Raw genomic sequence first — 217,940 nt, 5'->3', positions numbered from 1 at the left:
TAAAATAAAATAAAATAAAATAAAATAAAATAAAATAAAATAAAATAAAATAAAATAAAATAAAATAAAATAAAATAAAATAAAATATTAAATTAAGTTTTTATCGTTTTTTATATAAAAAAGCTTTTAAACGGAAAAGGAGGGTTTAAAAAAAATACGGGTGGGATTTAAACTTACGTTTTTATATAAAAAAATACGTATTTTAACTTTTTTTTCGAAAGTAAAGAATTTGGTAAAACCTGTTGTTTTAAAAAAATGCATTTAATAAAACCGTTTTAAAGTTACGCACGAACGAACTTTTTATTTCGCAAAATGGTTAAGTAAAAAAATCGTTTAACAATACATAAAAATTATTTTAAGTGACTTTAAACCCGAAATTTTCGAGGCGGGCTGCGCCCGCTTGCGCCAAGCAATGCGTGGTTTATATGTTTATACTTATGGGTTATGGACAAAATATTTAAAAATTTTTGGTTTAAGGTTATATGGCATTATAAAGGTTTTTAACGTTTTTATTAATGATAAAAAAATTAAATATTATATTTATAATAATTTAATATATTATAATAACGTATAAAATAATTTTAATTTTAATGATTTAAAGTTTATAATATATTTTTTTTAATTTTTTATTTTTTTTATATATTTATATAATATTACATTTTTATATATTAAACTTTAATATTTAAAAATTTTTAACGTTTTAATTATTTTATTTATTTAATATTAAGTTTTATGTAAAATATTTAAATATAATAATTTAATATTTTATAATTACGTATAAAATTTTTTTTTTTAATAATTTTAAATTAATAATATTATTGTTTAAGTTTTTTAACTTTTTTTATATATTTATACGGTTTTATATATTAAGTTTTAATATTTATTACGGTTATTATTATATGTTATAATTAACGTATTATAACCGTTATTATAACTATTTTTAATATTTTAAAAAATTTAAAACGCGTAAATTTAATTAATAAACTTAATAATAAAATTAATACAATTATATATTTAATTATTATTTATTATAAAAATATATTAATATTATTATTTTTAATAATATTGTTAATATTGTTTTTTTAAAAAATTAAACGTATGTTTTTAATGTGTAAAATTTTAAAATTATTTTAAACCATAAATTCGATATTATTTTAAAAAGTTATTTTAAGTTTTAATTAATTAAAAAGTAATGTGGTTAAAAAAGGTATAACTTTATAAACAATATCGAATTTATGGTTTAAGTTTATTAAAATAACATAAAAACACTTTTACAAAACATTACAATAACCCGAGTTTACGAATTACGTGCCGTTGTTTTATTTTTATTTCAGTGAATTTAAACCAATGACGCAAACTTCGTTATACTTTTTTTAACCACATTTTTTTTTAATTAATCACATTTTTAATTTACTCCTTTTACGAATTTCGCATTTTTAATTTAAAGTAACTCGGGCGATTTTTGTTATAATAATTATTTAACATTAAAAACAATAATAACATTAACGCGTTTAAAATAAGTTTTAATTAATTTAAAACATTTATTAATTTTATTATTAATAAATATATACGTTTGTTTAATTTTTTAAACGTTTAAATACACGCGTTTTAAACGTTTTAAACGTTTTAAAATAATAATTAACCGTAATACCGGTCGTAACACCGGTTATAACACCGGTTATAACGTTTTTAAAAATATATTACATTAAAACTTATAACATTATAACGTAATATTATACAGGTATGTAAAATAATTAAAAAACTTAAATAATTAAATTAAAAGCTTTAAATTATAAAAATAAAAAATATTTTAAACATGGTTATAAATGTAAACGCGTAAATGTAAATATTAATATAATATATTACGTATTTTTAAACGTTAAAGTTTATAATATTATAACGTAATGCCGTATAAATATGTAAAAAAAATAAAAAAATAAAAAAAACATAATATTAATTTTAAATTATAAAAATAAAAAGTATTTTATACGTTATTATTAAATATTAAATTATTATAAATATAAAGTTTAATTTTTAAAAAAACTTATTTTAACGTGTTAAAAAACGTTTAAATTGTTTTAAATTAAAATTCGTTAAAACTTATATTTTTTATTATTTTTTTAAACTTTAAACTTATAAATACAATGACACGGGCCAAGCGTTTATGTGGCGTTTATGGCGTTAAATGTTAACGGGCGTAACCCGTTAATTTAACGAATTTTAATTTAAGTTTATTAAAATAACTTTATTTTAAATGACTTTAAATTAAAATTTCGATTTTTTTTAATTTATAAAATTATATTTTTTTAACCATACCACTTTTTTAACCAATTATAACTTGTATAACTTTTTTTAAAAAAAATCGAAATTTTAATTTAAAATTACTTTAAATATGTTTTTTTTAAAAAATTGTTTTATAAAAAATAATATTAACATTATTTAATTAATAAAATTATTAAAAAAATAATAACGTTAATATATTTTTATAATAAATAATAATTATATATAATTATATTAATTTTATTATTAAATTTATTAATTAAATTTATATATTTTAAGTTTTTTAAAATATTAAATGTAAATTATAACAATTATAACGGTTATAATACCGGTTATAATATTAATTATAATATTAATTATAATAATTAATTTATTAATTAATAAAATTATTAAAAATAATAACATTAACGCATTTTTATAATAAATAATTATTAATTATATAATTATATTAATTTTATTATTAAATTTATCGATTAAATCCACGTATTTTAAGTTTTTTAAAATGTTAAAAATGGTTATAACGGTTGTTAATAATAACCGTAATACCAATTGTAACGGTAACCGTAATACGTAATATGTAACGTATAACGTATAATAAAATTATATAAATATAAAAAAAATAAAAAAGTTTAAATAATATTATTATTATTTTTAAATATAAAATAAATTATTTTATATGTAATTATAACTGTGGTTATAAATATTATTATAAATAATTATATTTTAATATATTTTTAAACGTTAAAATTTATAATATTATAATATAATACCGTATAAATATAAAAAAAAGTAAAAAGTTTTAAATTATTATGTTAAAGTTAAAATATAACGTGTTTTATTTTATTTATATATATTATTAATTATAATAATAATAATGATATTATTATTATAAAATAATTTTAACGTTTAAAATTACGATATAAAAATATAACGTTATATAAATATGTAAAAAGTTTAAATAAATAAATATAATATATTATTAATTTTAAATCATTTAAATTAAAGTTATTTTATACGTTATTATATTATATTAAATCATTATAAATATAATATTTAATTATTTATTACTAAAATCTCCCCGCAATAAGCGCTTAAGCCCAGGCCAGCCTTAAACTACATTTCGTAAAATAACATGCCCGTGACCCATAGATACAAACACATAGGCCATGCATTAGGTGGCGCAAGCAGGCGCAACCCGCGCCCTTACGAAATGTGGTCTGAGTTTACTGAGATAACCGCTGCTGCCGGATAACCTCGAATATTAAGCTTTGCTAAAATTCTTTTAAAAAGATAAAAAAAAAAAAAAAAAAAAAAAAAAAAAGCATGTGGGATTTAAACCTAAGCTTTTGTAAAACTAACTTATCTGAAAAAGCACGTGAGAAAGTCGGGGATGCACCCAATAAAAACGCCCTAAAGCTGCGCACGGACGAACTTCCTATCTCGTAAAATGGCCAGGCAAAAAGATCGTCTGACAATATCCCTCGTAAACTCGGGCATATCCCTCGTAAACTCGGGCAAAGCACAGAATTACCAAGCAGCGGTTACAGAAGAGCAGATCACAGACTGTACGAGAGGGTGAACGTATACTGCATGATCCCCGGTACTACGTAAATAAATGTACCTTAGGGAACAGGCATGTAAGCCCACTGACCATACTATTTTGCTCGTTCTTCCAGTCGTGGTCGGTTCACTCGGATTTACTATATGCTTTTTTGTAACACGACTTAAACTTCGCCATATCGTGTAGACATTATGGCGTCCGAAAGTTTCGACTTTGTTATCGTCGGCGGAGGACTAGCGGGCCTCGTCTTAGCATCTCGGCTGTCAGAGGATCCCGCCGTCCAGGTCCTTGTTATCGAGGCAGGCGAAGATCAGACGGCTGACCCCCGAGTCAACGTCCCTGCTATGTGGCCTACTTTACTCAATACCCCTTCCGCATATAGTTTCAGGACCGTGCCTCAGGTATGTGCTCTATCATCATCCGTGCTATGCTTTCTAATGCGTCGGTAGAAAGGACTTGAAAATCGAGAGATCTGGTTCCCCCTAGGCCGCTTGCTTGGAGGATCTAGCGCACTAAACGGCTTAGCCTTCAGTATAACCTCGAAAGCTAACGTCGATGCTTGGGAAGCTCTAGGAAACCCGGGATGGGGCTGGTCGAGCTTCTCCGAGTCCTTCAAAAAGGCGTATAGCTTGCCTTCGGAGGGGGCAGACGCTAAAGGCCCGGTCCAACTTGCTATCCCCGACGAAGACACTGAGTGGCCACGAGTTTGGAAGGAAACGCTTACTGCGCTCGGCTTCCCAGTAACCGATGATCCGTTTTCGGGGCAACTTTCCGGTGGCCTGATCGTCACAGATTCTTTACATCCTACTACAAAACAGAGGAGCTACGTCGGAAATGCGTACCTCGAGGCCGCACGACCTCGGAGCAATCTCACCATCTGGACCAAGGCTCTGACGGAGAAGATCATATTCGACAAGTCAGATATTCCCGTAGCTACCGGTGTCCAAGTTAATAAAGATGGGGAAACGAAAATCGTAGGAGCTCGCAAAGAGGTTATCATCTCAGCGGGCGCGATCAACTCGCCCAAGGTATTGGAGCTTTCGGGTATCGGCGATGCGAAACTCCTACAATCACTTGGCATCGACGTTGTAGTTGATAACCCAAACGTTGGAGAGAACCTTCAAAACCACCCCTTGATCACTTTGAGCTTCGAGACTCGAGGACAAGCCGGCTTTGAGACCATAGACAAGCTTGCCAGGCAAGACCAGGCAGCCCTCGGTGCTGCTATGGAAGCTTACTCAAAACAGAAGGGTCCCTTTGCCAAGAGCAATTCGAATATAGCTGCACAGCTCCCATTTCCAGGGGTAAAGAGTGAGCAAGGGAAACAAGAACTAGAGAAAGTATTGCAAAGTGCGAGCTCTACAGTTCCCGACAAACCTACATCGCTTGCAGAGGCCCACGAATCGTTTGTTCGATCCATCCTCGCGTCACCTACCGAGGCGTCCGGATGCTACCTCGCGATCCCCGGTTACGCAGGATCCAACAGCGACGGGACGATGGCCGGCCCGCCTCCTGGAGACGAGAGTTGGCTGAGTTTTGTACTGCTCCTAGCACACCCGCTCTCGCGCGGTTCCGTACACATCACCAAAACCTCCGCCGACTTGCCAGCCCTAGCCATCGACCCCCAATACTTCAGCCACCCCCTCGATCTCGAGGTGTTCGCGCGTCATCTACAATTTGTGGAGAAGTTTGCCCAGACCGAACCGCTAGCCAGCGCGCTGAAGCTAGATGGCAGACGCACGCCGACGGCGCCACCGCTGGGCAGCTTCGCGGACTTGGACAAGGTTAAGGAGTATATACGCAAGACGGCGGTTGGGGCGCACCATTTTACAGGCACGTGTGCTATGGCCCCGCGAGAGTTGGGGGGTGTTGTTGATGCGCAGTTGCGCGTGTATGGGACTCGGAATCTACGTGTCTGCGATGCGAGCATTATCCCTATTACGCCTCGCACGAACCCGCAGGCTACGGTTTACGGCGTCGCGGAACATGGGGCTCAGATTATAAAGGCGACCTCGTGAGAGCTGTGGGTTAAGTGGCTTACAAGAGGGCGGTGTTTTAGTGTGACGACGGTTGGAGTCTCATCATGGAAACCTTGTCTGGACGAAGGCACCAGACGCAATATGTATGGTGTAAAGCTATAGTTGAACGATGCTACGATAATAAATTAACATCGAGATTCCATCTCACAAAGATGAGCAATTGACTCTTGTTGAAGATACCTAATGTATTTGTCTTGGCTTTAGATAGACTAATAGTACAATAGGCCTGCCCCTGAATAGAACTCTTTGTTTCTTTTTCAGCGGAGCGAATTAGCGGTGCTTCCGAACGCTTGGGTCCCCTAGTAGTCTACCCCTTAGCAGGTTAGAGACTCCAGACTTTCGTCGTTTAACCAATGGAAGCCATGGAATAGTAATAGCCCCATGGGGCCATCCCCATTAAGTCCACCAAGTCCACTATTTGGAGTCGCGGGGTCGCTAACTTATACCTACTTGGGGGATGCCGATTGAGCTCCGGGTTGCCGCGGGTTAAATACAACCGAGAGCTGTCAAAGCTGGAGCAGTGGACTTTCTCAATTCCAATATTTTCAACTAAACAAAGAAAAAACGAATTGGGGTGAGTATTTTGGATATTATCGTTTGCTATGTTATGAAGATGTCGGAAAAGCTCATTAGCGCCGAGGAAGGTAAGATAGAACTCCTAATAGCTCTTATACCCTTCTTTTGTTCCCTCGGCTATCGTAGTTGGCTGACCATTGTATGTTCGGCTTCTCAGTCGTGAAGCATACCACGCCCGAGAGTTGTTGGGTAGTGTTGTACGGGAATGTCTATGATGTAACTGAGTTCCTACCGTCGCACCCCGGCGGTTCCAAGATCATCTTACAGCTCGCCGGCCGAGATGCGACGGACGAGTACGATCCCATACACCCTCCGGGCATACTAGAGGAAAATCTCAAACCCGAGGCCAAATTGGGTCGAATTGACCCTCAGACGATAGTCCAGGCCAGCAAGCCAGCTGCTAAGGAGGAAAAGAAGGATGTAGAAGGTCCGCCACCTATGGAAAGTCTACTGAATCTCAATGAGATCGAGGAGGTCGCTACGAAACGTATGCCTGAAAAGGCATGGGCCTACTACTACTCCTCCAGCGACGACACCATTTCCAAGTCTTTCAACAATGCCGTTTACAAGGACATCCTGCTGCGACCACGAGTCTTCATCGACTGCACCAAATGCGATTCTTCCACGACTTTGCTAGGACACAAGGTCGACATACCGATATTCGTCGCACCAGCCGCGATGGCCCGATTAGGCCATCCCGACGGCGAGGCCGGCATTGCTCGGGCCTGTAGCCGGTTCAACGCGCTACAAGTGATCTCGAACAACGCCTCCATGACGCCGGAGCAAATTGTCGCAGACGCAATACCAGGGCAAATTTTCGGCTGGCAACTGTACGTGCAGAACGACCGGGCCAAGAGCGAGGCCATGCTGGCCCGCATCAACCGCATGTCCGACAAGTTCAAGTTCATCTGCCTGACGCTAGATGCGCCGGTCCCCGGCAAGCGCGAGCTCGACGAGAAGCAGAGCTTCAAGAACGCCGTCAAGGTCGCCTCCGGGGTCAAGACCTCGGACGAGCCCAACCGGCCTGGCGGCGGCGGCGTGGGACAGCAGCTCTTCTTCGGCACGGCGTCGGATCTCACGTGGAAGATTACGCTGCCGTGGTTGGCGAAGCACACGGATTTGCCGATTGTGCTGAAGGGCATACAGACACACGAGGACGCGTTCCTCGCGGCGAAGTATGCGCCGCAGGTCAAGGCTGTTATATTGTCGAATCATGGTGGGCGCGCGCTGGATACCGCGCCGCCTGCTGTGCACACGCTGCTGGAGATCCGCAAGCACTGTCCGCAGGTGTTTGATCAGATTGAGGTCTGGGTTGATGGCGGTATTAAGCGCGGGACCGATGTGGTTAAGGCGCTATGTCTGGGTGCCCGGGCTGTAGGAATTGGCCGAGCTGCCCTATTCGGGCTCGGGGCCGGTGGACAGAAGGGTGTTGAGAGGACGTTTGAGAGTAAGTGTTTCCTTTTTTATGAGCTTTTTGACTTACTGTCCAATTTGAACTAGACTAACAACGTGATGCAAATAGTCCTCAAGGCGGAGACGGAGACGTGTATGAGGTTGCTCGGAGTAGAGAAAGTGAGCGACCTGAGTCCGAGACATGTGAGTACTTCCCATCCCCCTAGAGGAAAACTAGCTGACGCATTCCGTGTAGATCAACTCTAGGAAAGTCGAGAGGGATATCTTTGACGGGGAGGCGGGATTGGAGACGTTCGGCCTGTGGGATAAGGTCAAGTCTAGGCTATGAGCTACTGCCGATCTTGGTATATATGGCGTAGATTAGAGAAGGATATATACCGTGTAAGCTTGACAATAGTTCTACTCTTGGATAAACTTAGCATAGCGATAGCGATAGGGTTTTATGGAATACAATACTATACACTAGATGGGTATTGTCGAGATTGGTGTTAAACGCTTTCTAGCTTTATTCGGCTCCCTATAATATACTGCGTACAGTATAAAGTTTATATATACTTTGTCATTATACTAAGAGGTGGATGATCTAGCCACGCAAAACACGCAAGGGAGCTAATTCACTGCAGGTATAGACTAATAACTAAACACCAAGCATAGTCGATGAGAAGGTAAATTACCTATTCATGAGCAATGGGTCTTAAGGCGAGAAAGCGCAACTATTAGAAGAAATAGCTTAGGGAGAAGCAACCTTTAGATATATTGGATATAGTGTGTGAATAAAAGTATTATACCTAAGTAAGAGTGGCGAGCAAACGTACCTAGGTATTTAATACAGTCAAACAATATAAAGAGTCCAGTGTAACTTGTTTATACCTCCACTTCAGTCACGATCCGTGATCGTGCTTGATTTATACAGAGTGCCGGTAATTGAAAACTGACCACGATCCTCCAGGCCTCAGGCGTAGTCCTCTGGCAGCGGTGTATCAGCAAACAAAGCAAGACTATGCTCCGGCGGATAGCGGGCGCCGGGACACGAGGCATTTTCGACGAGGGTCCGGATCCGCGCAACCTCGTCTGTCCAGAGCGAGATCGATGCAGCCGCGCAGTTCTCCTCCAACGACGCAACTTTCGTAGTCCTAGAAAGCCACAGAGTTCCATTAAACAAAGCTCTCATTATAATAAACCTTGGGTAACAGGATATTCCAGACGAGCACGTCTCACTTACCCCGGAATCGGGAAGACGTCGTCTCCCTGGCTAAGCAGCCACGCGAGCGCCAGTTGGGCGGCGGTCCACCCCCTTTCAGCCGCCATCGTCTTCAGCTTCTCGACCACAGCCATGTTCTTGGGGAAATTCTCCGCCGAGAAGCGCGGGTAGTAGCGTCTGACGTCGTCGGCTTCGAAGTCGGCTGGGCTCGTGATTCGGCCGCTGAGGAGGCCGCGCGAGAGGGGCGAGTAGGCTACGACGGCGACGCCGAGCTCCCGACATGTGGCGAGGAGGTTGGTTTGGGGGTCTTCGATGTCGGTTGTGAATGGACTGTATTCGACCTGGGTAGGTACTTGAGTTAGACGGTTTTCTTGGCTTGGGTGTTGTTATACGGGGAAATAGGGGTATGGCTCGTACTTGCACAGCACTGATCGGGTGTATTGCATGAGCACGCCGTAATGTCGCTGCGGATACCTCAGATAGACCAAGATAGCGGATTTTGCCTTGCCTTTTCGATTAAGTTAGCTTTACTAGAATTTCTACTTCATTCGGGTTTCCTACAAGAAAGTAAGAGTGGAATGGAGTGAGGATATGATAATAGGTATGGTCAATTACACATACTCCTTCACCTTGACCATCTCAGCTACGATATGCTCAACCGGCGTACTACCATCCAGTCGGTGCGGGTACCATAAGTCAATATAGTCAACGCCTAGACGCTTCAAGCTCTTGTCGCACGCCTCGTGGGCATACGCCGCGTCGCCGCGGAAAGCGAAGCCCGCTTCTCCTAGTAGTATACCGCCGAATTTGGTAGCGAGGAAGATATCAGAGCGCTTGCCAGTCTTGGCGAACCATTTCCCTATCAGATCTTCTGAATCTCCCTGGTATAGTTCTACGTTAGCCCTGTAGACAAGCATGCGCGGGCATCTTCACCCGATGTTGGTTAATATAAGGACAAGAACTTACGTAGAAGTCGCTAGTATCCCAGAATGTTTCCCCGATGGAGTGGGCGTGGTCGAGTAGTTCAAGCCTCTGCTCGTCGGGCATGGGCTTGCCATAGCTCATAGAGAGGCCCATGGCGCCGAAGCCTATGCGGGGAACTAGAGGACCGTCTTTTCCGAGTTGACGAGAGGGGATAGGTGACATGTTCATTTATTTGGAAATTAATACTTGATTGTATCTTGAGTTGAGCTGTTGATAAGCTCGTGGGCAAGATAGTTCGATGATATGAAAGAGTAGATGTGATATTTACAGCTGGATACAGTTCATACCTAGGTACTTATAGGAAGACGATGCCAACCTTAGATATAGGATAGTTCATAGGAACCCTTTACTATACCTCCGTCTTCCGCATGTGTCGTGCATAATCCGCTCCGCGTATACGGACGGGGGGCGGAATTGGCGGACTGCGGAGTTGGCAAACCCATACCTTCAATTATTCTAAGAGCCGCCCGCTTGTCTCATAGCAAACCATTTTCATCTCGTTGACACCGAAAGATCTAGGGATATAGAAGTTAGTCGCTAATAATAGAGGTGGAATAGCTCGATATGCTCACAATGTGAGGAAAGCAAGCGCAAAGTCATCGACATCATCTCCTTTCCCAGTCCGCAAAAACTCGTCGAAGTAAAAGGCTGATATGATCCACATAGGCTTCTCTTTCCATGCCCTTTGAAATTCCAAGGGGTTCGTGGCAGCCCATAGATGTCTCGATAGGGTCCACCGGTGGACATATTGCCAATCCCCAAGATCAGCTACATTTATATATCAGAACCCAGTAGTTAGGTAGATTTAGCATGCTGATGTCCTTACTAGGTATCCTCTGTCCTTTCAATAAACTCCAAAAGTGAGCAAGAGCAGCACATATCACATAAGTTCTCCTAACACTTTCTGCGAATAACCAGCGCTGGACAATATGTCAGTGATCACGAGGCTTTCTAAGGGGTAACTTGTTCACACCTACTTCCCAAGACTCGGGTGGCTTATTACGAATCTCAGCAACATCGAGCTCAGCGAAGTCCTCGAGGTTATCTCTTATCTTGCGCAGTTCCCCGTTCCAGGCTTCTAATAACGGTACATCTTCATCGGCTTGTTGCCCTAGAGTGGCGTTTCCATCAAGCATACGAATGGTTTGATAAACAAGTAGAGCGTGGACTCTCGCAAGCTTTTCCCGCGGCGTTAATGATGTACCACTAACCGTTATTTTAAGATTATGGACATTCTCGTAAAGAGCTCTAAGGACAAAGCCACGGTTTGCCTCCGTCTGGTTCGCGTAGAGAACGCACACTGAGAACGCCTGCAGGATACAGGGTGGCGTATCAGTTAGATATAAGTGACGATGCATATATATAGTGGAGTTATCTTGGGCAATCGTTTTATGAAAGCATTTGAATGTTTTTATCGCGTAAGCGATTCTAGTTGAAGGGTCCTCAAGTTGCCACGGAGCATAATCGTCCTACTAATGTAAGTTTTAAGAGAGTGAAAAATGCTTCTTACTAAAACTTACGCATACAGCTGCCATCCTAGAATAGTCTTGAGGAGATGGTATTTTACTCTTTGGAATTGATGCTATCTGTGTATCTTGCCTCAAGAAATCGGGCAGCCCGGGTAGATCGCCAAATCCGGGCCCATTCATCGAGCCCAATAAAGACTCAAACGTACTATCGAGGTGAATAGTTTCATCAGGGGAAATATCTACGCCAATACCCATAGTAGTAGTAGGGACGTTGCCGTCATCTAGTACAAAACTGTCACCGTAGGACGTAGACGGAGGACCGTCGAAAGAGTCTAGACTTGTCGGAACACCCGCAGAGTTACCGTACGACTGCGTGTCCGACTGTTGCCCGTAGATACAGAGACGCTTCTTCTTGGTGCAATTAGCACAAGCTGGGACCCGCTGGTCACAGCGTCGCTTGCTCCTCACACAGGCGTTGCAGCTCTTCTGCCTAGATGAGCCTCCGCGCGGAGACATGAATTCCGCTCTGAGAGGAAGACGCGCTAGCTGGGGAAATATTTGCAATATGTCGTAAAGACGACTTTCTCAGTCACAAGTACCTGAAGGGTATTCACAGCAGGTAAGATTAGTAGGTACCTAAGGTATGAACGTAATTAGATAGAAACTAAAGCTAAAATCGGTCTGTGGATGATGAAGAGTGAAGTCCGCAAGTCCGCCGCCGAGTCCTTTCAACTCCGCAATTTCACATCATCGGGGATCCACCATTTTATTGTCCCCGGGTCCAACAACGGAGCAAGGTTGAATTATAAATGCTTTACATAGGACTTCACTATCATGTCTGATGTAGGCACGTCCCCTAAATCTCAAATCCATTTAAACGCCACTCTCGGCCTAATCTTGTTAGGCAAACTCATAATTGAATTATTGCCAAGAAATACGAAGCCTATATCATTGTGGACAGTGTCGTTTTACTATCGGGATCACTAATCATGTATCAGTAAGGGCGTAGGTGTTTTCATCTTCTAGATAATATCATAGATTGGTATTATTTCTCACGTGTACTAATACGAAGATGACTTTAAGAGGTACCTATGAGTGTCCAAGCCGTAGTTCTGAGTGACCTGACCGCTGTGGCGGACACGAGGCTAGCTGCAGATGTGCATATGTCCCCAATCACACAGTAAGTAACACTTTGTCGGTTTCTCGGACGTGTTGCAAAAGCGCCATCGACCCCTGAAACCGTTACACTAGATTCGTCCCGAGAGCCACGGCACTGGTATCACGAAAGGTATCGTGATGCCAGTAAGGCACATGTGTTTCAGTAACTAGAGAGGAACTCTTCTAGGAGATTGGCTCTCTAAAGAAGCGCGCTAATACGAGACATAAGCCATGCTACGCGAGGGATGACAGAAGGTGATATTTCACTGACTGGCAAGTATGATACCTATACCAAGTAAAAAAAGAAAACCTTTCTCGTGCTAGACTTGGCCCCAAGCATTCAGCGCCGAGCAAGCTCGGAGATGTCTATGTCTACCTCTCGGTCGCGAAATCCTGCCTATTCAAGATCCAGATTCGGCCGTCAAGCGGTAACGGGAGGCTGCTGTAGACGGGAAGCGGCAGTGCTTAAGCAAACCGACAAGCTTTTATTTCCAGAGCGTGACATCCGCGCCCGAGACAGACGGGTCTCAACGTGTGATACCTCGGGTTATCGCATCAGATCGCGCTACCTCTCTCGGAATCTAGAAACGTGGTATACTGCGTACAGAATATGCCGTGTCTCCAAGTCGACGTCTTACATATGTTACCCCGATCGTTGGAAAGATATGTCCTATTAGAGAAACGGATTGGGGAGAGCGCATGCGATGGATGGTCTCGCCAGCATCTTCCCCATGAGGCGGGCTCGTGTCACACACCGCCTCTCAGTACTACGGGAGGACTGAGACACCAGGATTGGGGTCGACAACGATAGTTATTGCTCAATAAACTCATACGTGCCCAATCTAACCTAGAATTCTCATCCACATAGGTAGGTAGTATAAACAACAAAAGTATCTTAACGTGTCCTGAAGGTCCTTGCCCTTCTAGGGTCATAAGTTTAGCGACACGGGTCGGTGCTACTGCGCGCTGACATCGAGACTATTGGCCTAGCCGTGTAATGAAAGCCTGCGATTCACACTAATCGGTAGCCCCTGGCGCTGACTATTGGCGGGTAGAACTTAGGTACTATATAATCAATCTTAGAATGAATATGCCGTGTAGCCGAATGATTATTTCCTAGGAGAAACTTTAGAGGCCTCTCCAGCCATGTTTCAATGACAATGGGTTTGAGCCTCCAAGACCTCAGAGAAAGTTGGATAGACCCCAGCAACACGTGCAAACGGACTTTTGGGGAGCCTTACTATTAGGTAGTCATGGCTAAACCTATTTGGCTTCCGGTGAGCTCATGTACTGGGTAGGTGAACAGGGACGAAGCTGACGCCAGGACGGGTTCGGCCGAGTTGAGATTTAAACCATTAAGCTCGCAGAATGCCCATAAGCCCCCATGTACGTGTATAGGTAGTTTATTCGAAGGATCAAGCTCACCCGCAGGCGTGGTATTACTAACCATGGTCCTGGGCGCATAGACTGACCACTCAGAGGCCGACTTTCTTCCCATACGCACGTACGTCGAACCTCCAGGCTGGCGTCACAGACGGGATACCTAGCCCCCGACGGGAGTGGCGCGCCGATCTGTGGGCATTCCTTCGGCGATATCTCACAGACCGAGATCATGCTATTTGAAGGATATCGCCGAAGAGCTGAACACCTACTATTTGGATCCCTTGATGTTTGATATTCGCATGAAACACAAAGACCAGAAACCGAGAGCTACCTAGATTGAGGTAAGAAAAGGTAGCTTGTTAGTTACGATGCGCCGTAATGCAATGGTGACACCGAAAGGAATCGGCTCGGATTAGGCGAGGGTGGAGGCTCCTTCAGGGGGACCTTCCGCGGGCGGCGTCTAACTGCAAATGGGCAGAGAAGCGTGGCTATTTTTGAATCCTGTTCGTAGAGGACGAATCGAGTTTAGGATTCCGTTAACCTAGTGTATTAACCTATATGATACCGTTGGTATGGGAGGTAGGGTATGCGGTGAACCCCATGTGATAGCGAGGGATAGCGAGGCTATTGAGTAATAATCAAAGATGTGGCTGACTTCATGGACGCCCGACTATCTTATACTAGGTATCCTCCTAACCTAGTATATTATTTCCTGTAGCACGGTTTAGGTAATTCCGTGGAGATGTTTCCGAGCACTGTGTGTATCTTCATCTGTAAGGCTAGATCTCTCCAAACCCCACAAGGTCGGCGCATGCATAATGACCAGCTATTATATACTAGTCTCGTGCGAAGAATGAATCACGTACATAGTAAAGAGGGAATTGGGTAGAGGTTACATCTGTCCATCTAGATCTACCCCGTTTGCTGATCAAAGTACAACCTCTGTCAAAAGTAAAATCCGCAATTAAAGAGGCGGGGGAATTTAACAGATAACGAATATTTTCTTTTCCCGTATTCCATAGTTTGTTGGTTCGGCGAACAGTTCGTAGCTTTTGCGCGAACGGCTAGATGTGCCGAAGCTAAAATAAGATATTACTGAAATAGTATGGATGTTAGGTAGTTGGGTTTAGCACAGCCGTCTCGTTCTAACGCTACAGAAACCCGTCACATCAATAACGAAATGTTGTTGGTTAGATGTGGTATTTATCCTTCATCTACTAGCCCTGGCTGATATGGAGCCGCTGGATGTCACCATCTTAAAAGGGTGAATTTGCTTGAAGATATATTATGTAAGTAGTTGATACTAAGTAATACGAACAGAATCCTCCTCATTTATGTGCGTTGCATACTTACTCAACATACGTGCATTGCAGATAGTCGGTTTAAAGTCTCGGTAGTTATGGCATATCACGTTCGTGAATGCTGCTGACTCTTGAGTAATTGATAATATCCTGTAGAATATTCTTGGCAGGCTTATACATACTACAAGTATAGTAAGCAGAAAGGAATTAATAGCCTCCCTATAGGCGCAGCGCGTGGAGTGCATATGGCTTTGTACGTGCGTGGGTGCCGTACGTAGTAGCAAGTACACGTGTAGCACGAGGCAGATTCTGTAAGCAGTAGATGCTGGTGCACTACATACGCTCTTAGGTATGTAATCGACCGAGGGGAATCGCTCGGGTACCTACTTACCTACATAGGTCCAGTATAAGAGTAAGGAGTAAGGAGGCACAGCAGTAATTCAGCCCAGCCCAGCCCAGCCCAGCTGCTTCTTACTATGTATGTTAGATACGTATGAATTCAGCGGGATTGAGGGACTCAAAAGGACTTGGTAAGGGACTCGGACCACGGGCCAGCATGAATCTTGTCTTTTAATATCAGATCTGGGTGCTAATCGAATAATAGCTCGGTCAAAAAAGGACGGGGAACGGCCGAGCTAAGACTTGGATCTCACTCCCGAAATGATGAGAACCACCGAAGAACCCTGCTTCTTTCTAGCCTTACTACTAGCGGACGATACCTGGCCTGGCAACCTTGGCACTAGGCAGGGAATCGAGGATGGCGGAGACGCTAGCTAAAGGAAAATTCCTTTTAAGTGTATGAGGAACGTGGCATGCCGCATGCCGCGTCCACACTCGCACGAAGTTTGGGGGGCAAGGGATGGGGAAGCCTGCCAGTTTCCTGCGAATCTGCGAGCTTGAAGGGGTCATCATGAGAGAAAATTTAGGAGGGGTGGTAAGGTGGTAACCACGATCACCGTTATCCGCCTTGCAGATACACAAGAACCTTGACCTACTTATAATTGGTACCGAATCTTCATACCTACATGAAAAATTCTGACTGGTCTAACGTTGACGGCATGTCCTGTAGGCTATCACATAGGCCAGTTTATGTTTGAAGTGCCGTCCGCCCCCAGATTATGTTCCCCGTCTCTATTTTAGACATTGAAACGCAACTTTATATCGCGATTGAAGGCCATCTTTGCCGTATTTTTTATCGTAGAGGGTTCAACCTTACGGACCTTGCGGCTAGAGGGTTCGAAGAGCGAGGAGATGCTGTATATGACTTAGACGATGTGGAACGCCGTCAACCACGTGGGTATTTGCCTATGTACATTAGACATTAGGTACATAAGGACTTTACCTAGTTCGAATCTACATCTAACTATGTGTAGACGATACTTAATCTGTACACTGCATTAAACATGCATTATACTGTATAAAGCGGAGAAAAATGTCTTAGTAAAGGCCTCCGCCCCCCCCCCCCATGTATACCCATGTATACATCACACGTACGAAGCTGTCTCAAGTCGCACGAGCTTCCAAAGATCCAATTCGTCAACTGTAAAAAGCTCTGGGTAAGGTTGGTAACATCTCACCCAAACTTTTATATGCGGCGCGGATATTCTGCGAGACAGGCATACCTACCTCATGCTCTCTTCCTAGTGGTGACCCGGATACTGTGTCTGTTTACTAAAACTCTATGTACATACTTCCCCCCCAAAATAATAACAATAAAGCCCTCGCAGCACACCAGAAAGTGAATTATGATAAATATCATCACACCGGCTTGATGACAAGCGGCAAGCCAAATTGCGTGTGTCCTCTCCGTATGTTTGTGTGCGACGCGTGTTGCGCATCCTTGGCAAAGCTCGGCGATAGCAAGACGTCCACCAAAGGTAAAAAATGGCCATTACCGTTATCTCCTCAACTTCGGTAGACGATGATAACTATAGTACTATATTTCGGATATGAGGAGACGGGGTGTAACACATACCATGTATACGACCCCTATGATTTACCAAAGATGTGCGAGAATTACATTTATCGACGAAGACCTCTCATCATGTTGATCTGACTAAGATTGACTTGAGCTTTTCCGTCTATACGCAAGATGGATGACGCGGTTCAACTAAAAGGCCCTCGAGGCTATAGATCATACACTAGGTACCTATAGCCGAAGATAATAACTAAACGCCTAACTAGGTAGGTACCTATCTAAGTTAAATGTCGGCCCGGCTCCTTAGATTGGATGAGAAGGAAGCGCTGGCATACCCGAGACATTGGATTTAAGATTTAAGCCTTTTGCAAATATGAGTTGAAGCGTCTAGCATTTTTGCGCTTTGACATCTCCTTTTGAGACGAAGCGTACCTAACTAGCAAGCAAGCTACACATCGTTAGAGTTATGTAGGGTGCCGCCGCCAATTTTTTTGGAATTATGCTGCGTTAGGCGTTTCTGTCATCGTATATTGGCAACAACAAGCCTGTTTATTATACGCGATGGTAATCTCCCCACAGCCTACGAAGTAGGGATAGGTAGTCAATAGTCAAAAGTCAAGGCCGCGGAAAAGCTGGTATTGTACATAGCCAGGTACTTAGGTAGTGTAAGTCAGATCTTACCTAAGTATAGTACGGCGCAAGGACAGCTGGAATGCCATGTATGTATGTACATAGAGATCAACCATAAGTCTTGACAGGTCCGTCGGAAAGCTATCCGCTGGGAACGCACCCCGCATAATCGATAGGATCCATTGCATAACACTCGCAGTATTGGGCTTAGCCTCTAGCCAAGCCAAGCTGCTGATTTGGGCATTTGTCGATACACTACACCCTCACGTGGCGGCGGGAGGATCGTAGCCAGCCAGACAGGCAAGGTATCGTATCGTGAGAAAGATCCAGTTATGGACCATACATGTCATGTAAACTTACTGCGGCAGATCCTACCGAGTTCAACAGCGCATACACTACATAGTTAGCAGCTACATGTATATATAAATCTTTAAGTGTACCTAGGTGTTAGCTGCATTTCGGGACTTACTCCTTTTCAGGGACACCGACGGTAACGTACCCTCCCATGGTGCTTCGCATCCTAGGCTAATCTATGATCTTAATTCTACGTACCCACCTAATACCACTATACATACTTCGTATAGTTCCTAGTTTCTATAGTCGTGGTAGCAGCAAATAGTATAGAGTCTTACTGGTCTTTAAGATACTCGCTACGTACAAAACAGACCGCTCTGCTTTATTTAGGGTATCATCGGCTTGGGATATAAACTGTTGACAAATAGTCGAATAAAGGTTATTGTATGCTTTGACTCATAGATGCCTACTTTAGTATGATATGGCGAGTAATGAAGTATAAAAATTCTTATACCTAGTCCTTACTACTTGACGTTTTTGGATTGTGATACCCATGCCTTTCTTTGAAAGCCATTTATATGCTTTGTATGCTTTGTATGTGAACCCTAACAAAATGTCTCCCGTGTACGACATCGCAATCCATGTTATGTTATTTACTAACAACGCCGTTATCCGGTATTTGACTACACTTGGCTCTGGCACGAGCCATTTAACTATCCGTGCTTTAAACAGGGAGTTGACCTGGAGCTCCTCTCTTAATGCCTTTCAGGGTCACTCCGATTGCCCGAGCTCGACTGCACAGGCCAGAAACAGACCACCAGTTCCCTGGACTCGGGCGACAGACCTAAGCTTTGTTAAAACCCCTCGATTTGTTTAAACCATGTCGCTTCGTATCTTATGACGGGGGCGGCATATAATATATAGGTACATACCTAGAACCGAGTCTTCAAACTCCCTTGCGTGTCAAAAAAAGAATTAAACTTTCTGACTCTACAATTCGGCTCTTCCGGCTCCAAAAAAAAAGAAAAAAGAAAAAGGAGATAGCGTCATAGAATAAGATCCTCTCTATGTATTTGAGGTTCGCGCACAGAACTGGACTTTTGCACTTCTGCTGCCGCTCGATCCTATCCAAAGTTGATCGTAGCATTAGCATTATAAGGCCTACCTAATCCGGAACCTTTCTTCGTCGATTTTAGTTGGAGTTGGGAGGTGGTGTACGCTACACCTACACGTTTGAGTACCTACATGTAATGTAAGAGGTAGGTACCTACATTACTCTGCTCCTCTGTGTGTTGATTGAAATACATATGCTGCATAGTACATCTTATATATGGAAGCCGCAAGCGTACATACTTGTTGGTACCTCTATAAACGTGCTGCATTATGTACCTAACCTGTACATGTAGGTATTCCGCTACGTCTGCATTAGGCTTGGATGCCATATGGGATGGCGTACATAGTACATGTAATAGTTAACTTCAGTCACTTTCAACTGCGGCCACGGGGCGCTCCCATGTCGTACTCCACCATCCATGCACATGTGCATACCTAAAGCAATCCCTGCTCAACTTCCCTCACGTGTGCCCGGTACATGGCTAGCCACGAGGAAAAAGAAAACGACGGGCGGCGCATTAGTGACACGCTAGCGTAGAATCTATAGCACAGCATGTACCCTATACTCTCGGTTGGGGTATCCTTCGCTAGCAATATTCCTGGAAATAGCCATGCGACAAATCCTTAGCCAGAGGGCCCAGCTGCATCGTCTCATCGTCTAAACGCCATGGACAAACCTTCTTGCATACTAAACATACATCCGTCTGGTACATGCAGTCCATACATCTGTCAGATTATGTATTCGGATACATCTATAACGTACATGTGTGTGGCTCTGCTCGTGCTGCCCTACATCTCGAGATGTACATATCTAATCCGTACGTAGGGTAGGTACATCTATAAACATACTTACATTATGTACCTCCTACATTTATAGGACACGCTTACATACATAAACACTTACATGGAGGTAGCGTGCTAAGTATGCATTAGGAAATACATAGGAATGGCCATCCTCTCGGCTCTTTTTTTCGACCTGCTATTTCTCTTGCAGTTCCTCCGCAGCAACACGCGCAGGGCCTCCCTCCTTCGATCCTAGCAAGGGGGGGATCCTCTTTTTTTTCTTTCCCATCCTCCACATGTTTTCATTTGGGCTTTCAATTCTCTGAGAAAGCGCTTCCCCCGTCCCCGTCCCTCCTCCTTCAAGAGGGAACTACCCCCCGTTACACGGCACTACTTACATAGGTACATACACTTAGAAGGTACGTACACTACCTACCTATCGTCCTTTGTATGTACACTTTGTATGTACAAGAGCCCTTGTGCTGACGGGAACTACTCGAGCTGGGGGGGTTCTTTATCCTCTCTTTACTCTTGGGACATTCATCCTAACTTGTCAAAATCTCCTCTTTACATTTTTTCAACTATACTCCTCCCAACGTTTAAGTTCAAACGCCCAATAGTCGTTTCTGATGCGCATCGTCATTTTGTGGTAGTGCTGTATTATTCGCGTGCCGGGACCAACAGACACGTTCCTGACGCTTCCTGACCTGTCGTTCTACATAGTTCCCTGTCGGCTTTACTACCTCCTACCTCTATCACTACTTGTTACTACTACTCGCTACTATATTTTACTTCTTCTACCATTAACTACTATTACTGCTACTACTTCTACTAGCTAGTTTCTTTCCCGCTCTCTGCTTTTTCTTTTCTTCTCTTTCTCATCAAAGAGCCAAGCATCAAGTACCAAGCTCGAGCTCGAGCTTTTATCGGACCAGTTGCGCTTAATTACGATTGGTTATTTAGCGTCAATGCTGATCAGACCCTGTTCACCAATGTAAACCGATGTCGAGCGCTGCCGCGTCCCAAGTCTATCCGTCCGCCTGTTAACTTAGTTCGGGTGACTTTAGTCTAAAGTACCAACTTATACCGCGACGTCGCACCCGCACGTCTTTGCGTCCTCGTTAGGTGGCTCTAATGATCACCACTTACTAGGCATCTCATTAAAGCTGCCCACTTAGCCCCTCGACAGTTGTTTTACCTTCTTCTCTCTCTCCATAGATATCCAATTCAAATCTCGCGAGCATGGCGGCAGACCAGTCTCGACCTGTGTCGCAGAAAATCCCAGCCGGGCTGGCTACGGTATTGAATGCCCCCGAGGATAATCGCGACTCAGCTTATTATTCAAGCACAGATGCGTCTAGCAAGCGTATGTAATTACTATGCTATACCTCGAGCTGAAAGTTGAGTATCAGCATTGCTAACTACTGGAGCCCCTATAGATACTTCTGCAGCCTCGGGCATAGGTATCAATGTATACCACTCCGTCCATGACAAGACTCCTTCTCCGACCACCACGAACCTAGTCCCCCAGCCAATAATAACTCCCGCGAGTAACATGAGCGTGGCGTCGATGGTGTCGCCGACGACACCAGGTAGTGGACGTTTCGATCGGCCGCAGTCTTTCGATTCTATACCCGGCGGCATGTCTTTAGGTGCAGCAAGTGTCGGGCCGGATTCACGACGGGAGAGTGTGGATAGCAGAATTAACCAGGGGTTCGGTGATTTGAGGTTGAGTGGTTCCCCTTACGCGAGTCAGAATCACTCTACGACTTCGTTTCATGGAAGTTTGGTGCAACAACGCAACTCCCGCGCGGGAATGGAGCACCTCGCGGTGCACAGGATATCTAATGGATACCAGCCGAATGTTGAACGCACGCCTAACGACCAACATCCGAAAGCAACTAAAACCGCACCGGCTATCACTGGTCCTGCCACAAGCACGATTGCTAGGGCAGCGGAACCAACTAAAGGTCAAGCTTGGGCGTTTCCGGAAGAGGAGATTCAGCGCATGCCATCCACGGTTGGTAACCATACCTTTTTTGATTCTAGGAGAAGTAGTATCTCGGAGTCGATTGCGAGTAGCCAATTTACGACCGAGTCTCGGTTACCACCTGGGCAGCGCCGTCTCGACGATGGTATGGCCCCGGATTTCCAAACTATTCACCACCACACGCTTCAGCACAAGCAACTCTCGGATCTTCATAGTGAAGAGTCTAGCCCGCATAGTGGCAATCAGCCGTATAGTCGGACACCTGAGCTTCGGAAAAGTCACAAGCTAGCGGAACGGAAGCGGAGAACAGAGATGAAGGAATTGTTTGACCAGCTTCGCGATTTGATGCCACAGGAACGAGGGTCAAAAGCATCCAAGTGGGAGATTCTAACGAAAGGTATGCCGCCGTACAATTAAACATTGGCGCACATACTGACTGCTATTTAGCTATTGCCGAGCATCAGAAACAGGGCGAGGCTCTCAAGAGTATTACAAATCATTGCCAAACCGCCATGCAAGAAGCGGAAATGTTGCGTCGTGAAATCGATAGGTTGCGCATGGAGAACGCGCAGCTTCGAGGAAGTATTCCGATACCACCAGGCCAGGGCCCGCCGAATACTGCAATGCCGTCACAACCGTCTGCAGATCCCTACGGTCAGGACCTGTACGGCAGAGCCCCCCGCCCGGAGCTCCCGCCCTTACGAGCCTTGAGTAACAACATTCCTAGCAATCCAGATTCCATGACAGGTGTCCAATACGATTCTCAAAGGCCACCTAATGGATATCGCCCAGATCCTCACCAAGATCCTCGCCAAAGTCGGTTCCAATAGCCGTAACTACTATCATTCATATTTCCTTTTGTTGTTGTAAACATATCATATTGGGGAGCGGCAGCTATCGAAACTAGACTTGCAGCGCTTTTTCATCGATACCCCGTACAAGCAAGCGGCTATTCCTCGTCGATGAACACCTCGGAACTCAAGGCGCGGATGAACTTGATACAGAGGATATTATGTCGGAATAAGGATACTGCCTAGTCTTGCTATTTTGGCGTTGGTGGAACTGAGGCGGGTGGCTATTGGATCCCTTCGGACTCGCCGACGATGTCAAGGTGCGGATTGATGCTAGTCATTCCTTATCTAATCACCTTGACCCCTAAATTGCTAGCCTAGAGGGATGGCTCTGCTTTCCACCTATAGAAAAAGGGGAAAAGTGCGAAATTTTATTTTCAAGCAGCGGATAGACGACCCGGCTGCAGATATCGATGCCTAGCTAGTGCTTGCTCGAGTGCCGGCCTTCGAGATATCGTTCACGGTTTCACCGCTGCTCACGTTGAGCCTATTGGAGTGTATATACACATATACCCGCCGTTCTGTTGCTCGGCTAATTTTATGTCACGGATTTGGGGTGTTTAAATTCACGATTGGTGAATAGCTACGAGGATATATTTGGGATGGGAATGGAGGGAAATAGTAGGAGAGGCTAAAAAAAAGGCTTTGGGGTTGTGGTGGGAGTTAGAATGGCGTGTAACGATCCTTTGAAACTGGGATCACCTACCTAAGCAACACGGGTCAAATAGACCGTAGTTCGGACGGCGAAGATATGATACAGCCTCATGTCCAAGATTTTATACCGGTCTTGAAACGAGTTTGATGGTACACTGGCAGCTTATAACCCGTGTTTCTATAACAACAGGCTTGCCTTTGTTATGATAGCCTAAGGCGATCCACGCTTAAGAAGGTCAATTTGTAATAACTAGAGCAAATACTACAAGTAGGTTCGACCTTTGAAACATTTGGATATATCAACGTAACTATAAATACCTTACATACCTTAAATACCTTAAGTACCCAGAGAGGTACTCGATTGAAAAAAAATATTTGGATAAATCAGCACATGCAACTACATGTGTGTAATTCAGTACCGGGGTACCTGACTAAGGCAGGTAGCTAGATGCAATCGTAGTGGCGTGCTCTAAAAGTTGTGTGGATTTGGATAAGCAGATAAGGTACACACACTATGTGGGCTTTGCCTTAGTGGAGCGAAATTTTTTTTTCTTCAACAATTCAAAAGTTCTTTTTAAGAGGGCAACTTACAAGTCAAAATCTTCCCTTACATCTTGTAACTTCACATCCGAATTGTTCAGAGGGGCATTTCTTTATTTCAAAGGATTCTATAACTAAAATGTATGAACCTGGACCTTTTTTAATTGAAAATAGGAGATCAATTAGGGCTAACTGTTTGATTTAATAGGCATTCCCTTCGACGCGCAGCTGCCAGAGCAGCATGCTCTTCAACTCTTGCCGTCGCTGCCCCGCGCCAGCAGATTGCTTCTTTTGCCATGCAGATCTGCAAGGCGAATGCGCGACCGGCTACTATCATGCCTCTAGCTCGTCATTTCTCTCAGACATCGCGGGTTGCCCAAGATGAGAGTGAGCGGGCTGCTGTAGAAGGGGCCATCGGATCTGCTGAACAGACCGGTTCTACGGCCAACCAGACTCCAGATGACCTTTCCGATAAGATCTTCGTCAGGAACCTTCCCTACGAGGCCACAGATGATCTTGTTAGGGAGGCGTTTGCCAAGTATGGAGATATCGTAGAAATCCGCATAGGCCGTGACCCCTCAGGCGCCAGCAAAGGGTACGTGGATATATTGATTTAAACAGTTCTTACTCTCCGGTTATCAATTGCGTGTGTTAATAGGGTTTTAGCTACGGTTTCATTACCTACTCAAACGCAGAGGCAGCAAGCCGCGCCATTGAGGAAGCAGACAACTCGTTCTGGCAGGGTCGTCGCATCTTTGTTCAGCCCAGGACATCGCCTTCTAATGGTCCGCGTAGAGAAAAGGCCCCGGAACAGCCGACGTCCTCGCTATACATTGGTAACATTCCATACGAGACGTCTGATGCCGATCTAAACAACATCTTCCGGGATCTAGACGACGTTATCAATGTGCGCGTAGCTGTGGACCGCAACACTGGCTGGCCTCGCGGCTTCGCCCATGCTGATTTCAAGGACATGGAGAGCGCGCAGAGGGCATTCGACAAGCTCCAGAACTATCAGCTAGGAGACCGCACTCTACGCGTTGACTTCGCGAGCGCTCCGAGAACCGACCGACCTCGATCTATCCGAAACCGAGACCCGCGCAACTAGGCGGGTTTCGACAGGTGCAATGCTTTTGCCTTAGGATTGATGGCTATAATCTCATATTCCGGGAGGCACTATCCGCTGGACGATAGGTTATGTGGCATGTGACCAGGAAGGCGTCATGACAGATGAGAGGTTCGAGGCGACATGGATCAGGCCTTACCAGCAGCTATTCATCTATTGAATGGAAAGCTATTGTATGTAACAACACAAGTTCAAGTTCTTTTAAGAAGAGCTGCCTCTATCAAATATCGATAGTTAGCACAAAACTGGTTTTCATAGGAAACTGAATGTAAAACTTCTCTCTAATACTTATTCGCTTCATGTGACATGGTAAATATAACTTGTAACCTTAGGCATTTCGCAACTGGAGGCTTTTTCATGAAGCCAATGGTAAATGGTTCACTGTTTTGCACGGGCCACTTATTGCGCTAGGTACCTAGGTACCTATTGTATGTACAGTCAAATGGAAGGTTACCACGAAGCTTTTGGTGGGGCAAATCATTGACCTCGGCGGAAGCGAGTACTCTGACAATCCCAAAGTTGCCCCGGTCCTACAGCCCAAACGCTAACCCAAGATAGTAAAGCCTACTGTCCGGATTCGCTCTAGCGCCCTTTAGGCTCAACTTTCAAAATAAAATAAAATAATTGATCTTTAATTGATTACTAATCAATTAAAAATCAATTATAGATTAATTCGAAATTAATTAAATTAATTTTATTTTTTATTATTTTTTATTATTTTTTTAAAAAAATTTTAAGTACGACGGATTACACAGACCAGGTCACGTGCTGATAGGTAGATAGCAGATTAGATAACCAAATACGTGAAGCTATTCGCACTTCGCACTTCGCACCACACATATTTATACTTATACACATGCAATCATTCGGCCCTTGCTAATTACCCCTTATTTCGTGATTATTTCGTTGATAAATTTCTTATATCTTAACAACTGAATGAATTGAATTGAATCGTTAGATTAGTCGAGTGTGGGACTTTTAAATTTAACCAATCAAATCTAATCAATTAGTTGTGGCCCGTATCTTACTATATTAAGTTAGCGTTTGGGCTGTAGGACCAGGGTAACTTTGGGATTGTCTGTAGACTCGGCGGAAGCCGTATGTATTGTATGTAAGTGGCAGGTGGCTGGCCTCTGGCTTTCCTCGGCATCTTAGGCCATTTAGGTACCATAATAAGGTAGGTACGCTACCATTAGTGAGGTCACCTCGTTGTCAAAACGGCTTTGTAATAAAGTTTTACGGTACCGCTAAACCATTTCGCCCAAATTCACCCATCATTCATCTTTCATCTAGTTACATGTGAATATTCTTTCCTTTTCAAACTTTGTTTTTAACCTTTAAAACGTCTAGGCTAGGTGATCATCTGTGCACTAAGTTCCGCCGCCACCGACCTTGTTTACATACATTTTCTAAACCTTCCATTACTATCACCCATTACTAAGGAGCTATAGCATAGTTCGGCGCATAGTTCAATCCACAATTTTAATCCGTTAGATTGTACATAAAATCCCCTTCCAACTTCCGACATGTCTTTCCTCGGTGGCGGGCCTGAGTGCTCCACGGCGGGCAACCCTCTCAGCCAGTTCGCAAAACATACCCAGGAAGACAACAGTCTACAAAGAGATCGTATTAGAAATGGAACTCCTCAGGGTGGCATGGGCGGCTTTCGTAGTGCCGCACAGCATGGTCCGCAAGATGAGGTACGAGTGCTAATCAATAGCTACCTACCACGAATGCACAAGCTAATAGTACATATCCATAGATGATGAACGGCTTTCTGCAGCAAAATGGCCAACTACCCGACATGCCGCTTGAGGGCATAAATCAGATACGATTAGATCATCCCTCGCACGGTGTTCACCTACGAGCGAACTCGACTTCACCAGCATGGGCGAACGAATTCCAGCAGAACCCACAGGCAGCGATGGAATCCGCGTTCAAGGTTCCCCAGGGTACACAATTCAGCCCCGAAGATTATGCCAAGTTTCAGCAGATGACAAGTCAAGCGAACTCATCCCGAGCGAGTCCCATGCCTTCAGCCATGCAGTATCAAAACCCGATGATGGGAATGGGAACGATGAACGGCATGGGTATGGGTATGGGCTACGGTATGAGTAGCATGCCCATGTACCGTCCTATGCCGCAGCAGCAGTTCTCGCCAGAAGCAGTTCAAGATAAAGGGAAAGGAAAGGAAAAGGTAGTGGAACTAGACGATCAACAATGGGAGGAGCAATTCAAGCAACTCGAGCTACAGGAGAATGATGTGAAGGAAAAAGATGAGGCCGCCGCCCTTGAGCCCGAGCTCAATAAGCTAGACGAGCAGATTCTAGAGTCGGAAACGAACGAGTTTGGAGACTTCGAGTCTATCTGGAGAGGCATCCGAGCAGAGGAGGCGGCCGCTAAGGAAGCTATCAATGAGGAAGAGTGGGTTGAGCAGTTAGGGGATCCTGACTGGGCCGATCGCTTTGGAGACTGGGGTATGCCTGGCGCCAATAGCAGGTTAATGGGCGACCCTGAAGTAGAGAACTATCTCTTCGAAGAGGAGAATCTGTTTAAGGACACCGCAAACCCGTTTGAGGAGGGTATGCGGATCGTTGACGAGGGTGGCAATCTTTCGTTAGCCTCTCTAGCTTTCGAAGCCGCTGTTCAAAAGGATCCGAAACACGTGGACGCGTGGGTCCAACTCGGTATGGCTCAGGCGCAAAACGAGAAGGAGACGGCAGCTATCCGGGCATTAGAGCAAGCTAAGAACCTCGACCCGAATAACGCACCCGCACTCATGACCCTAGCGGTTTCCTATACGAACGAAGGCTATGATAGCATAGCTTACCGAACCCTAGAGCGATGGCTATCCATCAGATACCCTTCCGTCATCTCACCTAGCGACCTCTCCTCCGCGGCCGATATAGGCTTCACAGAGCGCCAGCAGCTCCACGACCGGGTTACACAACTCTTCATCAAGGCCGCACGCCTCAGCCCAGATGGCGAGCACATGGATCCGGACGTGCAAGTAGGTCTAGGCGTGCTATTCTACGGTGCTGAAGAGTACGACAAAGCCGTGGACTGCTTTTCGGCGGCGTTGGCGTCATCCGAGCTTGGGGCGTCTAACCGGCAAAACCAGGTGCACCTGTTGTGGAACCGTCTAGGAGCAACGCTGGCCAATAGCGGCAAGAGCGAGGACGCGATCGCGGCGTACGAGAAGGCCTTAACGCTGAAACCTAACTTCGTGCGCGCGCGGTACAACCTCGGGGTCAGCTGCATTAACATGGGGTGTCACGCGGAGGCGGCCGGCCACTTGCTGGCGGCGCTCAGCATGCACAAGACGGTGGAGAAGGAGGGCCGAGAAAAGGCCCGCGAACTCTTAGGCGGCGGCGTTAGTGATGCACAGCTCGACGCAATGACCACCCAAAACCGAAGTACGAACTTGTACGACACTCTGCGCCGCGTTTTCACGCAGATGGGCCGCAGGGATCTTGCCGAGAAGGTTTTACCTGGTGTCGACCCCGAGTCGTTCCGTGGCGAGATCGACTTTTAAGGAGGTTACTTATGGTAGAAGGGGTTGTAGGCTGATAAATTTCGAGAATGAGGGGACGAAATATGATGTAATGAAAAAAAAAAAAATTTTGGAGGAAAAGGCGGTTAGCGGTAGGGATAACGAAGTTGCATGACCTCGCGCGTTCTGGATGCTAGGAAACGCCGGAGTATTTTATATCGACACCAAGGCCAGAATAGTTGACTGAGAAGGCTGCTAAGGTTTACATGACCAGCCACCTACCAAACTAGGCTCTAATATTCGCCAAGTGTGGATTTACATCAGAAGACATTCGCTCTCTACGGGATGTCTATTACAAACATGTTGAAAACAGGATAGGATAGGATGGGTAGTTAGTATATATGTTAAGCTCGTAAATTTTATGACATGACTACGTTATGGTTACTATCTAACTATTGAGGCTTCTCAAAGACTCCTGGGTTCGCTTTGGTGACGGTCTTACATACATGTCGAGTAACGGCGAGTTGATTTTCATGTAGTTACATGCCTTTTTCTTCTTAGTCGTCCGGAATATTGACTACTTATAAGTACGTTAAAACCCCCCATTCTAGATATTAACAATGCATTCATTCGTATTAGACTAATGTGACTTGGGTGACCACGAACAGGCAATAGGATATTTATTATCGAAGACGGCGAATTCTAGAAGACGAAGCTAATTTGTAATTATTTTCACGTGGAGATTCAAAGACAATTTCATAGGAATGCCCCACCCATTAGCTCCCCACCCATTCTAGAAGTCTATTTATACATGCGAACTAGACATTATGATGATCGCTTCACAGCATACGTACCTAAGTTTGTTATTTTGTTGGAATGTACATTTGTCGTTCTCTTGAGCTAGCTTATATTGGTACGGTCTACGTTACTCAGCAGACACTAGGAAAAGAAGAGCATAGAATACTAGTTGATATCTCCATCTAACTACTCGCAAAGGATATACGTTTCAGTCCAAATAAGATGAGAAGACATCCCTGTGGCCCTAAGACCTAAGAACTTAAGTATAGTTCCGTTGTTGGAAGTATGCCCAAGTTTGAAACACGAGCTTTAAGACATCATAATTATCTCGCATGCTTATTCTCCTACTAGACCATGCGAGTTCCCGCACCGAAGTCTTAGATCAGGTATGTAAGTGGAGAAGGATGGCCTTGGCAGACGTGCCCTTGACCTTAGTTTAACTGAACGATATGAATCTCATTAAGTACTAGCAGATGGATCTTATCACGACTATGCGACGGAGACTACCTGTCGCTGAGAAGATTATACATTGATCTGGGATACTATACGTATACAACGAAGTAGTCCCAAAACGCTTCATACGTCGAAATCCCCTTAATAGCAACAGCTCTTAAATCATATGTTCCCTTCCATTAAGCCTCAGCTACCAGTGCATGGCATTGCACGGGAGGCGAAAAGCGTATTTGTACAACGAAAACGTCCGGACCGGGAGAATCATGCTACTCTTGTTGAATAGCGCGAGTCATATCATGCGCTTACACGAAAAGCGCACCAACTGCGAGAAGCATCGGGGCCACAAACGGAGCCACCGTCTGAGCGGCATTCGTGTTGGGCACGACTGTCTCGGAGGTAGCAGACGAGGTCTTGGCTGCGGAAGAAGCTACAACTTGTCAGCTCACCAAATCTAATAGGCGCATATATATGTTTGACTTACTGGAACTAGCATGGGTGCTAGACGAGGTGATAGAACCACTGCTGGTGCTGGTGCTGGTAGTGAAGCTGGAAGACCCAGACGACGTGCTAGAACTAGTAGGAGTCGAAGAAGTCTCACTGCTAGTGACGGTGGAGCTGCTAGAGGTAATAGTCGACGAGATGGCCGAAGACGTGCTAGTCTGCGAGGCCGTGGTACTGACTGAACTGCTGCTAGCAGAGCCGCTTGTAATCTCGAACTGCTGGCTGTAGTTCACCTCGGTGCCGTCGTTGATCTCGAGGGCGTAGGTGCCAGAAGACAGCGAGGAAGAAGGGACCCAAGTGTAACTCGTGCCAGTCTGGCCGGCTGTGTATCGTTAGCAATGGGTCTAGTGAGTGGGCTATCAAGTTTTTGTAAGACTTACAGGTAATCTCGGAGACGGTCTTGAGGTTGTCAGAGGGGCCATCCTTCAAGGTGAGAGAAACGGGGCCAGCAGCATCGGACCAGGTGATCTCGAAAGGCTTGCCAGTCTCGATGCCGTTGAAGTTGGTGTTGGTGATGGCGACCGCACTAACCCAGGCCGGGAGGGCGGCAAGGACGGCAGTGACGAAAGAGGCCTTCATTTTGGCTCGTGGTAGAAAGTATTAGAGTATCTAAAGAGTGACGAGATGATCTGTGGAGGGACGAGAACAAGATTAGTAGAGCTCACACGTAACTGACGTTATCCGCAGAGACGTTAGATGATGTTCAGTAGTTCAGTCCCATAAACCGTAACTTTCCACTTGCCGATTGAGATCTTAAAGACCGTTGCGACGTAGCGAGCCAGCAGGTAGAAGTAGGTTGTCTGAGGTTTCTCTCGCGGGCTATATAGCATAAAACAAATCGCAAACTTACCGATGTTGTTGGAATTAAAAGATTGTACGCGAAAAGGCGACAAGAGAACCGGATTTGGATAATGAGCGTGTGAAGGTTGAAAAAGGAATGGAAGCTCAGGTGAGCAGCTGGCACGAAAGAAAAAAGAGAAGGTTCTTGTCCAACAGGTTGTGTGCGCCAGCAGGCCAGGAAAGTGCAAGGCCGCGTCCCGGGGGAAATTGGCAAGCGCAAATGCAAGATTGACTTGCGATAGCACCACCAACTTTGGAAGCCAGGAACGGCTAAAATTCCATTTGACTAATCCCAATTTAGCTTAATTAGGACGGACTTGCCTAGAAATATGCAATTAGGCAACCTTTCCAATCTTCACCAAGCCATGTGCCTTTCCTTTTCGAGGAAAGAGCTAATCTTGGTCCGGTTATTATAGATCAATTCCAGCCAATTATCTCCGCCCATTAAGCCTAGGACCTTACGTAGACCTAGTCTGAACCATTATGTACTGCAGTTGCACCCAATGTTTGCCCTATTGAATCCTACCTAGTAACCTAATCAGGTCTAGAAGACTTTCTTTCCAAGCTTCTCTCCTCCAGCTTGAGGCATGACGAATATAATTACTTGTGCCGATTACATACCTAAGTCGACTCGAATTATATAAACACATGCAGTAAAAATGCTGCGTACGCCAAGATCAGAGCATGACGTGCAGCCTCGGACACACAACCAGGGGCTTGTACGCTAGCACTGCGTATTATCCGCCTATGAAAAATGTCATATGATTTCATTCGGCAGTGCCTGCCAACTTAGTACCTATGTACTACCAGTAAGGTCCTCTAGGATATTTAGAGCCTCATTGGAATAGCTAGGTATCTCTGCATACCTAAGGTATGTACGAAGGGCATTAAACATTTACAATATCGTTTACATTTAGGTTCAAGCAAGAGTTTACAAACATTGTCTATCCGACGAGGTCTACGGATAAGGGGCGTAGACAATGAAAGTACAAAGTCCGGTTCGCGGCAGGATCTCGACTCGTGCAGCCGTGTAACCTAAAGCAGATGTGTGGGGCCGCGCAATCTCGCCAAATCCACGCTACATATGTCTAGTTTGTCAGTCTTAGGTGATTAGTTCCTGCATTAAAGACCCAATTGGATATAAGTTACAGGGGTGCTCCCAGTCAGAACCCTCCTTGCAGCTTCCCCAGGCACCACATATGCAATTTAGGGGGTTCTCCATAACCATAACCCATCATTCCCGAATCTGTAAATGACCTCAGAAGATGCCCCTTATTAACCGTCTACACTCCTCAACGTGCTTAGCATGATCTTCTATGAGTTTGATGATTGAGATAAGGCTCAACTAAAACCTAATCAATAATACCCTGGGAGATTGTCTACACAATATGTTTCATTTTTGTTGTATTGCCTTTCGGGAGACAACATGTTGCTGGCTAGTTTGCCCTCCTTGGCCATACAAATATAACAAGAACAAGATAGTGCCTTACTAGTACCGGCATTTGCACCGAAGATCAGCTCAGTTCTAGGTTCGCTGCCCACACACTGTCGTTCCAGCAGGCAAAATCAGAAAGTCAGGGAGTTGAAACATGATGCCAGCCCTTATCCATTGACTCAACTAACTATAAGGTTGCGACTATGGAAGTCGATTCATGCATTAAACTCGATGGTTGATTTCCAATGAGGAAACAGCAGTTTCGTGGCCCCAAGATATACTCTGGGTAGTCGGGCTGGGCGGCTCGAATTAGGACTCAGATCTGATGCTTCCTAAAGCTACAGTCCGTTGCTGTCACAGATTTACCCAGGGGCCTTGGATAACTATGATCAATGTTTTAAGGAAGGCTACAACGAACAACACCGCGACGGACGCCTTCCGTCTCTTCTCGGAGCTCTTCGACGTTGGCACCCATCTCTCGAGTCTTGGTGACGAAGTCGTCTAACGAGCCGCCCACACCGAAGTAGAGCTTTTTGGCACCAACTAATGCTTCAGCCGCATTACCCTGCGCCTTCTCCTCTTTGAGCAAAGAGAATATGGTCTGCGTAAATGCGCTGAGAGCAAAAGGGGAATAAATGGTCTCTGCACCAAGTATAATTGTTCGCTGACCGGATTTATTCCCTATTTTGGAAGTTTTATCGGAGTTCAAGAGATTGATAAACTCGGTAGACCAGGCGCCGGAAAAGAAAGAAAGAGAGATTTTGCGAGCCGTAAGGAATTCATCGAAGGCTTTAAGAACTTCTGGTGTCAGATCCAGCTCCTCCTCTGATGAGAAGGCACTTTCTAGCAGAGGCGAATCTGCTCGTTGATGAAGAGCCCAACTTAGGATAAAGTTGGGCAATGTCACGAGCTGTAGGACAGTTGGATTATAGTCGGCTAAGACTATGGAGAGAGCAAAGTTCTTCTCGGGCGCCTGAAGACTGAGGCTCCACTGGAAGAGCGCCAATGAGGGGAGGGCCGTGCCGCAACCGAGCTGGAGATGTCTAGTTGGTTATTTCTGCAGTCCTTGTCGATTACGACCGAGAAGACTTACCTCGATCAGCCTCGGGACCGTGTCCGTGTCAGAAAGGAAGGATTTTGACAGCGAGAGGACCTTGACGAGATCCACACTGCTCTCCCAGGATTTAAATCCGCCTTCGTAGACTCCGGTCTTCACATCATGATTGCCCAGTCCGGGTTCGGTATCACCTCCGTCGTCTTCGGCCATGAGCTGAACTCGGACATCCCATAACTCTCGACGGGGGAGCTGAATCTTCCCAGCACCGTCTAGATCAATATCCAAGATGCCATAAGCGATTTTTGAGGGTAGCTGAGAAAGCATCTGGTGTAAGTCATGACTAGTGGCAGGGAGTAAAGGTTTTCCTGGCACAGGAAATGCACTAGCCGACGCCTGCGGCTGCGCAGATGCGCTGACCTGTGGGCCTGCAGAGTTTGACTCCCCGTCATCCTCTATATCATCACCGGAAAATCCAAAAGAAAATTGCCCGGACATATCGAGAAGGTATACGAGTTGGTTGGATCTCAGCCTCCTTATCATATATCTGACACTGTAAGGCAAGGCGAGTGGACACTATCTAAAGTTTGAATATGTACAATTAAAAGTGCGTTTTTAGACCCTTGAAAACGAGATACAGGCAGGTGGGTATGTACATGTACAATGCGTGCGATTAGTTAGGGTACGGTACTTGGGGCTGCTTAGCTACCCGTTTACCTGTAAGTAGGTACCTAAAGTTGGACAATGCGGGGATCTAGTGTACCTAAATTGACAGGTAATTGACCATCGCTAAGAGCACTAACCAGATCAAACTCAATTGAATCTTTTATGGTAATTCCGAGCTTACACTACCATCGTTTCTTACGTCAACATTTTTACACATGAGGCATTGAGCTCATCGTGATCATTGGTCAAACAACACAAACGGCCGACATCTTACACTAGATCACATCTTCTGCATTGCACATGTACCTCAGATGCAGGTATGCATTCGAAAATTGGGTTCTTCCAGGGACCTTACTCCTTCAACCTTCCCATTATGCTCGGCTACTTCGGGGTGTAGTTTGGTAGATGCACGCCTCAGTGGGACAAATGTCTATCATTCCAAGTACGGTGCAGCACAGTTATGGGTCACAGTTATAGGAACGTGGAAGCCCCTCCACGACAATGGGCGATTGGCTGAAATACGATACCAACGTCCAGCCCCATTCATGATAGCCATGATAGCCATGATAACCAAGCAAGACGACCTATCAGGCAACTCTTCATTGGCTTCCTGGTTAAAGAACTTGGCATGTCAATGCTAGGGTTGCTCTCAATTCGTCTTATTTCGTCTCGACTATCGTGGCGAACCAGTTCCGTTGCAATGGACTGCTTTATCATTCGTATCCCGGCAGGGGGGATGGCTGTAAATGAATATATGACAGCCCGAGGTAGAGACGCAAACATGAGCCATATACGCAATGTGATGAGTCGAGGGGGGCAACAAATAGATTGCATTTTGAACGGATAGCGGGCAGGTTGCTTCCCTGACATAGCAAACCACTAAAAGAGAGCTTCCTTCTCTGATGGTAGGCTGGGATACGCGGCTCCCTGTTACTCAACTTAGGTATTTGCCCTTTCTAGAACTACAAGGTCTAGGTATAAGCTTTGGTTGGTCCTCCTACTTGTATCCGCTTTCAGCTAAGCCTTCCATCACGCCAAGGGTACTAGATAATACGATTTTGCGTCTACTACATAGTTGGCTTTAATCAAGATTCAAGACCAAGTATAAAGCTTGTGTGTCCTTAGACACGAGAATATGAGAGATATTACGAAATTACAGCGTCGGATTTCTCATCTTCTCACCATCCCAAGCAGCATGACACGCCATAAAACCAACCGCAAAGATCCTCATGTGCCAGACTATGGTGAAAAGAGTATGAGCGACACCAATGCTCCTGGGACCGTATCAAAGCCACCTTACACAATCCGAGAGGCACCCCTCGGAACTACTAAACATGTCAGGATCGTAGGTATCGGTGCGGGGGTTAGTGGTATAAATATGATACGGACCCTTAGGAGAAACATAGCCAACTACGAATTCGTCATCTACGAAAAGAACAAGAAAGTCGGAGGGACTTGGTTCGAGAATCGTTACCCGGGATGCAGATGTGACGTACCAAGTCACAACTATCAGTTCTCATGGCGCCCAAATCCCGAATGGTCTAATTTCTTCGCGCCTGCTGAAGAGATCGAGCAATATCTAGACCGGATATGCGAAGAAGAGAGTATGTCAGACGTGATCAAGACTCAACACAAGGTCGTGGGTGCTTGGTGGAACGAGGACCGCGGGCTTTGGGACCTAAGTGTCGTAGACCTTGAGACCGGCCAAGAGTTCAGAGACAATGCCAACTTCCTCATTAACGCATCAGGCATACTAAAGTAAGATAGACCATCGACTATCGACCATAGGGCACACCGCCTGCGCAGAACGCACTACTAATCAAGATACACCAGTAACTGGAGATGGCCAGACATCCCGGGAATAAATAACTTCAAGGGAAACTTGATACATACTGCCAGCTGGCCTAAAGATTTCGACTATACCAACAAGACTGTTGCTTTGATTGGAAACGGCTCGTCAGGTATTCAGTTGCTACCTACAATCCAGCCAGGTCAGTCGCCCCCTATTCTGCTCACTACAATATAAACTGACCCCTAGTAGGTGTCAAAAAGCTATACCATTTCGTCCGTACTCCGACATGGATCATCCCCCCACGGATACTGTCGATGAAGGTGATGGGAGGGCCTGCTAAGGATATCCTTGGTGAGATAGAGCTCGACGAGAAGGAGAACTTTACGCAACGACAAATCGAGAGGTTCAAGTCGGATCCTGCCTTTTACCATAAATTCATCAAAACAATCGAGAAAGATAGCAACGGCGCATTCGCACTCGTAAGGACATATCTACTTCCGGCTCCCTGATAACATCATCATTGACATTTTCATATGCAGGTCGTGAACGGCAGCCCGGCACAGAAGTTTGCGACAAGTAAGGTTGTCGAGTATATGAAGGCCACACTAGGGGGTGACGAGAGGCTCTGTAAGGCCCTTATCCCCCAATTTCCTCTGGGGTGCCGCAGAATCACGCCAGCACCGGGATATTTAGAAGCCCTCAGAGCCCCGAATATAGAAGTCATCACAGAAGGGATCGCCGCAGTTGTGCCGGAAGGCATTCAACTCGAGTCGGGCGAAGTGATCAAGTTAGACGCCATAATTTGCGCTACGGGCTTTGACACCTCCTTCGTTCCGCGGTTCCCTATCGTTGGCAGACATGGTAATGTTCAGGACGCGATGAAGACAGAGACACCGAAAGGCTACATGTCGTGCGCACTTGCTGGCGTGCCCAACTACTTCAGTAAGTACTTAATCTATAATGGCCCTAACTTTGAGATTGCGTACTGTATCCTAACAAGTTCTTGAAGCCTTCCTTGGTCCCAATGGGCCTATAGGCCACGGTAGCGTCTTCACCTTAAGCGAGCACATCGCGAGATACATCACTCGCATAATAGCCAAGTGCCAAAAAGAAGGCATCAAGGCGGTCGTGCCGTCCGACGCAGCGGTAGACGACTACAGCCAACACGTAACGACTTTTATGCCGCGTACAGCATGGGCGTCGCCAGGTAAATCTTGGTTTAAGGGCGGTACCGAAGACGGGCCCGTCACGGCTCTACACCCGGGAAGCCGTGTGCATTTCTTCCAAATGCTCGAACACTTCCGCGGCGAGGACTTCGACTACGTCTACGATAACCCCGCGCGCAATAGGTTTCACTACTTGGGTAACGGCTTCTCGGCTAGGGAGCTCGATCCTAACGTCGACTCGACGTGGTATTTGGAGGAGGATGTTGATGGACCTGTATATACCTAACGTAGGTAAACACTTGAGGCACGAGATGAAGTGGCAAGGATAGGTACCTAAGTATTGTGAGTATATAGATGCATGCGCCTTTGGGCCTGGCAAATAATGCGGATGCATGTTACGAATTTTTGTTGTCTGTCGAAATGAAATCAATATATGATTTACGAATATTTTCACCAGTGATACTTGTGTGAATATATGGGTTCTTAACTCGATTCGTTGCCATCCTGAGTACTTTAACTAGTCCTTCTCCTCAATACGAACTCCATACCGGCTCGTAGTCATGTATTAGTCTTGTTCTAATCTTCTACCTCGTGCTATTTTAAGCACACAACTTTACCAAATCTTAGTCCATTCCCGGGATTTTATCAATAATGTTTCATATTTTCCCGGGTCTTTGGGCTGCTGTTGAGCGTCGAGGCCGATTCGTTGTTCTTTGGTCTCGGACCGACAGGTTGTTTAGCGTCGGATGATGGCTCTGTTGACGCTGGCACTAAATTAGGGGCGCTTAATCTTCTCTTCTAACTAACAACACGAGATGTTAAGACAGGAATTTGTTTTATAATTCGCAAACAAACATACGGTCAAGTAAGGAATATGATTATTTGGTTGTAAGTTAATGCCTCATGTTTTAAGGGAGATCCGACCTAGGTAGCTGGCTGGCTGGATTGCACTGCCTTCGTAGGCGTATAAGTCCGCTGTTTACCGTAGGTGGGGGGTTGCGGTCCGTTCCGAGCCGTGGATAACCTACCTAAAGTTCACGATGTTTATAAATATAGTGCTTTCAAACATCATAATATATGAACTAACTAGATGACGATTCATCTAGATCTAATTATTTTTTCTAGTTATTTGTTATTATATGGCGAAGTTGTAATAACTTATATAGAAATAAATTTGACGAATATGTTTTACTGGGCATCTTACCCCCGCTCTATTCTGTATAACACCGAGGGGTACAAACAGAAGTAAGGCGCTTCGGAAAAAGTAGTGAGGCTCTTCTCAACATCAACGGTCGCTCAAAGTCCAATATGGACTAATACAGTCTTGCCTACGGCCCCCTATTCTCCTATACGTACATATAAGTGTAATATACATGCATGCATGCATTTACCAAAGACAGAAGCTGAAAGAAGCCGGAATACCTCGTCCTCGTCCTCGTCCTCGTCCTCGGGAACCCAAGGAGGGGGGGGGTCGCATTGCGGGCCGAGGAGGCTTCGAGCCCCCCCCTACCCACAATCCCTCTCTACCCGTCCATTCATACGACTCTACGTACCGCTGCTGCTCAACAGCCTCCACGCAGGGCGTTTTTTCCAGGCGACCGTCAAACTGGGCCGCTCAATGGCCCAATCGACCCTCACATGTCGCGTAGATTTACTCGTTGTGCACCAACGCTCGTGGGATCCCTGTGGGCGCTTAGCTGCCTATTGGACCGTCTGGGTTGCCCGCAGCTCGTCGGGCTGCTGTGTCTCTAGCACTGCCCTCTGTCCACATGATCTTGCTGTATGTATGTAGGTATGTATGTGTGTTATGTTCATGCAGCAGCCAGTCGGGCTGTGATGTGATGTGTCGTTTTATCTCGGCCGTAGTGCATGTTATACATATATCAACCGCATGCTCGTAGGCCTCACTTGCTATCGTTTTTGTGACTGTTCTTTTTTGGCATCAATTATACCCTTGTCTTTTTCATTCTTTTGCTCCGGCCACTACGGCGGCGATAATTAATTAGATTTACTTCCCTTCTACGTTAATATTATAGATCCCTCTTCTCCCATCTTGGATAATAGACACTTGCTCGTAGTATCGCGAGGCCCTAGCGAAATTAGATCCGTGTAGAGCAATCCGGGGAAAAAGGAATAGGAAAAGAAGGGGAATACGCCATGTCTAAGAATGATGGCACACCGGTAAATCTACTTGCATTAGGTATATCCACTCACCTATACTCATGTGACTGGTCATCCGAGTGTTGTTTAAGTGTAGGTAGCTAACATTTGTTTCAATGATAGACGGGGGAGGAATCCGCGGAATATGCGAACTCAGAGTCTTAGACGAGATCATGAAGCGAGTCCAAAAGGCGCAAAATCTAGCCTCCATACCGAGACCATGCGACTACTTTGACCTCATGGCGGGCACAAGCACTGGCGGGTAAGGAACCTAACTGGTTGCTATTCCTAGGGGAAGAGAGGCGTTGGGGAGAATACAAGATGTTGAACTAGTGGTATATATGATCGATCATTCCACTAACAAAAGTGATGTGGGGATACAGGCTTGTCGCTATCCTGCTCTCGCGATTCAAGATGACCACGACGGATGCCATCGCGGCCTACTACGACTTCTCGGGGAGGATATTCTCGAAGAAGAATAGGAAGGGGATTATGGGTGTATTGGTCGGCCATCCATTCCGTGAGAAGCCTCTTGTAGACATTATTAAGGGCATGGTTGCTACCCATCAAATTGGAGAGCTCATGATCGACCCGAAACCCGAAGCTCGGTCCAAAGCTTTTGTCTGCTCGCAGCCCGCACATAGACAAGGGAAAGCCACTCGCTTTCGAACCTACGAACCACCACCCCCGCTGAAGATAAATACTTCTCCGGAAGTTTCTTCCCCGTCAGGCTCTTCGTCATCCACTTCCTTACATTCGTCATCATCAAAATCCGCTTCTCAGTCTTCAGCTTCTTCGGCAGATGATTCGCTCGCGCTTGGATTACCCGAGCTTAAAAGAATTACATCTACGATGAAAGACCCGTGGAATGACTACAGGGACGTCCAGATTTGGGAAGCTGCTCGTGCTACGACAGCCGCGCCGTCATACTTCGACCCGATGGTTCTCACCCGCGGGAACAACAGTAGAACCTTCATCGACGGGGCAATGGGTTGTAACAACCCGGCGAAAGAGGTAGTCGATGAGGCGGCAGCCCTGTTCGGAACAGACTGCGTCCTAGGCTGTCTTGTCAGCTTGGGAACCGGGTTCTCTGGAGAGGTAACGATTGGGGAGGCCGAGAGTGGAATAAAGAAAACCGTTGGTTTGATTAACAACCTCAAAAAGATAGCCACAAATACGGAAGAAGTACATGAGGATCTTCGACGCCTAATACGAGCCGATCTAGATACTTACTTTCGGTTTCAACTTCCTAAAGGAGCCGAGGAGATCCGCTTACACGAGTATAAGAAACTCGATGAGCTATCCCAGCTCATGCAAGTGTATATTGAAAAAGAGTCATCCGAGATCGATAAGGTTGTGCAGATCCTGATAGACAAGGCGAAGCCACGAGGGATCACCCTTGGCCAGATCGGTAAGCACTCGGTTACTTATTATTCATGGCTCCATGGAATTAAGCTGACCGCAAGCAACCAAAAGCTCAATCCGACCACGGCCAGATTGATCCGCCTAAGAAAGATATCCGTAGCCGACCACCCGTCAGCGATTTCTTCACCGGTAGACAAGATATTGTTAGTACGCTTGCCAAGGACCTTTGCCCAGATAAACTGCGTCCGAATCGCCAGCGGCATCATCTCATATATGGTCAATCTGGTGTCGGCAAGTCGCAGATTGCCTCTAAATTTCTAGACGTTCACGGATACAAGTAAGAGTTGATCCCGCACTCCTTAAAATAGAGTTTTCTGATGCCTTTTCTTAGCTTTGACATGATATTATGGGTTGATGCGATGAGCAAAGAAACGATTGAGGCTGGTTTTAGAGAACTCACGAATTGTTCGGAATACGGCTACGCCGGTGACGGGTCACCGAGGTCACTGTTGTCATGGCTGGAGAAGACAGAGCATTCATGGATCCTAGTCCTCGACGATGTGCGCGGAGACGTGAGCGATTACGTACCCGGCGGAAGCAACGGCGCCGTGCTCTTCACCAGCCAGAACAAATTCATCAAGCCCGCTCAAAAGTGGTCAACCTTTGTGGACGTAATAAGCGAAACAGACGCACTCGAGCTACTATTATCCAAAGCACAACTCGCCAATGTGGATGGAAAAATGCGCGGAGAGGGGGTAAAACTTGTACGATCCTTGGGTTATCTGCCCCTGGCCATTGAACATGCGGCCGCCACGCTTCGGATGATGCAATGGGAAGTCACAGAGTACGCGGCCGAGCTCGAGATCCAACATGATGGCTTACTGAAAAAACCAGGTTCTAATCACGGCTCGGCCGGCTCGGCCGTCCTCCGAGCCGTACATGCTTCCTTCGACGTCACGTATAAGATTCTCAACAAGCAAGCCCACGAAGCTTCGGACAATTCAAAGGCACAGGCTGCCAAATATGCGCTTCAGCTCTTGAACCTTTTCTCCTTCTACCATAATGAAGGCCTAATGGGAAATATCCTCAAGAGGGCAACCACTTATCGTCCGAATGATAGGCATCAAGATGACTATGGGGTTGGCGCCGAGTCCTTCGCCGATCTGCTGGCTCTCGACGAATCGGGAAAATGGATTGAGCATCGATGGCAATTAGGCATGGATCTGTTGATTGCCTATTCACTGGTCAAAGTGACCAAAGACGATCAGGTTCGGAGGCTGTACTCCATCCACGGTCTCGTACATAATTGGGCGAGAGAAAGAACCCCTGATTATCTCCGTCATGCACGGGCGAAGGCTGCTAGACTGATCCTTTTCGACTCGTTTACCGAATCTCAATCCACCCCTAATGACTTCCAGTATGGCTTCAAAGTCCTCCCACACGTGCAGGCTGTTATGAAGAGTACCGAAGACATCGACTCAGGTGCTGACCCTATGCTGATGGTGCCTTTTCACTATAAATATGGGTTACTACAGGAAGCATTGGGGGTTGGTGGTATACTTTTCAAGGAGTTATTTAAGGCCGGCCAGATCATCGTAGAAAATAAAAAGGTACTGACCGAAAATCTGCTCAGAGTTTTAGAGAGCATTGTCGAGGCAGCAAGACGTCGAGGAGTCCTTGATCCAGCCCTTATTATTGCATCGAATTGCTTCACAGGGCGGAAAATTCTTCACGGCGAGGGCCATTTATATGCAGACCGTGCTCTAACGGCTTATGCAGCAGTCCATATAGAGATGGGGGAGTATGAACGTGCTGCAGAAACCTTACGGGTTAACCTCCGTATCTTCGACGCATTTCATCCTGGAGAAGATAAACTGGCGACACAGACTGCCTTAGCCATAGCCTTATTTTACATGATGCAAACAAAAGAAGCTAGGGACATCCTAATTGATGCAGCACAAGAGGTTGAAAAGCGGTATGGTGCTTCCCACCCGAAGACTCTTGAAACGCTTTCAAACCTGGCCATCCTCCAAATTACGGAGATGGAATACGAGGAAGCGGAGAAAAAGCTTAAATACGTCTTGGAGATGGAGAAGAAGATCTTTGGACTCGGATATATGGGCCGGGCCTACACTTTCCATAATCTTGCGATGGTGTACTTTTACCAAGACAGGTTCAAGATAGCACTGGAATATTTCCTCGCAGCGAGGAGCATAAGCCGATGCTATACTACGTCGTGCGATGTCAGACATTACTATTACAACCATGGCATAGCGATGACAATATATCATTTGGGAGACCGAAAAGGTGCTATTAAATATATCAGCCGATCTTGCGATGCATTTAGGAAGGGGTTCAGCAGCAGACATATTTACATAGAACAAATTGAATGGCAGAGGGATAAGTGGATATATGAAGAGGAGAACGATATGGATATTGAACAGGCCACTACTTACATATTCCCAATATTTCGGTATTAACAATAAAGCCGATTGCCTTGTCCAAATTATCCGGCATTGATTAGTCCTAAAAGACTTGTAGGGTGAGAATGCGTCGTCTATACGGTTCAGATGATAAATGATGGATATTGCGTTACTGCGTGATTCTAATAAAGTTGGGGAATTATATTGTATTCCGCCATGAATGGGGTAAAACCTAACGTCGTTCCATAGTTTCGACGATCCAGTCTGCTTGAACAACGCTGACTTTTTTGACGTAACTTCTCTGCGTAAATACGTGCTCTAAGAACATTATAGCTTCCCGTTTCTGTCCATGCAAGACGCTGGATGGGTGAACAGCCACGACGTGTTTCCCTTGTATTGTGACGTAACTAGAGTCTGGCGCCAGAAGGGCACATTTCGTACCGAAGCCTTTCATGAAACATTTCAACAGTAATGTTGCCCTTTCAGGAGACATGGGTACGAACGGTTGAGGATCCGGCGGTGGCGACTCTGTAAGTAACTTTTCCTTTGAGCATATACCTCGAAGTTGCTTTCGAATGTTTAGAGCTTGTTTCATGTTGCGAATATTGACTTTCCGCTTCTTACACCATTCAATTCGGTCAGCATTTTCCGCCGCATACCGTTGCATGGTAGTTAGGTATGTGAGGATATCACCTTCCCGGCGGTATAATTCTTTACGATATTCTTCAACTTCTTCCCTTACTTCCTCCGACTGTAGTTGATGGAATATATTCTCTCCTGATGTAATGCAAGCAATGATATCAATGACTTCGAGGAGACAATCATATTGAGGCTCGCTTGCTGCAAGGAGCACTCTCCCGTATGGCGCAGAAATTGGGAAAAGAGCTAACTTCCTCCCAATTTCCGTGATGGTGCCATCATCTGCAAGTGCGCCCAAGAAGTGAAGATGTATCAAGGCTTTTTCTACCGACTCAATATCGGGAAAGTCCATTAATGGAAACGAAAGTATGTCATTAATACCCCGTGCCTTCATTGTCAAGATGGCACTCAGAACGTCATTGCGGAGAATTTCTGGCAAATCAGCCTCTTTGAGTGAGTCGTACGTTGCTGATGTATAGAGTCTGTAGCATTTGCCGGGCCCTTCACGCCCAGCTCGGCCAGTCCGTTGTATTGCCGACGACTTTGAAATTGCCTTTGCCAACAATGATTCCATGCCTAACTGCGAACGAAATTGCTTTACTTTAGCTTTTCCGCAGTCGATTACATACCGGACGCCCGGAACGGTAACTGATGTTTCTGCGATATTGGTCGCTAAAACTACTTTCCGTGTAAAGCCTTTCTTAGCGGGCAAGAATGCGTCCTGCTGCGCTTGGATTGAGAGCTGGCCATATAAAGGACAGACTAATAGCTTGGGTATGTCTGAAGCTAGTGTTTCATTGTGCTCCTCGATAAGACGCTGGGCAGCTTCGATTTCTTCTTGGCCAGTAAGAAAGGCTAAGATGTCGCCGGGCAACGGCTCATGCAAATGAATATCGAATATCTGTTTCAGAAGGGTCTCTTGAATATCCGTGACAGGCTTGTTCGTATGTTTGATCTCCACGGGATATTGTCTTCCTTTGATCTGGAGTAATTGAACGGCAGAGCTCGAATTCTGGGGTTTAAAAAAAGTTTGAATCTTCTCTATATCTGCCGTGGCACTCATGATCACCACCTTCAAGGGTATACCTCCGCGCCCGGCCTTATCACTCGACAGAATCTGCTTTAAAAACCCAGCGATTAAATCGACGTCAACGCTCCTTTCGTGAATCTCGTCGACAATTACGGCGCTATATTGACGTAAATTCGGATCGCGTAAGAGCTCCTGTAGAAGCATGCCTTCGGTGAGAAATTTGACTTTGGTGCCTTTTGGAATATTGTGGTCAAACCGGACAGAGTATCCAACGGAGCCCTCGCGCGACGCTCCCAGAGGTGTTCCCATCTCACGAGAAACCCTGTTAGCTAGGGTAGTTGCTGCAACTCGTCGCGGTTGAGTAATAGCAATCATTCCACCCACGTTCACCGTATCAGACTGCACTCGAACCTTCTTCTTTCGACACCAGGGTTCATCACAAAGAAATTGGGGAACCTGAGTACTCTTGCCCGAACCAGTCTCGCCAACGATAAGTAGCATATCATTCTCACCGCGTAGACTAGCCCTGATCTCGTTCTGGAGAGTCCATATCGGTAGGGCCTTGCGAGATTTTAATAATGACGGGTCCCCACTACCTGAGAGCCTCTTAGTCTGGTGCGCCTTCTGAGTCCGCGGGTCGTTTTCCTTAATAGGATCATGCTGAGGTTCCTTAGTTGTGGTTGGCTCCTGTACCGATGGTAGCTTCTCTAACGGTTTCTTCTCAGGAGCAAGATATGCACTTAGTGAAATTGTCTTATTCCCAATTTTTACAACCGATGTATCATTCGTGGCCTTCGTTTTGCGCCTCTTTGGCTTATGTTCGTTGTCGGCCATTCTGATTTGCGTTGACGATTTGAAAATGATAGACTTTCTTCTTACTGAGAAGTTTAAAATAAATGTCTATGTTAGCACTGTGCTACTAAGATATATTTTCTAGTCACGTGCTGCAGAGTGTACATATATACCTACTAAGATATTTAGGTACATATGTACCTAGACCGTACCTGGACAATTCGTCAGAAAGGTCAAAGAAGAAATCCCATCTATTTGTTCAGATTTTTACGGCTAGTTAATATAATAAGTCCGATACAACTAATTGTGAAAGATGTTACCGTCCAAAATTTAAACTGCCTTATGGTACATTTCCAAAGGCTATGTACATCAGTATTAGATGAGGTACCTAAATACCTAATGGCGGACGTTATTCTTCGTTGTCATCCTTTCGCCTCTTCTGAATCGCTTTCATGAGTTCATATAGCTGTCCCATCTGTTGATCTAATGGATTCTGTTAGTGGCTTAATCGTTTGCCAGAACTCAGGGTAGACAGACCACTCATCTTCTCGACTTTCTCGGGATCCAACTTATCGCCAACCCATGAATCGCCTTCGATTTTCTGAGCGTAGAGTTGCCATTCCGTGAGGAATCCAATCTGAACCATGGTTGTCAGTTTTCGAATGAATTTATTAGGTATGAGGTTCATACTAGATGCACTGGGTTATCGACATTCCTATGGGCACGAAACTCGGCTTTGATGTATTCATCGCCAAGTAAACGCATCTCATGTGGTAAGTGTTTCCGATGAGCTCTAAGTAGACGTCGGTAAAGAGGGATAGGTGGTAACAATGCCATTGGCGCTGGCCTTAGACCGTTTCCTGCTGTCGCTGTAGCCCATAATTTCAACGAAGGTTTCATGGTGAATGTGGTTCGATACATATATTAAACTAGAATAGTGACATCGAAATGCTGTAATGAACGATATACATGTATCTCTTTAGTTGTTAGAATTTAGACCGTACAGTAAACTATAGTTCGATACGGAAAAGTACACTGTGTTAAGTAGCGCATCATACAAATCATACATGCTCACACCATTAGGAATATTCTAAGAGAAACTTCTGAAGCGTTGATATCCTACTCAAATTAAGGACTACACAAAAACTACATGAACAAGCATCATAAATTTAGGGGAGAACCCTAATAGTAGCTTTCACAGTGAATAGACGTCCATCTGCCATGATGTATTATGCTTCTGTAGTACCCGACCAATACCACAACTTCGAATGCGTGCATTTCCCTAGGCGAGGAGCTATACAAATACCTATACTTGTCCTCATCATATACTGTTGGAATGTTGTAAATACAACTTATCTAGAATATCCAACATAACCATGTTTACTATTAGGAGTGGCACATGCGTCCGATCAAAATTATCTAATGGTTTGAAGTCTGCGGGTATGCACCACCGTTTGGTCGCTCAGCTGGTCGCTCTGTACGGTTGTCAGTCTTGTGAATACATAAATAATGTAATGCAATGACTTACCTTAGAACCGATCCTATCGATCATCTTGTTCTGGATGTCAACTTCATTGCCTATAACGTGCGCAGCCTTATTTAGTATAGCGGCATTTCGAGTCATGCTCTCTATTGCATTATTGGTGGTATCTTCGGCTTCGTTGGTTTCTTCATCGTCCTCATCTTCGAACGCGTATTTAGACTTCTCAGCAGCACTTGGTTTCTGATAACCATTGGTCACTGGGGTGGATTCTATCTGTCTAAAAGCGGCTTCCATGCGCTGATTTCCCACGTAGCCGTCTTTACGTGTGGCCTCGCGCAATTCTCGGTCTGCACGATGCTGCTCCAAGACTTTTTGCTCCATCTCTGCTGTCCGCTTCGAGGTCGTGAAAGGGTTCGACACATGAACGGCAAACATGCTCCGATTCAAGCTCTTGAGCTTCTTGGTTGACTGCTCAGCTTCTCTGCTTGCCATGCTTCCCCTGTCAACCAGGCTCTCGGTGTAGTTGAGGCTATCGCTTTGCGCACCAAGACGGGCCACTGTCTGCAGTGCAACACCTACTGCTTGCTCGGCAATACGCGCACCATTCTCAGCTGTTCGAGCTGTAGCCAGCTTTTCATCTTTGATCTGCCGTTTAATATCGTCGACTTCCATTTCTTCTTGTTCTTCTGCTGTAAGTTCGCGCTGCTCTCCATATCCACCATATTTGCTTCCAGAGTCAGCGCCAGATGATCCATATGTTCCATTTTGCTGACCAGTCTGTTGCTGATCAACACGCTCACGAGCCCCGGAGAACAGCGCATCTCTGTTGGCATCCGTATCATTACTGTCGGTTCGACCTAGCCCACCATAACCACCAGTGCGTGCGGCACCCGAGGTCTGCGCACCAGCGTAACCGTTCGAGTTGCTGTATTTACCACTACCATAGCCAGAGGGTGCACCATATCTATCATTGGCATAACCGCCAGCGGAATATGGAGGTGCTGCAGTCGTTGAAGAGTAACCGCTATTAGTACGGGCTGGTGGGACACCGTACCCGTTCTGAGGAGATGGCTTGCTGGGTAAACCATTAGCTGGGGGATCGGGGAGTTGCGCGCGAGCTTTTTGATAGTTTGTCATATGGGCATATTTATTATTATCGGTCATATAAGGATCATTCGCAGGTTGGGATTGAGCATAGGGATTGTCGGACGGGGGTGCCGGAGAGGCCTTCTTCCCAAACAGGGCCGAACGGTTCGCATCGTCATCGCCATCTGCATGCTTTCTTCCGAAGCCGAATTTCCTCATTTTGGCTGCAGATATACCGTGTTGTTCGAGACTTAATTAATTGGTGTGATGGATTGATGAGATGGTTAGAAAGAGGGAGATCTGACAGTTATAGAAGAGGCGAATTATGGGACTGAAGGCGGAAGATGTCTTAGGTTACGTTTCGAAAAGGAGGGTACTAAAAGGGAGTAAAGAAAGCAGATCAGCTGTATCCAAAACAATTCGTCAGTTCCATGCCGCAGCAGTTATCTAGTGGATGGAGTCTCCATATTTTTAAATATTTATGTAGAAGGCGGTCAGGGGCGGTAAAGCTGTCAGCAATTGGGGTGGCAAGTGCTATTTAGCTGAAGAAATGTCTATTCTAAGTTTGGCTTCCGGCTGTTCGTATTGTACATTCGTATTTACATGTATCGATGTACATGTACTTTCCATTAATGTTTATACACTGGATTAGGTAAATATATCTTCATTATGCTCTCATACTATTTCATCCGTATAGGCACATATGTACTACATGAATTAATGATCGTCTCTTGTTCTTGTTTAGCATGTGCGACCCGATATCGTGGGTATCCGATGATTCGTATGGTACGTACCTATATTTTACTGTCCTTCTACTCCAGGTTTAGGTGGATTTCATTAAGGGGCTAAATATTGTGCCAGCAATGCGGCTGCGCGCAACACTAGACGTTTCCACTGGAGTGTTTGGGTGCTTAAGTGCTTACCTCCTGCCACATGGTCTGACATTGAAGAATTCCGGTTAGAAGGCATATGACCATTCTTTATGTAAATACATGCTTTTATGTACATATTTAAGTACTGAGGTGATACATGGGAAGACTGCCCGTGCAAAGTATCCAGTTATTGATTTATGGGGATATATACCTAAAATATCTATAAAAACTGTGCTTGCTATATGTACCCCGGGTGAGTCAGATACTCAATACGAGCTTGTTAGCTGTTGCCAGAGAGCACCATATTATTGAGTTGCACCTTACATCTTCCTACTTGGCCGGTCGAATTTATACCGATGAGTTCTATCACCACTTCACATGAGATATTCACCTAACAACATACCACCAATAACTTGCAGGTCACAATGGCTGGTCTAAATTTACATTAAGATTATTCTCTTACTAACTAGAGAATATACTAAAAACTTATCGTACACATATTTGCGAGCTTTCTAGCTCCAACCTATCGAAGATGATACCACAAATCCATCCTCTTTATACACAGCGAATAGCGCAAGACCATGCAATAGAATCAATACAAAAAACTCCTCATAACGGCAAGCAGACTGTAAATCAAGGATCAAAGGGCTGTGCCTTTAAAAAGCGGTCATAGCTCCCGAAGACGAGGACTATATAACGCTGGAGTATAAACGGGGTTCGACCTGGTTACTTGTTCAGTTCACCCACTTACCAGTGTACATAATTCACCAGGTGACCAAAGTTGGAAATGGCTTCTATATTCACTTTCGATCATGATCCTCCACGGGTGCACTCGCCCTGGCAGTCCGGACAGGACTCCGGAAAGAGGCCTCAAACTGAGCGTTCCGTAACGACCGGCGCCATCGTCGAGGCGGAACAGCTATCGGACCCTCACTTAGAGAGACTCGAAGCAGAGCCGCAAGACGGCCCCATCGAATACAAATTACACCTCTTGCTACGCCCCCGGAGGGTCTATAATAAAATGAGCACTACACTTAGAGTCGCGGGGTCTCAGCAGTCTAGGCCGCTACGAGAATCAAAGCATCCAAGACAAGGTGGTCTCCCCCTCGCCGCTTCAAATCAAACTAGGCAGAATCGCCTCCATCACTTAACCACTCAGCTACTTTGGAGACTGCAGCAGTCATCGCCCTATCATTCCAATGCGAGACGTGAACTTATACTACCGAGGTTACCTGAAGATATTGCCGATCTCGCGGCTCTAGAGAAGCCCCAACAGCTCCTCCCAGGCCTGGAGGAGTCTAACGGAGCATTATATGAAATAGGCGTAGCTGACGATGGGACATTCGTGGGGTTGACTAAAGATGAGATGGATGAGAGTATGACAACTTTAAAAGTCATGGCTGCTAGTCTAGGTTGCAGGGTCGAGGTTCAGCGCATGAAAGCTGTCGGGAACTGCGAGTGGTTAGACAGCACCTCGGGATTGAGTGACAAGGTTCGCATCGCGGATCTCTGGGTGGCAGAAGCACTCGTCATGCCAGTAATGAATACCCAGAGCAACAAGGACGGTCAACAGACAAGTCAACTGGACGTTACGGCTAGGAGAGGTGTTTCGGTCACCGAACAACTCCGGATTTCGCTCATTGGTCCGACAACTTCGGGTAAAACAACACTTCTGGGAACGCTCTCTAATGGTACATTAGATAATGGTCGAGGAAGTAGCCGGATCAACCTGTTGAGACATCGTCATGAAGTCGTATCCGGACGGACTAGCTCTATTGCCCAAGAACTTATCGGTTATGATGATCGGAATATATTTAATTATAACGTTGACAATATCAACGAATGGCCCGATATCCATGATCGTGCAGAGAATGGTCGGTTGGTCTTTTTACTGGACTCTGCCGGACATCCTCGATACCAACGGACCACCCTCCGAGCTCTAGTTGGATGGGCTCCTCACTGGACCCTGCTGTGTATCCCTGCGAATGAAGACGGGAACCCCGCCTCTGGTGTTCACTCACTGTCGGGTGCAGATGGTGCTATAGGAGTTGGGATAGCATCAATGGATCTAGCCATGGCGCATCTTGATTTATGCCTCAAACTAGCCATACCTCTTGCCATTCTGATAACTAAATCCGAGTTAGGGCAGCGTGCGCTACTAAAAGACAAACTGAATATAGTATTCACTAAGGTTAAGGCTATGGGTAGGATACCGAGGCTGCTTACTTCCACGGCACGCGATGAGGATAACCTTACAGAGGTGTCCGAAAACGACATGCAGAAGGTCAAGGACGAAATAATTGATCCTATTGCCAAGTCTACCGACCCATTATCCATTGTTCCGATCGTACTTACAAGCGCTGTCAAGGGTATAGGTATCGGATTGACCCATGCTTTATTAAGAAGCTTGCCGGTTCCGCCTTTACCCACGGCTCGAGACTTTGTCCCCCTTGCTTTGAACCCGGAGCAACCAGCTGCTCTATTTCATATTGACGAAGTTTTTGAAATGTCTTTGAGCCGTGCCCAAAGCATCTCATCTTCTACGTCGGGTGAGAGTGCGCCGGTAGTGACGGGATATCTACGATTTGGAAGATTATCCATTGGCGATAGGGTTGTATTGGGTCCTTTCCCAGGGGAGGATGAAGATGCCGGCGCTCTAGTACCAAAGGATTACCCTTCGCCTGGATACGGCCTGTCGATTCCACATCCATCATCTGCAGAATTTGCCCGGCTTAGTTCTCGTCACACGCTGTCGGCCTCTAAAATCGAGGGCGAATGGCGCCAAGCGACGATTGTAAATATCCGCGACCTGAGACTTCCGGTGCAAACAATCGAAGCAGGACAAGCAGGCTCTATCCAAGTAGTATTTAACGACCTTCCTGAGGAACCATCCGATATTAGCACCACCCTTGAAACTCCAAGGATATCCAGTGCTCGCCTCCGCAAGGGACAGGTCCTAGCGGTGCCTAGTCAACACATGGTTGATACGGGTCTCTCACTCCAAGCCGCCTCTAGTTTGATAGCTTCTTTCAAAACATCGGACGTCAAGCTACTAACCGTCAATAGTCTAGTGAACGCCTACGTGGGAACGGTACGTGCTGCTGTTCGGGTACTAGGTGTAAAGCGCCAAAAGTTCGATTTTAGTACACAGAAGGTCGCGACGGAAGATAATGACGATGTGTTCAATATGAATGACCATATCGAACTTGAGCGTACCAAGTCGGAAGCAGACCTAGACGAGTATCATGCGGAGTATCATGTCTCGCTAGAGCTTCTAAACAACAGAGAATGGATTGAACTAGGGTCCCAGATCGTTCTTGTAGAAGGAGGATCTAAAGATAAGTCGGGGTTCGAGGGCTATGTCGGTCGGGTGATTGAAATTGGAGAATGAATAATAGATAGATATTATGGTAGTTCGAGAGGCCGGCTTTGGGATATCAAAACAAGGACGAGTAGCGATATAGTGATAGCGATAGCGACGTATTTAATATTATTTGAGATTGTATCATCCAGTGCCTTAGGCTAATACATCACGAATGTTCATATGTAGTTGTATCGTACTACCAAACGCCAACCAATGCTCGCAGAAATATAACCGAACCATCTTAGTGCTGCTATGCTCTCACCAGACCGTAAAACAGCGTCCACGTCAATATGTATCCCGCAAGCCCGCTAAAGAGACCGCCCGTCCAGAATTCAAACTGAGTACGGAAATATCTGCTCGTGTCGAAGAGACCATGGCCTGCCTTCAGCGACGTAGGTGCGACGCGGATCGTGTAGAAGAGGACGGTGGTGAGGATAGTGAAGATGAAGTAGAATAGGAAGCCGTTGTAGGATTCGAGGCCGAGGATGCCGGCTGCGGCGCCGAAGATGGATGCAGTGAGGGTCTGGAGGTTGGATAGAGTCTGGTTGGGGAGAGATTGTTAGTATTTTGTTTAGCTGGGAGGGTTATGGGCTGCTGCGTTGAGGTGCGAGCTGGGTATTGTGTGAATGGTTGGTAGACTGACCCTGGAGTTGTTTATGATGGACTCGGGCACAAGGGGTGCGATTTGGAATTCTCGTTCGGTCGGCATGGCTGCGCTAGTTCTTGGCCTATCCTTGTCTGTCTACACTTTTCTTGTCTTTTCTTTCTCTTCCTGCTGTTCCTTCTTGTTGCTCAAGTCCGGCCAAAGTTGGGCGTTTGTGTCGCAGTACGGAATACGTAATGTTGAAGTCGAAGATTTAGTGGAGACGGCATCGGCGAATAGCGTGAGGCTGCTAGCCCCGGGAAGGCGGTTCGAACATAGCGCCTTGCGGAATCTCGCAGGAGCGTTATGTAAGCTGACTTACATGGTGTAAATCTAAGCCATCTTTAACCCATAATATTAAAGAATTGTGAAGCTTCTATAGATTATCATTTAGAGTAGCTTTGATAGGATATTTCTAAATGCTTTTTCTAGTTACACTAGTTTATGTTTGTCAAGTCTATAGTAAGTACTATTATCGGCTATTCAAAGCCGTTTATAACCACACTTTGTTAAAGGTCAAGTAACCTTACCTAAGATACTTCCATGGAGAATGCAGATAAAGAACCCTATTTCTGGAAGACTCTAAGTAGTGCGGTTTGCTATATGATAAACTTGGGTTCATAAACAAATTCGAAACTCATTACGGGGTTTGCACGAGCGTCTAGCAAGTATACGTTACAAATATGCGTTCGAGGCTAGAGCGGTAATTGAGATCCGCCTAATAAGATTTTTGGAGATTCGCATCCATTGAGACGGGATCAATGTCTAAAAATGCTCCTTGCGCAGGGTTACGTAAAAAGGATGTGAATTATCGTAGCTATATATGTTTACTAGCCAGAGAAAATGATATACTATAATTACAAGAACACTGCCTTCTAACGTTGTCACACACAATTCCCATTCTTATCGGAGGAACGGAAAGGACGGGGAAATCTGGAGAAAGTCTACATATGACATTGGCTGAATTAACAGGAGTGTGGCGCCGGGCTTCGTCAACTCACCAGGCGGAGCATAAGCAATCCTGCGGCGGGAAGCAAACACCAAGTAGGATGTCTTTTTAAAGGTCCTCAGAGGAGCATGAACAAGTACATATTCTAATAGCTATTTTCGAGGAGAGCAGCTAGCTTATAGATTGTGAAACGCAATAAGTCCACGGTTAGTTAGCATCACTACTGAATTACAAAAAGACAATTGTATTGCTGAACTGATTCATGTACCTATTGTTTGTTCACTTATGTCACCTGTTGGAAAAGAAAGTTTATAGAAAATGATAACTCCGTAATCTAGATAACAGCATTTATAGATAATACTAGGACACAGCTCCCAGGCCCGTCCGAACAATAATAAAAATTTAAGCAAATTGCAAAAATATAATCAATGACCCCAACCCGATTTGAACGGATAACCTTTCGATCTGGAGTCGAACGCGCTACCGTTGCGCCATGAGGCCGGATGACAGATAAAATTTTTTGCCAAAAAATGATCTATATTGCCGACATTCCAGAGCTTAGCGGGACCATCCGAAAATCATCCTGGGGCTCCATAGTTCGTAATTGGCTACTTCTGAAGGAAATGGAATGATGCTCCTAAATTTACGCTTCCGTCAGATCATTGGTTCATACCGGACCGCAAACGTTTGGCTAAGGCTGACTGCAGACGCTAGACATGCGCAGTGTACGTACGTACATACATGATACATGCAATTCTGCTAGGTTAGTAATTCTGCAGTTCTAAACGTTCCTTCTATGACGAAGCTGCATGTGCACTGAACTGGATACTGCGGACGTTGCTGGATACGGGGGCTCCTATGGGGAAAGCTCAACCCCTGGACGGCCTCTCGGACATTAGGTACTCACTGGGTATCCGTTTGGTACCCGCCTAGTATTCGCGTACTGCTAGGTATACATCTTAGCTACTTGCCTAATTAGATCATTGTGCTACCTTTTAGGGATGTTAATGTTAATCTAGAATGTTAATCTCATGTGTACATGCGAGTCAAATGAACAAAGCACTTGACAAACCTCTTTTCCATTAACTATTCCGTTCCTTTTTACTGTTCCTTTCAGTGACATTGTTCCTTTGCAGCCCCCTCCCCTCCATCTCTTACGTATTCCCTTAGATTCTACCGTCGCTCTTTTTTAATCGAATCAAGCCTTGCTATTTACAGTACGACTAGGTGCACATTGAGCGAATCTCAGCCATCTCGCGCCAGATGGACGCGATCCTTCGTGCGACACTTACAATTACATGGAGACTCACGTAGATGAGGGCACGCCTTTGAGCAACTACCTCGAGGGTATGTATGCCAATTCCGTGTTATACCTTGGCACTTCAATTTCGTCGCTAGAGCATCCCTCCTTTGGCGGCCGAAATGCCCGGAGCTCCCACAGTCCTAATTATAGTTACAGGCACGGGGGAAAGAGAAGAAACTCAGTGGCAGGAACCCGACGACGATAGGAATTATGATACCTCGCCATCATCAAGCCCACCGCGAGAGTTCGCCCCGAGAGGGTTTGCTAAAGTCCGGAAGAGGTTTCGGGAGCATCTCCCTAGACCCCTGCGTATCGATTCCAACAATATCCCATCCCGTCTCAACTTAGACGAGTTCCATAACCATGCCTCCCCTATACTCGATGTGTTACGGCTGTTAGTCGAAGCAGTAACTTCATCTATCGATCATGCTCGATCGATCGGTTTCCTTGAGCGGCTGCGCCTCGCAATCATACAGTCCCAACTTTTAGACAACCCCTTAGTATTAGGCTATCAAGCCTCGGAAGACCCTGCGCTATCGCAACCGGCTGGCGAGCCAAACTTCCATGGGATTACAGTTTCCGGCGCCGTCGCCGCTGTTGTGTTCGGCTTCGGTACGGCATTACTCGTCCGTTGGTTCTCGCTGGAAGGGTTTATGCCAACATGGAGGGGGTCAATAGCTTTCGTTGTGGTAGTGTCTATAACGTCCCTAGTCGCGAGAGCATACATACGAAGGCAGATTTTAAGAAATATCCAGAAGCAAGGACTATTAGAAGCCTCGACATTTTTCTCGCTCTCCCGAGAGTATGACTGCGCAAACAGTGCAGCATTAAACTTCGTGATGGAGGTGGAATTAGTCGCCCGTGGATATCGACTGTAAGTCTATTTTGCTCCTGAATGCTTAGTTTAACTGGCTAATCTATAAATAGGAGCACACCCATCCCCCCTATTAGTCGACTAGAGAATAATGGGCAAAACGTCAAGTGTCTTCAGCTTAGGAAAGCCCTCCGAAACAGCTTGACGGAAGTCATTTCTAAATATTACCAAGTGGCCTTTACGATTTGGGCATTTGCGGAACAGACCGAACTGCTGCAGCTGCAATCCCAGTATCAGTTCACAGTCGCCGATGTGGTGGAAAGGTTTCAGGTGTTTTCAAAAACTGATGCCCAGGATGCCGAGAAGTTGCAGCCTTTAAAAGATGCCGCATTCCTCTTCCACGATATTCGGAAGATGTTTCTGAGCGGCCTGCTTGCTCTTCACACCGTCGGCAACGATTCTGACCGACTTCGTTTTACGACTATATTAGAAGCGTTTGAGGAATTAAACACGGTCACGAAGCAAGCTTATACGCGGGTGAGGGATATCCTGGCTGATAATGACTGTAAGTGAGCTCTACAAATTTCCTTAACTGCTGTTTTCTAATAGTGGAATTATAGTCCCAATTCCCAAAACTCCTCGGAGTCCTGAGACGCCTAGTCATGATCGATGGCGCCACCAAGTCCGCAGATTGAATTCGATGACTATGAATATCCGCAGTGTGCAGGCTAAATTGCATCTTCTACGTGAGGAGTCATCCAAGGCTTTGAACGAGGCTGATGATATTACCGATTTGGGGCCATTGTTCATGGCCCAGTACGAGTCAATCGGGCAAGATCTACGGGATCTAATGGAAGCATGGCAGACAGGAAAGGCTTCGCTAGCGTCTGGTATCGATAGAAATGAGAAACGTCTATCATCTATGGGCTCTACGCTCATGTCTCCCCTAAGCACGATGAGTGGACGGACTATAGCGGAAGAGGATGAAAACAGCCAGGACGAAGGCGTTGCTGACGCATACAAGAAGCTTACTGGAGGATCTTCGCCGCCGTCAGAGCCGGAGCCAGAAGTATTCGAGGCCATATCGATTCCTCGCCCAAAGAGTTTATTCACGCGGGAAGAGAGGATAATTAAGATGAGAGAGGACCGCAAATCTAAAGAAATTGCCAAGGCGAAGGCCGAGGCCCAAAGGGGCATGATGCGAGAGCTGCAAGGAGTATTAGAAAGGAAGCCCGGACTTGGTCGAGTCTCTCTTTGAAATTTTTCGTTAACACTGTATCATTTCGACAAACAGCACCAGTTGGGCCCAAGGCGCGGGTAACGATTAGATTATGAACTGGGTCATCGGTTGCAATATGGCGCATTTGGGATAGAGAGCGATCCGAATCGAAGTTGACTTCGTCATGGCGTTTGCTTTAATTGGGTTTGGGGGGGATTTACTGCATAAGAGAGCTGGTCATCCATACGATCTTTGCCTATAATGTCTTTTCTATGTTGCGAGTACATACACATAAATCAGTCGCCTTGCTAGGCGTATACATAAGGTACATACATAATAAAACCTCACTTGAGAAGACACAATGAAGACTGTTTCGTACGACGTGAGTGCGAGTTAGGGGTACTTCGTACATCACAATGAGAGCTATGGCTGGCCCCTTAAAGATGTTGGTAATTGATTGGCTGATTGGATATGTACCTAGGTACATAGTGTAAGTACCAGACATACCGCTATTACAGGTACCTATAGTTTAAGGTGGGGCGTTCGCGCGTCTGCCTTCAATTAAAGACGCGTCCAACCACTCAACGCGTCTCCGTTCCCGAGCTTATCCCACTAATTTCTAGAATTGTATTTCTTGCCAAATATTCTTCAGCATAACCAATTTTAGGGTACCTTCTCGACAACAACCTCAGTTACGAACAATTCTTACGGCAGTAATCACATCTCGAGTCTTCCTTTTACCGATCTATATTCGTCGCTCCCAGATACCCAACTTTATTAACACCCTATTTTATTATCTTTCTGTCTAAAATTAATCACCATGTTAGAGGCACGACTCGAGCAGGCCCAGATCCTGAAGAAGGTCTGTCTACCCAATTGTGTAGTTTCTACTATCAATCAAGCTGACAGATTATAGGTGGTCGATTCCATCAAGGATCTGGTGCAGGATTGCAACTTCGACTGCAATGACTCGGGCATCGCGCTGCAGGCCATGGACAACTCCCACGTCGCCCTTGTGTCGATGATGCTGAAGGCCGAAGGCTTCTCCCCTTACCGCTGCGACCGCAACATTGCCCTCGGCGTAAACCTCGTCTCCCTCACGAAAGTTCTACGTGCAGCACAGAACGAAGATATCCTCACATTAAAGGCTGAAGATGCGCCCGATTCCCTCAATCTCGTCTTCGAGAGCAGCGAGAACGACCGTATCAGCGAATACGACTTGAAGCTCATGGATATCGACCAGGAGCACTTGGGTATTCCCGAGACGGAGTATGCTGCGACTATCTCTATGCCCTCGTCTGAGTTTAGACGTATCTGCACGGATTTGATGGCCATGTCTGAATCTGGTAAGTAGCAGTTATGCTCTTCTCTCGATTAGAGCTACGTATTGTGAAGAGAATATGGCTGACGCGTATAAGTGACGATTGATGCTACCAAGGACGGAGTCAAATTCTCCTGCAACGGTGACATCGGCAACGGTGCTGTTACCCTCCGAAGCCACCAGAACGTCGACAAGCCCGAACTGAACATCGACATCGAGCTCACCGAGCCGGTCGGCCTCACTTTCTCCCTCAAGTATCTAGTCAACTTCTGCAAAGCCCAGGCTCTATCCACTACCGTCAAGATCTGCTTATCCAACGAGGTGCCCCTTCTAGTGGAGTATGGACTGGCCGGCAGCAGTTACCTGAGGTTCTACCTCGCTCCCAAGGTATGTGATACCACGAGCCCTGATGCTATATCTGACACGTTACTAACAATGAACTTATAGATTGGTGACGAAGAGTAAGAAATTAAGCAAGACAGAAGCTAATGAGAACTACGAATATACCACGTCGATATTTGGAGGTGGTAGACTACCACGAGACTTGCGATGGAATTTCTCGTGCTCTACGAAATGGATACGAATGAATACCGTATACAAAATGTCAATTGCATTATTAGTATAGGGCTTCTTGGACGGCATTAGCTTTAGATGCAGTATCAATCCATAGCTTGCGAGGCGATTAAGGACGAGATAGGCAGATTAATGGGCTTTATAGCCCTAATATAAATTCATTTTCTTACCCAACATGGGGCTAGAACATTGAAGTTAGCTCGTGCTAGTATTGAAGTTACAATACTGAAATAGATTAGATGTACATACCTCACGTACACCATCTGCGGTGACAGGTGACAGGGACTGCAGGGAGCAACTCAAAGAAGCTTAGTGCGGGGCTATCCGTCATGGCGGGGCACTTCGACAATCGTAGAACTCAGCTTTTCAATGGTCACTTATCGGAAGAGAGTCATGCGCCTTATTGTCCTCGGCACTCGGCGGAGGTTATATTATTATCATGGCTTCCGTCTGAATCCTCCGCTCTTTCCCTGATGCTTACTCTTTTGAACGGCCTTGTGGAACGTAACCAAATACTCGACTTCCTCTAATACACTTACACAATTCACATCGTCACCTTCCTACCAACCAACCGTCCGCATGAGTGCCGAACCACCGTTCGTCCCAGAGACGAGCGTCTTAGCCGTCGCCAGCCATGTAGGGAAAAGCCAATGCTTCTAGCAGTCAGTTTCCTATTTTCTAGTAGCTAATATCCCTTTTTGAAGGTTGTCTCGGGGTGAGAGTTTTAGATTTACCTATACTACCAAGTTCGTCGACGACCCTTCCGTTAACACCAGATTTCCGTTGGATAGGAACGTAGGCAATAAGATCGCCGTATTTGCGCTACAGTCTATGGGCTGCGATGTCTCTGCTATGAATACCGTGCAGTTCAGTACGTACATACTTGTTAATCAGTATCCCATAGTCGAGTATACTGTGTTTTCTAACATGAGTGTCAAATGCAAAGGCAACCATACGGGTTATAAGCAATGGAAGGGCACGCGCGTGTCAGCGCAGGAGATCACGGATCTGTGGGAAGGTCTCAAGCAGTCATACCTCGATAACTTCGATATGATGCTCTCGGGGTACGTTCCCGGGGCAGCCGCCGTCGAGGCAGTCGGAAACATCGGAAAGGAGCTCAAGCACAAGTCGAAGACCCAAAAACCAGGAAGCTTCTTCTGGGTGCTAGATCCGGTAATGGGTGACAATGGCCGCCTATATGTCGCGGAGGATGTCGTCCCTGCGTATAAGAACCTGATACAATATGCCGATCTTATCTTACCCAATCAGTTCGAAGCTGAGTAAGTCCATTGCCTTTCATATGTACATTTCTTTCCTAGGTAGACAGATGAAGGTCTTGGTAAATTTACGTCTGGGAAATGGCAGTTGAGAAAGGAGTGGGTGTATGTTAGCTAACAAGCCCCTTTTTCGGTAGACTCCTTTCCGGCGTGAAGATTACCGATTTTGCCTCTCTTGAGAATGCGATTCGAGTTCTACATCAAGACTTCGGCGTCCCTCATATCGTTATTACATCCGTGTCCTTACCGTCCGTCAACTCATCTCCTTCTACGGAGACAACCCGTACCATGTCAGTCGTGGGTTCGACCATGACTTCGGACCGACAGCCACGGCTGTTCAGGATCACGTTCCCAGTGTTTGAGTGCTACTTCAGCGGAACAGGGGACATGTTCGCGGCGCTGATGGTAGCCCGCATCCGCGAGGCGGTAACCAACTACGACAAGCAGAGCAACGGGAATGGAAACGGACCCCTAGTGGAAAAGCTCTCATGGCTTAGTCCCGACGACGTTGATGCTCTGGACCTGCCGCTCGCGAGAGCGGCAGAGAAGGTCCTGGCTAGCATGCACGAGGTTTTAGATCGTACGTGTGCGAGCTTAACGGCCGAGATGGCAGAGAAGCAGAAAGACAAAAATCTAGACGAGAAGGCACTACATCTTATAAAGTCGAGGGCTTCTGAACTGAAGCTCGCGAGAAATCTAGGGAGTCTACGTAACCCCAAGGTGGAATACCGCGCGGAAAAGATGTAAATAAACTTCGGTATTGTATTGAGAAAAGAGGCCAGGCTAGATTTGTGGCATGTAGGCATTAGGCTACCTATACTACACCATAGAATAGAAATGTCACTAGATATCACTAGAAATAGGATTGAATAGGGTTGTGCTGTAAAAGATTCGTTGTCTGGTTTGAAGATGTGGGTTTTAGAATGTTTGTTGTAGAATTTATATTCATGCCCATCATATCTCATCCTCTATACATGGATGAGCTAGGCCTCTCCTTCCCCTTTGAAAGAGTCTACCTTAGGTACATATCTATGTATATCCCATCTATTTGATTGGCTAATCAGTTGACTGGCGAGCTCAACCAGATTGCCAGTGGCCGTCTATCAGTACCGTCTAAGTCTTCTTTCGTATACCCATCGTATGTGTATCATACCAAGCACACCGTACCCCTCCATACTCCAACCCCAAGCAACAACATCAACATCCTTAATTCGTCCCCGTGCTCCCAAACCCCCCCGCCCCCCGCACACTCTCCTCCAGCTCCTGCACCTCCAGCACCTCGGGCGTGTAAATCCGCTCGACCACGAGCTGGGCGACGCGGTCGCCCTCGGCGACAGCGAAATCCACGTCCGAGTGGTTGAACAGCAGGACCTTGACCTGGCCGCGGTAGTCGGCGTCGATGACGCCGGCGCCCGTGTCGATGAAGTGCTTGGCGGCTAGGCCGGAGCGCGGGGCTATGCGGCCGTAGGTGCCGGCGGGGACGGCGATGGCTATGTCGGTGTCGACTAGGGCTTTGCCGCGGGAGGGGATGGTGGTGGGGCGGGCGGCGTAGAGGTCGTAGCCGGCGGAGAAGGGGCTCCCGCGGGTGGGGAGTTTGGCGGCTGGGGAGAGTTTTTTGATTAGGAGGGGGGGGGATTGGTTGAGGTTGGGGACGGGGGGGAGGGTTGTGGTTGTGGTGGTGTTGGTGTTGGTGTTGGAAGACATTGTTTCGGCGGTGGTGGTGGTGGTGCTGCCGGTGTTGCTGGTGGTTGTCGTAGCTGTGGTTGTGGGAGTAGGAGTAGAAGTGGTTTTGACTCTTTTCGCGGGCGGTGAGGTTGGTGGTGATGTTATGGATGCAGTAGTGGTCATAGTCTTGGGACTTTAATAAAGTAATAAAGTAGATAATTTAGAAGGAGAAGTCTATGCAATGTTTGCTTGAACTGCGTATGTAGTTTGGCAATTGGGTTTGTGGGAATCGGGTTGTAGCAGTTGCGGTGAAGAAATATTTACAACTGCAGCGGAAAGTGGGATATACTTACCACGTAGCGGTGGGACGCGGGTGCGGCGACGCGTTGAGGGGCGTTTAGGGAAGGGGATTTGATGCTAATTGGCCAATGGCTACCTAGACAGCGTACTGTACCTAGTGTATAGGTTGGATCAGGATGCCAAGAATTTACATGTATGTACCCTAGGTACCTAGGTATCTCCGTAGGTGCTGTCAACCGTGATACATCATTCTTCGTTTCCACCATCTTGGAATCGTAGATATATCACAAATGGGAAAACGCGGAGGTGCATTGTTCTAAATTTGTCTTCGGTGTTCGTGTAGAATAATGGTAGTCCTTAAGACGCCACCTAAGTTGATCTTTTAGGGCTCTCCTTTTCGAACCGAGTAATTGAACTTAAACCCTCTAATCTTTACATGTGTAGTTATTGAGCTTAATTATAGAGAATACGCCTCCTAGCTTAGTTTAATAGCTATATGTGAGGTAGTCTGTGCGGTGTCTTGCATTTGTATGTACATGAGTAAATCGTGAAACCGGAGGCGAAAGCTTGGGCATGTTATTCATCCAAGTCTTTACCAAAGTCGATTAGCCGGAGCTTCGTAGAGTCTCTAGGGTGAAACTGCGCAACTTTAGACCTGACTAGGAACCTTGCAGCTGCTGTCTCCCTAGGAAGCTGGACGTAGGCAGCTGAACTATCACCGTCGGACTGTGCTAAGGCGTTGAGTAGTTCCTCTGTTAAGGTGCGCATCTCCTCACCCGCGGCCGCGGCTTCATCCCGGCTGCCCGCCTTAGCTCTCTCTGTTGGCTCGCCATCCTCTCGTATACCCCATATCTCGTCGATGCGTCTTTGTCGTTTATCCTCATCGGGATTCTCCTTTGCCTTTTTCAGTTTGCCCTGAGAGCTAAATCCTGCAGCAAGATCAGACCCATCGATATCCATGATATCGCCAACAACAGGGCCTCCGAGCTCTTCGGCGGCAAGCATTCCCGCAAGATGCTCATCGATAAACTTCCTCAGCGCTTTAAGAAGCTTAGAAGTTTCCTTATCGTAGTACCTTTTCTTTTGCTTCAGCTCGTTTATCCGTTCTGCAGCTATGTCCTCCGGTCCCATCTCCATTCGACTTTCCAAGCCATCTCGCAGCGATTGTATGCGATTGCGCAAACTCTGCGGAAGGGCTTTCTGATCTTCGAGATTGGACTTCTCCACCTCGAGTCGTCGCTTAGTCTTCTCAACCGAATCTTTATGAGAGGCTAAATAGGCCTTTGTCTCCTCCACAGTCTGGTGGGTTTTGCGGAGTGCTAGAAGAGCGGGCAATACAGATTCCGGAAATGGAAGGAATGGTGTTTGCGATGCCAACTCATCGTAAGCTACCTTCATGATATCCCACGGCGCTGTTGGCGGGTAAGACTGGCTTGTGCGATGCGCACTTGGAGTAGCGCGCAGCTCATTTAGCGCGGCCTCATGCTCTCTGACTCTCTCCTGAAGCTCCCGCACCGTAGCTTGGAGATGGGACGTGTGAAACAGATCTGAGTCGTCGCTAAGACGCGCTCCGCTATCCATTTCTTCGTTGAAGTATTTGATGATTCAGTATGCCAAGACAGAGCCTCTAATATATTGGGAAACTATACTTGGAGCAGGATAAAATGCGGTTGATGTCTTGCAGCTTGCAGTTCGTAATAGGCGTGTGTAGGTATATTTCCATATTGCAGAAAATATGCAGCTAGCAGTGTCCAGCTAAGAGCATGGGTTCAAGGGGATGCCAAGAAATGCAACGCAGGCCAAGTGCCGATGGATCTGCGGCACAAACAATCCTGAAGCAGCTCTGATTGATTAATACTAATTCTAACGAATATACTAGCTACGTGCAATATATTAGTATAATATCTTGGGAAAAGCTTTTTTAACTTAACAATATACAATTGACATTAATGAATTCTTTTATAATAAAAACTTAAACTAGAATTGACAGGTTTAAACTTCCGAGATAGATAATAGTAAAAATAGTAAGAAAACTACACACTAAAAGGAATTGGCACTAATGTTCCTGGTGTACACGGTGTGTTGTACGACATAACATACGTACATATGTATGTACAGTAGGCTGTAGCAGAGTGAGATAGCCGGAATGAGAATAACATACTTTGTTGATGTACAAGAAAATTAGCGAACAAACACGATAATAAAAAGTACACTACAGAATATACATGTGTAGGTACCCAACATACTGACGAGGCTGATGAATAGGTACCATATTAGGTAAAAAAGGCTCACCGTAATATGTAGCAGAGTGCAAAGTGCAGAGTGCAGAGTGCAGAAGCGAAGCTGAATTCAAAGACGCACAGTACATAGCACTAGAGCCAATTAGGTGGGAATCCATGACGCTTGGACGTTACCTCCCTAAGATTTTTGTGTGGAGGAGCCCCATTAGTTACATAGGTACCTAAGGCAAGTACCTTTTGCAAAAGCAGCAAAGCAGCCGTGCCCACTGTCGGTAAGTTAGATCTTTCTTGCATTCGAGTGAGACAACCTTTATGTAGACAACCTCCAACCTACAACACGCATCTTGCCTCCTTCAATTCAATCTTTATCCTCCCCCCCCCTTTCCGTCCTTCTTCGCAAGACGTATCACCCCCCTATCGCCTGCGTTGCGAACTTAGCACTGCACCTGTTTTTTTCCTGCCCCTTCCCCCCCCCCTTCTATTACTATATTTTACGTTTAATTCCCCCATCGTCCCGCCTTCTCCCCCCTTGTTGAGGCTTGTTGAGGTAGTTCGCAATCAAGCTTCTCTTAAAAAGAGACAACAAGCGTCTATCGCTTATAAAAGCCTCCTTTACTGCACCTATCCGCAGCAGGAGGTGATTTTTATAATCGCTTTGGCGCATCTCAGTTCGCCTCGAGACCCCAAACGCGACGCGGGTCAACCTGTCCTCCACCGCCCTATCAAAGGTATTACCTGCTGGAGAGGCAGTTTCTTCTCAGAAAAGGTGCAGGCGTAAGAAAGCTTAAGAAAAGGAAATCGGCATCGAGATATTATCTGCCTAAGGTGTTTCCTGTTTGACGGAGTAAAAGGTTTGAGAACTGACTACGTCTCTGATCCTGCCACTTCTTTCCAATCCACCACTCCTACTTCGTCTACTTCGTCCGTCCTTCCATACTCTACCGCCGACTTGATCACCACATATTCGTCTTGGTCAAGCTAGCAATCCTCTACCTCCATCAAATCGCCCTCAGCTACCGTCAGGTCATCACCATTCTCGTCCTACCAATATTCCGCCTTGCAACACGAGCGTCCAGGTCCCAGCCGGATCTCTCATATCACTCTTCTCGTTATTCCTGTCGTCACCTAACCTGACGATTCCGATCTCGTTCCATCATCGACCCTACCTTTCAAGTCCGACCTGACCTCTAGATCCCGCATACAAATATTCATCAACTTGAGGGTACTTGAGCCATATCACGTCCCGAACCACTGCACCTGCACGTTTTCCTTCGAAAACCCTCAAGGTGTAAATAAAAAAGAAGTCGATAATTCAATCTCAATTCGACCGTCTAAAACGGCCTACCGTAGCGTCCGCTCAAGAGTGAACAAGTTCATAGAACAATATGTCTGCCTCGCCTTCTCACCCTACTAATCCGGCTAAACGCCCTCTGGAGGATGCCTCCTCTCCTTCCCGGGGCAATGATCAACCCGAAGCCAAACGGCCTGCCCTTGACAAAGTCATCAACAACGGAGATAATGACAAGGATATTGAGCTTCCTGAGAGCAATGGTGATGGTGTCTCGGTACCGACTGGAACTAATGGCACAGCCAAGCCCGAGGATACCAATCAGGACAAGGCTGAAATCAAAGATGACCAGGGCGATACTGTCGTACCTGATGTTGAGGAAGCCAAGTCCGCTGTAGACGCCGCAGTTTCCGGTCCTACAGGCGTGTCCGGTGCCGCCGCGACCAACACTCACGATGAGACTACATGGATTCATATCCGTGCTGTCATCTCCAGCCCTGAAGCTGCTACCATCATTGGTAAAGGTGGCGAAAACGTTTCTAATATCCGGAAGCTATCTAGTGCCAAGTGTACCGTTAGTGATTACCAAAAGGGCGCTGTAGAACGAATACTTACTGTTAGCGGAGCTGTTGAGGCTGTGGCCAAGGTATTTAACCAACCACTAATCTTGTATCATTTCTAAACCCCCGCTAACATTGCCTTTAGGCGTTCGGTTTGATTATCCGGACCTTGAACAACGAGCCTCTGACGGAGAAATCCAACGCTCAGTCCAAGACATATCCTCTTCGACTACTCATCCCTCATGTGCTTATCGGGTCCATTATCGGGAAAGGCGGTGCCCGCATTCGTGAGATTCAAGATGCTTCAGGAGCGCGGCTCAATGCCTCTGACTCGTGCCTACCGCTATCTAGCGAGCGTTCCCTCGTAGTCATGGGCGTAGCTGACGCTGTTCATATTGCTACTTATTATGTAGGAAGCACGCTCCTCCAGCAACTTAACGAACGCTTCGGCGGCCCCGCCGCGTCGGCCTATGCCACTCGGAGTGGCGGTCCCACCGGCGTCGTGCCCGGAGGAATGCAAGTGGTTCCGTACTGCCCTCAACCCGCTGGCGGCAACTTTGGTCATCGCGAAAACTACGGTCGACGACCCGATCCCCGAGCCCATCACATGCCGCCGGCGCCGTATACGCAACCCTACCACCCGCACGCGGCCACGCCGCAACCTAACCCGAGTGTGCCGATGCACTACGCACCCCAGGCAGCTGGATATGGTGCCGCACCGCACATACCGCCTCACCACGCTCCTCATGTGGGTGGCCCCCATCCTCACGGCGGTCCTCCAACTCAGCCAATGCACGGCGCTGCTATCGCAGGAGCGCCAATGACCCAACAGATCTACATTCCCAACGACATGGTTGGTGCCATCATTGGTAAGGGTGGTCAAAAAATCAATGAGATTCGGACAATTAGCGGCAGCGTGATTAAGATCAACGAGCCGCAAGATAATAGTAATGAGCGGCTAGTAACAATCACGGGAACCGAAGAATGTAACAGGATGGCACTGTACATGCTCTATTCTCGACTGGGTGAGACACCTAAAGCACCACGTGGCCGCGCGTAACAACCGTCAACAGCACTAATCATAACCATGGCGAGCAGAGAGCGAAAAGCACCGTATCTAACGATTTATAAAAAAATTATCCCGCCGGCTCTCAGCGTCGTTCTCGAGTTTTTCTTGTCGCATGGGGGCATTTTGTGTTTCAGCACATCGCGTTCATTATTATCTGGTTCAGAACCTCTTTGATGCATCGCCCCGGGGAGGAGGAAGGTCACAGGAGAAGGTGGCGTACATGGCTGGGTTGCTGGTAGCTTCATGTGATTTTTAGGTAGTTGGGCAATCAGATCTTGGTCTTAAAAGCGGTAGTTCCGCTTGATAGCGGCAGGCGGACGGACGTTAGCGAGATGATAAGCTATCACATCTCATACGATCTCTGCGTCTTTACTGGCAGATAACAAATATATGCTCTTCGAATGGCTACTCAGTCGTCCTATACCTCACGTGCCTTGTTACCCCTTAATATCATTGTCGTTATGAGTCCATGAGTTCTATATCCATGGCGTGATGGTAGTATATGTTAGCCTAGTTACGTTCGGTAGGAGAAATGTGCCAGTTCCAGATCAGTCTTTTCAAATGATTAATATCGGTACTACCATTCTCTTACGAAGACTCCTCGTGGTTTAGGGGTTTGATCAAACATGAAATTAAGTATGCATAGACGTAGGCAAGTAAGTGCTGGCTGGCTAATCGGTGAGGAGAATGTTGAGACGATACGACGATTAGCATTTCCGTTGTCTATGGCATCCGATCCAAGGAGTCTCTTAGGTGCCATGATTAGCAGATAACAAGTTACGATTATCGAAGAATTTTTCCGAATTCTAAACTGGACCATGAGCATTTGATATGTGATATGTTCGACAAGTTTTACATGAAGGGCAAGTTGAGATGAATATAGACTATAAGCTACACCGGCAGCAAAAAAAGCATTGCAAAGGCTTTCGAGCAGAAGTAATGCTAGGAATTAGTCTGTCTAGACTGACGGGTAAGTTGCTTAGCTACTTGGAATTGACTCGCTCATAATGGGCAGTGAATAACTTCTGGATATGCTATATAGTTATCCTTTTCCTTAGGTATGGGTATTTCCCGAGGATTGTCATGGGAATATCGCTTTTTAGGTAACCCTGCCTATTTATATCACAGGAGTATTAGATTTTGATAGAACACCCCCCCCAGATGGTAAGGCCTGCTAGGTCAAAACCATCATGGAGATGAGGGCTTTTAGGTCATTATTAGACGCTCACGTGCACGCGCGAATGAAATGTCAGGTACTTTTCCATTATTGACATGAATAAATTTACATATCTAGTCATTAGTAAACCCTCGTTCCCTAAAGGCGACTCGACCGAACTTATATATGTTAACCTAGTATAAAAGGTTGGCATTAGACACTCGTGAGTTAACTGTTACGTGGACGAGTAATGGGATCCTAAGATATATCAATCCGAGTCCCGACATTTACATCGTATACGCCATCTAGTTCCAGTAGGTCTAGCAGAATGTCTACCTACCCGAGGAACTTAATCAATGCTTGATAAAGTAATATGTGTTGTTCGTACGTAAGTCTATATAATGCGAATTGTGTCACGTGTGATGTTAACTGTCATGGGCATGGATGAACCGACCTCGAGTAGGTTGGTTTCGAATAGAAATAATACTTTGTTCCAAATAAAGGAGATGCAATAACGTATGAATGGAGCATATGTTATTTCTAGGGCAGCTTCATCATGGAGGTACGGGTTTCTACGGCGTCCTGCTGGGCTGACATAGTTAGAAAAGGCATACCTTTATTATTGTCTGTATCATGTAGCACCCAACTAGCCCGAGAGAATGGCTGAAGGGGTTTTATATCACAAGCAAACATGCATTTAGCGCGGAAGGGATACCGCGGAAGGGATACCGCGGGAGGAAACATAATATACGTAGTTGAAATAGTCATATAGAAACATGCTATTCTCCCCCCCCCCCCCTTCGGGAGATATTAGATATATGGGGGGTTAATCGGGGATAAACTCTGTGATACGTGACATATCTCTTGCCTTGCATTCATTGTTGCAACCTCGAATTAACAATATAAGACGTAATGTACTCATTAACCCTAATGGAGCCTTCTTCATGTAAGTAAGACGAACTCACATAGGTAAGGACTCTTCTAGTAAACCAACAACGCATACTATACTATACTAATTAGGTGACATATCACACGTTAGTGTGTGACTGGCAATACTACACCTTGGGTATATTACAAGGCAGAGAACGACAAAGCTTCGCATATTGCTAGTTTACATGATTCTCCCCGGGACGCACGAACCTTCATCGTCGGACATTATGTATACTGAAATTTTAAATCTCCCTCCCTTACATCTCGGTTCTCCTCAGCCCTACGCCACCACACATGGAAAGTGTACCTACCTATGTACATACATACATAGTATAACTATACCTACCTTAGGTACGTTCTAGACTTCTCGCTAACCGCCCCGTCCCCCTAAACAGCCAGCCAGCCAACAGCGGAAGGCGGTCAGCACTAGAAGACATTTGTATTTGTGCGGCTGGCAGGGGGCGCGCAGCGAAGGATTCCTCTGGCTTGCTAGGTGAAATTGAATTGAGTTGAATCGATCAATCAAATATTGTTCGCTTATACATCTGGCCTAGCTTAGCAGCCGTCTTAGGCGGTGTCGCACACGGACAGGCAAACCTAGTACTATTATTTCTTCGTCTCACGTTGTACTTTTACAAGTTTGTTTTACTACTGTGTATTGACATATAGAATATATAGAGGTTATGATAGGTGGCACTGAATATTGGTCCAGAGCATATACACTTATACAATAGTACGTAGGGGCTGAGCGGGACGCAAGGGACGTGTGGATGTGGCTCACGACAGCGCGAATGGTACCGGTAAGCCAGACGTGGCAAGCAGCAAACAAACCCCAAATTGAGATGTCATTCCCGACATCTCTGTTATAGCGGAGTGGAGTTGGGTTCGATGACGTGAACGGCAATGTCACGCAGGTATTACCCAATTTACAAAAATGTGCAGTGCGTACGTATCTAATAGTGTATGTATGTATACGCTATATCTAAGCAATGGGTCCCAATGCAATGTCATCAACTAATTTAGTACATATCTGGGTCGAGCCAAGAAAGCTTCACGCAGCCTTACGATGGATGGATGATCTGTCGTGTCGTGTAGAGAAATTAAATCGAAAAGAGGCTGTAAAGCCATCGAGAGCCACGATGTAACAAGAAGAACACGGCGTGTAACGTAGACTGTTAAAAGCCGAAGTTGAAAAGCCGAAGTTGCTTCGGCCCCTTTTCCCCTTCTACATAGAAGAGTCGGACGATTAGCCGAAAGTCCTAGGCTGGGTAATTAATTATATGGTATGCGGTCTGCGGTAAGGTAGGTATTACCTAATAGCCGCTATACCAGCCTAAGGCTTTAAAGCCGTGCTGCAAAGTGCCTAGCTACTGCAGGAAGTTGCCTTCCTAGATGAGCCGACGGGCGCCAGAAACAATTGCCCACGTTCCGCGCAATCCTTTTTTGCTAATTTGTTAAATAAGTTTCAGTTTGTTTCAAGCGCCAACTTTATGTATTAGTGAAATTGAGTCTTTAAATGTCTACGTAGGTACGTACGTACTAAGGCATATACTAATCTATACTTAGAAAAAGTAATTATTTGAATCTCAACTCAGCCTTGGACTTCGAGGGTATCAAATGCATGCACATAGCAAATGGCCTACTCGCCAGCTCGCATAACCAGCACTGCATCGTGACCACGCCCTACTCCAATTACTCGATCCAGGTTATTTACGGGTTATTAAATGGGCCATGTCACAACCAACAGCCCAGGTCCCAGGTCCCAGGGGATCGAAAAGCAGGCTTTTTGCATGCCCCTTTCGCTAATTCGTTAGGTCTTCCTTCGCGAGGGTCTTGTAATTTACCCTTTCTAGAACCCATGTAACACATTGGCCAGTCAAATCGACGCGAGTTGGACTTTAGGGGCAGGTGGGCTGCCTTAAAGTGGAGATGCCGTCCAGGTGAAGTCCAGTGAAGAAATCTTGGCAGGCGGATATCCATGTAGTTCTAGGCAGCTGGAATGTATCTTTGCTTGTTTATTTGGCCTGCGAGATACCTGTCGCGCCTTACAGTGAGACACGAAGAGATCTACCCCGTCGACTAGGGGATCGCCTAGGGGACATACCATGCATGACTGGACTGACTGCCAGGTCTGTCAGGCACATTTGCTGATTTTGCTGTGGTATGGGGTTGGAAGACCTCATTTTTACTGGTTCTAAGTGGTTCGGCGGAGAGGATTTAGCCAAGTTGGAAGCAGGGTACCTATCGCGCTGCGAGCTGTGCCTCTCTCAGTTGTCCCCAGTTGTACCTGGTCGATTCCTAGTCAGTCCCTCTTAGTCAACTGAATATCGTCCACCATTTTATCTCACGCTCTCCTGCCCTTTTTCTTCTTTTCTTCTTCCTACATCCAGCCGCAAACTTCCAAGTCGTCTTCAGACTCCCACACTCATTTTTTAATATTCGCAGCTCAGCCTAGCTCGCGTCAGCCCAACGGCAACTTTCACTCTTTTATCAACCCGCTCCCTTCTCGGTACCTGTGGTTTTTAGTAATTCCAACTCTCTTCACCAACATAATCAAGATGCGTTCTACTACCGCTTTCGCCTCTGCCTTGGCCTTTGCTGCCTCGGCCTTCGCCCAGACTCCTGGTTACGCCGTCCTCACCTCTCCTGCTGATGGTCAGCAGGTCGCCTCTGGCAAGACCTTCACCATCAAGTGGGAGGCTGGCCAGTACACTGGCCCTGCTACCATCACCCTTCTCGGTGGTGAGACTCCTACCACTCTCATTCCTGGCCCCGTCCTCGCAAGTAAGTGAACAACGCTGGTATTGAAATTAATAATGAGCTGGTATTAACAAGCAATTTAGCTGTTGACGTTTCTGAGGGTACCTTCTCTTGGACTGTTGACTGCGCGCTCGGCACCGATAAGACCTACGGTATCAAGATCGCCTCCGTCGCCAACTCTGCGACTTTCCAGTACAGCTTCCCGTTCGCCATCGCTGGCCCCTCGTGCAGCAATGGTGCTGGAGAGACCTCTAAGAGCAGCAGCGCCTCGGTCGCCTCTGTCGCCTCTAGCAGCTCTGCTGGTGGCTACCCCACCGAGGGCTACCCTACTCAGGGTTACCCTACCTTGACCAGCAGCTCCGTCATCAGCTCTGCCAGTAGCTCTGCCAGTAGCTCCGTCATCAGCTCTGCCAGCAGCTCTGCTAGCAGCTCTGCTCCTCCCTCTTACCCTACTGCTCCCGTCTCTAGCAGCAGCAGCAGCAGCGCCGTCGTTAGCAACACCACCAGCGTTGTCAGCACCAAGGTCCCGACCTACCCTACTGTGATTCCCTCCGGCAACCTGTCCACCACCGCTCATGTTCCCACAACCATCATCACCAGCTCCAGCTACGCCGCTGTGACTCCTGCCCCTAGCGCAAGCGCCACTGCCTCGGCTCCCGCCACCATCCCCACCGCTGGTGCTAGCAACGTTGCTGCTGGCTCGCTGGCCTTGGTCGGTGGTCTTGCCTTCGCCCTCTTCAACATGTAAGGTGGAATCGCATCTGTTTTCCGTTCGCGATGATGTTTTTAATAAATTTGGTTGTTTTACCGGCGAGAGCAGGGGATTGGAACTAATGAAATAATTGACCACATACCGAGATACCTTTCTGAGTGGCACCGGCTGTTGATGCGGACTTGTTGGATGCGATGGATATCGTAATACCACCATATATGTCAATATAGACAGCCTGCTATACTGAATATACCCATAAAAACTAATTGCTTTTTGTCCTTGTGTGCACGTGATGTCAAGTTAAAGAATCGTCTGTCTTTGTATCCAATACGAGTTCGAATAAGTCAGTGGTGAACAGTAGCCGCTATTTTAGTGGTAGATGTTGTATAGTCAATACACAAATATGAATTATCGAAGTTGAGATAAACTTGAACTTTAGACAACGTCGATGCTGTTCAAGTTTCAACTAAGTCCATTGGAGTTTTTACCTAATCCTCCCCGTCGATGTCATATCCACGTGGTGCGGCGCCTGTGCGACAAGATTACAACCGATTAAGGTTATCGCACTGCATCTGCGACCCGGAGCGAGTGCGCGCCTGCCCAATCGCCGTCCTTACAGCGCATCTCCCAAATCGGGAAGCCGACGACGACGATCGCGAATGCTATTTACTTTTTCACACCCGAGTTGAGATGTGATAGGTATCTCCTCGGATATCTCCACGGATATCTCGCTTGCTTTGCCACATACGAGATGGTTGAGACGGCTCGGCGGGGGAGCGGCTGGCGGCTTGTTTCTGCTTTATTGGCGCGGGTACGGGGGATGCGCATCCCCACGGTCGTGGGTTTAATAGCCTACTTTTACATAGGTATGAGGTAGGTACTCACTGCCGTACCGGTATTTTGATTTGAAACGGGTGTTTGGAATGGAGTTCGCAATAGCCTAACCTACCTTTTTTTATATCTTGAAACTCTGACTGCTGACTTTTGACTTTTGATATCTGGGATGAGTATATTTTTGTATGGATATTATAGATTTATTTTATACTGTGCAGCACGTAAAAGGAATCCTAAACTATGAGCATATTCATGTTGCGAATTCTAAGAAGAAGAAAACCAGACAAGGAATATTCCTAATAGATTTCCCTGATATTATACGAAGAGCGTGAAATAAGTCCACCCAACAAATAGGTTCATGATCGACATCACCTCGTATATATACGATAATAACCACCACATACACCGCAGTTTGAACAAAGCAACTATTCATTCGTAAACTTCATATTATTTTGGGATCTACACTTTATACCCTATCCTACCCTATACTATACTATACTATACTAAGCCATTTTCATTTCCTATTTCCCAGTAGTCCTAGCTAGCGTCCATCTATGCTATCCTATTTCATCCCAGTTAATTTCTTAATTACCTATCTGACTGACAAACTTCCTTAGATACCTAGGTACTTATACGGGTATATACCGAAACACACACACGCCCCAACGCCAGCCCAACTCAATTTCCCCGTGCGTTGGATCGTTTCAAATCTGCAAACAACCTCCAACGCCAAGATTTCGTTTCCATAGATACTTCTATGTAGGTAGTACCTATTGTAGCGCGTGCCAAGAAGTAATCAGCGCCCGCCAACCTGCCCCTTCGGTACGGGCGGGACCCAGCATAGCCCGAGATTGAGCACGATGGTAACCACCCCGATGACCCAGAAGGCGGTAGCGTAGTCGGTCCCCGCGCCCGTGAACCGGAATATGATGGCAAAAATGACTCCCCCGAGGTTACCTCCCGCACCCGTGGTCCCGGAGACAACGCCGTTGGCATGCGGATGCACATGCGGTACGAGGGCAAAGTTAGCCCCGTTGCCTGCCTCTAAGAATAGCGCTGCTAGAGCCACAAGCCCGACCATAGCAGACAGACTATGCGGGTTAACCTGGCCGATCACGACGAGTGCGGCGCCGGATATGCATCCGCACACCACGATCCAGATTTTCTTGGCCCAGGCGCTGCGGCCCGAGGCCTGGTACAAGACGTCCGCGACGACGCCGCCGAGGGGCCGGGTAACAACGTTTAGGAAGCCGAACATGGCGGCCCAGTTCGCGGCGTTGGTCTGGCCTAGCTGTGGGAAGTTCTTCACGTAGTATGACCCGAGTATGGAGTTAATGGCGAGCTCCCCGCCGAACGAGCACATGTACGTCAGGATGTGGAAGGCGGTCTGTGGGGAGAACGTCACCTGTGAGATTACGTCCCATGTCGGCTTTTGAACGACTTCGCCTTTGGCTGCTCCTATCATTTCGCCTCGCGACATGACGGCTTCATGATCCCAGTTGACGTGTTTTTGAGGCTTCTTGGCCTCCCTCTCGACCTCGTGGATGCTGTTCCCGCCGCTAGAGCTGGCCTTGTCGACGACGTTACCAGGGACGTCGATTATGCTATCCGCCGGGCCAGGAGTTGCGTCGCCGCCGTGAGAGGCCAAGTTCTGCTCAGCGTGGAGATGTCGCTCAGACCATTTGCCGGTTGGTGTATCAGGGCATAGGAGCAGCATGGATATGCCGGTGGCGAGCGTTATTACGAGGGGAACGACGAAGGTAAGACGCCACGCCACGCCATCCGAGTAGCCTCGAGCCACGAATGAGTCAAATACGGCCGGCATGATGAAGTAGGTGATTCCACCGCCGGCGTTACCCCAACCTCCAGTTAGGGCGTTGGCGGTACCGACAACATTTTTGTCGAAGAATCCTGTCGACCAGACCTGACAAGGCACAAAAGACCCACCAAGGATACCTATGAAGAATCGGCTCACATAGAGGCCTTGGGCATTGTGAACAAGAGGGGCCAGACCAAGAGGGATCGACCCGACTAGGAGTGTACCGGCGAATACCCAACGAGGCCCGAACCGATCGCAAGCAGGACCAGCCGCAAATCGAATCAACAATCTCCAGTACGTCAGCTCGGAAAGGGAACCATGAAACCAAAGTAATTATAAAACACATACGTAGCACACAACGAGACGATGTTGGAATTGGCAATCTCGGCCGAGGTAAGATCAAGGTTGGCTTTAATGGTATGCGTCAACTACGAAGTGCGTAGAGTGTCAGTTACTCGCCTCCTTTTATATGGAGTTTCCTAGAAGATCGAGATACTAACCAGTGGTGGAAAGGTATACCACGCCCAAAAGGAAACCATAAATCCCCACCAGGAGAAGAAGAATACACGCCCGTAAACATTAAAGACATTTAAAACGGGGACAGAGCGGGCCTTGCGGTTAATCGGGTCCACTTCCGGGGCGGTCCAGAGGTAAGACGGCTTCATCTCGAGTGTTGTAAGCCTAAGCCCTGAGAAATCTTACGCTTGTAATTCGTAGGCCCTCCTCACAAAGGGGCTGACCGGTTGGGTTTCAACACGAAGTTTATAGCGATGGTGATTACTGACTGGTATAAACTGCAATTTGGTAGGTTGAAAGGGGCAACGTATATACTCCTTTGATCGAATAGTATATACTCTTAGATTAGCGAATAGACTTCCTGTGTAACTGAGCATCTCCGGACGAGTCGTCTCTGCAGCGGGTCTAGAGCAACGGTCCCCACCCCAAGACTACACGAGTGTTTTCCGCGGAAGATTCTCCTGGCAGATAAACTTCTGATGTGCCGAGCGGAAACGCTTGATCCAAGTGCTAAGGAGATGGCGTGCTAGAGTCGTCCAATGACCGTTGAGATGATTAGATCTATAGTGTCAAGGAGGCTCCTTTCTATCGATGGTGTAAGAGAAAAGGCAGCTACGGCTAGAAGCTGGGCTTGACGGGTCTGATAAGATATAAGCTCCTGAAGATTGATGATGTTTTTACTAAAATATAGCCATTAGCGCATTCTTGATGACCGGCACGGCTTCCTCTGCCCGAGCTGCACTATTCTCGACGTACATCGATAGTGCCAGTGGCTTGCTGACGGAGATGCGAAGCAGGTAGCCGGAGATATTACACGGAGTCGTGATGTTCTCGAATAGCCTGCCGAATATACACACTGCTAACTCGAGTTGATAAAACTCGACTCTGACCTCATCAAGCGAACCTCGTTTACTAATGGTAAACTCGACAACCCAGATACCAAAAAAAAAAAAAAAAAAAGAGAGACATTCGAAGGCCAGCTTTGCCTCACCGGTATTTTAAATTGGCCCGGGCACGCACCTGAGAGAGAGCTTCTGGCAGCGAATCAGACATGACATAAAAGCAATAAGTTCCCGTCGTAAAAAAGCAAGTCAACACGGCGGATATTCGCACACGCCCAGATGACTAGTCAGGGGTACGACAGCCAACGCTAATGCCAATGCCAATGCCTTCTTATCTTATCTGAAGGCGTTCAGGATCGACGGTGGTAGGGCTAAGCCTTATTTGATGATGATTCTGCCCAGCCCAGAGATAAGCATGAGGGCCGTCAGTGGCCTATGAGTTCAGGACAGACCGCCGTCTGCGATCTCCGCGGGAACGTGGCTTGTGGTTAGTTCCGGGTTGCAGGTTGCAGGTTTCTCGAAAGATCAATCCGGGGCAGGAATGTATCCTCATACGCAACGCATATGGTGTAGCCAGTCCCTTGGTCGCTCGGAATCCGAGGCGTTGGACGAGCCCAAACGACTGGCGCGTCGAGATGCAACTATCCTTGCAAAATGTCAGCTTGTCAGCATTGTGGTTAGACGAGGAGGATGTAATTACCACCCTACGAGCGTGGTACGGGACTCACCTGGTCGAATAACTACCTAAGGTAGATAGATAAATGGAGATGAAACCCCAGATATTCATCAGAATGACTTCGATGCTAAGATGTTAGTAATTATGAAGTGTAGTAGTGTTTCGATTAACTAGCGACATTTGTCGCTGAATAGATTAGGGATATAGCTCCACCAAATCGGATACCTATCCTCTTTTACCCCCTGTCTTCTTTGTCCCCAGGTCCCCAGGTCCCCCACGTACCTAAGTTGGTACTGTATGTACATACAGCTTTGATGTGCATATGATGAAATCCAAGGTTCGCTTTATCCAGCCTTACCGTCAGGAGTGACAAATCACACTTCAGCCTTACGAATGTTTACTAGGTATACGATGTAACGATATTTCCAATCGCGTGGGTGGTCGACTGGATGCGTTTATTATAGTTATGTAGCACAGACAGACAATCTCTTACCTTTGGGATTTCCGATATTGCATATGCTCTCATTTTGAGCCTATTATCCGGAATAAGAGAACTTATAAGTTAGTATCGAATAGTTATAACTACCAGAAAGAAAGAAAACATATAAAGACATTGATGCGAAGTACCCAACACCACCAACTATATGATACATATATACCGTCATATTGGTGTATTAAACCAGGCTAGGGCTTTCAAGCAATAACTGAGACAACGCCGCGCATTGCGTTTTGGGATTTGCGTCTTAGTATGGGTTCGGTGTTCCCACGACGAAATTATATAGAGAGTGGTTTGAACATTCTACACCGATATTTTAGGTTTCTGAGACTGTGCTGGCATTGTGTTTTAATATCGCTAGGCATCACAAATATGGAGTGCCCCTTCAACCCAGGCGCTACGTTCTTATTTCTTTCTCACCGCTCGGTCTAGGCGATTACGGATGACGTTGTGTTCCTGCTGGAATAATAATTTGATCGGTTCTCCCGCGGCAATCCCATAGTGCTTCCGCGGGCTTAGGCCGAGTTGCGTCTCGGTCGTCGTAGCCGCTAGGAAATATTCTCGGGAGTGGTACGGAATAGTTGCGGCAACTCGATATTAATAGCGGATCTGTTACTACATAGCTACGGATCTCGGAGTATCCACTCGGTAATCGGCAGTTTGGGCGTAGGAATGAGAATGTCATTAGGTAAGTAGTATAGAGCCTCGTTAGTTGAAGTCGAGAAAAGGCTGGGACTAGCATCGAAGAAGCTAGCGTAGTGTCGTCTAGTTCTATGTCTATAGGACGTTCTAGACTTGCTACATGGATGCTTAATATGTTTAAAGTGTCTACTACCTCTACGATATGCACTACGAGACCTACGAAACTCCTTTACACGGTAGCAACCCAACGTCGTCCGAACTGTTTGTTGAGACCCTCTTTATCTTGCCGAAATATTCTGCAACCGTTACTGATGAGCCGTTCGTGAGCCTTGGTAATTCTCGCTGTACGCAACAAGTCCGGTAGGATCTCGGGTCGGCTCGGTGGGGCCGTGTTCCGGTATTTAAAGGTTGGATATAAACCTGCTAATATTAGAATAGAGTTAACGTTTCGGTTTATATCCTTTTGCATCGGTTGTCGGTTAATAACCTGGAACAAGATTCTTTCACAACTAAATCAGAATGATGTCTAGGACGCTAGGACTGTTGCATTTTTTATGGAAGCCGCACCGACTAAGACATTTGAACGGCTCCGGTTCCCAATATGTGAGTTGTAGACCTGTGGCGAGTCAATAAAGTCGGTGTGATTCCCCTTACTTACTAAATCTTGCCTATGTGTGACTTGCAACTTTCCCTCTTCGTGATAACCTTTCGAAAATTTCGGTACTTGAAATTCTCTTGTTACTTGTTGTTTAGAAATATCCCCCTAGTTATTGGAAAACATGGCAGATCTCAAAGTCGACAACCTTCAAAATCCCGAACAGAGGAGATCAGATAGTGTACAGACTACCAGGTCCAGCTCTGATTCGACCTTGTCGTCTAATATGGACTCTATATTTTCGAGAGCGTGGTGCTATATGCTGGAGCCTGTTCGCTCGTCAGGTTTTGCCGAGCTCGAACTACTTATCCTAACCTTGTAAGCAATTCCCCGTGTAAACCAAAGTCGAAAGACCGACGAGATGCCAGGAACTAGTAGATATCTATGTCGACCAATTGGATGGTTACGGTTTCGTGAAATGTGTTTAGGTATGTTAGCTAACACATGCTTGCTATTAGTTGCACGGGCATGCAAGATGCCATTTCTTTCCCCGACTACCACTGCTTCGCGTCGAACCAGACAGGAAATACGGTTTTCCTCATGCTGGCCATCATACTGCCTCATCTTAACGGCGAAATGTTCATCACGGCAAATATTGGGTCAGCTCTAGGTTTCTTCCTCTTGGGTGGATGGTTGACGGGTCAGATTAGCCACCTCGTTGGTCCACGGCTAAGACTCTGGCTCGTCTGCTGCAACTTCGTCCAGTCGTGCTTGGTATTCGGCGCAGCGGCTATGCAGTACCAACACGGAGCAGGATTAAAGGGTGGCGACGCTGTGATAGTTATAGGGCTTCTAGCATTTGCTTCTGGGAGCCAGGTTGTGCAGTCGCGATCCCTCCAGATGACGGAGATAAGCACAGCGATGGCCACCGCCGCGTGGATCGACCTGCTAATCGATCCTAAGCTCTTCAAGCTAAATAATAGGCCACGTACAAGGCGTGCCATGTTTCTCGCGACGCTTGTCCTTGGGTCGCTCGCAGGTGCGGGTATTTACCGATCTGCTGGGTCTTGGGTGGCCATTTTGGTATCGGCTGCTGGGAAGATGCTTGTGACGGGCATGTATTTATTCAACGGTGCTGATAAACCCAAGACGACGTCTGGCCAAGATGCTTGCTGAGTGGACTATGCGGATATGTTATGCTGGATATTGAAGAGCGAACATGTATAGACAATACCTACTTATTATACTTAATTGATGCTACACCGAGGAGGTGATAACTTAGTAATGAGATAGTTTAGACGATCTGATGATAAAATACATATATCAGTTAATTATCAGTTGAACCTTATCATGGTTTTAACTTTTGGTTAACTAGAACTTACTCTACTTGATGATTTGGTTGAATGCTTATCTAATACACTAATGTCTGTATAATCCGTAAATGGCCCCATAATTTTATCTCGCTGCAAAACGCGGCATTGCTAAATTGAATCACCTGCACGCGCGACTTAGTGTCACATGGCCCGAGCTTTTAGAGGGTCTGTCGTGAATTCGGACTTCTCAGTCTAACACTCAACATTGTCACTGTCCACTGTCACTTACATAGATTACGAAGAGAGGGGATCACATACTATGTCCTATTAGGTTTTCCTTTTTTCGCGGCAATTGATTCTAAAAATCTCATGGAGCTTCTGTGGAACATAGGTTCCAAGGCGTCTTCATGACTCGAAACAATCTTCGCGATCACTTAAGTTGGTTACTTGCGAATGTTGCTCTAACCGCGCCAAACGCGCCTATTCTACCACCCGCTCGAGACCAACCATCTTCCGATATACCCTCCTCTCTCCCCCATTCGACTGCCCGGCGCTCCGAAACGCGTACTAAAGACGTTACCGAACCATCGCTATACCCAACTCTTCCAGACATCCAGTCTTTGCACACGGAGCCGCCCGATGGGTCGACGAAACCGGCGAGACCGCTTGAAGTATCTGGGGGGGTTGCGGTGGGAGAAAAGATGGGACGATTAACTTCAAAATCTGGCTCGAAACGGCCTGCTCTTATTCTACGCCAGGAGCAATTGCTTACCCCGACATCTACAAGCGGAGGCGCGGGGTTAGGATTGGGGTCGGGGTCGGGATCGGGATCGGGGTCCCTTGCTAAAGAATATGCTGCATTGCTGAAGAACTCAGGTCGGATTCCCCGTTTGCTCTGGACTACGAAAGTGTGGCTAAGAGAATATTATAGGTGTTGCGAATTCCGCTAAGAAAAGGACTTCGCCCCGGCAGCAGTTTCCGACTCCAGGGCCCACATTCGGAAGCGATTGTACCTTCGACACGGTCGATCTAACTAACGAAGACGAACTTACTTCGACGAATTCTATTGCGTTTGGAAGCAACACCGGGCTATGGCGGGAAGACTTTGCTACTCGGCCTGGTCCGGCCTCCACTACCACCGCGCCCTCGGTTGCGTTCGGAACTGATATTATGGTATGGGAGGAGGAGCATGCTATGCGAGCAGAGCCAACCCATACGACTGAAAACTCGGTAGCGTTTGGGAGCGATGTTATGATATGGGAGGAGGAACGTGCTGCGCGGCCTGCGCCGCTGACCCCAAAACGAGGTAAAAAGCGAAAAAGTGACCAAATCAGTCAACCGCCTACTACCACTACTGCTGAAACAGATGATTTCCCCGATATCTACGAAGTTTTGTCCGAGGAAGAATCCATGCACTCCCATCTCAAAAAGTCCCCATCCAAATCGCCAGCCAAGACGAAGCTAAAGACGACGGCTAGTCAATCACCATCGAAAGCTGTAACTTCGTCTAGGAAAGACACGACCCGGCGAGCTAGAAAAGGAGAAGAGCTCGCGGATGACTCTTTGTCCGCTACTGAGCGTACTATAAAGCGATCTCCTGCCAAGCTATCACTGAAAAATGTCGTTCCTTATGACGCGACGGATGCTGGGGACGGGCATGTAACGTCTTCCGAGCATGATTCATTTTCGGAAGATACCCCGGAGACTCCCAAAGCGCGGACGGCACAGACGACGCGGAAATCTCGGGTTTCTAAACCCGATAACCGAATTATCAAGGACTCAGACGACGAGCTTATGACGCCCCCTACTTATGACGCACCAGACAGCACGGCTCACTCAAGTAGCCGCCCTAAGACTTCTATTCGGATATCTCGGGATGCTGATGATGATGTTGTTGCCTACGATACACCATCGAAGCCGAGGCAGGTAACCCAAAACGAGAGGCGCACACCGTTCCGCTCATCCCGGAAACCTGAGCAGCATGCATCCTCCCAAGTCAGTATGGCTAGGGGCTACGACCAGGAACTGGAAGCTGGCCCCTCACAGAGATCTCAGTTGATGAGTGAACCAAGTATCGTGATTGATGAAGATGAACAAGATACTATTCTGGAATTATTCCTCGCCCAACCTTTAGTCACCATCGAAAGGGCGGGAGAATTACTGGAAAAGAAACTACAAGACAATAAAGACGCATATAAGGAGTCCTTGAAAAGTGGCAATCTTGGTCCCAGAAGTCGTCTCAAGCAGGAGAAAGAGCGACTAGCACGACAACAGGCAGCTTTGGGCGACCTCTCAAGGGACTTTCGTTCTTACGAGGAAGTTCAACTCAAGAAGGAGGCCTTGATTTCGCGAATCTCAGACGCCTACGACCAAGATCTAGATACACAGGACGATGAGGCCCGACTTGAAGAATTGGAGGATTTGCTTAAAGAACGCCGATCAATCCTAAAGCCTAGCCTTCTGAAAGCCGGTATCGAGAATCGGAGTTTTTTTGAGACCAGTGAGACCCGTAGCACCGAAGCCGAGCATCCCAATCCTATTGTACGTGCAACTCAACCAGCCAGACCTGCGCCGCCGACGAGCTTCTCGCGGGAGTCGACACTTATCCCACGAGGTAGTACTCAAGTAATTCTTCAAACCCAGCTTTCTCATCAAGCAGACGATTCTTTCCCAATCCCGGGGCGAGATTACGACGAATTACCGTTACCACCGCAGAGTACTGCAGGAAGACCCCGTCGTCAGGTCGCTTCTCCTATACCCGAAAGTGGTGAACTAATTGACGAGCAACTGCCGTTTACCATAACTAGCAACAGCAGGCCAGCAAAACCCCCCACTCGTCAGAAACCGCCTGTAGTCATAAGTCAGGATCCCTATGATTTTGATGACTACGATGACCCATTCAATGATCTGTCACCCCCAGTCAGTCGACATGTACCAACGAGGGCGACAAATTCTCAACTCGGAAGCCTCAAGGGCCATAAGAGCCCGATTAAAGCAAAGCCTAGCCAACAGAAAGGCTACCAGAGCGACTACAGTGACGATGTTGACATGGTTCAATTTGCAGAGGAGCTTGATCTCCGACAATCATCGTCGGAGAATAGACTGCCTAGAACTCATCGTCCCGTCCTTTCGGAAACGTCTGGAAATGCGGGGGTACGACCCCAGAAAGTAGCCATCGCGAAGACTATAGACCCATCGATGTCAGCACATATTCCACGTGAACTTAAAAACCGCCCGTGGTTTAAAGATGTGAAAAAGGCGTTAAAAGATAGATTTAGAATGACTGGGTTCAGACATAACCAACTCGAGGCAATCGATGCCACTCTAGCGGGTAAAGACGCATTTATTCTAATGCCCACGGGAGGCGGCAAATCCCTCTGCTACCAACTCCCGGCTGTGATCACGAGCGGAAAGACCCATGGCGTTACAGTTGTCGTGTCCCCCCTTATCAGCTTGATGCAGGACCAAGTGCAGCACCTCGCAGCGTTGAATATCAAAGCTTGTGCCTTCAGCGGCGATCTAGCTCAGTCAACCCGTAATGAGATCATGGATAACTTGAAGAAAAGTCATCCTGAACATTACGTGCAGCTTCTCTACGTTACCCCTGAGATGATCAACAAGAGCAAGGCTTTCCTAGACGGCCTGACCACCCTTTATGAAAACAAGAAGCTTGCGCGTCTCGTAATTGATGAAGCCCACTGTGTGAGCCAATGGGGTCATGATTTTCGTCCTGACTACAAGGAACTCGGCAGCTTCAGAGAAACGTTCCCCGGTGTACCCCTGATGGCTCTCACGGCCACTGCAACGAAGAATGTTATTCTAGATGTGAAGCATAATCTAGGGATCGAGACGTGCCAGGAATTTTCGCAGAGCTTCAATCGTCCTAATCTCTACTACGAGGTTTTGAAAAAGGAAAAGGATAGCGTTGGAAGCATTGCCGAACTAATTAATACAAAGTACAGTGGGAAGACGGGCATCGTGTATACGCTTTCCCGTAAATCAGCGGAGAAGATTGCTGAGAAGCTGCGAAGCCACGGAATCGCCGCTCAGCACTATCACGCAAGCATTAAAGTCCACGAGAAGGTAAGCGTCCAGACAAGTTGGCAAGCCGGCGAAACCAAGGTCGTTGTAGCAACTATAGCCTTTGGAATGGGAATTGATAAGCCCGATGTTCGCTTCGTCATTCATCACTCCATCCCGAAGAGCCTCGAAGGATATTACCAGGAGACTGGCCGTGCTGGTCGAGATGGGTTGCCTTCCGAGTGCTATTTATACTTCAACTATGGCGATGTGTCCTCCCTGAGGCGGATGATTACCGACGGCGATGGTAACGAAGAACAGAAGGAGAGGCAGAGGAATATGCTAAACACTGTGGCTGCCTTCTGCGACAACCAAAGTGACTGCCGACGGGTGGAGATTCTTCGTTATTTTGGAGAAGCGTTTGACAAAGAGCAGTGCGGCAAGACCTGTGATAATTGTCTGAACGAGGAGGTTTTCGTGCAAAAGGACTTTAGCGAGTATGCGGTTGCGGTTTTATCAATTATGAAGTCCCAAGGAAAGCTTACGCTCATTCAATGTACGGATTTCTTGATGGGAAAGAAAAAAATATCGGACTACAAGCCGGGAACGGAACAATATCGTGGGATGGCCAAGCAGATGCAAAAACACGACATACATCGAATTGTCGACCGACTCGTTGCAGAGGACGCACTGAGGGAAGAGAACATCTTCAACAACAAGTCTAGGATGGCTATTCAGTATTTTAAGGTAAAGAATCCTCGATCTTTAGCTGCTTCCTCGCTAACTATTTTGCTATAGCTTGGGCCTAGGGCGCGTGTCTTCTTAAATAATCAACGCCAGCTTTTCCTGACTACCCGAGTTAAGGACAAAGATAGTCAGGGCGGTACATCTAAGAGGCAGACACGAATCAGCCAACCGGCTACTGCTGCGACGAAGCGGGCCACCCCTAGCCGCCATATCCCATCTACGAACGTGTCATCGCCTATCCTAGGTAGGGACCGTAAGAAGAAAGGGAAGGCCTTAATGATATCGGAAAACGAAGATAGCGACGACGACGAGTATTCCAGATTTAGCAATGGGTATGCTAAAGATGGGTTTGTAGTCGCCGATGATTCTAATGATGACTTTGAGACGATGCCTCCTCCACGATCCAGAGCTCGATCTCAACGAACCACGCTTGGGCCGCCAATATCCCATGATGCGCGTATGGACAGTGTTGAATTATCCGGCCTATATGACGATATCCTCCACAGCTTCCTCAAGGAGGCTAAAGATCTAGAAGAGAACCTAAGAAATTCAAAGAACTTGCGCTCGCCTATTTTTACCGAGCAGCAACTCCGCGAAATGGCTATAAGATGGACCATTTCTCTCGATAAGATGCACTTGATTCCTGGTATCAATAATGATAAGGTGGATAGGTACGGTAGTAGAATGCTACCCCTAATACGGCAATACCATCAGCGATATCGAGAGATCATGGGTCAAACGAGCCCTCAGGCTGCCGCTACTGCGTCTGGCTCTCGCGATGTCGTTGACCTCGTGTCAAGTGACGACGGTATGGATGACATCGAGGATGATGGGGAGGAGGACTTCGATGACCCGGGTGCGGTATCGTCCTACTTCGTACCTCCAGCTGAGCATACAGGTCGAGGGGCTACGGCATCCCGTGCATATTCTACGCCGTCTGCGGCTCGGTCGTCAAAGGGAACTACATGGCGCGGAAGTAAGAAGCCCTTCCAGCGTCGGTCATCCGGGGGTTCTACTAGAGGAAGCAAGCCATACGGTGGTGTTAAGAAGAAAGCCACTGCTGGTAGTCGAAAGACTACATCCTCAACCGCTTTCGGCGGATCAAGACGAGCGGGAAAATCAACAGGCGCAGGAGCTAGCGGTGGTAGTAGGGCGAGATCACAGGGTGTAAGCCACAGCGGTATCGGGCTTATGGAGCATTGAGGAACCGAGCTTTTATTGATTCATTGAATGGAGCGTGTTATATACAATTACTACGTTGCGCGTTTTATGCTTGTTGCATGGTATGGACGGTCGCATGAATAGGGCAGGGGGACCGGACCGGCGTACATGAAGGCGTTTTGATATTCTTTAATGGTATTTTTGCCCGGCCAAGGCACGCTTGCATGCGTGCATTCATCTTGTTATTCTCAAACCTACCTACAGTTCTACCTCGACGTAGACTACGAACCAAACGATGCCTTTTATTTCCCGACGTGGCGGTAGATAAATAGATACCTAGACGTCTTTGGATGGTGTTTATGACTTCACTGCGGGGGGTAGTTTACTTAGTGTGCAAGTCTAGTTGACTGTTCAAGGGATAGGGGAAGAAGAAGGAGAAGGAGAAAACAAAATATAATATGGTTACTATCCAACGTATATGTCCTAATGGCTGTAAAACTGATCACAAGCAAGTGTTGCGACAATATATTGATTATACTGTTTCCGTAGTAAAGACTAGTGCATGTCTGTCATTATTCTACATCAATAAAATCGTTGATATGTATCTCTCACCCGTCTGACGCCTGTCCGACGAACTGTCAAAATACACATAAAAGGCAATTATATTCGCCAAGGAACTTCGTAACCAATCATGTAGGATATACATCTCCCAAATATAGTTTGACTTCTAGTTCCCCATAGCTTCTCAGAGACCTTTGGGTTCTTGTCTATGATTCTGTACCCACGAAATTCGTGAGTACGAGCATTGTAGAAACGTCTCGCGCCGGCGTAGTCCTCCTCGTGGATGCGGTATATATTCAGATCGAAGTAGCGATTCATAATCGAGAAGCTATTGCGCCGGCCGAGCAGGTACGACGGGAAACACGCCTCGTCCGCATCATCCCGTGCGGACTCGTGCCGCAGCCCGAGGATGTGCCCGAGTTCGTGGCAAAAGGTACCGGTCATATGCTCTAAGCACGGCTCTCCGAAACTTAATTCATACACAAATAGCCGTTGGTCCCCTAGAACGCCCGCGTAGAACGATGTGGCCAAAGCATTAGGTTCTGTACTATTACAGCTCATGTATGTAAGGCGGAATAAGGCTGGTTGGTCGTCCGGAACGTCCTGGAATTGCACACCGATATCACCTTTGTTCCATTCTATAGCTGCGTCTTTGAGACTGTTGCGAGCGTATTCTGCGGTGAAGTCGTTAGGAAAGCTGTCCTCGTCAACATTGTATGTGAGTACAGACCCCGGCGTCCACCGATATATTTGGTTGCACGCCCCTACGTTGATAAGTATATGGGCAGGGGGACTTGGCTGATATCGAGGGAAGTTTAGCCATTTCGATGCAAGACTTCTCAAGCCGGCATACGCCCGAGAGATGAAATTGAAAATAATAGGGTTTAAGGGCAGAGCGTCCCAAATTCGAACGCTGTTAGATGTGGCCTGCGGCTTTGGCTGGTTATCGGTAGTAATGTGATTTGAGTTGTCGTTTTCCACAACGTCTCGATTCGGACGAGTGCCCGAAGACGTAAACTATTGAGTGAGAAAGATAGTTAGATATACGAAATGAAAGGACAATATTTTAGTAGCTTACTACCTAGAGCACAAACCTGTTCCATTCGTTCAATCCTTTCGCATAGTCTTGTTATATACTATCAGGGGGGTATCCTTCTGTCTTAGTACCGCAATATATTTACTCCCAAGAGTCAAACTTTTAAACCATTATTGGAGAACTTTAGAAGTGATCGTAATCTTCGTTTTCCGCCGAGTCAACAATATCTGATCGTTTAATTCGAATTATGACTTTAATATTACACATAATAGGAAAATTGGCGAAAGGACGGGGTTAGTTAATATATACGTAAAGCCTAGCAAGATGTTCAACATCGCAAGATACAATTTCAGACAATTCCCGGGCCCCCAAGAAGACCCTTGCCGTTAAAGGAATACTTGTTTGAGTAAGGATTAAGCTAGAATATTCAAAAGCTTCACATCTTGCCATACTACCTAATCATAGGAAGATTTCTATATGATACTTTATATACCCGTACTTATACGTTTGTAAGATGGGTTCTATATCTACAGTTTATAACCGCGCCTGCGACCTAATATTTACAATATACATGCGGTTTCATCTAGAAAAGACGGGTTGATTCTCAGAAGTATCCTTCGAGGACCTACAGAGCTAAAAATGTACTTTCGTTCACCACCAGCGTTTCTATCATTTTTCTCCATCAAAATTGCATAATTCTGAGGTTAACATTTAAACAGGCTAGGTACTTATAGAACTCGATTACTTAGATTTAGATAAAAATAGCTAGTGGTGGACAAAGCCAGTTTTTAGCCCCTATTCAAGTCCCTGAGCAAGACGAGGAGAATAGAAGAGGGGAGGGATGGTACGTAACCGGTTAGAATTTCATTAGAAGCCGGCGTGACTATCTTTTAAAACACAACGCTATGGCTTGATACCAACTGTCAAATTTATCGACTACGCCTGCCTGCCTGCTTATCCCGACTAGCCTCTCCCATCCATACCATACGCCGCTGGACGTCGAAAACAGCGACCGATGAATGAATGCGCTACGTAGGTACAGTAGATAGTAGATATATATCGTACAACACAATGCTTGCTTCTAGTCCCGGGGTTCACCGTCCCGCTTGCCTAGAGGGACGGTGAAATACCCCTCTGTCTCACCTTGTCTTCTCGCTAAGACTCCTACGAGTCTCTCTCTCGCACATATCTCCATCTCGACATGCTCAATCTGTTCAACCTCTAGAACCACAAAAGCGCCCGCTCGCCCCTTCAGTTATATGCCAACGACTGCCTCCCTCTCCAAAGAATGCTTATAGCAGGAATGGGGTTTGGATATAATAAAAAGACATAAATAATAGGTATCACTGTGATGGGACCATTTCCATGATGACCCCTGTTGAAACCTAAAAATACCCTAAGAACGCCTTGGCCCACCTCCGCATTTACCATGCTGCGTCTACCCTCGTTTCCGCGTCAAGTATCGCGGGATGAATATGGATATGTGATGGATAATCCAAACTCCAAGGGAAACGTAGCGGCTTAGCTCGGTTGCCTCATGCCAACGAGATTCGTACTGGCCGCTAACCCGTTAACGATTGTATAACTTGAATGCTAATAAGATCGAAAGAAAAACAATAGTCCTTCGTGGTGTCATTGAAGTAGAATCGAAGACAAGGAGATAAGCCCGTCTTGCGGGACTCCGACAAACGGGATACTACAAGGGAGTGACTTGGTCCTCCGTCGTTACGCTCGCTGTGACCCGCGAGGCTATTTAGCAACATAACGTGTTCATTACCTAAAAGTGCCAACGGGGTTTGTTATCTTTTGGCTTCGATTCTATCGGAGTGCTACCCCTGTGCATAGCAGCACGTGCCGCAGCAGTGGCCTGTGGGCTGTGGCGGCCAGTTGAATCGTCCATCTTCGACTTAGGTTGAGGGAGTAAACTAATCCGGCGGTTGCTCGTTGACAAGGAACTAGCCGATCGCCTAGCATCGCTCAGACCAAAATCTAGCCTTGGCGGCTGGAGTGAAGCTCTTCGACTATCAAAGGTAGAAGACCCTTGTGTTGCGAACCGAGACTTAGCTGCCGACGGCGGAACAGATTGTCCCGCAGAAGCAGCAGCATTAATCCGGTCACGGAAGGAGAGCCGAGACGTACTCTTCCTAGGAGGTGTATCCTCAGGAGCTGGTGAGGATGAAGTTGCCATTGCTAATGGACTGCGGAGAGGAAGCTTTGAGCCCCCGGAAGACTGCCCAAGCGCGGATGCCGAGCGCACGGAAGACGTTTCTTTAGCATATGGACTGGGGGTAGTAAGGGTGAGCGGTTTGAAGTTATGTCCTACATCGGAATCATTGGTATTTGTAGAACCATTCCATCGCGGGCGGCTATCAGCGCCACTGGAATTGGATCTTGGGAGACGGGTGAGAGGTGTGACACTACCACTTCGAGGCGGCGTGGTCAGGCTAGTAGTACTCGGTTGGAATGTAGAGAGTCGAGATCCAGGGGGTCGCCGTGAAGGAGGGGCCAAACTCGAACTACTTCTACGAGCCGTAGCAGGCTGAGGTAGATGACTTCCGCCGCTTGTAGTAGTACGCCTCTTATGCTGTGTTAAGGAACTGTTTGATTCTAGACCTATGCTGGACATGACGACTGATGATGGCGGCGAACTTCCCGGAGTCTCATTGCCGCTAGCAGTAGTTGATCTATCATTCGAGAGCATACTGGAGATCGAGTCTCGTAGCTGTTGGCTATGCTTTTTAGACTGAATCTCCTCTATGGTGACGCTTAGCCTTCTCATGGATTCTCTTGCTTCCTCCCACTTGGATTCTAACTCGTTATGAAGCCGAAGAATTTCGCCGTTCACAGTAAGTCTATCCTTGACACCCTTGTCGATGATAGAGAGCACACGCTCGATTGCTGGTCCGTAATGTACCCTCTTTGCCTCGTAGCTCTCGATCTTCTTGCTCATCGCCGCGGGGCTGGAGTGCTGTAAACCTTGGTCTACTGCCTCGTACACTTTTGCCATGCTCCGGTCTACAGACTCGATCATCTTCTGAGCCTGCCTACCAGCACTGCGAAAAACGAGAACCCACTTGTCCTCGCCAAGCTCCTTTCTAAGGGATTCGGCGTCCTTCTCAAGTTTCTTGTAGCTAGCCTCCAAGCCTGTTCTCCTCATTTCCAGTTCTTCGCAGGCTGTTGGGAAGGCCCCAGAAGCTCTCGCTTCAAATACCGAGAGTCGCATGGGTAAAAAGTCTAATGATGCTCTCAGGGGTTGCATCCGCGCGAATAGTGCAAGTAAGCTCGAGTCATCTTGGGTGAGTGCAGGAGTTCCTGGAGAGCTTGGACTAAGCGGAAACGATGGCACACTAAATCGGTTATTGCGCATGACAGCTGGTGGCGTCTCTTCGATGATAGTCTCTAGGTCGCCTATATCTATTCCATCTCCACTTGAAACGGCTATCATGGATTTATGGCGCCGTTCCTCCATTTCGAATATTAATCGGCTTAGCTCGTCCATTTCATTCTGGATATCGCCTAGAACCATATTCCACAGCTCCTCCCACTCCATAGCCGTCTCGACCTGGCCTTTGACATTATTCAGAGTGTGCCGAATCTTAGCCCATGCATTCATAATAGCTTCCATCTGCGTGACCGCTTTTTGGAGATCATCGCTGGATACGCTAGCAATATCTGGCCTGCTTTGGAGCTCTTCAATAGCGCCCACGTAGACATTGATAAGCCCCTCAAATCTTGTGATGGCGTTTTCCACTTCTTCATACCCTTCTCTGCCCCCGGCCGCGGCCCATTCGACATCATCATCGCTATCTAGGCCTCCGATGACTTCAGAAGCTTTCGAGATCCAACTTCGTATCTGTTCAGCAGCACCCAGTAAGGCCTTCGCCGCCGCTTGGGCCGTGGGAATAGCGGCGACCTTACTCGACAATAACTCGGCATCGGGCAGCTGGAGCGCAGTAAGCTGGGCAAGCTGGTTAGCAAACGACGCGCGGGATATCGTATATATGGACCCTGCGCGCTGAAGACCGAGGGGATTAAAGTAGGATGGTAAGTCGGAGGTAAAATCAGCAGGAGTTGCACTCCCAGGAGGCGTATCTTTAGGGGGCAAAGGAGGTGGCGTTTCGGAGTCGTCGACGATCTCTAATTTCGGAACGCGCGAGTCTCGTTCGATGTGCTTCCTCCGAGTATCGAGCTGCGCTTTAGTGCCATTTCCATTCGTGTGGTCGGGCAATCGATATTTGTTGGTGTCCATTTCCAATGGCGGCGCCTCTATTATCTCCGGCAGTAGCTCAGGCTTGGAAGAGGACTCGGCCTGAACGAGTGAGATAGGTCTTTCTTCCTCGTTGGCACTCTTCTTCCGAAATGAGTCGCGGCTAGATCTGGACCTTAACAATTGGAGAGGTGCACCAGCACCTTTCCAAGGACGACCGCGTCGCTCGACGACAAGCTCGGTAGAATTGTTCTGATGCTTTTGGTCGAGTAGCCGCAGCTGGTCTTCCGGTAACCGGCCGACGTTTTCATGGGATGGCGATGAGGGCAAAGACGAAGCCTGTCTTTGGCCACCGAAACCTAGAGCTTTGAGACGAGCTGCCAAGCCAGGAGAAGGTCTACGTGCTTGATGATGCTTGGCCTTAATTGTGGGAGAATTATTATTATTGTTGATGTTGTTATGATAGTCGGTAGGGAGAGGTCCTAGCTGTACCAGATTGGTCGGGACGTCAGAAAATGTCAAAAGATCGAGAGGCGGGTCGGCGGCATTTTGTTGTTGCTGTTCAGGATCAGGAAATCCTGGGTCCGAAAAAGCGGAGGCCGTCGGGGTGGTGGGAGATTGGCGAGAGGAAGAAAGCGGCCGGGTGATATAGTGTTGGTCGTGGAGATGGTTTTGTGATGGTGAAGAAGCTGGCACTGCTGCTGCTGCTGCATCTGGTGCTGGTGCTTCTGCAGCTGGACCGGCTCCAAATGGGCCTGTCATTTACCGATATAAGTGATAAGTGCTTTGGAATATATCACTTTTATTTTTTTTATTATCCTTCTTTTTTTTCTCTTTTTCCTGTTCGGGATTCTTAACCCTTCTTCTCTAGCGTCTAGATGAGGCAGCAGTCTGTGTTGTTGCCCACTTCCTACTGCAGCTGCACAGACATAGGTGATGGGCTCCTTGTTTTTTTCTTGCAGCCACGGTATGATCTCCTATTTTTTTCTGGGATAGAATTACACGTAACGTGGTCGAGACGAGGAGGAATTGGCGTGTCGGCGGAGTCGTACAGGCTTGATTGGTGTGGGGGGGAGCGCGGATTCGATGTACTGTCACAAATAAAGTACAGAAGCACCTTATGTTGTTCGTTGCTTCTTCAGCGTATCCTCAGCGTATCTCCTGCCCCAGACCTTTTACAGACCTTGTACAAGTAAGAGGTACGGTACTTACACATGCGATAAGTTGCTACAACCAAATTGAACCAATAATGCTTAGTTCGCAATGAAATTTCAGGCAGGTACCTCCAAAGGTAAAGTACCTCCCCCTTTCAGAACGCAGTACCGTACTTGTGTAGCACCTAGCGCAGGCAAGGACGTGCGAAAAGCTTCCACTCAGGCCGCCGTCTAATGTCTAATGACTTCCAATTCTAAGGGCCCGGTGGGTCAGAACCAATTCCGGCGTATATTGGTAATTCAGCACTGTCGCCGGTCGGTAATTGGTCCGTATTCTTTAAAACACCCGTCTTCAAGCCTATCCGAAGCGATCGAAAAGTCCTCGATGATTCTACCCGGGTCGAGAGAGGCCAATCACCTTGGTCACTTTATGTAACTAGTAGAAGATACGACACTAGTTTGGCGTTGTTGATTTTTATTTTTATGGTGTTCGTATCGGAGCTGCAGGTCGGAAGGCGTAGAACGAATGGCTACGCGTATGTTTGATTATAAGTCAACGTAAGGGCCTTTAGGTCGCTAGTTGCGTGGTAAGCTTGAAAACGAAGGTAAAGATGACAAAGTTTTCGTCTGTGTTAAGTTAAGAAGTGTCAATGCCCAACCAGTTCAACTTCCAAGCCACCTTAGCTGTCTCGGACCGTTGCACTCGGTCGGAATGAATGAAAAAGCAATGATTCAGGCATCTGCCATAAACCAGTCAATTGGATATTGGCTTGCATATGATGCATATGATGCATATGATACTAATACAATATAAAATATAATACATAGGGAATCACCAAAAGAGGGAGACGAAGATGGTAAAAGGTGGAAATAAAGCAGCAAAATAACTTCGTCTTCTAAGGCTTCGTTTTTGTTTTATTAATAGTCAGCGAGGCAACTTGAAACTTTTCCTTCTCTCCTTACCCCCGGGCGACAGCCATTTGTTCATCAGACCCAGTCTCTAGTGAGAATGCCCCAGCAGCCCATCAGCCCGTCAGCCCAGCTACATAGCAGAAAACAGTACCTCTGTAGGTATGTATATATGTAGTGAGGTGGTAATAACGAGAAATCAGTGTGGAGATAATAGCGACAAGGTTCCCTTTGCGGATCGTGACATGTCCAGACTCTCCCGCCTTACAGTGACGAACCGGTTCGGCATATCATCGCAACGCTTCCCTCATTTAGCGTTGAACCCATCCTTTATGTCGCCTTGCCATTTAGTCAAAGATCTCACTGCCCGTCCCTTGTAACCATTATGACAGTAAATATTGAAGAATAATACCTAGAAGTGTCTCGTGCACGCAAACCCCCGAGCATGCCACATGGTTTACGTTAAAGCTCATGGTTAAGACAGCTAGGACCGCAAGGACCAGGCCACCCAGCATATCTTATTCCGGGCCAGCTTTGCTAGGATCGGGAAAGACGCAAAATGAAACATTACGACGCTGCAGGATTCCATCGAAATGAGGATGTGAATTGAACATATCTATTCACAAGTCTCCGAGTACCTGGTAGTAAATTTATGATCAATGAAAATTATGTCAATAATATCTAAGATATGTAAAGTTAATTCTTCATTAGGTAGTTATGTCAATGGTTTTCATAGATCATATGGTACTGGCAGACTGGGTACCTAAGCTATCCTAGGCCTTACGTCATCATACTGATTCTCAAATAGATATAATTAACTTGCCTAGGGGTAAGTCTGGTCGTTACATAGAAAGTAAAGTATCCCCGGCTTCTAGAAACGCTATCACACGCATTATGCATTACCTTGCTGCAGGACTGACAGTTGTCTATACGCTATTCGTGCTATTCGCGGGGTAATTGAGCAATAGAATGTTGCTGATGTAGAGAGAAAGCATTAGACACAGTTACACAGCTTGTCAGACATCTCGATGAAAAAAACAAACCACCGTAATTAAAGGAGAAAGGGGGGATCCGTAGCGTCAGACAGGCTTTCGTACTCAACAATGTAATTAAATTTTATTGCCCAGCCCAACTAGACGAACGCACCGACTTCGATTACACAGTAGCTTAGCTTTCTAAACATCTAAACAATACCTACCTAAGTACGAAGTAGCTACAAAGTCATTATTATGTTGAATGATCGTCACCTTTATGAATACTACTAATTTAGTTGAGGTGAAGACACATAAAGAATCCGAATGTGAAAGGATTCACATTCATGGAGTTGTGTTGGGTAATAAGAGATGATAAGGTACTAATAAGAGCATAAAAAAGGGGCAAAAGACGGCTATCCCATTTCGTTTTACGCGTCTCCACTAACCGAGGACCGGCTCGACGCGAATAGAATAACCACCTTACTAAAAAAACGATTGTATATATGGTAATCTTCTATATATGACCCCTGGTTCCTTCCCCGAAGTCCCACTTCCTTACGGATGTGCTGAATAACTGGGTAGCGCTAGGCACGAAGTAGATAAGGTAAGATGTTCCTTAATAGCCTTAATTGCCTTAATTGATTCTCATGGGGGGGAAACGGAAAACGGGAAACGGCCACATGTGTGATTGTTTATTCCTTATTCCCCGATACATGACTCGACATCGACCCTCGTTTCATATCATTTACTTTCTTCATATCTCTCGTGGATGCACAAGCTCATTCGAATATCAGGCAACGCTCTTTTGACAGACTATAACTACCTAGGAGTATCTAACCCGAAGCTGTTGAACAGCCTTGACCCACGCTCATTTGGCCCTGCGCTCTCCGCCTTTCGTTTTTTTCGCCTTTCTATTCTGATATCGAAACCTCCTCCGCGATTCGATCAACACCGCAGCTACTAAATTTAAACCGCTGTCTTCCCCAGCCAGATTACTAAAACCCCATATTTCAGGGCATCAGTCATGGCAACTAACCAAAATGAGCGACCAACCTTTCGCCGCGACTCTCCCTCACCCGAGAGAGCCCCTCGTCCAGCCATAGGTTCTAACAGGGCAGACTCGGCTCGGATTCTTTCGACCACATCATCCGCCTCTCGTGCCTCGAGTGCTGACGGTTCGTATCGAGATTCACTAGTTAGTGATACATCTAGGCTGTCTTCTTCAAGCTACGCCTCATCGCGTTTGTCTACAATAAGTCTAGATAGGCCTCTAAAGAGACGTGGTTATACAAAACCGCAAAGGACAGACTTTGCTACCAGTGCAAGGCATCGAGAGAGTGTTCTGAGTTTGGGAAGTATATCTCATCTTCAGTACTACTTTGCAAGGACAGGGCTGTTAGATGGAAAAGGAGGGCAGCTAGCAAGAAAAAGACACCCGAGAGCCACGTTAGACTTATCACTGTTGGATCCCTCTGCCGTGCTAAACCAGAAAGCCTCCGGCTCGGATGTAGACTCTTCTTCCTCCATAGGCAGCAGCCCAGACCTTGGTGCTCAGAGTTTTGGTAATGGTCTCATGGTTGAGTCACCCAGTGAAGACCAAGAGGGATTCTATTGGGATGATTTCGAAGATCCAGATATGGATGTCTTACCACCAACTACAAGCACCTATAATCATCGGGAGAAACATATTCCTAAACCTCCCACGGCTGAAGAGATGAAAGCAGACCTAACGAAGGCGCTGGACGCTGCCTCGAAAACACTTGTAGAGGCGGCGCCGATAAATTCGTCAACTCGATCTCCAGGGCATGCCAAGCCAACGCAAACGATGTACGAAGTCCAAGGAGTACAATTGCTCGACGTGATGACACTAGCTATTCGCGCTGCAAAGATCTACTACACGGCGCACGAGCATCCAGACCGTTTGGACTCTATCAAGTCCGAAAAAGAGATACGCTCGGAGCTGCTTTCTGTCATGGAGGTATTAAAACACATGGCAACTAGGTGTTTTGCCGGCGGTCCTCGTGGCGAAGAGCACAATACGATGACTTCATGGATCGAAAGTATACGCACCATGCTTCGCAGAGAGGAAGAGATAGAGAAGGCCGAACGTGCCGAGAGGGCTAGCTGGACGTGGATAAAGGGTGACTGGTCGGGAAGAGAAATCGAGCGCGAGATTGCGTTTTTAAGCTCGATCGACACCGAAGCTGAACCGTTGCCTCTGTGGACGCCAGTTGGCGAAGCGACACAGTTGCCAACCCCATTCCTAGAGAGCCTGCAGAACGGTCTAAAGCTTGTTAAGCTTCATAACACAGCAGTCAAGAAGTCACGGCGACGCTTTGGCGCCATTGGAACCTTCCACACGGACACACAAAAGCCGTATCGGTGCGCAGAGAACTTGCGATACTGGATTAAAGCGGCCGAGCTGCGATATGAAGTGATGCTGAAGGTGGACGTTATGGGAGTAGTCTACAACACCGACCCCCAAGTATGGGTAGACTTCGAGGCGGCAATCTGGAAATGGTGCCGGACGGTGCGAGAGGAGATCACAACCGAGTGGGAAAAAGCAGAAGCAGAAGCCGAAGCCGAAGCCGAAGCCGAATCACAATGACGGATGTGTGTTTATCATTTGTGTGTTTATCATTTTTTTTTCTTTTTACGAGTTCACGTTTATGACGTTCTACACAGAAAGTTCCGTCTCCGGAACTTTGCAGAGTCACTGTATCAGCTCAGTTGCTGGTAACCATGCTACATATATAGGTAACAAGGACGCTGCTGCATCACGATTTACACCATATACCCCAGGAGCATATTGGCTGCACTGTATTATTTTGATCCTCATCGAGAGGTTTAAATTGCAGGATAAGTTAATGAACGATCAAACTTTATATTTTTAATCAACTTCGACTATAGCAGATAATTAGCTTGTTTAGCTAAGTTTTGAGATACACAATACTTTAGCCTTTAAAGCAATGGAAATTATTCCCAAGTCATTCATCATTAGCATATACATGTATTATAGATTATAGATACCTTTTTTTACCTTCAATGTTGTTAATATTACGAGAGGCAGTACATAGCATGTAATAATTATCATTATTCTCTTCTATAAATGAAATTGTATTGTCACCTACCTGTGTTAATCAACATTCAAATCCATGTAGACATGTAGACATATGAGTGTAGATTACGTAATGTATCCACTCAGGTACACATATCACGTACGTAGTGCGGCAGAAGTTCGGGCTACAGTGGGTCCAAGTTTAGCAGGCCCGACCAGGCAAACGGAAGCTTCATCAGCTACCAGCAACGGCTAACGGCCTCGTCTTTAAGCCTTTAAGCTCCATCTAATTAACTTTCCATCCGCAAACCCATTCCGATTCCCTGCACGACACCATTTATTCTCAACACGTCAGCGACCTACATTTCTTCCAAACGAATACTCGGTGTCCATCATTTGTTACTACCATTTAATCCTCTTCCGAATCCGTATCATCATCAACCACCGACCATGGCCTCGGACCAAGAACGGGACCATGCGCTCCAAGCGCTCCGAGCCAAGCTCATCGAGTCGCGAGAATGGGAATCGAAGCTCAAAGCCTTGCGCGTGGAAATCAAAGGATTAGAGAAGGAGTTCAACCAGACCGAAGAGAACATCAAGGCCCTGCAAAGTGTCGGGCAGATTATCGGTGAAGTCCTAAAGCAGCTGGATGAGGAAAGATGTACGTCGCTACCGCCACCAACCCAAACTACTTGGAACCTCCGTTAGAAATACATACTGACTTCAGCTTGTTCCTGTAGTTATCGTCAAGGCCTCTTCAGGTCCCCGATACGTCGTCGGATGCAGATCGAAAGTCGACAAGGCCAAGCTGAAGCAGGGAACTCGTGTAGCGCTCGATATGACGACGCTGACAATCATGCGAATGCTACCTCGAGAAGTTGACCCCCTCGTCTACAACATGTCACTGGAGGACCCCGGCCAAGTCTCTTTCGCTGGTATCGGTGGTCTCAACGACCAGATCCGCGAGTTACGTGAGGTCATCGAGTTACCGCTGAAGAACCCGGAGCTATTCCTAAGAGTGGGTATCAAGCCGCCCAAGGGTGTGCTGCTATATGGACCTCCGGGTACAGGAAAGACGCTGTTGGCAAGAGCTGTAGCTAGCAGTTTAGAGACGAATTTCTTGAAAGGTATGCCTAGAACTTCTATTCTACATTATACAACTATGCTAGTTATCTAGTTTGGCTAATGCTTGGATTCTACACGGATAGTCGTTTCCTCAGCTATCGTCGACAAGTACATCGGCGAATCGGCGCGACTTATACGAGAAATGTTCGGGTATGCCAAGGAGCACGAGCCGTGCATCATATTCATGGACGAGATCGATGCCATCGGCGGTCGACGGTTCTCGGAAGGTACTAGTGCGGACCGAGAGATCCAGCGCACGCTCATGGAGCTACTCAACCAGCTAGACGGTTTCGACTACTTGGGCAAGACCAAGATTATCATGGCCACGAACCGACCCGACACCCTGGATCCCGCATTACTACGTGCCGGTCGTCTCGACCGAAAGATCGAGATCCCGCTGCCGAACGAGGTCGGCCGTCTTGAGATTCTCAAGATTCATGCCCAAAGCGTCGTCACTGAAGGCGAGATTGACTTCGAGAGCGTAGTCAAGATGAGCGATGGCCTGAACGGGGCCGATCTTCGAAACGTGGTCACGGAGGCGTAAGTTTTACATCCCCTGCCTAGCGGTTTATACTATACAAAAAAAGATGTGCTAATCCTTCAATTTTACAGCGGTCTATTCGCGATCAAGGCCTACCGAGACGCCGTCAACCAAGACGATTTCAACAAGGCGGTTCGAAAGTTAGCGGAAGCGAAGAAGCTGGAAGGCAAGCTAGAGTACCAGAAGCTATGAGACAAGAGCCACAGGTATAGCTAGTATTTGGAAGGGGAGGACCTATTCAGCGGGACGCATCTCTCTAACTCGTTTCTAGCGAGCCGTTAGGGAGTCAGACCGAACAACGCATCACGAGGCAGTATCAGTAGTTGGTAGCTATTCCCGCCTATTTTCCTGCGTAGGCGGGTTTCTAAAGCCCCGGCCAACTGCATAAGTAGACTAAGCCTCAGTGTACGATTATCAAATATGTAGAAAGCAGGCGAGGTCTCTCAGCGGCCTCGCTAATAATATGATCAAGGACACGATCTTATGAGCTTATTGTGTTTCCCTTGCCTTCCCCTTTTTTCTTACTTGTCTTGCAAACGTTATCATCACATCAATATTCTAGTACGGCTTACAGGTAACTAGGGAGCACGGGGTCGGTTTATTTGGCCGTAATCGGTCTCGTGTAAAGCGTTGTTGTTGAGGGATGTTGTAGAATTTTTTCGTTACACTTTGCTGTTGGCAGTCGTGTATTGCAACCCAGCAAACACTTCTGGGTCTTTTTTTATGCGACGCCTGTAGTACGGGAGACGTTATACCGTAGGTAAGATCATGATTATATGTATATACGGCTATCTACGGATACATCCGTAGAGTTCTATTTGTTTTGATCAGGTAACGTGAGTAGGTAATCTCTATGTCCTGGTTCCCTTTTAGTGCTACTATACTCCACTAGAACAAGGTGTGTGGCTTTGCTCGGAACAGAGAACACCATATACTAATTCGTAGCCCGTCCTAGGGATTTCAGGACCCGGGTAGTTTAGTAGCTAGGGCTGATATATATATGAGAGTAAGATTATTTTCTAGGAAGAACTAAGCGAAGGTCTTCCAAAGATATTGCATCGTTCTTTTAGGTAAACCCTATGGGCTACATTCTGGAGGGGCCTTCCGCGAGGCATATATCTGAAGCGTTTGTTATCTTTGACCGCCAATCTTGATGCTGTATACTGACGCAATATTTCTCTAAACGTAGAGTTAAGTTGGAGTTACGATACCCTTTATCACCTATAAAGGTCCTCGGAGGTCAGCCCACGTTGTTCATAGATTGAGTATTGGAGGGTCAAGGCTTCAGATAAAGCGTTACAGAACTTCCAAGTTAAAGCGTAGTGCTTATTTCATAGGAGATCGTCCGGTGTAGGTATTTATTAGTATTTATTAGGGAAAATGACACCCAGTACCGAGAACCGGATACAGTATCATGCAGCGAGGATGAGCGTATAGTTAGAGTAAACAGGGGGTTATTTTCTAGGCGGTCATAGTTCTCTTGCTACTTTCCTGTCGACGTCTACGTTGGTCTTATTAGGATGGAAAAAGGTTAAGAGCCTCGTGGATATAGTTATTGGGAAAGCGTTAAGTAATCTAAAGACACGAGTGAGGGTGTTATACAATTAGCTTCACTGGAGTTTAAATGCTTTCTGGTCATATATCGAACTATACGCTAAGAAGTACAAGCACAGCGCCCTACGAGAGGAATTTGAGTTATAGAGGATAAGTGTATAGAGCTCTTAATTTTTTTGGAGTTTTTGAAATAAGCTGGATGTTTAACCTACACGGTGCTCCTTGAGGTAACCTTAGAAAGTGCGGTGAGTAGAGTTACATGGTAGTCCGCATGAAGCAATCAGCAAGTGGAGTTTCTGTAGCTTCGATAAGCCTCGTTTATGATGGTCTATCGTTAGAAATTTCTAGTAATCGGGTCTACTCGTCCTGGAATGATAGGTGTCTGTATGTGGCCGGGGTCGAACCTGAAGTAATACAGCTCCACATACGTCCGTCGTCGTCCCAAGTTTATCTCGGAAGAAACTTGGCATATACCTCCCATGCCAACTTCTTGTCTATATACTATGGACGGGATAGTGGGGGAAAGGTCTTAAAATTGCCTATAGGACTCTTGCAAGACCCCCCCAGTCGAAACCAGCCACAAGCGCCTATATTCCAAGGAGCTGATAGAATCAAGCTGCCTATTGGCTAGAATATACGCGCCTAGACAGATAGGATCATAGGGCTGAGAAGGTCCATGGACGAGAATGTGTATGTGTAGGGCTAACCGTTCCGTGGATTGGCCAGCTCAGCCTCGGACCCATGTGTTAGGGATGCATGCACGTCTATAATATGAGCCTCTTACCAACTTGGTCACTTGGCAGAGACTTTTCTAGTTTCAATAACCTTAATTTCGCGGCGTTGAAACTGAACACTTGGATTGACGTTGATAATCCGTATTGTTGATTAAAAGCCTCCATTCCTGGCTTCTTGCGGGGTCATGAAATATACGAGACATGGAGACGGGTTCTCCCTAGCGTAGAGAGCTACTGTATGGCTAGCTGTGATCGTATAAGGAATATGCTAGTCGTGTTTGCGAACTACATACGTAGGCTCACACTGGGCAAACTCCAAACTGGCAAGAGAGCGTGGGGGTTCGAGGTGTGAATATGGATGACTTCAGTATCCTATTCAGGCTACTACTGGAGTAATCACCCTCAAAGTCTCTAATCTGGGTTAGCTAATTATTACTAGCAGCACTAAGGGTAAATGAAGATATTAAATATGTTTTCTATCTGTCATGTATTCATCTTATTGGAGCAATGGTGCATGAATCGTATAGAGCACGCAAATAGTTTTGCGAATTGTAAAGTCACATTTACGACTAAACCACCCCTGATCACAAATACGCTGTATCACTTCGTGATAAATACTACTTATTAGATGACGTTGCGCATAGCGAGATCTCCAACCAACTAAATTAAACAAGATGCGATACTACCACGTGCCGTGTTGAGAGATGTGTCGTTCGGACTTCCACGAACTGTAGGCCTCCGGGATAAATACATCAAGCCCTTCTACCCTGTCAATCTGACATTAGAATGGTGGGTTGCCGGCAATGCTACATGACTGGTAACCGGCGGCCAGGTACGAACCTTGCAGGGATTCCTATTGGGTAGATCGTGTTTATGCGTTGATGCTATTCTTAGCTAACTTTACCAGGCGCGAGTCACTAACTAGGCGACGGCGCAAGTTATGGTGTGTGTTGGTAACAGGTAGAGCTGACTCGAATTACTATATTGGCGTCCTTAGTTTCATCACGAACAAAAAGTTGGGCAACTCGGTCATATGACGGGGGCAAACAAAGAAAAGGCCGGCGCAGTTGTAATATTACTACCGAGAATCTGTTGTCGGGCATCTTCACCGACAACTTGCGATTAGAATTGAGATGAGAAGAGTTGAACGAAATACGATATCCTGTAACACGATATCCTTGTATGGAGGTTGATGACAAAGGAATGCTGACACTGACTTGTCAGATACATAATAAATGCCTTATTTTTGAAAGGATCAATAACCAGACCAAAGATCTGGATGACTGACGTTGGGCGATTTCGTTCCACTAATAGGTATGTATTATCAAGGATGATGGCGACATGCTTTGCGGAATTGACCGGGCTTCGAGACGACTTTTACTCGAATTGTACGGGACTCATTCCGAACGCTGGAAAATGATAATAATGATTTGTTTATTTGCTGTGAAAGCCATATTGCAGATAAGGCAGGAGTATATACGACACGTCATTGCCATTGAGCGCCGTTGACCCCTTTTCGACATGTCGTCAGGAGGGGTCGTGTTCGGACGCTGGATTGTTTCTGATATCGGGACTTTCAACAAGCTAGCAGGGGAGCTTGGGGTGGAGGGTAACATAAGGTTCTGGCCGGCCTAGGCCAAGCCTCACCTATATGGCCCCAGCTCAGGTACAGCCCCAAAATAAGGGGCAGCGGCCAGGATGATGATCCGGAAAACGGCGAGCCCTGGCACCTTGGAAATCGATCTTCACTGAACACGAAGACACCAATGAATAGCATTGACGCTCCGTTGGGTGGTGGCGCAGGCATTGATAGCATCTGCTCGGTATTTAGTAAGATTTTCATAAGACAGCTGGTCGCAATATTATACGAAAAGAGAAAAAAAAGATGGAAGAGACAGTCATTGGCGACGTTGAGAATAGGTGCAACATAATTCTTTTTCGTTCTCCGAGTTATGAACCGGGAGTGGAGGCGAAGTTCAGATGGGCGGGGTGTAGTTCTTGTAATTCTTGTAACACAACAAAGTTATTTATTATCGTCGTATTAGCAAGCTGGCCGTTGCCCAGATGATGAAAGGCTCGGCACGCTGCATAGGTTTGTGACAATGATTGGCTGCGTTAAAAAGAGAGGATAGGTTAGCAACACAAAAACAAGAACATATGGCAAGGCGGTAGATTCTAAAACAAGGGCTGATAGCTGGATTCCGCCCTTTGCAACAGATAGAATGGTGGAGACTGGAAACGAGGGACATAGAGTCATGAGCCCACTGACCGTTAAGTAACTTAAGTAGGTAGCTTAGAGATAAGTAAAAACAGATCGAGTAAGTCGATGGGATTGGATTAGATCGAAATTGAAAGACAAAGACACGGTAGTCCAATAGACACGGGAGGATGAGAAAGAAGAGGTTTAACTTTTACAAATTGTAGCGTCTTTGTAGCGTCTTTGAGGTTAGGTTAGGTACATATATACATATGTATGTACCTATGTGCGTGGCATACATGTACATACTAGTTTACATGTACCTAGTAGGCGGTATTTAAGGCGGTAGGCACATACGATGCGGTATCATTGATACTTACCTCATGTACATACGTTGCAGCTGCATGATGGATGTTGTGGGTATTGTGGTGGGATGTAGGGTTGTAGAGGTACCTCACAAGTTACGCTAGTTAGTGAGAGCAAGCGAGAAGATACTTGGCCCGTACATCGCACGAGTAAGGTAAGGCATGGATTCGATCGTAGCAAGGTACATCACTCCCCCCCTCCACCTTACCCCCCTGGCAGCCCCTCTTACCTTCTCAAAGGTGCATCACCGCCCACTACTAGTGGGCCACTAGTAGCGGTACGTATTATGGTAGCTACGTCCTCGTACATGCTGCCTCACTTGGTAACAACCAAGTCTAAAAGCCTATGCCAGCACCAGTGTTCTTTCGTAGAAAAAGCCATACCGTAACAACCCTTTTTACCTTTAAAAGTCCCAGCTTGGTCCTCCCAAACCTCCCCCCCAAACAAGTTCTGGAAACTCTATCCTTTCTTCTTCCTAATTCTGCCCCCCCAAAGCTTTCACCAAGCTCACCGCTATTGCCTTTCGTTTTTATCGTTGATACCCCGGGAAACCCCTCTAGAGCTACCTAGGTAGGGAGAAGAGTGAATCCCGTAATTCAGGCCAGATAACCCACCAATATTCTGACTTTGCTGCAACAACAAGATACAGGCAACATGTGGTATGTGAACTCGATCGAAAATCCTTTATTTTGCTACGCTCTACGCTCGCAATAAACGGAACGGGGCTTTGTCCTGTCCGCGATTCTGGCGGTCAACCCAATCCATGGTTCGAACTATGCCGTCACGGTTACTTGGACTTTGGGATGAAGTTGTTGGGATAAGAGCAATTTTAGAGGATCGATCTGTTAGAGTCAATTCGGGGTGCTAATTCGAGTTTTTATAACAGTGGAATTTTTGGTTATATTAACTACCTGGTCGAGAAGGACCGGAAGTTTATCCTCGACACATTGGTGAACGGTGAGACACGATAACCTGCCGCATCCCGCTCTCCTCGATCCGCTGTACATGATGCCTGCATTTTGCAGCATAGACTTATACATATCAAACAATAATTAATGGACACCCAAAAGCTGACAACTGGCTTTTTATTAAATAGGTCTCTCTCGTCTAGAGTATCGTGGATATGACTCGGCTGGTATAGCTGTCGACGGCGACAAGAAGAACGAGGTGCTCGCTTTCAAGGAGGTCGGCAAGGTTGCTAAGCTCAAGCAGCTCATCGAGGAGTCCAAACCAGACCTCACCAAGGTTTTCGACTCCCATGCCGGTATCGCCCATACTCGATGGGCTACTCACGGTCCTCCCTCTCGGCTGAACTGCCATCCCCACCGGTAAATTCCTTTACATAGCAGAGCTTACGAGTCCCCTTGCTAATCCGACTGTCACGTATCCAGATCCGACCCCACATGGGAATTTTCAGTTGTCCACAATGGCATCATCACTAATTACAAGGAATTGAAGACCCTCCTTTCCGCAAAGGGCTTTAAGTTCGAGACCGAGACCGACACGGAGTGCATTGCGAAGCTCACAAAGTACCTATACGACCAACATCCCCACATTGACTTTGTCGACCTTGCTAAGGCCGTCATCACCGAGCTCGAGGGCGCCTACGGTTTACTGATCAAGTCGGTCCACTACCCCCACGAGGTTATTGCTGCTCGCAAGGGTTCGCCCCTTGTCATTGGTGTGAAGACCCAAAAGCGCATGAAGGTCGACTTCGTCGATGTAGAATATTCTGAGGAAAATGGCGCCTTGCCCGCCGAGGCTGCCTCGCAGAACGTTGCCTTGAAGAAGCAGAGTGATAACTTCCTGGCTCCGAGCTCCCTACTTGGCGCCCCCGACAAATCTCTACTCCACCGTTCGCAGTCTCGAGCTTTCATGACTGATGATGGCTTGCCCATGCCCGCCGAGTTCTTCCTCTCATCTGACCCTTCGGCTATTGTTGAGCACACCAAGAAGGTCATGTACCTAGAGGATGACGACATTGCCCACATTCACGAGGGCTCGCTGAATATCCACCGCCTCAAGAAGGCTGATGGCAGCTCGAATGTTCGTAGCATCCAGACTCTGGAGCTTGAGCTCCAGGAGATCATGAAAGGCAAGTTCGACCACTTCATGCAAAAGGAAATCTTCGAACAGCCCGAGTCCGTCGTCAACACTATGAGAGGTCGTCTCGACATCGAACACAAGAGCGTCACCCTTGGTGGTCTAAGATCATACATCGCGACTATCCGCCGATGCCGACGTATCATCTTCATTGCTTGCGGGACAAGTTACCACTCTTGCATGGCTGTCCGAGGTATCTTTGAAGAGCTTGCCGAGATCCCGATTGCCGTAGAATTGGCTTCCGACTTCCTCGATAGAGAGGCACCCGTTTTCCGTGACGACACATGCGTGTTCGTGTCGCAGTCAGGTGAGACAGCCGATTCTTTGATGGCCCTCCGATACTGTCTAGAGCGTGGCGCTCTCACTGTTGGTATTGTCAACGTAGTTGGCTCTTCTATTTCCCTCCTGACACACTGCGGTGTTCACGTCAACGCTGGTCCTGAGATCGGTGTAGCCTCCACCAAGGCCTACACATCGCAATTCGTTGCCATGGTCATGTTTGCCCTATCTCTTAGTGAAGACCGAGCATCCAAGCAGAAGAGGCGCGAGGAGATCATCGAGGGTCTCTCCAATATCTCTACACAGATCAAGGAGATTTTGAAGTTAGACCAGTCTATCAAGGAGCTCTGCTCCAAGACTTTCAAGAACCAGAAATCCCTACTTCTGCTGGGACGAGGCAGCCAGTACTCGACCGCTCTCGAGGGTGCTCTGAAGATCAAGGAAATTTCTTATCTTCATTGCGAAGCCGTCATGTCTGGTGAGCTGAAGCACGGTGTGCTGGCTCTGGTTGACGAGAACCTCCCTATTATCATGATTTTGACCCGTGATGACTTATTTAAGAAGTCGCTAAATGCTTACCAACAAGGTACGTGGAATTTCCATCTTTATAGCCTAATCTGAGCCAATCCTAACAAGTGTATAGTCATTGCCCGTGGCGGACAGCCTATCGTTATCTGCAACCCTGGCGACGAGGAATTCCAAGCGAGTCCCGCGCAGAAGATTGAGGTTCCTAAGACTGTCGACTGCTTGCAGGGTATCCTCAACGTCATTCCGCTCCAGCTTATCGCTTACTGGCTGGCCGTTATGGAAGGCCTTAACGTCGATTTCCCACGAAATCTGGCTAAGTCGGTCACCGTTGAATAATCTTGAGCGTCTGTCTGTACGATTAGACTGATTACCGGCGGTTTATGAGGCAATGCGGGAGTTTACTACAAAACGATATCATGGTGGGCAGTCGGATTCGGGGCCCTCGAGAGCGCCCTTCGTCTTATATACATGGTAGCGGGATTGTGATTTGGTAAAGGGGGGGTCGGAAGAGAAGATAGTTGCTATCTTCCGTATTCCCCGATGATGCATATTGCCCCCCACGCCTACTCTTGACGTGTGACAATGTACTGCAGAGGAGGTAGATAGGCGATTAGCCATGTATATCGTCTAGGTCGGCCTAGACGAAAATAAAGAAAAATCGATAATGATACGGCGATGCTACTGGCTCGATTCTTGAGATGCAATCTGGCTATTCGTTTGATGTTAATCCCCGTATCGTGATAAGACCTATGAGGCACGATGTAGCTACGATGTACGAACTAACGGTTGGCATGATGCGGGATGCATTTGCACCCACACTTTCTAATAATTAGTGATGGAGATGTTAATAGGTATAAACCCCGGGCCGCACCATGACTTCTGGATTTATAGTAAAATAGCAAGGAATTACTTGTCAACGCAATACCGAGGTTCATGTGTCTTGGCTCTAATGATACAGGATCTTCTTGCTACCCTGTTATTCCCTTTCTTCTCTAATCGATCGGAAGGCATTGCAACCCTGGAGCAACCAAGTATATCTCCTTCATTGTTCTCTCATTTAGATAGATATAGATGATATCGTATCTCGCCTGGCTACTAATGCCGACGAGAGCGATGATCTTATGCTCTTATAACCAACCCCCTGGGCCTTTCGTCTGCGTTGCGGCAATTCTAGCTGGCGGCACCCTTAGTAACTAGCATATGTAGACGTAGACGTAGACTTCGAGGAGTAGGTGGCGAGTAGATAGGTAAGATCCACCGGTTATACGGTCTGGGTGCCGTAGCCCTTGATGCGGTCGGCGAAGGCCCAGCTCTGGTTCTCGAGCTTCTCGCCCTCGGTGAGCTCGATGCCGTCTTTGGTCACGACGGCGAGGGAGTACGTGTCGTGGGAGCGGGCGTCGCGGTAGAATAGCACCTTCATGCACTCCCGGATGACCTCGACGGCCTGCTCGCGCGTCACGTTGGCGACGGATTCCTCGTCCGGCACGTATCGTCGCATGATGGGCTGGGCGAGCATGCTGCCGAAGCCGGTGGCTAGCGAGGGCGACGAGAAGGTGGTGCCGAGGAGGTCGGCGGCGGCTAGGAAGGGCTTGCCTTCCTCGTCGAGACCGGCGACGAGTAGGTGGTTCCACAGCGGGTCGAACTTGGAGCGCCGGTGGTAGAGCAGCTTCGATAGGTACTTGTGCAAGCTGCGGGCGTTGAGCGTGTGTGCTGTCTGCTGGTACGCCTCGTCGATGCCGAGCTCCGTTAGGTGCCGGTCTAGATACTGCATGTCGGAGACGTCGCCGCCGAAGCCGATGATAGAGGTGTCGGCGAAGGTGCGGATGCGCTTTACGTCGGTGAAGCGGGCTAGGGAGCCGTAGGAGGCTGGGGGTATGTTAGTAGTGTTGGGTGTTTGGATCGGTGGTGGTGGGGGGAGTGCTAGATAGATAGGTAGATAGGTGGGAGGAGGATGTGTGCGTACCCAAGTTATCTGCTGCCATGACTACACCGTCCTTGAACTTCATCGCCACTACCGATGTTCCCGTTACGACGGGGGACTGGGTGTGCTGGTTGGGACCGTTGGTCTGCATGTATGAGGCATCGTAGGCGCCGTAGACGTCGTCTCTGGGCTGTGTAGAGTCGGATTTGTTAGTCAACTCTTGTTCTCGACTCTGGACACACCAGCCAGCTACTTACACGGCCCCAAGCTTGCGGTCGATGATCCATATTGGATTGAGTTGGGCAACGGGATCAGGTTCGGGTGTCGAGACTGAAATGGCCCTCAAAGTTACGTTGGTAGTGTGGCGGCAAAAAGAGGACCTAGTTGTCGCTTGTGAAATATGAAGTTGTAAGGCTGATATTGATGGGATGCAGCGAAGCTCCAGTATCTTTTGGACGTTGAACCTCTGGAGCTTGGAGCTGCGCGTCAGTTCTGCCTTCCGGACTAGGCTGTTGAGGTACGTACCTACCTATTTTACTCTGGATGTACCTAATGGAGGTCATCAGCTGTTTGACGGCTGTCGGTGTTGTCTAATCTGTATATACTGTATCGAGACCCACTTCGAATTTAGGATACGTAGGTACCGACGTTAACTTGCGACGAACTTGCGATGAGAAACTCACTGCATTTGTGACATTCTTCCAGTTCGTTCTTAGATGATTGTCTAGTAATTTACCCTAAACTTCATATCAAAGTAGTATCCCCGACTTAAAATTTCAATCAAATCACTACCTAGTCAGATCAGGCCCTTTAGCTCTAAAATGGCAGGCCTTGTGAGCTACGAAAGTAGCGACGATGAAGAAGTCGTGCAGCAGCAGCAGCCAGATCCAAAGGTATGAATGAAAACATGAGATGATAATATACAATTGCACCGGTAGGCATTGGACAGCACTGATTATGCCGAGGCCAGCCGCTGAAACAAACTCAAGATACTATTATCAGTCTGGATAAGAAGCCAGGTAAGTGTCTTGTACTATCTATCTTACATCGAGTCCTTCATCCCTTCTCTAACAAGTGAACAGACGTCCCCGCAGAACCCAGCGCTGCCTCACAAAAACCAGATGAGCAAGCAGCAGCCATCATCGGGCCACAGATCGGCCCAGCAGCAGCCGCAGGTCCCAGCTTCCCCCCGCTGGAAGAAGCACCCCTAGAAGACGACGAGGACAGCAGCCCCGGCCTACCCCCAGGCTCGCCGTACACAGCAACCCGCGCGCTCCTGCGGGACCTAACGCTGCCCCCCATTCCAAACACAGCCATCCCGCCATCGCCCCCGGGCTCACCGCCCCCCGGCACAAGCGCCAAGTTCGAGCGGTTCCTCGAGCTCAAGCGGCAGGGCGTGCACTTCAACTCGCGCGTCGCCCAGAACCCGTCCCTGCGCAACCCCGCGCTCACCGACAAGCTGCTGTCGTTCGTCGACCTCGGCGCCCCGCCCGACCAGTACCGGACTACCCTGCCCGCGGATATCTGGGACCCGGCTGCGTTCCCGCGCTGGGCGTACCGCGAGCAGCTTAAGCAGAGCCAGAGCGAGGTCGAGAAGGCTAGGGCTAGGACGAAGGGCGCGCCGGTGGATTTCGTGGTGGCGGCGGCGGCGGCGGCGGCGGCGGGGGATGGGCAGAGTGCTTCGCTGGGAGGGGGTGCGTCGAAGGCGAGTACGAGTACGGGGAAGCGGAAGACGAGGTTTGATGCGTAGGATGGATGTTTTGGATTTTTACGCTGGCACAGTTGTCTATCTTGAAGGGAGGATAGTAGATATGTGTGAGTGAGTCTTCAAGATAGTTCGTATTATCTATCTATAAGCTTCACGCTCTAACTATTCTTAGGTAGTTGGCTAATTTCAGATACCCATTTCCTCATTCATTTGTGTGGTTCGTGTTTATACGTATATTTGGTATAGTAGCGACATATGAAAATTCTCATATGGGACCTGTAGTCCCAAAGACTAGACTACCTAGGTAGGATATCGTTCCGCGATATGTATACAATGAGTGTGGTTCCTAGGTACGTCAAAAAGCATCCTTATTCCATTTACTTCAATTTAGCCCTTCCAAGCAAAACGTGCGTCCTTCGTAATTCATCATGTATGTATCAGCAACGTGCTCAGAATCTTCCATGAGCATGGTCGCACTCCTCCAAGAATCGGTAGATACCTTCGAGGCCCTCAAAGTCTTCCGAACAGTGCTCACCCGAACTAATCGGTGGCGACATACTCTCGTAGCCTTCTAGGTCGTCGGGTAGGGACGTCCATGGGTTGTCTTCCATCTCGCTGAAGCCCTCTTCGAAGAGCTCCTCTTCTGCGGGGAAGAAGCTACCTTGAGACCTTAACGAGCGGCCGGGCGAAGTGAGTGTTCTTGCGTCATTGCTATTGGCACCGGGGGCAAAAGGGAACTTTAGTGCCATCGAGACACCTGTTTCAGCTGCGAAGTCTGGGTCTTCCCTTACGACGCCCCTTGTCAGCCCGAGGTCATCGCACAAGGACTCTACGGTCTCAGCGTCAACACCGGGGAAGCGGACCCGCAGTGTATGGCCTTTCTCGAGCTGTATTGGAAGGTCTCCTAGCGAGGAGAGTTTCTTAATATCCGCTAAGGTCGCGGTAAGGTCCTTCAGAGCGCGGGCGAAGTCGACCGACAGAACGTCAAGGAAGCCGTCGGTGTTGAGGGTTGTGGCGTCGAGGGCGGGGAACTTGAAGCCGGCGGAGGGGTAGGGGAACGCAGCAGCGAGGGGGCTGAGAGAAGTGACGGTAGGGCTTAGGTGGAAATCGATGAAAGAGCCTGGAATGTTGCGTCTTGCAGCCGCCAGCTTGCGGGTAGTCTCGTCTTGAAGAGTTGAGACCGTGCGATACTTCCTCTCGCCGCGGGGGGTAAGCCCGTCAAACTGTGCCTTCTGGCCGGAGATCCAGAATGCTCTGACCGCAGCCGAAACGTTCTGGACGACCTGGGCCTGAGCCGCGGGTGCGTGGGAGAAGTAGCGAGCTCCGCCCACACGTCCGGACCCGAGACCGTATCCGCCAGCGGTACGAGGGAGGGCACCTCCGGTGAGGTTCGGTCGCAGGGTGCTAGCGAAGGGGGCACGGCCCGTGATCTGAGCAACAGCGCGGCCGGTCTGCGTGTTGAGGAACTTGGACCGGTCGACCCGGGGCGCGGCGTCAAGCCGGCCAGTGCTCATGAAGCGGCGGATCGCAGCGTTGATGTTCTTATACGTAGTCGTGGTGGTCGAGTGCCATCGTCGGGATTTCTGCTGGCGTAAAAACGCGGAGGGATGGATAGGGTGGCGCGGGTTGGGTGCGTTGCGTACGAGGACGGGTTGGAGGGCGGCGTTGTTGGGCGGGCGAGCCGCTGCTGCGAGCTTGGCCCGGATCATCTTGCTCGCCTTGAGGGCGGCAGTACGGACGACCCGCAGCGCGGTGGGCGCCCATATGCCGCCTCCACCGAGAGGGGCGAGCATCATGTTTTCCACTTGGAGTTCGTCGTTATGCGGCGAACTGACGAAGTGAGGAAAAGAGGTTGGTCTGGAGAGGGAAGGGGAAGAAGGTAGAAGGAGGGCGGGCGGTGACGATGCTACCTACCTATCTACACCCGATAAGGACCCTTAGATAAGCATATGTGGCGTAGCACAAGTTGCCACAAACTAGTCAGGTACCTAAGTCTCGATTTGGAAGTCGGGTCCAGAGTTCCCCACCCAAGCAATTTTTATTTTTATTTTCTTCCTTGCGTCCTCAATAAATCTTTTTCCTTCCTTCCTAACAACTTTTCATCTTTGCACATTTGCTCAAGTTTTTGAGTTTCTATGACTTGGATGGAACGCGAGTCATGGATCTCAGTTCCTCATTCTTAGCAGCTATTTAATTATGCTGTGTTATTATCAGGTTAGTTGCGCTCTACTACGTCTTCCCGATGCTCTTTGCTATGACGAAGGAAAAATTGAACAATCCAAATCTTACAACACAATGGGGATTAAGTCTCTAGAATTACACTGAGCAAATACCATCGGGATGCATTTGCAGTACGACCATGGCGATCAATCGAATGCTAATTCGACCCAGATAGGTTCCTGTTGATCAGCTGGGTGACTCCCTCTACGATTTTCCAATTCATCAATAAAAGGTACGTTCTTTTTCTTACCAAGTCAAGATATTTCCATACTGTTTCCACCGAGGGGTGATGAAGAAATCAACAAACCTAGGGAATTCCTCATTCCGAATACATTATGTAGATTTTGTTTAGTTTCAGCCTTGTCTGACCTCATAACCTATTCCGCTCGTTATTAGATGACATGTTTGCGTACAATGCTAACTCGTCTGCTCAAATAGGTACGACTTATTCTACTACAAACCCATCCTATTCACATGAGGATATCTTGAACGAACGGGCGGACATAAATGAACCCTCGTCCCTTCTCTCGTTCAAAGCGAGGACGTACAATCCTTGTGAGAGGAGGATCGCGGGGGATTCTTGTTGAGAATTCGTCAGCTGATTGTGTCTTGTCGACTCGAGCGTATTATCGTTAGAGGTTTTGGGGCGTAGCTAACTTGTCTCGATAGGTATTGCCATCTCTGTCTCTTAGTTATTATCCTCGTAAAATGATGATCATTATTCACACTGTTTGATCCTGTCCAATGGGCTTGGAAATGAACATTACAAAAAATTCTGATTTAATGAGGTATGCGCCCATCCCGATATTGGCAATTATAACCAAAGCTAACATAAGTAGACTGATAACTTTTACTTATTTACACTTCGCTCGTTGTACGTCTTAGTTGATGTCGCTAACTCGATGGTCGCGATAGGTAACTTGAGCTTTACGGATTTTGAAGACGTACTATCTCTTGAAGGTTAGTGGCTTCTCTCTACTTTATACTTAAATGTAAGCCTCGCGGATGACAACCTTCTGCATAATGTCGGAGTTCTTCATGACGAAACTTTTCCGTTCTATCACCTTGGAGAACTGAAGAGGCTACAAGCATGCTCTTGATTGCATATATTATATGTTAACATAGCTAACCTTTCTTAGACTTCGTTATTGTTCTGGACCAGAATTGTGTGAGCTTCTACTTCGGAGCATTAAGCTATTGGATCAAGTAGCTACGTGTGCAGTGGTTCTGCTGACGCGTTTGAGTCTGGGACAGGAGAGGTGGTTTATAATCCTTCTAGGTTATACATATATAATAATATAATGACACTAAACAAGTGTTATGAAGCACCTCATGTTACACCTACAATAACTGTGTATGTGGTGTGCGTACTATCGGGATGTTAGTCTGTCAGTCTGTCGGCTTGGATTTTCTGGGGAAAGTGGGTCGTATTACCAATTGCCGCGTCGACTGGGGTCTAGACCCTTGTTGCATCATGGATCTACACTACCTCTTCGGACCTCCTACAGTTATGAGCCGTACGTTCTTTCTCTTGTAAAACACACGTATCAGCGTATGTCCCGCTACTACCGTTCCAGATGGACTGAGATGCTTAGTTCGTGTCAGGCTTTATTAATATTTTCGTATCATTTCCCGTACGATATCTCCGCAGACTTTAGATTTGGTCACATTGTTCGATTCGACGAGTCAACCCCACTAGCTCATGTAGCTCTTGCATCGCCAACGGGACTTAGATATCTGCATAATATGTGTCTAGTCTCCTCAGACAATAAAGTAAGTGGTGTTATCCTCAAGCCACCGATTTAGGTAGCGGGGAGTGACAATCGAAATGCTCTGATTCGATCTTACTGATATGAGCTTCCGAGATCTCCTTGTTCTTATTGCTTTGCGGGGTAATAGAATGCCGTTTTGTACATCGCTCCTCTATCAGGCAAGGATGGAGCTATACCTCGTCTATGACGTTGGTCTGTCTGAACGGACATGTATAAGTACATGTTGCCTCATAATCCAAATACTGCTGCTTCCACTTTGTTACTCGTCATATTCATGTACTGTACCTCTTCGGATAACGCAGAAGACTACCTACACTAACTTAAGGTCGTACGATCTGGGCTGCGAGGAAGTGGACTAACGGTAGGATAGTCTGATAGTCAGTCAACCCGATGCCCTAGCTCATTGGTGAAGTCATCACCGGGACTCTATCCCCGAGCGCTGGGTGGCTCCCCTCGCTGATCAATCAACCTAGCCTAGACAATGGAAGGGGTGCGGTAGCTTAGTGTATGTACTTGCATCTATCATCTTGCGTAGTAGTGTCGATACTCATCCCCGTTGGTGTCTATCGTCGTTTGATTATGAAGGTCGCGTGGTCTGTTCGGTACACTGTGAGCATACATACATACATACATAAAAGGGATCAATCCCTCCCTCTCCCACCTTCATCTCCGTTTCCCTGCTATATTCATCCCACTCATCACTTAGATATCCCACACTTCCCCTACGCGGATATTACTTTGTGAAACCATATCATATCAAATATCAAGTTGATCGACATCAGCAACTACACTTCGTCTTCCACCATCCCTAAAATCATCAACATGGACAGCGACAAGGCAAACAACCCTACACCGGCAGGTCCCTCTCGACGACGAGTACGTTCTATATCCTCCTTTTCAGTCCATGTTACTATTGAACAGCCGCCTTTATCAGCTGTACTCCCTTACTAACACGCACCACCTCTAGGGCTCTGGACCAACCTTCGAAGGCCTCATGAACCAAAAGCGAGCCAGTGATCCTAATACCCTTGCTCGCCGTGCTAGTCTACATGACCAGAAGCCCCAGGCAGGCTTCTTCGGACAGATGTGGTACAAGTGAGTTCCCTCATATCCCTTCTTCTTCTTCTTCTTCTTCTTCTTCTACATGTAAGAGAGGTAACTTGGACTGACCACAACCGAACTATAGCTTCACACGCGGCCCGCAAAGCCCTACGAAATAAATTCGCATACCATGAATACCTACCTAATTACGAAAGCACACGGATTAAATGACTGCCAGAGTTGTATTGATGGGGAAGTTAAACCCCCAAAAGAGCTGTACCACACGCACGCACGCACGCACATTTGGCGAAATAGGGGAGAACAGAGGTTCCAGATACCAATTGCTAGTAGAGTGCTCATTAGCCAAACTGCAGGATATGAAGATAGCCGCTTGCAATGTTGAGACGGATGGGAAACGAGATAACCGGCGTCCGCTTGGCGATGTATTGTTGTTAGGGATACGCACTTAGCAATATCACAAACAGAAGTTTACAAGTACTTAACTGGGCCTCGTCTTCTATGTTATTTAATGTCGGTGATATAATAATACTGACTGATGTTTCCATTACATCTATTGGTTATTTATTAAACGCTTAATCGACTATATCCGTCATGAAGCACCTCATTGCCATGTAGTCTTAGTAAAGCCACGTCGTACCACATAGACCCAATCAATCTGTCGTGCCTGTCAAGAAGTTAATAGTAGACATCTCATGTTAGTTTAGATTGTTATTATCCATGCTATGATATATAAATCTCACTTTAGGTACCTAGAACTGCAATAAAAAAAAATAGTAACTAGACCGACTACATCACCAATTCGAACACATCACAGAAAGTTATCTCGCCAAAAAACAAGTGGAAGCAATGTCTGGCTTGAATCCAAGCTATCTAGCACTATCCTCCGCAAGAGAATCCAACGGCATCCCACTTAGACAGAAACCCCCCACCAGTTGCTCCCTATTGTCAATTTTCTTAGTTTTTTTTTATGTCTTTCCTTCTTTTCCTTTTAAATAAGAGAAATGTTTATCCTAAATGTAAATATAAATTTTATAAGGAACCTGCCACGTTCCCAACCGCGAGATGATCAAGCCGGTTGTTTTGTATCGCCCGGATCAGACGCGTTTCCAATCGAGCCGGGGGCCTTTGAGACAGTGCGGGCGAACCCGCGAAACCTGTCCGCAGAGAGACGCGACCAGCCCAGCCCCAAGTCAGACAACACCTACAGAAACGCTGCGGCGTTGTGGACCTTTTGCCTTCCTACCAAAACTAGCTCCCACGTCTCCGGGTGGCTTCGCACCGGTTCCGGGGACGACCCGGAGTTGGTGCGAAATAGGCAGCGTTAACGACGTGGGAAGGGTTCTCCTCGGCCTAGTCCGAGACGCTGGCTCCGGAGCAAAGTAGCTTCTGCCGAGGTTCGCTAGAGAGATTGATGACTATGTAGTCTTGACGGATCATCTCTTGCGTTCCGGCATATTGCCCTTACTATCGCGCTTATCTCCTTCAGAAAGAACCCAAGTATATGGAGGTACAGACAGCCGTTACCTCAGGCTCAGGGCGACGCAGAATTATATTTCTCGTCTCAACACCATCATGAGCCGTAAGGGGCCGTCCCGTGATGCCGGCGTAGTATGCCGAGGCACCTCGGTTGTATAGATCAGCTCGATTGCTAAAAACTTCGAACAAAAAAAGGGTATTCAGGCTTCCCCTACGGAAGATCCCCAATAAAGAGAAAACCCCAATCCCAGAGTCAGCACTTCGCTGGCTAGCCGGGCCGTGAAATCGACCGGTACAGGCATACCAGGTCGTATCCATAACCGCCATTTAGCGCAAGCAAAATTTTTGGAGCGCTTGGCGTGTAAGACCAGCATCATCTCATGATCGAGATGCTGTAATTTAATGCAGCAAATGATGCCCTTTATAGCAGCAATAGCCACTATGTCGATGAATTACGAACATTTTTTTGTCCGTGTCTTTATTAGTGTATCGGTAGCCCTGGAATATGTATATGAAACAGCAAGCAATAGCCTCGGTGTTTTGCATTACAGGTTCAGGATCGGCTATGATGCCACCCAATAATTCATGGAGCAAGGAGTAATCCTTCGAACGCCACAAAAATAAACTCTGGAGAAATGAAATCCAGAGGAAGTCGTCCAGGTAATGATACCCGGAGCGAAGAGGGCCGTTTATCGTCATGCCCAGGACGATAACTGTAGAGATTACCGTGTAGATCTGCAGTGTATTAGTATGTATTAATGCTATTGGCTTCCTTGGAAAACTTACATAACATTGGCGCTTGAATTGCCCCTGGATCCTTGTGAACACCTGAAATGCTAGATCGTACAAGTAATAAATTTGCCGTACCGTATCTATCCGCGTGAAGAGTCGTCGCTTTTACTAGATATTACCTCATCGTTATCGTCGTACATGCCGAATTGGAACTTAGTCGAACGTAGAACTCTAGATCGTACATCTACCTAATCTAGCATGTTAGCTACCGCCTTGTCGGACAGGGTACTGAAGGGGACAGTACTTACCCTATATGACGAATAACGCTATATGACCTCTAAAGTGCCGATAAACTGATAATCATATGAAAACTCATGATATTCGTGCATCCTGTGGTAGCTGTACATGCGCGATGTCGTTGCCTGAGGCAAACGCAATACCACGCCAAAGAAGGCCTTTTCAATGTCTTGCCGAGGACTTGGCATTAAACCCGGATCAAATAGATCTACGTGGCTGCTCGTAGGCCTTTTTCGTCATTCCGTCATGCCTAGGACCGTCAACGTCGGGAGTCCATATGTGCTCCGCGACTACTTGGGCCTTTTATCGTCCTGCCCAGGACGACGCGACGTGGCGCGGAGTCGACTTATCAAGGAGCAATAACGAGGGTTACATCATTTGGAGAGTTCGCCCAAAGGAAATCGCTGGATAGGTGGGGTTATATATACCCGAGACTCTGAAAAGCCACATCTAAATAAAATTTGTATTAGTCTACGTGATTGTATGACGATGGTCAGGAAGGGGAAATAAGCTTACCATGTTCTGACTGTGGTGTATGGGCTAGTCGCCCTATGTAATGAGGGGAGTGAGGAAAGACGCGCCATCGGTTAGGCAATACCCCACCGGACTTATATAGTCAAGGACTCGTGTGTTTGGGTTAGGGCATTTTCCAAGAACTATACGTATTGGAAACTGCTGAGCTATGTCAACACAAGCAGCCGTGGTATGAGCTCAATGTATATTAAGCACGGAAGCCGCGTATCCATTGTGAAAGCTGGAATGTGGAATGTGAAATGTGAAAGTAGAAGATAAGGCTTTTGGGTTTGGCAACCCGAGCGTCTGCCTTAATTAGGTTTGACTCATTACGTAATTGAGATTTGTCATACTGGCGGGGATAGGGGAGTATGTTTTTTTCCGAGTACCGGGTGGATCCGGATTGCCCAATGCGGCTCAAGTCGGTGTAATCCAGTCTTGATGACATTTATGTGATGTAAGTAGGACAGGTTATATATAGTTTCTTGTTAGGCAGGATCTCGGTTTTATATGTCATTCTCTGGATGGATGGTAAATGAATTCTCCACATTGGCCTTTTTCTTACACTGGTTTAGTAGTTTAACACTATTAGACTGTGTATTTTCTCCTAAAGTGCGAACTTGATATTGAATTAGAGTACTGTACATAAAAAGAAAAAATCTTTCCCTGCAAACAGGCTGTCCACTTCTTGATTTAGCTAGGTTTTTTTTTTAATTAATTTAAGTCACTTAGAAATACGATGAGTCATTTAAGGTGCACGAGATCTAAGTGTATAACCGTGTTGATTAAGGAACCAAGTACGAGCTTTGCTACCATAGTTTAGAGATCGCCTTATCTAATAGCTCTGCTGATTTTGTAATACAATGAGCTAAGTTGCTGAGGCTAGCTCCGTGATTATTTATTTATTAAAAAAAATTCATTTTTTTTTCTGTTTGCTTTGGTTTGCTTGGCTTTGACCTATGAGTTCGCACCTTGGAAAATAGTGTGTATGGTAAAACAGAAGAACTCTGCTATGACCTACTATTTGGTACATGCCTCAACGTGTGTGCTTAATTTGTCTGTTCGTTCAGATTACTGTCTGTATGCTACTTAATGGACTGTATCGCGTTTCAATTGGTGGCCGTGGGAAGGGGGAGAGAGGGCGTTGAGAGTGTCACGAGGTGGAACGAAACAGTATGGAAACAACTTCGTTGTTCCGCAAGGAACTCTAAACTACCTATGAAGATCTTTCGTCTATACATACTGAACAGTTCCTTTGTTCTAGATGTCTCATCTAGAATCCTGACAGAGAGCCGTATGTCAGCAGAGAAGAGGTAGGTCAGTTTTAATAATTACGAAGGATCCGTACTCACGAAGGTGTTTCCCAAACGTATATAAAGCATTAATTGCATCCTTGAATTTAACAGCCCTCAGACGGCCACGGTATTGCTAGTTACCTCGACTTCTATTTTGTCGAATTGCGAAGTAGAGATCTGTAATACATTCTTCAGTCGTCTGAAGCCAAACTATGTCCCATGGGCATCAGGTCCAGTGAATAGGAATTCTGTTTCAGTCTTATGGGCGTAAATTATCTTTCTAGTGTTAACGTGACTGAATATTTGCCATTAGGAACGAATAAGACATACCGAGGCTCCTCATTGGCGATCTGCGAGACGAGCCTGAATGTAGGTTCGTGGTATGACAAGAACTAAACAGTATCATTCGCAAAGCTTGGGTCGTCAGGGAGAACGATAGATGCTTGAAGTGATAGGGAGGATCTCAAGCAGCCGACAAGCTGTGCGGTAATGAACCCTACACGAAAGAATTACACAAAGGCAACAACGCTTGAGGGGCATATCGCCTTGATTTATTTATAGCATTTATTCTGGTGGGTAGCTATAACGACCTGTTCTTGCGTGTCCGATGGCGTATCCGGAACGCCACACGGCCTGCTCACTTTGAAATAGTTTAATATAGGAACTGCCTAGGTACTTTCTTGGATTAAATGGGCACGCTATTGGGATAATGTTTTATGACCCTCGAAAATCCCCCCATTAGCTCCATGATAGAAAAGAACTATAGACTCCAAAGAGTTCAGATCCGTATAGTGCAATTGGAATAAAGCCATAATATTAAACACATGCTCTGCCAATAGTGTAAAATTCCGACGTTATAAAATCTCAGCTCGGATTATTACATGTAGCTCTTGGGCACGTTTAAAACCTGAATGTTTACTTACAAGTTATATGTCAAATTACTTAGTTGTCGGGTTGGATACCGCGTTTATCGTAATAGGCTTCCGAGAAGAAATATGGAAGAAATAAGCCACCAACTTTACTGTAATTGGGCATGATCTATCATCGCATATCCAAAGGGCCGCCGTCCTATTGCAAGTGTAACAAAATGGAGCCCAAAGAAAGTCTGAGACTTCCTTTCGACTGGTCGGGAGGGTTGGGACTGTGACTATCTAAATTGAATATTGACTTGTCGAGATCTTTAATCGTCATTTTAACTTCTTAAAGAAGACGCTGTAGGACGGTCCGAATCCGGGATCCGAACGCTCCGCAAGCTTCTCAACCGTGTGATGGCGTTGGACACAACAATTGCTTCACCGGGTTGGTCGCAATTTACTGAGAATAGATTGTTGCGGTTTCCTTTCAAAGAGCAGGAGACGTAAAGTAGAATGACAAAGACCCCTAAATGCTTAAGCAGGTATTGTACCTAGGTACCTAGGGTACACAAGCAACGTCTAGAAATAAACATCTTCATACACCCCATCCGCTCCATCTTCGGACCTCCCTTGACCTCCATTTACCCAGATAGACGGAATACGTAACAAATAAGGAGGTACCTAGCACAGCATATAAATGATGCGATTGCCGGACTTAAGATCTCGATGCCGGATTTAACTTATTTCCTTCTGTAAAATCATGGTGTCACACGTCGGAGTTTGTGGTTAAGGAGATAATTGAGACATCGACAGGCCAAATAAGTGGTGGGTATGCGTATATGTAGATTGATATAAAGCTTCACGGTCACCCACCCTACAGCTAAAGAGAAACACGATGTACCTATATAATCATAGATGGTAGTATTCAACTCCTAAGCCTATTCCAGTTGCATCGACATCTTGTCAAACATTGAACCACATTCATCATGGCGAACCAAACCATCTTCATGACCGGCGCCAACGGCTACATTGGCTCTCGCATTACCGAATTCGCTGTCGCCGAAGGTTATACCGTCGTTGGCCTGTCTCGCTCCGAGAAGGGTGACGAGACGCTTAAGGCCCTTGGAGCCTCTTCCATCCGCGGCGACCTATTCTCGTACGATATCCTGAGAGAGCAGAGCGCCAAGGCGGACATCGTCATCCACCTCGCCGACGCCCTTGCACAAAATATGGACCAGCCTTACTCGAAGGTGGTTGAAATCGACAACAAGGTCGTAGATGCCATCACCGACGGCCTGAAGGGCACCAACAAGACCTTTCTCGTTACCTCGGGTACTCTTGTCACGGCCGCGGACCCGAACCACGGAGAGACAAACGAGACATCACCGTTGTGGCGAGAACCCCTCAACGACCGCATAGGCTGCGAGACGTATGCTCTAAAGCAGGCTTCTAAGGGAATCAGAGTGATTGCGCTACGCTTAGCCCCATACGTCTACGGGCGTGGCGGCAGCGGTGTCCGTCTCTTCATGGACTTTGGCGCCCAAGCTGGCGAGCTCGCCTACGTAGACGACGGATCAGTCAAGACCACTACCGTGCACGTCGACGACGCCGCCCGCGCGTACCTCCTAGCTATCAAGAAAGGCCGAGCCGGCGAGGCGTACAACCTGAGCTACGAGACAGACGTGTCGGTAAAGGAGCTTTTCGAAGCTATGGGCAAAGTCTTGGATCTCCCGGTTAAGTCTCGGCCCGCCGCCGAGGCGAAAGCGACGATGGGAGAGTTTCTCGTCGGGTTCATCAGCACGGAGAATCGAGCGTCTAATGCCAAGGCAAAGACAGAGCTGGGCTGGCAGCCGAGGGAGAAGAAGATTGTTGATGATATCCTTAACGGTTCGTACGTGGAGGTAGCTAAGAGCATGAAGAAGCCTGCTGCCTGAGAAGTGAAGCCGCATCGCGGCAAATAGAACGAGAATATGTAGATATACAATCTGAAGCGTGCCTTGCTTAAGAATCAGGTAGTTTCTAGTAGTCCTTTTCAGTATCTTGAAGTCTTATTCCATACTAAGCTTTTGTGTTGTTACTTGTGGGTTACATTTGTCCAATTTATTTTGTGAGCCAGTGTCAGGGTATAAGTGGGCTAGGGGTAGCTACAGGGGTCTATCTACTACCTATATAAGGGGCGAGCAGCGCCCTCGTAAGAGGATAGAAGGCCAGGCGTTACTAGTTCAATACTATCTACTACCTGATCTACCTATCCTAGGCACTTACTCTTTGTATGACAACTATCAAAGGGTATCTCTGACAGCCAGCCCCAACATATTTCTCCGCGTGATTGCTAAATACCAACTACTTTTAGCGAGGCGAAAATATTAAGACTGAAGGAATATTCCCTTTGTCAAATTTATCTCATTAGGTACGTAGGAACTCTTCACAAGCGATGATTGATGATTAAAACTAAGTGCCAGGCAACGTGTCGAGAGCGCGAATGACTACTCCCAAGCCTGGGTTGTATTTAATGGTGGGATGAGAGGAAAAGAGAGGCAAAAATAATGATTCTCTTATATTTTCCTAAGTCATATCTAGTGACTGGCATTTAGGCCTGCAAATCTAGAAAAATGAAACTACCTATATTGAAATTCTATCTGACCCGTAATCGCGCAAGACCATACCATGGCTATTGACCTTACACCCGCTTATTGAGTTGTAAAAATAGCAAAAACAGGCAGCAAATAGCTACAATGGAGATGTTACCTTCATTTAGCGTAAGAAGCACTAGTTTCCGAGAAAGTTAGCTGCTATATCGTTCTCCCAATTTGCCTAGCTTTGGCTAAGGCCAAGATTCATCGCCAGAAGTTGCGAAAATACTCCAGAATCAGTTGTATGAGAGGTACTTGGCCACCCTGAAGATGAACCTTAGAGCTATTCCGTTTTAGAGTCTCGGCGTTAAATGGCGAATACGGGGGGTCTAGTGCTCCAGTACTATATATCTGGAGCTCTCTGGGATTGATGGTCAAATGGTCTATGTGTAGCCAATCTATGTGCCAAATACTCAGCTTATATCCCATTATGATGACATGCTTACAATCAATATTCTTACTGCCAATACGATTATTATTACCCACGACGGAGATGTTATTGAACTCCCCCTGTTGCATAAAGTCGGACCGGGGTAACTGTATTGGAGGAGACCTCCAGTTCCCTTGACTGATTTCTTCGACATGGGCACGATGCTCCCAATCGACGTGGAAGCCGCAGGAATAGTAGCTACATATTGCTCGTCTAATCCCTAAAATATCGTACATTAGATATCGTGAGGATGTGTATAGTAGAAACCCTACCGGTGTCAAGCTTGGGCTCCCCTGTTTCGTCTAGCAGTGCTAAGAACAAATACGGAGCTCGTGCACCACAGCGACATGTTAAATCTTCGCCGTGCGGGTTGGTTTTAGGAGCCAGTGGCATGTTGATATAGTATCTAGGCAGGTAGTTTTGGTAAACGCCTCGTACTAGTGCTAAGGAGAAACCTATTGGCAGGGACAACGTTGTGCGAGTCTCGAATGAAAAAGTTGCTCGGGGGAGAATTGCGAGGTACCATGTTTTATAATTACCTTGCGTTGAGAAATAACTTATAGAAAAACATAAGATAAGTGTACATTCTGAACAGCCTCAATGCCGCGAAGTTGACACATTGGTGACATTTCTGTGATACATACCGACTGTACTAAGCATGAGCATGTTAGGCTGCTGAACATGTTGAATAGGTACCTAAGGTAATAACCCAAACGGTAGTAAGTCCTGGTGCGTAGATTCGAAAAAAAAAGGGGGAGAGGTGGCGTAAATTGAAAGTTATCCACTTGGGTAATATCAGACCAGACTCTACCTAATCACTGGGTCTTACTGGTTTGAAGGTTTAAATATAACTTATTTATTCACTTATTCATATTAAATCGAACTCTGAGTAGGTAGCATTAATACAATCATGTTTCTAGGTCTCTTATTTTATCATATTCGATTCCCCATACCATGTCGGATCCATCATATCATATCTAGTTCGCCATATCATTCGCGCAAGATATCTCTCCATATGCGGAAAAGGCCTATTTGTCTCTTGCATCCCTCCAAACCTTTGAGTTTGGTTCAGCTCTCGTCTTGTTTTGGTCTATATGCGTGATCGGGCCTTGCCTAAAATCTAGATCAAAACGTTCGTTGCCATTGACATTCTCCAGAGGCCGGGTTGTTTCAATAGGGGGGCGTTACCGGGGGAGTTACCGGGGGTGTTGCCGGGGCCATCGCTATGGGCATCGACGTGGGCGTCGCCAGGGGAATCGAGTTCGTATTGTTTGTGCCGCTCTGACCGTTCTGACCGTTCGGGCCGGTCGGGCTGTCCCGGGTCGCGTAATTATTCATCAATCCGGAGTTGAATAATGATATCATCACTTGAGGATCGTGAGCCCCAGCGAAGGTGCCATGGCCATTGCCCTTGACATCCTTCATCATCATGTCACGTTCTGTGGAATTGGCGAGAATCCAACCGTTTCCATTGATGTCGAGATTCTCGATATGAGTGCCACGCTTAGGAGAAGTAATGCTAGGGGATTGCTGTAATTCTATGTTAATAAGAATTCTTTCCTAACCATTAATCTCGAAACTACGTACCACAGTTTGATCTGCCTCAGCAGGGTGATTGTTTTGCTCTTGGCCAGACCGTCCTTGATTCATTTGGATATCATCTGAAATAGGACGAAAACTATGTTAGTAGAATGCTTTTAGACTTGTAGTGGGTGAAGATAGGGGGGAAGTCTTAGACGGGGGTTAGGCTCCACTTACGGGATGGTCCGTTCGGACTAGATATCTCTTGGGTCGTAGTATGCGTATCTTCCTTTACGGGTTTACCTTGTTCCATCTTGGCGTAGGAGCCTCTCGCAATCGATCTGTTAAGGGTGGTAATCGTTAGGATAAGTGTGGTTTTATCGTGTTCCAGAGATTGGAAAAGTTGAATGATTCGGGCTTCTACTGTTCTGGCTGACAGCGCACCCCTCATTCTTGTAGTAAACCGTATCTTAAGTCCTGGACTACTGACAGGGCTGTAACGTGGTAGAAGAGTGCCTAGATCTCGAACCTTCGGGTACATTGCCTCTATGATATGCAATATGTTGCTCGTGTGCAACGTCGGGTTCAGGCGGATATCCGTAATTGCATTGTCGAGGGCCGTGAGCTGGGTGAGCCATCCTTGGCATTTACCATGGGCATTCTTTAGGAACTCTCGAAGCTCTGCAATCAACTCGAGGATTTTGACAGCTGTTCCAACGAGCTGCCCTGCGGCCGCAACGGCACCGAGAACTTCCATACCACCCTTTTAGGAGATTAATAAAAATTCGATTCTAATTCTTGATGTCAAGAATAAGATAGCCTCTTGGTCAGCCTGCTCGAAAACCTACTTGAAAGTCGAAAATTGGTGGCGGTCAACCTAGAGCCTTGTTGAAAAAAGAATGGAAGATGGTAAGGCATATTATATCCCCTAAGGTGATACAATGTCGTATCACATCCCTTATCACCCAAAGCATTTACGGGTTCTAAATTACTCAGCCCCATTTTGCAAATAATAGGATGCTTCCCATCATATCATCTATGGTTATTTCTCACTGTTCCAGTTTACAATGCATTTACCGAGGTGTTTGCTATTGATTCGTGGCACTCTGTTAGACGTTACAGCATGTGGCGAGGCATTATTCGTTTAGCCAATGAGAAGTACCTAGGCATCCTTTTGGAGTCTGCCTACATGTAGGTCCTGTTGTATTTCCTACTTCAGTGAATAGGGCGTTATTGAAAGCTGGACCCAAGCCCGTCTCTATTCCACATTTTCTATGAATTCAAGGCGTGGTATCTCCCACTCGTACTCTCTGATTAGATTAACCATTGATTCTAGGCCCTCCCGTTCCGCTATACGTAGTCCCTCGTTTTCAATCCACTCGTCAAGTGGTGCTCCAAATTCCACCAATAGCCGGAAAACCGACTCGTTCTCGCCCCTCACTGCCTGTAGTAGGGCACCACCCCAGTCAACAATGTGGTGAACAACGTTTTCCAGCAGTAGCCGTACTATACGAAGATTTCCATGCCAAACAGCTTGGAGTATCGAAATACGATCGGCTTTAAACCCCATTTCTAGCAGGTAAACAACTGTGCTGAGGTGACCGTATCCTGCTGGTCCACCAAGAGGTCCGCAAAGTCTATACTTCTTGCTTTTGTTTAGATCTTCAACTGATAGACCGAGCTGCTTACAGAGCTGGATAACATGTTCTATTAGCGGTATGTTCCCGGCCGCAGAAAAACAACATATTAACTTCAAAAGAACACTAAGCCTAGTTAAAGAGTTGGCGTAATCAGGCGGCCTTTCGTACTCGATCATACATTCGTCGTTCAGCAGAAATTCCTCATTCTTAAGAAATTCCTCATCGTCAATGAGACGTTCCTTGTCGTCCAAGATACACTCTTTATAAAGTTGATGCAAACGCTTGAAAGTATCGACGCTTGTGGTTAACGAGAAGGTGTATAGGAGGTCCTGCTCGCTGTCTTCGTACCAACAATTTGGATCAAGACCCAGCTCGATCATGGCAATGTTATTCTTTTTGCTTCCGTGTCGGATGATGATGTTACGCCCTGCTTCTTCTTGCTGACTCTTTCCTTCGTCTGCTTCGGTGATGAAGTCCAAAAATATGCGGACTATTTCAACATTTCCCTTGAAAGCAGCCAATTCTAATGGCCATCCAAGTAATGGATAGCCAAAATTGGGACTGTTGGGGTGAATTGTTAACGATGTATACTGCCTTAAGTTCGTTGAGATTGTAGGTTAATAGGTAGATAACTTACGTATCATCGCATCTATATGGGGGGGAAATTAGGTATGGTGATTGTCGGAAATGTGGAAGCAGCTCCTTCACCAATTTTACTTCGTTGGTAAAAGCTGCAGCCGCTAATAGAGCCTGCACGAAGTCCTCATCGTGATCCGTGATCTTGGTCGACATCTTGGTCGACATCTTGGTATCTCTTGATGGAGGTATCGTCCAGGTTACATAGCTTCCACCGTAATGATCATTTGTCTTCATACAAACTTTGGAGATCTCGAAAATGACCTCTTCTAGTTTCTCACCCCAAGTATCTTCACCGCGGAAAGCTAAAATGCGCTCTGCGACTTGGCGGATAATAAGGAGTGGCCGAGTTGGCGGCTCGGCCGTACACATTAACTTGTCTGTAAGATACCGAGACCAGAATGGGCGACAAATATAAGGGAACGGCAATAGCTGAGGATCGTGAAGGATTCCTGACTGAAACACCGCGTACATCGTTACGGTGTCCCATAATCGGCTAACAAGTCGTAACCGGAGAGCGCGTTCGACACTACTTGTACCAAACCAACGTTTACTAACACGTACTCGAACAGCTGCGATAAGTATCTTTTGGACCAATTCATTTGGGAGGGTAGAGAACGACATCGTCAGCTATATACATCGATCTAAGTGCTAAGGTTTCGAGGTTATTGGGAGGAGTTCTGGTATGAGGTGGCTTACCATTCCACTACTGAGGGGTTATGTTAGATAAATTGATCTATTGAACTAACTAATAATAATGAAACATTATTATTTTTTTTACAAACACTCAGGATGAATCCGAATGTCTGAATGACACGTGACGAGCAGTCACGTGTTGAGATGTACTAAGGTACATCTCACAGGTTATGAATTCATGTGGCTTGAAAAGGAGAAAATATACGTGTAGGAAGTACTGATGTGTATTGAAAGCTGAATTAAAATTTACAATACTGTCATGGTCACATGACATGTGGAAGTATAAATACATCCTGCAAACCGGCACCCCACACCTATACAATACAACAACTACCTTAGGTACTAATTAGCAACTATTAGACATCCATGACAAATGCTGTCTAAACCCTATCAAGAGTAGACTTGCGTGGTATCGCCCCTGCTCCTTTAACGCCAATATATTAACCCTTCCCTGTTGCTTTCTACAAGCTGGGATATTCATCATTCCCTTTCACAGCTTCAAAGCCCATGTTGACATGCTCTGCGGCCGTTATAGGAAGTACGCTCGGGGTCTCCATGATTTCCGTGATGAATTCATTCGATAACTCAACCGAGTCCGCTGAGACTTTACGAGAAGACGGAGGACCAATATGGTTTTGAGTTTCACCTCCAGTCCACGCCCTCGTCACATAGAAGTATTCATTAACCTTTTTTAGGAGTTCCCTAATCCACACATCTTGCTTTCTTTGCCGGCTCTGTGGCTCGGCTGCATTCTGATAGTAAGGGAGGCTTGGCTTAAAGATAGCCAACTGATAACGCCACTGATGACCATCTCGTTCGAACTTGCTTATGCAAAGCACCATTCCAGCCCTGAAGCATGTCTTCTCCCACACGATGGGAATAGCTTCGTCTCTCCTTGCTGCCGCCGACGCAACTTCTTCTACGTCAAAGAACCACGGGGTAAGGAGACCGATCACATGGTGCTTTGCTCCTTTTCCTGTCTTCTCAAATTCCACCTTGGCGTAGTCGAGAAACTCGTTCACTGTGGCGTAGAAGCGAGACTTATGTCCAGTAGGCTTGTACCACTCTTGGCGCTGCTGTTCGGACATGAATGCTATAGGAGCGAGAAACAGCACACCTTTAGACTCGGGCTTCGTTTCAGTCAAGGATAACCAGCAGAGGTACCTGCGGACATATAAGGGAAGACTCTGGTCGTGCGGATACAAAAGTGCGTCTTCCTTGTCCCCTTTATTCTCATGATCGATGCCGAAGAGTGCCTTCCGAGTTGTGGTCTCCCCCAGTATCGCAACATCGAGCTTGCTGAAGTAGTCGGGAGGCCACGTACGGATGGGTTTAAAACCTTTGGGGGCTGTTAGGCTAGGGACACGTCTTGTTTCAATGGTGCTATCGACAAGATCGATTGTTGTGATGAATCCATCAATGGCTGTTGTCAGGTTCGTAGTTTCTTCTGCAGAATGTTCGTCTGATAGATAACGGCGACGTGCACCGACGAACAAAGAGACTAGCTTCCCAAGCAGCGCAGGTGCGAAAGGAGTAGCCAAGGTTCCTGGGTTCCACTCGGATAGGAGAAGGTAATAGAAAGATTCGTCGCCTCGCACACGAATGTATACATCTTTATTCTTGATACAGACAAGGAAGAGCATTCTGATTGGATGTATGATTGCTTCGTGAACTTCGTCTGGGGTGGCATTGCTAAGCCCTGCAGTTATAAGAGGAGAGAGAATGTTGTCGGGATCCATGGACAACTGGCTGATTGAATCGAAAGTTAGGCCATCGATAAGTCGAAGGCCTTTTCGAAGGACCTTGTGATCCATTGTGACAACAGAAGACTGAGAATATCAACTACTTGACTCCGATATAGATAAGGCCTAATCCATAAAAGAAAGCCTTGCATATAATGCTGCCGACAATGATAACTGGGTGAATGTCGCGTCGTAGTTTGATTCTGGATAGAAATAGTAACCAAGTTGATAAAGCATGCCAAAACTCCGCTTGGATATGTTAAACGAGGACGGAGATCGCATTAGGTATGTTCCAAAACTGGAAATTATGGCGAATGATTCTAGGGCGACAGTAAAATCCTTCTTGTTAATGATAAGACGGAAAGGAAGAGGAAAAAGACGAATGATGCCTGAAATTATTTGTTGTTTAAATCGGCAACCGGATTCTACAGAAGGAGCGAACTTGCTTCCCTAAGGATGAATTTGTAAAATGTTAAGAGTACGATAAGTGTAGTGCAATCACCATGCGAACGAGGGGCGTTGCCTAGGTACCTACCTCGTAGGGTAGTGGGATATTTAAGACGGACTTGCATAGGAAAAATTGGAATACAGACAGAAGTACACCTGGCAAATACGCCATGTGATAGAGTCAAAAGTTACACTTCGGGGTGTTTAGAGACAGAGCCTTTATTTTTGAATAATAATGGTAGCACTGGATAAGAATTTGGGATCTGCCAACGCGACTTAGTATTTTTTACTTCCGTCAAAAATCTTGATCACAACTTTAGTTATATGTGTATTGGAGACTATGAACTGTGCGAGTAGGTAGTGAGAGAGCTTTTTGGGAAAAGGTTTAGAATTAATAGTAATAGGAAATGCTGAGAGGAAGAGGTGGTCTTCTTAAGTCATGCAAAAATTCCGTAAATATACACGGTTTATAATACTTGACTCGCCTATCAAATTAATAAACTGAGTCTGTCACTGGTCAAGGTGTGGTTCCTTTATGTGAACAATTATAAGTTATAAGTGCAGACAATAAGGAATGATTTGTAACTTTCTATAGTTGAATACCTAAATCGACTGGGCAGACTTGGATAGAATTAGGGGTAAAATTTAATAAGCTGAACTCAACTAACTAATAGTAACTATATTGATATTCTACATGGTAACGTTAATAAACAACAATCTTGCTATCTGAAATAATAGACATGCGTGTATAAATAATAAACTAAAATAAGGACCTGTGGTCGTACGTAGGTTAAGGTACCCGGGTACCTAAGTCATATGACTCAGGGGCTCTGCATAATAACTTTCTGAATCTTAACAAATCACCACCTACCGATCTATTACTAAGCTATAGGATATATCCCTAGGCGCAAGCATGCTACTGTGCATAACCTCATATTACTAATTATGCGTGGAAAAATGTTCTATATATACTAGGTAATAGGGGTTAGGGACTCCGTGCCAAGACCTCAAAGTCACTGACCATTTTGCCGTTTTTATTAACGCGAAAACGCGAAAAGGTCCCCTGGGCCGAGTTTGTGAAGTAAATGTAGTTGCCGCGGGTTCTAAGGCCGTTGATTTCGATCGGCGGCACACCCGATGAACTATCCCAACCGCTGGCACTGAGAGCAGCGCCCTCGAACATGATACTAACTTCTCTGGTGTGGGTGTTGATGGCAAATATGCGCCCGTCAATAGAATTGGCACTGAGGAAGATAAGAGGATTATGCGGACGCCGGAAGTGTGGCTAGACCGTTCATTGTGGCCGTATCTGGGACCGAAATGCTATCGGCTACTTTGTCTGATTAGAGTGACACTATGAACAGCTTCATACTACCCCTCTAGAAGGAGAAGGAGAAGGATGTATGCAAACCGCTGCTGACAGCATAATAGACCATTTTCTAGTGGAACAATACCTGTTAGGCCTGTAATGCCATCGTGGAAGCTGGCGACTGGTTTAGCCTGGGGCTCCGTGGTCGTTGGGTCAAGGATATAGAGAAGACCGGGTGACTTGAAAGTGCTTAGTAAAAGGTTTCCATTTGGGAGGACGTGTAAGTTCTCAATAAACTCGGTAGGTGTCAGGGTATAAGTGGGTAGGGGTAGCTAACAGGGGTCTATCTACTATATAAGAGGCGCACAGCGCCCTCGTAAGGGGATAGAAGGCCAGACGTTACAAGTTCAATACTATCTATTACTTGGTCTACCTACCCTAGACATTCACTCTGTGTATGACATCAATCAACGGGTATAAATCCTGACAGTAGGAAAGCGATATATTTGCTTTATATCTGGATCGGACATGATAGGGGAGTGCTATGGACAGCCTTGACAAGAGACGGACGGATAATGGTAAATAGATGATGTGGTCCCGGTGCGGGCTCCCAGCGATGAACGTAGGGAACAAAGGGCGGATCTGCGCTGGCATATAATAGGTACTTGTGAAAACTACACGGAGCAAGGGATTACAGCTAGAATCCAAGTATTTAGGTAGAACTTATGGAACAATTAGGACCTAATTTTTATATTTAGCAAGTTGTAACAACACCTATGTAGGGCTAAGAAGAATGTGCCGTATAAGAAATAGTTTTATGGAGGCACGATGCATGTAGCAAGCGAACCAGGTGACCTAGAGTGCCAGAGACAATTTCGAATGGTCCAGACAATACTAAAGGCAAGAAAGCGTGGGAGAAAATATATACAAGTCCATAAGTTGGTAGATTCGTGAACGTCGAAATCACCATGTGTAAAACTAGAGTTATGTACCCGTTGACCAGTTGTCTACCAATTTATCGTAGCGGCGCGGCGACCCACATATCCTCCGGATTCCGTCCGAACCCTTTTTCCGTTTATAGTGGGGCCGGTCGGCCGGTTTCTTTAGCCGTTAAGGCCCGGATTATCGGCTCGTACAGTTCTTAATAATACCTAGGTACACATGAAAATTTCGTTCATATTAATCTAGTATACTTCGTTCTACGCTGTCCGAAATGAAAAATAAGATTTGCTAGATTATCACCTATCTTCAGGGGTAAAAAGCAAATAAACCGTTGTCTATCATGAAGCTAACTAGGTAGAATGACCGTACTTGAGATTCACAACCTTCACTATCGTATCTGGATTCGTGATCGTAAGGATATTTTTAGGATCCAAACCTTCTTTGGGGCTCCTCATGTATTTGGCCCATGTCTGGACTTTGAACTCACTGTTCAACTTCGCCGGTGCGTTGATTTTAGCCAACCCAAGCAGGAAGGTCAGCTCGCTGACTTGCGTAGCATAGACCCAGCCTTTGGCCGAGCGCGGCAACAGCCGCAGACGTAGCTGATTAATATCCTTTTCTTTGTCCTGAACCACGGTGGGCAGCACGTTGAAGCGCATATTGGTCAGCATGTGTGCGCCGGGCCCCGTGTAAGTGTCCATGAGGTAGGAGGAGGATTTCCCGACATTGATCTGTATGTCTACCTCAACAAGTTGGTACTGACTCACTTCATCCTGGTTCACGATGACCGAGAAGATGAGATCTTGCGCAAGATTGTTACTATCGAGCTGGACCTCTTCCCAGTGCCCAATGATGTTGCTTGAGACGGTTATCTGAAATCTGGGCGATCCAGCTACGTCACGCACGATAGGCCGGCCACTAGATACAGCTTTAGACTCGACACTAGGGTTTTGCCTGATATGGGAAAGTATATCAGGCTCAGGAAGAGAAGCCGCGGAAGTGACGGGGAGCGCGCGGACGTGAGGGGCGAGGAAGCTAGAAAGCGCAGTGGGTGTGGCAGCGTAGCTCTGAGGACGCTTGAAAATGGCCCCATAGTCATCGTCGTCATCTTGTTTTTTCGAAGGCGTAGTTCCAGATCTATTATCTAAGGTAAGCTTCTTGACCCGTGCCGTGCCCATAAGCCTCAGTGTCCGGATTTCGGGGCTGCTTGAGCCCCCAGGTGGCCCTACTTGGGCTGTCGCCTCTGAGCTTTTATGGCTTTTGAGATCAATAGTCAGGTTATAGATGGGGTCGTTCAGTTGCATAGCAAACAGTGCCGATGTTGGCTCATTGTCACTGAAATAAGGCTTCTGTGTCCCGCCCTCATTGTAGGTGCCCATCTCATCCTGAAGCTTCCGAAGCTGCTTGGCAGCAAATTGCGGTGGCCAAATGACGCGCAAATCATTCAGCTTGGAACCGGATTTGGCGTCCCAGAGGAAGATATTGTCGGCGCTGTCGCGTTTGTATGTAATAGACTCACCGAGGGCGTCATGTCGCTTGTCGTCCTTTTCGCGAATGTTCTGATCGACTGTGTACTGCCGCCGTATGTCTACCTTGACCTGCTCTGGGCCAACATCGCGGGCGACAGCGAAGCGTTGTTGGTGCGCGGGCTGCGTGAAGACAAGACTAGAAAATTGGTCTGAGCCAGGTACACGGTCCATAAAGGCCATCATAACGCCGTCTGTGACAATTTCGTGGCGTAGAAGCGGTGCGCCAGAGGAGGCAGTTTCTCCTTCAGCGTCTAGAACCTCTACACGTAGGTCCGGGAACATAGTGACGAGGTCTGACCGTAGGTAGAAACCGTAGGCTGGGATCTGCATCGGCTGGTCCTGTCCTTCCGGCGTGTGCTTAATGTAGTTGTTGAAGATTTCTTTGATAGCCGTACGGTCTTCGTCATCGCCGTAATGGTTACCGAGTGAAAGAGCACCATCTATTAAGGCATCAACCCAATTATTATCGATGCGGAAGAACCGTAGGCGCTCAGGCTCAAGGTACGTTGGGTCAGGTATAAGACAGTGAGCAGGTACACCCGCGAGGAACATGCGATCAAGGAGCCATGAAAGAACAATCATCCAATCTGTTGACACTGGATCATTGGTCTCATCGTACGTGTCCCCTGATGTGCTCTTGGCGAGGTATCGTGCTGCTTTGACAGCTTCATTTGGGAAATGTTTACGAATCAAGGGTGAGCCAAAGGACATATCTGGTAGCTCGGAACGTGCGAGACGGGAACGTTTCCATCGTCGCTTAGCGCCGCCGGGAAGATACCGCGGCGCCCGAATGGGTTTCCCCGGATTTATATCATCGTTACCGCTGAGATGGATCGAGGCTAAACTGCGGATGGCCGAATCAATGCCGCCTAGTACATCGTTGCGGGTCCGGAAGGCCGTGTCATCAATACCCTTCACCGTCTTTAGTTTAGAGGCGGCCTCGGCCGTACTATGGATCGAAGTACGCAGCCGGTTAAGTGCAGCTATGTAGGCCTCATCGCCTAGGGCCATGGTGCGACCGACTTGCCAAGCAACCGAATACGTAATATCCATGATCCCAAGTTGCTTATCAAGGACTTGTAAGTCGACACCCGAGTTAGAGCTTGTCGTCAAATTTTCTAGGGGAGGGACAAATGAAGGCGTGAATGGTCCGCGGTAGAAGGCGACGGTGGATTCTCCCGTCTGAGTGCGATATCTTACGAGCGTGTATCCATCATCGAGCCGCTTCGCAACAAGCTGTTGAATTTTGTCGCTCGAAGCCCGTAGCGGCGAGATGATTTCCTCTGGAGCACGGAGGACGTTGAGTGTCCTGCCAAGATCTTCAAAGGCATCTGGTACGTTAAGCGTATTTGCCGGTAACACAGTGTAATTCCAGCTATGTAGCGAGCACAGCGCCACATAGCGGTGGCTCGATACGGGCCAAGACATCTCCTCGACACCTTCGATAGAAACGAGGTGTGCAGACATGGTTACTGGCGTCTCATTGTCAAGCGGGCCGGACCGGTTGCCAACGACAATACTAAAGACGGCCGTGTCTTCAACACCAGCGAGCGCCATACCCTGACCATTTATCTTGCGCACATGTGCCTGGTACTGGTATTGCTGCGCGTTGGGCTTGGAGCCTTTGGCAGGGTTGTTATTAGAGTCGCGCGTGGGAAAGAGATTCGTGAAGAGGTCTGGCTTGACAAAGATGAAGTCGCCTCGACTATTTTTCATGCTATCCGGCCCAAGATCTTTGGTCACAGGCGTCGTTACGTCTGTCACCTTCCATAGGTCATCAATACTCATGTTGACCGTCATGGTACCTGACTGTTTGACAGGTTTGGCGACGCCAGAACTTGTACTGCGGAAGATGCTAGTCGGCCCATCCAAATCCTGAGGCTGTAGCCGTAACTCATCTTGAGAAAATGAGAATATGACGAGCCAGGGCACGCGGTTGCGTATAGTCTCGCCACTAGCACCTTCTGCCAGTGCCCTCATCTTCATCTGAAGCTCCTTGTTCGTCCCCTGGCTCTTACTTCCGAGTCTTTCCCATGGCAGATGCGGGTCCGTTAGGACCACATGAGGAAGGATCCTGTTTGTGTCGGGATATCCTGGAGGAGGGTACGTCGAGTGCACGCTCCCTTCCGGCAGCGAGAACTGTGGCGCGTCTACAAAAAAGGACTTATCCGCACTAAGATTCAATTCCTCGCCTGTCGGTGCCTTTATATTCTGATTCACGGTGATATTATGTTTCGGGCCAGCCGCGAGCCCCGGCGCCCAATACGAGTTGAGCTTTTGCTCACCAGGTGCCAGAGGGTCAACATCCTCCTCACTCTCAACGGCGGCTATGCCAGCTAGCTGTCGGGCTTTGCGCTGATATACAGCGGCGACTTTCCGAGAGTGTCGAAGGGTTAGATGGCGAGGAGAGTTGATGCGAGTGCTTTTGCCTCCGGGAAATATGCCCATTGTGAATATCTTTAGTGAGGAGAGGATGCTAGGGACTAGGGCTTGGGTTCTAAGATGGATATCAAAATGTTTTGGGCCGAGTCCTATATGAGATATTCAAGTTCGCCCAAGTTACTCCTAATTAGACAATGGAACATAAGCACACTCTCTTGTTGTTAACAAGCCACTTGATACAGCCCGTAGATTAACACCTAAACATGGTTGGGAATGCTGAACGCCGCGACTTGCTTGGGACTTTCGATTTGGAACCCCCATAACAAGAAAATCCCTATTCATGAATAATACTCACTACTCAGTGCGGTACATGTTTAAACAGTTGTTTTCTCTAGTCGTAATTCGCCATCGGGTTAAGACCATGCCCAAAATTTTATATAGATACCCCAAGGAGTGAAACCAGAGCTGCATGAGATCGGAAAAGCAGCATATAATGCACATGCGTACGGATACTGGATGAGCACCCGAAGATCATATAGCTAACTAGGTTTTGATTTTTAACTACCTAGGTACCTACAGGTACTTACTGAAATGCAATGCCAGCCCTTATTGCATTGCCTAACAACCTTGTATTCGTCATAAGCAGAAACGTGATATTTATGATAGGATAATAAACAAGGAGGCAATAATGTCGTTAAGTAGATATTACCTAGGAAATACAGGTCCCTTGAGCCATTAGATAAACATTCCCATCTACGTTAACATCATTCTCAAGGCCCAGAAACCGAGGTGTCTAATAAGTATTTCGTTACGAAACGAAACCCATTAAACTGTCTTTGATTCTTTTTGCTCCTTTTTAAATCAAGATTGATAGTATATTTCAAAATACCGAAGCCTTTTTAGTACTATTCGCCGGACATCGAGATCGTTATGGCGGCCTTGGCGGCGATTGTCGACAAGAGCGCTGTAGATGATAAGAACATTAGCCTTTTCTACAACACCAGTAAGGCACAGCTAGCCATCTCGTTGCAGTATGGTGTCGCTAGCAACAACCAGGCTGAAGACACTTGGGTAACGGCCGACGATCATTATAACAGATACATCCTGAATCCGTCCTCCATTGCGGCAGCCTACTACCGCGGACTTAAATTTGTGGTAGCCATGACGATACCAAAGCAGTGGCAGGGCGAGGCAGAGGCGGATGTCCAAATATCTCTTGTATCGCCTATCTGCCAAGATCTCACACCAGGAACGTTCGAGAACAATCATATTGCCTTAAGCACGACCACAGATGGGAACCAAGGTTGGCTATACTATCTCAAGTAAGCCGTGCCTCACCCTATCTATTACCTAATCTTTACCTCGACGTCCGTTTTGCTCGCGCAATGATTTAACCACCTTTATAGTGATGGTTCCGATACTAGAAAAAAAGTGGTGGAGCTAGACCTCAACAGCAAAGCTACGCAGGTCCTGAGTAGTATAGTCCAGGTAGATTATAACAGCTCTCTAGCTGCTTGGTATGACCAAGTCAATAAGGAACGGCATATTATCTACGAAGGTGGGGGCCTCCGCGACTTCAATATAGATAAAACTACTCGTAAGCAGCCAGTTCGTTCTTTTACCGGGTCCTGGACGACCACAGAATACGCCTCCCAATTTTCTCCTTCGATTTATATACAAGAAGGATCTGTAGCTAATAATGCCTAACAGTTACTACCGTACATGCGGGCGACATGATCCCCAACACGTCTATTGCGGTGACCTACTCTAGGTCAACCAAAAAGGTATACCTCTATTACTGTAACGTAACCCAGAATATCATGCGAGCCGTTATGAGTGGAGATGATTGGAAAGATTCTCATAAGATCCAAGGCGCCCCCATGGTTGCTGAGAACAGTCAGATCACCGTTGCTCAGGCAAATGGGTTTAATCACGTATTCTACATTCCTAAGAACCTGGGCACGGAAGGAGACGAGGATCAGAGCCCCTTTGCCCACCTCCTTGATAAGATTGATTAAGCAGCTTTTGGAATGAACAAGAATTATCATGAGACCGCAATGTTTTAAGTGGAAAGGGCTTTAAAGTTATGTTACATTAGGAAGTCAGTTCTATCTTATAAATTATGGTGATGGAGTATTCTATTATGTACAAATGTAACTCGGATTTGAAGCAATTTAAAACTGCGTTAATATTTGATATGGCTAAAAGGTACTGGTTACATATTAGGCTACGAGTTGTGATGCTATCACGGGGCCATGGCCTCGTCTCGTGTAAGAAAGGAGAAAAAAGGGGCTACCCCTTTACGCGCATACACTTATTAGACACTTATACTAATATACCCGTTAAGTCTTATGCTTGTATGCTCATGCACAGTATCGACGATATAGGAGGTCTAGATTCTATCAAATATATTATATCTTACTTCTTTAGCAATGCATGAGCTACACAGCATATTACGGCATAACTCCTGCTCTAGACACTCGCAATTTCACCCGGCATTCGGCATCACGTCGTCACATAACACAGCAGGCCGGTGAGACGCTGACACTGCAAGTGTCAGCTGGCTTGAGACAACTGGTCTTACCTGTTTCTATCGCAACGTTCCCATCTTTACGCAAATATAAGTAAGCGATGTGTCAAAATATACAAAAGCAATATGAGAAATACTACTCCACGATGCGGGGTTCAGCTTCCACCGGACCGTCGGATGCGGCTTATGTCAGTTCGTGAAGATGATGCCGCGGAAATGCGAGTTTCGCGGAGTAAAGAAAATGCTATGCAGTGTAAAAAAAGATGTCCCGTATCAATCACCACGCATGAGGAAACGCGGAGAAAGATGGACTCTAGGTATCATGAAATATCTTGGCTGAGAGAATTACCTAACTGCTATCGTAAAGTAGGTAGCTAAGGGTGTCCGAATCAACAAGTATACATGGGCTTCTGCTATAGACACAATTTATTGCAACCAAATTGACAAAATCGTCGAAGTATTGAAATCATGGCAGCAAAGGACGTTAATCTTCATGCGGCCTTTGGCGAGGATAACTTCTTTCGCAACGCATTCAACTATGATTTGACACAGGGAAGTGTTATTGGCTATCTGTACTGGCCTGATATTAAAAAGCCGAATTCAACTTGGCCTTTTAAACTATCTATGGATCTAGTATAACTAATATAAGCGAAGCTAACATTCCAACAGATCAAAAAATGGCTGGATGATTGTGTTAAGGGTGAGAAAGGAGGCCCCCAGACCGAGAAGGAAGAGGTCCGAAAGCAACTCTCGAGAATAAAGGGGGCACTGTATTTTCTTATGTGCGTATGAACTGTGTGCTCGTTTGAGGTAGGTAGACTAGCTAATTATAAGAAAATATAGTCTCCCCGAAGGTCTCCACTTTGATGACCCAAATGCCAAACCAAATAGTCACTTCCGACGCAAAGTAAGGACGGACTGGCGAACGGTTGTGGATAAGGATAAAGATCCAGTCAAGTTTAAGCTCTTATCTTGGCCGATCGAACATCAAGGGGCCCTGAAGGAATCTCTCGAGTCTAGTTGGGCGAATGCCTATGACCTCCTTGGCCTTTTCATTAGTATTCTAGGCCCTGCTCCAACAACGGCCGATAAGAATAACTATTTCTTGCCACTGGCCGCAGTTTACGGGCGGTGGTGCTCACGCATCGCGGGTCACGCATGTTGGAAGTGGAATTGGAAAACCCCTGGGAACGGAGCGGGAGATTGGCCCTATATGTTCCAGGTTACGTGGAAACTGATGAAGGCCCCAGTCGACAAGAAACCCCCAGCTGGTAAAAAGCCTCCGGCCGATTATAAAGTTTTCTTCCTTGGGAGTAGCATAGCCGGTGATGACTGGATAGAGAATGACAAAGATGATAAGGATAAATATACCGGGAAATGGAGGAGGGCAGTACAACACAGCCGATTTAACTGGCTCTATAGCGGCTTACGGCTTAAAAAGTTTACGCTGAAAGATTTCGACAGCTCACCGGTGCAAAAGAACCCAAAAACTACTTCAAATCAACCGTACGGCAACTGTGCAGAGACATATCCATTCATCTTCAGCGTCCGCGGGTATAAACTCTTTTTCCTACCCCCTTCCCCTTCTCTCTCCCCTCTCCCCAGCTACCTTCCCCTCGTCCCCAATAGCTAATGTTTTTCCAGCTCCGGCAATGAAGATTTGATGGGCCTTGCTCTTCGGAGAGATTATATGATGGATCAAAATTTGACGGCCTACAACCACGACAAGGTATCAGCTAACCTCTGTGGTCCTTGTGCAAACTGCAAAAAACTTATTCGGGATGCGGGGGCCAAGACAGCAAACTTCTCGGTGTACAAAGAGGCAAGCTCGGCTCCGGGGAGGCCAAAAGCAACCACTGCAGCGAAAACAAAGACGGCAACAGACAATATGTCTGCGGTCAATGATCCGCCACCAGAGGGATGGAGTAACTCTGACGACGATTTGAACATCGAGTATTACTGGGGCCCTGATGGGGATGGCACGATGGCCGCCCAACAAGTCGGCTTAACTGGCGCCAAGGGGTTTATGATTGTCTCCCGTGACAATGGCCGCGACGCATACATGTTCACCGCTTCTACCGGAAAGGTTTATCTGTGGAATATGGTCACAAATGAGATCTACGAGTACACCAAACCCACAGACCGGACCGCCATTCTGGCTCAAATGAAGATGCCACCGGGGAAAGGAGAGCTGGAAAGGAAGTTGCTCTTTGGAGGCGACTTGTAGATGATGATGATGATGAGAACGTTAACGTCTATTGGTTGCTATAGGCTAGGTAGCTACAGCGGCGCATCTATGGCGCTTTAGACGTCTAAAATACCTCCTTTAAAAGAAACAGAGCTAGAGTTTCGCCTGACATAAGAGATCTTCCATTTCCTATCTCTAGCCTTTACCTGCTAATAGCATTATTTTACCTGGTTAGCGCTGGCCCCAGATAGCCGATTTTGATTAGGGGAAAAACTGTCGAATATGCCTTCTTATAACGGAGATGGAATTACCCTTAGCGCCTAGCGTGCCCAAGGAAAAACCTAAGTCGGATCAGTTTGGTTTGACTATAGTGGGATTTGAACTTATTTATGTTGCGGCATGTGGGCACGGACCATACGATGCGCGAGGAACCACTACGCCATGTGGGAGGGCGACTTGTAGAGATGGTATATACCTCCTAGGTTAGGTATCCAGCTCTGAGATAACGCGCGCGCAATATACGAGGAAGGAGATTGATACTATCTTTTTTTGAGTTATTATATTTTTGGATTGGATGCAGCTATCAAACTACCATCATGTTCAGATATTACTTTCGTTCTTAGTTTTATTCAACTATCTTATCTTATTTTATTGGTATTGCTATAAGTGATTGTTGAGTTAAGCACCTAAACTAGGGTACTAATATAAAACAAGTCACTGAATAAAGCAAGATTTGATGTGCTGTTCACATCTTATACTAGAGACCGTAATGAACGTGTTGTACCAAGTATCCATTGATAGGAGAACCTCAATAACGCTGAGCTTTATCAAATTAGAAACTTTAGATTACCTTCCCGTGTGTTCTACTCTTTGGGCATCATGATAGGATTCCTCAACTGCAAGAATCCCTCGACGGCAGTATACGGGCCGTCCTGGAACCCGGGCTTCGTTAAATCGCCCCTCCTCTCAATGCCAAAGGGGTTGAATGCAGGTTCACCATGCCCCTTTTCATTGACAGAATATGGCTCGAACCAGCTCCAGTCCCCAACGCCAAGCGACGGCAATGGTAGATCACGCTTGGGAATGTCTCTTGCATTCTGTGTTGTAAGCACTTGCGAGGGATCATAGGGCGGTACATCGCCGAGAGGTAATGTCAGAGGCCCCGCATGGAAGAATGCAGTCATAGTGTTCATAGCCTTCTGCCATGTCCATGATGGCAGTAGTAGTTCTGACGCTGGTAGGAAGGATGAGTACGCGTGTACAGGTGTAAATGGGTCGATTATAGCGCCGAAGACTGACATCCGCGCGTTGCGACGATTGTCGAAGTCAGCTGGTTCAACAGGGTTACTGTAGGAAGGCTCGGTTGGGAAGGGGGGCTCCCAGAAGGGTGTTAAGAGTGGATATTCGTCAGTATTGAGAGGCTTTAGTGGCACAACTTTCTCGTCATCTGGGGCAAAGAAAGTTCTGATATAGTCAAGATTGAGCTCGTCGGTACCAGGGGCTGTGGTATCGAAATATCCCACTAGCCCGTCATAGGCAGCATCACGGTCTCCTAGTCGCACTTGGAACTGATAGTAATCTTTCTGGCTTTCGGTATCAGTTAGCTTCGTTAAGGCACGCTCTGGGTCTGTAATCTTGCTCCTGGTACTCTGATTTTTGAATGGAGGTGAGTCTAGTTCGAGAGACCAGCCCGTATTGACGAGGGCCAGCGGCTTGCCTACAATGGAGTTGAGAAACTGAGCATAGTCGTTGGGTGCGGCCGACAGCGTCTCTTGTGCCCTCGTAATCATGGTCCAGAAGCCATGCAGATAATCACGATCGACGAGTTTGTTGACGAGGGCATCGAGCTGGCGTGTCTCGGGAGTCGACTGGGCATCCTTATTGGGACTAAAGGGTAACCACTTCGGCGCGTCTAACGTCCCAAGAGGTCCACCGAAGCGAACCTCACGGTAAAAGGTCCCGTCTGCTAGGAACAATTGGATACCGTAGTCGGCATAATTTGTAATAACCCAGCCCCAGATGGGATTCTCCCATTCAGATGCCGGGCGCCAGGCAGCCGATCCAGGGGAGTCCCTAGAAGGTGTCTTGAGGGCCCCGAAAACCTTTTTTTCATTGTCTGGATCGTCGGCAATACGCTTGACAAAGCTGGCGTTAAGACGTGCGTTCTGATTAATTTGTGGTGGAAGCTGAAGAAACTCGCATTGGGCAGCGCTATCCTTGATTACTGTGTTGGCGTAGTCCTTACCATCGAGCTTGATGGTTTGCGGCTCATAGAAGTCACTGATACAAGGATACAAGGGTGGAGGGCCATTGACTTGCGGGTTTTGATCGATAGGAACTAAGGCTTGGCCAAATTTGTCGATGATGTTGAGCTTGCGGAATCTATAGAAAGTAAGTAAACGGAGCGTAAATAATGAAAATTAAAGAGGCTAATGACGTACCTAAACTGCCCGTGTGTCACAGGTTTAAAGGGGCACCATGCACTGTCGAGGAAGTTCGCTAAAGCTATGTACGGTGTTGAGGCCGACTCTCCCTGGATCAGTTCAATGTGTTCTTTACTTAAACCTGCCTTATTGTTAACTGCCGCTGCAATAGCTGAGCTGGACTCAATCCCTGAGTCAATAGTCTTGTTTTCAGGTTTGATGTGGCTACCATCTGCCAGCGTCACTATGCCATTAGTAAATCCAGAGAGCGGCATCGACAAGTACGACAGTTTTGACACATTCTCTCGTAAGTTGACACGCTCCTCCTTCGATAAATACTTGTCCAGAATATCTGGCGGTGTGTTGTCAAAGAGTTGTGCTATCTTAGCGCCAAGCGAGAAGCTTGGCTGCGGTAAGATGAGTACCCGACCAGATAGCACACGCGTGTCCGGACCATTGCCCTTCTGCTCATCAAGCAGCGCCTGCCATAGTGGCGGTGGCTCCTGGCCGTCTGTGGAGGGAACGGTGATGCCGTAGCGTACCATTTCATTGACTGAAAGGCGGGCAGTATGTTCGTCAAGCTTCCAGTAGTTGAAAGGCACGTGCGTGTACTCAGTTTCCCACTCCACGTAAAGGGGGAACCATGGCTGCCGGTTCCCCCATTGGTCGCGTAAACTCCCATCCGAAACGGCGGTATTAGGATCGTGAAACTGAGGGTAAGATGTACCCTCAGGTAGCTCGCTAGAATCACTATCATCTTGTTGGATGATGTAGAACTCAGTTACTAAAGCACTAGCAGGTACCCTGAGGATGTCAGGGAGCTGCCTTTTTAGAAGATCAGACAGGTCCTTCAAGGGAGCTGGTAGATTGGAAGTGTCGCTGGCGGGAATGATCTGAGTGGGCGCGCGGACAGCTACCTTATCTAGGTAATCAATAGGCCAACCAGATGGGATGCCGCCAATGAGGACCGTCGGGTCATTTGCACGGTAGAAGACAGGCTTGCTTGCCGCTTTAGCTGTCGCTAGGAGGTTCTGTGAACTATCCTGTGGATTTAGTAAATCATCAATATTTGTTTGCAACTGTTCTATGCGGCCTTGCAGGCTTCCTATATGCTCTGCTAGGGCATTCACTTTATTTTTGTATTCCTCAGTCTCGGATTCGTTACTGCTACCCTCGCCGTTGCCCACGTCGCTCATAAACCCCCACCACAACGAGAACATGTCCCAGCGGTATTGCTTCATAACGGTGTTGCAGCTGTCTAATAAACTTTGTGTTTGATTTAATTCAGACAGCTTCAGAACTGCCGGTCTCTTAGGCTCTACCGGCTGTTTACTAGTTTCATCCTCGCCCGAGAAGTGAAAGTGTGACCCTCCAGGTGAGCGATTGAAGGACCAATTGTAGATGGTATTCTTAGCCTCACGTTGCGCTTCGACACCATCGTCGCGTGAAAGCAGTAATGACTCGAGTGCAAGAATGTCCTCTTCTAACTGGTCAATATCGCCTTCACCCTTGCGAGCATGGCAGTAAGATATTAGCGCATCCATGGGAGTAGTTCCAACTGACACAGCTGCCTGCGTCGGGTCGCTGATGCGGGCATTGTATTCATCTGCCGGCGTCGTAGTAGGCTTCTTATCCTGATCCCAAATTACGTCGTACATGGCGCCGTGGCATAATGTGCGCAGCTGACTCGTGTCGTCCAGCCAGTCGCTCCAGTCATTCGGATTCTTGTCGGCACCCTTCATTTTCATGAAGAGGGATTCTAAACTTGCCCCATGTGCAGTAGATTTGGTAGAGTTCCAGAGCGGGTCGGCATCGTCCTTCCAATGCCAACCCAGGAGATAGTAGCTAGCCTTAGCGTGGGTTAAGTATTGAGGCTTGCCACTTTTGTCAGCGTACTCAAAATTGTCAAGAATACTGAAGACGTTCGAGTTGTGCATCTGAAAATCGGCAAAGAGTTGGTTGCCGCTGCGTAGAAGACTGATATTGGGTGGCTGGACATCCGAATTGGGGTCGTCAGGAGTCCATTCAGCTAGTGGTGTCTTGCGTCCGATAAAAATCTCAGCCTGCTCCTCGATATTGACGTCTGGGCCCGATTTACCAGTGACAAAAGGTGCCAGATCTATCTGCAAGTCGACATTGAGCGGGATATCGTCAAGTGACCAGAGATGGTCACTTTCCACTACCCATGCCTCATATTCATGACCTGCAAACGCCGATTTGGCTGTTTCTGGCTGAATACTGTCGATGTCAATCCTACGAACCACAACCCAACGCGTAGGTGGTTGAACAAAATCAGGCGTAATAAGAGCAGGTTGTTCGGTCCCTAAGGGCGTCGCTTTTAATCCACGCCGAAGTCGTTCTTGTCTACGCGAGACCTCAGGCACCGTCTCGCTGGATGCCACTCCTGACCGGTAGAAGCGTGGTAGCGTCCAGTGGACATAAACACCGTAGCGATGACGCAATGGCTGGGGAGTAGGACGCGCGCCCAGGTCCGTCATACGCGAATTGACTTCAGCCGGGGCCGTGTTGTGTAAGTCGGCGTGATTTTGGATATCGCTTTGGATCAGGAAGTTTTCGAGGCGTAAAAAGGTATAGTTAGGCTGTGTTATGGGACAGATATGGGCACTCGTATCGCCTTCATCTCCAGTACCACATACAGCTTTATTGAGAACAAAGGCATCCAGCTGCATGGGCACGAGGAGTGCATCGAAGTCCTGGGTAGTCGACATTGTCGCTAAGCTTGTGATGGACTTGTGATGAGCTTGAGATTCGCAGATCAAACCAGCTCTAGCAGTATAAAACGACTGGAAACAATGGGCAAGAATGATAAGTTTACAATAGAAGCCGTTTAGCCCTACCGAATATTTGTCCTAGTAACCTAAGAATATAGCCTTTAGGTACTCCAAAGTCATCGTAGTCTCTCCCCTAGGCTAGCAACTAAACACACATTGTGCTACGAATGCATGAGGTTCACATGAACGTCATTACGTGAGCTAGGTGGTATCTTACAGGCAACATTGGCGAAGAGTGTCTGGTTGCTAGCTGAGTATCTCTAGGTAACTAGGATGCCGGTATATCACGGTCATCCTCGGAGAAGAATGCTTCGTATAGTTCTCGGCGATGGCGTGCATAGACAGTCTGGCCATTTTAGATCTAACGTATCGATTCTCACGTCTGCCGTACGGTAGCGTACCCGTCTGGTAAGATTCTCTGATCGCAAGTTGCGGTGAATCTGCAGAAAGTTATCTAGCCGGATGCGATGCACTCTCCCGCCAAGTCAATAAAAACTTGGAGCAGATACTCTTAGTCGTCATTCGTTCGTAAAATTGGCGAAGTTAATAAGAAAGTAAAAAGCGATGGTGGGATGACTTGCGAGATGAGAGGCTATGAAAGGTCGTTTGCATATTGCATTAGGCGAGCTCCCCGATATGTATGATGCCTACCTAGGCAGGTAGGTATAGATTGATTGACGTTGATTGACGTTGGCAGGTTGGAGAACGTTGGAGAGAATATTGATTGTTTCAGTCCCGTTTGCTATGTGGTAGAGATACCTAATGGAAAAAAAAGGGAAAGAACTACACATCTGATTGGCTGTCGGGTAGGTAAGGTTTTGTCGCATATATTAAGTAATGACATTTATGACATTACAAGATACCTTTTGGTCATGTGGTCAATCTGACAGGTTTCAATAGTCTAGAACCCCACATTGACATACATTAGCACATATGGGTGTGTAAGATACCTCCTGATGTAAGACATGGAATATGCACATATACACCATTACAACGAACTACATGCAGTTCTAGATTCACACCTGTCCAACACGCCTTAGACGGATGTTCTCAGCGACCTACGCAATGGAAACCGGCGTGGAGATTTATGACAGGTTTTGGTCACAAGGAAAACGAGGTAGAGTTTTGACTTCCCATCCCTTGGCCGAGTTGTCTCCATCCGGGGTTTGGCCTTGGTGTGTGTTTCGATGCATTGTTTGTAATATTGTTCTCGCGGGGCTTCATACGCGGCAAGACTTCTATCGATTTTGCCTAAGACTAAAGTTCTACTCACTGACTTCCAAGAGGGGAACACGGGTAGCTACGTAGCAACACTGAAAAGGAGACTGGCGCGAATTATGCACACTAACTAAGGTAGCTGGTCCAGCACCTTAAACTCATCGTGGGAGTAACGCCTACAATGTCTGCCGGCAACATTCCAGACGAGCCTTCATCTCAGGCCGTACAGAGTAATGAGCTCTACTACATCTATGCCAGCTCGGCAGAACACGATCCAGGCGAAAACATCAACGTACTCGACGAAGATAGCCCTATAGATACATTTGTGGCTAACCTTAACGACAACAAAGTCATTATTCTAGCTAGCAAGCCGAGTCTGTCAGCCAGCCTTGACGATAGTGATGAGACGAATAAATGGTTTCGGGAACTCGATTCTACAGCTACCAGCTCGGTCACACTCGGTTCTAATTTGAAAGATATCGAGAGTTTCGAATTACAGTTCACACAGCCATGGCCGCTTGTATTCAGCTCGGCGAGCGATGTGCTCCTATTCACATTTGGCCCGTCATTGGATGGATCAGGCGTCCCTAGAATTCCCTCACCCGGAGTCGACGGAGAAGGGAACACGCTGACGCTCGGTCTCGACTTTAGTAAATTAGCCGCAACTCCTACCAGCAAGCTCAGCAGCCTATTTTCATACGCTGGGAGTGAGGGCATGGTTGATTACGTACCAAGCGAGCTACTGGAACTGACTGCAACGCTTACGACTCCTGGACAAGGGGATCCAAAGCGCAATGCCCTCTGGTATTCACCTGCCTCGTACCAGAGCGTCGTGATGCGCCTACAGTTTGAGGTGCCTGATTTCAAACCATTACAAGGCGTTCTGGGGGGAGTTCTTAGAGGACTCACCATTGGCAACGCTGATATCATTTTCTACAAGGACATGCTCCTGGCGGCAACCGAAACGGGACCAGAGCCTATTTTTAGGGGGTCTCTCGCCTTTAGTATTGTATGCTCTCTTCAAGGCAGTGGTTCTAAAGACCCGGAGGTTTCTACAACTGCAAGCATCGAAATTAGCGAATATAACATGTTTCTCACATTCCAATTCGAGTCTAACGACCCCTTGGTGGGGATACTTAAGTGGCTTGAATCCCTGATTGACGATTCATTAAACTGGATTATCGATGGCATTCTGAACAGGAAGGAAAATAATGTCAATGTCCTTTCCAACTTCAACCTGCGCAGAATGACGCTCAGTCTGGACACGAAAGATCCAGATAACCGGAAGCTGTCGTCTTTTTCTTTTGATATCGAGGTCTCGGCCAACTTCGGCATAAGTGAATCCGGCTCAAGGCCAGTATTTCTCATTTCGTATAATTGGAACAACATTACCGGCGGATTCGGTCAACTAGCCGGCAAGCTGTGGAACGGTAAGTAGACCGATGTATCACGCGACAAATGAGCGGATAGCTAACTGGAAATTAAAAGATTTCGACTTGTCCATAGACACAGATCTGTTACCACATGTAGAGAAATGGTTTAATCTACAGCCATTGACGTCGTCTCCAGCGGATTCAATTGACATTGCATCTCTAATTCCCGGCCAGACAGTAGAGAACATCCCAGACACCCTACCTTCGAAGATATCACTCGCTTATATCGCGCTGACGCAAAATTCCTTTAATATCCAGTGCTCTGTCACAAGTAACCCTGCCCCTGCAGATTCGACACCTCAGCCGCGCCTAGGCGAGGTCACGCTTGAAGGCTCGTTTACCTGGGGGAAAAGCAGCTCCTTTACCCTCAGCATTTTCGTCAGTGCTACCATCGAACCAAGCCAAGACGCATCAGAAGACTCTTTGCCTGCAGTCATTGAGGGGTCTTTAAGTTACGACTCAGCTACTAAAGGATGGGATCTTAAGGCGTCGCTAACAGGGCTATACGCCTCGGCTCTGGTCGAATTCTTCGATGAAGATTCTAAAGCTCACGTTGGGCCTCTGATAAATTCAATTGCCATCGACACGCTAGCTGTTGAGTACAAATACACCAAAACAACCGGTGGAAAGTCGACCGGAAGCGAATTTACTGTTGAAGGAGACCTCCTAATTGCTGACCTAAGCCTTGGGCTTAACTTTACATATAAAGACCATGACTTCACCTTCTCGGCTACGCTTAACCCAGGAGATAAATCTGCGAAAATTGGAGACGTGCTAGCAGCCATCTTAGGGCCCGACATCGATCTTCCTGATTTCGTCTACAATACGCAGCTTGTGGGCGATAATCAGGATGCCTTCAGGATTGATATGGTTAAGAATAAAACCCCAGCTGCTGAGAATGTGTCCGGGGTCGATCAGGAGTCATTCTTCTTCCTTTCGCAGCTCAATGTCGCAAATGTGCACATTGACTTTGTTCAAATGCATAATACGACCTGGGGCCCTAAGACACCATCTAAGCGGCTATTCAAGGTTTATATTAACGGCTTCACCAAGGTAGAGCTCGAATTACCTCTCATCGGCACGTTGACGCAGCCTCTCGATGAGTTGTACTTCCTCTGGGTACAGGACAAGCCGCAACAAGGCACGGCGCCTGGCAAGGGAACGGGTCTGGCACGTTTAGATTGGGACGAGCTCAACCACAGCCTGCAGGCCACTGGGCAGGATCTGATTCTTGTCAACGATAAGATCAAGCCGGAGAAACGAACGCAAGCAGATCTTTTGCTAGCGTCCGGATGCCACTTTGGTGTTATTATACGTAGTAGCACGGGCGTACGAACATGCCTGCTCGACTACGAATTTATGAAACCATCGTCATCCAGCAGAATGGCGCTCAAGGCAGGCGAAGGCGAGGTCGATGACGGCTCTCCAAGCGCTCAGGCACCGTACAAAAAGATTGCTGGCCCGTTATCAATCAGCAACGTCGGCCTGAAGTATAAGGACAAGATGCTGGCCATCATGTTTGATGCCACTTTCCAGCTCGGTCCGCTGGGCTTCTCCCTAGTCGGCTTCTCCCTCGGCTTCGCTTTTACAACGCTTAGTGGAACCCCTCAAATCACACCCGTCATTATGGGGTTGGCAGCATCGTTTGAACAGTCACCCCTGTCGATCGCCGGTGTCATTCGACATGGCAACGAAGGAGGCCTCGACTACTACGCCGGAGGTCTTACCGTCGGCTGGAAACTGTACCAATTTGAGGCTGCTGGCTTCTACGGCATAGTAACGCCAAAGGGCACTTCCAATGGCTTTAAGACCGTCTTCGTTTTCGCCAAGCTGAATGGCCCACTTGTGACGCTCGAGTTTGCCGAAATTAATTCCATCTGTGGTGGTTTCGGCTACAACAGCAGCGTTCGCCTGCCGACAATTGATGAGGTTTATGACTTCCCCTTTATTGCTAATTCGCAGCTTAGCGGCAGCGAAAATGCTATGGCAGCCCTAGAGAAGCTTGTCGACCCAGGCGCAGGCGGCTGGTTCAAGCCACTAGACAAGACGTACTGGTTGGCTGTTGGCATGGGTGTCGGCGCTTTCCAGATGCTAGCTATTGATGCCGTCGTAGTCGTACAGTTCGGAAATTCTGTAAAGCTTGGTATATTTGCCGTAGCCAAGGCTGATGTCCCCACACCTGCTTCATCCTTCAAGATAGCCCACGTCGAGCTAGGTATATCAGCCATAGCTGACTTCGACTACGGTACCCTCAAGATTGACGCCCAGCTGTCCCCACGCTCCTATATACTAGATCCTAACTGCCACCTCACTGGTGGCTTTGGTCTATATTATTGGTTCGACGCTCCGCACGCTGACCAGTCGATCGTTGGCCAGTATGTCTTCACCCTCGGCGGTTACCATCAAGCTTTCAACTTGCCTGTTGGCTTCCCAAATCCGCCACGTCTGGGAATCAGCTGGAATCTCGGCGGTGGCCTCACTATATCGGGTCAGGCTTACTTTGCTATTACACCTAAGGCATGTATGGCTGGAGGTCGTCTGCACGCTGCCTTGTCTGCTGGGCCACTGTCGGCCTGGTTCGATGCTTTCGCCGACTTCCTCATTAACTATAAGCCCTTCTACTTTAATATGCATGCCGGCGTCTCCGTCGGAGTCGGATTTAGCATCGATATTTGGTTTATCCACATCCGCATCTCGGTCGAGATTGGCGCCCAGCTGTACCTCTGGGGCCCACCAATCGCTGGTCGTGTCCACGTCGACTTCTGGATCGTCGGGTTCGACATCAACTTTGGCAACAACCAAAGCCAAAACGAGGCTGTCAGCCTCCACGACTTCTATCTTCTGGTACTGCAGACAGGTACAAGCCCGGCGCGATCCGCGGCTACTAGTGGCAAACTCGCTATAGGAGCTGGAGACGATGTGAAGGTCCAAGAAGAAAAAGAGAACGAGGGCCACAACTTCTTGGCCCAATCTGGGCTCTTGAACCCAGAGGACAATCCCGAGCGCGACCAGACGACACCGTGGGTTGTACGCGCCGGCTCCTTTTCCTTCGTTGTAGAATGCAAAATGCCAGTCAATGCCGTCAAGAACGATCCCAACGGGAGTGCTATCCTTACGCACGACGATATCTATGGTAAGCCGATGAAGCTCACGCAAACCCTAACATCGACTATTACGGTGGTAGTTAAACAGGAAGGAGAGAATGAACCAGATGATGGATGGCAGTACGATAAGTACCTCAACCGCCTACCATATGGTCTGTGGGCTAAGTGTAAGTCGCGATCACCTATGCACGAACTAATAACCGTTATGCAAAGTTAACACATGGCAGACTGCTCATCCACCGATCCCCGCACCAGCGGTAACAACATTCGTGACCTCCTTAATAACGACAAAGGGGCTGTCACCCTTATGTCCGGAGTCTTAATCACCGCTCCCAAGCCCACCATGGCCCCCGACCCTTTCCCTGCTTACCAAGTCGCCGATGCAGATCTACAGCGTCTCTCCTCAGAGAACCCATTCCCCACTATCATTGACGCCGACGAAGCCTGGGCACCCGATAAACCGTCCACTGATCAAGTGGAAGACCAGTACATAGCAGTGTACAAAGCATGGTCCAACCCAGCGCTCGGCTCAGGTGACGACGGGCAAAAGGGATTCGTAGGGGCCTTAGCGGATAGTTTGAAGTGGAACATTACGGACGAGATGAAGAGTATTGCGGGAATTCCGGAGAGATTGAAAAAAGGATTTATGAACTTGTATGTAGCGGCGCCATTGTTGACTAAGTGAAGTGAGACTGCTATAGCCTATAGGGAATTATGACCTTTCATTTACATTTAACTATAGGCTTTCGGAGGTATGTATTCTATTGAATAACCACAGTCTCTTGATGCTATATCACGAGTAACTTTCAGCTTAGCCACATCGTATGGAGAATAAAATCATCGTATCGACTCGATTGATATTGATTATCCGCGTGCTCAGCTACCTGTATAATCCACTAGAGCTAACTAATAGCGGCAAGGCGTGGACGGGTTTGGAACTCGCCTAGCAACCCTGACAGCTCAGCTGGACCGCCTTGTCCGGATTTGCTCACTTGAAAAAATGAAGCCAATTAAAGGGTGATCCGATCTTCCGCTATCGTTTTTTTTTTTCAATAATAGCACTGCTCTTCGCCACCTCACCTCAGCAGCCATGTGGCACTCTCGTGTAACAAAATACCATAGGGAATAATAATACCAGCACCGTTACGAGATTTCTCGTATTTGGATACGCTTTTCTTTCATTCGGAGGTTCCCTTCTAAGGCGCAGTCAGCGAACACGGGCTCGCGTATAGATACCAATCGCAGAGAATCCAAAGAGGCCGTAATGAGATCATGAGCTGATAGATTGGATTATCGTCATCATTTTCGTAGGACTTGACTTTTTTTGCTCGAATATAAGTAGAATGCATCATCGTTGTAATAAGTCATGTTTCCATTCCTCCAGTTCTATTGAAAATCAGCTCAAAGTTCACAAGCAAGACTCAAAATATTACTTCACTTATACCAACCAACCATTCTACTTTATATAGATCATATCTATACTCTTCCTCCATAATGTATAAACAAACCATCTTAACCTCCGCCCTCTCTCTTCTCTCTTCCGCTCTTGCTCTCCCCCTTGAGCCCCGAGACACCCCTGAATTCACAATCACCAGCCTTAGCGCTGCCTTTCCGTATCCCGGAGTCTACGGGCTCGACTCCGTTAACTCCTTTGTCAATGTCGCCGTAACTTACCCGGACGCCTCATCAACCAGCAGCGCCGCCCTCAACACAACCTGCAGAGTTGCTTGGCCTGCTGGCACCAACCCGGGTCCAACGGAATGGACTGCGTGCGCCAATCCGGGGTTGCAATTCCGTCTGCCAGCCGATGGGTGGACTGGCACTACAAACTTCCGCGTCGAGTTATTTGAGGAGCTCGATTCTAACGGGTAAGTAAAACTTCTTTCTCTGAACATGATCAGTTTTACTAATAGGGTATCTATAGCGCGGGTCTAGATGCCACACACATTCTCACGTCCAACCCAGGGAACTCAAGCGACCCAAATGCGTACATGTTCTGTCTCCAGATGGGCAAATTCAACCCCTTAACTTGCACCTTAACTGGCCCGTGGGGCCAGTCGGCGAGGACTGTGGTCATGTCTACCACTAATGAGAACGCAAGGCCGAATTAGAGCATTAGACATAGAGCTTACTCCTAGACAAGCAGGATACGGCTAGGAAAGAATAGACTGGGGGCATCTTTTTAAAACGGGATAGAGTCACACGACTTGGTTGGGATATGCACAAATAGTAACGACTTTAAAGATAGCGTGCCAGTACATACTCATAATTCTTTAATACAATTATTCCCAGTTTTTAATAATACGAACATAATATCCCGTGACATTGGGTGAAGGTGCTTAGGAGGAGTTGACTCGGTCAACAGACATGATCCTGCTGCGTGTTGGTTTGAATAAACCTCTATTATGGTCAGCTTGGCTCGTTTTTGATAACTATCTGGGTGAGGCACCCAAGGAACCTCTCAGTAACCACCGTCGTCATCTTCCAAGTAACTGTTCGCTGTGATAATATTTTAGATCACCTGCTACATCATTTCATTATCATCCACACTATGTTTAATTCACTCTAGCTCGAAATCTCTTTGCATATACCTAAGGGATACTCATGCATATACAATAATGATTTGTTAAAAAGGGGGCTATATGTCCGATTGCACTAAACTAACAACCAACTATAAAGCTTAAGTATATTTCCTCATATTCTACGACGTCCTATATCATGAATGAATAGGTAAATAACCGATATTCTATTGCTCTTAAAGAGTTGTCAGTAGCTAAGGTCCCTAATGACATCTGTGTTACTTATTCTTAAATAGGGGTAAACACTAACAATATACTATACTTTGACATGGCTATCGATCTCTATAAAAAGATCATCGGCGCTTCTTTATCGGCCAAGTCCAGGTTATAGTTAGGTAATACATAATCATCTAGCCGAGGATCACCTTTATCACTGTGACGGCGTAAAATCTTCCAGTAAGCCGTAATTCGGGGAAGCCTTCAGATGCGTTTCGTATGAATTTCCACCTGGCGGGGTTTCGGGAGTCGAAACAGAGCTTCCCAATATCACGAGAACGGGACGTATGGTGCGAAACGACGCTTCTACTTGGTAAATGTAGCATTTAAGTTGTTTTTCCTACCAGTCATAGTCAGTTAAGTATAACTAAGAACGGGACGTGACGGTAGAAATCATATTAATTAATACGGTTTAGATAAGTGGTGTCTTTAGAATAATAACCACAGGGCGGCGGAATCGGGATAAGTTGCGGAAGGCTGCGGGCTTTGCCATGTCCAATATGGCTGCGAACACTGGCTGCAACAGAGTGGCTTGGGTCGTTTCAACCCAGACTCGGGAAGATGTTATCGATTTCTTTCTTTTTCCATAGTTTCCTTTAGATAATCAAGTCATTAAGATTTCCATTCCATAAGATTCTCGAACCAATAATTGGATTAATTTAGGTATCTCCAATTGTCAGCAATTACTTTCACTTCTGGTTTTCAGAACTAAACGTCACAACTCCGTTACATGATGGGGGATCCTCAAGTTGGCGACAATATCGCAGAAGAGCGCTGCTTCGTGCACACCTCTATGACTGATGCACGAAACCAGATTCGCCTCTTGGAGCCCGAAAGGCCTCAAAAGCCCTGTATAATCTTACAGACATCTGAACTCTAAAAATTTGCTAGCTTCTTATACATCTCTATCCTTTCCTTCTGAGCTCTATCTAGTTTCGAGGGGTCGTATCGATGGATTGCTAGTAGTAACATAGCTCGAAGAGTAAAGTTAGCATCGTTGCCTGCATTATGAAAACTTTCCCCTAAAATCCCAATCTCTTTAGTGACCTTACTCAGACTACATTTGAAGTCTCTGCCAAAAACCTCATACCCTAGAAATTCTGTATCAAATATTTCAACAACAGATGGTGCTAGTGTTAGGTCAATTCCAAGGCCTTTCATAGCCTTAATCTCAAAACCAAAACCATGGCCAACAAGAATAAGGTCTCGAATTTCCCCAAGGGTGTTATTTTCAATGTAAAGTAGGCGCTTAAGCACAGCAACAAGCCCGTCCTGCAAGATATCGATCGTCTGCCCGAAGATAAACTTTCTACTATCTGTGACAGTACGATAATGCTGTGTGGATATCGCATCATTCAAATGACCACTTTGATGGTATAAGTTACGGGTGTCGAACATCGAAATTCCAACCTCTCTCAATCGAATGCGCCCAGATTTTGGAGAATAGTGACTATACTCGAAATCGATCGCTATAAAAATAGCATCAAGAACGTCAAATTCCTGGCGACCTAAGCCCCGCGGTATAGGAATAGCAGGTTCGGGTACAGTGACTGAAGTACCATCGGCGAATGGAACGTCTGCGAGATTCGATAGCGCTTCTCTACGCCCCGCTTCATTACCCAAGCTGTCAGGTTTGAAACCGTCCACAGGCAGCCAAAGGACTGTTTGTAGTGTCTGTAGACCGCACGTACTGATTGGACGTAGAGGCCGTGAATGTAGAGATCTGGCAATGGCATCTTTTCTTTCCTTCGACCGTAGCTTACGCTCCACATTCTTCTCGTGACGTGATCTTGGTTGTGCGACAGCGAGATAGTGTTAGTCCGCATCACTACGATATCTGTGGACAGGCGGTGCCCATGGAAGGGGGAAGGTTGATCCATCGTGAAGAATGTGAAGACTTTGGCTTCTTCCATCGGCTTGGAACTGACTGGGGAGGCTTCCAAGATGGCTTTGATGTCCATTTTGATATAGAAGACCTTCTTGTACTTTCAGCTCAACTAAATGGGCCAAGACATTCCAAAACGGATCAGGAACACAGTGATGAACAAGTGAAGAGGGTAAGAACTAGTGTCTGCCGTTTTGATGGCTCGTCTTATGCGACTTTACGGGTCTAGTTTACAGCAGCTAGGTGAAGAACATGGGCATTGGTTTAAACATTGTTATAAAACCTAAGGCTTATAATAGTAAATAAGCTTGAAATAACATACCCGTGTTACGTATAGCTTTAACTCCTAAGAATCCATTAAATATCTAACTTCAATGCAGACTATTGAACTACACACATTACTTCCGCCGGATAGAATATCAGATACGCATTAAAAGTAAATTAAGACCAGTTAGAGTATATCTTAGGGACTTTCATAAGATAATATAATCAATTTAAGTAATATTCCAAGTCCTTGCTCTACGATCTTGTTAGCTGTAGTGTATAGCCTAACCGTCTATAGTCTAACCAGACTTGGTGAAAGAAAATGGGGCCGCGTGATTTAGTAGGAGTTACTAAGTTTAACAGGTTCTTTAGGCTTAAGACCAACAGCACTATACCTTGCATAAGAGGTAGGTGGTCATTTCAGTTGCATTGAGGACTATATCCATTGCTGTAGTTAGGTAGGAAACTATCTTAATTCTGGTAACTCCGAATTTTGTCTATTTTTATCACCCCTTACGCACTTCATGGGCGCTCAACCAATGAAGTGAAATTCACCTATATGAGTAGCGGGTCTTCAAAGAAGGAATTACCCGGTACAGCTCTAGCTACCAACGGATATAGAATCTTTGTCATCACGTAGATCACTGCTTCTATGACCTACCTTATGATTTATAAGTAGGTACCTAGATAGATACATAGATCACATCCCCTCTCATCACCCCCTTACCCCCATCACTCTATTAGTGTCAAGCTACCATAATTTATACTCGAATGACAATATCCATTTGAAAGACATAAGTCATCTAACGCCCAACATGTCGCCCACACCAGAAGCCATTCTCGCCCAACTTCAAGCAACCGGCTCCGCGTACTCCGAGAAGAAGCCGGGAGCCCGGGAGCAACTCCTAAATCTCGCCCATTCCTTGATTTCAAGCTTGGAGCTTCCAAGCGAAGCCATCCAGCGAATGGGCTGGGCTGAGGTACTTATTCGAGAAACGCACACTTCCCGAGGCCCTGAATTGACTGGTATGAACATCATAGCCCGCTAGAGCAGCACACTGCCGCATCGCGGTCGATTTGGGGCTATTCGAATCTTTAAAAGATAGCGGCGAGTTAGGTATCAGTGGAAAAGCCTTGGCTGCCAAGGCTGGTGCCGATGAGACTCTGATTGGTACGTTACCTGGAATAACTAGCTAGGTACTTGCGCCGCGTCGTATAGATTATTGATGCCCGTGAAAGCACGAACCTTAAAGCATCTTGCTGCTATGAACGTCGTTGCCGAGACGGGTGCGGATAAGTATGTCGGGACGCCCCTGAGTAACGCTCTGACGGAGCCGAAGTACCGAGACGGCATCATTTACACGTAAGTAGTAAAAACCTCCCATCAGCTCGAAATCCGGCTCCCCCCCTATTGGATACTTACGGGTACTTATAATATCTACAGATACGACGTAGCCGGCCCATCATTCCGTGGTCTACCCGAGTACTTGAAGAGCATCAAGTACGCACTTCCAACGAAGCTAACAGACGGGCCTTTCCAGGGCGCTCATAAAACAGAGCTTCCATTTTTCGCATGGCTGGACCAGAGCCCGCCTTACCTAGAGAAATTTAACAACTACATGTCCGCATATCGCGCTGGGAAGCCCTCATGGGTTGATCAAGGCTTTTACCCGATCGAGGAACGTCTTGTTGAAGGGTTCGATGCTAATACTGGGGGCAACGACGTACTCCTCGTTGACGTTGGCGGTGGCCTGGGACATGACTTACGAGAATTGAAAGAGAAGCATCCCTCACTCCCCGGTAAACTTATCCTACAGGACCGTCCTGAGGTCATCTCAGCCGTTTCTAGCGGAGGCGTGCTTGAAGCCACCGCTCATGACTTCTTCACTCCCCAGCCTGTAAAAGAAGCCCGGGCGTACTACCTACACTCTGTGCTCCACGATTGGGATGACGACGACTGCGTTCGCATCCTTGAACAGTTACGGCCTGCGATGAAATTAGGTTACTCAAAACTGCTTGTGAATGAGATTATCGTCCCTGATCGCAACCCGACATGGCCTGTTACCTCCATGGATCAGCTGGTATTTGTGCTTGGCGCCATGGGGGAACGTACGGAAGCACGCTGGGAGGATATTCTAAAGCGGGCTGGCTTTAAAGTCGTGCATATATATAGCTACGAGATGGGATCTGAAAGCCTTATCGAAGCGGAATTAGCATAGCGAAGGTTAAAGAGTCCCTATTTGTGTACAAGGTAGTTATTTTAGTACGCGTCTAGGTTGGAAAGGTGACTTAGCGAAATGAAATGAATATGAGCAAGTAATTATTGTCATATTTATTCATTTTTTTACCTTGGATGATTATTATTATATTATTAACGCCGAGAGAACACAGAAGGATATAGCCAGCGCGGATAGGTAGGAGGCGAATAATAAACACCCCTATATATTTTCATTTCCGAACGACAGCCCCTATAAAACAGTAGAACACAGCGCCCAAGGGAGTTAAATCACCCAACCCCTCACACCCAACCACACACCCACCCTTAATTACTCGGTGGACGCGAACCCCCCACCGGATCCGGCGCAAACAAATAATGCCCATCAAACACATCCCGCCACGCCTCATCCACACCCGGATTTCCCTCCGCCGTCGCCCCCACGTCTCTCGCGCCGTAATCAAGCATCGGATAGCACCACACAAGCCTCGTGCCCTCAGGCTCGCCCGTAAACAGCACCGCCACGCCGGCAAACATCCCATGCTCGTCGAACACGACGCGGTGGTCCCCCGGGGGTCCGGAGACGGGGGCGCCGGTGACGCCGGGCCACTCGCCGAGCGGGTTGGGGTTTATGGGAAACACGAAGAGCTCGCCTTCGGCGCGGCCTAGGTCCACGCGCTGCGCACGGTAGTCTGGTAGCCACTGTGATAACTACCTGTTAGTAATTGCTTTGTTTGGTAAGAACCCTAGGGGTCTAGACGTATAGTAACTTTTTTAAGGAAAAGCTGTTTCTAGAGACTACCTAGCTATAAAAAAAAAGGGCGGGGGGCTACGTACCACCGAGTGCGGGTGCTCGAGGCCGCTCCATCGCGGGCGAAGCTCGCTCGGGTGCGCGACGTACCAGGCGCCGCGCTGGAAGGCCTGATATACAGCTCTCGCGTTGAAGACGGTGAAGAGAACGCGCGGGTGAGGACACACGTAGTACTGTAATATTCGAGTTAGCAATTGCGCTTTGGAGATGGTAGAAAGGAGAAAGGGATTAGGTGTATTTCCAACAGCACTTACAGCAGCGATGCGATTGTCAGGGTTATTCCGGTTCCAGTCGTCGATATCATCTCGCTTCTCGAGGAGCGGAACAGTGACAGTGGCAGTTCGGTTCAGTGCTTCAACGACGGGATCCTGAGGGATGGCGGCTGCCTTGACGTCGTCGTGGTAGCCCTTCTCGTGCGACTCGGTGCAAGGCGCAGCAAGAGCGACGAAAGAAAATAGGAGAAAAAGGAAAGCGTAAGGCTTCATTTTGACGCTTGTATTTCCAGGTTTGGTCCGTTCTAGCTTGGACTTGAGGAGGTAGGTATTTTAAGAGTTTATAGATGTAGTATGCAGATTGGAAGCTTGCAACATCCAAAGGAATGCCGATACACGAGTTGGAAAGTTGAGAGGTGTGCCCTCTGATCAAATTAGGTGGTGTACCTGTGATAGGACATTTGCCGTAGAACGTGTACCGAATTGGTGGGTTTGATTCCTGGTGCCTAAGGATTCCATGCGCAGACACCTTGTGGATGTGGCACCTATTTACGCGCGAGAGTAAATCAAGGGCACAGGTAGAAATACTTATTCTAGTCATACGAATATCTCCCGGCGTAATTTATTATATTTCGTCTTTGTCATTTCTATTCTTAGATAGTATAAGTTTCCCTACAGTAAAAGACGATAAGGACTCAGAATGTTCTCAATAGGGGCCAGATTTCTTCAGTGATAGACCTGCCAACATAAGATTGGCATAATAGTTCTTGTCCGGGAAAAAATGATTTGGACTTCACCCTATGTTACAATTGGTAAGAGTAACTCATGCCCCTTCAACCTAATCGACAACAACAACATCCTGATCATCCTCCTCTACTTTAATATCCTCACAATCAAACCTCTGACCCCTCGACGGCACCGGCTTAGCCAACACCACCGTCTCAATACCAACCGGGCTCATATCCTCCGGCCCCATAGGCAAGGCCTCAACATCGATTTCCATATTTAATAACGCCTTGATTATAACCGCGCTACCAGCCTTGCTCATAACCTCATTAGCCTCCTTGCAGAACTCCGAGCACACACACTCAGGACACCCCGTCTGACAATGGCAGTGCTGGACCCGTTCTAAGGCTTGTACGAGCAGCATGTCGATGAACTCAAACGCCTTAGTGCTAATGCCGGTTCCGTTGGCGCCGCCCTTCGCGTCGTAGAATGTCAGCCGAGCAGGCCTCTTCCGCGAAGTTTCCTTCCGCGCAAATTCCTTCAGTCCCGATTTGCATTCCGTCTGGACGTCGCCCGGCATGCTTATAACGAAGTTAGGCATAAGGCTCATGATAGCATGCTCGGCGGCGTGAATAGCGCCCGCCACGTGGAGACGCCGGTCAACGAGGATCTCAAGGGCGCGCTTCGGAACGTCGAGCCACATGCCTTTGCTATGCCGGATGATGGGAGGATTATCGACTTGCACAGCGTCGAGAATGCGGCGCTTCCTATCTACTTTGAAGTAGCCAAAGACGTTCTGGGTAATGCGTATTGAGCCGTGAAAGGCGCGCGAGAGCGAGCCCGGGATTTTACGTATCGCTTCTGTTTCCACAGGGTCCACGTCGGTGAAATCTCGCTGTTCTGTGGTCCATTCCACCTTGACCTTTTCTACCTTGGCAATCTTCCTGTCTGGTTGGAAGTCGCGTACTAGGTACGAGTTACCCTGATGCAAAAATATCGCGCCATCGTAAATAGTAAAGAAGGCCCTCGATGCTTCTAATTCCTCGAGTACCACGTTCCTCCCGTGTGATATATCAACTATTGCAAAGTGATCTTCCTCAGTATCTCTAATCGCAACAAACCTTGATGGCATTGGTCTAAATCTGTCATGACAGTGGTAGTACCCGAGCTCGTCTTTGATAAGGCGCTCTTCTGCGATCTTCGCTAGGTCTTTCGTAAAATAGATAGCATCATCAGCGGGCTTGATCGGCATTTCATACGCTGCGCATTGTAAATGACCCTCCAAGACAAGCATGTTGCTTAAATCAACCTGAAGTTCGCAGTTGGGCTTCGTGAAAAGTTCATCGGGGTTCTGCATATAGTGCTGGTCGGTTGGGAAGCAATCCCCCACCAGCACGGATAGAGAATCTTTGTTTCTCCTACCAGCTCTCCCACTCTGCTGCCTCAGATTTGAAATGGTATATGGGAATCCTAGTGTAATGACACAGTCCAAGGTACCAATATCGACACCCAGTTCCAAAGCAGTAGTCGCAATGATACCCATGAGCTTGCCTTCGAACATTTCGCTCTCGATCTGTCGACGATCTTGTGCCGTATATCCACCTCGGTAACCCATAACACGTGCCATGCATTCCGGACGACCTAGTGATTCTAATTCGTATCTAGCAGCATTCACTAGCTCTTCGCACTGCTTTCTCACGCGACAGAACGCTATTACGCGAACGCCGCGTAGGATAAGTTGGCAGAATAAGCGAGCGCATTCAGCTATAGCATTTCCGCGCCCGCTAGTTGGGTCACCAGGATCTTTATAAGGCGTGTTCCAGCAGAGAAACTCCTTCCGCCCAGATGGCGACCCGTCGAAATCAACTAAATGTACATCATCAATTCCAAAGATTGTTTTAAAATGCTCTCGTGGATTTGCCACGGTAGCAGAACACGATATGAACTTGACCTTTCGGTTGCCGACGGCGGCACATATGCGTCGAAGCCGTCTCATGATGAATGCAACATGCGAGCCCATCAAGCCGTTGTAGTAGTGTAATTCGTCAACTATCCAAGAATTAGTTGTGTAATACATTTTTCTGACCAGGAATTTACGTGCCGACAACATAGCGTAAGTACTTTAGAAAAGTTCGCCACCTATCTTCTTGGGGGAGAATTGTAAGGTGAAGCATATCCGGGTTAGTAAAGATGATACGGGCCTCGTCACGAATCTGATTTCTATCGTGCATCGGAGTATCTCCGTCAAACGTCTCAACGAGGACATTTCCCAGCCCTGTAAAGTACGCGAGCATCTCCTTTAAGCTTTTCTTTTGATCCTGAGCTAATGCCTTCGTTGGGAAGATGTATATAGCTCGAGTATTAGGATCTTCTTCTAACGCGTGTAAGACAGGAAGCTGGTAAATGAGGGACTTCCCTGAGCTCGTCGAGGTTGAGACGACAACATGACGGCCCGCGTGAAGATTATTGATCGCTTCGGTCTGGTGAGCATAGAACTGAGTGATTCCCTTCGCATTGTATAGGGCATTCACCATATCCTGACTCAGCAGAAAGTCAAGCTCCCCGAAAACGGGATCCTGAGCGTCAAACACTCGGTGTCCATCCGGCACAATTTGACCCATATACCACGGACTGTCTTTAATTTCTTGTATAATTTCAGGGATACTCTTCCTCTCCTTAGGTATCGATGCGGGTATGGTGCTGGGCTCTGGCTGAGGGGTAGCGATTTCCGACAGAGTAGGAATTGGGATATATGTTTCTGCTTCTTGGCGGATCATTACCTCTGGATCCAGATTTTCTTCTACGCAGCGGTTTATAAAGGAACTCACCGCATTGGTGAATTTCTGGTTACGCTTTTCAATCAGGGTTGTCAGTTGTTTCTGGCTGTAAACTGGCATTTTTAAGTCCTCATCCCGAAGCCTCCTATTCGGATTTATAGGCTCTCCTGTCTTTTTGCTCTGGACTTGTCTTTTGAGGTCCTCGTCAACAAACTCAAAGTAAAGAACCTCTTGACCACTTGATGGCAAATCGTCGGGATGCCGACTACCAAGTTCGTCCAAACCGGTAAATCCGCCAACGGAGGCATCCGGGGCGGGACCTTGAACAGTAATATCCCTTGATTTACCAGTCTTAAACGTAGAGTCTCTTTCAGCTCCCTTGATGTCGGTATGCAACATTACCTCATCCACGTAAGTGAAGTTGATACCTCCCGGCCGTAGTGCTACGATAGCTGCGACATCCTCGACTGTCAGGCCTCGTTTCGTATTGGACTCCACCGAGGACCGAATAGTATCAAAAGTCGTCGCAATATGTTTACGTGTAGAGCAGAAAGTGAAGACCAAGTTCAAAGCCCTATGAGTCTTGTCCAAGTCCTTAAATAGCTGCGGCCATTCAATTTGGCACTCAACATCCGTATTTGCCTTCTTCTTGCGTTGAGATGCTGCATTCTTTCTCGATTTCTCAGTGTTTGGTTCCTCAAGGGTCTCTTCCAAATCGCCTCCTTTGTCTTCTTCGGAAGGTTGCCTCTTCCTCTTCCGTTTAATGATTCTATTCGAAACCGTAGCTGCCTTGAGAGCAGACATCTCATCCGTAATCAAGATGCATGAGGATGAATATGCTTAGTCAGAAAACTATTAGTCCGAAAATATGTGCTTCGCGTTGACGTAGTAGGTAGACTGGAGAGTCGACCCAGTCGCGCTTCTTGTGGCGCGAAATGCGGGCGGAAGCACGTGACCACTTGGCTCCATCAAAGTATCTTAGGTAACATTTAATGATGTAGATTTTATGTAATATATCAGGTACCTTTGGTAGGTACCTAAATAACCTCGCCCAACTAAGAAAGGAGTCTTAAGGGGTTAGGTGTACGCAAATAATAAAGAGTGAAATCTGAGGTCCTATCCAGAACGTTCTTAAGCATAAAAGAGCTATAAAAGAGAAGTATAATTAGGCAGTTAGTCCAGGAGGTACTATATCACTCCGTAGTCCTCCCCTACGCCTATAAGAATAGGAAGCATTTAATAAAAGTTTCTATTCATGAAAATCAACTAGAGATTAATCCAACGCAATACCGTAAACGATTATTCCACAGAGCATTTCGCGTAGGGGAATGGTGTCCGACAGATATGGGTATGAGCTCTATTATCACAGAATTGCCGCCGACAAATATCCGTGCCACCGTCGTTCATCTATGCCTCATAAGCGTGCAATTCTTCCAGAGTACCGGTACCCATGCCTCTCCTGAAAATGCTTCATGCAAAACTCCCTTACCATCTCTAAACGCTTCGTGGTATGCATCACACATCTAGGACCACTTCGCGACAAATGAGGACGCATCGAGTCTCTTCTTCCCGGCTCGCGTCACAGGGCCATCCAACTCTGCGACCTTACGCTTAATTGAATCCCCAGACGAAGACCGGCTCTTTAGGCTCAAGCTGCTAGAGGCCTCCTTATCGGATCCTTCCCCGCTCGATTCCTTTGGGGCTGGCTGGGGTAAATGATCATTAGAATCCCCATCAGATTCAACATATGGTGGTAGCTCCTGCTCTGGTACGGGAGCCACCTCATCAATTACTTCATTATTCTTCTTTCCATCACTCAAGTGTTCCTCAGCATCAGCATCGAGACCCTCTGCTTCATCGTTCTTAGAACTAGATTTGTCGGCAACTGAAGTCGGAGCAGCATTGGTTTCATCAGCTGCCTAGACTGATTGAAGTTCACGCTGTATCTTTCCGACCTCGTTTAGGAAGCTCTTAGCATTCGCCGTGTTCATCTATAAGACGGTTAGCAACTTAATACATATTATACGCCTTAGGACATATACCTTTACTTGAACGCTCACAGCCCCCTCGTCTTCGATAGCCGTGAAGAGTACATGAGTTGCCTTAGCTGTAGACTTTTCCTGAAAATGCATGGCCGGGATTATGACAGTGTTAAGAATCACGCGGTGGGTAGAATCTTGTCGCATGACCAAACGAACGACCTTAGCATCGGCACCGTCTAGAGCAGATGCATCAAAGGATCCGGGAATAGCTGCACCTGTATCTTCGTCGATATCGACGCAAGCTAGAGGCACGTTGATCTTCAGGTTTCCAGCGCCCCGTTCTTTCCAGGAGGAGCTAGCTTTATCGAGATGGAAGATCTTGGCACGAACTTGCAGAATGGTAGCTTCGCCAGCCTCACCATCGTCGATGACCACTATAAGTTTCGTTAGCGCTATGCTGAACTAGATGGCGACGTCTGATAACTCACCTCGTTGAAGCTTTGGCTTCTTCTTGTCATCCGTCGCAGTCTTCTCCTCTTGAGCTTCTTTATTCTCGTCATCAGCTCTGTTTTCATCTTCAGAGTTGCCACCATCTTCTCCATTATTGTCTTCCTCCTCGCTCACGGGTGCTCCGAACGGCTTAGCCGGTTTACTGCTCTTAAACGATTCACCGGGCTTACCAAAGCTAGTAAGCTTAGATTCGCCAAATTTGCCGCCAAATGTTCCGCCGAAGACGGTACTACCGAAGGGTTTCGCCGCTCCTCCTGCTTGACCGAAAGGAGAGGTGCCGTTAGACAAACTGGAACTGCCGAATATAGATGTTGTAGTAGATGTTGGGGCAGCGGCGCCAAATGGTGACTGTGAGCCAGATGGACTAGCGAAAGAAGATAAAGGCTTCGAGCCGGGTTGTAAAAACGGCGATGCTTGAGAAGCGAATCCTGCGATTCCAGAGCTGCTAAAAGCCGAGCTAGATGTTGTGCTTGCATTTTTTCCCTTCTCGGTATCGATGTCTTCCTTTGTCGCCGCTTGCTTCTCGGTACTTAGTGTATCATTCTTAGCATCCGTCTTAGCTTCGGAGCTGTCTTTGGAATCGGATGAAGCCTATTGGTGATCAGTAACAGATTTGAATACTAAATCAATACAGATACTCTTACAGTAAGCGCATCCGCCTTTACTTTATATTCGCTTGAGATATCGCGAGGTCGTTTCTTCTCGGGCTCAGAAATGGCGGAATCAACGCCGATCGGAGATACATCGCCATCTGAGGAGGTGTCGTTCGGGTCGTCTACCTCATCGCGCGCCCGCTTCTTCTTTGGTGATGACACCTGGTTCCTTAGACTATTATTACGAACCTCAAGAGACCCGCGATCGAATGTGGAACCTTTGCCCGATGGCTTATCGCCGCTCGTGGCGGCGTTGGGCGCGGGGTCAACTTTCGCGGCGGACATGACAGATAAGTCGGGTTTGTCAGAGATTACTGTTTGTCTCAATTCCTTGCGTGCGGCAGCCGTGTCCGGATCCTCAAGAGAAGGATGGTCTGGTGTCGGACTGCGTTTGTTGGTAGCCATTAAATGAAATTATACCCAAGGTACCTATGTAAGGTCGTGACAAAGGGTTCTGAAGTTGTTGCGTGAGAAGAAAAAAAAGTTTGCGTTAAAAACACTTAGTTGTAAGTCTTTATTGAATCTGGTAGAAAATATAGAAGTGGTTCCACAATGTCAAAGTGCTGGGAGATAAGACAGCTGGGTAGATTGAGCAGAGAGACTTAATAGAGTGGTAGAAGTTGTAGTTGGGTTAGTTCGAGGAAAGCTGAGGCTGCGCGTACTTTGTAGTGACGATTTCGATGTGGATTGTGCCCATTGTAATATGAGCTGCCTGTACCGTTGAAAAGGTACATGATTTTAGGTTAGGTAGGTAGGTACGTAGGCGGGTCTAAGGCACTGAACGTTAAATTATGGGGTCGGATAAACCTGGGCTAAACGTGGCTACGTGCTGTAGGTACATATTTAGGTACCTAACATGCATGTATTTAGAGGTACCTACAAGTTTTAATGGACATTTTAATTTTTAATGGACGTTTTAATGGACGTTTTAATGTACGTGGGTTGTTCCATATCCAAAAGAGCAACCCATTTCGAAGTTGTGCAGTAAGAAATACCCCCATTGGATCCCTACTATCTGGATCCATTCGATGCAATGCAAGATGGCGGTTATCTCTTTCACATGATGAGTATTGGCATCCAACCAAGTAATATCGGTCAACATGAAGCTGGACTAGCTAATATTAGAACGACCCAGCAGCGTCGTAAACGTGGTGCGGCCATGCAATGCACTTGCTCAACGACGATTATTATAAGAATGCCAACCCGGTGAGGAAAATGGTCGGTGTCACCACACCAGCAATATCTCCAAGTCCTATCTACCCTCACCGGTTCCCGTTTCTGGAGTAGTATGCGCATATAACACACGGCAGATATTAGATACGACCATTCTCAAGCGTGTCTTTATATAGGGTATGCATGAAGGAGGTAGATATCGCACATAGGCTCTAAGCCTGTATGCGTCAAGGACCTATGCTTCATCATATATAAAGGTGTCAATTTTCTTTACGCTTAAACGTCGACTATACTCCATAATATTCATCGATTCCATCGTATATTAACATACGTCATCGTCCAAAATTTACACCAAAGGAATACTCTATAAACACGAGAATATATCTATCTATCTATTTATTTATATATATATATATATAGGAAGTATGCTTATATACACGTTATGAGGCGTTTAGAAGAACAGCATATCCTCGTCCCTCCAGCCCAAATCCTTCAAAATAGAGTGGACACTCTTCTCAAGTGATTCGGGTCCGCAAATAAGTACTAAATCCTCGCTATTGGTGCTCTTAGAAGAGCCTATTTCCCTCTCGAGGAGCTCCTTGTTTATCCGGCCCCTGAGACCAGCCCACGACGGCCCAGGCTGACTAAGCGTATATAATAAGCGGCACTTAGAGTCGTTGCCGATGACCATATTGTCGATATCGGCCTTGCAAAGGATATCCTGTTCGATACGGTTGCCATCAATAACCAGGCACGTAGTAGGGTCCTCCCGATCCGTTAACACGGCGCGGAGAACTTGGAATATCGGTGTGATTCCAGACCCGCCGCAGATCATGATAAACCGGCCGACCTTCCGTTGCTGCCCCTGAATCGAACATAGGCCCCGGCCGAGGTATTCGAATTTTCCCACCGGGCCTTTAAAGTCGACAAAGTGGCCGATGGGGATTGTGTCTAACGCCTGCGTCATTTTGCCGCCTTTTCTTCCCGGTGTATCGTAATAAATCTTGATGAGAACGTGTAGCTTTCCTTTCTCCGTAGTCTCTGAAATAGGTGTGTATGATCGTATGATAGCCTCACGTGTAACCGGGTCGCGCAACCGCATCATCAAGTGCTGGCCTATAGGAAGGCCTGAAGTCTGGTTGACATGCTCGAGATCGAAGGTAAAGATCTTAGTATCGTCTGATATCTTCGTTTTGGCAGATAAAATAGCTTTCTTCCATGTCTTAAATTGCAAGAACGTTGCTCGTGGTGCTGATGTTGGGTCAGGGGCTACATCTCCATCAGCTAAAGCAGTCCGCGAAGACCCATCGAGTGAGCCAATGTGATAATCCACAAGCATCGCCTTGGCATTCTCGCTGTCTATCAATACGTAAGCTTTAATCCTCAATTTTAATAAGGGCTTGTAGACTTACGAATAGCAAGAAACTCTTCGCTAGCATTCTGTCCGGCGGCACCGATGATCGAAGCCGCTCCTCCGGGATGCCCTTCCAGGAATTTCGTCCCATCGTAAACCTGGCCGTTGACCACAAACCATGGCTCGTTTTCGCCATCATGTTTCTTCAGCTCATCGATGCCAATTATTCGAGTTATATCCTTATTAGTCATGCAAATCTCTTTAGCCCGCTCTTCTTTGGCGGAACTCTCTTCCTCGCCAGATATCCTTTCTCCCCAGTACCCATTAGAAAGATTTCCTCCGTTCTTCTTAACTCGTTCCATCCAACCACCTGGAATCAACGCCGGCTGGGTTGGATGCTCAAATCGTAGCGAATGGCCTTCCTTATGTATAACGACTCGGAACCATGGGTTATTCATCATGCCCAAAACACTCCAGTACATATCCCGCGGTTGAACCATCATAGATTCATCCATAGCCCGTACTAGAATATCATCTGCTGTCTGCAGTTGCGATACTGGAATATCCAAGTACCAAAAACACCAACAGAAGCAGGCTTCCCTCCAGGACATGTCTAGTCGCCCACCAAATAGCTCTTCCCCCTCAGGCGCAAGTCGATATTCATCTTCGGGGTACGAAATATTAGCAAGCATCCAAGATTTCCCCTTGTCGAGAGTTATTTCGACCCTGGTAACTCTCTTGCCCCCTCCGGCGTAAGCATAACCCCGAACTCGATAGCTTTGAACGTTCCCCGTCAATGACAGTTTTTCTTCATGTGCTGGATAGCAAGTGGCACTATTTGTGTTTAGATCGTAGATAGCATAACGTTCGTCTCTCCAAGCGTCCGGCATATCGGCACTCATCTCAGGGGTGATCATTGTGGGTAACACTCTATTATCATAGATATGATACCAATTATCACTAGGCGCCGCTGTAACGATGATCCTCTTTAACCACTTCACACTCCGGCCTCCAATCTGTCCTGGGACAATGACCCGAAGAGGTTTCCCATGGTCAGGAGAAAGCGGTTCGCCATTCATCTTGTGAGCAACCATGATTCCACGATTAGGATCCATAGCCCAATTCATTTTGACACATGTCCCATAGTAGCCATTGGGTAATTTATCGGCTCCTTCGAAGCATACATACTTCGCTCCGCGCTTCGGTCTTGCCGCTTTTAGTAGATCGCCAATCACAACTCCAGTCCATAGCGCTGTCGATAAACCCGCCGCCCCCCAAGAGAAACCCTTTGTTTTCCTTACCATGTTCTGCTCCTTTCTCCTGTTGCCTGCGCATACGAGAGTAACCGGGTAGGTTACTTGCTCGTATTCCCGGATAAGCTGTGTAAGGCTCATTTTAATAGGTGTTTCCACCATGCCTTCTATCGTAAACTCCCAGTCCATAATCTCCGAGTCTTCTACTCGAGGCACTGCTCCATGGTTGCGGACGTAATGGAGATCTTTCGTTGTTATGAAACCCTCGTTGAAGAGTTCACTTAATGGCGCCTCGACATTGAAGGGATGGACGCCTGTAAGGCGGATTAACCGAGGATCTCTAACAACATGATGATCTGGAGTCCTGAGATCCTCCGCCAACACGTTATTATCAGATCTACTTCGCGGTGGGAGGGGGTATATTCGAGAAATTTCAGGTTCCGATTCGTCGACATTGCGTGGCAGCGTCTGGATCTCAAAATCACTACTGGTACTTGACTCTCTTCTCGAGCTACTTTGCGTCGCCGGTGGAGACGGGGGATATCGAAGTAGATGCGCTGTAGGTGGTCGCTGGCTCTCGACAGGTAGATTTAAAATTTCCATTGTATGTGATGAAATGTGAGTTGGGGTTAATACAGAGGTATTAGAACGCTGATGTTGGTTATAGGATATATGTCATCATGCATGCAAAGCTCCTACGTAAGACAAGATATTCCTACACTGGGCTTCAAATCTTCCGAGAAAGGGGTAATATGACCCGACACTTAGAACTAGAGATAAACATATACGATAGAGATAGATGAAACTAAATTTCGTAAATGAAGAGCAATACAAAAATAAGTAAAGAGCGATAATGCTCCATCAAAATATGCATCTCCATTTTGAGGCATTGTGTCCATAATGATGAACGAAAGTGATTGACCATCGGTCCACCAGGTCGACTACTTGATCAAGGATTTCTGTCCCCGGTTCGCGATTAGGGGCGCAAGAGAGCAACTCCGGCTTTTTACCATCCATCGATATGCAGACAACCGCCTCGGAGACGGGCCGGCTAGAAACCGTGACAATAACGGTATAGTAATGATATATCGTCAGAACCTAGAAGTGGCTTACACAGGCACTGCAGATAGGAGTGTTTCGAGCACTCTAAGTTAGTTATCGGATCCGGGATATTTGAAGCGAGGAGATGCATAAGTCAGTCGAGGAAATCCCCGCGGATGTGTTCAACAGAGATATTTGACGCAGCCTGGGCCTTATCAGAAGCAATTGGGTTTCCTTAGCAATATTGACGATGACAGCGAATCATGACCAATGATAAGGGTGACAACTTTGGCAGTCAGCGGAGATATGAAAATCGCCTAGACTAGACGGGTAGACTGGGTTACCTAGGCATCACCTCGTGCCCCATCAAAACTATCCGCTAGCTTATGTGGAATAGGAAGCCTTCAAAACGAAGGGGATAAGACGCTTCGTGCTTTACCCACATTGGATTCCTAGCGCAGGATTCTGGTCCAACACACCAGAGTCATCTATCAGGTGGTTGCGGTGACGTGATGTCAACAGCGATACATCGTAAACAGGAACGAATAAGCCGATGAACCGACATAGTGTATTAATGAAAGGGGTGAGGAGGCGCGAAGATCAAGAACCGAAAGCCCCAGTTTATCGGTACTCGCCCCGAAGAAAAACATTCGGATAATCGATCTGGAGTTTTATAGATTAAGTTGGGTAGTTTTAAGGACGTCGATTTCCGCCTGTATACAGAAAACATGGAAGACAGGTGTTTCGTCCTCGCTCCAGAAGAATCCATCGTAAACAGGCTCAGTCTGTCCACTTCCGGGATATAATGGTAGTTAGCCGTCCTTATAGAGAGTAGCAATCCCTTAAAAATAGTATTAATTTAAGTATCATTAGTAAAGCCGAACTCCTTGAATAGGTGATGAGTATTATGTATTAGACCCTAGAACATCGCGTCGTATTACCATCTCGGAGTAATGAAGGTCAAGAAAGGTTATAAAGAGTATACCTTTTAATAAAGTAGTTAAACCGAATAAATCAATGCAAATTCCATACGAACTAACAAAATAAACAATGAAAAGACTTGACTTATTTTGGATATTTTGGATGGAAGATGTAGATGATAGGGTCAGGTAGAGAGAGTTAACTTTAGAATTGAAGATTAAAAGATGTGTGTGTGAACTTCAAATGAGATGTACATGTATGCCCCATGCATTAGGTAGGTGGTCTTACCTTACATATATGCACATAATTGATGTATTATCAACGTCAAGTACATGTACCTAAGGTAGACGCAATTTGCCTTAGGCATGATTTGCATGCATGGATATGTGATGTAGATACCTCTTTATGTACTGCGTTTGATTGAACTTGAAGATTTCAGCTCTCTTGATTGAAGGCAGGTAGTACCTAAATGTGCATTTAGGTACCTCTTTAGGTACTTATTCTAGGCCTATTAGGGAATCTTCACAGATGCTCTAGGCTGTCCAGGGCATCAGACAGCCCTAATTGTGCAACAGCGTTCCTGCATCTTTGCGTCCTTTCGTCCTGTGTCCCTCCCTGTTTGTCTTACTTTTTAAGTGTAGGTACCTAGGTACCTACCTATGTACATATGGAAGTTTAAGCCTTGGCATGGGCTTACTGTGTGGACACTGGCTGACTGGGCAAGCTGCACGCGAGGCTGAACTCTCAAGCATCTACTGCACACTCTGCCCCGCCAAAGTTACCCTCTAAAGCAACCAAAACGGCCTGTGATTCCCCGAGATTTTCGCGGAATCCAAAGAAAGTCCAGTGCGCCGTCCTTTCATTGGATAATTTGGAACGACATCATTCACAGATACGCCTCTATTCATCACTAAGTCTTAGTCCTTTGACTTTCACCGTCGCAACACTACCAACCTTTCAATAAACCGCATTGACTATATAACCTTCCCGTCTAAATTCTTCACTGTCCTGTTCAGGATCGACTCACTCGATAAAGAGCAACCATTCCGCAAAGCGCAATCTGCAATCTGCAATCTATCCCGGCAATTGCTTTGCTTCCTTTGCGCAGGGCAGACTTGTGCTGACTTGTCTACCGATGCCCACCAAGCCTAATTCCCCGCGTCGCTTCCTCTTCCGGGGGCGATATATCCCTTAGCAGGATTACCGCCGTGGCGAATGTAGCAATTGGGTTATCAAGCAATCTAAATACTACGAAAGGCTGTCCGACATGGACCGCCTGCGAAAACGTTAGTCTTCACATCATCCCACTGACCATTATATGCCTTGACTAACACTTGATTTTTAGGCGAGTTGCTCTCGCTCAACCAGCGTGCATGGGATGGTGAACTAGGTATTATTTGCTCCTGAGCTCACTAATTGTAAGACTACTAACGCCAGGTAGACGTCCTCCCCGTTAGCCCGCCTCTCGACCCTTCTCTAAGGAAGAACACTGCCTTTATCAAGCGATTGCGAACTGCTATCACTCCTGCGACTTTGAATACGTTTCTGCAAGATATACGAACCCTAAGTCTCACCAAATATTTATCCGAGATTATTTCAGCGTGCTACGAAGGACTAAGCAAGCTTAAGACTCCCGGGGAAATCGATGCGGCTGTCGAGATTGTTAGCGCCCTCCATCAACGATTTGGCCCTTCCGAGTTTACCGAGTATTTAGGATGGCTGCTTGGCAAGGGAATGGCTACGCCAGATAAGAGCCTATTAAAGTCACTGGCCCCTGAGGTTCGCGAAAAGGAAGAGAAGGAACGTCTTGTCCGACAACGAGCTCTTCTAAGAGTGATTACCGAACTATGGCTTGTGGGTGTCCTACGAACCCTTGACGATGTTAAACCAGATGATGCCACACGTAGTGCCAACGGAAAGAATGCTGAGTTGAAGATTAAATCGACCAGTTCTACTAAGGGTGGTGGGGCTGAGCCATTTCCTCTTGAAGTACTTAAGGATCTTCTAGGCTATGATCGAGAGCATGTGAATTTGCCCCTTTTAGTTATTTTCGTAAAATCCTTCGGTTGGGATATCCTAGGAGTTAAATCCGCCGGATCAGAAGGCCGCAAGACTGTGGAAGAAGATGGTGCCACTAAATCTACAGAAAATCACCCTGAGCGAACCGAAGGTCAAGAAGAAGCTGGCGAAGCCGATTCTGATGACCCTCCGTTTGCTAGCTCTGAGCTGCGTGAGCGGTTCAGAAACATCCTAAAACGCTATTTTGATGATGTCAAGGCCCATCTCGTGCGGGATCAAAAAAACATTGTTACGCAGCGTGGCAGGAACTCAGAGGCATACGTCAAGTCTGGTGAAGTATTCGAGGATCGCCAAGCCAACTTTGAGCGACAGCTAAAAGCTCAAGAACGCCTAGTCAGCAATGCTCAAGTTATAGCAGATGCAATTGGTGCCGAGATGCCAGATCTAAAGGAAACTGGCGATGGTTTCTCGGCCACCAATGGTGCTATCGGCTTAGTCAAGACCGGCGAGTATCTTCGCGGGCAAAGTGAAGGTGCAGGTATCTGGGAAGACGAGGATGAGCGCCGCTTCTATGAAAACTTAGTGGATCTGAAAGGCAAGGTACCTGGTATACTGCTTGAGGATGGCAAGAAAAAGAAATCCGATACGGACGAGCAGGTTGGCAAGAGAGCTGAATCCACTGAAGCTACAGAGCCATCTAAGCCTTCGGACGTAAACGACGATCAGTCAACCGCGATCGCCAATAAGACCATTGGCGCGCAGGTAGACGTACTACTAACTCGACTACCAGAGCTTACGCATAAAGATGTGGTCGACCAAGTGGCTATCGACTTCTGTTTCCTGAACTCCAAGGCATCCAGAAACCGCCTTATCAAGGGGCTTACCGAAGTGCCCAAGGGTCGGACGGATCTCCTGCCGTTTTGGTCCCGTCTCATAGCTACGCTTGGCCGATATATGCCTGACGTCCCTAAAGGCGTAGTGGAGTATCTTGATGCGGAGTTTCGCAGTCTCCAGCGGCGAAAGGAGAAGGATTTTCTCGGACAAGTGCGATTGAGCAATATTCGATACTTGGCTGAACTCACGAAGTTCGGTATCGTGCCCGAGCATGTCGTTTTTCATTGCTTGAAAGTTAGCCTTGACGATTTCTCCAGGATGAATATCGAGATTATCTGCAACCTCCTAGAGAATTGTGGCAGGTATCTGCTCCGCAACGCTGATACTTCGCCTCGCATGGCAACCTTCCTAGAGACTCTCCAGCGCAAGAAGTCTGTGCAGCATATCGGTCAGCCAGAACGTATGCTTATTGAGAATGCAATATATTACGTCGATCCACCGGAGAGAGCTTCGATTCAGCAAAAGGAGCGAACTCCTACCGAGTTGTTCATCCGCAAACTCATTTATATTGACTTAACGAAGCGTAATTATACCAAGGTCCTTAAGCAGATCCGTCGACTCCATTGGGAAGAGTCTGAGGTACGAAGGAAAATCTATATTCTTGTGAAGAACATTCGTTAATTTATAGAGCAGGTAGTAGCTATCCTCACGAAGGTGTTTTCAAGGCCTGCCAAGGTCAAGTACGGCAGTATTCATATCCTTGCAATACTGCTCAGCGCTATCTACCGCTATCACCCAGATTTTACGGTTACGGTGATCGATAACGTTATTGAATCTGTGATATTCGGGCTAGAACAGAATGACTTCAAGTTCAACCAGAGGCGCATTGCAGAAGTGAAGTACTTGGGTGAGCTCTATAACTACCGGATGTTAGAGCACCCCGTGATCTTCGACACAATGTATAAGATTATGACATTTGGTTACAGTAAGTAACACCTGCGAGTGCAAATAATACGGAACGAACTAACTTCGCTTAGACGGCGTACCTGTCCCAGGCCGGTTTAACCCTTTCGATTTACCTGATGACTACTTCAGAATTCGCTTGGTAGCTACGATGCTTGAGACTTGTGGCATGTTCTTCAACCGAGGCGCTGCAGGGAAGAAGCTCGACTACTTCTTATCATTTTTACAGGTTCGTCTATCCCAGCATCAATAGAGGTAGACCCAAGTTAACAGTCTCATAGTACTACATATACACAAAGCAGCCTCTCCCTATGGACATTGAGTTCATTGTCCAGGACACTTTCTCTCTCACTAGACCGCAGTGGAAGCTGGCAACCACTCTAGAGGAAGCCACTAAAGCGTTCCAACTTGCAGTGGCGCAGGACCAGAAGAATGCCGGCCTAGACAAAGGCGTCGATCAAGATGAGGCTTCTAGTGATGCTTCTTCTGAAGATGAAGGCGATGGTGGCGATGGTGATGGTGATGGTGACATCGTGCTCCCCGAGGCTGACGGGGATGACTCGGAACTCGACGACGATGATGTTTTTGAGGTATATCCCGCCAATTCTACTCTTTGTAACTATTGGGGAGTTTCCGCTAATCATTCCTGGTTTGGTCAGGACGCGGAGACCCAGCTGCACTCTCCCCAGGACGAGTCGGAAGAGGAGGCCATAGTAGTGACGAGGAAAGCCGAAGAGGTTGATCCCGAAGACGAAGCGGATTTTGAACGTGAGTACGCAAAGATGATGGCTGAGAGTTTAGAATCCCGTAAATTCGATCGTAAACCGCTATTCGATGTTCCGCTACCGGTCCGGCCCAAAACTCGCGATGTTTCCTCGACTACAGACACAGATGGTGCAAATGGAGAGAGTGCACCCAGCACAATGGCCTTCTCTCTGTTAACAAAGAAAGGCAATCGTCAACAGGTATATCTTATTTTACAATTAACCCGCTTCTAAACACTCTAAGTACTAATGCTCACAGACACGAACCGTCGCACTTCCTTCGGATTCGACCTTTGCAGTTGCCATGAAGACGCAGCAGCAAGCGGAACGGGAGGAACAACAACGCATCAAAAACCTAGTGCTAAACTATGACCTTCGCGAGAATGAAGATCCTGATGGTGATACTCTTTTGACCCCACTCAATCCCAACAGAAATATTCACACTTCTATTCATTCAGGTCACGACAAGCCGTCTTCGTACTACACCAGCCGCTCAGATAAGTCCGGCAAAGAGCGTGGCGGACAACGCGTCCGTAGGTTACAACTCAGTGATGTTGATTGGTATGGAAACTCCAAAGACCAGAAGGTCGAACAAAATGATTCAAACTACAAGGGCTCACTTGCCGGCACTACCTCTGAAAGGGAATCAGCTCCAGACCGAGTGGATGGAAGCAGTATGAGCAAGCGTCATAATTCCCCAACAGATTCCCGATCCCGCCGACCAAATCGGCGAGGCCGTGGAAAGCGCTAAAGACTTACAAGATACCCAAGATACCTATGAATGAACGCTGATCAATACGGCTATTTTCACGAATTTAGGACTTGATTTTTGCCATTGATCGATCCGAACGAATCATACACTACTCATTTGAGCATTGCGGTAGGGAGATTTGATGTCTCCTGGTTATGCACATGTCTCATGCGGAAGATACAATCTTCGGTGGGAGCATAATATATTCCTCGACGCAAGACTTGAGGCGGAAGTCTCATAATCTGAGGCCATGTTAGTCTCATAATAGAGGCGCTCATCACGACGAACCTGTCGATGTTAATGAAGTTAACACGTCCAAGTCGCCGACAACAGAAGGCCGACAAAGGGGGGAGACAGCCCGAGGACTTGAGGATGCATGCCAACAAAGGGGATCGGGGAAGTAGTTGTTGCTTTGATGGCCATCCGGTCCTTCCCGGGTGGTCCGTTTTTTTGGCACGAACCAATTAGGTTCTAATGCCCAACTTCGTCCCGCAAGCCATCTTACGATGGACAACAAACCTGCGGATAGACTGGCGAACTTGCAGATTGCTCCTATGGCGCTAGCCATCGCGCTGCTTTTTGTTCTATGTATGCTGATTTATAGCTAAAGTCACTCATTTTACACTGACTTGAAATCTGCAACAAGACGCAGATGATTTATGTATATTCTTCACTCGCGATTACAACTTAGTTAGTACCTAGGTAAGATTGCCATTGCGGCTCGGTGTAAATGCCATGATAAGCCTTATACAAATCGATGTTTTCCGTACTATTTTCACTGATCCATGATCTCCTCAAGTGAAATTAGTAACCAATTTCAAAGTGCATCACTCTTAGTACATTCTCTGACCTCTTCAAACTCAGACAGCATATCGACAGGGGCTAATAGAATGCCTACAGTATTGTCTAGAAACTATAAATACAATTCTTCAATTGTTTACTAGGACTTACATTTATTGTAATGATAAGGTATCATTGAATTGATTGATAGGATCATTATTCATTTGCTGAATGTTGGGGGCAGATCCCCCTGAGACAGACATACCAGAATTCCCTTCAGCTTCTATTATATATTTTCTGAAAACTGCAAAGGGAGATGCCGAAATCTGTACCTTTTTCTCAGCTTCCATGATTAGGGTTACACGACATAGGGGCCATTCCTGACTGGTCATGACGGCGGCTCGTATTTGAGGCTTGGCGACGCAGCTCTTGCAGCTGGAATCGATAGGTCAGAGACCAAATAGTGATGGCCAGAAATCGTGCATATCGTTATTGGAACTAGAAGAAGGTCATTGAACCACAAACCTGCGCCAAAGCACGTCATGCAAGTAGCATTTCAGGATCGCGTTCCCTTCCATCTTTACCCGAGAGTCCAGGAGTCTTAGAACCCGCATGGTCAGTCAGAACTATTAGTTTCTGAGCACTTTTGACTGCAGCAGAATGCATCGTATTTGCTTGGCAACATCCGTCACGTCAAGTCTCAACCAACCTATTCTTCTTCCCCCTTTCTTTTCACGCCTCTAGTTTCCAGTCACCCGGCTGACGGGCAAAGCGGCAAGCCTGGTCGTTTAATTCCCACCAATTGTGCAGTTTTGGCTATTTTGCAAATCGGGCATCAGACCCTAGGCAGGAAGATGGAAAATAGCACGGCCGGCAGCTGTTCCTAGCTAGGGCCCGTGGCGAACTTTTCAGATACCCAAGTTAAGTTTTTTTTTCCCGGCCAGATGGGGGCCCACGCACTCGGGACAACGCGATCACGAACTTGGCTACATGGAATTGCAAATAGCTGCATATGCTCTATTTAATAGTCTCGCTTGCACCCGAACGCCACGGATCCATATTGTCTTACGACTAGTAGGTAGTTTCCGTTAGTCACTCTGCTCGACACTTGACAGGGCCGACGGGCTATGAACCATCGAGCGGGATGTCGGATAAACCGGTTGATGTCGGTTGGTTGGAAAGCCGTGCTGGGGCTGGGATCTCGCAGCCCATGGGACGGCAGGTAATTAACCAATGAGATGCCGCCGCATGCTCCCCAGAAAATTTTATATTGGCGAGAGCTTTTTTTTTTGGTTTGGTTTGGTTTGGTTGTTTTCTCCTGCCCCTTCGCGACTGCTACCTTCTGCAGTATTAATTTATTGTTCTCGTGGAATTGATATTGCAGCTTACGTGTGTGCGCATGGATCTTGGATGGAACCCTACGAGAGATCTAGGCAATGAGATGCGAAGGGGAGAGTGAATGTTGTATTGAGATGGTGTATTATAGCTCTATATACAGGTACTTAGGTACTATACAATAAGGTAGGTAGGTACGCCTTCTGAGCTACATGACATAGAATACCTATAGTGTTGATATAGGAAGGTTCATCGCACACCGGAGATCTCGGCTTTACCCCACAACCCCGACCGCAGTTTTGATATGTCCTGTTGAGGTTATGACAGTAACAGTGCTCCCTTATGTAGTCCCCCCTTCAGCGCTTAAGAAAGTTTCGTTTTGCACTTTCCGCTCGTTCCTAGTGGGGTCTGGGCGTAACGTGGCAGGTCAACTTTCACCCTTGCAAGGAAACATTCAAGGATTCGCTTAGATCGACCATTAGCGCGACCTCCCTTTTCGCCTAGACTGAGGTAAGCTTTAAAGTCCACTACGCGACACTACGCTGTGTCCATTTTAAGCCGCGTGTGACGTTTTAATCATCTCCATTTAGCGCCCGGATTTAACGTTTCTTTCTATCCCATCGTATACTCCATGCATGTAAGTTGTTGATCTTTCACCTGCCATTGCTTTGCCTTAAAAGTTCAAGCTACCTACCTGTCATCTGCCATGAAGCAATCGTGCAACAGCTTCAAACCGAATTATACAGTCCGTAATATCCGTGCTCCCGTACGACACTCGTATTGATAGTACCTAACCTACCTAACATATCCCAATTCTTCAACTCCTCATCACGTCACTTGAGTTGCAACTTAGGTGCCTTCAAGTTATTGATGGATCCATCCTAACCTATCGATCGGATAATTTAAATGCAACTAATAAGTTGGGTTAGCCTCGCAATACATACAGCACAGCACGCCTTGTTTCTATAAACAGCATTGTGGAGAGAAGAAAAAGAAACAAGCAAGCAAACTGAAATATTAATTGCTTGCTAAACGGCCCGGTACGTAGCCGCCATATTGACGGGCTAGCACTAGCACTACTGGCTAAAGTGATCGAGTGTAGGTATCTTTAATCCACTTATTATTTACAGAAAGACCACGCAGCCTAGCTTATTTGACTGATTGGATATTCTATACAGCTTACGCCTTATGGTGTTTTTCATTTTCCCGTCATTTTTCTTGCCCTCCTCTCAACACGATCGTGGTTGTTGTTGTAAGTACATCTCATATAGCTACGATCTGAAAGAGCACTCTAGGTACATACATATTACCTGTGTGTAGGTGTAAGTGCAATATTCACATGTGTTAGCTTTAGCTTCAATGTTTCAATATTCAGAGGCAGGTACAAGTGTATCATATGATCTAATACAACATTGAAGTAATCACGTAAGATGTAGGTAGGTACGTTCAAGTATAAACATACCTTTTAAGTTTACTATCAGTCTTACTCTCCTTCTTTCTCTAGCTGAACTAACTTTATCTCAATTTCTATAAAATTGCTAAGACTTCTTTCTCTTCTTATTCTTATGTTTATGTAAATATCCATAGCCGCCAAATACGCAAATGCTCCGAGGCGATTTCATCTGCCGTGCATGGGGTCAATGGGATCAACGGTAAGCTTGCTATATCCCTGCAACCCATTCGGCTTTCTAGACGTTTGTTTTCTATTCCCGTTTTCCTTCTTCCTCAGTTGCGGTCGACGCGGCCTACAATGGAAGCGTCCGACCTAGCCAGGTTTAGAGACCAGAGGCCAGACATCGAATGCTCATCGTCACACTCTCTTACATCGACCGCGTCTATGCTTACTTGCTGTCGTACGCAACCGCAACCGCATTCTAGCCAACTTCACCATCTTCCGTATTATACCCTGCGAGTCGAGGAATATCTAGACCAGGCGGCACGCTGGGGGTAGTGTCCCCATACCTGCAGTTCGCCTGCAGGTCCCGCTGACCACCGGCCATTGTGCCCTTCCGCCAAGCTCCCAGTCCAGATCGGAGCCATCGCCCAACTAATATACATAAGAGCTTACTGACCTTATAGCCCAGCTATCCGTATTCCCTACCCGGTGAGCGCTCATTATCCATTTAAACCGCTTCGACGCCTAGTACCTAAGCTACTCTGCTTGGTATCGTCGATGAGGACAGCGACTATATTCGTTCATTCTCACTTACCATAAGTCCTTCCTTCGTCCATCTATATGTAACCCCTATTCTATACACCAGCGACAATTCGAAACAATACCGGAAACTTCTTCTGTATACATGATGGAAACTTTCTTGATATATTAATCATCGTACTACACCGGACTTTTCAAAGTGCTGCTGGGATTTGAATAGCAAAATTTGCGATCCGAGAAGGCACCGGAGGTAGCGAGTGGACAGGACAGCTCAGCCGATTGTTACGCATTCCCAAGCCCATCTCTATCGTCTACGGATTATCGTGGCACTCGCCTTGTCCGTTGGGACCAATTACCTGGTCAGCCCATCCCTCAGCCAACAATAGGAGGTGCCGCCACCTCATCTCGAGGTCTAGGATACACCATATATCATTACCAGATCATCACAACACATCCCTCGTTATACGGGATATAGAAACGCAGCTTACCTCGTGTCTTTTTTCAACTCCCACAGAACAGGGCGAGGGAACCCCCTTGCATCCTGCTGCGGGTAGCCGCAAATAAACATTTTGGTGTAACCGCAACCCGTCACCACTGAGCCTTTTTTTTCGAAAGTGAAAACGATGCTTGCATGAGAAGCGAGCCACACCCCAAGCCTTTATCCGAACTTGAAAACTAGACGTGACAGAATTCATTTATCTTACAAAATCCCCCAGCCATTTCTCATTCCTCGGCCTAGAACCGATCGACAACCTACACGATCAGTTCTATGATGGCGCGAGACATCACGGAAACATGGCCGGTCCACGAGGTAAGAAGCTCCGTACCTAGTACATAGTACAAAATTATTAGCTTTTCGGGTAGTGTGATAACAGTTATTTTCAGATAATTTACACCGCGATCGTGGGCGTTCTCATGTTAGCGGCCCTTCTCGAGTGGTTTCTGTGGTTATCTGCATTTCTGTATTGCTTGGTCAAAGTTTTCCAAAAGGCAGAGCACTGGACAATTAGGGTGCTAGCGATCGCCGTCGGTTTCTTGTTCACCGGGCTTCGGTATGTGTATAGAGCCCCCCAATTTTACTGTTGCTAACAAAACAATAGCTTCATCTTCTTGCCTATTATGGTCGTAACTCTACCTCTCCCTAGCCAGATAACCCAGTACTGGCCACCCAATATGGTCGACATTCTTCAGTGGTTCGCATTCTGGAGCTTTGCGGGATTACTAACCGTTCCGTGGCTTTTCTGCGTTTACCAGCTTGTCACCCATCAACTCGGGAGGAGGAAACGTGTTAAAGAAGTATTGGATGAGGTCTCTGCACCCAAAGTCGTCATTGTTATGCCTTGCTACAAGGAGGATCCGGAAGTCCTCGTTACAGCTATCAACTCCGTTGTGGACTGCGATTACCCCCCTTCGTGCATTCACGTATTTCTCTCGTTCGATGGAGACCAGGAGGACGAATTGTATCTCAACACGATCGAGAAACTTGGTGTTCCTCTTACGTTAGAATCGTACCCTAAGAGTATTGATGTTTCATACCGATCAGCTCGAATTACGGTCTCACGTTTTCCTCACGGTGGAAAGCGCCACTGTCAAAAGTCGACATTTAAACTCATCGACAAAGTCTATAAAGAGTACCTCAAGCGGAACGATAACCTATTCATTCTCTTCATCGACTCGGACTGCATACTGGATAGGGTCTGTCTGCAAAACTTCGTATACGACATGGAACTTAGCCCGGGGAACAGCAGGGACATGTTGGCCATGACGGGTGTCATCACCTCGACGACGAGGAAGCATAGTATCATCACCTTGCTCCAAGATATGGAATACATCCACGGCCAGCTGTTTGAAAGGACTGTAGAGTCAGGATGTGGTGCGGTCACTTGCTTACCAGGGGCCCTGACCATGTTGCGATTCTCTGCATTCCGAAGAATGGCCAAATACTACTTTGCCGACAAAGCTGAACAGTGCGAGGACCTATTTGACTTTGCGAAAAGCCATTTGGGCGAAGATCGATGGCTTACCCATCTTTTCATGATTGGGGCCAAGAAGCGGTACCAGATTCAGATGTGTACTTCGGCGTTTTGTAAAACGGAAGCAGTGCAGACCGTTAAGTCGCTGATTAAGCAACGGCGGAGATGGTTCCTTGGGTTCATCACGAACGAAGTCTGCATGTTGACCGACTGGCGTCTCTGGAAACGATACCCAATCTTGCTCGTGGTGCGATTCATGCAGAATACGATACGAACGACGGCCTTGCTCTTCTTCATCATGATGCTCTCGATAATGACGACAACTATGAGGATTGATCAGCTTCCCGTCGGATTCATTGCTATTTCTCTCGGCCTGAACTGGCTGATGATGATTTACTTTGGCTTAAAGCTAAAGCGTTTTAAGATTTGGCTCTACCCAATAATGTTCATCCTTAACCCCTTTTTCAATTGGTACTATATGGTCTACGGCATATTTACTGCTGGCCAGAGAACTTGGGGCGGACCCCGTGCGGACGCTGCTACTGCAGATGCGAATACGACGGTGCAGCAAGCTGTCGAGCAGGCTGAGCAGACAGGAGACGATCTCAACGTCGTTCCGGAGACCTTCATCCTAGCAGCCGAGGTGCAAAGACAAAGAAGCAAAGGTAAAGAGACTAGTACCGTTCAAAGATCCAAAAGCAACGTGCTACCTCCGGAGAAGATCGAGGGTAAATTTGCGGCCCCCGAGAAAAAGGCAAACGGATTCTACGCATACCCTGAAGAGTCGACGTTCAGCTTCAATACCCCAGAGGGCTCCGGTTCACGTTATGTTCTTCGCGATCGTGATTCGGTAGAGAGTTTCTTAACTACTGGAAACAACTCGATCTATTTGCCCCGGCGGGTGGAAAGTATTATGGGAGATGAGGACCGGAAGAAGTACCAAATGGCACAAGCCAGCCAGTATAACCAGTTTGTCGAAAAGTCAAAGAAGTTCGCTATACCTCCGCCAGGTCAAGTATACGAATTCTCCGATGTTGAACTTGAAAAAAGAGGCTGGGACGTTAAGGTACCGGAAGGCGGCCAACCCGAACGCTATAAAGACGACTGCAACGACAGCAGCCCCGAATCCTCTTCATCTCGCGCACCTTCTCCCGGTCCCTTGTCGTCCCTACTCGCCGGTCAAGATTCGTCACGAACTCCAGCTCAGGATCTCGGTGTACCCGGGGGGCATCATCAACGGCGTAATAGGAATGGGGGGAGTCCTCTCGGGCGAGATATCTCAACACACACGCCCGCGGCCAATGCCGATGAGGATGAGGAAGAGAGACCTAGTTCGGGGCGCAAGAAGTCGCGTAGACCGAATGGACATAAATAGGGGATAATCTCAATATAATAAATTATCACATTTAGAAATAGGCCTCGGCGGGCGGGTTGCATTATGGTGGCAGTTTTGGAACTTACATGATAGAAGGCGTTTAACCAAGAGACAGTAAATAATTTACAGCGCTGTGCAATAAGGTAGGCTACATGCGTGTTTTTGGGAACATGTAGTATTGTTCTCGTCTATTGCTATAAGGTGAGATGATATGTTACGTAGGTAGTTGTCAAAATAAATAAAGTTGTACTAAACTTGGACTTCAGTATCTTGGTATGCCAATGTGACTGTTCATTACCTATAGCAAGAAGGGGGAAGTAATGAATGGCATAGTTAATATAGAAACTATAACTTACATCACGAGTCTATAAGTGCATGGCAGCTGCGTCATTGCCGATTCCTTGAATTAGCACATGTTTCGCATGTACTTCGTAGGGGTGGACGTAAAAAGCTCACGTGTCAGAGAACACCTAGTACGGTAGTTAGCGTGACTGCCGCCAGCTGACAATCGGTACTATGCCCCTGACAAAGCCAGCAAATGGTAATCCGTAAACCGATTAAGTTAGGCAGTTGATTACGCCAAACTCGAATGTGCCTTCGTAAGTTGAATGTCGAATCTGCAACACTTTGAAACTTCTCTTAAGTCTATTATTGATTTTCTGGCACCCGAACCTCGAGCGAATAACCTAACCGACACCTTTTTTTATACTGTTTTTACGTCCTTCAACCGCCAATATGGACAATTTTAAGGCTTTTGGTAGCAGCTTGAGGTACGATACACAGCTACACATATACACACCCGATATCACATATAATACCGTCGTGAAGGTATCTGCATTATGCTGGCTATAGGTAGATGCTGATATCATGCTAGCTCTATTGGCTCTCAGATTACCCCCTTCGCCACCCGTACTTTTCAGTACACCAAGGAGCAGCTTGGCCAGGCCGAGGATAAGGTACGTTTTTAATGCTCAGGTGGGGGTGTTGACGATTGTGGTTAACAATGCCTTTCACTATAGACCCAACTCCCTCCCGATTATATCGACCTCGAAAAGCGAGTGGATGCCCTAAAGCAAGTCCATCAGAAGATGCTTGCAGTGACGTACGTACACATCTTGTAATGCGCTAAATACTTGCAGCTAACGTACTTGGATTTACCATAGCTCGCAATACTCACACGAACCTTACGACTACCCTAACAATCTCAAGGAGAGCTTTTCGGATCTTGGCCGTACCGTCAGCGAGAAGGTCCAGCTCCTCTCCGCTGCTACCACCCCCGCCGAAGCTCAGGCCGCCTTGACCGCACCCCCCACCGCAAAGCCCCAGCCCAAGACCTTCTCCCACGCCATCGCCCGAGCCAGCTTAGCAAGTTCCCAGATCCTACACCAGCAACACACCGGCGCCGGCGAGGACCCTCTCGCGACCGCGCTCGAGAAGTATGCGCTGGTTAGCGAGCGACTGGGCGAGGCCCGCCTTGCGCAGGACGCACAGATCCAGAGCCATTACCTGGCTGGCTGGAACACTACTCTGAACACCAACCTGATGTTCGCAACACGTGCGCGCAAGAACGTCGAGAAGGCGCGCTTGACCCTTGACTCGGTCAAGGCCCGTGTTAAGGGCAATACCTGGAAGATCGGACAGCAGCCGCGCGAAGATCACCACGCCGAGGAGCTGAGCGCCGAGGCCCAGGAGGAGATTGAGAAGGCCGAGGACGAATTCGTCACTCAGACCGAAGAAGCTGTGAGCGTCATGAAGAACGTAAGTTATATTTGAGTTGTGGCTTTTGTGGTTTCTTGGCTAATTTGAATTCGCAGGTTCTGGATACTCCTGAGCCTCTTCGCAACCTTGCTGAGCTCGTCGCTGCCCAGCTCGAGTACCACAAGAAGGCCGCCGAGATCTTGAGCGAGCTTTCTCCTGTCATTGAGGGTCTCCAGGTTGAGCAGGAGGTTAGTTAATGGCGTCATTTTTGAACCATTACCTACGTTAGAGCTAACATGCCATTGCAGGCTAACTACCGCAAGAGCCGCGAGAGCGCTTCGTAGATGATTGATACCCGCAAACCTCATAAATACGACGGAACATGTCCGTCGTAGGAGTTTGCAAAACCGGACGGGACCGGGCTACTCTAGAAGCCTACAAGGACGGTGGCAGATCTGTCAGGATTCTATTTCTTTTTCCTTTTTTTGCTGCTTGATCTGACATGTTGCGTGTTTGAGCAAGTGTGATATAGACGAGAGTGAAGCAATCAAAGGAATTTCGCTAGCGGAATTCCTTGATGCTTTGTTTTCTGCTTCCGTTTGGGAGACGCTTAATTGAGACGATTTTTGCAAATATGAAGGTCGTACGTATGATACTCGTGATACTTGTGGCCTAGTAGGGTGACGATGTGAGACTACACTGGCTCCCTATTTTATTGATGGAATCGCGGTGGATAGATTATTGTTCTCGTGTTGGGACCTAGGTAGGCCTAGGTAGGTAAACTAGCAGTTCAGATCACATGCACCATATGCGACACAATATTCGATCAGGTGGAATCCTCTACGAGATATACCCGAACTTGGTGTTGCTGGTATGATAATAAGTTATCATATGAGTGGCTTATTCTACTCAGATACATAGGTAAGTAGGTAGGTATGTTATAAAACCTACACGATTGGCGAAATAAAAACGATGGCACAATAACATGCAGAACTTAAATGGTGACTATTCGACTTTAATGAGTCTAGGATAACAGGTAAGGTCTAGTCACGATATACGGGTGTAGTTCTGGTAGCAAGCCTTGCTGTCAATAGTACGCGTAAACAGCGCGCCGAAAGCAGTGCTCCAAAATCAAACATCAAGACTTAACCAGCATTCCAGCCATCAATGGAGCAGAGATAAAATCAGACCAGTTCTATGGAACTGCATTGCGAAAATCCAACCCGACTACGCGAGCTCCAGTCTACAAGGTCATCTTCCTCATGGCAGTGCACAAGGCACCGCTCACAATGAAAACAAATTTCTTTTCGCAAAGAGAAGAGAACAAAAATTGCGCCCGCTACGATCCACGAGGGATAATAGAAGAGGGTCGACTCCGCGCTGTGCAATGCAGGTCTTCCCCCTTAAGGGCCCTCATGCTTGAGCGAGGGTCCTTCGAACAAGGTAAGTATGAAGAAGAAAAAGGGAAAAGAAAATCCTAAGAGCGGGAGGGGAGACGTTTCTTTTGTACTGGGAATTTGGGCGGTGAGGGTGGTTGGGGCGGCAGAATATTAGTGGGGTGGGTACCTAGGAAGGAGGTAGGTGCGTATTGCTGCAAGAGCAATGGGAAAGTCCTGGCAGAACAGCCCAAACCATGGCGGAAGTTGAGCCCAAAGGCTAACCGGATTGGGTAGGAGGGATGTTGGTCCCAAACCGATGTGCTTTGGGCTCAACTTCTACTTCATCACTGCTATATTCACCAATGTAAATGAATATATTTCTACATATTACCTTGCAGCTAAATTGCATGATTGGAAAAGTATAATCAGTTGTTAAGTACTTAACTAATTAATTAATTGCGAAGTGAAATGGAAAAGTAAAGCGAAGAAAGAAAAGGCAAGTTAACCTGGTAATTGATCAAGAATTCGTATGAGGTGCGTCGCAAGGTAAGGGATTTAAAGACTGTGGTGCGCTATAATTATAGGGGATTTGGTGCATGCAGCGCTTTATTCTAAGGATTTAAAGCATTGAAGTTCAGGCCAAAGTGAAAGATTGCTTTGGGCCAACTAAGTGACGGTCCAAATATTGCCGAATCTGGTTAGCCTTTGGGGTCAACTTCAGATGTCCTTTGGTCCCAAAGCCATCACTTGCTTTGGGGTCAGGTAACAGGCCCGTAAATTGCCTGTTTTATCCAATGTGCTTTGGGGCCAAAGCAAGAGCATAGCAGGTTGGATAAGGGCATATCGGGTACTTAATAATTCGATAAATCTCATTGGACAATATCATGTGACCTTAAGCTCTGACGTTTTCGAGCTGTAAACCTCTCACAAGAATACCGAGGTGCTTTACACCAGAAAATCGAATTCCACTAATTCCACTAATTGGGCTGAACTTCCCTTTCCAATTCCTACCCCATTTCGTCGAAGCAGCTAACGACAACTGCGCACGATGCGGCGGACACTCCGACTCTTCGCGGCCGTCAAGCCCGCGCGGTACCTCGAGGCCGGCGCCCCGACGGGCCTCACGGGCCTCTTCACCCACAGCTCGCCGCGCTCCACCCTGCTATACCTATACACGCGCACGCTCGAGAAGCTCCAAGACGTCCCGGAGTCTTCGCTCTACCGCCAGTCCGTCGAAGCCCTAACCAAGCACCGACTCGCCATCGTCGAAGCCGCCGAGCCCCCGGGCCACGCCGAGTGGGCGGCGCGCGCGCGCAAGATCGCCGAGGCGAACCCGTCCCGCTTCGGCGTGGCGACGGCCGGTGCCAATCAATCTGCCGAGGGGTCCTTTGCGCTGCAGGTCACATCGGGCGGCAAGCTGTTTGTGCACCGCTCGGAGCCGGCGCCTAGCGATGACCGGTACGAGGAGTGGAATGGGGAGAGGGACGAGGGGCCTGGGTCGGAGGGGCTGAAGGGGGCGGAGGAGCGCGGGGAGCACGAGATGCTGTTTACGCGCGAGCCGACGGATAGCCCGGGTGCTAAGGTTCAGTGGGAGCCGGAGCCGCAGTTGACTGCTGATCAGTGAGTTGCCGTGTTCTACCTACCTACCTACTCTCGTATCTTCGTCTGCGTCGATTTTATATATATATACAGATGAGGCGAGGTGAGGCAGTGCTGACGATAGGGAAATAGGATCGAGGAAATCGAGAGCAAGATCGGAGGCGGCCTGATCGAGGAGGTGTTGCGGGTGGCCGAGAACGAGTTAAAACTTGTGGATATCATGCAAGAAAACAAGGTGTAGGTTTACTCTCTTCCCCTTTCTCTAATTTAATCTAAAGAGAACACGGTATGGCTAATGAAGAGAGCAGATGGGAGGAACTCGAGGAGAAGCCTGCTGAGGGCCAGTGGACCTACTTTGAGCGCGACTCGCAATAGATGGATTCGCATCGCCGAGTTTCTAAGTCCGGTTTAGAAGTTCCGTAAATTGCTTCCGTGCGGTATATCACGGGGCAGGTGTACAGTAGATAAAAGCATGTACATACGGAAGATGGTTCACGTTATTGGACGCTTTTAATGCTACCACCGCATGGATTAGAAATGAAATGTCGTGTCCATCGTCTAAACGTAGGAAAAGATAGTGACTCTCTAGTCTTGGGGAAGCTGTCTTGCTGCGTTTACTTTTGGTTGAGTTTTCTCTTGTCGAGTCTAGCTTAACGAAGAACCCATGTACGTCATGATTCGTTAGGAATGGTAAGACTTTGAATTATTTGAGCTTCGTATGATGAATATCCCGTGGATTTGAGCTAGTAGCCATTCCAGAGCAGATATCTCCGTGATTCAAATATGAGCCTACCATGATATACCTTATAATTTCCTCTAAGGAATAGCTATAAGACCATAATAAGTTAAGTTTGAACACGGCCGGTTTGGGTTTAATTGCCCCAGCAATGTATTAATCAGATACGAAAAGGCAACTCCAAGTTGTACGCACTGATCAAGACTTGGAATAGAATTACGGTCAAAATCATGACATGCCTTCAGAAAGGAAAGGGGGGAGAGTGTGTAAATAAGTAGCCACCACCTAAGCCAGGATTTCCTTAAGACCCATAGCATAACATCGAACTAGCAATTTAAAATATTATTATTAAAAAGGAGATAGTGAAAGGCGACGGCGATGGTGATGATTGGGAATAACAAGCGCTAATGCAAGGGCGGCTCGGCCCGCGAACGCTCTGATAGCGCAGAAGCTCAAAAATATTGGAGTTGACTTTGAGGAACACAACGTTAACAATCTTTTCCAGGACAACCAAAAGTTTGTTAATTTAAGACACTTTACTATTTAATACATGTAGGTAACTACTAAGAAAGAGTATACATAATACTGAAAAAAAAAAACTACCATGGGACCTTTCGCTCTCCCGGTGCCAGGCTATCGCCTCAGTGCACACCACCGCATAAACAAACCTAAGAAAACAGACGATGGGCAAGAAAATGAGGAGGAAGTCTGGGTCGAATCCGAATGGAGCACGCCCTCCTCACGTCTCCCCTCAGACTCCATCAACCCCCTAAGCCACACGCCAGATACCCTTCGGCAATTCGCCGTTGCTGGACTGTCGCCCACAGAGGAGATACCGTCGAAGGCAAACCCCTTGTTCCCGCACAAGCCACTCCAGCCAGAAGGCAAGAGACGCAGGAAGCGCGATGTCAGCAGAGACGATGAAAATGCTACGGAGAAGCGGGATAAGGGTGTTACGTCAAAGCAGCACTCGGAGCGCCTAAAGCATCTAAGCACCTTAACAGCGATCCTGCACCGCTGTCTCGGCGAGGGCGACATCCCACGTGCGAAGCGTGCCTTCGGTTTGCTAGTACAGACCAAGGACGTAGATATCCGACAGGCCGGGCTATGGGCCATAGGCTCCGAGATCCTCATGCGGGACGGCGAGTCAGAAGAAGACCAGCTCAGACATAAACAGGGACGGGACAATGAACTACGTCGCTGGGGCTCCGCCGCCAACGTCGACAAAGTGAAATCTTACTTCGAGACCCTGATCCAGCAACATCCGCACGACCCGCACCGGCCACAACTTACCAGCGCGCTGGACTTCTGGCCCGCGCTCTTCGGCATCGAGGTGTACAATATCGATGCCGAGATGCGGGCTGCGATGCATCATCTGCAACAGCAACAGGATAAAGATCAAGGCCAAGATCAAGATCAAGAAGAAGAGGCGGGGTACGGGTTTGACGTGGACATGGCATATTCAGACGAGACGTTCGAATCGCACAGGGAGCTCCAAGACCAAAGACGACGCGAAGCTATCTACACAGCCCGCGACGAAATACGCACACGCGCGCTAATCGCCGCAGAGGCAGTCGCCAAGCAAATGGACCAAGTGATGGAAAACGCACCGTACGGCGCGCACCGCGGATTATTACGGCTGCGAGCGCATCTAGCGCTGTTCGTGGGGGATTTGTGTCTTCCGGCGCGACTTATGGATGACGACGGCTACGTGTCTAAAGAAGAGAAGAAGAAGAAGAAGCGGATGAAGAAAGGTAAGGGTAAGAATAGCGAGGATGGGCTACGAGCGCGTGCCGAGACGGCGGAAGATCATGCTGCGCTGGTTAGGAGGAGGGATGAGCAGGGTAGGGCGAGGATGTTGTTTCGGAAGGTGTTGGATGGTGGGGGGGAGAGGGAGTTGGAGGGGGAAGGGGGGGCGGATAGTTGGGTATGGAAGTTTGTGGATGAGGGTGAGGATGAGGATGATGATGATGATGATGATGATGATGATGATGGGAGGGGTGATGAGTGGTAGTTAGTTGTATGGTTGTTATTGTCTCTTACAAGGCTCAAGAGTAGATACCCCGAGTAATATAAACCACAAACACTACCTACAGAGGTTTCACGGCATGTCTACCTTCATCTTGTATCAAGATTAGTGCCGAGTAAGCAAGTCATAAGACTAGATGGGATCATCAACGGCCATCAAATCCACGGAGAAAGGGGGTCCTCCTAGGAACATTCCCCAGGCAAAAAATAGATATGTAAGGAGAAGATGGGCAGAAGACATGCAACAACTAAGAGCATGGACCGACGAGTTAAAGGGAACCTAAGGGAGCTGGAGTGTCGGATACGCAGCTATAAACGAGAAGCATCAGATACTTAGATCATTATTCCTATATCACCCTACCTTAATTCATCCCGCCAAACTCCCTCCAAGATCTCGGTGTAGGTAAATAGTCCCAAAAAAGCCACTACACATGGCTTATCATAGCATAGCTCGTAATAAATGGCAATAACGACGCCACGATTCATTTCGATCATACAACGAGACGAGACCTAGAGTACAAGGAAGCAGCCGCGGTATTCGAAGAGGGAAAAAAAGAATAGATACAGAATCGTTATAAAATACCGCGCGCCAACCCATGCAAATCCACATCATAATCGACTTCCTGTCTGACCAACCGACCTATCCCATCTCTACTACACGCACCGTGCCTAGCTGATGAAACAAAGGCATCCTAGCCCGACATAGAACACGAATAGGGGGTAAACAGCGATTCCGACGCGGTTCTTAACGACGCCGCTCCCGCCCAGGATACTAATGCCCGCGGCCATCGACCAGGCCACCAAGACGAGGTAGACGGGGATTCGAGGGATCATGGGCAGACCTAGGGCCGACATGAGGGAGGCGAGGACCAGCGGGAACAGGGTGTATCCGATGATGCACACGCTCTGCGCGAAGGAGCTGTCACATATCCATCCGTCAGTATGCTATCCCAACAGTTACAGGAATAAGGGAACAACAACAAGAAGAAGAAGAAGAAACTCACATATTCCCACCCAACAACTTAATCTGCAACGTAACCACCGCCTCGCCAATCCACACAATCGCAAAAACCCCACTAAACACCACATCCTTCTGCCCCTCGGCCGAGCAATAACTCAGCAGCGCCGACAAAACCAGACAGAAAATCAACGGGCCCCAGAGATCCCAATCGCGCAGCCCAGGGCTCATACCACTCTGACTAAGCAGACTTTCCGGATCCATGACCCTCCCCGCCAGACTCGTCAGCTCCTCCCTCGCGCCGGCCAGGCCCGCCCCGCGCAGATTCGCATACGCCCCGCGCAGCCCGTCCGCGCTCTCGAACATGGTGCCCCCGAACAGGTACCGCGGGTACAGGACCTCGCGCATCTTGGACCACACGGCGAGCAGGTCGCGCCGCAGCGTGTCCCAGACCGACTCGTCGATGGTGTTTTGCGGCGCGCGGCGGTCTTCGCCGGGGATGCGCGACGTGAGGAAGGTTTCGTTTAGAGGGCGGGACGACGACGACGAGGGGGCGATGTTGCCGGTGAGAGGCTGGCGCTGCGATTGTGCGTTGGAGAGGGGGTCGTCGAAGTCGTTGAGGTCCGCTGGGTTGTTGTGTTAGTTATGACGGTATTACCGTGGGGAACTACGGGATTTGGCCCGAGTACGATCTTGTTGGTTTGGGTGGTATGGTATGGTATGGTATGGTATGGCTTAACTTACCGTCATCGGGATCGATCAAGTCGTCGTCTTCGATCTGGGGACTGTCATAGTGGTGGTGGCTGGACGTTGCCATTTTAGGCGGTAGGTGCTGAATATCTAGCACAGCAGGCTATTCCCTGAATATTACAATGTCTTCTTCGATAAGTTCTCTATTGTTTTTCTATCGAAACCGAGAGGCAGAACCCTTAGCTCGTTGCGTCAAAAGTCGTTGATTGCAATGTAGTTGGTTGATTGATTCTGTCTTAGAGATTCAGGTACCACCGTGTCAAATCTAAATCTAAGCTAGGTAATCCGTACCTATAAGTGGTCCAAGCTCCTACGTGGCTGCATGGGTCTCTAATTCATGAATGTACACAGTACTTCGTTCCTACCACACAAACATTAAACGCATCTACTTTATATGCATGTACATACCTTTTAAGGTACCTACGTAATGCAGACAGCAGATACTTTATCAACCATAAATTTCTATGGTTCAACTTTGTCTCACTCAATGTGCCACTCCTTGCATTCTGCGAAAAGAGGATTCAAGCGAGACAAGTATAACTCTCAACGGATAATCGAGCCGTTTGACCGATTCGATCCCTCAACAGCACTCCACCTGTATAACGATACTGTTGTGTCATTACAGCTGCATGAGGAAAGTCACATATAGAAATCCAACCCGAGAAGCTAATTTCAACAAATATTGCATTATTATTTGCCAATTATATGCGACAACATCCATCCAGCGCGGGTATCTCGAAATTGTTTCTGCGCCTGTTGTTCGTTTTTCGTTGTTCCTTCTTCCTTCTTCAGAGCCTGGATCTCTGTACTATAGATCTTCTCCCGTCTTTCAACATCCACCGTAACAATCGTGAAAGTACCCTTTGTAATATCTCCCTCGAAATTACCCCGTATGCAGATACCGTCTCTCATGTGAACCAGGTGTCGCATAATATGATAAGCCCACTTAATATGCGCCACCCTAGCTCATGCCTCTTGATGATTATTCCAGAACGCCTTAGCCGGGCCGAAGAAGCAGACCTCCGCTAGTGGTAACCGCTTCGTTAATACACAAAAGTTCAAAATAAATACTCTGGGTCCTTGAACCCTATGACCACATGTTTCTGTAATCTCGTGGGTCATCTCTAAATCCGTGTGTCTGCGTTGTGTGTATTGCCTGATTATTCGCATGCTGTCTAGAATACGAGGCCGACGCTTCTGCCCACGGTTCTGCCGAGTGCTGATTGAATCCAGATGATGGAGGTTGAGGTGGCTGTTGTGTTTGAGGATATGGGTGCCAGGATTCAATCCCAGGCGTGTACGGCCTTGAGCGCGGCCACGCCGGTAGACTTGAGTAACCAGGACTCCTATCGTTATACTCTGTTGAAGTAGGACCGTAACCTCCCTGTGATACCTCGGCATTAAAGCCAGACACGTAACCTCCATCCGAGGGCATATTTGATTCGATCAGACGACCTTCAGGCGGAGAACGACCTCCCCAATGTTGGGATGGTTGCGATTCAAAACCAATACGCGACGGCATTGGTGCTTTGGAATCCGACGTTGGTAATTCGTCGTGGGGTTGCGAGCTCTCCCTTGGTACTCCGCGGCCGTACGCTGCATAATTCCCGTTGATGCCTACAAGCGCCCATGCAAATACGGCCACGTCTCGGATCGACCTCATAAGCTGTTCAACTGGCGGCCCTCCCGCTGCCTTTACATGTTCCCGTAGAGGCATGTATTGTGGCAAAAGGGGTGGCCGGAACGTGTAGAAATGCTCTGGAGGGTAATAAGGCCGAATGGGTTGCTCGCTCCAAGGCGCAGCAAAGAGGCCATTCTCAAAATCGATAGGAAGTAAAGGCGGATGGAGAGAAGGGATTGGTGGTCGAGCTTTTCTCAGCACAACCACGAGACCGTCCGAGGTGCATGACACAACGGCTTCGAGCTCAAACGTAGGAATCGGGTTTCGGTTCCTCCTCCGCCGCCCATTTGCCCGCATAGCTGAATTTGGAATCTGGTGGCAGGCTACTTCTGACGTTTGATATGACCGAGTAAAGGCTCGAGGTTCTCCATTAGTGAGAACGGCAGCTTTGGAGAGCTCTGGGCTAACGCCAGCCTCAGTCTTTATCTTAATGCCGTAACTTTCGTCGAGGTCAACGTCCATAGCGTTTTCAGCATGAACGTGGCCGTCTAACTTCTCATCGTCACCCTTAGATAGTTCATCATCTTGCTCATCCTCTATCTCATCGTCGTCTTCGTCTTCTTCATCGTCTTCATCGTCCTCATCTTCAAAATCCTCCTCTCTTCGGGGATCACGATACCAAAAGCGAAGGTAAGCAATAGAGTCGTTGGCCTTGGCGCTTTCTAAGCACTTAATAGCGTCTGCCAGGCAGTTCTCTGCAATGCATTCGTAGAAGCTTTTATCCTTAATTTGGTCCGGTCTCACGCCAAGAATCGAAGAAACTGCGTTAGTTGCGAACATCACCGACAAAGTCCTAGTGAACCTGTTGAGTATGAGAGCAGCACGTGGCTCTCTCTCCATAGGCTGCATCTTGAATTTAGGTGATAGGTGCTCAAGCATATGATACCGGGGGTCTCTCGGCGAAGATGAAAATATTCGCCGGATATGGGGTGCTTCTATCGCTCGTCCTGGATGACCGTTAGTAGCTAGCACGACCTAATCTACGACGTGATAAGGCATCTGGAACATACTCTTACTTCTTTCACCACGTCTATAGATACTTGTGCAAGCCACCAAAACATCGTGAACTATCGTAAAACAGCACTCGCAGCTTACCCATTGGCCATTACTCGACATAATCCGGGCGTAGTGTAAAACTGCAGCTTTGTCGAGAAGGACGCCCCTACTGTGTACGGAGCGTGCGAATGGGACCTCGTCCGGGTGGAAGTAATCGAAGCATGATTTGCCTTGTACAGCTTGCGGCTGGTACCCTAGAATATCGACGACGGACTCAGAAACAAAGAGGATGTTGGCGTCGGGCGACAGGTCTGTAGAGTATTAATTATTAGTCGCGGCTTAACTAGTTGAATATGAACGGCGTAAGGTGGAGCGTGTTGCCTTGGAAGATCGTGTCTCCGTCATGCCTGAGCATCAGGGGTACTAACTGTGGATAGTCATAAAAGTCTGCTCCATTTGATTCGATGTCCACTACTGGAGGATGCTACTGCTGTTCAACGAAAAGATCCAACTTCGACCCATAAGCCAAGACTTTTAAGAGTCAAATAGCACCAGCTAAATGCTTGTTTCGGAGGGCGCCAACAAAAACCCGGGGACGAGCAGGACGTCGTGTCCCAACAGAGCTCCAGAAGCAAATCTAATGGGATGGCAAGTTCCGAAATTCGTGCTTCGCGACTGAATTAGCAGTCGGCTGTTTAGGACGGTTGCGGAAAGGCTCAAGTGGACGAGCCAACGAGGTGTCTCTGGATAGCCGAGTATTGTATGACCAAGATCCCGCTGTCACCGTCGGATAGGTGGATAAGTCATACAAGCTGGCCCTAGAACAGGTTTGGTGTAATGTTCAGGAAGAGAATGGCGAGATTGAGGCGGTCGTCTCGCGCGGAAAGACGGTAGTAAGAACCCGTCAAATGTCTTCTACGCACGTCGCAGTAACTTGCCAGCTAAGAGGGACGTTGATTGTGGTGTCACAACGGCCTTTAGTCTCTCGGCTCGGTGCAGAGGTGAACAAGGACCGGCATACGCAATGCAAGGAAGCAATGGTAGCCACTGAGTAAGTGTACCGATTATGGGGAACGGGGCGGACGGCGGTAACCAGACGGGACATCCAGAACGACCAGCTTTGTCATATAGCGTAGGGCTGGAGCTAATTAAGAGGCCTATATTATTACTCGAGTACCTAAAGGTAACTAAAGGTAACAAGAAGTCTAAAAGTTGTTTGACGTGTTTGACGGAGTTCGGGTGACGGGTAGCGGGGATAATAAGTCCAGGTCTAATATAATGATCGGTCCCGTTCTTCTCGGGTTTTGGTTTTGGTTTTGGTTTTGGTTTGCGAAGTAGAGGGTGAAAATGAACAAACGAAGGATCGGTTCGTTAGTTGGTCCAAGGGATACTGAGGGATATACCGTATATTTGAACAGCCGTTAATAGGTGTAGCTGCGAGAGAAGAGCATAGATAGGCAAGGTTAGAAGTCCGGCATCAAAACACATCGGGTTGAATTCGAAGAAGGTTGCTGTGTTGTCTTTAAGGCTCTTACGCCAGGTTTGCAGGACGCAATCCCATTTGCCAATGCTACCGGCAAAGCAGGAAAGCCAGTCTAAGGCAAGGTCCAAGGTAGCTACGACTTGACAAAATATAGTTTCGCTAATGTATAATTTAGTAGGTACTTATGTATATGTAAGTTAAGTGCTCGGCAATGCAGGTAGCGTAACGGCATTCTCTAGCTGCGTTCAAGTCCAAGCTTAAAAAAGTGATGCTTCCACCATGGATGATACCGTACTATAGTATGTACTTGCCATAGTTAATACTTAATTACATAGGTACTTGAATTATGTACTTGCATACATCATGTACCTTCCTTTTACCAGGCTTTTTACCAGGCATTTACTACATTTACTGCATTTATGTACTACATGTAGCATTTACATATGTATTACCGCCATCCATCCAATTCCCATAGGTAACCCCATGTGTTCCATAGTTATGTTGCAGATGTCCAACTTTCCGCTTGTTTCGCACCCGTGCGTTCCGTCCAAACTTCAACTCGGCGCCCAGTTTATTCGCAGGGGTCCCTCATGAGCGAACCCCTGGAGGGGAACAACTTACCGTTGTCTTCTCAAAGTCTAGGCTCTGACAAGAGAGTCCACGACTTTTCCATCATGTACCGTATGTAGCTTATATTCGGGCCATATTACCGTGCAGCATGTGCTGCGGGGGCAAGTGTAGAATACTAACCATCGCGAGCAAGCCAGACAGTGTTCTATTATTCTTGGTGTCTAATGTATATTTTAACCTTACTTTCCCATTAGCAGCCCAAATGCACGCACGTAAAACCGAACTTTTTCTGTTAGGATTTGTTTGCGTAGTGATCGACAGTTGCCCACGAAAAGCAAAGGCACTAAGCATTTCAGTAATTGTTGCGGATCATGTACATACGAATATCCCTGTTTGACCCCATATGATACATATAGTATACATACCGAGAGTCATCTTTAACTGTACAATTACCATGCATCAATGCTGATAGGATCTTTATATGTAGGTACATTATGCATGTACATAGCATTAAAAATCCAGGCTGGGCTTAGTCGGCATTCATTCCGCGCAACGGAACTTGCAGCTAGGTAAATCTCACTCACACATCATGAATTTAGTTCATGATAACATCTGAGTAATTTTATTCCTATCACAGGTGCAAATATAATGTGCATATGTATAAGTTTTCCTATTTTGCTTTAGTTATTCGTTCGAGCTTTCGGTTTCGCGCGAGACTCAGAATGATATCAGAATAAGTAGGGATCTTCGGTACAATTGGGGAATTGCTTGCGAGATAGAGGCTCACTGCAAGGATCTAGCGGAATTGATAACCATTTCTAGTTCCTAGATACGTACACTTAGCAAGGGCTGAACCAACGTCTGAACCAACGTTGAGGGTGTGGTTTTGTTTGGTTATCATGGAAGTTTATGAAGGGACTTTTAGTACGGCGTAATCCGTAAGCTAAGCTTAGATAGAAGACAACCCAAGTTTAGTGCGTTCGAAGCCTGCAAAATCTAAACGATCCCGAATGGGTGGACCAGGTCCTTGGGATCTGCTGCTAGGATTTGTTTTAACCTGGGATATTCGAGGCTTTCCCGCTCGGCAACTTATCGGCGTTGCACGTGGTAATGTTGCTGAGAGTTGTCGAAAACTCTTGAACTCTTACTGTGGTACAGTATACATACATGTAGGTAGGTAGTTACTCTATTTCATAACTACCAGCTTGTTCTTGGACTCCCTCGCGAGACCAGCTCTTAGGTGGTGGTTTATACGTACTGATGGAGAAGGTGATCTTATCATAATCCTATTTACATAACAGCGACTTAAGTTTTTGTGTTTTGTGGCTCGCGAATAGACAGGATTGCTTGCTACGGAAGTGCGGAGAAAGTATCTAATTGACGAATTCATAGATTTTAAATATCAAAAGATACGGGCCAGGGGTAATAATCAAGAACACGCCCAGGTTGAAGCCTCTTAGAAGATCGAATCCAGTAGACAGGGGTAATATACATATTAAGAGTTCCGATTATGAGTTGCCCTGAACAGTCTTGCTCATCGGCGAGCACTGATTGGACCATACAGTCTAGTTATTTTTCTTAGTGGGCAATGTGGCCATAGTTCATCCCTTGATGGCGTTATACATAGTACATGCTATAGAATTATCATGTACCTGCATCAGTCCTGATGGCTTGCTTAATCATATCCGCACGTAGAATCAGTCTAAAACATATCTGCTTTCCACACTGGCCGGGATATAAATTTAGTATGGGGATATTCTACAAGGGCGTTGCCAAGACGGAAAAATCCAGCAACGGTATTATCATCAGCATCAGCCGTGCCTATTAACACGAACAGCAAGTCGTAAATACTACCTACATGAAGGCAAAATCCAAGAGGAAGCTATACCGTGGTACTATTACATCTCTTCATGCTTTTACCTGGGTAGCGTGCATACTATTTGCATGGCCGACGTCGTCATCTCTCCCAACGAAACACCTGAACGAAATAGAATAGCTTGCATTCGAGTGAAAAGATTTTTATGCACTACATACTTCGTACATCATCTGAAGATATAGGTTGCGCAATTACAACATTTACAACATGTTGCATGTGAATACAGTCCATTGCATTATCAGTCGGCATGACTGGATGCTGAACGCTGAACACTGAGTCGCGCATGCAACTCTTCGCTTTTCGTTCATGGGTGTGTGTGTCAATGAGTATATTCGCCTTGCTAGGGTCCCCTTCAATACTACAGGCCACTAAGTTGGGCGGAGTCTAGGATTCCTTATCCAGTTTCTTGGGCTTCATTGCAACATTGAAAGCTAGCGGCTGAAGAGCTTAGGGCGAACTACAATTGGACTAAAATTGGGTACTCCAGGTTGGAGACGAATAAACCTTGAAGGTACCCCAGCATACAGGCAGTCAAACGGCCGTATCGATGGAGCTTGTTCGAAACGACATCCAGAAAGAATTTCAAAAGTTCCAGTAATCATGGAGGTCTGTGCAAGGTTTGCATGTACCATATGCAGTACCTACCCAACCAAATATATATACGAGGAGAGGGCAGGTACCTTTTCATTAAACTATATTCCCCATGAAAGAGGCATCTCTGCTGAGAAAGAAGGAAGCATAGGGCAGTCGAGAGTCTGGGCAAGCCGGACCCCGTATTACATGTACCGGGGAGCTACTGTATATCCTTCAAGTTCACTGTTTCCCCGGTACGTGACCAGATTGGTCCAATGTGAGATGTACTTACCTTATGTAAGATTTATAAGTACAAGATAAGTACCTTTAAAGACTTCCTTAATTTGAAGCTACCTCTTTGTACGGATTACAAGGGTAGGCCAAAATAACATGGTAAGCTCCAGCCACAACCTTGTCTAGCGTTGACTTAGTTTGCGGCTTGGTTACGGCGCAAAGACCCTCAATGCAGCCTCTTCGTCGTGGAATAATTGATTACTGAACAAAATACATACCCTGGATGAGGATACCATATACCTTAATCCACAATAGCTTCTCGAGCTATTCGGGTTTTGATTATTGGTAATCCGATCCCTCCAAAGATGTCAAGGTAGTCAAGCATCGAGGTTTCACGGTCCACGATCAAACGATCAACAATCGCGAATGCAGCCAGCGTCATAACCTAACTAACACGTTCAGCTCTCACAAAATTCGCGTATCCACACACACTCAGCCAATATCTAGCCGCATCTTGGGAACGACCCCTGAATGGTTCAGTCCCAGCTTCACTTTCAATCATTCGGTCTTGACTTCTTACTACTCTCATAACAAACCGCCCCGCCCCTGAGACCGAGCCTATCAACTTGAAAGATAATTATGCAAGACACTCTTTCGAGATGCCATCCGCGACCAGCAGTGACGAGTGGGACCTCCCACGCGTGAAGGCCTCCATTGGTTTCGAGGTAAGGCTTCTCCAGGCCGATATGTCTCGGACTCGGCCTGGGTGGATATAGACTAATTCTTATCTCATAGGATGATTCCCAGAGCTTGGCATCAGATGACCAAGACACAGGTAAGGCATCTCTTCGACGCTCTGGAGGATGCTCTAACTCCTACCAGAATTCTTTGACGTGAAATTCTACCCATACGGGGACGTCACACACGATCCAGTTTTTGCCGCAGTTAGCAAGAAACATGTCGTAATATATCGACTCTCCAGCAAGATTACTCCTCCTTACGAGCTTGTTCAGCTCTTCAGGGACGACGATGTGAGTTCCGCTGCAACTTATGTTGCCGTCATTGTAGCTTATAGAAATGTAGAAAGATGCATTAAACTGTAGCTGCACTTGGACTAAGGACCCCGAAACCGAAGTACCGTATCTATGTGTAGCTGGTAGGGACGCCAAAATTAAGGTCTACGACGTTGTTCAGGGTAAGCTAGTAAAGGTCAGATATGCGTTTATACACGATCGTAGCTATTCCCCGGCTAATATCTTATAGGTCCTCGTAGGCCATGGAGGAGTGAGTTTTAAAGCAAGTTTGCTAGGATACCAGACTGACAAGACGTGGAGGAAATCAATGACCTCGCCACATGCCCAACAAATTTTCTCCTGATTGCATCCGCGTCGGAGGACACCACCGTTCGAATATGGAGTCTCGATCCTGCGCACTCTAAACAACCATGCGTTTGCCTGCTTGCTGGTGAAGGTCACTCATCAGGACTGTTGACAGTGGTATGTCTCCAAACGCCGTAGTAGTTCACTTGAATGTTAACCCCTCTCAGGCATTTCACAATAGTGGCCGTTATGTTCTCTCCGCTGGGCATGACAATGTCATCTGTCTGGTAAGAAACTTCACATCAGATCTTGGTAACGCATGTGTACCTCTTATTAACATATCATAGTGGACACTCCCTGACTTGCCTCCTGAGCCCAGTGGCAAAACCCCTTCGAAGCCAATTGTAATACATTACCCTCATTTCTTCACTTCGGAAGTGCATAGTGGTATTGTAGACTGGTAAGTCACCTTATAAAACTATCAGGAAAATTCTAATGAGATTAAGTGTGGCTTTCTTTGGTGATCTTATTCTTTCACGGGCCTGCCACGAAGATATAATTGTACTATGGCGAATTGAGGGATTCTCATCTCGCGATCCCCCCCCTGAAATTTCCGAGGCGCCAACTACGAGCGACACAGAACGCCTAACCCGTTCTGCCTTTTCCCCTGCGACAGCATCGGCATGTCCACCTCAGTATACTCGCCTATTAGAGTTTTGGACGCCGCATTGTGGTCACCAATTCTACCTTCGCTTCAAGCTCTTTCACGACAAAGACAAACATCCGGTCCTAGCATTTGGCAATGCGAAGGCCATGATTTTCTTCTGGGATCTGGCACGCCTGGGAAGTTATCACGACTTCATCAGTGAAGTTCGAGATCCCACTCGTGATAAGACTCAGCCAATCCAACGTCCGGGGTGGTTAGCGCCCATTCAGCATAGACACAAGGGCGATGCCGTTAGTAAGCTTAGAGATGCTGCTAGCGACAGAGAGTCGGTCGCGTCAGGACGCACTGGTAGCGTAGACGTCGAAACGCACCTTGATGTCAATACAAATTATTCGCAAGAGACGTTGGAGCAGTGGGAATTAAAGTACGACATGACACGTGTCGAGGAACCCATCAGAGCACACTCGCAGAGCAATGTTACTGTTAAGGACTTCGTTGGACGCCAGGTTGCTTGGAGCACCGGCGGCGAGTGGTGTGTTGTTGTTGGCAGCAAGAATCTGGCCATCATCCTAGAGCGATGGCATAAGAAAGATAGAGCGGAAGATAAAGAAAAGAAGCCAAGCCAAGAACGACCGAATTAAAGGTTGGATATTACTCTAATTAATTGAAATACCTCCTATATACTAGAAATATATTGAGTTTAATAACCATTCAACTTTGATTCTACGACGTTATGCGTGGTCGAGTTTGTATAGCATTCAAGGAGCGTATAAATTACAACTTGCTAGTCTCGACTAACCTGAAGGAGTGACAGTATTGATAACTCATTAGTATGCTTCCCCTTAAGCTTTTCCTTTATCTTTTTCGACCGTGTATCGTGCCAGTCTAGGCCATGTAAATAACCCCAATAATCAATCTAGAGTATAACCATATTTTCCTGATGGCCCCCAGAGCCTTCGGCCTCGTGCCGCACCCCGATATTAAACGCAGTACGGCAGATCGTTGATGTACTCGCATGCGGTGCCCTCCGGGCAGTTTCCACCATCCTACACGGGATTGTCAGCCAAGAAGAAAAAGAAGAGAAAGGAGAAGGATTTGTAGTATTGCTTACGAGGAAATGGCTGTCGAGATTGCAAACGAGCCAGCCCGAAAAGTCGGGCTTGCAAACGTAGGCTGGAAGCGTGCATAGCTCGGTGTCTGCGGGATCGACCCCGTAAGCAAGGGCTGCCGTGACGAAGGTTAGGGCTGCGAGGAACTTCATTTTGGAATTGAGAAGTGAGATTTGTAGGTGAGTGTTAGATGTCTAGATTTTGAGTGTAGGATGGTATTGTTGACAGGAGAGCAATAATTTCTTCTTGCTTGACCCCTTCTTATACGATATCAGAGCTCTACGAGCGAGCGGACTCTTTCGGTATACATCGTAAAGCAGTCACCTCAACCCAGTTCAGTGCTCGTTGTTTTCGGAGTTCGCCATGGTGGATAACGTCGTCATCTGGCGTAGCGAGCGAAATAGAAGGCAGCTAATACTTCGAGATATGTTTTGACGATTAAACCACCAAGGTGACCAATTCTGCGTAACTCTATCCTAGACGATCCCATGTGAAGTTGTTCTACTCAGAGCCTCGGGTTTGGATCATATGATTAGAATAGACACGGGTGAGGACCATTAGGTCACGATCAGCATCACGATACAAGGTGAGTAGATAGTAGCCAGACTAAGCAGTGAAACACCTCCACGCAAGCCAGTAATTAACGATAGAGTAAACAGTGAAGTTTTGTTCTATGTATTGCATCAGTTACCGACGCGCTTCAAGCATACCCAGTCCGGACAGTTGAGCCCAATAACACGCGTAGAACCCCCATTCAATGTGGTCGATATCATGAGGCTCGCTCTAGCCTTCAGCCCTATTGCCACGAGTAGCTGACACCGGGGTATAACTTTCTTAGCCCGTCATAGGCCAACCGGAACGCCGGGAATAGGTCTAAGCGTTTTTAAGTTGAGGACCGTTTGCGGCGCTTTGACTAGATCGTAAACGTCACCGGCGTTAGCTATGGAGCCACGGACCGTTCATGGTGGAAGTTTATACCTAGCTCCGGACTTGACGTCGTTGACGTGCGGTCAGACTCCTGTCACATTACTAGCGGAACCTACGTTCGCTTTGGCATCATACATGACTTGACTAATGGCGCATTTGACGGAAACTGGTTGTCACTAAACCACTCTTTGCTTCTCATCTTGATCGGATAGTAAATATATTCTCAATTCTCCGTATCACGTTGCAGTTGATAGTTGAACGGCGCGTTAAGTTATGAAGAAAGTCTCATAGCATGTTCTCACCATCGTCCAAACTTCGGGATCTAAAATGTTAAGGAAATGAGAGTTGACGATCGAGCAAAGTTCAACCTCAGTGCCGACCAAACATCTCCGGTCTCACGTATTTGACCGCCGGATCCCCAAATTTCATCGCACTCTACCCATACATCAACGCAACCGATGAGTCTATGTGTATCTTCTCGACTAGAATCCTTTACATCGAATTGGTAAGCGTTAGTATTCAGACTATTGCGCCTCTAAAGAGCTACGGCGATATCGCTGCTACTAGGTTCTTAATCGCAGACAGAGGTTCCGTAGCCTGAATACATATACCAAGCTCAAACTTAGTATTCGTGACTTGGAAGCGCATGTGAGTGTGAGGTTTGCTTGGAACTCATTCGTACACTCCTGCTTGAGGGAAATATCACGGGCGTAACTTGTTTAAATTACTTTTGAAGACAGTCATAGAGACTTAGGTGGAAGCATCAGCATTCATTGTGAGAGGGGCTTGACTGATGAGTCCTGGCCGTGCCTGATCAATTGGCTACCGTTAACGCAGCACCTATTCATAAATGGCACGGTATACATTGCAACCTTTCCGCAATATACCTTATATATCTTTACCCTACCAATTTTATAAACAAAATTAATACCGCAATTACTTATTAATTAAATAACCGCAAATATTTTTAAAACAATTAATTAAATTTTTAATATATATTTTTATAATATACGTTATATGTTTATTTTTAACATATTAATAAAATTATTTTTATATAATATATTTAAATAAAAAAATAAAAATTATTAAAAATATACATTTAATAATTATAATATTATTTAATTTTTATTAAAAACCAAAACGTTTAACATTATAAAAGTTATATATATTTTTAATTAAATTTATTTTATTATAATTATTTATATTATTATTTTTAATATTTTAAAATTTAAAAAATGGTTTAATTAAAAATTCCTTTTTATTATTACTTAAATCAATTAAAATATAAAATATAAATTATTTTGTAAATTTAAAATTATAATTATTATTAAAATTTAAATTATAATTAATATATTTATTATTATTAAAACTTAAAAATTAAAAACGTTTTTTTAAATAATATATATCATTAATATTATATTAATTATATATATTATTAAAAACTATATTATAAAAAGTAAAATTAAATAAATTTATAAATTTAATATTATTAATATTATTAATATTATTACTTATATTAAGCAAAAAATATTTAATATTATATTATTTTTTCCGGGTTTTAAATTTTAATAAAAATAAATTTTTTTTAAATTCCCAGTATATTTAAATATATTTTTAATTATTATTTAATTTTTTAAATATTATAACAAAAAACGTTATTTTTTTTATATTTTTAAATTAAAAAAATAATATAATAATATTATTAAAAAAAAACCACATAAAATAAATAAAAAAATATTTAATAAAATTTTTAACAAAAATATAAACTTTAAAATTATAATAAAATATAATTATTTTAAAATTAACTTTATTTAATTTTCCAAATAATTAAAACATATATAACATTAAAATATAAAAACAAGTAATAATAAATCCAGCTTTTAAATTTAATTTTAAAATTAAAATAAATTAACTTTTATTTAAAAAACAATAAAAATTTATACGAAAAAATATAATATTAAATAAATCGTTTAAAAAATCATTATATATAATATTCGATAATAAATATTTACGTATATAATTTACTTTAAACCATAATTTAAAAATTTTAAAAATAATATAAATAAAATTAAATCCGTTTAAATAATTAATAATTTAATAAACTTTAATATAATACATTATAACAAAAAAAAGGGTTTTTTTAAACGGTACGTTAAAAAGTTTAACGTTTTTATTTTTAATAATTTTTTTAACAGTTATTTTACTTTTTTAAATATATTTATTTTAATTTACAAAAAAAGTTAATAACTTAAAAAAATTTTAAAATACCAATAAACTTTTAAAGAAAATTTAATAATTAAAAGATAAAAAAATAAAATAATAATTTATAAATATAATTTAATTAATATTAATTAATATAATAATTAAAAATATAAAAATAATATTATTTATTTTACAAAATATTATTATTTAATATTATAATAAATTAAAATTTTTGGATTAAAAATAAAAAAAGTTTTTTATTATTTTTTTTTTTTATTTAACTTTTATATATTTTTAATTATAACATAATAAATATAATATATTATTATATAATAAATATTACCGTTATTAAATATATTTAAATTAAGTAATAAATTTAAATTAAAATATTTTAAATAATAAATATTAATAAATTTTAAAAAATTTTTACGTTTATTACCAATTAATATTTAAAAAAGGTTAAAAAAATGAAATAAATAAAATGATATTATTTTATTAATTAAAAACGATATATAAAAATTATAATAAATAAAAAAAAAATAAACTATTATATTATAATATAATAAATAATTATTAAAATATATAAAATATAAGAAAATTTAGTTTAAAATTATAATTTAATTAATTAAAAAATTATATATTATTTTAATTAAATAAATTTATTTTTAAAAATATATTATAATAATTATATATATATAATAATTATTTTAATAATTATATTATTTAATATATAATATAATAATTATTAAATTAAAATTTTTATTAAATAAATAATAATATTACTTTTTTTAATTCTTTTTTAAAATTAATAATGTCGCTGTTAATATTTTAAAAAAAAATATATATTTAAATGCAATTATTGTTATTAAAATTGGAAATATTATAAATGGTTATAATAAAAGTAATTTTAAAAACTTTTTTTACATTTTATATATTAAATATTAAAAAATAATATGTTAATAAGTTTATTTTTTAAACTTTTTAAAATTATTAATTTAAAGGTAATAAAATTGGGATAATAATTAAAATAAAATTTACTTTAAAGATTTTTTAAATTTAATTAATTTAAGTAATAACGAAAAAGTGTTTTATTTTAAAGTAATAATAAAAAAATGTTTTTAAAATAATAATAAAAAAACGTTTTTAAAATAGTAATAAAAAATGTCTTTTATAAATAAAAAATAAATGGGAAAATAAATAATTATTGCACGGGGTGGATAATTGTGGTTATGATATAATTATTATAATAGTTATAAAAAGTTATAGCGTTAACTACAATTATTATATAATTAATTAATTATATAAAAATTGCGTTATATGTAATTATATTTTAAATAATTTAAACCTTTATATATTATTTATAATTACTATATATTATTTATAATAATATTATAACTTTTAATAATTATAAGTTTAATTTATGTTTAAGTTTTTAATAAAAATATATTAGTAATAAATGTAAATTATTTATTTTATTTATTTTTTTTTTTATTTTATATAATTATTTTTAAAATTATAACTTTTAAAATAATAATGAACATATATGGTAAAAATTTATTTAAAATTATTTCTTTAGTTTTAATAGTTTATTTAAATAATTATTATAATTATTTTTATTAAATTTTAAAAATAAAGTAAAATATTATTTAGTTTAACTTTTAAGATTAAATAAATTTAAATAAATATAATATTATTAAACATATTATTATAATTAAAATTAAAATTTTTATTTTAAAATTTATTAAAAATAAAAAGGTTTTTATTTGTAAAATAATTATAGTTGTTAAATAAAATAATGGCGTTTTTATATAAAACATCTTAAATAATAATATTATTATATTAATTAATAATAAATTTAATAAATTATTTAATAAAATTTAAAAGTATTATATAATTATTTAATTAAAAAAGATAATTAATATTTTAATTATAAATTAAATATTTAAATATATTTAAAAAATGGTTAAAAAAGAAATTTTATTACCTATTACATTTAAATATATCAATAATGATTTAATATTGGTAATTAATATCTTTTATAAAATTAAATTATATTTTAAATTTACCAATTTATTAATTATTATAAAGTTAAAAAAAAATTATTATAAATATTTTTAATAAATTTACGCTAATAAGATAAAATTTATAAAATAATTTTTTAAATAATAAACGTTATACAAAAATAACTATACTTATAAAATCTTAAAAATTAAAAAAAATGTTATAACCTTAAATTTCTTAAAAATTATTAAAATTTATTAAGTTATAAATTAAATTATTTATTAAATTAAAGAATTTATAATTATGGAATAAATCAGAAAAACTTTAAAACCGCTAGTAAAATTTTTTTTATAATTTTTAACTATTTTAAAAAATAACTTTATATTTTAAAATTTATTTATAAAAATTGGCGTATACTTTATAAATATGCTATTTAATTTAAATTAAACCAACACTTTAAATATAATAAATTAAAGAAATAATTACCTTTATTACAACAATTTAACAAATATTTACCCTTAATAATTTACTAGTTATAAAATCTTTTAATATATTATTATTAAAAAATCCAATCGTTAACTATTTAACATTTTTAATAAAAAAAAATATAAAATAATTAAAAAACATTATTAATTTATTAAATAAAAAACGTTTTAAACTAAGATTAAGTTAAAAAGTTAACGTATTAAACTAAGATATAAGTTTAATAATAAAAGATATTAATTAAATAATAATAATAAATTAAATAATTAATTAAATAATTAAAGAAATTATTTTAATAATTTAATAATTATAATTATAATTAGTAATATAAAAATTTAATATTAATTTATTTATAAAATATATATTATATTAATTTAATTTAATTATTATTTATTAACTAATAACATTATTTTAAATATTTATAATAAATTTTATTTAATTAATAATAAAGTTTTATTAAAATCTAATATATAAATAAAAATTAAAAATAAAAAAATGGTAAAAGCCAAATTATTAACTTTATTAATTATCGATTAAAATATTAAAGTAATAAAAGGTATATTTAATAAATTAAATAAATCTAATATTAAGAATTTAACGTTAATTAACGTAATTATTATAAAAAAATTTTACGTTAATATTGTATTAAAAGTTATTTTTAAAGAAAAAATAAAAATATAATATTGCAATAAAACCTACACCTTAAAATATAAACTATAGATTAATAATAAGGTTATTAAACAATTAATTAAATAGTTTAACTTTTTATTTTTTAAATATAAATCATTTAAAATTTATTTACTATTTATTTATATTTTAATTATATTTTAATTATATATTAATATAATTAACCTTATAACTTACCTTATATTAACCGTAATAAAAAAATTATTTATTTTTTTATTAAAAAAAAAAGATATTAAAAATTTATAATATTTTAAATTTAATTATTTAAGATTAAATATTTTAAAAACTTTAATATATAACGTTAAAAAAGTAAAAATTAAAGGAAAATTTATAATTAAATGCAAAGTTTACGTCAAAATTTAAAACAAATATATTATTTCTAAAAAAAAATTAAAATATTATTTTTTATAATTATTTTAAAAAATATTTTAAAATTTATTTGATTTTTTTATAAAATATAATAAAATATTATAAATATTAATTATATTAAATAAATATTTAAGATTTATTATAATTTATATATTTTTTAATAAGATATAAAATAACGTTATATCAAAAATTAACCAAATAAATAGTTAAATAAATTGTTAATTTAAGTTAAAAATATATAAATTAAAATATAATAATAATACCTTAATATTTGGTATATAAAAAATAATTTAATATAATTAATAAATATTTAAAAAAGGATTAAATTTAGAATTATCATTATTTATAATAAAAAAATTTATAAATAAAATTAAAAAATTAAATTAAAAGTTTTAAATTAAATTTATTAAAATATAATTAAATGTTAATTTATTAAAAAAATTATAGCTAAAATATATAAAAATAATAATTTATTTAATAAATTGGAACTTTAACTAAAAGAATAGTTATAAATTATTATTAAAAATATTAAAAAATTAATTTTATTAATATTTTAAATAATATAATTTAAAAATAATAAAAATTTTTATAAATAATTTAAAACTATATTAAAGTTATATTTATATTTATAATTATAAAATATATTTATTAAACCAAAATATAATTAATATAAAAAATAAACAAAATAAAAAGGTTTAATTAAAAATATATATAAAATATTTAATTAGTTATAAAATTATTAATATATATTATATATAGATTTTTTATTAGTAGAAAATTATTTTAATAAAAGACGTTTGGTTTAATAAAAAATTATTTTATAAATTTAAAAAAGAATTATAATTATTTTAAATATTTAAAAAAAAATTAATATATATTAATAAAATATAAAAAGATTTAAACGCCATTTTATAAAATATATTAAATTAATTAAATTAATAAAATAATAAATTTTTTATTTATAATTATTTAATTAATATAATTTAAAATAAAAGGAATAAATTAATAAAAAAACTAGATTTAATAAAAGGTTAATTTAAGAAAAAAGTTATAAATAATAATTTATATTATATTTAAATAGAATTAAAATTAATTTTTAAATTAAAAAATTTAGATATAACAAATTAATAATAAAGGATTATAATATTTAAAGAAATATTTAAATTAAAGTAATAGTTTAATAATATAAAAAATATATTATAAAACGTTAATAAAAATTTTTTAAAAAAAAATATAAATAAATAATTAAAATTTATTATAGATTAGTTATTTATGGAAATAATTTTAAATTTATTAGTTTATTAAAGGATAAGTATATTGGTTAAAAAATTTTATTAAAAATATAAAAAAAAAAAATGGTTAAAATTTATAAAATATAATTGATAGGTTAAAGATAAAAGTTTTTTAAAAGATAATAATATAAAAGGTATAATTTTATTAATTATTATTTTAATTATTATAAAATATAGTTAAAATAAAATAATTATATTTAAAGATAAATTATTTAAAGATTTTTTAAATATATTTTTATTTAATTAATAAAAAGTTATTTATAAAAGAAATTATAAATATAAAATAATATATGTTATTATTATAATTATATTATAACCGAAGAATATATCTAAATTATAAGGTATAAATAATCGAAATTTTATTTATAAATTAATATTAATTAAGTTATTATTTAAAAGATAAAAAGATTTAAAATATTATTTTTTAAATAAATAATTTAAAAAGAATGTTAATAGTAAAATATAAGTTATAATTATTAAAAACGTTTAAAAAATTATTAATATAAATAAAATAAAGTTAATATTATTATTAATTAAATAAGTATTTAATTATAAATTTAATGCTGATAGTTTTTTAATAATATATAAATTTAAAATAATAATAAAAAAAAATTTATAAAAAATAAATATTTTTAATAATATATATATAATTATTTTAGTAATTAAAATGTTTAAAATTATAATAGTTATTATAATAAAGTTTGATTTAAAAGTTATTTAATATAACGTAAAAAACGTTTTTATTTATATATTATATAAAAATAATAAATTTATATATATATAATTATTAAATAAATATAAATAATTAAATAAATATATGTAATTAAAATAAATATTATATAAATTAAAAAACGTTTTTTTTTTATGGTATAATAAAATATTAAAAATTTTAATAAATATTAAAATAGTAATTTTTATTAAAAAACTATATTTATTTTATTTTTTAAATAAATTAATATATGTATTAATTTATGTTAATAATATATTAATAATATATTATAAGATATATTAAAAGGTAGTTAAAAAAATAATTAATTTTATAAAAAATACTTAAAAAATAAAAAAGTAAAAATTAATAAGTTAATATTTAAATATTAAAATAATATATAATTATAAATAAAAAACGATTATTTTTAACTATAAGGTATATATTAAAAAAATAATTTAAAAAAATAATTTAATTAATTTATTATATAATTTAATAATTTTAATAGTTATAATAAAATTATTTAAATATAATAAAATAATTAATAAAAAAATTATTAAAAAATATTAAAAAAAGATTGGTTTAATATTATATATAATTATAATAATTTATTTAAAGGTAATTTATATAATATTATAATTTTTTTATTATTTTATTAATTTAAGATTTTAATATTTAAAAGTAATTAATTAAATTATTAAATATTTATATATTAAATAAAAATTTTATATTAAATATAAAAGTAAAAATTTAAATTTTAAAATATTATTTATAATTGGAAATATATTATTTATTAATAATAATATAATAAAACGTTTTTTTTATAATTATATTATTTTATTATTTAATAAATTAATAATATAAAAAATAATATAATAAATAATTATATTAATTTTTATTATAAAAGCCAAATTAATAGTTATAAAAAAGGTTATAAAAAAAACTATTACATTTTAATATTTATTTAAAAATATTAAGTTAAATATAAATAAATAATAAAAAATTTTTAGTAATAATTAATAAATAATATAATTAATAATTAAAAAAAAAAAAAAATTAATATAAAATTATAATATATTAATATTTAAAATATATAGTTATATTAAAAATATATTAAAAATATATTTAATATAGTTTATTTATTTATTAATTAAATATTAATTAATAATTTAATAAAAAATTTTATAAAATAATAATTTAAATATTTTAAAGTATTTTTAAATTTATAATATAATATTATTATTAATTAATAATATAAAAATATTAAAAATATTATAATAATTTTTTATTATATTTTTAATTTTATATTAATATTATAAATTAATAATTATAAAAATAATAAAAAGATTATATTAATATTTATTAAAATAGTTATTTAAATATTAATTAAATTTTATTATAAAGTTATTAAATTAAAAATAATTAGTATTATTAATAATAAATTATTTAATTATTTAAATTAATTTATTAAATAAAAAACAAATAAATTTTAATTACAATTATATAATAAAATAAAAATAATCAAGTAAAGTATAAAATTAAAATAAAAAATTACGTTTATAAATATTATTATATAATTTTTTTTTAATATTATTAAAATTATTATTATATTAGATTTTAAAATTATTATTATTATTTACAAGATTAATTATTAGACCGGTTATTTTATCTATATTTTTATTAAATATTTTTAGTTTTTTTTTAAATTTTATATTTATATTTATATTATTTTTATTTTTTTTAATAAAATTATTTAAACCAAAATTTATTTAATTTTTATTATTTTTTATAATTTTATTATTAATATTTTTTTTTATTATATTATTATCTTTACGATTATTAATATTAAAAACTTTATCCAATTTATTATAAAAATCTTTTTTATTTTATACATTTTACGCTATTATTTTTTTATTTATTATAATAATTTTTTTATTAATATATAAATATTTTTAAATTATTAAATTTTCTATTATTTCTTAAAACGTTAAATAAAAGTTATTTATTACTAAAATTTATTTAATTTTTTTTTTTAATTTTTCCGTTTAAATTTATTTATAATATTAATTTATATTAAAAAAATATATTTAATATATTTTTACTTAAATATAACCTTATTTATAAATTTAAATAAATATAATTATTTAAATAATAATTAAATAAAAATTAAAAAATTAATTAATATTATAAATAAAAATAAAATAAAATA

General features: G+C 45.3%; 59 protein-coding genes and 1 non-coding gene across 60 annotated transcripts; 32 read left to right on the top strand and 28 right to left on the bottom strand.

Moving 5' to 3' along the window:
* Positions 1–3,763: 3,763 nt before the first annotated feature.
* On the top strand, positions 3,764–6,060 carry F4817DRAFT_348407 (putative GMC oxidoreductase). Its single transcript, XM_049304682.1, has 2 exons — positions 3,764–4,242; positions 4,291–6,060. The coding sequence occupies exons 1-2, from the start codon at positions 4,033–4,035 to the stop codon at positions 5,857–5,859; spliced, it is 1,779 nt and encodes a 592-aa protein (XP_049155676.1). The 5' UTR covers positions 3,764–4,032; the 3' UTR covers positions 5,860–6,060.
* Positions 6,061–6,322: 262 nt separating this feature from the next.
* On the top strand, positions 6,323–8,399 carry F4817DRAFT_234449 (FMN-dependent dehydrogenase-domain-containing protein). The gene is made up of 4 exons (XM_049298956.1): positions 6,323–6,524; positions 6,614–7,903; positions 7,979–8,052; positions 8,105–8,399. The coding sequence occupies exons 1-4, from the start codon at positions 6,488–6,490 to the stop codon at positions 8,195–8,197; spliced, it is 1,494 nt and encodes a 497-aa protein (XP_049155675.1). The 5' UTR covers positions 6,323–6,487; the 3' UTR covers positions 8,198–8,399.
* A 262-nt stretch (positions 8,400–8,661) lies between these two features.
* Positions 8,662–10,384, bottom strand: F4817DRAFT_367992 (Aldo/keto reductase). Its single transcript, XM_049307195.1, has 5 exons — positions 10,037–10,384; positions 9,692–9,951; positions 9,488–9,578; positions 9,092–9,411; positions 8,662–9,002 (listed from the first exon to the last, which is right to left on the bottom strand). Exons 1-5 carry the CDS (start codon positions 10,220–10,222, stop codon positions 8,822–8,824), a joined length of 1,038 nt encoding a protein of 345 aa, XP_049155674.1. The 5' UTR covers positions 10,223–10,384; the 3' UTR covers positions 8,662–8,821.
* Positions 10,126–12,658, bottom strand: F4817DRAFT_348403 (uncharacterized protein). The gene is made up of 6 exons (XM_049304681.1): positions 12,613–12,658; positions 11,575–12,506; positions 11,032–11,523; positions 10,881–10,974; positions 10,627–10,822; positions 10,126–10,569 (listed from the first exon to the last, which is right to left on the bottom strand). The coding sequence occupies exons 2-6, from the start codon at positions 12,037–12,039 to the stop codon at positions 10,506–10,508; spliced, it is 1,311 nt and encodes a 436-aa protein (XP_049155673.1). The 5' UTR covers positions 12,040–12,506; positions 12,613–12,658; the 3' UTR covers positions 10,126–10,505.
* Positions 12,659–20,966: 8,308 nt separating this feature from the next.
* F4817DRAFT_234213 (uncharacterized protein) lies at positions 20,967–23,361 on the top strand. The gene is made up of 3 exons (XM_049298955.1): positions 20,967–21,469; positions 21,543–22,490; positions 22,541–23,361. The coding sequence occupies exons 1-3, from the start codon at positions 21,346–21,348 to the stop codon at positions 22,921–22,923; spliced, it is 1,455 nt and encodes a 484-aa protein (XP_049155672.1). The 5' UTR covers positions 20,967–21,345; the 3' UTR covers positions 22,924–23,361.
* Positions 23,362–24,140: 779 nt separating this feature from the next.
* On the top strand, positions 24,141–25,549 carry F4817DRAFT_348385 (RNA-binding domain-containing protein). Its single transcript, XM_049304680.1, has 3 exons — positions 24,141–24,279; positions 24,347–24,733; positions 24,805–25,549. Coding segments are annotated over exons 1-3 (831 nt in total). The 5' UTR covers positions 24,141–24,277; the 3' UTR covers positions 25,247–25,549.
* Positions 25,550–26,428: 879 nt separating this feature from the next.
* On the top strand, positions 26,429–29,281 carry F4817DRAFT_348384 (TPR-like protein). Its single transcript, XM_049304679.1, has 2 exons — positions 26,429–26,964; positions 27,027–29,281. The coding sequence occupies exons 1-2, from the start codon at positions 26,791–26,793 to the stop codon at positions 28,797–28,799; spliced, it is 1,947 nt and encodes a 648-aa protein (XP_049155670.1). The 5' UTR covers positions 26,429–26,790; the 3' UTR covers positions 28,800–29,281.
* A 709-nt stretch (positions 29,282–29,990) lies between these two features.
* On the bottom strand, positions 29,991–31,714 carry F4817DRAFT_348381 (Ser-Thr-rich glycosyl-phosphatidyl-inositol-anchored membrane family-domain-containing protein). Its single transcript, XM_049304678.1, has 4 exons — positions 31,360–31,714; positions 30,890–31,138; positions 30,490–30,831; positions 29,991–30,435 (listed from the first exon to the last, which is right to left on the bottom strand). The coding sequence occupies exons 2-4, from the start codon at positions 31,086–31,088 to the stop codon at positions 30,311–30,313; spliced, it is 666 nt and encodes a 221-aa protein (XP_049155669.1). The 5' UTR covers positions 31,089–31,138; positions 31,360–31,714; the 3' UTR covers positions 29,991–30,310.
* Positions 31,715–33,181: 1,467 nt separating this feature from the next.
* F4817DRAFT_319347 (uncharacterized protein) lies at positions 33,182–34,336 on the bottom strand (the record flags this gene model as incomplete). Its single annotated transcript, XM_049301053.1, has 2 exons — positions 33,182–33,817; positions 33,878–34,336. The coding sequence occupies 2 exons, from the start codon at positions 34,334–34,336 to the stop codon at positions 33,182–33,184; spliced, it is 1,095 nt and encodes a 364-aa protein (XP_049155668.1).
* Positions 34,337–35,639: 1,303 nt separating this feature from the next.
* F4817DRAFT_361162 (FAD/NAD(P)-binding domain-containing protein) lies at positions 35,640–37,748 on the top strand (the record flags this gene model as incomplete). The annotated part of the gene is made up of 5 exons (XM_049306366.1): positions 35,640–36,262; positions 36,338–36,495; positions 36,546–36,775; positions 36,836–37,238; positions 37,306–37,748. The coding sequence occupies 5 exons, from the start codon at positions 35,640–35,642 to the stop codon at positions 37,746–37,748; spliced, it is 1,857 nt and encodes a 618-aa protein (XP_049155667.1).
* A 1,871-nt stretch (positions 37,749–39,619) lies between these two features.
* Positions 39,620–43,554, top strand: F4817DRAFT_367986 (FabD/lysophospholipase-like protein; the record flags this gene model as incomplete). The annotated part of the gene is made up of 5 exons (XM_049307194.1): positions 39,620–39,662; positions 39,746–39,884; positions 40,006–41,033; positions 41,099–41,324; positions 41,379–43,554. 5 exons carry the CDS (start codon positions 39,620–39,622, stop codon positions 43,465–43,467), a joined length of 3,525 nt encoding a protein of 1,174 aa, XP_049155666.1. The 3' UTR covers positions 43,468–43,554.
* On the bottom strand, positions 43,555–46,196 carry F4817DRAFT_233935 (pre-mRNA-splicing factor ATP-dependent RNA helicase PRP43). The gene is made up of 3 exons (XM_049298954.1): positions 46,192–46,196; positions 46,049–46,083; positions 43,555–45,957 (listed from the first exon to the last, which is right to left on the bottom strand). The coding sequence occupies exon 3, from the start codon at positions 45,911–45,913 to the stop codon at positions 43,643–43,645; it is 2,271 nt and encodes a 756-aa protein (XP_049155665.1). The 5' UTR covers positions 45,914–45,957; positions 46,049–46,083; positions 46,192–46,196; the 3' UTR covers positions 43,555–43,642.
* On the bottom strand, positions 46,105–46,913 carry F4817DRAFT_348352 (ACN9-domain-containing protein). Its single transcript, XM_049304677.1, has 3 exons — positions 46,562–46,913; positions 46,409–46,508; positions 46,105–46,354 (listed from the first exon to the last, which is right to left on the bottom strand). The coding sequence occupies exons 1-3, from the start codon at positions 46,790–46,792 to the stop codon at positions 46,281–46,283; spliced, it is 405 nt and encodes a 134-aa protein (XP_049155664.1). The 5' UTR covers positions 46,793–46,913; the 3' UTR covers positions 46,105–46,280.
* Positions 46,868–48,749, bottom strand: F4817DRAFT_233920 (uncharacterized protein). The gene is made up of 2 exons (XM_049298953.1): positions 47,400–48,749; positions 46,868–47,346 (listed from the first exon to the last, which is right to left on the bottom strand). The coding sequence occupies exons 1-2, from the start codon at positions 48,657–48,659 to the stop codon at positions 47,287–47,289; spliced, it is 1,320 nt and encodes a 439-aa protein (XP_049155663.1). The 5' UTR covers positions 48,660–48,749; the 3' UTR covers positions 46,868–47,286.
* A 1,113-nt stretch (positions 48,750–49,862) lies between these two features.
* On the top strand, positions 49,863–53,003 carry F4817DRAFT_233904 (uncharacterized protein). Its single transcript, XM_049298952.1, has one exon. It carries the CDS (start codon positions 50,100–50,102, stop codon positions 52,701–52,703), a length of 2,604 nt encoding a protein of 867 aa, XP_049155662.1. The 5' UTR covers positions 49,863–50,099; the 3' UTR covers positions 52,704–53,003.
* Positions 52,927–53,385, bottom strand: F4817DRAFT_319340 (Rab5-interacting protein-domain-containing protein; the record flags this gene model as incomplete). Its single annotated transcript, XM_049301052.1, has 2 exons — positions 52,927–53,217; positions 53,320–53,385. 2 exons carry the CDS (start codon positions 53,383–53,385, stop codon positions 52,927–52,929), a joined length of 357 nt encoding a protein of 118 aa, XP_049155661.1.
* A 1,312-nt stretch (positions 53,386–54,697) lies between these two features.
* On the bottom strand, positions 54,698–54,769 carry F4817DRAFT_t137. Its single transcript has one exon. It is a non-coding gene; the product is annotated as a tRNA-Trp (tRNA).
* Positions 54,770–55,270: 501 nt separating this feature from the next.
* On the top strand, positions 55,271–57,966 carry F4817DRAFT_348347 (Mysoin-binding motif of peroxisomes-domain-containing protein). Its single transcript, XM_049304676.1, has 4 exons — positions 55,271–55,615; positions 55,728–56,445; positions 56,499–56,950; positions 57,006–57,966. Exons 1-4 carry the CDS (start codon positions 55,567–55,569, stop codon positions 57,641–57,643), a joined length of 1,857 nt encoding a protein of 618 aa, XP_049155660.1. The 5' UTR covers positions 55,271–55,566; the 3' UTR covers positions 57,644–57,966.
* A 184-nt stretch (positions 57,967–58,150) lies between these two features.
* Positions 58,151–59,685, top strand: F4817DRAFT_348346 (proliferating cell nuclear antigen). The gene is made up of 4 exons (XM_049304675.1): positions 58,151–58,466; positions 58,521–58,950; positions 59,023–59,312; positions 59,373–59,685. The coding sequence occupies exons 1-4, from the start codon at positions 58,425–58,427 to the stop codon at positions 59,388–59,390; spliced, it is 780 nt and encodes a 259-aa protein (XP_049155659.1). The 5' UTR covers positions 58,151–58,424; the 3' UTR covers positions 59,391–59,685.
* A 428-nt stretch (positions 59,686–60,113) lies between these two features.
* F4817DRAFT_348339 (Ribokinase-like protein) lies at positions 60,114–61,651 on the top strand. The gene is made up of 3 exons (XM_049304674.1): positions 60,114–60,369; positions 60,445–60,778; positions 60,913–61,651. Exons 1-3 carry the CDS (start codon positions 60,330–60,332, stop codon positions 61,520–61,522), a joined length of 984 nt encoding a protein of 327 aa, XP_049155658.1. The 5' UTR covers positions 60,114–60,329; the 3' UTR covers positions 61,523–61,651.
* Positions 61,652–62,779, bottom strand: F4817DRAFT_348338 (dUTPase-like protein). The gene has a single exon (XM_049304673.1). It carries the CDS (start codon positions 62,621–62,623, stop codon positions 61,982–61,984), a length of 642 nt encoding a protein of 213 aa, XP_049155657.1. The 5' UTR covers positions 62,624–62,779; the 3' UTR covers positions 61,652–61,981.
* A 151-nt stretch (positions 62,780–62,930) lies between these two features.
* F4817DRAFT_348337 (uncharacterized protein) lies at positions 62,931–64,471 on the bottom strand. The gene has a single exon (XM_049304672.1). The coding sequence runs from the start codon at positions 64,319–64,321 to the stop codon at positions 63,317–63,319; it is 1,005 nt and encodes a 334-aa protein (XP_049155656.1). The 5' UTR covers positions 64,322–64,471; the 3' UTR covers positions 62,931–63,316.
* A 1,894-nt stretch (positions 64,472–66,365) lies between these two features.
* F4817DRAFT_361152 (uncharacterized protein) lies at positions 66,366–67,888 on the top strand (the record flags this gene model as incomplete). Its single annotated transcript, XM_049306365.1, has 2 exons — positions 66,366–66,914; positions 66,974–67,888. The coding sequence occupies 2 exons, from the start codon at positions 66,366–66,368 to the stop codon at positions 67,886–67,888; spliced, it is 1,464 nt and encodes a 487-aa protein (XP_049155655.1).
* Positions 67,889–72,541: 4,653 nt separating this feature from the next.
* F4817DRAFT_319334 (Ser-Thr-rich glycosyl-phosphatidyl-inositol-anchored membrane family-domain-containing protein) lies at positions 72,542–73,491 on the top strand (the record flags this gene model as incomplete). The annotated part of the gene is made up of 2 exons (XM_049301051.1): positions 72,542–72,767; positions 72,827–73,491. 2 exons carry the CDS (start codon positions 72,542–72,544, stop codon positions 73,489–73,491), a joined length of 891 nt encoding a protein of 296 aa, XP_049155654.1.
* A 1,594-nt stretch (positions 73,492–75,085) lies between these two features.
* F4817DRAFT_319333 (nitrate transporter) lies at positions 75,086–76,773 on the bottom strand (the record flags this gene model as incomplete). Its single annotated transcript, XM_049301050.1, has 3 exons — positions 75,086–76,397; positions 76,457–76,536; positions 76,609–76,773. The coding sequence occupies 3 exons, from the start codon at positions 76,771–76,773 to the stop codon at positions 75,086–75,088; spliced, it is 1,557 nt and encodes a 518-aa protein (XP_049155653.1).
* Positions 76,774–79,420: 2,647 nt separating this feature from the next.
* Positions 79,421–81,253, top strand: F4817DRAFT_348323 (uncharacterized protein). Its single transcript, XM_049304671.1, has 2 exons — positions 79,421–80,253; positions 80,394–81,253. Exons 1-2 carry the CDS (start codon positions 80,060–80,062, stop codon positions 81,049–81,051), a joined length of 852 nt encoding a protein of 283 aa, XP_049155652.1. The 5' UTR covers positions 79,421–80,059; the 3' UTR covers positions 81,052–81,253.
* A 131-nt stretch (positions 81,254–81,384) lies between these two features.
* F4817DRAFT_233627 (uncharacterized protein) lies at positions 81,385–87,330 on the top strand. Its single transcript, XM_049298951.1, has 3 exons — positions 81,385–82,064; positions 82,120–85,955; positions 86,007–87,330. The coding sequence occupies exons 1-3, from the start codon at positions 81,596–81,598 to the stop codon at positions 87,156–87,158; spliced, it is 5,457 nt and encodes a 1,818-aa protein (XP_049155651.1). The 5' UTR covers positions 81,385–81,595; the 3' UTR covers positions 87,159–87,330.
* A 446-nt stretch (positions 87,331–87,776) lies between these two features.
* F4817DRAFT_319330 (uncharacterized protein) lies at positions 87,777–88,780 on the bottom strand (the record flags this gene model as incomplete). The annotated part of the gene is made up of 2 exons (XM_049301049.1): positions 87,777–88,694; positions 88,772–88,780. 2 exons carry the CDS (start codon positions 88,778–88,780, stop codon positions 87,777–87,779), a joined length of 927 nt encoding a protein of 308 aa, XP_049155650.1.
* Positions 88,781–90,317: 1,537 nt separating this feature from the next.
* Positions 90,318–94,244, bottom strand: F4817DRAFT_233618 (KAR9-domain-containing protein). The gene has a single exon (XM_049298950.1). The coding sequence runs from the start codon at positions 93,680–93,682 to the stop codon at positions 90,491–90,493; it is 3,192 nt and encodes a 1,063-aa protein (XP_049155649.1). The 5' UTR covers positions 93,683–94,244; the 3' UTR covers positions 90,318–90,490.
* Positions 94,245–96,539: 2,295 nt separating this feature from the next.
* F4817DRAFT_348305 (uncharacterized protein) lies at positions 96,540–99,067 on the top strand. Its single transcript, XM_049304670.1, has one exon. The coding sequence runs from the start codon at positions 96,982–96,984 to the stop codon at positions 98,563–98,565; it is 1,584 nt and encodes a 527-aa protein (XP_049155648.1). The 5' UTR covers positions 96,540–96,981; the 3' UTR covers positions 98,566–99,067.
* A 187-nt stretch (positions 99,068–99,254) lies between these two features.
* F4817DRAFT_348304 (P-loop containing nucleoside triphosphate hydrolase protein) lies at positions 99,255–101,194 on the top strand. Its single transcript, XM_049304669.1, has 4 exons — positions 99,255–99,676; positions 99,756–100,142; positions 100,224–100,680; positions 100,753–101,194. Exons 1-4 carry the CDS (start codon positions 99,466–99,468, stop codon positions 100,871–100,873), a joined length of 1,176 nt encoding a protein of 391 aa, XP_049155647.1. The 5' UTR covers positions 99,255–99,465; the 3' UTR covers positions 100,874–101,194.
* A 4,992-nt stretch (positions 101,195–106,186) lies between these two features.
* F4817DRAFT_367974 (glutamine:fructose-6-phosphate amidotransferase) lies at positions 106,187–109,168 on the top strand (the record flags this gene model as incomplete). The annotated part of the gene is made up of 5 exons (XM_049307193.1): positions 106,187–106,191; positions 106,407–106,489; positions 106,629–106,860; positions 106,924–108,500; positions 108,558–109,168. The coding sequence occupies 5 exons, from the start codon at positions 106,187–106,189 to the stop codon at positions 108,776–108,778; spliced, it is 2,118 nt and encodes a 705-aa protein (XP_049155646.1). The 3' UTR covers positions 108,779–109,168.
* Positions 109,169–109,610: 442 nt separating this feature from the next.
* Positions 109,611–110,896, bottom strand: F4817DRAFT_233371 (proteasome endopeptidase complex, beta subunit). The gene is made up of 3 exons (XM_049298947.1): positions 110,621–110,896; positions 110,406–110,553; positions 109,611–110,308 (listed from the first exon to the last, which is right to left on the bottom strand). Exons 1-3 carry the CDS (start codon positions 110,648–110,650, stop codon positions 109,704–109,706), a joined length of 783 nt encoding a protein of 260 aa, XP_049155645.1. The 5' UTR covers positions 110,651–110,896; the 3' UTR covers positions 109,611–109,703.
* Positions 110,897–111,010: 114 nt separating this feature from the next.
* F4817DRAFT_233273 (HCNGP-like protein-domain-containing protein) lies at positions 111,011–112,312 on the top strand. The gene is made up of 3 exons (XM_049298945.1): positions 111,011–111,256; positions 111,334–111,382; positions 111,446–112,312. The coding sequence occupies exons 1-3, from the start codon at positions 111,185–111,187 to the stop codon at positions 112,111–112,113; spliced, it is 789 nt and encodes a 262-aa protein (XP_049155644.1). The 5' UTR covers positions 111,011–111,184; the 3' UTR covers positions 112,114–112,312.
* Positions 112,034–113,942, bottom strand: F4817DRAFT_348288 (uncharacterized protein). Its single transcript, XM_049304668.1, has one exon. It carries the CDS (start codon positions 113,865–113,867, stop codon positions 112,521–112,523), a length of 1,347 nt encoding a protein of 448 aa, XP_049155643.1. The 5' UTR covers positions 113,868–113,942; the 3' UTR covers positions 112,034–112,520.
* Positions 113,943–116,885: 2,943 nt separating this feature from the next.
* On the top strand, positions 116,886–118,450 carry F4817DRAFT_319322 (uncharacterized protein; the record flags this gene model as incomplete). Its single annotated transcript, XM_049301048.1, has 3 exons — positions 116,886–116,939; positions 117,031–117,158; positions 118,162–118,450. The coding sequence occupies 3 exons, from the start codon at positions 116,886–116,888 to the stop codon at positions 118,448–118,450; spliced, it is 471 nt and encodes a 156-aa protein (XP_049155642.1).
* Positions 118,451–123,165: 4,715 nt separating this feature from the next.
* On the top strand, positions 123,166–124,256 carry F4817DRAFT_348264 (putative NAD dependent epimerase/dehydratase). Its single transcript, XM_049304667.1, has one exon. The coding sequence runs from the start codon at positions 123,279–123,281 to the stop codon at positions 124,224–124,226; it is 948 nt and encodes a 315-aa protein (XP_049155641.1). The 5' UTR covers positions 123,166–123,278; the 3' UTR covers positions 124,227–124,256.
* Positions 124,257–126,195: 1,939 nt separating this feature from the next.
* F4817DRAFT_348263 (uncharacterized protein) lies at positions 126,196–127,787 on the bottom strand. The gene is made up of 3 exons (XM_049304666.1): positions 127,114–127,787; positions 126,943–127,016; positions 126,196–126,885 (listed from the first exon to the last, which is right to left on the bottom strand). Exons 1-3 carry the CDS (start codon positions 127,631–127,633, stop codon positions 126,526–126,528), a joined length of 954 nt encoding a protein of 317 aa, XP_049155640.1. The 5' UTR covers positions 127,634–127,787; the 3' UTR covers positions 126,196–126,525.
* F4817DRAFT_348261 (uncharacterized protein) lies at positions 127,788–129,885 on the bottom strand. Its single transcript, XM_049304665.1, has 2 exons — positions 129,154–129,885; positions 127,788–129,077 (listed from the first exon to the last, which is right to left on the bottom strand). Exons 1-2 carry the CDS (start codon positions 129,774–129,776, stop codon positions 128,135–128,137), a joined length of 1,566 nt encoding a protein of 521 aa, XP_049155639.1. The 5' UTR covers positions 129,777–129,885; the 3' UTR covers positions 127,788–128,134.
* A 293-nt stretch (positions 129,886–130,178) lies between these two features.
* Positions 130,179–131,721, bottom strand: F4817DRAFT_348260 (uncharacterized protein). The gene has a single exon (XM_049304664.1). It carries the CDS (start codon positions 131,660–131,662, stop codon positions 130,310–130,312), a length of 1,353 nt encoding a protein of 450 aa, XP_049155638.1. The 5' UTR covers positions 131,663–131,721; the 3' UTR covers positions 130,179–130,309.
* Positions 131,722–134,211: 2,490 nt separating this feature from the next.
* Positions 134,212–138,553, bottom strand: F4817DRAFT_348256 (uncharacterized protein). Its single transcript, XM_049304663.1, has one exon. The coding sequence runs from the start codon at positions 138,263–138,265 to the stop codon at positions 134,639–134,641; it is 3,627 nt and encodes a 1,208-aa protein (XP_049155637.1). The 5' UTR covers positions 138,266–138,553; the 3' UTR covers positions 134,212–134,638.
* Positions 138,554–139,129: 576 nt separating this feature from the next.
* F4817DRAFT_319316 (uncharacterized protein) lies at positions 139,130–140,217 on the top strand (the record flags this gene model as incomplete). Its single annotated transcript, XM_049301047.1, has 3 exons — positions 139,130–139,521; positions 139,606–139,796; positions 139,910–140,217. 3 exons carry the CDS (start codon positions 139,130–139,132, stop codon positions 140,215–140,217), a joined length of 891 nt encoding a protein of 296 aa, XP_049155636.1.
* A 344-nt stretch (positions 140,218–140,561) lies between these two features.
* Positions 140,562–143,524, top strand: F4817DRAFT_348249 (uncharacterized protein). The gene is made up of 4 exons (XM_049304662.1): positions 140,562–141,277; positions 141,395–141,511; positions 141,573–142,283; positions 142,374–143,524. The coding sequence occupies exons 1-4, from the start codon at positions 141,198–141,200 to the stop codon at positions 142,954–142,956; spliced, it is 1,491 nt and encodes a 496-aa protein (XP_049155635.1). The 5' UTR covers positions 140,562–141,197; the 3' UTR covers positions 142,957–143,524.
* Positions 143,525–143,592: 68 nt separating this feature from the next.
* F4817DRAFT_232818 (uncharacterized protein) lies at positions 143,593–148,396 on the bottom strand. Its single transcript, XM_049298943.1, has 2 exons — positions 145,359–148,396; positions 143,593–145,299 (listed from the first exon to the last, which is right to left on the bottom strand). The coding sequence occupies exons 1-2, from the start codon at positions 148,067–148,069 to the stop codon at positions 143,781–143,783; spliced, it is 4,230 nt and encodes a 1,409-aa protein (XP_049155634.1). The 5' UTR covers positions 148,070–148,396; the 3' UTR covers positions 143,593–143,780.
* Positions 148,397–149,023: 627 nt separating this feature from the next.
* F4817DRAFT_348244 (uncharacterized protein) lies at positions 149,024–154,791 on the top strand (the record flags this gene model as incomplete). The annotated part of the gene is made up of 3 exons (XM_049304661.1): positions 149,024–150,780; positions 150,839–154,054; positions 154,115–154,791. Coding segments are annotated over exons 1-3 (4,919 nt in total), but the record flags the coding sequence as incomplete, so codon positions are not given.
* A 373-nt stretch (positions 154,792–155,164) lies between these two features.
* On the top strand, positions 155,165–156,186 carry F4817DRAFT_348242 (uncharacterized protein). The gene is made up of 2 exons (XM_049304660.1): positions 155,165–155,755; positions 155,812–156,186. Exons 1-2 carry the CDS (start codon positions 155,382–155,384, stop codon positions 155,996–155,998), a joined length of 561 nt encoding a protein of 186 aa, XP_049155632.1. The 5' UTR covers positions 155,165–155,381; the 3' UTR covers positions 155,999–156,186.
* Positions 156,187–157,558: 1,372 nt separating this feature from the next.
* On the bottom strand, positions 157,559–158,643 carry F4817DRAFT_367969 (uncharacterized protein; the record flags this gene model as incomplete). Its single annotated transcript, XM_049307192.1, has 2 exons — positions 157,559–158,356; positions 158,446–158,643. 2 exons carry the CDS (start codon positions 158,641–158,643, stop codon positions 157,559–157,561), a joined length of 996 nt encoding a protein of 331 aa, XP_049155631.1.
* A 1,003-nt stretch (positions 158,644–159,646) lies between these two features.
* Positions 159,647–161,050, top strand: F4817DRAFT_319310 (putative O-methyltransferase; the record flags this gene model as incomplete). Its single annotated transcript, XM_049301046.1, has 4 exons — positions 159,647–159,811; positions 159,873–160,002; positions 160,071–160,194; positions 160,276–161,050. The coding sequence occupies 4 exons, from the start codon at positions 159,647–159,649 to the stop codon at positions 161,048–161,050; spliced, it is 1,194 nt and encodes a 397-aa protein (XP_049155630.1).
* A 253-nt stretch (positions 161,051–161,303) lies between these two features.
* Positions 161,304–162,683, bottom strand: F4817DRAFT_348235 (uncharacterized protein). Its single transcript, XM_049304659.1, has 2 exons — positions 161,884–162,683; positions 161,304–161,748 (listed from the first exon to the last, which is right to left on the bottom strand). The coding sequence occupies exons 1-2, from the start codon at positions 162,340–162,342 to the stop codon at positions 161,374–161,376; spliced, it is 834 nt and encodes a 277-aa protein (XP_049155629.1). The 5' UTR covers positions 162,343–162,683; the 3' UTR covers positions 161,304–161,373.
* Positions 162,684–162,907: 224 nt separating this feature from the next.
* Positions 162,908–169,122, bottom strand: F4817DRAFT_361136 (P-loop containing nucleoside triphosphate hydrolase protein; the record flags this gene model as incomplete). The annotated part of the gene is made up of 8 exons (XM_049306364.1): positions 162,908–164,844; positions 164,897–165,575; positions 165,624–166,341; positions 167,124–167,434; positions 167,498–167,563; positions 167,615–167,988; positions 168,043–168,655; positions 168,730–169,122. The coding sequence occupies 8 exons, from the start codon at positions 169,120–169,122 to the stop codon at positions 162,908–162,910; spliced, it is 5,091 nt and encodes a 1,696-aa protein (XP_049155628.1).
* Positions 169,123–170,284: 1,162 nt separating this feature from the next.
* On the bottom strand, positions 170,285–173,229 carry F4817DRAFT_232591 (nitrate reductase [NADPH]). Its single transcript, XM_049298942.1, has 2 exons — positions 171,303–173,229; positions 170,285–171,249 (listed from the first exon to the last, which is right to left on the bottom strand). The coding sequence occupies exons 1-2, from the start codon at positions 173,098–173,100 to the stop codon at positions 170,342–170,344; spliced, it is 2,706 nt and encodes a 901-aa protein (XP_049155627.1). The 5' UTR covers positions 173,101–173,229; the 3' UTR covers positions 170,285–170,341.
* Positions 173,230–175,726: 2,497 nt separating this feature from the next.
* F4817DRAFT_361134 (ARM repeat-containing protein) lies at positions 175,727–179,790 on the top strand (the record flags this gene model as incomplete). The annotated part of the gene is made up of 8 exons (XM_049306363.1): positions 175,727–175,745; positions 175,805–175,849; positions 175,901–177,951; positions 178,006–178,297; positions 178,350–178,504; positions 178,557–178,865; positions 178,935–179,240; positions 179,299–179,790. The coding sequence occupies 8 exons, from the start codon at positions 175,727–175,729 to the stop codon at positions 179,788–179,790; spliced, it is 3,669 nt and encodes a 1,222-aa protein (XP_049155626.1).
* A 5,042-nt stretch (positions 179,791–184,832) lies between these two features.
* Positions 184,833–187,408, top strand: F4817DRAFT_319302 (glycosyltransferase family 2 protein; the record flags this gene model as incomplete). Its single annotated transcript, XM_049301045.1, has 3 exons — positions 184,833–184,871; positions 184,946–185,112; positions 185,161–187,408. 3 exons carry the CDS (start codon positions 184,833–184,835, stop codon positions 187,406–187,408), a joined length of 2,454 nt encoding a protein of 817 aa, XP_049155625.1.
* Positions 187,409–187,944: 536 nt separating this feature from the next.
* On the top strand, positions 187,945–189,960 carry F4817DRAFT_348218 (BAR domain-containing protein). The gene is made up of 6 exons (XM_049304658.1): positions 187,945–188,178; positions 188,283–188,364; positions 188,428–188,510; positions 188,572–189,166; positions 189,223–189,354; positions 189,415–189,960. Exons 1-6 carry the CDS (start codon positions 188,144–188,146, stop codon positions 189,448–189,450), a joined length of 963 nt encoding a protein of 320 aa, XP_049155624.1. The 5' UTR covers positions 187,945–188,143; the 3' UTR covers positions 189,451–189,960.
* A 1,446-nt stretch (positions 189,961–191,406) lies between these two features.
* F4817DRAFT_348215 (ETC complex I subunit conserved region-domain-containing protein) lies at positions 191,407–192,877 on the top strand. The gene is made up of 3 exons (XM_049304657.1): positions 191,407–192,105; positions 192,217–192,321; positions 192,393–192,877. The coding sequence occupies exons 1-3, from the start codon at positions 191,534–191,536 to the stop codon at positions 192,457–192,459; spliced, it is 744 nt and encodes a 247-aa protein (XP_049155623.1). The 5' UTR covers positions 191,407–191,533; the 3' UTR covers positions 192,460–192,877.
* Positions 192,878–193,301: 424 nt separating this feature from the next.
* F4817DRAFT_367963 (uncharacterized protein) lies at positions 193,302–194,919 on the top strand. Its single transcript, XM_049307191.1, has one exon. The coding sequence runs from the start codon at positions 193,425–193,427 to the stop codon at positions 194,832–194,834; it is 1,410 nt and encodes a 469-aa protein (XP_049155622.1). The 5' UTR covers positions 193,302–193,424; the 3' UTR covers positions 194,835–194,919.
* A 467-nt stretch (positions 194,920–195,386) lies between these two features.
* Positions 195,387–196,942, bottom strand: F4817DRAFT_232298 (Yip1-domain-containing protein). Its single transcript, XM_049298941.1, has 3 exons — positions 196,551–196,942; positions 195,853–196,432; positions 195,387–195,767 (listed from the first exon to the last, which is right to left on the bottom strand). The coding sequence occupies exons 1-3, from the start codon at positions 196,621–196,623 to the stop codon at positions 195,518–195,520; spliced, it is 903 nt and encodes a 300-aa protein (XP_049155621.1). The 5' UTR covers positions 196,624–196,942; the 3' UTR covers positions 195,387–195,517.
* Positions 196,943–197,614: 672 nt separating this feature from the next.
* Positions 197,615–199,913, bottom strand: F4817DRAFT_232296 (uncharacterized protein). Its single transcript, XM_049298940.1, has 3 exons — positions 199,662–199,913; positions 199,248–199,544; positions 197,615–199,184 (listed from the first exon to the last, which is right to left on the bottom strand). Exons 1-3 carry the CDS (start codon positions 199,687–199,689, stop codon positions 197,644–197,646), a joined length of 1,866 nt encoding a protein of 621 aa, XP_049155620.1. The 5' UTR covers positions 199,690–199,913; the 3' UTR covers positions 197,615–197,643.
* Positions 199,914–204,337: 4,424 nt separating this feature from the next.
* On the top strand, positions 204,338–206,699 carry F4817DRAFT_232158 (WD40 repeat-like protein). Its single transcript, XM_049298938.1, has 9 exons — positions 204,338–204,694; positions 204,765–204,804; positions 204,852–205,000; positions 205,053–205,178; positions 205,233–205,253; positions 205,304–205,465; positions 205,516–205,575; positions 205,636–205,748; positions 205,795–206,699. The coding sequence occupies exons 1-9, from the start codon at positions 204,629–204,631 to the stop codon at positions 206,594–206,596; spliced, it is 1,539 nt and encodes a 512-aa protein (XP_049155619.1). The 5' UTR covers positions 204,338–204,628; the 3' UTR covers positions 206,597–206,699.
* Positions 206,700–206,935: 236 nt separating this feature from the next.
* On the bottom strand, positions 206,936–207,216 carry F4817DRAFT_319295 (uncharacterized protein; the record flags this gene model as incomplete). The annotated part of the gene is made up of 2 exons (XM_049301044.1): positions 206,936–207,001; positions 207,067–207,216. The coding sequence occupies 2 exons, from the start codon at positions 207,214–207,216 to the stop codon at positions 206,936–206,938; spliced, it is 216 nt and encodes a 71-aa protein (XP_049155618.1).
* Between the last annotated feature and the right edge of the window lie 10,724 nt (positions 207,217–217,940).

This window comes from Daldinia loculata, assembly GCF_022478755.1.
Source record: "Daldinia loculata strain CBS 113971 unplaced genomic scaffold F4817scaffold_58, whole genome shotgun sequence".
NCBI lineage: Eukaryota > Fungi > Ascomycota > Sordariomycetes > Xylariales > Hypoxylaceae > Daldinia > Daldinia loculata.
Note: the sequence above shows the minus strand (reverse complement) of the source record. Positions and strands in the feature narration are given on the sequence as shown.

Excerpts from the sequence above, each read along its gene's own strand:
- F4817DRAFT_348242 (XM_049304660.1), top strand. The coding sequence starts at position 155,382 with ATGTATAAACAAACCATCTTAACCTCCGCCCTCTCTCTTCTCTCTTCC. Across the intron at positions 155,756-155,811 it reads GAGGAGCTCGATTCTAACGG|CGCGGGTCTAGATGCCACAC; the intron begins GTAAGTAAAACT and ends GGGTATCTATAG.
- F4817DRAFT_234213 (XM_049298955.1), top strand. The coding sequence starts at position 21,346 with ATGGCGGCAGACCAGTCTCGACCTGTGTCGCAGAAAATCCCAGCCGGG. Across the intron at positions 21,470-21,542 it reads CACAGATGCGTCTAGCAAGC|ATACTTCTGCAGCCTCGGGC; the intron begins GTATGTAATTAC and ends GAGCCCCTATAG. Across the intron at positions 22,491-22,540 it reads GTGGGAGATTCTAACGAAAG|CTATTGCCGAGCATCAGAAA; the intron begins GTATGCCGCCGT and ends ACTGCTATTTAG.
- F4817DRAFT_348256 (XM_049304663.1), bottom strand. The coding sequence starts at position 138,265 with ATGGGCATATTTCCCGGAGGCAAAAGCACTCGCATCAACTCTCCTCGC.
- F4817DRAFT_348264 (XM_049304667.1), top strand. The coding sequence starts at position 123,279 with ATGGCGAACCAAACCATCTTCATGACCGGCGCCAACGGCTACATTGGC.
- F4817DRAFT_232298 (XM_049298941.1), bottom strand. The coding sequence starts at position 196,623 with ATGGCAACGTCCAGCCACCACCACTATGACAGTCCCCAGATCGAAGAC. Across the intron at positions 196,433-196,550 it reads CTTGATCGATCCCGATGACG|CGGACCTCAACGACTTCGAC; the intron begins GTAAGTTAAGCC and ends ACAACAACCCAG. Across the intron at positions 195,768-195,852 it reads AAGTTGTTGGGTGGGAATAT|CTCCTTCGCGCAGAGCGTGT; the intron begins GTGAGTTTCTTC and ends GATATGTGACAG.
- F4817DRAFT_233904 (XM_049298952.1), top strand. The coding sequence starts at position 50,100 with ATGGCTTCTATATTCACTTTCGATCATGATCCTCCACGGGTGCACTCG.
- F4817DRAFT_348385 (XM_049304680.1), top strand. Across the intron at positions 24,734-24,804 it reads CCCTCAGGCGCCAGCAAAGG|CTACGGTTTCATTACCTACT; the intron begins GTACGTGGATAT and ends ATAGGGTTTTAG.
- F4817DRAFT_348346 (XM_049304675.1), top strand. The coding sequence starts at position 58,425 with ATGTTAGAGGCACGACTCGAGCAGGCCCAGATCCTGAAGAAG. Across the intron at positions 58,467-58,520 it reads AGGCCCAGATCCTGAAGAAG|GTGGTCGATTCCATCAAGGA; the intron begins GTCTGTCTACCC and ends GACAGATTATAG. Across the intron at positions 58,951-59,022 it reads GATGGCCATGTCTGAATCTG|TGACGATTGATGCTACCAAG; the intron begins GTAAGTAGCAGT and ends GACGCGTATAAG.
- F4817DRAFT_348407 (XM_049304682.1), top strand. The coding sequence starts at position 4,033 with ATGGCGTCCGAAAGTTTCGACTTTGTTATCGTCGGCGGAGGACTAGCG. Across the intron at positions 4,243-4,290 it reads GTTTCAGGACCGTGCCTCAG|AAAGGACTTGAAAATCGAGA; the intron begins GTATGTGCTCTA and ends ATGCGTCGGTAG.
- F4817DRAFT_348347 (XM_049304676.1), top strand. The coding sequence starts at position 55,567 with ATGGAGACTCACGTAGATGAGGGCACGCCTTTGAGCAACTACCTCGAG. Across the intron at positions 56,446-56,498 it reads GTCGCCCGTGGATATCGACT|GAGCACACCCATCCCCCCTA; the intron begins GTAAGTCTATTT and ends ATCTATAAATAG. Across the intron at positions 56,951-57,005 it reads TATCCTGGCTGATAATGACT|TCCCAATTCCCAAAACTCCT; the intron begins GTAAGTGAGCTC and ends GTGGAATTATAG.
- F4817DRAFT_348352 (XM_049304677.1), bottom strand. The coding sequence starts at position 46,792 with ATGTATCGAACCACATTCACCATGAAACCTTCGTTGAAATTATGGGCT. Across the intron at positions 46,509-46,561 it reads TCGATAACCCAGTGCATCTA|ATTGGATTCCTCACGGAATG; the intron begins GTATGAACCTCA and ends ACCATGGTTCAG. Across the intron at positions 46,355-46,408 it reads GAAAGTCGAGAAGATGAGTG|ATCAACAGATGGGACAGCTA; the intron begins GTCTGTCTACCC and ends AGAATCCATTAG.
- F4817DRAFT_233627 (XM_049298951.1), top strand. The coding sequence starts at position 81,596 with ATGACTCGAAACAATCTTCGCGATCACTTAAGTTGGTTACTTGCGAAT. Across the intron at positions 82,065-82,119 it reads TGCATTGCTGAAGAACTCAG|GTGTTGCGAATTCCGCTAAG; the intron begins GTCGGATTCCCC and ends AGAATATTATAG. Across the intron at positions 85,956-86,006 it reads TGGCTATTCAGTATTTTAAG|CTTGGGCCTAGGGCGCGTGT; the intron begins GTAAAGAATCCT and ends ATTTTGCTATAG.
- F4817DRAFT_348304 (XM_049304669.1), top strand. The coding sequence starts at position 99,466 with ATGGCCTCGGACCAAGAACGGGACCATGCGCTCCAAGCGCTCCGAGCC. Across the intron at positions 99,677-99,755 it reads GCAGCTGGATGAGGAAAGAT|TTATCGTCAAGGCCTCTTCA; the intron begins GTACGTCGCTAC and ends TTGTTCCTGTAG. Across the intron at positions 100,143-100,223 it reads AGAGACGAATTTCTTGAAAG|TCGTTTCCTCAGCTATCGTC; the intron begins GTATGCCTAGAA and ends CTACACGGATAG.
- F4817DRAFT_348323 (XM_049304671.1), top strand. The coding sequence starts at position 80,060 with ATGGCAGATCTCAAAGTCGACAACCTTCAAAATCCCGAACAGAGGAGA. Across the intron at positions 80,254-80,393 it reads GAACTACTTATCCTAACCTT|TTGCACGGGCATGCAAGATG; the intron begins GTAAGCAATTCC and ends GCTTGCTATTAG.
- F4817DRAFT_348235 (XM_049304659.1), bottom strand. The coding sequence starts at position 162,342 with ATGAAGCCTTACGCTTTCCTTTTTCTCCTATTTTCTTTCGTCGCTCTT. Across the intron at positions 161,749-161,883 it reads TCGAGCACCCGCACTCGGTG|TGGCTACCAGACTACCGTGC; the intron begins GTACGTAGCCCC and ends TAGTTATCACAG.
- F4817DRAFT_348381 (XM_049304678.1), bottom strand. The coding sequence starts at position 31,088 with ATGAAGGCCTCTTTCGTCACTGCCGTCCTTGCCGCCCTCCCGGCCTGG. Across the intron at positions 30,832-30,889 it reads GACCGTCTCCGAGATTACCT|CCGGCCAGACTGGCACGAGT; the intron begins GTAAGTCTTACA and ends AACGATACACAG. Across the intron at positions 30,436-30,489 it reads TAGCACCCATGCTAGTTCCA|CTTCTTCCGCAGCCAAGACC; the intron begins GTAAGTCAAACA and ends GACAAGTTGTAG.
- F4817DRAFT_233618 (XM_049298950.1), bottom strand. The coding sequence starts at position 93,682 with ATGACAGGCCCATTTGGAGCCGGTCCAGCTGCAGAAGCACCAGCACCA.
- F4817DRAFT_348305 (XM_049304670.1), top strand. The coding sequence starts at position 96,982 with ATGGCAACTAACCAAAATGAGCGACCAACCTTTCGCCGCGACTCTCCC.
- F4817DRAFT_348403 (XM_049304681.1), bottom strand. The coding sequence starts at position 12,039 with ATGTCTCCGCGCGGAGGCTCATCTAGGCAGAAGAGCTGCAACGCCTGT. Across the intron at positions 11,524-11,574 it reads CTAGGATGGCAGCTGTATGC|GACGATTATGCTCCGTGGCA; the intron begins GTAAGTTTTAGT and ends TTACATTAGTAG. Across the intron at positions 10,570-10,626 it reads GCGCTTGCTTTCCTCACATT|ATCTTTCGGTGTCAACGAGA; the intron begins GTGAGCATATCG and ends CTATATCCCTAG.
- F4817DRAFT_348218 (XM_049304658.1), top strand. The coding sequence starts at position 188,144 with ATGGACAATTTTAAGGCTTTTGGTAGCAGCTTGAG. Across the intron at positions 189,167-189,222 it reads CTGTGAGCGTCATGAAGAAC|GTTCTGGATACTCCTGAGCC; the intron begins GTAAGTTATATT and ends TTGAATTCGCAG. Across the intron at positions 189,355-189,414 it reads GTCTCCAGGTTGAGCAGGAG|GCTAACTACCGCAAGAGCCG; the intron begins GTTAGTTAATGG and ends ATGCCATTGCAG.
- F4817DRAFT_232818 (XM_049298943.1), bottom strand. The coding sequence starts at position 148,069 with ATGTCGACTACCCAGGACTTCGATGCACTCCTCGTGCCCATGCAGCTG. Across the intron at positions 145,300-145,358 it reads GTGACACACGGGCAGTTTAG|ATTCCGCAAGCTCAACATCA; the intron begins GTACGTCATTAG and ends TACTTTCTATAG.
- F4817DRAFT_348263 (XM_049304666.1), bottom strand. The coding sequence starts at position 127,633 with ATGGAAGTTCTCGGTGCCGTTGCGGCCGCAGGGCAGCTCGTTGGAACA. Across the intron at positions 127,017-127,113 it reads TAGTCCGAACGGACCATCCC|ATGATATCCAAATGAATCAA; the intron begins GTAAGTGGAGCC and ends GTCCTATTTCAG. Across the intron at positions 126,886-126,942 it reads CTGAGGCAGATCAAACTGTG|CAATCCCCTAGCATTACTTC; the intron begins GTACGTAGTTTC and ends ATAGAATTACAG.
- F4817DRAFT_367992 (XM_049307195.1), bottom strand. The coding sequence starts at position 10,222 with ATGAACATGTCACCTATCCCCTCTCGTCAACTCGGAAAAGACGGTCCT. Across the intron at positions 9,952-10,036 it reads GGGATACTAGCGACTTCTAC|GGAGATTCAGAAGATCTGAT; the intron begins GTAAGTTCTTGT and ends GAACTATACCAG. Across the intron at positions 9,412-9,487 it reads ACCCGATCAGTGCTGTGCAA|GTCGAATACAGTCCATTCAC; the intron begins GTACGAGCCATA and ends GTACCTACCCAG.
- F4817DRAFT_234449 (XM_049298956.1), top strand. The coding sequence starts at position 6,488 with ATGAAGATGTCGGAAAAGCTCATTAGCGCCGAGGAAG. Across the intron at positions 7,904-7,978 it reads TGTTGAGAGGACGTTTGAGA|TCCTCAAGGCGGAGACGGAG; the intron begins GTAAGTGTTTCC and ends TGATGCAAATAG. Across the intron at positions 8,053-8,104 it reads GCGACCTGAGTCCGAGACAT|ATCAACTCTAGGAAAGTCGA; the intron begins GTGAGTACTTCC and ends CATTCCGTGTAG.
- F4817DRAFT_348249 (XM_049304662.1), top strand. The coding sequence starts at position 141,198 with ATGGCAGCAAAGGACGTTAATCTTCATGCGGCCTTTGGCGAGGATAAC. Across the intron at positions 141,278-141,394 it reads GCATTCAACTATGATTTGAC|ACAGATCAAAAAATGGCTGG; the intron begins ACAGGGAAGTGT and ends GCTAACATTCCA. Across the intron at positions 142,284-142,373 it reads TTCATCTTCAGCGTCCGCGG|CTCCGGCAATGAAGATTTGA; the intron begins GTATAAACTCTT and ends ATGTTTTTCCAG.
- F4817DRAFT_233273 (XM_049298945.1), top strand. The coding sequence starts at position 111,185 with ATGGCAGGCCTTGTGAGCTACGAAAGTAGCGACGATGAAGAAGTCGTG. Across the intron at positions 111,257-111,333 it reads AGCAGCAGCCAGATCCAAAG|CCGCTGAAACAAACTCAAGA; the intron begins GTATGAATGAAA and ends TGCCGAGGCCAG. Across the intron at positions 111,383-111,445 it reads CAGTCTGGATAAGAAGCCAG|ACGTCCCCGCAGAACCCAGC; the intron begins GTAAGTGTCTTG and ends ACAAGTGAACAG.
- F4817DRAFT_348337 (XM_049304672.1), bottom strand. The coding sequence starts at position 64,321 with ATGGATAGCGGAGCGCGTCTTAGCGACGACTCAGATCTGTTTCACACG.
- F4817DRAFT_233371 (XM_049298947.1), bottom strand. The coding sequence starts at position 110,650 with ATGGATCATCGACCGCAAGCTTGGGGCCGT. Across the intron at positions 110,554-110,620 it reads GACCGCAAGCTTGGGGCCGT|CCCAGAGACGACGTCTACGG; the intron begins GTAAGTAGCTGG and ends GACTCTACACAG. Across the intron at positions 110,309-110,405 it reads CATGGCAGCAGATAACTTGG|CCTCCTACGGCTCCCTAGCC; the intron begins GTACGCACACAT and ends ACATACCCCCAG.
- F4817DRAFT_348384 (XM_049304679.1), top strand. The coding sequence starts at position 26,791 with ATGTCTTTCCTCGGTGGCGGGCCTGAGTGCTCCACGGCGGGCAACCCT. Across the intron at positions 26,965-27,026 it reads AGCATGGTCCGCAAGATGAG|ATGATGAACGGCTTTCTGCA; the intron begins GTACGAGTGCTA and ends ACATATCCATAG.
- F4817DRAFT_348339 (XM_049304674.1), top strand. The coding sequence starts at position 60,330 with ATGGGCTGCGATGTCTCTGCTATGAATACCGTGCAGTTCA. Across the intron at positions 60,370-60,444 it reads TATGAATACCGTGCAGTTCA|GCAACCATACGGGTTATAAG; the intron begins GTACGTACATAC and ends TCAAATGCAAAG. Across the intron at positions 60,779-60,912 it reads CCCAATCAGTTCGAAGCTGA|ACTCCTTTCCGGCGTGAAGA; the intron begins GTAAGTCCATTG and ends CTTTTTCGGTAG.
- F4817DRAFT_348288 (XM_049304668.1), bottom strand. The coding sequence starts at position 113,867 with ATGATGCTCGCCCCTCTCGGTGGAGGCGGCATATGGGCGCCCACCGCG.
- F4817DRAFT_232296 (XM_049298940.1), bottom strand. The coding sequence starts at position 199,689 with ATGGAGCAGACTTTTATGACTATCCACA. Across the intron at positions 199,545-199,661 it reads GACTTTTATGACTATCCACA|ACCTGTCGCCCGACGCCAAC; the intron begins GTTAGTACCCCT and ends AATACTCTACAG. Across the intron at positions 199,185-199,247 it reads ACGTGGTGAAAGAAGTAAGA|GACGAGCGATAGAAGCACCC; the intron begins GTATGTTCCAGA and ends ACGGTCATCCAG.
- F4817DRAFT_232591 (XM_049298942.1), bottom strand. The coding sequence starts at position 173,100 with ATGGAAATTTTAAATCTACCTGTCGAGAGCCAGCGACCACCTACAGCG. Across the intron at positions 171,250-171,302 it reads CGAAGAGTTTCTTGCTATTC|ACAGCGAGAATGCCAAGGCG; the intron begins GTAAGTCTACAA and ends ACGTATTGATAG.
- F4817DRAFT_348338 (XM_049304673.1), bottom strand. The coding sequence starts at position 62,623 with ATGACCACTACTGCATCCATAACATCACCACCAACCTCACCGCCCGCG.
- F4817DRAFT_367963 (XM_049307191.1), top strand. The coding sequence starts at position 193,425 with ATGGGACCTTTCGCTCTCCCGGTGCCAGGCTATCGCCTCAGTGCACAC.
- F4817DRAFT_233920 (XM_049298953.1), bottom strand. The coding sequence starts at position 48,659 with ATGAGGAAATTCGGCTTCGGAAGAAAGCATGCAGATGGCGATGACGAT. Across the intron at positions 47,347-47,399 it reads TCGATAGGATCGGTTCTAAG|AGCGACCAGCTGAGCGACCA; the intron begins GTAAGTCATTGC and ends ACAACCGTACAG.
- F4817DRAFT_348261 (XM_049304665.1), bottom strand. The coding sequence starts at position 129,776 with ATGTCGTTCTCTACCCTCCCAAATGAATTGGTCCAAAAGATACTTATC. Across the intron at positions 129,078-129,153 it reads CCATATAGATGCGATGATAC|TCCCAATTTTGGCTATCCAT; the intron begins GTAAGTTATCTA and ends TCACCCCAACAG.
- F4817DRAFT_348260 (XM_049304664.1), bottom strand. The coding sequence starts at position 131,662 with ATGGATCACAAGGTCCTTCGAAAAGGCCTTCGACTTATCGATGGCCTA.
- F4817DRAFT_348215 (XM_049304657.1), top strand. The coding sequence starts at position 191,534 with ATGCGGCGGACACTCCGACTCTTCGCGGCCGTCAAGCCCGCGCGGTAC. Across the intron at positions 192,106-192,216 it reads CCGCAGTTGACTGCTGATCA|GATCGAGGAAATCGAGAGCA; the intron begins GTGAGTTGCCGT and ends ATAGGGAAATAG. Across the intron at positions 192,322-192,392 it reads ATCATGCAAGAAAACAAGGT|ATGGGAGGAACTCGAGGAGA; the intron begins GTAGGTTTACTC and ends TGAAGAGAGCAG.
- F4817DRAFT_232158 (XM_049298938.1), top strand. The coding sequence starts at position 204,629 with ATGCCATCCGCGACCAGCAGTGACGAGTGGGACCTCCCACGCGTGAAG. Across the intron at positions 204,695-204,764 it reads AGGCCTCCATTGGTTTCGAG|GATGATTCCCAGAGCTTGGC; the intron begins GTAAGGCTTCTC and ends CTTATCTCATAG. Across the intron at positions 205,179-205,232 it reads TTCAGGGTAAGCTAGTAAAG|GTCCTCGTAGGCCATGGAGG; the intron begins GTCAGATATGCG and ends AATATCTTATAG.
- F4817DRAFT_233935 (XM_049298954.1), bottom strand. The coding sequence starts at position 45,913 with ATGGCCGACAACGAACATAAGCCAAAGAGGCGCAAAACGAAGGCCACG.